The sequence below is a fragment of the Rousettus aegyptiacus genome, unplaced genomic scaffold (genome assembly GCF_014176215.1).
Source record: "Rousettus aegyptiacus isolate mRouAeg1 unplaced genomic scaffold, mRouAeg1.p scaffold_m13_p_4, whole genome shotgun sequence".
Lineage (NCBI taxonomy): Eukaryota > Metazoa > Chordata > Mammalia > Chiroptera > Pteropodidae > Rousettus > Rousettus aegyptiacus.
Window position 1 is genome coordinate 155,910 of NW_023416307.1, and position 272,627 is coordinate 428,536.

At 60.0% G+C, this 272,627-nt stretch overlaps 7 protein-coding genes and 1 non-coding gene across 19 annotated transcripts; 3 read left to right on the forward strand and 5 right to left on the reverse strand.

Moving 5' to 3' along the window:
• Window positions 1-12,609: 12,609 nt before the first annotated feature.
• SLC37A1 (solute carrier family 37 member 1) lies at window positions 12,610-73,712 on the reverse strand. 3 transcript variants are annotated; one of them, XM_016143457.2, is made up of 23 exons: window positions 73,580-73,712; window positions 68,795-69,720; window positions 67,599-67,690; window positions 67,005-67,127; window positions 53,764-53,984; window positions 49,338-49,419; window positions 46,345-46,477; window positions 45,628-45,706; window positions 42,471-42,606; window positions 41,098-41,174; window positions 40,064-40,230; window positions 36,405-36,442; window positions 31,501-31,566; window positions 27,636-27,767; window positions 25,457-25,547; window positions 24,178-24,240; window positions 23,625-23,710; window positions 22,812-22,860; window positions 21,563-21,636; window positions 19,110-19,188; window positions 15,886-15,983; window positions 14,009-14,076; window positions 12,610-13,495 (listed from the first exon to the last, which is right to left on the reverse strand). In XM_016143457.2, exons 5-23 carry the CDS (start codon window positions 53,817-53,819, stop codon window positions 13,480-13,482), a joined length of 1,590 nt encoding a protein of 529 aa, XP_015998943.2. In that variant the 5' UTR covers window positions 53,820-53,984; window positions 67,005-67,127; window positions 67,599-67,690; window positions 68,795-69,720; window positions 73,580-73,712; the 3' UTR covers window positions 12,610-13,479. The 3 variants fall into 3 exon arrangements, with proteins under 3 accessions (XP_015998943.2, XP_036074954.1, XP_036074955.1); XM_036219061.1 differs by lacking the exons at window positions 67,599-67,690; window positions 68,795-69,720; window positions 73,580-73,712 and adding an exon at window positions 41,259-41,330 and having other exon boundaries at window positions 41,098-41,228; window positions 67,005-67,162; XM_036219062.1 differs by lacking the exons at window positions 67,005-67,127; window positions 67,599-67,690; window positions 68,795-69,720; window positions 73,580-73,712 and adding exons at window positions 41,259-41,330; window positions 57,640-57,757 and having other exon boundaries at window positions 41,098-41,228.
• RSPH1 (radial spoke head component 1) lies at window positions 73,549-87,407 on the forward strand. Of its 3 annotated transcripts, XM_016143464.2 has the most exons (9): window positions 73,549-73,682; window positions 75,028-75,141; window positions 75,243-75,348; window positions 77,514-77,604; window positions 78,043-78,178; window positions 81,126-81,197; window positions 84,731-84,890; window positions 85,650-85,805; window positions 87,221-87,407. In XM_016143464.2, the coding sequence occupies exons 1-9, from the start codon at window positions 73,629-73,631 to the stop codon at window positions 87,271-87,273; spliced, it is 942 nt and encodes a 313-aa protein (XP_015998950.2). In that variant the 5' UTR covers window positions 73,549-73,628; the 3' UTR covers window positions 87,274-87,407. The 3 variants fall into 3 exon arrangements, with proteins under 3 accessions (XP_015998950.2, XP_015998951.1, XP_015998949.2); XM_016143465.2 differs by lacking the exons at window positions 85,650-85,805; window positions 87,221-87,407 and having other exon boundaries at window positions 78,043-78,150; window positions 83,903-84,832; XM_016143463.2 differs by lacking the exons at window positions 84,731-84,890; window positions 85,650-85,805; window positions 87,221-87,407 and adding an exon at window positions 82,120-83,122.
• Window positions 75,791-75,909, reverse strand: LOC118602400. The gene has a single exon (XR_004950714.1). It is a non-coding gene; the product is annotated as a 5S ribosomal RNA (ribosomal RNA).
• A 4,098-nt stretch (window positions 87,408-91,505) lies between the features above and the next one.
• On the reverse strand, window positions 91,506-119,703 carry UBASH3A (ubiquitin associated and SH3 domain containing A). 4 transcript variants are annotated; one of them, XM_016143456.2, is made up of 14 exons: window positions 119,497-119,703; window positions 117,798-117,851; window positions 115,190-115,376; window positions 113,368-113,566; window positions 110,229-110,398; window positions 109,166-109,374; window positions 104,192-104,318; window positions 102,104-102,203; window positions 99,596-99,718; window positions 97,701-97,793; window positions 96,790-96,934; window positions 96,134-96,240; window positions 93,867-93,976; window positions 91,506-92,132 (listed from the first exon to the last, which is right to left on the reverse strand). In XM_016143456.2, the coding sequence occupies exons 1-14, from the start codon at window positions 119,607-119,609 to the stop codon at window positions 91,995-91,997; spliced, it is 1,875 nt and encodes a 624-aa protein (XP_015998942.2). In that variant the 5' UTR covers window positions 119,610-119,703; the 3' UTR covers window positions 91,506-91,994. The 4 variants fall into 4 exon arrangements, with proteins under 4 accessions (XP_015998942.2, XP_036075405.1, XP_036075407.1 ...); XM_036219512.1 differs by having other exon boundaries at window positions 93,867-93,973; window positions 119,497-119,702; XM_036219514.1 differs by having other exon boundaries at window positions 92,018-92,132; window positions 93,867-93,973; window positions 96,120-96,240; window positions 119,497-119,702.
• An 8,923-nt stretch (window positions 119,704-128,626) lies between these two features.
• Window positions 128,627-160,760, forward strand: TMPRSS3 (transmembrane serine protease 3). Its single transcript, XM_036219435.1, has 14 exons — window positions 128,627-128,741; window positions 133,253-133,363; window positions 134,186-134,302; window positions 134,638-134,761; window positions 137,443-137,568; window positions 138,651-138,694; window positions 139,311-139,476; window positions 140,113-140,282; window positions 142,131-142,226; window positions 143,769-143,911; window positions 144,523-144,679; window positions 157,967-158,060; window positions 160,082-160,252; window positions 160,545-160,760. The coding sequence occupies exons 1-14, from the start codon at window positions 128,648-128,650 to the stop codon at window positions 160,732-160,734; spliced, it is 1,803 nt and encodes a 600-aa protein (XP_036075328.1). The 5' UTR covers window positions 128,627-128,647; the 3' UTR covers window positions 160,735-160,760.
• Window positions 160,761-177,859: 17,099 nt separating this feature from the next.
• On the forward strand, window positions 177,860-180,814 carry LOC107510178 (trefoil factor 3-like). Its single transcript, XM_016143455.2, has 3 exons — window positions 177,860-178,106; window positions 179,336-179,482; window positions 180,622-180,814. The coding sequence occupies exons 1-3, from the start codon at window positions 178,025-178,027 to the stop codon at window positions 180,633-180,635; spliced, it is 243 nt and encodes an 80-aa protein (XP_015998941.2). The 5' UTR covers window positions 177,860-178,024; the 3' UTR covers window positions 180,636-180,814.
• Window positions 180,815-189,517: 8,703 nt separating this feature from the next.
• ABCG1 (ATP binding cassette subfamily G member 1) lies at window positions 189,518-243,652 on the reverse strand. 4 transcript variants are annotated; one of them, XM_016143450.2, is made up of 16 exons: window positions 243,540-243,652; window positions 233,322-233,457; window positions 225,809-226,052; window positions 202,797-202,914; window positions 201,736-201,868; window positions 200,083-200,133; window positions 197,368-197,513; window positions 196,985-197,108; window positions 195,808-195,922; window positions 195,400-195,548; window positions 195,143-195,244; window positions 193,952-194,120; window positions 192,619-192,719; window positions 192,350-192,508; window positions 191,523-191,641; window positions 189,518-190,443 (listed from the first exon to the last, which is right to left on the reverse strand). In XM_016143450.2, the coding sequence occupies exons 2-16, from the start codon at window positions 233,406-233,408 to the stop codon at window positions 190,215-190,217; spliced, it is 2,046 nt and encodes a 681-aa protein (XP_015998936.1). In that variant the 5' UTR covers window positions 233,409-233,457; window positions 243,540-243,652; the 3' UTR covers window positions 189,518-190,214. The 4 variants fall into 4 exon arrangements, with proteins under 4 accessions (XP_015998936.1, XP_015998937.1, XP_015998938.1 ...); XM_016143451.2 differs by having other exon boundaries at window positions 233,322-233,425; window positions 243,540-243,557; XM_016143452.2 differs by lacking the exons at window positions 233,322-233,457; window positions 243,540-243,652 and adding an exon at window positions 232,058-232,225.
• Window positions 243,653-266,014: 22,362 nt separating this feature from the next.
• LOC118601661 lies at window positions 266,015-267,722 on the reverse strand. 2 transcript variants are annotated; one of them, XM_036219387.1, is made up of 2 exons: window positions 267,186-267,722; window positions 266,015-266,308 (listed from the first exon to the last, which is right to left on the reverse strand). In XM_036219387.1, the coding sequence occupies exons 1-2, from the start codon at window positions 267,674-267,676 to the stop codon at window positions 266,200-266,202; spliced, it is 600 nt and encodes a 199-aa protein (XP_036075280.1). In that variant the 5' UTR covers window positions 267,677-267,722; the 3' UTR covers window positions 266,015-266,199. The 2 variants fall into 2 exon arrangements, with proteins under 2 accessions (XP_036075280.1, XP_036075279.1); XM_036219386.1 differs by having other exon boundaries at window positions 266,015-266,314.
• Window positions 267,723-272,627: the final 4,905 nt, after the last annotated feature.

A 272,627-nucleotide genomic window follows, 5' to 3' on the forward strand; every position in this document is an offset into this window, starting at 1 on the left:
GGTGGCACGACCCTTCTCCCGCCCACGCCGTGCTGACCACGGCCACCCCACGGCCCCGCCTTCCCCTCCCCGCCACTCAGCCTCCACCTGGCGCACGGCCACCTGGAGCTCTGGGGGAGGCGGGGCTCGCCATCGTCAGGCGAACCGCCTTCCTCAGGCTTCGGACAGCCCAGCACGGGTCACTTCGTGTCCCTTGCCTGCTCGTAGGGGCTCACGAAGAGCGACGAGGGTTTGGCCCCTGTCCCCACATCAGACCCGGGGCACCAGACTTGCTTCGCGAGTTCCCGGGGTGCAGAGGGAGCAGCCAGGGGGCCTTCGAAGTGTGGGAGGGAGGTGAGCCCCGTGGGTGGTTACAGCTGGTCACCTGGCTCACAACTGGGAACACCGGGGTGAGCACTATGATCGGGGTTCGACCCAGCTGTCGAGTGTCCCGATGCGGTGTGGGCGAGCCCGGCGGCCGAGTGCGGGGCCCGTGCGCCACCTGGCGCGGAGACCCCGCCGCCTGGCCGTCGCTCGTCCGCTGGCTGCTTACTTGTGCTCCATGCCCTCTTGTCACCTGACCCAGCCCTCCCGAAGCGTCTGCTTCTAGCACCTGGGAAGGCGAGTGTCCAAACACGGCGTGGGCTCTGCGGGGTCCCGTGCTCTGTGGGATCATTGACCTGCCGACCGGAGGGCGCAGTTCCGGGACCCTGCGACTGTCGCCGTGGGCTGGGCCTCTCACACTGTCTGGCCGGTTCCGAATTCAGAGTCGGGAGCGCTCCCGTGAGCACCCGACGGCCTGGACTGCCGTGCGGACGTGCGCCGCTGACACGGGGCTCCTAACGGACGGAGCACGGCGGCTCTGGCGCCCACCGGCGCGGTCCTGGCCGCGCCGTTCTGGGCCCTGGGCACTCGCTGGAGCTCACGGAGATCACAGGGGCCTGGAGGAGCCGGCGTGTGGGGGTGGGAGGGAGGGGTGGGCAGACAAGGCGGGGTGAGTAAACGTAACCCTGAAGGTTGTCGGGTGATAATTAGCACAAAGGAGAAGAGTCTGTCAGAGGAGGAGCGGCGGAATGTGGAACGAGGGAGCAAGGAACAGCGTATCTGGGAGGAGAGAACCTTCTAGCAAAGGGGGCGGGCTCATGCCAAGGCGCCTCACACAGGGGCCGGTGTGGCTGGAGGGCAGGGAGGGAGTGGGCAGAGGGGGCCTCCCTGGGGGCCACCGTGTCTGCGAGGGTCTCCCTGGCGTCCTCGACCTGCATTCCCGATCCTGGCTTGGCCCCAGGCATGCTCCCGGAGCAGGGGGGCTGTGGGTGTGGGGGAACTTGGCCTCTGAGGGGGAAGCTAGTCCGGGGTGAAGCTGCAACTGTCCGGCCGTGCGTGTGAGGCCCCGTCCCCTGGGACCTCACAGGGACAGGGACGGGCGCGGAGCTGAAGGAGCCCGTGGACGGCAGAGGGGCTCTAAGGCAAGTGACCTCACGGGGCGGCCTGGTCGTGAATGCCTACGTGGGCAGGTCACGGCGGCCAGTCACGCCCCAGGCACATGACTTCTCCAGTGACAGGCTCATCGCTGGCCTGAGCCAGCCCCCTGCAGCCCGTGTTTCTGAGCAGTGAGGTTCACACACCTTTGAAGTCAGTGGGAGAGCATGGAATCCTGTTCACGTCCTGCAATGCCACCCCGGCCACCCCGGCCACCCCGGCCGGCGCCCCCCACCTCCATGTGGCCTCCTTCCTCCATCCCAAACGCAGACGAGAAGCCGCGAATCCGTCATTCTCCAGAGTGCATGAGATCTTTCCTCCTGGCAAACGTCGTCGGCTCGGCTCAGATCAACTCTTGTAAAAATTCTCTGCAGGTCCGGACGCTTCCTTGGTGAACCAGCCCGTGGAGGCGTGAAGCCGCCGGGCTCCCGAGGGTGCGCGGGGCCCCGGTCTCCCGCGCCCGCACAGACTGCAGGTTCCTCGGGCAGCGTCCCGGGTGCACGCGGACTCAGCCCCGCACGCAGAGCCCACAGCGAAGGGGTGGGAGCCACAGTGCCCAGCAGCGGGACTGAGCCGTGTCCCTGACCGAGGGCCATGCTCCGATCCCCGGGTCCCACTCCAGCTCTCCATCTCCGACGAGGAGGCCAGAGCCATGACGGTGAAGGGAAGAGGACGGGTCTGCTGTGTCCCTGCGGAGTGGACGGCCCGCAGCAAGGACGCAGACATCGGGAAGGAGTCAGGAGCCTGGGGGCGACTCCAACAGCAGGGCGGACCCCCATCCACCGTCCAGAGAGGCCAGGCCCGGCCAGGCTGGCCCCGGCCTCTTCCGGAAGCTGCGGCTTTGCCCCCTGCAGCGCCCCTGGTCCGGGCGGGCCAGGAGGTGGGTCAGCAGCCGCGCTGACCAGCCCGAGGGCACCCTCCCCTGCTCTGTCTTGGCTCTTCCCAGCGTCTTTAATGACGATTCTGAACACAGTCCAACCGCTTCCTACGCCGACTCTTCTGAACCAGGGGCGGCTGGGGTCGGGGGACAAAATGAACCCGAGGAACGAGCAGAGTGCGTTAGGGCCGGCCGCAGGCAAGGCCCAGAGCAGGCCTCGCTGGAGGGGCCGGGTCCGCCCTGGACTCGGGCACACGGGGAGGGGAGGGAAATCGAGTCTCAGCTCCTCTGGTTGGAGGCGGGGCCCTCTGTGTCCCCAAAGCTTGGCCGTCGACGTGGGGGCGTCGGCCCGTTCTGTGCACACGCGGGATCCTGAGCGACACCGTGCCGGGGCCATCGGCAGGACGCGCCGAGGCCGAGCGAGGGCGCGCGGGCCCTTTGCCAGGGCCGCCCGTGCCCCGCGGACGGCAGAGACTCGCACACAGAGGTAACCATGGCGAAGCCCGGTTCGGTGGCACTTGACTCACAGATGGGTTTGGTGATCACAAAATTATTCCTTGTTGTAAAAATTTCGGGCGGCTTGGCACAAAGGTCAAAGCGGCATCCAGGTCAGAGGAGGGGGCCGGCCCGCCCCTCGGCCATGGTCCCGTGGGCCCCGACATGCTCGCTCTCTCACCTGTTTAGGTAAACGCCCTGCGTCGTGGGCATTGGCGTCACCTCAGTATCTCCTGATTGTAAACAATGTGACCCCCCCCCCGCCGACCCCGTGCACCTTCGATGGTCCTGCTGCTGCTCTGTAGCGTGGCCCCTGGGACGGAGGCTTCCGCACCGAAGAACACTCTCATCGAGGTGTTTGACTTTGCAGAGCTGCCCTCCATCACGGTGACGGGGTCCGAGTGCCCAGTTCCAGCGCGTGTGGGCCAGTGTGGGGGTCCCCACACCGACCGGCTATTCTCAGACACCTGCCGGGCATCCTACGATTCCACTCGATTCTGACACCGTCTGCCCGGAGGCGGGGTCAGACCCCGAAGGGTAAGGGCTCAGCCCCACGAGAATGCCCTCCCCCACTTCAGGAAGTCCAGGTTGTCGCCTGTGTTTGCGATTGATCGGCTATGGATGGGAGGTTCTCAATGAATTTGCTAGAGCGGCTCACAGAACTCAGAGACTCATGTTACTCTCCAGATCACCTGTTTACTATGAAAGCGTGTGACTCAGGAATGGGGTAGGGCAGGGAGAGATGCTCAGGGCAAGGTGTCGGGAGAGGGTACGGCGCTCCCCGGCCTCTCCGAGTGGGCCACTGTCCCCACATCTCCACGTGGTCACCAGCCTGGCAGTTCTCCGAACCCGTCCTGTTGGGTGTTTATTCAGTACGTAGGCACAACTGATCAGCTCGTCAGCCACTGGCGATTGATTCAACCTCCGGCCCCTCTCCCTCCCGAAAGATCGGGGTGGGGGGGACCGGAAGTTCCCGCCCTCTCATCAGAAGGTCGGTTCCTGTGGCCGGCCACCTGCCCCCATCCTTAGACAACCGAGGTACTTTCCAGAAGTCACCTCGTCTCAGAAACTCAGGGGAGGTTGAAAGGGATTCGTTATGAATATCACCTTTATCTCTCTCCACTTGGGGAATCCCGAGAAGGTCTGCCCGGGAAATGGGGACGAGGACCAAACACGTGTTCCTTCCTCCGCCACCGTCAGAGAACGAGAACGTCCCCCGCCCCACGGTCCATGAGATGAGGCGTAGCCCTGTGTATACGTCCCCATCCACTCAGAGGACGCCGTCTCGTTTTAACTCGCATTTCCGTGTTCATAAGTGCGACGAGACATGCTCGTTTGTGGCCATTTGTATTTCTCTGGTGAAGTCAAGTTCTTTGTCCTTCATTCTATTTTTAAAACCTTTTTATGATTGACTTAAACTAGCTGCTTCTAGACAGAGGAGAGTAAACACTCTGCTGTGCGTTTACAAAAATCTCCGCGTCGGAGGCTGATCTTTTAACTTTACTCCTGTCTTCAAAGGTGACTTTCTTTACGGGTTTAAGGAATGAGCACCACGTCTCCTGTAGGCACCCCGGAGTGATGGTCAGCTAAAAAAGGAAGTATCCCTTATAATAGAAAAGTTTAAAAAGAAGAAAAAAAGAAGCGACCTAAATTTCCAGAGATTGGGACTGACTCATTAAGTGTGGCACATTTTGCTGAAGGGAAGGTCAAGGACAGTAATTATGACAAGCGTACAGAGGCCGAGAAAATCCCGGTCCCTCCAGGGACGAAGCGGAGTCTGCAGAGGCGGGAAGGCCACACAGGACCGGGGTCACCCGCGCTCGCGTGGGGTCGGGGGCCTGGCCCCGAGCGTGCTCGCCGGCCTGACGCGCCCCGGAAACCGCAGAGGGTCGGCCACCTGGGAGGAGACCGTGAAAGGGCCGTTCTGGGCGCCGTTTTCAAAACATTCATCTAATGCCGTGAGGTTCTTTTTGACATAAAATTGGGAAAAGAAGAAGCGTCAACGTGATAGAATTAGCGTGGACGAACAGCCTCCTCCCGCCTTGCCGGAGCGGCAGGAGAGAGGAACACATCTGCTCTACCGGGGGGGCGGGGGGCCCCGTGACCCCCGGGGCTGAGACACGACGTCGCTTTACGAACACGGACGTGGCGTGGAGCGAGGCGGAGGCCCCTCGGCCGGCCCCCTCGTCCCTGCCCACGCACGGCGACGGCCTCCCGGCCCCTCCCCGGCCTCTCCCCGCCCAGCCTCGCGGCTTCCTGCCTGGTCCCCTCCATCCCCGCTGACCCTCTCACGTGTGCCCCCCGGACCTGGTGGGCCGACCTGCCGGTGCCATGTCCCCGACAGCCTCGCCGGGGACTCCCTCACAGCGCGCACACCAGGCACCCGCCGCCTGCCCGTCCCCCTCTGTCCCCAGCCCCTGAGGACAGCAGCCACGAGCCCGCATCCTTGCAAAAGCAGCCCCTGGGGGAGTGTGGTTTTCTACTCCGGACGCCTCGATTGGACAAACCCCGGAAGCGGGGTTCCCCAGGGGAGAGCGACCGGAGCCGGGAGGCTGGGACCGCGCGGGCCTCTGGCTTCTGCGAGCCCCGTCTCCCCTCGCGGCCTCTGCATCACGTGGCTGCTCCTGTGGCCGCGACACACGCGGTTTCCTGTTCTACAGACAAACCGGGTGCGGCGGGACCGTCCAGAGAGGAGAGCGTAGGCGGCCGCGTGCTGCCAGGAACGCAGACGCGACTTCGATGTGTTTTTCCACTGATAATGAGGAAAGAAGCCGGAAAGCAGCATGCGAACATATTTGATTCAGGCAAAATATTTAAAACACACGAGGCCAGGGAATCCCGGCCTCGCAGACGCCTGTCTCGTAAACGCTCCTAAATACAAACAGCTCGGAAGCCCAGGGCGGCCTCTGCCCCCGCCTGTGCCCCATCTCCCCTGTCACGGGACCCTCTTGACACAACAGCCAGCCACACGGCCCTGGAGCCGATGACCGCACCCAGGCTCGGGGTGAGACAGCCCCGGCAGGCAGAGCTGGAGGGAGAGAAGGTGCTGGAAACGTGGGGCTAACGGGGGAGACCCCGCGAAGCGCAGACTCCTCCGAGGCCCTCCCTCTCGAGGTCTCTCGCCCAGGCGTTTTCCTGACTCTCCCTGCGGGCCTTCTCTCCACTGTCACCTCTGCTGCCTGAGATGACAGCCACCTGTTGTAACAGGTACGTCTGCGAAGCCTTCAGACACGCGGGAAGGGTAAGGGGGGAATTAGTCACAGCGGCTTCCTCCGCCCTCGCCTCTAAGCTGAGGTGGCCTGCAAAGGAGGCGTCTGAGCTCGCAGATCACCGGGAACGGTGGGGCGATCCGGGGGCAGGGTGCACTTTGGGTGGGAGGACAGGCGGATGAGACGCTCCCATGGGTGCTGGGGACCACAGGAAGGCACCCGGTGCCTGGGGGCCGGCGCTCAGACACAGAGAGTGCCAAAGGCGGGGTGGGCCCTTCTGCTGCTTGGCAGAGAGGGGGCACACCACACCCCCCTTCCCTTACTTCTCCCGTCTGCAGCCCTGATCCAGGCACTGCCAAGGCCCAGGCGTTCAGCCCAGCGGGCTCTTGGGGACCAGCCTGTCCCCTGTGGGAACACACACTGAGCTCTAGACAGCCCACTCACAAATAAACTTTGGCATCAACCTACAGAATCTTCAGTCAGTCCTACTTAAGCTTCAGAACATTCTAGAAAATGACTAATGTCGTGACCAGAGGCTTGCGGAACCCTCTGTACTGCCCCCAGGAGCAATGCTCGGCCTTTGTTCGTTCTTCGTTGCATGTACGTCCTGCAAACAGCGAGAATCGGCTTTTCCTGCAGGTTTGCAGGTTTAATGGTTCCTCTTAAGAACGCCGTTGGCCTCCGACTGCAGTTACCGGGAGAGAAGGGCTGGCCTCGCAAGCCCAGGACGCTTAGACAGGAGAGCCCCGCCCTCGGCCCGCGTCCGTGCCCCCCACCCCGAAGCGGGTCTCCGGGCGTTGCCCCGGTCGGGTCAGAGGTTTCGGCTCGGCGGGAGGCTGCGGTGGCGTGACTCCGGCCGTGACGGTGGCCCGTCTCAGGGGCGGCTCTCGCTCCGGGCGCTCCCCTGACGGACGCCTCTGCTGGCCGAGCCGGAGACGCGGCCGCTTCCTCCTAATCCCGCCAGCTCCCGAGCTTGTGGCTGCGTGGTCGCTTCGTCCCTGCCTGCAGACCGGGCGATTACTCTCTGAGCTCGTCTTTCCTTCTAACTCTTCCTGGCAGAATCCGACAGCGACCGACTCGCACCCCCAGGACGCAGCCTCCGGTGGCTTCCCCCGGTGCTACGACTTCCTGGGGCGAATGACCTGCCTCCCACGGATTCACGGGTGACGGTTTCACCAGACATGTTGCCGCCGCCTCCCGAGGCCCGCACCGTCCTCCCGCCCCGGATGACGCCCGGCCCCCGCCCTCCCCCCAGCCCTTCTGCCTTGCAGGCCACGCAGCTGGGGCCGCCGGGGGCAGTCAGGGGTCCTGCTTCGCATCCAGGCTAGACCTACAGGACAGCCAGGTTCTCTGACGTCACCGGCCGCCATGGCAGAGGGAAAAGAGCTCGGGGTGGTGGGGTAGGGGGGTGAGGGGGGCCACACTCCGGCAGTTAAATGTCCCAGCCCAGTAGGGACACGGGTCACCCCCACTCGCATGTTGGCTGAGCAAGGCCGGGAGCCGGCAGCCCCACCCCTGCGTGTGCTTAGACGGGGCGCGGACTGGAGCTATTTGGCAGCAAACGTGAAGGATGCCTGCCGGGGGCCGGCGAGACGGGGCACCCCGGGGAACTGAGGGGCAGCTGTGCACTCCGACCTGTTCGGCGGCACCCGGGCTGGGGACGGGCCCCGGGCTGGGCTTGCCGAGGGGTCAGGGGAGGGCACGGCTGGTCCGGTGGTCCAGTCCTGCTCTGCCTCCCGCTGCTGCACGCGGGACGGCGTCCGAGACGGCCAACCTCGCGCCCACCGGGCCGGGCCGCGCACGTGAGCCCTCCCGGTCTCCCCCGCTGCACCCCGGGGGTCCCGATCCGGGAACAGGTCCCGGATGTTCTGATTTGCGGGCCCCAGTGCGCAATCCTCACTCCTCCCCTGCTGCCCTTGCAAATGATTTGGGCGGCTTTGGAGGAGAGCCAGGTCTGTCCTGGAGGGCGTCATTAACGTGACCAATTTGTCACCAGATGACAAGCCCTCCAGGGGTTCCCAGACCTGATCCAGCCCCATGGGCACTCGGATGGTTTCCTTGCATTTCATTTAATTTGGAGGCATCGGTTTATCATTCTTCCTACTTAGTATTCTAGAGAAACGCATTTCCCATCTCATACTGCAGTTTCTATAAATAAAATTAGTGGAAACGAGTTTCTTACTCATTTCTCTTTCAACGCCAGGAGAATGCATTTATGAAAGGATGAGGCGGTCTGGCTCGTTCTTGTCATTCGTGCCCGCCCTTGTTTTGGTCCAGGTGGCCCACGTGTGGGCACCTGCACAGGTGAGACGGACGGCCAAGATGGGCTTGCCCCTCCCCTCATGGGTCAGGTCGCCAGGCAAGACCCACGGCCCCGGGGACAGCCTGCTGTGGTCCCGGGGTAGGGCTGTGTGGGGTCACCGACCCCGTGGGGCTCCGACAACCTGGCCTGGTGCAGAACAGTGTCTGCTCTTCGTTCCCATGGGACGAGAGCCCGAATGCAATGGCCAGTTTGGGCAGCGAAGCTCTCTGAGGTGCGACGACAAGATTCTATGACTTGCTTAAAAACATACATTATGAGAGGAAATCGAGACTGGAATGGCAGGTGGGGAGGCAGCAGGAGAGGCCCCGCGCTGCCAGCTGCCGGGGCCAGGCGGCGGGCGCGAGGCGCTAGCTGTGTCGTTGGGCCCTTTGTGCACGCGAGAGAATCCCCGGGATAAGTGTGGAAAATCTGTAAAGCGAAACCGCGGGGCCGGCCTGCTCCGGCCTCCCAGGCCCCGGCAGGTGAGTCTGCGCCCCGGGCCCGGCTGCGGGAAGGACAGGTGGACGGACGGTGAGCTGCACGCTCGGGCCGAAGCTGACCCCGGCTCAGCCACAGAGGCCGAGGGGCCCTGAGTGTGGCGACCTCCCTGGGCCTGAGTGCCTTCCTGTCTGTCTTCATTAACGGGAGGGGGTGACAAGGTTTCACGAGACGCGCTGGCGGGAGCGAGTGGTGACTGAGTGTGCCAGAGCTTCCCCACGCTGGCGCTTGTCAAAGTCGGGGCCACCCCTCCTCTGTGCCCCCCGCCCCGCGCCGGGCCGGCCTGCACCCTCCTCTTCTGCCTGCAGGCCCGCCTGCCCCTGCGCCCAGGTGGTGACCTGACCCCACGTTCGATTCAAGAGAAGCAATTGAACCTTGTGACAGCCCAACCCCAGGGGGCACAGCGGGGCCTGGGGGCTTGGCAGAGCACCAGCCAGGGTCCCCAGCTCCTCCTGGCGGGACGGCCCTGGGCACTGGCCTTCCCAGGTCCTCTGTGCACCGGCCCTTGGGGGCCCTCTTGTGGCAGAAGGAAGCTGGTGCTTGCAGAACAAAGGGGAGCAGAAGCCTCGGGGCACAGCCCCCCCCCCTTCCCGGGACACTGGGCTCCCTGGGCTCCCGCTCAGTGCGCACCCACCCAAAGTGCCCACGAGGCGTGGACAGGGTTCAACAACACAACCCGATCCAGGCTCAGAAGTCCCGAGACGGGCAGGGCCGCCTTGGTTACCCAGGGAGGAAGGCAGCAGAAACCCAGGCTTAGGACTCCCCGTCACTGCCAGCCACCCCCCCAGACATAACATCCTGCTCACCAGCCCTGTCCTGGCCGACAGCTGGGCCCCCTCGTGACGCCAGGACCATTCCAGAGACCGGGAAATTCTGGATGGGCACAAGCTCTGTCCCTTGCTCCCCGGAGGTCTGAGCACAGCGGTGCCGCCTGCACCCCACCTGCCCCACGGGACAGACACCCGCACCCCACCCGCCCCAGGGGACGCCCGCGCCCGCCTGCGCCCCGCCTGCCCTCCCCGCTGCGGGCTCCTGTTGGCCGCTTGTGCAGTGCTGACCGGGCTGGCCGCACCCGCAGCAGGTTGAGGGTGGCCTGCCCCGCCACGATCCTGTCCCGTGGGCCTGCGACTCGCCAGGCTCCGAGCCGGGCTTCGCGTCTGCCATGCGTCAACTGGGCCTTCGTTCTGTTTTGGGGTGTGAAGGATTCAGTTCCGCACTGAGGTTCCACTGCTCTCGGGACATCCCCCAGCAGGGACCTGGCAGAGCGACTGCCTTGGTCAGCACCCCTTGGCTGTGGCCGGGAGGGACGGCTGGGGACGGGGACAGGGCCAGCGGCCCTAAACCCAGGCTTCCTCGGAGGTGCACCGGAAAGTGGGAGCCTTCAGGTGACAATGACAGCGACCTGTGAAGGGAAAATGTGGGGACCTGAGGCTGCAGTCAGAGAGCGAGGCTGCCAGCTCGTGAGGGCTTTCAAGGGGGAGCTCAGTGCACTTGTTCCCCAGGGGGCGGAACATTCTAGAAAGGAAGCCCGTGGGCGGGGCACACTTCAACTGGCTGCATGTCCTGGAGGGGCCCCACAGGGGAAGGGGGCCGCGGGAGCCGCCCTCCATCTCGACTCTGCCCCGGGGGACGCTGGGGCCAGTGCTTTCCATCTGGCCCGCGGCTCCCGTCCGGAGCCCGAGCCAGCAGGACCAGCGCTGCGGTGGCCGGGTGCTCGGCGGTGGCCGTGCTGAGGCTCTGAATCGCGTCGTCCATGCATCCGTGAAGTCAGGAGGCGGGGACAGTGGAGCAGGTACGAGGGGGCGGAGGCCTTGGCCCCCGGGATCCCGCCTCCTCCAGCAGCAGAAAGGAACACGCTTTCTGCTTTAGGCTTCAGTACCTGGAACAGCACCCGCGCGCCGCCCCCGCCCCCGCGCCCCCCGGGGAACGAGGGCCCCTGTCCTCTGGTGCTGAGCCCTGGCTGGAGACGCAGGCACCCGCGGCTTGGCACACCTGCGCTGCGGCCGCCTGCACGTCCGCTCAGCAGGCCCCGGGAGTCCTGGGCGTCAGGTCAGGCCGCTGGGGCTCCTTGGGGACACCGCACAGGACTCATCATGTGAGCGACTCACAGCAGCCCCTGCATATGTGGCCGGGCTCCAAGCCACGTGCCCTGCGGTGACCCCCAGACACAGGGCCAGCACTGCCCCCTCTCCGGTCCTCCCCTACTCAGGGCTGGTCCTCGGCCAGGCCAGTCTCCGCCTTCACGATCAGATAAGCAGAGCCCGGGGCACACTGTGACCTTCCACAGCAATTTTGCAGGTTTTAGGTCCATTGACTCCAACAAAAAATGAGGATTCATGTTTTTTTTTTTCCCAGTTCGCTTTTTCCAGCCATTTATTTTCATGGGTTTCACAGCGGGCGATTGGAGGGGCGGTCCTGGGTTTGTTTTTGCGTTGAGGGCGCTGTTTCTTCCTCTGTGACTGGAGGGCTGTGGTCCACCGTGGCTCTTTGACTCACCAGCTTGCATTTCAATCCTCCTGGGCACTTTGTGTGGCTCTGAACAGCAAAATCTTAGTGACACACGAATTCATGGGATGCTGAGTCACATTTCCATATGAATGCAAGCATCTCAGCTGCTGCAGATGAAGGGTTTTTATATTCAAATCATACATTTCTTTCCTTAAAAGTCATGATGAAATCCTTCATTCATGGGCTGAGAATGGATTTCAGCTGAAGTGCTTTAAGGAACAGCTGCGCACACCCCTCACTTTCAAAAAACCATCGTTAGTAGAGGCGGCCCAGGGGCGCACAGCCCCTCCCCCCACCCGCGCCGCCCCCCCCCCACCGCCCGTGGTTCTGGGAGGCTGCCTTCAATGCTTTAGCCCCCAAGTTGGGAAAATGACAGTCACCACGTCGAGCTGCCTGTCGCTGAACCACAGGAGATGGGGGCTCTTCTTGGGGAGGGTGCGAACAGAAGGGGGGCTGATTTAACGTGGGCCCCGGGCCTCCGACCCATCAGGCCGGAGAGAGACGCTTCTGCAGAGGCCGGAGCTGCGGCCTCCAAAGACCGACCCTCAGGGCGATGCCCTCCCGTTGTCCAATTCGATTGGAGAGTGAACACCGAGGACAGAGTCTGGGGGGCCCTCGGCTGCGGGCTGGAGGCAGAGGAGGGAATGGGACGCGGAAGAGAAACGCGGGAGCCGAGCGAACCGCGTGGGGAAGAAAGCGCCCAGACCCGATCGGCGTGTACGCGCCTTTTATTTTTCGCAGCAGGAAACTTTTAAAACGTGTAATTTCTGTCATCAAAGATGCGGGAGGCCCGCATCTCGTCTAGCTTCTCTGGGGAGGCGCAGGGCCCTCCTAGGACGGGGACCTGCGGCCACGCGCCGGCCGTCACCCCCCTCCCTGGGAAGGGGCGGCGGGGCGCTCCTCCGCCCGGGAGGTGCTGGTGTGGCGCCCGGATCAGGAAAGCGTGCAGCCCCGCACACGCAGAAGACGCCCCGCGGGAGCGGGGACACCGCGCGGCACCGCGCGAGGTCAGGTGCGGCCCTGCTGCGCGCGCAGCGGCAAATCCTGGGGTCGCCCTTAAACCGCAGGATTGAAAAACCGCCCAGATGCTGTTAGTGGGGCCTGAGCGTGGCCTCCGTGCAGGCGGGGCGGGGGGCCTCTGCGGGTGGGGGTGGGGGGCTGCCCTGGGCGGGGCGGCCTCCCCCGCGGCGTGGTCTCAGCTTCAGCCGTCACGCTGTGCTGAGACAGGGACACGCGGTTCTAACTGGGAGTCTTTTTTTTTCCCCTAATAATGGGACCAGGAGCCGGAATGACCACATTCCTCCGGAGTTTTTTAAACACTCTATTTCGCAGAACAGACACGTAGTGTGTTAGGCTACAGGCGAGGAAACTGGCCGGAGAACAATCGCCGTCTTAATAAATAACAAACGCCTCGGACGCTTCTGACCCCGATACCGCACGGACCACGGATGAACCGCACGCACCGCGGATGAACCCCCCCCCCCCGACGCGGCGCCCCACTTCTGGGGACGCCTCGCGGGGGGCCCGCACGCCCGGCCCCGCCCAGGCCTCCGCCGTGCCCGCCTCGCGGTCCCCACGCCTGGCAGCGTCGCGGTCCTTGGGGCCGGGTGACAGGGATCTCGGGGTCCCGGGCTGGCGTCCGGCGTCCCCGACCCCGCGTGCTCGCACGGCCTCATCCGCGCACTGGCCGCGGCCCCGGGCGGGCGCGGGGCGGCGGCGGTGCGGGGGGCTGCGGGGCGCACGTCGCGTGCTCGCGCCCGTGGGTTTCCGACCGCGCTGCGCGCTCCTGCTGCTCTGGGGCTCGGGCTCTGCCGGCTGCGCCCCTCGCTGCCGCGCCGACGACCTCCCGCACGCTTGCTTGGGTGACGTCACAGTCCCCGCCGCCGGGCGCTGCCGCGTCCTGGCATCACGCACTGAGATCCGGGGCGGCCCCAGCACCCGCCAGGGGCCCGCGCGCCGAGTCCCCGGCCGCCTGAGCGACCAGGAGCTCCCAGGGCGGCCTCCGCGTCTCTTCCAGGAGCGTGTGCAAAACGCAAGAGCAGGTCATTCGACACAGGATCCTTTATCTGAACTTTTCCTTGAGAGACAGTTTGTGAAGGACGGATGTGGCCCCCTCTGCCGGACCCAAGTGGTCAGTGTTCCTTGAACCTGTGAGTGGGGACAGAGTGACAGCTGGTGTCCCGGCCAGCAGCCAAGCTCCTGCCGAGGGCACACACGCCGCCCAGCGAGCGCCAGCTTCCCGCCCCTCTGCTGGGGTCCTCCTGACCCCACCCCGCAGCCTTGTGGGGACCAGGGGAGCGGAGGGGACAGAGAGGCACGGGAGGCCAGGCCGAGCTCCCAGCTGCGGCCTGTGTGGAAGGCCAAGCTCACGGAGAAGGAGGGAGGCGCCCCTAACTGTCCGTCACTCAGACGCCGAGATGTGACTGTGACCACGTCCACACCCGGTGTCCACAGGGAAGGGAAAGGAGCGCGAGGGACACACACGATGAGAGGGGCCCCGGCGAGCTGTTTCCTCTTCTCTGAGGCACAGCAGTGGGGGGGTGGGGGACGCAGAGGCAGCAGTGGGGGGGGGTGGGGGACGCAGAGGCAGCAGTGGGGGGGGGGGGCGGGGGACGCCGAGGCAGCACCTGGACCACCGGGAGGGGCCCGTGGAGAACTTACGGAACCTGGTCCCCGGTCGTCGCCAACCCCGAGCAGCTCAGCTCCTTGTGTATGAGACGGATCAGGAACTACACCCAGAACAAAGAGGAGACCGCCACGTGACCGCCAGCAGAGACCGGTGACGCAGGCAGCCACGACCGCTGTGACGGCCCAGCCGCGCCCCAGGGAGCCGCCTGCCCGCCGCTGGCCCAGGCACCGTCCAGGGGCCCATCCCATGGCGACTTCACACACAGCGGACTCGGGGCCTAACGCGACAGCGAGCCCTGCCCCGCCCCCGCCCGGCACGCCAGCCCGAGGCCCTGGGCCCGGGCGCAGGGCGGCTGCTGCTGAGTCTCCTGAGTCACGACGGAGGGCGCGGAGGACGTTCTCCTGGAACCTGGCCGTCAGGACGGGTTTCAGGGACCTCTGGTGCAAGAGGTGTTTAAAGTGAAACGAGTCCAATCGTAAACTGTCCAAACAGGAAAAAGGCAGAACACAAAGACAGAGCCACGGCCATGGTGACACGTGGCGTGCCACAGGTGACCACGGGTGATGGGCAGTCGCCGGGACGCCGAGGCCGGCGGGGCGGTCGCCGGGACGCCGAGGCCGGCGGGGCGGTCGCCGGGACAGCCCCCGCCTCCGGCTCTTTGCCTCCATGTCCCTCTTCTTGGTGAAAGGGCTCAGAGTTCACGAGCCCAGGCTAATGACTAAGCGCCACCCCAAATTTAACTGTTTTTCTTTGAGGCTGGAGACCTAGTCTTTCCCCAGGTGTGACACTAGCTCCCCAGAAAAGCACCGCACATCCGCGGCAGGCAGCTTTGAAGCGGGGTCCCCAGGGGAGTCCTGGCTCGGCTGGCCCCACTTCTTGGAGGGCAGCGGGGCCCTTGGGCCCGGGAGGGACCCGGGCTGGGAGGGCCAAGGTGGCGGGCGTGCTGGGGGAGGTTTGAAGGGGACGGGAAGCCCACACCGCCGTGCAGGGCCAGGCCCAGGCCCGCGCCTCGAAGGCACGTGTGCTTTTTTGAGGTTCAGGCAGGTGCTTAGAGCCCCTCGTACCCACGTGGTTCCGGTAAAGGCACCAGCTGTGCCTGCTGCAGACAGGACACGGCCCGCTGCCCTGCCGGACCCAGGCGCAGGGCCCACACACTTGCAGCGGTGAAGGTGGCGGGCAGGGACCTGTCAGGGGCTAAAAATAGTGCTGGCGGCAAGTGACATTTTCGTTAGCGAAGTGGACACTGTGAATTTGAGCCTCCACCTCCAACTGCCAGCTGAGTTTGAGCTGGTGTCTTAACAACATAAATTCTACCAAGTCCCCAAAGTGAAGAGTGTCAGTAGGAAGAAACCTGTCGTCATAAAATGCAGGGCATTAGGACAAAGGAGAAAGAGGAGTGATTATGTGCAGGTTAAGTGCGGGCAGGGAATGAAGCGTTAACAGCAGCGACAATTCTGAAGGGCGAAGGTCAGCTTCTCAACCACGACACAAGTCTGGGCTGTGCACACGACTCCCAACGGGGACGTCACCTGCCGGCTCTGGGCGTTGGCCCAGACGTCTGGGCCCTGGTGTGACGTGAATCGGAGAGGCGAGCCCATGCATGTGACACACGCCATGGGCAGGCCCCCAGCTGACAGGACCAGGGCCAAGGCCAGGGGCTCCTGCTCGTGGCCTCTCTCCCATCCGGCCCGCGGCTGCGCACGGCAGACTGTCCCACTCCGGCTTCTGACATTCGCTTAAACCAGAACCAGCAAGGCCTTGGACCGGGACACTTGGGGACACTGGGGTACGTCACAGGCCCCACTTCCCGGAGAGCTGCGGAGACCACGGGCAAAGGCGTCGCCCGCCTCTGGCCCACTCCGCAGAGCCGCTCGCGGAGGGCGGCTTGGATCAGGGCCGGACGACTTACCAGTAAGGCACAGGCATCTGCGAACATCAGCATGTAGAAGACGTTGGTCCACCCCGACGGCGACAGGAGCCCGGCCAGCAGGGGGCCCAGGGCCGCTCCTGAAACGAGCAGGCGGTGAGCGGGCGGTCTCGGCAGGGCCACACGCCCCAGCCCACCGGACACACACAGCCGTGCTCGACGACACACTCGTGGTCAAGGAAAGGCGCGTGCACACGTGAGCACCCCCCTCCGACCTGCCGGGTCCGGGGAGGGGGGTAGAGCGCGAGAACCCTCGGGACCACGCACGGCACAACCGGCATGACCTTTTTCTAGGAGCAAATCTAAAAATACCGTAAGTGGACGTTAAAACATTCATTCTTTTGCTCCAACACTCCCTGCGTCTGACAGACACACAATCTCAGATATTCTCATGCTCCGCCGTGAAGATGTCACTGAGATACGGCACTGTGCCCATGCCGGTTTTCCGGTTCCGATCGCTGTGCTGTGGCCGGGGCAGGGGACTCCTCGTCTGCAGGGAGTGTGCGCTGACTGCGCGGCTGTCCGAAGGGGGCAGCTTGTCTGCACCTCATTCTTAAACAGGTCGGGGAAAGTACGTGTTCTTAAGTGCACACGTATGTAGGGGTGCGTGTGTCATAACTGCGTGTGTCGGTGCGTGTGGGGGTGACGAGAAAGCAAACGGAGCGAACACGAATTCCGTGTACTTGTTTGCAACTTTTCTTACGCTTGGAATTATATCAAAATAATTTTCGTCAACATCATTTGAAAACCATAAAAACAAATGAGCGATGTTTCTCAGGACGCCCGGGGAAGCCTGTGCCAGACGTGCGTGGTGGCCGCTTGCCGACGCGCCTCCCGCGGGGGCCTGGGCTAAGCTGTGGTGCGAGCGTGGCGGCCTCACTGGCGTGGGGGACTTGCGGGGCCTTCGCACCGAGCCGTGGACTGAGGCGGGGTCTCGGGGACCAGGGCCGCTCGGCCCTCTCCCGCTGTGCAACTGGGCACGGGTGTCCCCACAGCTGCTCGCTTCTATGACCTGAGGAGCGACTGTTTTTTTTTTAAAGTCTCAGAAGAACCCACAGGGAGACACGGTGGGTCAGTCCATACCTCCCAGACAGCGCGGAACGAACCGGAGCCGAACGTGAAATCTCTGGCCCTGAGAAGGGAAGGGCAGAGCAGAGGCGGCGCCGCCGCGGGGCGACGGGCTTTAGGGGCCTTGACCACTGGCACGACACGGCGCCAGCGCCCTTGCTCGAGGGGGGGCCGGCCGGGAGCCCCCGCCCGGTTGGGTGCGGCCAGGTGCACGCGACAAGCGAGACGGGCAGTGGGCGTAAGGCGGGTGGCTGTCGATCTACGTAAAGCGCTGCTCCACGTGCTCCCCATCCCAGGTCCCTCCTCGGCGTCTCTGCTCCAGAGACCCCCTCCTCCGCCCACCGTTGGGGAATGTGCACCGGAGGCTCTGGGCTCGGGGACACCGAGGCCGGCACAGGGCAACGAGGAGGCGCCAACGGCACAGGAGCATGCAGGGAAGGCCACCGGCTTTCACCAAGGAGCCGCCCGCCCTCCCCCGCGATGACGGAACGAGGGCGGCGAGGCCCCCGATTCCCAGCCCCCGATTCCCAGCGGCTCCCAGACCGGCGGCTGGTGCGCCCTCCAGCACAAAGGGCCCTGACAGCTGCTCAGTGGCCCTTCTTCCACATGAGCACACGAGGGGACGGCCAAGCTCCACCTTCCTCCGAGGGCAGTGCCGCCTGGAAGCGAACGAGCTGGGAGGGGTCCCACGGGAAGTAAATCGGGGAGAAGAAAAGCCCCAGGAAATTGTCACACCTGCAGAGAACTAACAGGAAATCAGGCTGAGCCATACGAAACTACCACTTCTGCGTCTGAAAACCAACTCGGCAACAGCAATTTCACACGGTTCGAGACGAGGCGGATTCGGTAAAAGGGCAGAAAAACCCTACGGAGCACCGAAATGGTGACAGCCACAACAAAACGCTCAGTACGAACCGCAGGAAGTCCGGAACATCCCTTAGGACGTGGGGGGGGGGGGCGCAGATATAGGTAGGAAGGGAAAAAAAAAGAAAATTGAAGGGTTGCTCCAGAAAGTTCCACATCTGAATAGGAGCTTTTCCTACAGGTCCAAACGGAGCATCAGGGCGTGCGTGGGCGGTGTGTGTGCGGTGTGTGTGCATGGGGGGACGCTCAGGGACAGAGAGGGGGGCAGGGGCCGTCGTTTGCATAACAATAAGCTCGTCAGCCTATCTGGCTTCCGAAGTTACAGTATGTTTTACTTTGATAAAATCCAAATTCACCGGAGCAAATTCAAGGCTCTATTTCACTGCTCTGCGTGAGACACACGGTTGTGCGGTGCCAGCACCGGGCACCTAGTGCGCAGCACAGATAACTGTGTCCCTGGGCCCACGGGCCTGCTGGGGACAGAAGGCACCTAGTTACGGTCCGCCGAGCTCTGCCGCCATGGAAACCAGCCCTTCCAGCCTCCCACAGCCTCGCCCCGGGGCTCGCTGACCGCTGCAGGTCCTTCCGCCGCGGCCCATCTCTGCTCCTGTCTAGCGGGGCGGCACTTATGGAGAGAAACAAGGACAGAGTCGCCGTTTCCATGGTGACTGTCCCCTGGGTCCCGGTGCACTGGTGGTGGCAGGGCCTGGAAGCCCGACCCCGCCAGAACTCTGAGTGGACGTGACCGGCCGGCACGGCGCGCGGATCGGTGCGGGGGTCGCACGGGGTGCAGCGGCCTCCGCCTGCTCCGCGCTGTGCCCAGGCTCCCCCGGGGCGGGCTTCGGCCCCCCACCCCCCCAGCAGGACCTCCTGCTGCCGCCTTGCTCTGGGAAGCGCATCAGGGGAAACTGCGTTCTCGCCTCATTCACACCCCCGCTTTCCTCCTGCGTGGGCCACGGTTTGCTGGCGGCTTAAAGGAAAACCCGCGTTCTTCCGCGGACGGAACTAGTTCCGACCAGCCACCCACCCACATCCTCTCTGGAACCTTCCACACGCCCATATCGGCTCTGGAACCTTCCGACCCAAGAGGACAGACAGCCTGCGCCCCGAGCCGCGCCCCGGGCTCACACGCGCTTCTGAACCGCTCACGCGAGCGGGCCAGCTGCTCCTAACGTCGCCTCGGCACCGGGGACCAGGGCATCCGCCGGCTGGACGCGCCAGGGCGGCTCCCGTGAGGCTGCGCCCGGCCTTCGGAGCTGACGGCGCCCACGTACCTACGGAGCCGGTCCCGTCGATGATGGCCGTCACCGTGGCGAGGGCGTGCGCGTTCCCTTTCAGGCTTTTATGCGTGCCCTGGAGGGAGGGAGAGCAAGCGTGAGGCGCGTCCCGGCAGCGGCAGAGAAAGGCCACGCCCCGCACGCGACAGTTCACGCGAGTGACCGACCGCGAAGCAGTGGGAAAGGCGAGGGATTTCCCATTAGGAATTTAAACCCTCCCCCATCCCACACTTAACCTTGGGAAAGCAGGCGAAGCTTCAGGGGTTTTTAATAGTCAAAAACCGCCAGAAATACTTGTTTGAGCATGTTCTAGTTTAAAAGACTCTTAGAAGTCTCTCCAAATAAATATTTAGCACAATCGACACCTTCAGGGAGGGACCGCCTCAGCCCACGCGGAAGGGAAACAGGTGGATGGATGACACTCGTCCCGTCGCTGGGCCGTGCCAGCACTAACACGCTCGGGCCTGCTCGGCGCGCTCTGTGACACGTGTCTAAAACTCACCCCGATGCATGGCAAATGCCAAGGAGAACGGGGAAGAGGGAGGACCCTAGAGACCAACTTAGGGGCTCAAGTCCTAAGTGACAGGTCAGCAGGAAAAACACAAATTAGGAAAAATAGTGCCTGGAAGCCTGAAACTACAAAAATAAACCAAAGCTTGTAAAAACAAATGTGCATGTGTACCCATGAGTATAATATGAACTAAAGCACACACGTGAAGTGATAATCACCCACAAAGCACGTCTTCTGGAGTCTGGGAAAGAAGTGAAAGTCACGCCTCTGCCCTCTGACCCCGTGAGGACAGACCATGGCTTCTGGTCTGGTGAGGTGGCCTGAGGAGCATTCTCTTGGGGTAACAGATGGGCCTGGTTTGCAGGTGGGCGCCTTGGTGCAGGTGCAGAGGAGGAGCCCCCCTCCACCCTGCTGTCTATGGAGACAGGGCCTCTGGGTCTCCCCAGACGCTGAGGGCAGGGCTGGGCGCTCACAGGTGAGTGTGGCAGGCACACAGTGGTGACCCCGAGGGCAGGGGTGGGGGCTTCAGGGGCCCGGGAGCACGAGCGGGGGCTGCAGGTCCGGGGGCCGATTCCAGGCTGTCGGGAGATCCGAAGGAGAGGGGCCAGCGGGAGAGTCCCAGGGACCCGGGAGCTGGGGGACGCGCCAGAACCGATGGTGGGGGCCCCGGCCACCCTGCCACGGGTGTGGACTTCCGCGGCTGCTTTTGGTTTTAAACGACCTTGCAGTGTGGGAACAGGCCCCGGAGCACGGGAAGCGCGTGGAGGCGGCGCAGAGAGGCTGCCGGCCCGCGCCCCGCCCCCGCGTTCGTGTCCGACGTGGTGGCGCTGTTCTGATCAGTCACCCGACACTGATGCGTGACTGAGCGAAACTCGGACTCTCCCCGGACGTCCTCGGTGTTGATCAGGTTCTAACTCAACCTCCTCCCGCCCAGAGCGCCACGTGACGCTTGGCCACCGCGTCTCCTGGGCTCCCCCGGCCACGCCCCCTTCCCAGGCGCCCCTTGCTCTGCCGACCCTCCCCCGGGACCTGCCGGGTGTTTCTCTCGCGGTCAGGTGGGGGTGTGGGTTTGGGGGAGCAAAACCTCAGCGGTGCCGTCTTCGTCACGTCACATCACGGACTCGGGTGCCAGCGCGGCTCGTCGCTGCTGGTGCTGACCTCGGCCACCGGGCAGAGGTCGCACCCAGCAGGTGTCTCGGCCGCGCCTCCCCCCCCCCCCCCCCCCCCCCCCCCCCCGCACTGGCCTCTGCGGAAGGACACGGGCCGCAGGTCGGGGCGGCCACGCCGACTCCTCTGCCTGCGCAAACCGCGTTTCAAGGCGGTTTTCTGTCTCGGCGCCGCGCTCCCTGCAGATGCCCCCGCGGGGGAGGCGCGTGCGGCGCTCGTGTCCGGTGGGGAGAAGGGCCTGGCTCTGCTGGGGCGGTGCTGGGGTCTCCGCGGCTGGGAGTCGCACGTCCCCGTCAGTCGCCCCGTGGACCCCGCCACCGTGTGGCACTCAGCATCCTGCACGTCCGCTGTCCCGCACCACGCGGGCTGCCTCCCTGGAAGTGTCCTCCCAGGGCTGGGACCCGTCTGGCTCCGCTGCGGTCCCCACAGTGGCAGGGGGCCAGGCATAGAGGGGAGGAGCTGACCTCCCCGCGCCATGGCCCGGGGGCGGACCCAGAGCATAGCCACCAGCCCGCAGGGCACAGCGAGGACCGAGTCCTCCGCCGGCTGGGACGAGGCCTTCGGTGTCGCCTCAACCCCTTGTTTACATGGTGTGGCTGCCACTGTCCACCACGTGCTTAGAAAACTCTGAATGGCATACGTACTGGTCACCCTCGAAAGACGGCGCTTATGTAAACACACTGTCTTACTCACAGAGACGGTCACTGTCATGAGTGAGAGGTGCCCGCCACAGCCAGCCCTGGGCACCCTGGCGAGACGCGCAGCCACTCACCAGGTCAGCGGAGACGGCGGTGGTGATGAGCGCGTACGGCCCGCTGACCAGGGCCCCGCTGAGCAGCAGCATGGCTGTGGGGACGGAGACCACAGGGCGTTAGTGGGCGGGGCGCCGGCCTCAGCAAACCCCGGGGGGCACCCTGGTGTCACGGTTCCTGGCCCGAGCCCGGGGCAGGCAGGCGCTGGGAAGGCGGCCCACGGCCCCGGGGCTGGGACCTGCCGGGGAGCGCCATAAACATCTTCCTCTAGGCCCACCAGGAGGCATTTGGTAAGTCCGGCCACACTTTGCAAAGACGCAGGCTGTCTGGACCTGAGACTCTCTCTGCGGGCAGCAGCTGCTGACACCCTGAGGGGTCCGAGAACCCTGGGGTCGCAAGTACAGATGTGGCCTGGGGGAGTAAGCGCTCCCCATCGTCCCTGTCGGCTATGGCCACGGCCTCATCTGGAGCGGAAAGGGGCCCTCTCTGCACCCAGAGTTGCTGACGGCAGCTCGGCCCCGAGGGACCTCAGCCAGGCCCAGAGGTGGGACAGCCATGTGGCTGTCTGCACCTGCTCCTTCCCAGACCGTCCCCTCGGCCCCCTCTCCCCAGTGACCCTCTGGGCCCACGATTCTCTGTACAGAAAGTTCTGGACTGAGGGGCCGCAGGAAACTCCAGGACCTCCCCACCATCAGGCACCTGCCTTCTGGGTACTTCCAGCAGGATCACACAGAGCCTCCACCCCTTTGACCCTCCCTGCTAGTTTAAGACGGAGACGATATTTACTGAGTGTCAGAGCCAAAATTTGATAGCGTGGCCTGCAGGAAGTTAACAACAGTCCCCAATGGCACGCAGCTGGCCCCACGTGGCTGGCGTGGCTGACACTGTTGGGAGCCAGTGGGAGGAGCCGGGCTGGGAGCCAGACCCGCCCAGCCTGCCCGGCTGTCACCTGACAGGGGTGCAGCCTGCCGCCCTCCAGGGGACGTCTGGCTCCTGCGAGTGGCTCCTTGTCCCAGGAACCCAAGGCTTATCACTGCCCCAGACCAGGTGGCCTGCCCCGCCCCACACTCGCTCCCACACTGGCGCCCGGTCAGGCCTGACGCTAGGGAGCAGCGGTCCCCATCCAGGGGGGCACGGGGACTATCTCAGCCACGCCGCACGCTCTGGTTACGACAGCTAAATGCTCCTTTGTTCATTTTTATTTCATTTCGCCGAGCCATATGGTCCAAACATGTGAGAAAGGGAACAGGGCAGGCCCTGCGGACTCACCTACGGTGGCTTCCAGACCCATCCTGCTGACGGCGGAGAATATGTAAAGCTGTGAATGGGTAAAAAGGCGGAAACAATGGTCATCGCGAGTCACTGAGAAGTTGCTCAGGAACCTATGTTCCTGAAAGGCCAGGCGGGCGATTCTCAGAGAGGGGACAGCTCTAGGGCACGACGGAGCCCGCGCTGCCCCGGGCGGCAGGCCGGCTGGACCGGCGGCGCCCCTGGCAAACAGGCCCCCGGCCCCGTCCCAGACACGCAGGTCCTGACCCCGCTCTGGGCTCCCCGGACAGGCGGACCGGGCTGGGGCCTCTCCCCGCGCTCCGAGTCTCAGCGTCTCCTCCTCGGGCCGTCTGCCTCGACAGCTGTGCCTGAGGAAGCGGGGGTCCCGTGGCCCCAAGACGACTGAAAACTGGGCCTCGTTCTGGGGACGGTCGCGGCCCGGCAGCGTGGCGGACGGGCAGCGGGCGGTGGCGGCGCCGTGCGCGGCGTCCCTGTGAGAGCGGCGAGGCTCTGACGCGGACACTTGTGCTGACAGTGTGGGCGGGGCCGCTGTCCCCATTTTCCAGGAGGAAACTGAGGCACGGACGGGGGAGCCACGCGCTGCCCGGGGCCGGGGAGGCGGGGAGGGCCCCAGGACCCTGACTGGTCAGCGGGGGCCTGTGGGGGGGCAGCCGAGGCTGCGCGAGCGCGGAGGGCAGCCCGGCGAGGGGTGGCGGCCTCGGGAGGCTGGGCCACGGCGGGTCTGGAGGCGGCAGAGGCGACCGCCCAGGCGTGGGGAGCGTCCGCGGGTGGGGGGGGGCGGGGCGGGCTCACCGTGGGGGCTGCGAGCAGCAGCATCAGGCCGCAGGTGGAGGCCCTCTTCCCCAGCCGGTCGGAGACGACACCCGCCAGGATCCCGCCTGCAATGCGGGGTGCAGGGGACGGACTGAGGTGCTGGCCTCCGGCAAGGCCCCACAGGGAGGGAGAGATTGCAGCTACAGCAGCGAGACGGGGACGTCCCTCCCGAGGCCCTTCCCAGTCCCCGTTGGCAGGCAGCCGCCTCCACCGTGCCTGACAGACCTGTGGCTGTGGTCACCCGCGAGTGCCCAGGGGGGCACCTCCCAGTGAGCCAGAGGGGGGCGTCCCGGAGTCGGGCTGTAGGCCGACCCCAGAGCCCCGTCACCTGTCAGGGCGCGAACACCGCCAGCCCGTCTGTCCTGCGTGCGCGCGCACCGTGTCTGACGGAGCGCCAGACGGCCGTCGGCCAGGGCCCAGGACGCGGGAGGGCTACGGCCACTCAGGGCCGTGCTGCCTTGGGGGACATGTCTCAGGACGCAGGGAACCGCGCGTGTGTCCGGGGCAGTGGACCGGGCGGGGAGGGACTCACCGAAGATCCCGCCCACGTCGAACAAGGTGGACAGCTCCCCGGCCTTCCTGACGTCCAGGTGATCTGTCGAGATGACGAGAGCGTCACGGGGAGGGAGGTCCTCGCGCCCGCCCTGCGTTTCGCCAGCAGGACTCGAGCCCAGCAGTCACCAGTGGACTCAGACGGCAGGGAAACGAGCCGTCTGCGCGGGGCCGGCCCCAGCCCGGAAGGACAGGAGGCGCCACCAGCCACACGGGGTCCGCCCGCGAGAGCGAGCGGCTCGACCGGGACGGACGCTCAGAAGCCCAGAGCGCCTCACCGTCCCCCACAGGGCCTGTCCCTGCCAACACGGGACCGCCCCCTCTGCCTCGACGTCCTTCCCGGTGACGTTCTGCCTCGGGCTCGCACCCGGCTGTGCTTGTCCTGAGGGCACTGCCGGGAGCATGCGGGGTGTGCTCGGCGAACCCCGCAGTCCGCATTGCTCCCCTCCGACACAGCCACCTGAGCCGCCACCTCAGGGCGACACCCAGAGGCTCCGGGGCCTTCCCTGGCCTTCCCCCATCCCGACACCCCGTCCTGACACCCCGTCCTGACACCCCATCCCGACACCCCCGTCCCGACCCCCCATCCTGACACCCCTATTCTGACCCCCCCATCCTGACCCCCCATCCCGACCCCCCCATCCCGACACCCCATCCCGACCCCCCCCATCCCGACACCCCATCCCGACACCCCACCCCGTCCGGCGAGGCTACAGCCCGCACCCGCCATCTCTTCCCTCGGAACCGCTGGCCCCCCTCGTGCCCCCCGCTGCCACGCACAGCAGGAGGCGCGCACCTCACTCCCGCGCTGGCTCATCGGTCACCACCTCCAGCCGCAGCCCTGCTGGACTCTGGACATAAGGCCGTCGCTGTCCCTGAGCTTGGAGCTCATGTCCAAGACGCGACTTCCGGGACGGACGACCGCCCTCGTCGCCTCGGCCCCCGGGGCCTGCGTTGCCGCCCGCGGGGAGACCCAGCGCCCGGGGCGGCCTGAACGTGCGAGCAGGCGGCGCGGCACCAGCCACCGCCGCTGGGATGCGACGCGGCAACCCTTTGAACCACCAAGGTCATCACTATGGCAACAGAGTGCGCACGTCCGAATTCTGTCTGTCTGCCCATTTCCACTCCCGGTGCTGCTTGATGCGTCACGCACCACGTGCGCCTTCTCTTTCTGAGACGGTGGAACCGGCAGGGGAGGGGGCTCAGGTCGCAGCCCCGCACGGAGCCGGACCCCTGAGCTTCGGGCAGCAGGTACTCACCGACGTTTGTGATGTAGAGAGGAAGCCAGAAGAGGAAGGTGTAGCTGACCAGCTTCGCGAAGAGCAAACACAGAGAGAACTCTATCACGCCCTGGAAAAGAGACCGGGCCCGGTCACCCACGGCGCGGCCGGGTGTGGGCGGCAGGCTCGCAGGCTGCCCAGGCCACGCAAAACCCGCAGCTCTCGGGTGCGGTCGGCACCTCCGGACGCGGCGGGGGGAGGGGCTCTCCAGCACGCAGCCACCTCGCGAGACCGAGACCCTCCGTCAAAGCATCGGGTCAGAGTCAGCAACGTACTGCCGACCCGACTCTCCCGCCCGGCCTGACCGCTCGGCACTGCAGGCGTGCCGGACACGGGGGACAGGCGTCCAGCGGGGCAGGTAATGGCTGTCTCCTCCCCCCTGAAGCTGGAGGCACTGCAAAGCACACAGCGGCCGGAGACGTGGAGCAGGCACTTCGACCGCCCGCGAGGCGGGCTGGGGGAACAGCGCGCTCGCGGCGGGGTGGGGGGCGGCCCCGGGGGACGCTCGTCCGTGCTCCAGGCCGGCTCGCATTTCAGAAGGAGACCCGACTCGGGAAATCCGAGTGAGAAATCGGGGGACACCGTGTCTGTGCACGGGGACACCTGTCACCACGCGGCTAAGGGCGTGGCACGCGGTTTAGGTCGATGACTCTGAAATCACGTGAGCCGAAGGCGTCCCGGTGGCCACGGGGAGGACGGCGTGGTTCGGCCACGCTCACCGTGCACCCGGCACGGGGCACAGAGCCCTGGCGAGGTGGCTCGTCCAGGCTTCCTGGCCGCCTTCAGCACGCCGGGCGCCAAGCCCGCCCACCGCAGAGGAGGGTGCACTTGCCTGGGGAAAGCTGGGCTGCTCTCCCCAGCACCCCGCTTGTGCTTCTATGACCGGCGTCACCCCCTGCTTGGCTGAGGCTCACGAGGCAGCTGCACGTGAGGCATGCAGAGAGGTCCCGGCCGCTCCGGACAGCACACTTGGGAAATAGCTTCCTATCCCGACCGGTGCCCCTGCGGGCCGACCGTGCAGCCCTGCCGGGCACAGCGTCCTCCATGCGGTGGCTCCGGGGAGCCCAGGGCCAGCAGCGCCTCCTGCTCACAGCGCTTCTCCCGAGCATCGTCCCCGTGACGAGCTCCCGAGGTCCCGTGCGGGTCGGCGGAGGGGCCTCTGGGTCGGGCTCCCCCATTCCCTCTCAGGAGGGTCAGATGAGGGGGGCTGGCCTCATCCGTGTGGGATCCACACGTGCGTCCTCCGGCCGGCCTGGACGAGGGGCCGTCCTACCGCCGAAGCAGGTTCGCTCCTCCCTCCCGCCCTCTGCCCTGGCCGCCTCTGGTCACCTCATGGGAAGAGCAGAGCGTCTACGTGTCCTCTGATGCCCCGGACCCCCCGCGGGGGGCCCAGGAAACAGCACGAGAAAACTCCAACGCGACAAGGAACCTCGCTGCCACCCACGCCCCGGCCCCGTCTTCGATGGCCTCGTCCCCGACTGTCCCGCACACCCTGGCCAGGGACAGGGGCCCGGCTGGCCAGCACCGCGCAGGCCGGGAGCTCGGCGTCAGGACCGGCTGCCTCGCCGCGTGTGCAGCTGATCTTAGACAGAGGACAGCCCAGGCCCCGCAGACCGCTGGCTTTCTGTCCCCAGCAGTGGCTCCTCTCCCTGGCCCCTGCGCCCTCCATCACCCCTCCTTCCCAGCGGCACGGGCCGGCCAGTCAGAGCAGGTCTGTGCTCCCGGAAGCACCTGACAGGGCAGGGAAGTCACGCAGATGCCCCCGGCCACAGAGCGCGAGGCAGGGCTGGTGTCCGGTGTCCCCCAGGGCTTGCAGGCAGGCCGGCCAGGGCGGGGTGCGCCAGGAGGCGCCAAGCCACAGGGCAGTGCGGGCCCAGAGGAGCTGGACTTTCTGGTCTTTTAAGGGAAAGTGAGAGTCCTAAGTGTCTGTGAAATTTCTGAATTTCTAAATCGAGAAAACTAATTTCAAAAAGTGTTAAACGCAGCGCGGCCAGTGGGACCCCAGCCTAGCTCGGCGTCCCGGCTGCTCTGGGCTCCGGCCCCCCGCAGCACGTGACCCCCGACGGCCCTTCCTGAGCCAGGCGATCCACGGGGCGGCCCGCGCCCCCAGCAAGCGCAAACGGCCCTTTCGAAGCGCTTCCCGGGCCCGGGTACTCACGGGAATTCTCAAGGCCCCGACGAAGCTGATGGCGTTCGCGCTGCCCCCGCCGCCGCCGGGCAGGACGACGACGTGGCTCTGATGCGCGGGGTGCTTCCCGTCGGCCAGCAGCAAGCACTGCACCTCCGGGTCCTGGCGGCGAGGCCCGAGGGGAGGAAACAGGAGAGGTGACCGGTCCGCCGGGCGAGGCGAGGCCGGGCCTCCGAGCGCCGCGGCTGCCCACCGGGCGTGTGGGCGACGCCCTGGGTGACGTGCGGGCCGCGGTCGGCCGCTTGCTACCGTGGGCGTCACGCGTCTAGGAAACGCTAACCCAACACGTAAAGCCCAGTACTTCCGGGAATCTACGGGCAAAAAATTAGTAATTAAAAAAAAAGACTGCTTATTAGATAAAACGAACGTCTCATCACCATTGAGGAAGACTGGTAAAGCGCGTTCATGTAAATGAAGTATCCTGCAGTTGTGAGAAAGTTTCTGTAGATTCTGGTGACATGGAGAAACGCTGAAGACTCACACATAGTAAGACATCGCTCAGAACCGCATTTTCATCATGCTCTCGGGGAACATTTAAACATGCACCTACATAACCAGGTAACTACAGGATGTGTGTATGGAGACAAAGAAGTCAAATTCCAAACCGGCAATGATTATCGCCAGGTGGTGGGATTACATGTAATTTTCATGAAACGTCAATACATTCTTTACGTGATCCCGTATTTCTTTCAGGAGCTCAAATTGGATGCACATGATCAGAAACAGCCTTATTTTAAGATTCATAAACCAACCCTGATACTTTATTAATTCTGATCCTGGACATCCCCAAAGGATAAAGTTTGCATTAGCAAAGCAAAGAACCCTGGTCCCCAACTCAGGGTGAGATTTCAAGAATGATCTAAAAACTATCCGTAGTGACTGGATGATGAAGTTTACGGACCTAAAAAGAAACGTTTGTATGTGTTTCAGATTTTTCACAAAAACAAACAGATTTTACTGTAATTTCATTACAACATAAGCCAGTTGAATTCAAAATGCTGTTAAATTAAAAAAGAAAATGATAACGCATCGCCACATCCGGGAATCGGGGTGGGGGGTGGGCGAGGGTGAGAGCAGCCCCCCCGCGCACGCACCGAGCCCCCCCCCACCCCCCGCACCGCACCCCCGGGCAGCGGGGCCCCCCCACCGAGAAGCCCCTGAGGAGGCGCGACGCCGGGGGCCCCGGACGGCACCGTCACGGCTCACGTCTCCGCACGGAGGTGACACACCGGCGTGCAGAAGCGAGCCCTTCCCGACGCCGTTCCCCACCGTCCCGGAGAGGGAGCGGGACGCCGCGCGTCTGGAAAGCAGCCCCTCGCGCGAACCAGGCTGGCCGCCCGGCTGGCCGCGGCTGCGCGCTGGGGTCCGCCGGGGCCTGGGGCGGCGCCAGGGGCCCGGCAGCCAGGGCTGGAACCGCGGGGGCCCAGGGGCCGCGTCAGCGCGCGGGGTGCGAGGAGGGGATGGCGAGAAGCCTCTGCTCGGCCCGGGCAGCACCCCTGACTCTGCGGCAGCCGCAGGCCCCGCTTGGGGACCCGCTCGCCGTCCCCCCCCAAGGGCCACCGCCGCAGCCCCTCCCCCTTCGTAAGGTGCTCCGGGGACCCCTGGACAGGTTCAACAGCGGACCCGGCTGCCCCAGAGGACAGACAGAGGGAAGGCTCTGTCCTCCCTCCCGCCCCCACTCCTCTGCCATGCAGTCTGGGGGCTCCCAGCCCCCCGACTCCAGTCATTCGCAGCGTCTGGAGGAGACGGGGACAGGGTGAGGTCATGGTGGGTCTTCCCAAGCAAACCTGGTGCCTGGCTGCCTCCTCCCTGCAGAGCTAGCTAACGGAGGGCCACCGGGGGAGAAAAGCAGGCGTGGGCGCCAGGCGTCCCCAGGGGCTCTGACGGGGTCTCCGGGCCCCTTCGGCCAGGCCAATCACGCTCAGGTTCACACTTGGGAGGAGCAAAGGGCCCCACGCTGCCACACGGACAGCAGGTGCTCCGGCCTGCACACGCCAGGGCCGTGCCTCGCCCGGTGCCGTCCGCCGCTGCTCCGGGAGGAAGGCCACCGCCCCCAGGGGGCATGCGTGAGCTCCCGCAGGTCGGAAGGCGGAATAACCTTTAGCATTTCGGGCAGCGCCCGGCGCTCAGCGTTTGCTGAGCCACGGCCGATGAGAAAGACCCTCAGAGGAGCCAGGGTGGCGAGGGGGACGCGTGGCTCCAAGGGTGACAAGTTTCGACCGTCCCCAGATGAGCACCGTGAAGCCAGGAGGGCCGGCGGAGGGCCGCCCACGCGGCCAGGCGACCAGGGCCTTTCTCCACACGCGCACCCCTCCCTCGCCCACCGCCGTCTTTACGCGTCTCCTCGTAGGTCGGTAAGAACCGCTCCGGGCCCAGGACAGGACAGCAGCATGTCTGCCGAGTGCTGGCGAGCAGGGCCTGGGCGACACGCCGCGCTCAGCCCCCGGACGCGAGGGCTCCGGCCGGTCTTGCGGGGCGTCCTGCCTGCTGCCCCAAGAGCCGCCTCCAGAGCGTGAGCTGCTCCCGCTGCCTAAGGGCAGGGACCAAGCTGGCTGGTGCTCAGAGGCCCCTGTGCACGGGGACCCCCATCCACCAGGGCCGACGACCGCCGGTCGCACCGCACGGAGTCGGCCTGCGGGGGGGCCGGGCCTGAGACCAGCCCGCCGTCTCCTTGGCGACAAGCCAGGAAACAGACATGCAGAAGGCACAGAAAAGGAGGCGAGAGCTCCGCGCCGGGCAGCGGGCCCTCTCCAGACACCAGGTCTGCTGGCGCTGCAACCTTCGACTGCCCGGCCTCCACAAACAAGTGTCCGTGACGTGAGAAATTGTTTATGCTGTAACAAAAGTCTACGGTACTTTTGTTACAGCAGCCCAGTGTTTTGAAGTTAAACTCCGAAATGAGCAGATTTTAAAGCACTTCAGTTGGATCCATCACCACCCACACTCGCCCTAAAACCCGAGGCACAGGATGCACGGCACACTGTTTTCCCCTCTCCTGTCATTTTCACCACCACAAATAAATTTCCTTGGGCAATAAAGAAAAAAAAATAAGAATCCTGTTCCGTATATTTCCCGTTTAAGCTATTTGATCTAAAAAGAAAAGAAAATAGTTTATACTTCTGGTGTTTAACATGAAACCTAAACCGCCCCAGGGCTGGGTGTGGCCACCTCAGTGACGGGAGGGGCTTCTAGGGTGCACCCCGCAGGGGAAGGGGGCGACGGCCCAGGCACCATGGGGGCCGCTGGCCTGCGTCATGGCCCCCCCGCTTCCGAGGGGGCTGGGCAGGTAACTCAGCACCTGTGACTCCATCTCCTCTTCTGTGAAGTGGGGAGTGAAAGGGCGGAGGGCAGCGCGGCACCCCTCGGTCCCACCTCAGAGTCTCGGCCCACCCTGTACTCCCCCGACCTGACGCCCCGGGCTCCGGTGCACGCAGACTTGCCCGTCGCCTCCTCCGCAGCTCTACCCAACGGCAGCTGCTTAGCGAGGGCCCCCCACCACGGGCTCCGGCCTCCTGGCACGGCGTGCTTCCTGGGTGCCCCCACCCCCTCCCTGGACGTGAGTGCCACAGCGCGAGACGCGGCTGATGCTCACGCCGACCGCCCAGGGCGGAGCCTGCCGCAGTGCACGCGGCAAATTAGCTGGTGAACGAACGGCTTAGACTCGCTTTACGAATTTAAAGTACCCTTGGCCTCCTAGCCAAAGAAACCTCACGCGCGCAAACTCGAGCTTCGCTAAGGAAACCCGAGACGCAGCTTCCCGAGGGCCGCGGAGGCCCGGGGCGAGTCCCCGAGGCCGCGGCTCCCGCCGTCCCCCGGGCGGCGCGTGCGGACTCACCTGGGCGGGCGCGGCGGGCTTCTGCAGCCGGAACCTGTGCACGCCGTTCTCACAGCTTCTCGGACGCTGGAAGAAAAAACACTTAATCAGAGCGATCACCGGCCCGCGGCCGGAAGTTGCGCCTGACGCACCGCGGCAAGGACACCCGCCGTCGTCACTCGGAGGCACCGAGGGGACGCAGACGAACGGCCCGTGGGAAGCGGGGCGGACCAGGCGACTCTCGGGCTCCAGACCCTCAGGGGGCAGAGGGTGAGGACGAAGTTCTTCCCTGAAGAGTCACCCAGGACTGAGGCGCGCGATCCGGCCGCGCGACCGTCGCCGCGGCCCACCTCGGAGCATCCTCGTCGCCCCTCAGAAAGAACGGCCTCCCCGCTTCCCGGGGACACGTGCTCCCACCCCCCTTGGACGCGGCCCGGGAGCGGAGCTGCTGGGCTGCACGGCGGGCAGCCCGGCCCTTCTGGGGAGCTGCCGGGCTGCTTGCCAAGGCGGCCGCCCCGTTTCGTGGCCTCCCTGGCAGTGCGTGGGGGGGGGGGCTTGTCACCGCCTGCCTTGTGGTTACAACCATGCCGGGGGCTGTGAGGCGGTGTCTCATCATGGTTTCGACCGCATTTCCCTGATGGCTCGTGACATTAAACAGCTTTACACGTGTTTATTGGGCATCTGCGTATCTTTTGTGAGAAACATCTGTTCAGATCCTTTGGCCATTTTCTCATGGGTTGTCCTTTTACTACTGAGGCGTAAGAGTTCTTCATGTAATCAGATGTACGATCGGGAACTATTTTCTCCGACCTGTGGGCCGTCGTTTCGATTTCTCGATGGCGTCCTTCGAAACGCAAGTTATAAATTCGGGTGAAGTCCACTTCATCTGTTCTTCCACCCCTTGTGTTTCTAGTAGTGGATCTAGGGAGGCCTTGCCTAGTCCAAGGTGAAGACACGAGCCTACATTTCCTTCTGAGAATGTCAAAGCTTCGGCTTTCACGTTTAGGTCTTCGACTGATTTCCGTGTTTGTGTGTGGTGTTAAGAAGAGGTCTGAATACCTCCTTCGCATGCCAATACTCAGCCGTCCCGGCCCCATGTGCTGCAAGGAGAACCGTCTCCCCACCGGAAGGTCCCGGCACCGGGCCGAACACCGGCCGACCGTAACGGAGAGCGTTTCCGCCTGGGCTCCCGGTTCTCCCCGTCGGGCGGTCCGTCCGTCTTCCCTCAGGACAGTGGCACGGTCTCAGTCACTGCAGCTTGGTACTAAGTTTTGAAAGCAGAAAGTGTGAGTCTTCCGCCCTGGTTCTTTCCCAAGGATTTTTTTTTGCTGTTCTGGGTCCCTCGTTCTTAAGAATTCTAAGATCAGCTTGGGTTTTGACAGATTATTCAGAATTGTAGTCAACTGGGGGAATGTTGTCATCTTAACACTATCGAGTCTTTCAATCAGTGAACGTGGTATGTCTTTTCATTGATTTAGGTCTTCTTTGATTTCTTTCAACAATGTTTTGTAATTTAATAATGTAAAAGTCTTACGCTTCCCTGATTAAATTTATTCCTAAGGCCTTCACTTTTTTTGATGCTATTGTAAATGAGATTGTTTTCTTAATTTCCTTTTTGGATCGTTCATTGCTAATGTATAGAAATACGATTTTGGTATATTGATTTTATCCTGCAACCTTGCTAACTTGTGTGTACTACCTGGGATTTTCTATATACAAGATCATGTCATCTGCAGACAGAGGTACATTTATTTCTTCTTGTCAAATCTGTCTGCCTTCTCCTTTTCTCTTGCTTAACTGCCCCGGCCGGAACCCTGAGTAACGTTACGGGGGAACAGCGAGGGCCAGGATCCTCGTCCACTCCTGGCCCTGGGGGTGGGCGTCCGGCTCTTGGCCACCAAGCGCGAGCTGGCGGTGCGGTTCAGGTCCTCTTCACGTGACCGTGGCAGGGCCCTTTCACTTCTGGTTTGTTGTGTCTTATCGTGAAGGGCATTGGGTTTTGTTAAATGCTTTACATGTTCCCATTGAGATCTCATGGTTTTTGTCTTTTACTCACACGGTCTATTACATTAATTGATTTTCAGATGTTAAGACAATTGTGTGTTCCTGGGAGGAATCCCGTGTGCTCATGGTGTACGATCCTTTTGCATGTTGCTGGATGAGGCTTGCTAGTATTTTGTGGAGAAGTTTGTCTTCCTCATAAGGATCCTGCTCTACCATTTTCTCGTGATGTCTTTGTCTTTTTTTTGTTATCAGGAAAACGCCTCACAGAACGAGAGGAAACCGTTCTCTTTTATTTTTTGGAAGAGTTTGTGAAAATTTGGCGTCAATTCTTCTTTAAATGTCTGGAAGAATCCACAGCAAAGCCTTCTTGGCCTGGACTTTTCTTCGTGTTAAAATTCTCAGGTAATAGTTCAATCCGTCCCTCGTTACAGGCGTGTTCGGGTTTCCTCTGTTCTTCCGTCAGTTGGGTGCTTGTGTCTTTCTAGGAGCGCTTCCCTTTTCTAAGTGGTCTAGTTTGTTAGCAGACAGCTGCCCACAGTGTTCCCTTGTTCCCTTCACAGTTTTGACTTCTGTGACGTGGGTAGTAACGCCTCCTCTCTTTCTAGAGTTTGGCAATTTGAGTTTTCTGTCTTTTTTTTGGTCAGACTAAAGGAGGAGAGAAAAGAGGAAGAGGAGACACTTCCTGGGCCGGCTGGGGAGCACAGGGGCTCGGCGAGCTGGCCCCCTCGCCCCTGCGCCTGAAGACCCGCCCTCTCCCCAAAGTCCCTTCTCACTCAGCGCCCAGTCCCCATGCCCAGAAGATGCCCCGGGGTAGAAGGTGAGCGCCAAAGCTCTCCCCAAGTCCAGCGGCGGTGGGTCCTTGCACCTCCGAGCTACTCCACAGCACGACTAAACACCGTCCACGCCTGGACATTCAGACTCACGCTCACGGCAGGAAGACGGCTTTTAAACACTGAAAATCATCAGCTGGAGTCAGAAAGAATCACGCGATACGAATCCTCCCGCAGCAGCGGTGATTTTCAGAATTGATTTTGTTTCCTTGATTTTTTTCCAGAATCCGTCTTTTCAAATTAACTGTACTCAAAGGTCCGAAGCGTTGAGGAGCGACTGCGCAGAGCTCTGGGGCGCCGCCGCGTCGGGGCAGGCGCTGCTCGGGCCCCGGCAGAGCGCACGGCGGGGCCACGCCCTCGGAGCGCCCCGCCGCCAGAGGGGGAGGCGGGCGGCGAGGGGCACGCTGGGCTTCCCGCGGAGGAGACGGGGAGCCGCTGCGGGGAACACGCTCTGCCTCTGTCCCAGGCAAACGCCTCCGCGTGAAGTGTGGAGGGGATTTTAGGGGAGCGCAAGTGCGTTGTTTAGGGCTGACTCGTGGGTCGGGGGACACGACGGAGACTTGGCTGCGGGCCGTGGAGGCGACGAGAGGGTTTCCAGCCCGCAACGCACACGCACCGAACACGCACCGAACACGCACCGAACATGCACACGCACCGAACACGCACACACACAGAACACGCACAGAACACACAACACAGAGAACATGCACACACACCAAATACACACAAACACACACATACCCGAAACACGCACACACACACAACGTGTGCACACACAGAACACGCACACATACAACGCACACACTCCTGGCCCTGGACGGGCTACGGGTTGATGGGGGCAGGGGCTGGGCGGGTTGATGGGGGCAGGGGCTGGGCTGGGATGACCCCGCGGGATCTGGCTTGTCCCCGGGATGGACACGGTTCCGAGACGGGATCGACAGAGCCAAGCAAGTCTCCGGGGTGAACAGAGATCCGCTCTGGGCATGCGAGGCCACAGAAGACGAGCACGTCCCTGCAGGGTGTCAGGTGGGCAGGGCGGGGGGGCAGGCCGTGCTGGAGGCACTGGTGGGGGGCTCCGCGCCACGTGGGCCTGGGTGAGACCTCTGACTGGCAACGGAAAGAAGGGGCCGAGCACCAGGCCGGGGTGCCCCACAGCTGGGCCTGGTGGAGGGGGCCAGCGAAGCCCTCTGTGTGGGCGTGGCTGGGACAGCGGGGCGTCTGGAGGCCAGGGGGGCGGGTGACGACTGTCTCACGCTGAGGCCGGGTCGAGTGCGCTGAGGCAGAGCACAGAGCCCACAGCCAGATGCTGCTGCTGGGGCCCCGGTGGGCCATTTCAGTGGGACGGTGGGGGCCGAGGGGAGGGAGGGGAGCCCCACGAGTGAAGTCAAGGGGCGACCTGTGGGGTTTGCTCTAGGGTGAGCAGGGAAATGGGTGTGAGGACAGAGGCTTCAGCCACGGTGCTGGGGGTGACATGGGGGAGGGGGAAGCCAGGGGCACAGGCCGGGGGGCTCCGCGGGGGGGCGGGCTAAGCGGGGTGGGCAGGGCGGCTCGCCCAGCGACCCAGGGCAGGCAGAGCCCTCTGGGGCAGGCGGGGCAAGGGCCCTTTGTGGCCCTGTTCGCTCAGCAGCCCAGAGCGCGGGGCCCTGCAGCGGCCGAGCGTGAGCAGAGGTGAGGGGCAGGGGCAGCGGACGACATGCTGACCGGGAGGCGCGGTGCTGACGCCCGCCTCGTGCGTGGACGGCGGAGCAAAGCGATGTTGGCCAGCTGACCCTCACCCCGCTCCGCAGCCACGCCGCGGCGTCTGCCCGGGGCGAGGCCGGGACGTCCCCGCTCCTCCCGGGCACGGCCGGTCCCCGGCCTCCGGTCACCCTCCGGGAGGAGGTCCCTCCCCAGGTCACCCTCCGGGAGGAGGTCCCTCCCCCAGACTGCAGCGATGCGCCCTTTTCCAAAGCTGCCCACGTTCGAGGTGGGGCCACGTCCACTCTGATCCCCACAGACACTGCACAGCGGGACCGGGCTGGGGTCGGTCGTCACTCGCCTGGCAGACGACACCCTCCAGGAAGCCTCGGGGAGCAGGGTGCGAGTGCTTACCGCCGGCGGCGTGGAGGCGCAGGCCACGTCCTTCGGATCTGCAACGGCAAATGCGCAGCGGCGGTGAGCCCGGGCACGCGGCCCCGCGGGAAGCCAGGCCGCGGCGAGGCCGTCGACGGCTTTGCTCAGGGCGCGCGGCCCCCTCAGCCCCCAGGCTGTCTGCCCCCACGGGGCAGCAGCGGGGACGGCTGGACCACCGTCGACAAGGCCGGCGGTCGAGGACGTGGAAGCCGCCGTGCGGCACGGAGGACCGTCGACCTGTGACCCGCAAACGAGCAGGGCACACGCGCCCGGGACGCACGAGCCCCCGAAACACGCTCGAGGGAGAAAGAAACGGAAGAACAGGAGACGTGCGCTGGCGAGGTTACGAATGCCGCTCGAGTCGCGTGGTTCGCCGTCGTGGAGTGAGTTAGAAGTAAACGTTCGTGGGTACGGAACGTGCCTTGGCGTGGGTCGGAACGCCTCCCAGCTAATGCGCGGAAGGCCGGCCGCTGGGCCATCTGCGTCTCACCCCAAAATCACTCCAGCGTGATTCGGGCGCCGACGGCCAGACGTGCGGCCCACGGAGCTGGAGGGAGCCCCACTTCCACTCCAGATCCAGGGCGTCGCCTGCCACGCGGCTTCGGCCGCCCCCAGCCCCCCGATCCCGGGCCTTGCAGCTTCTGGGAGCCGGTTTAAGTGCCTTGAAGCAAAGCGAGCTCCAGGCTTTACACTCCCCACGGCCGAGTTCCTCCCTGTGTGATGCCCGCGGAGAGGCCTCGCCGGGCACCCGCTGCGGGGCTGGGGGCCCCTCCACGCCCGGCCCGTGGGGCTGGCGGGGACAGCACCGGTGTCCCGATGGCCACTGGGCCGTGCGGCCACCACTCACTGATGGCGGCAGCTAGGCCGTGTGGTTTCCTGCAGCCAGTGGCGACCGCCCCGCAGCGTGTGGAGCCCCCAGGACGGGGCCCCTGGGCTCTCGCCAGGCAGGATGCAGGCACCTGCATCCAAGTGCGGGTCGCAGGCCCCGAGGGGCCACGCACGCGCTGGGCAGGCAGGAGCAGCGGGCCGGGCCGGCCTCCCCGCCGGCCGCGGAAGGGGCGCCTGAAGCCTCTGCCCAGCCGGCCGCGAGCAGGGCCGAGGAGGGGCCGAAACGGACACGGAGCCGCGCGGGGAAGCGGCCCGCCCGCGGCACCCGCGTGCCCTCGTCCGCGGCCGGCTTTCGCCGTTCACACACACGTCGCCTCCCGGCACGGGGAGGAAGGAAGTGAGCGATTCGCTCAGCAGGACGGGGCTGACGGCCTGAGCTCCCTGCTGCGGGGGGGGGGGGGGGCGGCCGGGGGCCCCTCGGGCCGACGCGCCCTGTGTCTGCACCGGCCAGGGGCTGACGGGAGACGCCGGGCCACGGAGCGAGGCCTCACTCACGGGACGGGCTCAGGCCCGAGCGAGGAGGGACGGGAGTGGGCTCCGTGCCGCAGACCCTCGTGGGCGCAGCGCCCCGGGTGCCGGGGCCACCGCCGGCAAGTCAGAAACACACCCTCCCCCCTGCGTGAGGCTGGCCCCTCCGAGGCGCGGTGTGCCGGGGAGCGCGCGGGGTCCCCCTCAAACCCGAGCGCACAGAGGCCCCTCCAGACCCGGCCTGCGCTGGCTCGGCGTCGGGAGCAAACGGGGAGGGAAGGCTCGTGGGACAGAACGGCGGCCAAGAGGACAGGGCCGGTTTTCTTGGATGCGTTTTAAAGAAAAGTTCCTACGCGCCCCAGTAATCTCTACCTCCCAAGGTTCCAGGGACCTCGGTTCAAGAAACTTTGCCTTAGGACCCCCAAACTCCAATTGTAGGAAATACCTTTAAAATGCATCTTATCTTCATAAAAGAAGACAGCATTTTAACTGACAAAACTTGTTTTTGTTTGTTTGTTTGTTTTTAGGATTATCATGAAAATGAAAAAATCTGTTTTTAACTGAACCCAGAAAAACCTATCCCAAGGACCTAAGGGGTCCCCAGCCAAAGTTCAAGGAGGTCTGGATGGGTGAGCCGGCACCTGGTCACACCCCGCCTTGCCCGGTGACCGCGTCACCTGGCGCCCGGCCCTCAGGCCCTTTCCGGGAAGGCCGCGGTCAGAGCCATGTACCACGCCTGGCACGGTGCCTGCTCTGCGCCACGGCAACGTCCCAGGACGGCACCTGGGACAGTGCAGGGCGTGTGCTCAGTTGTCAGGAAGGGTCTGACGCAAACATCCGCAACCTCAGATCTTCATGCAAGGGGGAGACGTGGCCTCAGAGGCAGAGCCAAGGCCCACCTGGTGGGAGACGCGGCCGGGCCGAACGCCTCACCCCCGCCCCGCCCCGCCCCGCACGCCCTGCGCCCCCAGAACCGGCCTGCTCTCGCTTGAGGAAGACAGTAAAAGCCACCGTGGACCCGAGGCCTCGGGCAGAATGCACCTGCACTGGCAAAGAGGAAGTACATTGTCCTCCAGGTGACTCATGTGTACGGAACACCCTGGAGTCCAGGTGATGAAGCTCCAGGTGCCAGGACCCAGCGTGGAGGAAACAAGTGTCACGAACGGCCCTTCCCAGAACTCAGGTGACATTCACCACGCTACCGTTAAAGGCACAGGTCCTCGTGCTGGTAAGGGGGACGGGCGGGGGCAGCAGCCCTGCCCCCGCGCTCGGCCTGCGGGTCCGAGTCCCCCTCTGCAGGCCGCTGGGAGCCCGCATTCGACAAGTTCAAGGGTCACCGTGGCGACAGCAGAGCAGCAGGAGCTGCAGAGGCCCTGGCTCCCAGGTGACGAAGCCGGCAGCTCGAAGGACACCAGCCACACGCGGTGCAGAGCACCCAGCACGGGCGGGGAGGGCGCACCAGGCACCCTCGCCCGGACTCCACGGCAGGGCGCCCCCAGCACCTGCGACTCACCCTGCTTTCAGCCAGACCGAAGACGGAAACGCCAAACGAAGCTCACCGGGCAGCCCGCGGGGCCGGATGCCCTGACAGGCGCCGGACGCCCTGACGGGGGCCGGACGCCCTGACGGGGGCCGGGACGCCCTGACGGGGGAGGGGACGCCCTGACGGGGGAGGGGATGCCCTGATGGGGGAGGGGACGCCCTGACGGGGGCCGAGGCAGCAGTGGCCTCTCTGCTGTTAGCGTGACTAAGAAGGCTTGCCCTGCTGGGTCTCTATTTTAAAAAAAAATTTTGAATTCAACTAAAGCAAAAGTTTGGAACTGAGCCTAGACGGAATCAGTCACTTGACTTGAGTGACTCAGAACACTCTTCACCTAATTAAGATACGGCGTCTTAGGCCGCACCGTGGTTTTATGACGTTGTCCAAGACACGCCCTGTCAGGAAGCAGACGCGCTGGTGAGGCCCGCGTCAGCCGGCAGGTGCAGCCTCGTGGGCTGGGTGCCCTGCCCCGGGGTGGGGGGCGGGGGTGAGACTCCCACACCCAGGAACGCCACGTGCCTCATGCCGTGGGGGGTGGCGGGAGGATTTCAGCACCAGTTACTCTAGAAATCAGGATATGGCAGAAAATCCAGCGTGACCAGGAAAGCAGCAGCAGAGGGGGCGTCCGCCCCTGGAGGAGTCCGCGGGGACCGCGCGCCCGTGCAGGTTGGGCAAGGCCCCCCACCACACGGCCCTCCCCCCGGGCGCTCCCCACAGCATCTCCCGGGCCGCGGGCACTTACGTTCGATGAGGAAGAGGAAGCACACGATGCCCATGGCAGCCACGATGGCCCCAGGCACGACGAAGGACAGGCCCCAGCACGTGGATGCCCAGTAGCCGGCGATCAGGGACCCCAGGATGTTTCCCACGGAGGTGTGCGAATTCCAGACCCCCATAATCAAGCCGCGCCTGCAGCACGAGACACGAGGCAGCCAATGACGTGGAGAGGCTTAAGTGGGGGGTCGTGCGGGGCACGGCAGCACGTGGGCAGAGCGGCCCGAGGGGGGCGGGGGCCGGGCCGGGCTGCTGCAGGACGTGGGCCCCGAGACGGGACGCGGACCAGGGCGCCGGGTCCCCACTGTCCTCCGCAATGTGACGCGGGCGTGTGACCACGCCCCTCCCGGGGCTTCTGTTTGTGGCTAAAAAGGAGAAGGAGGCCTTTCCCCGAAGTTCTTCGAAGCCCCACATTTAAGCCTCCATCTCTGTGATGCACACCCAGCCCCGCGAGGGAACAGCCCACTGGGAGAGGCCGCCCACGGCGAGTGCCACGGCAAACCGACGGGGCTCCCGCCTCGGGCTCCCCGGCCCGGTCAGAGGTGCCCGCCGCTTCCCCACCTCGGCCTGGTGTCACTCGGACATTACGATGGCAGCCAAACTGCAGTCAGGCCACCAGGGGCCGAGGGCGCCTCTGCTGCCAGGCACCGCGTGGCCCATCAGGACCTGCCACGCTTCCTGTGCCCTTGTGTCTTGTTTTAAATGCAGCCTCTGTGCCCGAAGGCCTGGGGCGTGGCCCTGACCTCTGACCTCGCCACTCCTCCCCGGGCCCCAGGAGGCCCCACTGCCGGGCAGCTGCACAGAACGGCCCCGGCCCGGCCCCGCCACGGCGAGGACGTGCCCCTGGGACGAAGGCGCCCGGCGCTCAGACCGCACGTCCCAGAGGTTCCAATCGCCTCATTGCACAGAATAGACTATTTTTTTTTCCCTGCAATAAACCTAAAGAAACACTAAAGTTCACAAAGAAAAACCTTCACAGCCCCGAGTGCCGCCTTCTCTCACCTGCCCTTCCCGAACCAGTTGCCCAGGCAGGCGACGACGCTGGGCCAGCCGGTGGTCTGCACCAGTCCGTTGACGATCTGGGGGGCGCGGGAGGGAAGCACAGGGGCCTCGTCTGCGGCCGGCCGGGGCGCAGGGAAGCTTCCGCTTCCGTTCCGGGGCGCGCGGCGGGGACTCCCGCAGAACCCCCTGTGACGTGAGCCTCGGCGGCCCAAGGTGCACTTTAAACGCTCTCTCTATATAATTACAAACATAACTTTAGGGTAAGTAGAGAAAAGAAAGAAACGTCTCGCTAGGGAGGGAGGGCCAAGCTGCGCGGTCTCTTCTCCATCCGACTCGCTACAGAAAGAGGAAAACGTCCCCTGCCGTGGACCAGCGACCGCGTCTAGATGCGGCTTGCGAGCGGCACGGTTCCGCGTCCCACGTCGCGGGGAGCCGTGGCCTCCGCACCGAGCGCAGCCTCGGCCGGGCGCCTGGAGGAAGCATCTCCACACGTTTCAGGAGGACCCCGGGTTCACGTTTTCGGAAGGGGTTCGGGAAGTGTACCGGCGAGTGGGTGGCAGCCGAGGGACCCCACGGCCTGGCCCGGGGCGGGCCCGCGCCCCGGAGGACGGCCTGGGGCGGCGGTCCAGCCGGAACTCCGGGAACTGCTCTTCCTGCTAATTTTCTATGAAGGGATCGGTTTTGTAATTAAAACAGCCAAACTTTTTCAAGTCTTGTGGCAAATTTCTCAAAGCACATTACGTGCAATTTGCTTTGATGACTTCGTGGCGCCCCCCCAGGCTACCTGGAGAGACTCAGAAGTCAGCTCATTTTGTTAAGTCACCTTCCACCTCTAGTCAACACTTAGCCGCAGGCGCTGGGAGGCCGTGGCCGGCGTTCCAGGAAGGGCTAGGCGTGGCTGGCGGGGCGAAGCCGGGGTCCTGTCCTCAGACGCCCCCCTTGCCTCCCACGGACCACCTCCAACCCCACCCTGCTGCCAACGAGCCCCAGGACGTCCCCTCCCCCTGCCTTCAGCCTTCACCACGGCCCGCGACCTTCCCACCCCTGGGCGGTCCAATCTGCCACAGGACGGAACACCTCGAACGTGTCCGAATGACAGCAGAAGGACTCGTGAGGCACAGTCCCCTGGCTGCATAGGGACAGACGGTACCCTGCAAGAGGCCACTCCTGAAACTAAGGAAAACCTCACGGCGGCCGGACTCTCGGAGAAGACGAGAGGACCTTCGCACGTCACGCTGGCCCTGGCGCCGGACAGGTCACAGGCCTGCTCCCCGTCGTCCTCTCTTAGCAGGGGCAGGGGCTCACGGCACAGACACCCTCTCCGGCTCAGCGTGGAGACCCCGCACGTGGTGAGCCACCGACCCAGGCCTCACCTGCGTCACCACGTAGAATCCGAAACTGTGGATGTCGTAGAAATACCCCAGCCCAAAGAGGGCAGTGAAGGCGCCGCTGGCCAGCATTCCGAAAGTCAGGTAATACCTGATGGGCAGGCGCTCCCCTATTATGCCGCTGAGGACGAAGAAGAGAGACAAGCGTGAGCAAGCAAACTCGCCCACGCTGCGGACGACCCGGGACTTCTTTCCAGGTGTGTTCTTGCTGTTCTCCGGGCTTTTAGAACTCCACGGCACAGCAATTTCCAAGAAGACTTAATCCCAGCTGCCTCCCAGGGGAGCAGTTATTAACCAGAAATTGGCCATTGGCAGCGTCTTTTGAGACTTTATATCTAGTAAAAGTCACTAACTGTCAAATAATAAAACTCAAACACCATGGCTCACACGCGCGACGGCTGCCCGTTTAGAAAACCAAAGACTCATCCTGCGGGGAAACGGGATCCCTCATGATGGGGAGCGCGTCTCCGGGCCCTGGAGCTGCCACTCAGTCACCCGCACTGACGCGCGGAGCCGGCCGGGCTCTGCCGCGGGCACTGGGATCTGGTGCGAGGACAGAGACTTTCTCCGAGGGACGGTCTGAAGCACGGCGTAGGGCCACTGCGAGCTCCTTCGAACAGCATCATGACTCAGCAAGAGCGACGGTCTGTGGAGAACTCCCCTCTAAACTGCTTGGGGACTCAGCCGAGATCAGTGTGGGTTCTGTGCCTGGCTGACGGTGAGTCCACCGTAAACAGCGGTGCTGGTGGGGGTGACAAGTCTGCAGCGCCCCACTAGGCACATACTCATAACAGGCTTGTGCCGCTATTACGCCGAGACACCCGAGGCCACACGGACCACACCTCTCCTGGCTGAGGGGAATATCTGTGTGCTTCACTACGGAGCAGCTTGACGCTGTGGCTTATTCAGTGAATGATCACCAGAGACTGTGAGCCTTTTGCAATCGTTAAAAACCCTACGGGTCTCCTCTTCTTCCACAGATCATTCTAGGAGTCAGATGGATATGAACACAATAAAGAAGGCACCCACCTGCCGTGAACTATCTCCAAAATTCTGACCTTTCAAGAACCAGAGCACTTTTCCTTCTGAATTCATCAGATAAAAGAGCTCGACCTATCACACAAATGACCTTTTAAACACTAAAGCGGACGAAGCTATTTAAAATAAAAAATAACAGGTCAAATTTTTGGCCGAGTAGAAGCTGATACTTATGAACTCAAGAAGAGCATCCCAGAGCTAACGAGCCGTCTGGTCTACCTTGCTCCCTTCTGAGAGGAGGACACTTGTCCCAGAGGGGCTGGCTCATCTGCCCAAGGTCACAGCACAAGTGGCTGAGTCGGACGGGCCTATTGAGAGCTAGAGCCATGGGCCCGGGCTTAGAAATGTTCCCTACGCATTTCTTGCTTGCTATTCGATATTGGGCCCAAACATGATCTCTACTTAAAAGTTTTAAAGAAAAGCCTCATGGGACAGATAGCTTCCACGGTCTATCAGACGCACACAGGCTCTAAAGGGCACCCCGCGCCCGCCGACACCCGCCGGGGATGACCCGGGCTGGGGGCGTCCACCGCATCCAATTTTACCCAGTGCACTACACGGTCCACGTGCCACTAAGAGGCCGTGCGAGGGAGCAGGGCCCGCCCTCTGGCCGTCGGGAGTCAACTGCGGATTTTACAGACAGAATTTCACAATCGACACTGGCGAGCTACATGAAAAATTACCTCTGCCAATAAGTGAGCAACCGCAAAACCCCGTTTATTCAAACCAGGTTTCTTAACGCCAGCGCTCCGGACACCTTGGGCCGGGCCGCTCTTTGTGGTGGGGGGGTCCTGGGTGCCGCAGCATCCCCCAGAGGCCGGCGGCACCCCTTTCTCCAGCTGTGACAACCAAACGTGTCTCCAGATACTGCTCTATGTTTCCTAGGGGACAAAAATCTCTCCCGGTTGAGAGCATTTAAATTCTGTTTTCTAGTAACTGAGAAGAACACACTCCACGTTCGGGTCGTTTTATACTGTAGGTTCGGTGCCCAGGAGATCACGGTGTTTGGGACGTCGGTGTTATTCCTCGGGGTGGGCCGTGGCCGGCAGCCCGGCTGCCACCGCATGCGAGAGGCCGCCGGCAGCCGGGCTGGTGTCCGGCTGGGCACCGCGCGCCTCGGGCCTCCGCGACCGCTGCCGCCCACACGTGCGTCCACACGAGTTCGCGGCACGGCGCCAACTATGCACGCGCAGTGCAGGGGAGGCATCCCCTCCACAGCGGACCCCGCCTCGTGGGCTCCGGCGGGGCCGCGGCCTGGGTCTTGATGGCGCCACCCTCCGGGGGGTCTCAGGAAAGAGGCTCGCCATTTACAGGGCCCCTGAGGATCTTGGCCTCTGGACGAAAGCCTCTTGGACTAACGGCCCCGTGATGCTCTTTCGGTTCATGTTTTTAACCGGCTGGACTGACACAACCGTGTGTCCACTTACCCACCTAACGCTGATCAGTGTCCCAGGTCAGTTCAAAAATGGGGTGGAGTTGGGACGATCGCGGTGTGCGCCCTGCGGAGCGCCCTGCATGCGTTAACTCGTCTGACCCCCACCCCCAGCCTGGGGGGCAAGAGCTGCGATTCCCCCTGCTTGGCAGAGGGGAAGCCGAGGCCCGTGGCCACACGAGCAGGTGGGAGCCGGGGCTCGGATCCCGGCCGTGTGCCCCCGCCCTCACGCCCGGCCCGGCCTCCAGGCTGCGTGGGCCAAGCGGGGCGACCCGGGGGACGCGTCCCGCACAAACTGCGTAAGCTGTGGAACTCGTGACCGGGACACGTAAACGGATAGCGGCCCCTGAGATCAAGGCGAGGACGCCCTCTGCTGCGCATCACGCGGAGCGCCACACCCTGTCCCCGAGTGACCACATCCTGGCGGGGCTCCCGGTGCGTCCTAAACGCAGGGACCAGGAAAGCCGCCGTGGACAGTCCGCCGGGTCGGCAGAGGGCCAGGGCCACCTGGACGCGCTGCTCGGTGCTCGCGGCCTCCCTTCAGCCCGTCACCGCGACGGCGCCGCGGGCGGGGCCCGGCCTCCCGCACCCTGCCTGCTCCGTGGCACCCGGGACCGGCCCGCCCCGAGTGGCCGTGGCCGGCGCGGGCCTCGCGGGGCGCGGCAGGCCTACCTGAGGTACATGCCAACGGCGTACGCGCACAGGAAGGAGTAGTCCAGGGCCCCGAGCAGCTGCTGGTAGTTGTCCTGACCTGCGCGGGGGACACGGGCGGGCGGAGGTCAGCGGCGCCGCGTTTGCGTGGACGTCGGCTCGGGTTTCGGGGCTGGAGCAGCAGGCCGGCACGCGGCCCCGTGCGGCTTCTTGGCACAGGCAGGGAGAGCCGCGTCCGACACGTCCCTGGACGCGCGGGCCGCGGGCGGAGAAGCCGCGGGGTGCAGCAGGGGCACCGGGTTTATTAGGGTCCACGCTGAGCTGCTCGGCTTCCGCACCCGCTCAGCCCGACCTCTGCCCAGCCCGTCCTGGCCTCGACCCCGTCCCGACCTGTCCCCTCCCCGTCCCCGTCCCCTCCCCGTCCCTGTCCCCAACCCCGTCCCCGACCCTGACCCTGTCCCTGTCCCCACTCCGCTGCCCCGGCTCCAGCTGATGGTCATCCGCAGGTCTCCCCGCCAGCGGGGTCCTGTGCGGGGCAGCAGCTCTGCGCACAGCCCGGCACAGTGCAGCGGCCACCGACGGGGGTGGCTGGCCCTGGACGCCGTCGCCCTCTGGGACACTGTCACCGCCTTGGGACTGTCACCGCCGGCAGGCTCCGGGCACGCGTCGCCCGTGGAAGAACCCTGCAGGGTCTGCCCGCCTCAGTGGCCGCGTGGCCGCGGCACGCGGACAACTCACCAAACGGGGCCCAGCCGCAGTCCGTCTCGTTGTCCGGGGGCCGGTGCGGGGGGCTGTCACTGGCCTTTTGGCTCTGGCCGTCGAACCTGACCTCGTCCTCGTCCACGGCCGCGCAGTACCGATGGAGCGCGCCCTGGGCGTCCACGAGGACAGGGCAGGAGAGAAAGGGCGCTCAGACGACGTGCTCCACGGGGACGCGGAGCCGCACGGCACCCCTCCCCCGACAGCCTTCCCGGGCGCCTGGCGCTCGAGGTCGGGGAGGCAGCAGGGCGGTCCGCCTGCGGGGCCCACGGATGCCCCGGCAGGGCTGTGCAGCAGCCCCCCATCCGGCAGCCCCCCCCCCAGCGGCGGCCCCTCCCGCCCCCGGCACACACACACGGCAAATGAGTGCGTCCACGCACCCCCGACGGCTGCTCAGAGTGACTGTGCGGCGGGAGCCGACCGCCAGCACCCTGGGGCCGCCTGCCCAGGACAGACGACGGGACCCGCCCGGCCAGCCACACGAGAGAGCGAGGGACAGGTCCGCACAGCGGAGATGGCCCTCAGAAGCGGACCTGCCCGGCGTGGCCCCATTCACCCGGGGGGCCGAGGGCAGGGACGTGGCCTGCGGGGTGAGGGCTGCGGTTACCCGGCTGACGGCGACACAGGGCGGGGGGCACGCGAGCCTTCTGGGGGCTGGGGAGGGCCGGACCCCAGCCCGGGAGGTACTTCCTGGGCGAGCGCGTACACACGCGTCCTGGGGTGGCACACGGCACTCAGCCGCTCTGTGGTCACGTGGCTACATCATCCCTGGGCCATGATTTAAACACCGCCCTAAAAACCAGGCCAAGGGCTCTGCTTGGAGTTTGCCAAACAGCTTCCCCCAGCCGAGCGCGTGCTCTCGGGGGCTGGGCCCCTCGTGACAGCGAGCCCCGACTCGGGGTGCCGCTGGCTTGGAGCCCCGCCCCGCCTGCGCCCAGCTGTCACTCCCCCAGGCTGGCGGCGAGGGGCCTGGAGGCGACCGCGGCCTCGGGCAGGGGATGCCAGGGGGGCGGGGGGCCCGCGGGCCTCCCCCCTGCATGAAGCCAGCACCGTCGGGGACGCCCAGGGGCGTGGGGGGCCCGCGGGCCTCCCCCCTGCATGAAGCCAGCACCGTCGGGGATGCCCGGGGGGGCGGGGGGGGCCCGCGGGCCTCCCCCCTGCGTGAAGCCGGCACCGTCGGGGACGCCCGTTCCCCCAACTTGCCGCTTCTCTTCACCTTCGCGAGTCAGGTGTCCCTGCCGCTCCCCACGGAAGCCGCGCCGGCCAGACCTGGGGCCTCCCTGACGCCCCCCGGTGGGAGACGCCCCTCCAGGCCCAGAGGGCGCTGCTGCCCACCGCGTCGCATGGGGTCCTGCCAGCCTCGTTCATCTTTAATGTTCCCGAGGCGACACCGTCGCGGGGAATGTCAGCGATCGGATCCGACCTCTCAGTTCATCCGTGAGCAGGAAACCTTTGCCTCGCTTCGTCCTGTGGCGAGCGGCTGCCCAGGCCCTGGTCGGAGGCGCAGGCTCGGAGCTGGGACCCCGGAGCCGCCGCGCAGGCTTCCGACCTCGGCCCAGCTCCGTGAGCGCCCCACGGCCAGCGCCGCGGCAGCGGTGACCTGAGCACCGTTGCCGCACCGCCCGGTCCCGACGCCGGCCGGGGGGCTTCGCGGCGACGCCCAGCCCCCGTCTAGTGCTCTGGGCATTCGCCCCACCACCCGACCCAACCGTTCGGGTTCCGTCCTGAACCCGGGAGGCCCCGACTACCCGCCCCTTCAGCTCCCCAGAGCTCCTGGGGCCTCCCCGTTTCCGGCTGCGCGAGTCCCTGCCTCCCCGCAGGAGGACGACAAGGGGCAGCGCCTGACGCACAGCCCTGGCCGCTGGCCGCGGCGCCGGCTTCGAGTCGCCGGCCGGGTGGGCGAGTGCGCAGTAAGACCCTCTGCTGCCTTTCTCGCCCTCGTCTTTGTCTTAAGAACCACACTTTGAAACGTCTGCAAACATTTCCAGTCATCGGAACTGGTCTGTCAGAAAAGTGAGAATTTTGCAAGCAACCTGAAGGGCGTGGGACCTTCCCGCTAACCAGGAGCCGAGGGGCAGTTTTGGTCTTTTGAGTAAATGGACAACAGCTGACGGCTACTGGGAGTTACTGGAAAACAGGGACAAAGAACTAAGTGTCCTCGGGCGCGGCAGCCGCGGCACGGCCTCTCGACCGGCCCGAGACAGACGGCAGGTGTCCAGCGCTCCGACGCTCACAGGGAGTGGAGGAGGCACGGTGACAAAGGTCAACAGAGTCACAGTGGGCTCGTGTCCCTGCCGACAGCTTGAGACTGAGGGAGAGGGCAGTCGGGCCGGAAGCGAGCTCCCTGGCACTGGGCAATGTCCTTGTTCCTTTGACAACAGAGTCAATCACTCGAGCATGTTGACAATCTGCAGGCCAAACGGCGTCCTTCTGGCGAGGGTCAGAGCACGGCCTGCTTCCCCGGGCCACGGGGGCTGTTCCGTGGCGCCGTCTACGCCAGCCCCCTTCGCTCGGTCTCGTTAGATGCCTGTTTAACCGCTCCCTGCCCACCCGTCCCTCAGAGAAACCCAGCGTTCGCAGAACAACGGCGAACACAACCCCACAGCCCCACTCAGAATCAGACGCGAGCGCAAGCCGCTCGGGAACGACTGAAGATCGGGCGTTTCGGAGGGAAAATCCACGCGAGACAGAATAAATACTTAATGGAGCTTTAGAATCCTGAAACTGTCAACAGAACATAAGTAAAAGTCTGCTGCCTCTGGAATTATAAATCCTAAAGATATTCCGAAGATTTTAAAATCAGAAAAGAGAAACTGAAAACCAGGGCAGCAAAACAACTTCCTTCTACACAACACATTTTCCCCATTTTCCTTAGTGCCCCCCCCGCCCCCCCCCCATTGCCTCTTAAAGTAACTAGTTCCTTACAGAGACTATGGGCAGGAAAGGAAACTAAGTGTTTAACGATTTCTTACCTTAACAATGCTGATAGGCTTCCGAGATAAGTGGAAACTTGCATACAGCAAAAATGTCAAAATGAAAATGAAGGCTCTGTACCTGAAAGAGAGAACAGGGGTACGGGGGACCCCTGCATGAGCTGCGTGAAGGGCGTAACTGTGTTCTTAAGTTTATTTATGCTGTGTATTATTCATTCGGTTCTATGTCAATGATTAACCCTATTTATAATATCACTACAATGTTACATTAAAAAAATCACTTTTGCTCGATCTAAATGGCAACTATTTAAAGATTCATTAAAAAAAAACAAAACTGCAGTCAAAGAGAGATCTGGGACTCAGAAGACGAACAGGTGTTTACAAGGCAGACAAAAAAGAACGATTATTTAGTTTGAAACAAAATTAACCGCAAGTTTCTTGTAAGCCTGCTATCCTGAGCATTTAAGATCGTATTTACCTTTTACTTTTTAGCTTCTATGAGACTTTCCAGAAGGACACACACAAGGCGGAAACATAAATATCTCACTGACCTCACTGAGAAAAACTCAGTGATGCTGACAAGCTATGAATAAAGCCAATGACAGAAAAATACTGGCCCAAAGCCTTGCTGCTCTTTTTGGTTTATGAGAAAAACAGGTCATGGGGGGAAGTGTTGAAATATATGGGAGTTTGGAAAAAAAAAAAAACAGACACTTCAGTAAGAAGATAATAAAAGTTCATTCCAAACTTTTAGTTTGAAGCAGGCTACAGAAAATCATTCCTTAGGGGAAGAAAACAGGTCAGGAGGAGAAAGTGCTTGGCAAGAGATGGCTCAGAGGGCGGGGCGGGTCCTCTCTGTGGCCCCAGGCCCAGCCCTCACCCCAAGAGCTCGTCCTGTTTCTGGCCCCCGAGCGCATGGCTTTCCACTGAGCGCTGGCATGACCCCGAAAGCCCCTCCGGCAGAGGTGCTCCCCGTCTGCAGAGGCAGCTGGCTCCCCGGGGTGCTGAGCCTCCTCCCGGCTCCTGCCTGCAGTTTCAGTGTGATTTACTCACTCAAGGGCACCTTTCCGTGAATGACCCAAAGAACCCTAGGCCTGCGTGCCTCTCTGGACACCAGGGGTCAAATGAATACTTCCCGATTTTAAAAATAAACACAGATGCTCTTTCGGGTGGAACCGTGGGGCTGGAATCCACAGCCACCCGGAGACCTGCGTGCCAGGGAGGGGAAGACGCCAGACCGACTCACTCGCCGGGAGCGCCGCGGTGTGCCCGAGTCACCGCTTCATCAAGGACACGCGCCGAGGGCTCCGCCCGGGTCCCTTGCCCTCCAAGCCGCCCGCGCCAGACGCCAGACGGGACAAACGTGAAACCATAAAACACGAGTGTGCGGTTTACCCCAAAGAACAGAGATTACATGGGCACACCAGTCCGGCACGAAGCCCAGGCCTCCGTCCTCGCGGAAACCGCCCGTCTGCGGGGAGGGAAGTCTCCCGATTCTCGGCTTGAGGCTCTGCGTCCCCACCCCTCGCCCCCAGGTGCCTTTAGCTGCCTGCGCAGGGAGCGTCTACGCCACTGGCCCTTTGTGAGCCCTCAATGCCCAACTTCCTAGCCCAGGGGTCGGTTCGCTGGTCACAGCCAGCCTCACTGCGCCCCAGTGCAGCCGGCAGGGGACCCTGACCCGCCCCTGTCTGGCTGCAGGGCTCCCTTTTGCAATCTCTGTAAGGAGTATTTTGAGAAGTTCTCAGACCCAGTTGCCTCCACGCCTCCTCAATCAGCATCTGAGAAGAATTTGGAGCCTCAGGGGCGCCACATACCACCAGCTTGCAGGTGTGTGCTTGACCAGAGGAATCTCATGATCGCCCAGCTGAGGATTCTGGGAGTGGCTCTACTTAAATGGGCCTCAGGTTCATGTTCTCCACACTCCACCAAAACGTAAATAGAACATTCTATTTATAAGCATTCTATTTGTATTAGATGTAGTAACATATTTACAAAATGGAATAAATAACCCAGAAATAGTGAGCTCCTCTGTATGCCCAGACAGCGTCTGAAGAGCCCTGAGGCCCTAACATGCCTGCACCGTGGAACGGTCCAGGCTGTCCAGGTTATGTGAACCGAGCGGCCATCCTGGGCCTCCCCCCCCCCGCCGCCCCCACCATACACACTCATAGACAACGACATACATCTGCTCCCCCCACTCGTTCTCCAGTCCTTCCTGATATCCTAACATTACTCGTGCTCCACTCAACACGCCGGGGCCCCGTGTGTGACTCCTTCGCCGTCGGCGAGAGGCCGTCTCCCTCCCGTGGTAGGTCGTCCTGACCACAGGCACGATCAGAGTCTGATCACGAGGAAATCCCAGACGCCCAGACAACAGACGGTCCATAAAAAAGTGGCTTGCGCCCTTCACAACTGTCAAGGTCATGAACGACAGGGAAAGGCTGGGAAGCAGCACCGGACAAAAGGAGACTAAGCCCACGGGGCCAGATGCAAGGGCTGAGCCTGGACTGGGTCCCCGGCCAGGAGGAGGCTACGAGAGACGCTACCCGGCATCTGGGACAGCTCCGAACCCGGACTGCGAGAAAGATAACGGCTGTCGGCGACCATTCCCTACTTCTCGCCCTCGTGCGAAGTCATACGAGAACGTCTCGTTCACAGGAAGTACACACGGAGGTGTTCAGAAATAAAAGGGCACAATGTCTGCAACTCACTCTCAAAAAACGTGTGTGCGCACATGCACACACACGCACACAGGTGCGCACAGTGCGCACACACACACACACGCACACGTGGAGCAGTGAGGCACGATGTCAAGAACCTCTCAGTGGTCGAGCCCAGGCCCCACAGCAGGACGAGATGAGTCTAACGGTCCCTCTGCCCTGGGATCACTCTGCCCCAGTTGCAAAGTCCCCGGAGGTCTCGAACGGCCTCCTGCTGGCCCGTGCTGTTCCAGCAAGGTCGAGGGAACGGAGCCTCGAGGGCCCCCGTTGGCCAGCATGGTGTGGTGTGAAGTCCTGAGGCTCGCCCACCTGTCCCACCACGTGCAAAGGACAAAGCGCTCTTCACGGCGCGTGTGGGGGCGCGACGCCTAGCCCCGCGGCCACGGGCGAGAGAGCCGAGTTCCGGCAAGGCTACGCGGCTTTTAAAGGTCAAGGAGCAAGTCGGAGGCCGAGATGGAACAGAATTAGGACAAATACTCTGTATCCCAGCCGCCCGAAGCGAGGGCGGTCAGCCGACGGCACCGCATCTCCTGGGCAACGCAGGTGCCCGGGGGCCACCTGGGCCCACCCAGTCAGAGTCTGCGCTTATCAGCTTCTTGGGGTGATTCGTACACACCCAGAGTCTGAGAAGCGCCACTCTCTCTCTGCAGGTCTCAAACCTTAAAAAGAAGACTTTGTGGTATCAGGAGTTCTACAGTTTGTAACATTCTTATAATTTTCTTCTGTGAGTTTTAAAATGGTATCAAAATAAAGACATTGGAAATAAACATCCCCAAAATGCAAAGTAGGTGTTTAAACCCTGCGGCTCAGCAGCAGACGAGGAATGAGGCAACAAGCGACTGCTCTGGAAAGATCTCTCAAGCCGCACCGAGCCCCGGCGGGTGCGTCATCAACCAGCAGGGGCTGAGAAGCCGCAAAGCGTTGTCTCGATGGAGAAAGAGGCGTCCGGGAAGCGCCACCAGGGCACAAAAACGATTCTGAACAGGAAGCACTCGCGCCCCGCGATCTCCTCTCCGCCCAGGGCAGGGCCTCCAGGAGGGACTTGGTCGTCACCAACACCTAAGCAGACCCTGTGGTGACCGCCGCGCCTCCCGCCTGCTCCTCCAGGGGCCCACCCACCGTCCTAAGAGGCCATCTGTTTCCCAAGACTCCCCCCCCCCACCCCGCTCCTCTGCCCCCATCGAGATGGCGTATGCGCCCCAAATCCCAACAGCCCCTTTGAGTCACGTTTTTCTGTGAACTCGCATGCACACGTGATTAAATGTCTTTTGTCACTTTAGTCTGCATGCCCCCAATTACTGAACCTAAGAGGGCAGAGCAAAGCCCTCTCCTTGCCGACCCCCAACCCCGAGCTGGGGGGAGAGGGGCATGGAGAGCGGGGCTCGGAGGCGGGGGAGCTGGACTCCGCCCTCGCCATGCGGTCAGAGCCTCGGGACGCGGGGTTCTGGCCGGCACCGCGCCCGTCGCGACGTCCTCTCCCCCCTGGAAGCTCTGCCCCCGTCGGGCCACTCACTGAGCTCAGCTAACGCCCTAATTTCACCCACAGCCACGGCACAGTCCTGCCCGGAGTCGGCGGCCATTTTCCCGTGGGGACCGTGCCCGAATGCTGCCACGGCGGAGCCGGCGTCTGACAGCTCGGCAGCGCTCACGGCCACAGGCTCCGCCACCGGGAGCAATTCAGTGGCCGGGGGAGGCCGGGACCGCGCATGCTCGGGAAGGGAGGGGGGAGAGCCGCGGGGACTTACCACTGGTCCCTGGAGAACGAGACGAGGAAGCGGATGCCCACGGGGAGCCGAGCCATTTACGCACTGAGCGCAGAGCCGGGGCTCGGATCCGACGCCTCACGCAGAGGTCACGGCTCCCGGCTCCGGGTGGCGCTCGGGCCCCTGCGCTCACACGGCTGTCCAGCGAGGAGCGACGGCCTCCCAGTCTCCTGCCCCTCTTCCTTCCGGCGAGGCTCAGGTCTCTAAGAGGAGGAAGAGGGGTTGACACGTCAGGTGTCCTGACAATGGCGCCATGGAGTCCTTGGCAGAGGGAACCCTCTGAGCTGTCACCCAGCCCAGCTCAAAGCCGGCCTGCCGGGGACAGGGCGCAGCCACTGCGAGGGCCACCAGGTGGCGTGAGAGCGTCTGCCCTGGGCGCTCTGTCAAGATCCGGGAAATGCATTTCGCACGATGCCCCCCGAGCTGGCTCCCTGTGGAAGGCACCCACAGACCGGCCCAGACACCCTAAACCGCAGCGCCCCACAGAACGAATGATGGCGTTCCCGCGAGGCGGCTCTGCCCGTGGTCGCTACCAGAGCCGCCAGGGGGCCCGACTGTCTAGTCCACCCACCACGGACCAGGCCACGTTAGGGCCACGAGAACCGAGAGGAACGTGGGCCTGGACGAGATGGCGGGTCCTCACCCCGCTCACTCTCTGTGGCTTCGCGACCGAATCGAAACACATCTAGCGCTATGGGAACGAACTTCACCTGCCTCTTCGCTCCTTGTCTCCTGTGGTCACCTCAGAGGCCACGGGAAGTGACCCCATTCTGACGTTAGGGCCACAGGCAGAGCGGAGGAGGGAGGACTGGGCAGGGAGGCTCCAGAGCTGAAAGGGGCCAGGCACGCCAGGTGGGCCTGGTCCCCAGTCCCAAGGCCACCCTCGGGACTTGTCTTATTTTTCAGTTTTTCTTCTACGCTTGCAACAAGGAATCTTTGGGACCAATGCGTTAAACACACAATTCCTAGTACGCCCAGCAGCACAGGTTGCTGTCTTAAACTTACTGAAGATTCACAGGTTCTATAATTGTTTTTTAAAGAAAGCTACTTTTGAGTAAATATTAACCTTGATTCAAATAAGCTGACGTTTATTTAATGCCTTCCAGCAACTTCCTGGGATAACAGACACGTCACAACGAGCAGTCCCGATCTGGAGGACATGCCCGCACGGCTCGGGCCCGAGTCTGCCCAGCGAGGCCGGGTCCCCACGTCCACTCCTGCCCTCCCCGCAGAGTGAGCGCACAACGAAACGCACCCTTTTCAATGATTTTCCTTTACACGACTTCAGAAAAGACGAATGAAAATCCTTGCCCTGCCTTCACCCCCCACCCCCCACCCCTCCATCTCCCCTCAGGGAGGGAGTAGAGGGCCCTCTGCTCCTGCCAGGACCCACCTCCACTCCCAGGGGCCTTACCTATCGCATTATGTCTCAGCTACTCATTCTACCTGGAGTGTCACCTGGCCCCATGGCTGGCCTTGGGCGCCCTCACCTTCCACAGCTAAAAAGCAGGGATGAGCCCCAGCCTGGCATGGAGCAGACGTGCAGTGAACAGCTTTATTCTCACAGTGAGCTCAGGAGAGGACGGGACTGCGGGGGGCTGCGGGGGGCTGCGGGGGACTGCGGGGGACGGCCCCGTTCCCGATACCTGGCTCGGAACCTAGCACAGAGCAAGTGCCCAAGAGACCTATTGAACACATGTCCGCAGTTTTTCCAAATTGTTTTTGCTCAAATCTCTAGATTTAGACAATATTACTAAAATTCTGCTCAAAATGAGTGGGCTTCTGGTTAGGCCTAAATATCCTTCAAGAAACAATCTCGTGATAGTGGCTTCGGAGTAAAGGGCTGGTTTAAACAGGCAAGAGCCAGTGCCCGGAAATGCTCACAGCCAGCGTGGTCAGGACCTTGAAAGACACGGCCCTCATGTGCGGGACGCTAGGAGCTCAGGGTAACGGGGCCTCTGCCCCCAAAGTCTGGGCAGGGCTTTGAACAGCACCCCGCTGAGCGCTGGGGGAGCCCTCTGAGGTCACGGGGGCCTCGCATGTCCTTGTCTGAGCCCGTAACACTAGGAAGAGGCTGGCTCACTTCCCAGCAGAACAATGGGGCAGGGAGCTGGCCCCAGGCAGCTCCGAGCTGCGGCCAGTTCAGGTCTGTCCAGTTTCCCTCTGCCCCTCCTCCCTCCACCTCTCTTCCCCACCCCCACCACCAACCCCACCCAGAGGGCAGCAAGGTGGAGCAAATCACTTGGTTTAAATCCTGTTTGGGGCACAGCCCAAGCACATAAGATATACTATTTTTTTTTTAATGGCTCTTAACAGGCGCCTCTGGAACTCGCCCCAGTGGGAAGAAATGTGAGAATATCCAGTTTCATTCTACTGTCAACGGAACAACTTGGGAAACACCCCATTAGAGCGTCTCCGTGAGATGGCTTTCACGGCCATCTTCCCGAAGCCGGCCTGGCCAGCTCTTGGTGGCCGGGGAGATCTGCATTCTGGAGCCCCACCTCTCACGCACCACGGGGCGATCCGTGCTGCCCAGAAACTTCCTCGTACTCTTCGGAGATGAAAATAATGAGACTCAAAAGCACGGAGCGGCCAGAGTCACATGGCAAGGGTCGAAGCCCCATGAAGCGACCCTGTGTGTGCCCCGCATAACCTGCTCAGCGGGGGGGTTGTAAAGTTGATCTTTAGAGGAGGTGGGTGGGAATCGCGTGTCCCCCATAAACGCCTTCTGAGAGGGAGGAAATCACTTCCTTTTTAGAAACAAAACAAAATAGAACAAAATGTTCTCTACGGCTCCTGCGTTACAGATTCTAATAAACGTTAAGGATGACGGACCGCGGTCGCTCTCTCTTCCCACGGCTTACGCGCGAAAGGAACCTCTGTCCACACCACCCCGGACCCCAACACGGGGCGGCAGAGCTTAGTGTAACGGGGCCTCTGCATGAGCCAGAACCTGCCAAGGCGGTTCCCGTGGGCGTGGGGTGCTCCTGGCCGGAGCCCCCGACTTCAAGCTTGATCGAGGAGGAGACTAACGCAGGAGCCCGGGGGGCCTAAGCCAGTTACTCGCTCCAACCGCCTCGGTCAAGGGCGGGCAGGCACCGCCAGCAGTGAGCACTGCCAGACCTCCGGGACCGGGCTTAGGGTTCCCCCCTCGGAAACTCCGCCTGGGCCCCGCCAAGGGTCTCTCGGGTCTCCCCAGGTCCTCCGTTCAAATGCAAATCCTGCTGGTCGGGGCGTCACAGTCGCCAGCCTCAGAGGCGAGGGGATGAGAGGGTTGGGGGACGGGAGCCGGAGGGAAAAGGAGCCCCGAGGCCGGAGGGCGCTGCGGGCTGGAAGCCCTGCGGATCGGGAAGGTGGCGGCGGCCGGAGAATCACCCGCTCGCGGCACCTGCTGCGCAATCAACAGCCCAGAGGCCCGCGTGCGGCGCCGGGCCGCCGGGTGGCTTTTTGCTCCGGCTCCTCCCGGGCGACCAGTCCCCAGGGGGCGGCCGAGCCGTGAGCACCCCATGCACACGTCCGCGGCACCCGGCGGACAGGCGCGGGTCTGCTCCGGCCGCGTCCCCAGCGCCCGCTGTCACGGCCGGTGCAGCTCGGCTGCGCCCTGCCCGGCGCGCGCGGGCGGGGCCGGCCCCCCACCCCGCGTCCCCGGCCTCCACCTGCCCGCGCCGCCCGCCGCGTCCCCGGCCCCGCCACCCCCAGACCTCGCTCCCGGCCCGCGCCACCCCCAGACCTCGCTCCCGGCCCCGGCCCCCGCCGAGCACAAAGGCCGACGGGCGCTGAGCGGGGCGCGGGACCCTCCCCCGCGGGCAGCGGGCGCCCCGCGCCGCCCCCCGCGGCGGCCCCGTCCGCGCGCCTCACCTGCGCCGCCCACGCCGGCTCCGCGCGCCCGGCGCGGCCGCGGGGCGCTTCCTGCTCGCGACTTCCTGGGGCGGCGCGCGGAGGCCCCGCGGCCCTTTCACTTTCCTGCGGCCGCGGGGCGCCGGGCCCGGCCCCTCCCCTTCCCTTCCCGCTCATCCCTTCCCCGTCCTCCCTCCCGCCCCCGGGCGCCCAGGGTCTCGCACGGCCCCGGGGCGCCCCCGCGCGGAGCGGCGCGGCTGGCCCGCCGGCTGTCGGGGGCCCGGACCCCGCGCCCCGGGTTCTGCGGGGCGGTCCTCTGTCCTTGCACCTGCCGGCCCGCTGGCGTGCTCTCCAGGGGCCCTTCGTCACCGAGGTGGGTCTCACTCAACAGCATCGAAGCGACGCCTCCCCCAGGCGGGGCCCGCGTCTCCCCCTCTCCCCTCATTCCTACTGTCTCTTCTCAAGGGTCCGAACCAGGACCTGGCGTGCATGAAGTGCAGGTGGGGCCCGCGCACAGGCGAGGTGGGACCACCCGCCCTCGCGCCTGTGTGAGGGTGGCCCGCGGCGCACAGGGCTGCGTGGCAGGCGCCCCGCAGGCCCGGCCGCCTACACCTGACGGCTCCCATTTCGCCCCAGGAGCTGTCGTCCTCCGAATCCCGCTCTCGCTTCTTGCCAAAGCTTGAGGGTGGGCAGCCTCTGCAGAGGGCCTGAGTGCCCGCAGAGCACCCCGGGCAGGCGCACTGCGGCCACACCCAGCCCAGGTGCCGGCTCCCGGGACAGCACCTCCTGGAAGAGTCAAGTGAAGCAGAAAAACACATTTTGCAAATGAAATCCAAGAAGGCTGCTCCTACTCACAACAATTCTTAAGGCTGAAACCAATCCGAGGCCAGGCCGGAAATGCCCAGAGGTCGAACGGACAGCGCCCTGGGCCTCGCGGGCACCACGCCGAGCCCCACACCTGTCTCTGACGGCCTGGGGAAGGCGCCTCCCTGCCCTCCACGGGGTGCGGCCGTTTCCAGAACACCCCGTTCATTCACGGAGTTGCACCCGGTACACTCGCCATTAGGCTTTTGGGACATGTTCTCCGCACAGCACGGAGACTAGCCCGCCTCACGGTGCCCCAGGCACCGCACTCGGCACAGGACCCGTGCGGGGCCCCTCCTCCCGCCACGGAGCCCCCCAGGCCTCTGGCCTGTCTCTCCCTTTGGTGTGGTCTCCTTTGGGGCCTTCCTCTCTCTCTGTCACTTCCTTCCCCCCTTTCCCAAATAACGCCCCCTCCCGGGTGGTCCCCAAGCTGGGCCAGTCTGCCTCCCAGCCGGCTCTCCCCAGACACACACACGGAGTCTGCACAGGGCTCCCCGCTTCCAGGCCGCCCGCCACACAGCCGACTCCCGGCCGCCTCCGACCGCCCTTCCACAGGAGGTCGCACCCCATCACCCCTGAAGAAAGCCCTTGTGAGCCCCGCGGCCAGTGGGAATGAGACCCAGTTCCTTAGCAGCTGCACAGCGAGGGCTGCCCAGAGCTTCCGGACGCCTCTGTGGGGTCCGAGACGCCTGCCTCCCCATGCGCTGGCATCTCCGCCCGGCCCCCCAGCGCTGGCCGGTCACCGTGCGCCCCGACGCTGAGGCCCTGGTCCGGCACTGCAGCTCTCCGCGGCCGTCCGCACCGCGCTGCCCGGCACTGCAGACGCCTCTGCAGCCCGGACCGTCACATGAGCTCAGACCAGTTGTTTCCAAACCTAGCTCCGCGCCCCCCACCAGGGGTTGGAGGGGTTCTGGGGGTCACGCCCTAGCTCAGAGGGCGCCAGTCCACGTTTGCCGACTGCGCGGGCGAATGTGCCCTGACGCAGTACAGGGACTTGACGCGAACGGCAATACGGGAATGGCAGTCCATATCACATTCGCTTAAAATACTAATTTCTTCATTTTGTAAAGATTAAAATATTTACTTTTTATAAAATTTTTTTATAGTAACCTTTTATATGGTTATAAGAAACATTTAGAGGAGAAAGTATATTTGTGTAAAACATCCAAATAAACAGTTCACGTTCTGAAGTGAAAACTTGCGATTGCTTCAACGAACCTAACAGGTTTTACGTCTGAAATGGCTGCGCATAAGCCCAGGACAGAGGGGCAGATGGGATGTCACCAGCGAGACGTTTCCTTTGTGCAAGCACATAACTCAAAGCTGGCTTTTCCTGTCACACAAATTTTACAACAACCGAGACAGTTAAAGACTCTAACAACTCTCACTAACACGTAACATTAAGATTTCTTGTTAGAACCGAACGTTTCATACCCAGTATTTGAAAGTCACAACCAAGTGTGCCAGGCCAGTGGCGGTGTGCCCCCCGGCTCCCGCCGCCCGACCACGGCCAGCAGGAGTCCAGACACAGCCGGGGGGGGGGGTGCCCAGACCAGAGACAGCCGGGGCGGGGGTGCCCAGCCCCGTCGGCGGAGTGCGCCCCTGGGCGGGATGCCGCGTCCGCCCCGAGCTCCCACGCGCGCTCCGAGTTGGTTTGGGTTTCACTTCGGTGAGAGGCACGCCCACTCTCATCCAGGCCTCGAAGTCATGGGGGCCCTGCCTCGAAGCGGCACGGAGCAAGGGCGGGCGCACAGGGGCTCTGACGTGGGGGTGTGGGGGGCTCCCGTCCGTTTCCTAGGGCTGCCCCGCCCCCGTCTGGGGGGCCTGGAACGATGGGAAGTTAGTGTCAGGGCTCAGGAGGCCAGAAGTCCGAGACCAAGCTGCTGGCGAGGCGGGTTCCCTCCGAAGGCTCCGGGGAACAGCCCGGTCCCCCCGTTCCCGGCCCCTGGCGCCCGTTGGTGTCTCTTGGCTAATCGGCCTCTGTCGTCACATGGCTTTCTTCCTGTGTGTCTGCGTTCACATCTTCTTCCCTGTGTGGGGGGGTGTCCCCCCTGAGGACACCGGCCACGTTGGATTCGGGGCCCACTCCACTACGGCAGGGCTTCGGCTTAACCGGGGGTGTCTGCAACCATCTTCTTCCATCCAGATAAGGTTCTGTTCTGAGGATCCGGGAAGGAGACGAGTTGGGGGGGCGGGGGGGCACTGTTAACCCAGCGCAGGGCTGTTACCTGTTAGCAGGCTGTGGGGAAGGACCGAAGACGCGCCCTTGGGCCGGCGGCGTCAGGAGGGCTCAGCGCCCAAGCCTGACGCCAAGGGCTGAGGCTGGCGGGGCCGCGGACAGGAGGAGGGGGCTTTGGCGGGACGCGGGAGGGGAGGGGCGGGGAGGAAAAGGCCCCACCTCTCCTGCCCCCCCACTGGCCCGGCCCATGACGGAGGAGGGGTCCGGAGGGAGCGGGCCGGACGAGGCCCCCCCTCAGGCTGAAGACAGCAGACAGGGATCCGCCATCACAATGCTGTGTTACGTGTCACGACGGGGCACGTGGGCGCGAGCGAGGGTCACTCAAGCTACCGCCACAGACGGTCACAGGAGGTGACATCCCAGGCGCTCACGGGGAGCCGGCCCTGGAGCAAAGGATGAGGGGGACGCGGTCCACGCCGAGGGAGCAGAGCACGGGCTCACAAGCCCGCCGCAGGCTGGCCGGGTACCAGCGACGGTGCAGGTAACGGCCTGCAGGCGGGTGAGAGGGGGCGACAGCTCCTGCGGCACTTCTTTGGCCAGTGCGAACGTCTGCTAATCGTCTCCTGTCCTTCCGACATGGCCCGGGTAGCCCTGACGGTGTCCTTACTTTCTCGTGTGACGAGATGCTCTGAGCTCGTCTCATACAGTGCCCGCCCCGGGAGTGGAGCCAGCCACCTCTCCCGGGAGGCAGAGGAGAGGGCGGGAGGCGGCACGCGGGAGCCGGCGCGCGCAGGGATGATGCTCGAGGACACGGGGCCCCTTGGAGGCCGCGCCACGGACGCCTACACCGCGAGGAGGAGGAGGCCGCAGGGTGGGGGAGCCTCGGCCTGCAGACAGCGCATCCTGCAGGCGGGAAGGCATGAGTCGGGAGTTCCTGTCTGCTTTCTTGTTGTTGCGGAAGGTAAAGCCAAGTGTTTGAGGAAAATTGCGAGGATTTAGGGAAACCGCTGAGAACACTCGGTAGCGGACAGCAGGGCCGGGAGGCAGCGAGGAAGGATTTCTATCGGCGCCGACCCGTGTGACGGGCGAGTGTGTCTGTGGGCCCGCGGGGGTGCTGGGCAAACGGGCGAGCAGAGCCAGCCGGAAGGAGGGGCGCTTGCCATCCCCCCAACCCGCAGTGAGGACTTACTTCTTTTCCTGGTCTTAAGAGGCGATTCTGACACCTACTGAGAGGATCTGTCATGCGCACTAGAGAGGCTCTAAGAATGGGAACCTCCTATGTACAAAATGAGCCTCGGGCTAGGAGCTGGGGTTGCGAGAGAAATAAGATTTTTGAGAAGGGGCTCCCTGTCCAGGAGCTCGGTCCCCAGGTAGCCCGCAGCTGTGGCCGGCCAGACCAAGGCCAGGCCCTGCCCAGCCAGCCGCCCTCTCCCTGCAGGGGGCTTTGAGGATGCTGGGCTTTGGAGCCGGCGAAAGCGTCTCAAGCTTAAAAAGCATAAAAACATTACGCATTACTTGAGAGATGCAGAATGGTGAAATCAGGACCGGCTTACGCACGCGAAGGAGCTGCGTTTCGTCTCCACCGATGGAGAGGCCGCGTGCGGCAGTGTGGGGAGCCAGCGGTGAGCACGGGGCAGCCCTGTTCAGTGATAACAGCGAGCAGGGTGAAGAGAGCCCCCCTAGGAAGCACGGCCCGCATCCCAGGCGGAGGAGAGCCCCTGTGCGAAGGGCAGGCTGTGGCCTCATCCCACATGGAGGCGCCGGCCAGGCGGGTCCTGCCCAGCCCAGAGAGGAGCTGTCCAGGGTCCCGGCCCTCAGGCTGCAGAAGTCCCCGCGGCTTGTGTGTGAAAGTGCCTTCCCCCCAAGGGGTCCTCCTCCTGAATGGGGAGACCCGGCAGCAGCCGTGAACGCCCTGCACAGTCATCCTCGGGGCTGACACCTGCTGGTCCCGCTGGATCACGGGAAGTGGGAGGGGGCGTCAGAGGACTAGGCGAAATCTCCAAAACAACAGGTCTAAACTGGCCCCCAAAGTCAGTGCACTCACGGCCCTCAGAAACCCAGAGGGGAAAGGCCGAGAGCAGAAGCAGGAGCCTCTGGCTGGCAGATGGGGCACCTTTCAGCACTGATTGATTTTAAAACTACAGGTGTGTATTTTTGAATGAAAATTAATGTTAAGAAAAGAGAAGGCTAGGCTTATCTTAGGCGATGGCTCGTCAGTGGTAGGATTTTAGACCCTGTGATACCTGAGTTTGGGACGCATTTTGGGGAGAGGAGCTTTGCAAGTGTCCTGAAATGACAGAGAAAACCGCCCGTTTGCAAAGGCGGTGCCCAGCAAACCACCCGGGCAGGACAGGGCGAGCCGACTGCCTTGCGCGGGACCCTTGGCCACGCTCCCGGAAGAGCTCTCTGCCTCCCGGGTCCATGTGGTCACGGAGATGCACCAAGCGCGCGCGGCTGCCCGAGGGGCTCGCGCTCAGCACGGGGCTCGCGCTCAGCACGGGGCTCGCGCTCAGCACGGGCCTCGCACCCCGCTGGGCGGGACCCCTCGGGCTCCCGGGTTGCCTGAGCCTGCCCGCGGTCACTCCCCTTTGCTTTCAGCCTCCAGGCAGTATGAGGGCAGGAACAGGGAAACAGGAAGCTGACCCAACACCTGAGGGGTCACTCCCCGGGCTGAGCTCATGCAGGTGCATGGCATGAGCAAGTTGGGAGGATTCTCTCCGGTCCTCAACGAGGCTCCGTGCTCCTCGGCCTGGGCGTGGTTTGGTAAAGCACACGGCCTAAACCGAGGGGCTGTGCTGTAAAGCTCCGTTTGGGCCCATATTGGATGATTTCTGAAGAAAAAGCACTTTCTTTTTAAACACTATGCTAACCACTAAGCCCGGCCTGAGGCCGGCAACTGCTCCTGCTCTCTGTCCCTGCAGCAGAAGTCCTGCTCACCAGGGGGGCCTGCCTCTCCCCAGCTCCCCCCCCTGCCCACCCCCCCCCCCGCCCGGCTCCGGGAAGAGTCCGCCCTGCACGTGAGGCTCTGCTCAGGCTGCTGGATCTACCCTGCTCACGAGGGGGCACAGCGCACGAGGCCGCCCCCCCTAACGCCCTCAGCCCCTCAGCACTCCCTGTGCTCACAGGAAGGCTCGGCCCTCCGCCCCTGCAAGGAGCTGTTTTCTAGTTCATTTGCTGTTTAACTTCTGTGGTCGAACGTTCAGTTTTAGTCCTTATAACTGAAATCCTTTTTAAAAACAGACGTGCGTACCTCAATAACAGATCTCACTTACTGGCTGTGACATTCTCTCTTTCCTGTCACTCGGGACCACCTGTCCGAATAACAGTCGTGACTCCGCAGTGTGTGGTGGCCCAGGAGGAAAGGCTGCAGGTGCAGAAAATGCGGGTTCAAATCATGCTTCCGCACTTACTGCTGGGGGGCCCTGGGAACGTCACTGCATTCTGGGCGCGTTTCCTCCTGTAACTTCCCGGGGCTGACGTGAGGCGAAGGAGGTCACGTGTCAGAACGCGGGCTCCATGGGGGCAGAGATATTTTACCTGTTTCGTCCATCAGTGAACCCTCGGCACATGGACACAAGCCCAGCGCACTGGAGATTCTCACTAAACTTCGCTGCTGAACGACCTGTCTCCAGTGTGCCGGAGAGCGGTGAGTCCGGGCACAGATTCCCGTGATACTCCAGTTACTGGAGTCATTAGTACTCAGACTGGCACATTCTAAAGTCGCCTGAGTGAGTAACGATGCTAGGACACACGTGGGGAGCCGGGGCTATCTGTACGACACCGTCCCTGTCACAGACGCGAACAGGACAGCCACCATTCTCAGTGAGCCCACGGTCTAGCTGGCACAAAACTACAGAGAGCCTCGAGCCACACAACCTAAAAATGCCCCCAAATTCTTAACACGTTATCAATTTTTTGGTGTTAATTTTAAATCTCTTTTAGGAAAAAAAAAATGCATTTGTTGGATTTTGTCATTTTTTGACTAGACCGGGGGAACTGATCAAAGGCGTGACTGATGAAGCGAGATGAGTTTTACTAAATCGATCTCGCTGAACAAGCGCATACTCTTACATTTCCACTCTTGGTCAGTGAGGAAACTTTTAGGGTCCTTACACTGAGACGCTGTCCCCCATGCCGCAAGCAAACGGCACTAAGCAGATGGGCCCCAGCACTGCCCGGAAGGGGTGGCCTGGGCCCTTGTGCGGCCCGAAGCGGATCCCAGCCTGGTTCTTTTCAGAGCAGCTGTCAGCGCTCAGAGGCCCAGAGGCCAGTCCCAGGACACCTAACGCCACCTGCCTGGCTCCAGACGCCCCTGGCTCTCGTCTGCGTAGAGGGCGCGGGGAGGGACTCGCGCAGCTCTCCGGACTGCTGCGTTGGGTCCGCCGCTGCCTGGAGGCTTCGTCCCCGCAGCGTATCCTCCTGGGGAGGGAAGACCGTGCACACGAGGCAGGTGGGAGCTGCGCGAGGCCGGGCCAGCTCCCGGAGCGGAGGAGGGGCTTCCGGGGTCGCGCTGGGGCACCGGCGCAGGAGGCACCAGGAAGGACCCCTGAAACAGTGCTTTCTAAATAACACGAGGGAGCACAGTATTGTTCGGTAATGCCCCCCACCTCCTTCAAACTCGTATGAAACCTTTCCACCCTTTTCTTGAACCTTGGCTGAGTCAAGATAATCCTGGTGTATCCTTAAGGGGAAATTCTAGTCACTGTTTCAAAACACTTTTGAAGAAGTTTCGACGCATTCGCCACATAATGGCACGTGATCAATGAACCGACGTACAAAGGTAAGTGCGTGTGAGAAGCCGGGGAAGGTTCACACGGAAAGGCCGGCGGCGGCGGCGTCTCCGCCAGGTGAGATGACCAGCCACCTTTACTTTCTTCTTTACACATCACCATCGTTTTCTGATTGCTGAGGGCATTTAGAAGTTTAATCATCTGAGCTTCGGCCGTGTGCCAGGCTCTGTGCTAGACTGGGGTGGGGGGTGCAGGGCCAAGCCCCGGGGGCACCGAGGGAGGCCGACCTGGAAGCGGCAGTCGCCTCCCTGCAGGGGGCGCCAGAGAAGCACCGCCAGGCGCGGGCACCAAGGGCTCGAGGCGGCGGGGACAGGTGTCCTGAGCAGTCACGAGCAGTCACGACCCCGTAAGGAGTTACAGCTGAGGCGTCGTTCGCAGCGCACTCACATTGCAGAGAGCGGAACGGCGCGCACAGACGGACGCATGGGGGCGTCCTGCGGGACACTCATCTCAATGACCGGGGACAGTTAAAGCAGATGAAGAGCGAGCCTCCAGGGGGAAGGGCTCGCCCTCACCAACGACCAAGGAAATACGAAGCGACGGTGCCGAGAGACGCCGTTTTGCCCATCAGATCAGCAGAGAAGGAAGACGACTTAGAGCGGGCGATGGCGCAGCGGGGCCGGCTCACCCTGGGCGGGGCCGGGCTGCCCCCCAGAAGGCAACGGGGTACCACGCGCCTAGTCTCAACGCTCCGCCCCGCCCCCCCCCCCCCCGCCCCCGACCCCGGCTCCTAATTTCAACCAACATGACTGAACTGTAGGTTGGATTTGAGATGCGGACAGAGACGCGTGCATGCAGGTGTTCACAGTGATTCTATTCATTCATTCACTCATTCATTCATTCACTCGTTCATCCATCCCTTCCTTTTTGGGAGTACGTTCGCAGGTGTTCCGCGGCATTCCTTTGCTGTATCACTGACATATGTGAGCGTGTAGTCTGTGTGCATCACATATAACATAATCAACGATTTAAAACCCGGAATTAAATACACCCCATCATTTTTATAGCATCCAGTATTTCCAGAGCATTTTCATCCTCGTTATCTTATTTGATCCTCACGACCTTCCAGCAAGGTGGGCAGGGCCAGCCTCATTCTGAGAAAGGGGTGCACGTCCCGCAGAGCGCAGCCTCCTCCCCGCCCCTGCCTTGGGGAACCTGATCCGCGCTCGGAAGGGGCAGCGCCTTGTACCACGGCGCCTCCAGCCACCACTAGGGCCATGGCAAGGCCATCTGTAACGCCGAAAGTAGAGCCGACCTCACACATCCACTGGCAGGGAGAGTGACGGCCCTTTCGGGATGAGGCACTGACATGCGGCTGGCAGGCATCGGTCTGGCTAACGTTTTTTAGCAGCATGGCTTAATGCTGAACTTGCCCCAACATGGGCCTGTGGTTTTTTTCTCATTTCCTCATAGCCCCCCTAATATACGACCTAGGGACACAGCATACTCAGCTGTAGGTCCTGAGAGAGACCCTAGAAAATGGAATCTGATTTAAGAAGAATAAAAAACCACCTCATAAACCAGAAGAATAAAAGAGTAAAAAATTGATGTACCTTACTTTTTCCTTTCTTCTCCAAGGGTTGCATCAAGTACAGCTCTGCGGCAAAATGGTGTCTAACTTTCAGTCCGCTAAGCACATGCTGACTGAGCACTGGCGATGTGCCTGGCACGGTGCTCTGCGATGGGGGAGGGGAGCACAGATGAGCCCCGGCCTCTAGCTCCGGCCTCTAGCCCCGAGCTGCTGCTGCTGCCCGACATGAAATTCGACTCCGCCCCATTTCCTGGGGCATCCCATCTCCACCCAGGCCAACTCCACCAGCCCATCTGCCCTGCTGGTTGTGATGCATTGCTAAGGAATCCCACTTCCTGGGCGGGAAAGAATTTGTTTTTCTCTCCCGATGACAGCATTCTCAATATCCTTCCATTCAACTGAATAACTCGGGCAGGTGTGTATGTGTCTGTCTGGTTATTTCCTCCTTGTAGATTGCTGTTTTTATAAGAAACATAACCTCGAATAGTTAAAATACTTACAGTTAAGAATCTGCATGTCTGTATAGTTCTAGAAACTTCAGTATCCTCCCCCCTTGACATATATTAGAGTTAGTCTATTCATCACAAACTAACTTCTCATCGTCACAAGGAATTACCTGGCTGAACCATCTTTGGCAGCTTGAGCCTCTTCAGGAAAAAATAACGACTGAAAATGAGTCGAAACTGTTGTTGAAAATCCCCCGAAGACCTATTGATAGAGAAAAGGTGCTTAGTTTACTAAATAAATGACAACAGTACAATTAATAATAATAACAGCTATCATTTCTAAGAGCTTTCCTGTGTGCTAGGTGCTGGCTAAGCTCATCATAAACATCTTATTTAAACCTCATAACAGCCCCAAGAGGGCAGTTAACTAGTCTCTCCATTTTACAGATGGGTACATTGACTTCAGAAAGAAGTAAACAGAACTAGGATTCTGACCCTGTGTCTGACTCCTACCCCATTAAATGCCATAAAAACTATTTTAAAAATCTTTTAAATGTATCAGGGTGACATTGGTAATAAGATTATGTAACTGTCACGTGTACAATATTATAATACGTCATCCGTATACTGCACTGTGTGCTCATCACCCCAAGTTTAGTCTCTTTCTGTCATCATACGCTTGATCCCCTTTACCTTAAAAACTCTATTTTAAAAAAGTTGCAGTCCCTGTCTTTTTGATATCTATGTATATATACATCTATATCTATGCATGTGCATATATAGTAGTAAAATTTGCAAGAATACAAATAGTTGAATAACCTCACATTTCCATAGATAAAATGGGCCTGAATTCATTTTGTTTAAAGTTCCTGCTTTTTATCTGAGCAGTTGCAAGAAAATAATAATAATGAATAATAATAACCCAAAATAACCATGTTTGCATTTTTCTGATTCCCCTGAGTTCTTAAGGCCTTTTCTCTGCATGGTCCTGGGTAGCGCAGACAGGTGCAGGGACTCAGCCAGTTGCCATGGCAACTGCCAGGCTGCCCTCAGCCCCAGCTTGGAGGTGGGTCATAAAGGTGGGGAAGATAGGAAGGGGACCCCGAGAGGGCTTCCAGGGCACCTCGCTCGGCCCACCCCGGGGCGATCCCATCATAGGAGCAGGAGGCGCCCTCACCAGCGCCTCTGCGCAGACGCGACCTGGCCAGCCAGGGCCGAGGTTCTTCTCTCGCTCGTTTCTATCGCGAGCGTGTGAGCGGTGGTAGGTGGGTCGCTCTCATTTATATTTTTAAAAGGCAAGAGGATAATTTCCTAGCGGGGAAATGGAGCTTGGAGGAACCGCGGGAACCCCCTCCCTGCCACTCACCGGAGGCCGCGCTGCCCGCCTGTCTGCTCCACCAAGCGCCCCGTGGCGGCGAGCGCCCTGCTGGGGGATGATGGGAAATTCCTGCTGGGGGCGATGGGAAGAGCTTACAGGTGGATGATGGACCGGGCAAGATTTCCGAGAAGCAGAAGAGGATTTCCTCCGTTCTTCCAGCGAGGAAACTCCTGCTGCTGACGTCCTCCCCTCTTTGCCTCTCAGTCCCCCTAAGAAAGGAGGAAGATGAGCGAAGCGAGCTTTAGGGCCTTCTGCATTTGAAAGCGCTGGTTCTGTGATCGCCAAGCACTTCCGGGTCACCCAGGGGTTAGGGCTCACCTAGGCCTGAAGAAGTCCGCCTGAGACTCCCTAGGTCTCAGGGAGAAAAGCGCAGGTGAAGCTCTGTGCCTGACCTGAGCTGGGGGGCAGCCCCGCCCCGGAAGGAGGATCCTCGATCTTGCCCAATCGCTGTTGCCAGACGCTGGGAGGCGGCCTGGTTGTTGGCCCCCCAACTTGCCTTATTTGGACGATTGCTGAATCTGAAGTGTGAAATGACCTCAGATTCACTGAAAGAGTATTCTGGTTGGGAGGTGGGGAGCTGACTAATTTGCATGGGACATATTGTCAATTTGGGGATTCACTCGAGCCGTGGCTAGGCACCCAGCTGCTAATGATGTGATCTAGAACTGGATTCGCTCAAGCCACTTTCTGTTTTGTTTTTTGTTTTTTCAATCTAAGGATGGAGCTACTTCTTCACCGCTGGTTTAAGGTCACCCCCGGAAAACCAGAGTTACTCCTTTAGCTCGGAGATCTGGATGGCAAGAGACTGTAGTGATTCACAGTGAGGGCTCTTGACTCAGGAGACTTGGTTCGAATCCCTCTGGTTTGCATGGTCGCCAGCGATGACTTCATGTCTCTGTAGCTCCGTTCCTTAGCTGTGTGATGGGGAAATGACCCTGAGGATTTACTCACATAATTCATATAAAACTTTTAAAGCACACCAGCTCAGTCAAAACTCCCCGAACATTAGTTACTACCATTGTTAGAGCAAATTTGGAAGTTAAATTTCTTACATTCATATGCAAAAAGATAACATTTGCATATTCTTGATTGCCATTCCAGATTTCTAACATTTAAAGTATTTTTGATGTTTTATTACAAAAAGACATGCTCAATCGTGGCAACTAAACGTGGTAACTGTCGAGTTTAAAGAAGGAAATAACGACCAAACTCCACACTTTTCCTCACAAGAAAAACTGGTAAATCTTGGTGTTTACAATCTTTTTATCTTTGCAACTGATAAACAATGTAACTGTAGTGTCTTGCATGTTAATTTGCTTGTAAATTGTTTCTTTTTTCAGTAAGCGGTGTGTTTGGGCCCCAGGTTTGGTTAAGGTTGCGCTTCCCATTATGTCACTGGCTCTGAGGGGAAGGCTTGCAGGGTGTGTGCGTCCTGGAAGCTCCGTGGATGGTTCACCCATTATCCATGACGCTGAGGGCGGGGCCGACCTATGTGCACTCACCACTCCTCCCTCTTTCCCCCAGCAACAAGTGCAGTGCATCTTGGGGCGGGCATGATGGAAACACGCCATGAATCGTATATATTCCTTTGTAATATCTCCATTGTTAGCATTACGTAGCTATCGTAATAAATAACAATACATTAATAAAATAGCATCTTCAATTGCCATGGAAGTTCTTTGGGATTGGTAGGGCTTATTCTGCCTGGTTTACAGAATAGGAAACTTAGGGCAGGTGAGCTGTGTGGGGGAGGAAAAATAATTTTCTCTCTACCTTTCTGAGTTCTTCTTGTTGGTGTAATAATTCAATTAACGGGAGACAGATTAACAGGAGAAAATAACTAAGTTTGTTACATATGTACCTGCAGGGGTGCCTTAAGACTATGAAACTTGAGACTAGGCAATTCACAGGTAGATGAGAAGGAGCAAACGTTTGGTACACAAATTCTCGCTGGGCCACCCAAAAACCATGGGACACAGAGGAGCCTCTAACGAAACAGACTTTGCTTGGTTCCTCCCTGTTGGCTACACTGAATTCATATTGTGATGCGAACGCGATGCCCCCTTCATTTAAGTGGGGTTTCCCATGTGAATTCCTATAGGAAGGGAAGGGGGAGGCTCAAAGTCTCCTTCTGAGACTTTTTTTTTCTTAAAAATAACCAGCTTAAAATAATCAATATCTGAAAAAGGTATATTTCAGGGTGGCAAACTCTGCTTCCCATCAGTTGCTTGAGGAGACCAAGGCTGATAAGCCACGGGGACCCATTATTAGAACTTGGGCATTTTGACTCTAGGCAAGTAATATTTTTCCCAAACAATGATGACTTTGAGACCTGTTTTCCATCCATTTACATCAATTATTCTGAAAACGTAAACATTAGACTTAAAGAATAAAATGATCAGGTGATGATTATTGTGGAAGGTATTAAATCTCAAAAGCAACTAAGAGAACCAAACAATATTTAGATTTCAGATGAAATAGTTATTTGTAAAAGTTGCAAAAGCACACTAGAAATTGGCTATACAAATGTACGATGGTCAGACCGTATTTAAAAATAGAACTCTGCCCCACAGCCTGCAGCAACCGGGCCAGGAAACCAACCAATTATCTCCAGTAACCAGCCCAGGAAGCCAGCCTGCTTGAAGCCAGACCTGTAGGAAGTCAGTCTGTCATCTCTGTCAACTGATCCGGGAATAAACGATAACTGTAACAACTAGCTTTAAGTAGCTAGGACTCGAGTAACAACTGAGAAGTTTTCTGTTTTTTCTCTGCACTTCCAGCTGAGGACCTAGGAGAGGAAGCTGTGTTTGCACACGAGCCAATCACGTGGAACACCTTGCTTCTCTTCGGCCCGCCCACAGCTTCCCGACGCCAAGAGCCTCGGACCTGGGCTCTCCTAAAGGCTCCTTTTTCTCCACTACCAAGTTTTCCCATTCCTCTGCTCGAGTCTCTGCCAAAGGCCAAGTTAGTGGTGGCTGGCTCCCTTGCTGTAGCAAGCCCTGAGGAAACAGTCATAGCTCGTTCTCACTCGCATCGTCTTTGTTTATTTCCACACAGAAAATAGTAAGACAGATTAAAAAAGAAAGACCTCCGCCATATTTCCATCTCGCTAGGGGTGTAAAAGCCCACATGGACTGGATCGTGCTGGCTCGGTTGAGCATCTACTGTGTGCGAAGCACTTTTTTAGGTGCGGTGGTGATGAAGGCCCGGCCTCTGAGCATCCAGAAATCAGACGGCCACCCAGGCGACTGTGACATGAGACGGAACTTGGCTTGCGTGTGATAAAGATTCAGGGTACTATGGAGTGAGAGACAGACAGTGAGCACGTCTAACCCGAAGGCTCAATAGAACCTTCAGGAAGGAGGCATCGAATAGTTACAGTAAAAAATTAAAAACACAGAGAAACATGGTTAATACATGCTGGTAGAACAAACTCGCCACTTAGAATTAAACTTTGCACTTTGTCACACTCAGACCTTTAAAACAGGTGGATGGAGGATCGATAGCTAGACACACATAGGGTCCATGCCCCATTTCCCTCTCCCTCTCTGAGGGCACTCTCATGAGTTTGGAGCTTTTTGGGGGACTTGTCAGTGATTGTTGGTAGGCAGAGCTGCGGGTTGGGGGCGGGGGGGGGGGGCAGTGGCACAGCGCAGAAGTGGGAGCGTGAAGGACGCGCCTGGGGTCGCGCCTGTGCTTCGGATCCCGGGGAAGCGCGGCCCCAGTATAGAAAGGGAATGGCAGGCAGTGAGGCGGGGGGGGGGGGGGGGGCTGGGGGTCGTGGGCCCGAACGTGGAGATACCGACTGCCTGCGAGCGAGAGCGGTCTGCGCCTGGGTTTGTAAGCAGAGCGGGAGCGGGAGGCGGCGCCAAGGCCAGAGGCCGGAGGCGCAGAGGCTCAGCTGGAGACTGCTGCCATCGTTCACGGAGGGAGCGAGGAGGCCTGGGTGGGGGCGATGACAGAGGAACTGGGAAAGAGATCATGAGTGGCCCCGGGCGGGCCGCGTGTCACATGTCTGGAGGAGGCTGTCAGATGCCCGGAGGAGGGGCCCATTGGCGCGTGGTAGTGATTGTGAATGTGCCCGTGCGTGCGCGCGCGTGGACGCGCATCTGCGGAGAGGTCAGAGATGCCTCCTTGCGTCAGGGGGTGTTTAAGACATGAGGAAAGATCTCGGCGGGCACTGCTCCGTGGACCGCCAACGCAGGGCGGTCGGAAGGGCCCAGAAAGGTGAGGAGGAGCGGGCAGGCCCACGGGGCCGGGGAGAGGACGAGGGGCTGGGTCGGAAGGGCAGTGTCCAGCAGCGGGCAGGGGCGCAGCCCTTTCCAGAGCTAGCCCGACGCGCTTCCCGCGCCTCTCCTCTTTAGGACCCTGATCCGAAGGTGGCTCCCCGTTACCGCAGCACCCCGCGGCCGACGAAAGGGATTCCAGGGGCCACCTACTCGGCGTCTCGGTTGGAGAGCGGGTGGGTACCGCGTCCGCCCAGGCCCCGCCTCCCCCTGGTCCGGCGCGGCGATTGGCCGAGGCCCTTCCCGTTGCTATGACCACCGAGGGCGGGCGGCCCCTCCCTACGCCCCCGGCCTCTCCCGCGCGCGGGCCGCGCTCCTCCCTCTCCCGGCGGCGATGCGCGGACGCGGCCCGTTGCTATGACGGTGCCCGGGCGCCCAGGGGCGCCTCCCGACTCCTCTCCGCCGCCCCCCGCGCGGGGAGGGAGGCGGGTCTGGCCGCGTCTCCATGGCAACGGCGGACGCGGCCGTGCGCGCAGCGGGCACCTACCTGCTAGGGACGCGTCGGCGGCGGCGGGGGTCACGGCTGGGGCGAGGCCATGTCTGACCTGGGCTCCGAGGAGTTGGAGGAGGAGGGAGAGAATGATCTTGGGGTGAGAGCTCCGGGCGAGGGAGGGGCCTCCCGGGGTGCGCGGGGGGCGGTGGACCCCCGAGGCCGAGGTCGGAGAGTGGGGAGGCCTTGAGTCCAGTCACAGCCCCCCCGGGCGGGAGGCCCGGCAGGGACGAGGGTCTCGCCGACCACAGCGGGCGGGCGCTGCGCCCTGGGAGTCCACGGTGGAAGGTAAAACGCTATGACGTGGGCTCGCCGCGTCCCTTTTCGCTTCCCATCCCGCCTCCAATTAAAGGCGAAGATTTCCAAAGGCCCCGGAGCGCCCTCCTCTCTGCCGTTACCCCGCCCAGCAGACAGTTCCCTTGGGTGCTGGCTTATCCCGAGCCGCCTGCCCAAGCTGCCTGCCGTGCTATCCTTGAACAAGTATTCCGTCGTGGAGCTTGGCTCCTCGGGGCTACCGGGCCGGAGGAAAGATGCTTCCCGCAGTCTTGGAGAACCACGGAGGTCTCAGGCTCCGCGAGGCTTCTGGAAGATGTCACCCACCCTGTGGTCACGCGGGCCGTCCTCACTCGCGTGGGATCTTACCAGGTCGTGGAGTTAGTCCCTGGTTTAGGCAGCAGAGAGGGGGTAAGGACGCACAGCAGCCCGGTGAGCTGGGTCATGCGGGCACGAAGGTGCTGCCCACGCCAGCCCGCCTAAGCCGCAGGCTGACTATTTCCTGGCCGACAGGTTGCAGCCTCTGCCTCTGTGCGTGTGCAGGACACAGAGATGAGATAGTTTCAGAATTAAATGAAAATAAATCCAGCGCATCCACCGTGAGAGATGCTGTCGGCGGCTGCTCGGACCTTTCAGCTTGCTCCGTGCCTCCGTCTCCCTCTCTGCTGCCCCAGAAGCACCTCTGTGCCCTGGAGCCGCCTGGAGCCCGTGGGGAGCTCCGGAGCGCCGGGAGCTGATGCTGAAAAGCGGACTGGCTGCTCCGACCGACGCTCCAGAATTCCCTGTGTGATGACGTGGAGTCTGGGACGTCACCGGACACTGCCCATGCTTGGCGGCCTCCTCCCTCCTGACTGTTTCCCCTCGCCGCTTCCCGGTTTCTCTGGGGAGCACTTCAAAAAATAAATAAATAAAAAACGCTCTTGCTCAGGGTCCGCTTCGGGGGAAAGCCGACCTGCAACACCTGCCCAGCAAGCAGCCCACTTCGCCTCCTCCGATGGCGCCACTGACGTGCAACTTTTTAACGCCCAGAGATGTGTCGCCCAGGTTCCGTACCCCACCTGTGCGACTGGGCCGAGGATTGGGAGCAGTCGATGGAACGCTAGTTGCAAGATGCTCCGCACGTGGTCGGCGCGTACGGAAACGGCTGCGGCCATCCCGATTTCTTTTGCCAGGAGTATGAAGGGGACCGGAACGAAGCGGGGGAAAGGCACGGCTACGGGAAAGCGAGGCTGCCCAACGGGGACACGTACGAGGGGAGCTACGAGCACGGGAAGAGGCACGGGCAGGTGAGACGGGCGACCGGCGGGGGCGGCGTCCTCGACCCGGCGGCCCGCTGGCGAGTGCGCCGTTCGGGGGCGATACGCGTCCGGTCACCCGTGTGTTTCAGGGCATCTACAAGTTTAAGAACGGTGCGCGCTACATTGGAGAGTACGTTAAAAACAAAAAGCACGGACAAGGCACTTTCATATACCCAGACGGATCGAGATACGAAGGTAGAGTGTCCTCGCCAACCGGCCTTCCGCGTTGCAGAGGCCCTTGGGGCCCGAGTCCGTCCGCGGATACTGAGATAAACGAGAAGGCTTAGCGTTCTCCCGGGGATTCGACGCGAAACCCTGTTCCCACGTTCACGGGGTTGACGCAGAAACCAGGAAGCCTGGTGGGTACGGGAAATGCGACCATCCGTGTGCCCAGCACACCCTGTCGCACGAGCCCGTGTGCCGAGGAGCAGACGCGGGGCCTCGGGGAGCGGGTCGCACCCACGACGCTGGGCGCCCCGCGGGATTTGCTTCTGAAGTCGTTCTCGCTGTCTCTGTTTCTGACGGAGCCTCCTCCGGTGAGCTCACTTGGCGGTGCATGGCCACGGTGGTCTGCCCATTCAGCCGGCGTTCTGGGCCCTGCCATCATGCTCTTTTTTTAAAAAAAAGTTATTTTTTATGCCTGCAGCACCTGGTCTTCCTAGGTGGTCTCCCGTCCAAGTACTAACCAGGCCCGACCCTGCTTAGCTTCCGAGATCAGATGGGATCAGGCGTGTTCAGGGCGGCGTGGCCATAGACCCTGCCATAATTCTTTACACGCCAATGTCACATCTCAGGAAGGTGCTCCTTCTCTTATTCCGCAGAACCCCACTGCTGCCCCGGGCACCGCTGTCACCTGGCGGGCCCACAGTGTCAGTCTGGTCCCAGCACGGGACGGAGGCGGCTCCGAACCTGGGAGGGTGGGTGTGAGCCTTCGCAGCCGGCATGCAAAACGCTGTGTCTTGGGATTCTTTTCCGGGAAGAAGTTACCTTGTTTGCGTCACCTCTTTCCAAAAAGATCTGTGACCCCCCGACCCCGGAACTGTGGTGGCAGTAGGTGTGACCTGTTAACGGGGCCTCAGCCCTCCTCGCCTTGGCTCTCTCACCCGCAGTGTGCGGGCGGGACGAGTGAACCCCGTGGAGCTCTCGGAACCTGCCCGACTGGCGGCGAGCGCCCGGTCGGTGTTGGCCGGGTGACCGCGCACCTGTACGGTCCGTCACCTCTTCCGAGGGGGACGCGGCCTGCGAGGTTGGGCGCGCGTGGCCTGGTGCTGTGAGACAGAGCCAGAGCCCGGGGATCCTCGGGCAGGTTCTGCCAGACTCCGAGGCCACGGTGGGGGGCCGTCCGCCCTTCCCGTCGTGGCCGGAATTTCCATGTCACTTCGTAGGTCCCGGGAGGCTCGCTGCACCGTGAGCAGCGGTCGCTGTTCAGGCCGACTTCGAACAACGTCATTCAGGGTTTGATTTAATTCTTTCCACGTGCTCGTGACCCTAACCACGTTGTTGTCATTTTTTACTTCAATACAATTTGAACGACACACACGTATGTTCACTTACACGTGTCCGTAAAGAGCCTGGCGACTTGTCGCGGGCAGCGCCGCGTCCAGCCTCAGGGAGCTTGTCGGCTCCGGAAGCCGCGGTGCAGCCCCCGCCCGTGCGGCCGCGAGGTCTGAGGTCGCTGGGAGTTTTCCGTGCAGGGCGATTCGCGGTACCTTTTACCTGGCCGCGTTCATTAGCTGCTTTGCTGCTGCTTTGTGGCAAAGGCGCGTCTCGTGTTGTACGACAGCTTTGCCAGTTTCGGTATTTCCTATAAAGTCGGCAAGAAATGAGCAGGGCCCCGCACGGCCGTGAGTGGGCAAGGACGCTCGGGTGAGCGCAGGGTCCACGCAGAGGCCCCGGTGGCAGAGCGCGGTGCCATCATCCGCGGGAAGCCGTGCGGGGCCGCCGTGGGCGGCTAGGCTGCAAGGCTGCGTTTGAGCCCGGCGGCGAGGTGGGGAGTGGGGGGAATGCTGGGAAGGGGCGGGGACAGACCATCGAGCCTTGCGGTGGCGGCCGGATCACCACACACACACCGGCTCAAGGAACACGGTGTCGGGGCCGCAGCCACGGGGCAGACGAGCCTGGCGTGAACCCGTGCTGTGTGGCCGAGCAGCTGGCACCTGATGTTTGCACAGCAGCCGACTGGGGCCCCCACACGCACACCTGCCCGGCCCTGTCCCCGGCCCCGCCTCCCTCAGCCGGCTCTGCGCTCCATGTCATCTGGCGGGAGGCGAGGGGCCACAGGGGTGCCGGGGAGGGTCGAGGCGGCGGGGCCGGCGGGGCTCCCTTCCGCCCCGGGCTGGCTTATGTGTCCTCCTTTCCAGGGGAGTGGGCCAATGACCAAAGGCACGGCCACGGCATGTACTTCTACGTCAACAACGACACCTACACGGGGGAGTGGCTCGCCCACCAAAGGTTTGCTTCTCCGTGGTCCCGTAGTGGAGTCATGTAACAAGAACATGGCGGGGTCTTATTAAGGAGCGGATCATGGCAGAAGCCCCCGAGGCAGCTCTGCCGGGCGGTCAGACCCATGGCGGCTTCGTGGGGCGCCTGCTGGACGACGTGGTGCCCGGCGGGCGCCGGCCCTGGGGCGTGAGGACACAGAACCTCCCGGGGGACTGAGCCTCAGCCGCGTCTTCCCCGGGAGCACAAGCTGGCCCGCGGGCAGGGCCCCCCGGCCTCGTCTGGCAGGCGACGCCTCCCCGTGCTGGGGCACACTGAGCAAGAGGCGTGCTTCATTCAGCAGAGCCGGGTTCAGCCCGGGCCCCGCCCTCGGTCGAAATGCCATCTCTCGCGCCTGGAGGGTTTTGCTCGGCTGCGGAGCAGAACGCGCCGTGCTGCTGTCTTACCCAGGCATGGCCAGGGCACCTACGTCTACGCGGAGACGGGCAGCAAGTACGTGGGCACCTGGGCAAACGGACAGCAGGAGGGCGCGGCCGAGCTCATCCACCTGAACCACAGGTACCAGGGCAAGTTCCTGAACAAAAACGTAAGTCGGCCGGAAGTGGAGTTTGCCAGCGCGATACCCGCTGCCCTCCTCCCCGGGCTGCGTCACTGTGGGGGCGGAAAACCCTGAGAACTTGGGGGAACCCTCCCATCGCCCCCGAATACAGGAATCGGGGCAGCTTTGCCTCCCTCCGAGCATCCTGACACCCCCCGGGGGGGGTAGGGGGTGCTCGGCCTGTTTCTCTGCATCTCTGTAGAATGACCACTGTCCTGCAGCCACAGTCCGTCCCATTATTAAACACGGGGCCCCTTGACCTCCTGCGGTGTGTGCTCCTTCTGGGGGGGGAGGGGAGGGGAGGGGTCACAAATCAGAGGTCCTCATTTGTCTGGGGCATCTGGACATTTCCTGCCATTGAGCACATGGGGGTTTGACTTTCCTTCCCCTGGGGGCTGGAGGCTGGAGGCTGGGGAGGAAGACCACACCCTGCCCGGTGGCGGAGGCCTGGCCGAGTCTCCGGGGTCACAGGGCCCACGATCAGGCATCTCCGCCGGGAGGACGCGGTGGCTTTGCTCATCCTTGTCTGAGCCCTGGCAGGATGCAGAGAAACCTGACTCGCTGGTGCTGGTCATGGCGCTGGTCCGGGCGCGAGCAGACACTTTCCCTGGAGAGGGAGTTTGCTGAGCAAATGGAAGGTGTCGAAGTTGCCACAGGAACGCTTAGCCGATTTAATGAAGGAGCCTCCGACCCTCGTAAAGCCCCGTGCTCATTCACGGATAATTCATGCCCTCATTACAGATTCTACTTCTAGTCTTCGTCAAACAGCTCGTTCTCCTCAAATCTATATACCGTATATGTAATTCCCAGCCAAATTCTCGCGGGATATCTTCTGGTGTAGGGAGGTGGGTGGAGGGAAAGAGGATCTGACAGGAGTTAATATGCGCGAATCAGTGGATGTGGGGAATTAGATGAATCTGAGAACCGAGGGCCGAAGTGGAGGCTTCGTTCTGCGGCCTGTGAATGCCTTAAAGTTATACAAATCATGCCCGAGTACCGGGCTCTCCCCTCCTGGAGCTCCACCCCCGCCCCCTTCTCTCCTCCCTGCCGTGCCCCCCCTCCTTCCTGCGCATCACGTGTGCACAGGTGTGTTGCACCTGCCCTCACGCGCATACAGCTCACACTGAACCACAGCGTGGGGGGTCTCGTTACCGAGTCAGGATCGCATTACATCAGGACGCAAACACACACAGAGAGCTCCTATCTTTCTGCAAATCCGGGAGTATTTAGACACGTAGGTCAGATCCCGGAATTGCTAAATCCACAAGTGTCGATGTTTTGAGTCATGACCGGTGAGCATGCTACCATCGGTTCTGAAAAGCTGTGCCAGCTTATACTCGGGCGAACAGACTGCGGGAGTCTCTTCCGCGCACATCCTCGCCAACGCCGGATATTATCAGTCCTCAACACCGTTTGCAAATCTAATGGGTAAAAAACGTCGCCTCTCTGTTTTAGCGTTCATTCCCCCGACTCCTGGTGAGGTCCAGTCTCGACGCCCTTTTGTTGCTGGTTTGACTTTTCCTTAGGGAATTACCTGTTTATGTCTTTGCCAACAAGTTATTAAAACATGCTATAAAGCTTCAGTAATGAAAATCATGTGATGGTAGGGTAGAGATATATGGATTGGTGAAAGAGAAAGTCTAGAGACAGACACAAGTACACACAATAATTTAGCGTTCAGTAAAGGCGTCATTTCAAATTAATGGAGAGGTGATGGGGAGAAGTCAAGAAATGGTGCTGGGGAACTTAGTACCCGGTTGGGAGAAAAATTAAATCAGCGTTTGTCTGCCAGCACGTAGACGAAGATACTTTCTAGAAGAAATAAACATTTAAATGTAAACACAAAAATACAGATAGAAAAATAAGTGAATATTTATTCCCTTTGAAAGGAGGAAAGAAACTTTCCACACAGAAATAGAAAGGGAAAACCAGGAGATTTTGCCTGATAAAGATAATCCCTTACAGACCAGAAAACACTATAAGGAAAACTTAAGAGACGGATGACAAGTGGGGTTTGGAGATCTTCAACGTTTAATGTATGAAGCACTCATGTCGATCAATGGATCTAAATGGTCAAAATGTTGAAAAAAATTAACCTTGCCAGCAACTTAAAAGATGTGGCCTAAAATGGTGAGGCCTCGTTCCATATATATACAGGTAAATACGAAACAATGTTAGGGAAAAAAACAACCATTTGAGGGCGCAGAGTCTCGTAAATGCTGTTGTGGGAACGAAAGTTCTCAGCGTCTTGTTCTGGTACGTATAGCGTACATATTGTTTGTCCAGAAACGTTATTTCTGAAAATTTACCCTGAGGAATACACCAAGAGCGTACGTAAAGATTTACCCCTGAATGCGTTTACCGTAACAGCCTTTGTCAAAGAAAAGTGTCAGCAGACCAAATGCTGACAACAGCAAACAAGTAAAGTAGATTATAATTCCCCGATGCACTACAATACCAAGCTGACAGCTGGGGTTGTGGAAGGATATCTGTAAATAGGGGAAGTCCTTCCCGCCGTAATTCTAAGTAAAAATAGGGTAGGAGTCGATATGTGTCATCATGATCAGAATTTTACTAAAAAAACGCTGTCCTAGAAACAAGGTTACAGAGACTATATCAAAATATTATTAACAGTTCTCTCTCTCACTAGTTTGCCGGTAGGTATTGCTTGGTAAAATTTTTGTAACAAATGCATTGCTTTTATAAAGAGATACAATGTAATTAAAGTCTTAAAAAAGCAGGACACACGCCCTGCACTTGGCAATTCTGTTAGCCATTAGTTCACAAAGGCATTCTTCGATGCCTGTTAGCCTTTCCCCAATGACACAGTTAGGGTTGGTTTCTTGAGGGTGACGTTTCTAAAGCATTTATTTTGCACTTTCTCCTGGGCGTTGACCCCGGGAGTGAGTGCCCCGTGGTCTCCGTTTGCCCATAGCCCGTTGGCGCTGGGAAGTATGTGTTCGATATCGGCTGTGAGCAGCATGGGGAGTATCGTCTCACCGATGTGGTAAGTGGCCGGGGGCATGCGGTCTCCTGCACTGGCGGGCGGAGGGCCAGCTCGGTGGCATCGATCCCGTAGACCGAGTCGGTGAGCAGCGATGCCAGCTCGTGGGGACCTTCGCGTCCAGGTTCCTTCCCCCCTGGCATGTGCCGGGCCAGAGCTGAACGACGCTGTTTTAGAGTTGTCGGTAGAGTCCAGATGCAGTTCTCGTCCGGAGGAACTGGCCCGCCCTGAGCCGGAGGTCTCCGACGGTTAGTCAGGTCCCAGAAACGACACGGAAGCCTGTCACCGCGGTGCCACCAAATGCACCCAGTGACTTCGCGCTTCAGGTGTGCGGCTCGCACTACTTATAATTTTATCTTTTCATTCTTTTCCAATACGTAACATTAATACAAAATCGATATTCGTTGGCTAATATTAAATTAGCCAGCTAATACTGTCGTTATCATGCGCCCAAATCTGTGTGTGTGTGCGTGTGTGTGTGTGTGTGTGTGTGGGGGGGTGTGCATGTGTGTGTGTGTGGGGGGGGTGCGCGCGCGTGTGTGTGGGTGTGTGTGTGTGGGTGTGTGCGTGTGTGTGCATGTGTGTGTGCGTGTGTGGGAGTGTGTGTGTGGGTGTGCGTGTGGGTGTGGGTGTGTGTGTGTGAGTGTGCGTGTGTGTGGGTGTGTGTGTGGGGGGGTGTCCGTGTGTGTGTGTGGGTGTGGGTGTGTGTGTGTGTGCGCGGGTGTGTGTGGGGTCTGTGTCCTGTGTGCCTGTCGTCGTCACCTGACCAAAGACTGCAGATGACTGGCAACTCAGTGAAATGCCCTGGGCGCCCAGCGCCCCATGCCCCCAGGGTTCCCCACTGCCCAGACTGGCCCCGGGACCCCCTCCTTCCGTGGTCCCCTCTCCCACGGTGTTCTGCTTCCTTCTTGTCTCTCCGCCACAGTGGCTTTGCTCCTCGAAACAGCCCGTGGGCCCCCGAGGTCTGCGAGGCGATGTCCCCTGTCCCCACCTAGACCGGACTCCCCGTGCGCCCAGGGCGACCCGTCCCCTCGGCCTTCTCCCCGTTTCGCCGTGCGGTGTCTTGGCTGCAGCTGCCGTGACTCGTGGCCACGGCCCTCTTCCTGGTCAACTACGAGATGTGAAATGGCCCAAACGCTCGATGTCGTCGCTGGAAATGAGGCCCCAGCACCCCGAGCTTGGTTCCTTCCCGGTTCGCGGGGTGTCCCCGCGGCACCCTCCCACGCGGCCCCGCGACTCGGCGCGTGTGTCTGTGCGTGCGGCCGCCTGCTCGCGCGGTCAGGGACGCACCACGCGGTGACCGGCTTCGCTGCTGGTGTGTGACGCGGGTGTACCCGGCGCTCCGCCGGGCTCTCCCTGGCCCCTGCGGGGCCCGTCCACCGAGGTCCTCGTGTGCCACCGCTAGCAGCACGTCCAGCCTCTGCAGCCTCGCCGGTGATGGGGCAGGGACTTTAACTTGCGAAGGTGGTAGAAAGTAAAGCACACGAGGTGATGAGGAGGTAGGAAGAACATGGGTGACATCGGTGACATGGGGGGGGCTCGATCTAAGCCCCCCGACTGTGCCCATCAGGAGCGAGCGCGTGAATCATGCACCGGCTCGAGGGCGGTCGTCAGCTCGCCCGTCTGTGGTGGGACAGAAAAGCCCGCATTGCCTCTTCTGGCTCCAAAAGAGGGGAATGCGCGCCCTCTAGAGGACGGACGGCGAGCTGCGGCGCGGCCGGCCAACCTGGACGCGGCCCGTTCCGCGTCTGCGTCCGTTTCTGGTGAAATACGCAGAACGTAACACCTGCCATTTTACTCATTTTTAAGCGCACGATCCAGCGACATTAACAACCCTGCGCCCCATCAGCACCGTCGTCCCTAAAACGTTGCATCGCCGCACACCGAGCTCTGTCGCGTGAACCGCGAGCCCCGCCCCCGCCCCCCTTCCTCCCGCCCCCCCACAGGCTCTGACCCGCCCCGCTCTGGGAATGGGCCCAGCCCGGCGTTTTCCGTGAGTGGAATCGCCCAGGTTCGTCCTCTTTGGTCTGGACTGTGTCACTCAGCACAACGTCTGCAAGGTTTTCCACGCCATAGCTGGTGCCAGACTCCGCTTCAGCTCACGGCTGAATAACTTCCATTACCTACCTAGTCTGTCTGTCTGTCTGTCTACCTACCGACCTACCTTCCTAGCTATCATATCTATCTATCTATCTATCTATCTATCTATCTATCTATCTATCTATCTATCTATCATCTATCTAGCTATCTAGCTATCTATCATCTGTCATCTATCTATCATCTATCTATCGATCGATCGATCATATCTATCTATCTATCTATCATCTATCTAGCTATCTAGCTATCATCTGTCATCTATCTGTCGATCGATCGATCATATCTATCTATCTATCTATCTCTATCGATCATATCTATCGATCATATCTATCTGTCATCTGTCATCTGTCTACATCGCATTTTGCTTTTGCATTCATTCACTCGGATTGGTTCCACCCTTTGGTTACTGTGAACATTGCCGCGGTGACCGCTGGTGGCGAGGATGGGTCTGAGTACCTTTTCTCGGTTCTTCCGGATGCGTACCTGGGAATCCCCGGGTCACACGGTAATTCTAGGGCCAGTTTCTTGAGGAACTGCCAGACAAGCGTTCTCTCCGCGGTCGCGCCCCCGCAGTGCAGTGTGCGGGGTTCCACTCGTGACTCTGTAAACAGGTTTTGCTGGTGCCCAGCGATGCCGACTACGTCGCCTGTGGCCGCTGTGGACTGCGACCCCAAGGTCAGCGGTTGCCAGCAACGCCCCAAATCGGCGACGGAAAAGTTTCCCAATGCCAGCTCCAGAAGGCCTTTCAGAGCACGCGCTGCGGCCCGTCCGCGAGTCACGATGCCCATTGAGCGGGTTGTGAGCGACATTTCAAAACGCGAAACGGTGCATGACGCGGAGACCCTCGGGGGAGTCTGGGGGTGGCGGTGAGCTTGTGGGCGCGGCTCCGGGCCTGTGCCTGGGGCCGGGCCGTGGGTCTCCTCTGCGGGCCACGGCGTCGGCAAGTGGCTGCTCCGGAATTCATTTCCCCTCCACGGGTCCGGAGAACGGAGCTGTGGTGTTTCTGCCCGCCGATATCATTCTAGGGCCGTCTTAGCTGGTCGTCAGGCCTTTTATCGCCATGATCTTGGCTTTATCATAGATGAAGCATCTTAGAGCCGGACAGTGTGGCTGAGCCACGGAGAAAGACATTCATCTCGGTCACTTCTTAACTGTCCCGGACAGCTGGGAGGAGGGCGCCTGGGGCCGTCCTGGTGTCGGCGGGCACGGGGCGGGCACGGGCCGGGCACGGGGTGGGCACAGCACCCCGCGGCTCCGCATCCAAGCACCTTTGGATCCACTTCTGCCCGGAGAGCAAACGCTGGGTAGTTGGCAGTCGGCCTGAGCGCTGACTCGTGTTATAAAAATGCTCAAATATAGTTAAAACCTGTTCTTTCTCCCCTCGCTTTAAGCATCCCATACAAAGTTTCCACGAATTCACATTTTTAAACCTAAAACAGGAGCGAGGAGAGGAGGAGGAGGAGGAGGAGACATTAGTAACTGTCATTCCGAAATGGAAAGCCACCAAGATCACAGAACTGGCCTTGTGGACACCCAGCCTGCCTGAGGGGCAGCCGTCCGCGGACGCGCCCGGCCAGGAGGAGGCCCCGGCAGCGGAGGGTACGGGGCTGCGGGCCCGGCCACGCTCAGCCCCTGCACAGGCCGGCTGTGGGCCGGCTCCCCAGGGGGCTGACGCAGGGCCCCTTCTGTGTGCGGGTGACGTTCAGGAGAGCCTTTGGGACCTGAGCTTCCCGGGGTGCGGAGCGGGTCCCCAACTACCTTGGCCGATTCCATGGAAGCCCCAGGGTTAGAACAGAAAACACGGTGTCTTGGTCCGTGGTTGGCTGTGGGTGGGACCTCGGGCAGGGCAGTGACGGGTGACAGACAGCAGCGGGGTGACGAGCCCTGCCCTGAGGAAGAGTCTGGGCTGCCCTTCTCTATGTCCATCCCCATGGTCGTCCTGAGAAGGGGTCGAAGTGACCGGCATGGTGGAGAAGGGCACACTGGGTTCTCGCCCTTCTATGGCAAGTGGCTGAACGCCGACTCGCGTCGGCCCCGGTGGAATGATACTGATAGTGACAAGGGCCAGGGTGGGACAGCGTCAGGCGTGGCTGGATCAGGCCGCAGGCGCCTGCTCTCTGGGCGTTGGCTCTGTCCTCTTCCCTTCAGAGACCAGAGCTCATCGCCGTCATCTCAAGAGCTTCCTCTGTCCAGGCGGTTGTCACAACCTGTGGGGAGCGGAGGCTCTGTGCCTGGGCACGGGACGCCCTGCTAGCCAGGCCGCGCTGAGCTGGGCTGCGTCAGCGGCGCGGGGCGCGGGGGAGGGCGCGGGGGAGGACGCCCCCGTGTGACTCCGTCCCCCCCCCCGCCCCCTCGCAGGTGGCACGGAGTCCAGGGAGGAGGCGCAGCCGCTGACGGACCAGTCGGAGGGCGAGCCGGACTTCCCGCGGCCTGTGGAGGACGACGGCGAGTCCCTCAGGGAGGAGGCCGCCGACAGCGACCACGAGGAGTTCCGCTTCGGCTCCATGGACCAGGGTGAGCCGGGCTCCGGGCCAGGGGGGTGGGCGAAGGGAGGGTCGTCGCCCTTTGGCGGAGGCCGGCCCCGGGCCCGGCCTGAGGACCTGCGAGGGGGTCTCCGAGGACCCCCAGGGACCCAGGCTGCTCCCCGCTTGGCACTGCTGCAAACCTCCCCGGGCGGCGGCGCCAGCGGGGCCTGGCGAGCCCCGCGCCTCCAGCCCTGGCTACCGCCCTCGCCTCCGGGAGTGGCCGGCCTCGCTGCACAGCCCCGCTGGGAACGGACGCCACCGTCGTTCCCCTCCAGGGCTCACCGTGGCCGAGCCGCGGCGGGGCCAGCCCTTTCCCAGTGGGTTTGAGGTGCCATTAACCAAGGAGCCTCGCCTGGCAGGTCCCGGGGCAGGGCTGTGACCTCCAGTGAACCTGGGTCCCCAGTTCCCGGAATCTTTAAACGTCTGTCCCCGTGAGCTGAGGGCAGAGGCCGAAAGCTCAGCGAGGGTTCCCGTCCTTCAGAATGGTTTCCCGCGTCTCCACAGAGCGCATACCTGGGCAGAGAGGCCGCAGGTGGGCCAGGAACAGCCTGGCGTTTGCCGCCCCTGGGCCTGGGGTCCCCGGCGACCTAGTTTGTCTCTGCTGTGAATTAAGAGCGAATAGCTTTCCCTTTCTTTTGAAAATAATACCCGAAATAAATCACACAGAAGCATTTTTTATCCAAATACTTTAAACGCACAGAGAGTGAGTAGGGCTTCCGTCAGCAGTGCGACCTTGGGTACTGTAGTGACCAAGATTCGTGTGCCGCGGCCGAGGGCCTCGGGGCAGAAACCTGGCTGCACCAGTCGGCGGCCAGGTGACCTCTTGCCCTCCCCTCCCGGCGTCCCTCGTTCGCCTGGTGCAGCAAGGGCGACCCCTCGGGGGCGCGGCGGCCGCTGGGCTCTGTGGGCCCCTGTCCGTACAGCGTCTGAGCTGCTTGGCCCAGGCGGGGTGGCCGGGTGCTCAGTCCCGCGGGACTGCGGGGACGTGCAGGGCACATCGCAGCTGGATTGCAGTGTGACTGCCGTGCGGCTGCCGGGAACAGGACCCGGGCCTGGCCGACGGGGGGCGGCATTAGGAGGGTCGGACCCCAGGTGAGCTGAGGGGGCTGAGAGGTGACGTCGGGGGCGGCGGGGGCGGCAGCAGGGGGGGCAGCAGTCTGCCCGCGGGCGCGTGGGGCGGCCGGTCCCGCCTACGGCCTCGCCTGCTCGGTCTGTACCTGGTGCCAGCAGGAAACCTACAAAGGTCTGTGTCGGATAAAAGGTAACGCTCCATCTTTTTTTTTTTTTTGCCTGATAAATGTTTAATATTTATATTATTTATTACAGATCTGTTAGCTAATCAATCATTTTTAAATAGGCAAATGTTAGTTATCGAATACATTCATGTGTCCTCTTTTTCCTCAGGAAATGTGAGCTTTGAAGAAGAAGAAAGCAGACAAACGGGTCCTCCAGACTGAGGGGGGCCTGGAGACCGGGACCGTCACCGAGAGGCGGGTCCCTCGCGCGGTTAACACGGAGCGATTCCTCATCTCTCTGGCTTAGTCGTTTGTGAAAACGGTTTACAATTGCAAATAAATGTCCCCGTATCCTTCGTTTGTGGAGCGGCCTCCACTGCAGGCTCTTCAAACTGAGAGCTCCGGGCGGCGGGTTTAGCCCTGGGTCCTCCGCCGGTGTTTCCTCTGGTAACACTGTCCACGGCCGTTAACTCCGCAAAGCTGGCGCTGTGTGTCCTCTGCTGGGCTGGCGTGGCAGCTGCAGGGCGAATGTCCCCTCTGGGTGCGATTCTCCTGAAGCCCCGCATCATAGACACACTGGGCTCGGGCGAGGAGCCGGCAGCTGCGGCCGGAGGGCTTGCCCCCCCCCCCCCGCCGCCCTTTCCGTGGCTTCAGCAGATCTGTGCGGATTCTGGGGCCCCCGATGGGTCCCCGTGATGGCCGAAGGGCAGGGCTGCCCGGGGGCGTGGCTTTGGCCTGTGCACACACTGTTCAGACAGGCCAGGAGGCATCGCCGGGCCCACCTTCGCGTGTCTTGAGCATCGGCCCGTCCCGGCTCTCCTTCATCTCCCTAGCCACCAGCTCAGCCCCAGTGCTGAAAAGTCACAAGCCCCTGCCTTCCACGTGACCAGCCCCCCCTCACCCGTCCTCCTCTGTCCCCAGAGCCACTCAGGAGGCAGGCGTCTTCCATTCCCTGCTAATGCCCTTGCGGTTGGCTGCCACCCCCGGGGCCTGTGCTGCGTCTGGCGTCGATAGCCCTAAGCACGGGGCCTCTTCAAGAAAAGGTGTTCAGCGTTACGAACACAGGAGCACACTAAAGCACTTATTTAGGATAAAGACATGGCGAGCATGTCTTTAGACAGGGAGAGAGCAGACAGAGCCACGCCACCCGGACGGGCGTCCACGCCGCCGTCAGCTCGTGGGCTCGTGGGGCCCCGCGATGCTGCTTTTCCTCCATCTTTTCCGGCGTCCTCTTGGGCCGGCTCTTCCTGTGACACCGATTTCAACACGTTTTCTCTGGGGAGATGAACGAGGTAATTGCGTTCGTTCCTTTGGTGTGGTTGTTAGTTACCAGTAGCTGAGCGGCGTACGCCCCTGTCTTCACACTCGACACGCTGCTCACAACTGTGCTGCGGGGCCATGCATCACAAACAGGACCCGTAACAAATCCCGTGGCCATGATTCCCGCCCAACACCGGGCGGCCGCACCCTCGGGCCGCTGACTCGGGCCGTCCGGTTCAGCTAGGCGCCAGCAACGACTGGCCGCCACATCCGTACATGGCTGAGGACGAAACCACCCCACATACGAGGGTGCTGGACCCATGGGACAAATTCGTATTGAAGTTTGACCTGTGACCCCACACCCGTCTGTCACATCGGTGGATAAGATATCAACACGGGTGGTGAGAGTATTTCTGGAAGTTAGTCCAGGACACCTAGCGACGAGGGGCCCCGTGGAAGCCACCGCAAGCCACGTCCGGATGTCCTGCCATCCCACACGCTGACTCGCCCCCCAACTCCACTTCCTCGGGGCTCCCTCCACGTCTGAAAACGCCCTCGCGCGCCCCAGTGAGGGGGCAGGTGTCTGAGTGCGTCAGGGAAGAGACAGAGGACTTGGGTGCCCATGGCTAAAATGCTTCACTTCCGCAGAACACACAGCAACCCGTCGGGGTGCGGCCACACCGCCCGGGTCGGGGAAGGGCCCCCCGCGCGGCACACGTCCTGGGACACCCCTCTGCCCCGCGGTCCTTCCCCTGGACGGCCCCCCTCGCACTGCTGGTTTCAGAGAGACTGAGCAGAACCCCTCCCGGCCGGGCTGCGCCTGGCTTCCCTCGCTCCTTCCACCCCAGTTTCTCATAGTCCAGAAGTTACAGCTAACGGCCCGATGGCCCCATCGGAGGCGAGTGGTGAGCCCAGTTCACCAGTCCTGTTCCATTAATCAGAGCGCGCACGTCCGGGTGACCGCTGTCAGTGGTGGACCCCGGCTTGGGACGGGGTGGCGCTCTGACCCCTCCCCCGCCCCGGCATCTGAATGCCACGCATGGGCGCAGAGCTTCCCATCGGCCGGCTGTTTACAGCCTCGGCCCGCGGGGGGCCTCTCCGCATGGTTCTCAGTCGGGGCGACGTGCCTCCCCGGGCACACTGGCAGCATCTGGGGACGTTTGGGTTGTCATAACTGGTGGGCGGCGCAGCCGGTGTGTTACTGGGTCAAGGCCAAGGGCGCCGTGAACCATCACAGTGCGCAGGACGCCCCCGCGGCAAAGGACTGTCATCCCCAAGCACCGACAGGGCTGGGCTGGGACACTGGAGGACGCGGACGGAGCAGCTTCGCAAGTGCATCACGGTCCGACGCCCCGGGTCCCAGGCTGGCGGCGAGGTGGCTCGTGGCTGCTGGCGCGACCCTTCGAAGCTGTGTCCACACGGAGAAGTGGCGGTAAACAGCAGAACAGCGCGGACTGTGACGGAAGGCACGGGGTCTCTCGGACAAACGCGCCTGGCGGTTCAGAGGGGGCGGGGCCAGGTGCTTTGCAAACTCGCCTTTTCCTTTGGAAACATCGCTGCTGGTGCTTTTAAAGCACAGACTTAGGCACGTCTCAGCCGAGTACAGCTGTTTCTCCCTTTAAAGCCTGGGATTTCGGTCGCGCTTACAAAGAGCCTCCCCCGTGCAGGTGACTTGAAATTCTTAGATGTCTCCTAATAGCGTCCCGATTTCATTTTTCTTTGATGTTTAAATCTTGTGTGTGTAATGAATGAGGATAATTCCGACCTTCTCCCCAGACGGTGGCCTTACTGTCCCAACACCTCTGACTTGACCGTCTAACTCCCCTGACCCCCGCCCCCCGCTTCAGCACGCGCGGACACCCACACGTTCTAGGGCCAGCTGCCGGTGCCTCTACTTACACCTTGGTTCTTTATCTAAAATCCCCGGGTCCTGCTACACTGTTTCAATTATTGTAGCTCTAGACCATGTCATGATAATCCCACTTCTCTTTCTGGATTTTGTTAGATTTTCCTGAATGTTTGTTTTTCCACATGAAGTTTTGAATCCACTCCTCTCCCCCTAAGAAATCCTTCTCACGATTCTAATTAGATTGAATCACCTCATGGACCCATTTACAGAGACGTCATCGCTCTGACCTTGATCAGCAAGGTCGGCGTGGCACCGGGGTACCCAGAAGAGCCGACAGAGGGATTGCGGGGTGGGCAGCCTCCCCTACGACGACAATGCTCCACCCCTGGGCACCCGGATGACTTTTCCTTCCGCAGGGATGGGGCGACAGGACACCACTGAGGAGACCCCCATCCACCGCCTGGACCGACTTCTCACAGCCAGGGGCGCCAGTGTGCCCCCCGCCCCCCGCCGCAGACCTCACTGTGCTGGCCGCCCCTCTCTGGTTTCTCTCTCCTGGAGCAGAGCCCACCTCCGCCTCCACTCAATCGAAAAGGGGGAAAGAAGCTAAAATGTGGCAGGAGCGGCCCCCGAAGGCATCCGCGTCGTTCAGGGTGGTGTGGCCTCACACAAGTTGAGGATTTTGAGAGGGGGAGGTCATCCTGGATTAGCTCATGGGCCAATGTCATCGAAGGGACTTTACGGAAGGGACACAGGACGGTCGGAAGCCGAGGGGGAGGGAGGTCTGAAGCTGCGACCCCACCGTCCTTGAAGGCGGGGGCGGGGGCTGCGAGGCAAGGAGCTGGGTGGCTCCAAGGGCTGGACGGGCGAGCCAACGCGTGCCCCCCGGGAATGCCGCCTGCCGGCCCGCCTTCGACCCGTGCACTCCAGAGCTGCGCCAGGACCGACCGACCGTGAGCGTGTACGTGTGTGCGCCTGAGTGTGTGCGTGTGCGTGTGCCTGTGAGCGTGCGTGTGCCTGTGAGCGTGTGCATGTGCCTGTGAGCGTGCGTGTGTGCGTGTGCCTGTGAGCATGCATGTGTGCGTGAGTATGTGTGCCTGTGAGCGTGCGTGTGCGTGAGCATGTGCGTGAGCGTGTGTGTGCCTGTGAGTGTGCGTGTGTGCACGTGAGTGCGTGTGAGCGTGAGCGTGTGCGCGTGAGCGTGCGTGTGCCTGTGTGCCTGTGTGCGCGTGAGCGTGCGTGTGTGCATGCGTGTGCCTGTGAGCGTGCGTGTGTGCGTATGTGTGTGTGCCTGTGTGCGTGTGCGCGTGAGCGTGTGCATGTGCCTGTGAGCGTGTGCCTGTGTGCGTGTGCCTGGGAACGTGTGCCTGTGTGCGTGTGCGCGTGAGCGTGCGTGTGTGCATGCGTGAGCGTGTGTTAACAAACCCGTGCCTTCGCCACTGCCGTGCCTCGTTACGGCAGCGACAGGAAGCCGGCCCTGGCGGCTGGCGTGCGGCCTCGCGTTCCCTTCCGTTGCCGCCTCTACCCCTCTCCGCCCGGGGGACGTGGCCAGAGCGATGGGAACAGAAACCGGAAGAAGGGGCGAGGGCCTTGACAAGTGAGGACACGGAGCGCAAAGCCGCACGTCCTTCCGGCGCGTCTGCGGGGTCTTTAATCCCTGAGGGCCAGAGGCACACTTCCTCGTTTCCCTCGGGCCACGTGGCAGGGCCCCCGGCACGAAGGTGAACGCCGCGGCGGCCCCCTAAAGTGCAGGTCGTGCTTCTGCGCCCCGCGCCAGGGCGGCCGAGGCAGCCCCGGGGCTCCGGGGCTCCCGCAGGGTGCGGGCGCGCAGGCCTCAGCTGCCCAGGATCCAGTTCCTCCAGTTGAACGCCGAGTTGGAGCCGTGGGTCAGCGTCTTCACCGGCGGGGCCACCAGCTCCCACTGTCCTGCCTCCTTATTCTCTTCGCAGAAGCACATCCCGAGAGAGGGGATCTGGAACAGAACTCAGTTCCGTTAGTATTGCTACCGGGCCGGCGGGCCGTGCGCTCGTTCTCTGCCAGCTGACGGGTGTCCCCGCCCTTGGGAGGCTGGCACGTGGGCGCTGCTGCCTGCTGGCCACCAGGACGGTGGGAGCCGCCTGCAGACATCGGTGTCTGTCACTAGTGGGGTGCTGCCTGCCTCCATGGCACACGGCACGGCCCACGACAGTCATCCTGCCCAGCGTCACAGAGCCGGGGCCGACAAGCCCGGTCTGCGCGTTAGAGAGAGGCTGACACTTGGGGTTTCAGACCCTAGAGAAAGTGACAGACAGAACTCGAGACGATTCCTTCATCTGTGAGATGGACATGGGAGACTGCGCTCGTTTTTCAGGTTCTTTCGTTTCACATCTTTCTTTCCTTTTTTCCCCTCTCGCTTTTTAATATCTGGAAATTCCTCGGTCAGATGAAATTTGCAAAATTTCCAGCACATGGCGGTGGAGATGGTGGTGGGGTGTTGGGTAGTAGGGGTGGGGGTGGGGTGGGGATCCCGCTTCCGGCCGCCCCTGGCCGGGGGGCCCATGTCAGGCAGAGCCCCGTGACGGATTTCCGACACGTGTACGCATGTCCGGTTTATGTGGGGTGGGGGGTGCGCGGACACCAAAGCGGCAGCCCCAGAAAGTTGCGGGAGTTTGGACGTTCAAGGCTGGCGTCTCCCGAGGGGAGGCCGAGGGTCGGGGGGAGAGGGGGTGCATGGGGGTTTGGTCACAGAGATTCGTGGGTTTTGGGGACGGCTGAAGATGCCTCTCAGGCAGCGCCTGGCGTGTGAGGCACGGCCGTGCACGGGGGTGAGGGGAGTCCCAGGAGGCCCGGGGGGGGGGCGCAGGGGCCCTGGAGCAGGGGACGGTTTCGGGAAGGAACAGGTCAGGGGCCCTCACAGGGGTTGTCCACACGGCTGCACTTCCAGCCTCGAGGCCACCGGTCAATTAACTGGTCAATTTGATAAAAAGACAAGGGCAGAGGGCAAATCGGGCCCCGAGCAGATCTGGGGGCGGGGGCGGGGGCGGGTCTGAGCTCCGGAGTCTGCCCGCCTTGCTTCACAGCAGCACCTGGGTAAAAGCGACCTCGCCGAGCGACGTTCTGCCCGCTGACCCAGGTGCCCGTTATCCTTCTCAACGCCTCTGTCCCCTCTTGTCTTTCCCACACTGTTTATAGCCGCAGCCCAGCCCCGGGCACCCTGGCAGCTACCACAAGCTCTGGAGTGTTCCGTGGCCGGGCGGCTCCAAAGGCAAGAGCACGCGGCGGTGGGGGTGGGGGTGGAGGTGTGGGGGTGGGACCCTTTCTGCCCCCTCGGGTCCCCAGAGCAAGCTCGCCCAGCTGTTGTCCTTTGCCTTCTCATCCAAATCGCTTATTCCTCACTGGACCATTTGCTCAGCTCCTGGAGCCGTGGGGAATTACCACGTGAGCTGACTTGTAAACCATTCTGCGTTACGCATCTTATGTTATCTTGGCAGCAATGACCAATGTTGCCATGGTGATGATGCAGATGACAAACCTCTCCCGTCAGCCCCCTGTCCGAGGCCGCCCTTGGCCTGGGAGTCGGTGGGGACGCTCCTCAGGGGCAGGCGTGTCCCCGCTGCCCTGGGCTGTCAGGACACTCGCATTCTGAGAAGGGAGAGAAGGGAGTGTGCCAGCTGTGTGTCCTCAGGCTGCCTGGCTTTGGGGACCGAAGAGGAAAAGCAGCGCGTACCTTTCTCACCAGCTGGGCGAAGTCCGCGGAGTCCCGGGGCGGCAGCCCCAGCAGCGGCCGAGTGCAGGAGTCCAGCGCCGAGCCGTGGGCCACGACCAGGATGACGCCTGCTGCGGAAGAAGGAACAGCTCGAGGTCCGCGCAGGGGCGGAGCGCGGCTTTCATTAGACCCAGGGTCCCCAAAGTTGTTGGGACGAAACTACCCCACGGTGCCCCAAACCCGACTGTCCCCGGGCGCTGGAAGTAGCTGTGGCTGGCGGCGGCTCATGATCGCAGTCCCGCCTCCCGCTGCGTGTGCTTCTGCTGAGCCCACGGCGCCCGCAGGTGAGGGGGGCGCCTGGCCGGGGGCTCAGGGGTGGGACCCTGCAGAGGTCTGAGCTGCCAGTTATCATCCAGGACAAGGTGGTGACTGCGGCCCAGCTCTGATCCGATTAGCTTGACGATTATCAGCCTGTTGATCGCAGTGAGCCTGCTGATGACTCGCTTTGAATAAGGACACCCAGAGTCTGCATGCTGAGTGAGTCTCCCTCAGGTGACAGGCAGTGGGAGCCACGGCCAGTGAGGACAGAGCAGAGCTGGGAGGCTGGAGCCGTGGGGTGAGGTGGAGGGGGCCTGGGCCGGCCTCCCCGGCTCCGCCTGGAGGACAAGCAGAGCGGTCCTTCAGGCCACCTCCCCTGTGCCCTGTCCTGTTAATCCTGCAGACCTGTGGTCAGTGGTTAGGACGTTGCTCTGGGCTGGAGATCCAGGTTTGACTCTGGCCCGTGTTCTCCAGCAGGGCAACGTGGGCACGCAGGCTTCGGAGCCCCTGGAGCTTCAAAGTGCCCGGTGCCACCGGGGGTGGTGTTCTGGACCTCACAGGGGTGAGGCAGTAACAGGTAACGTCCTTGAAGGGCCCGCCTGTGCCCGGGGGTCGCCGGTGCTGGCCTCTCCCCTCTGGCCCTGTTGGAGCTGTCGGCTGCCTCACACCCCCAGGCCCCCGCCTTGCCCCTGCGTCCTCCCCAGGGGGCTGTGTCCTCTGCGCCAGCAGCGCACAGCGTTCAGCGGGGGACACTGACATTCGGCTGGGGGTGGAGGCTTAACTAGGGACATCGGAAAGGGCGGGCGAGGGCCGGGCGAAGGGCAGAGGAAGGCTTATTTCATTTTCTGTCCTCCGATGTCCTGTGGTCATAACGGTGAGTAACACGAGCTTGATAATTAATTAAATGCCATTAAAATGTGGCTTCCAAAAAGTCTGTTCCCAGCGTCCCGATCAGTCAACTCCGGCCTCCAGGCCAGGCGTGCTTGGCGTGCGGGTGCCGCAGGGGTTGGAGTCTCTTCCTGAAGGTGTCTCGCAGCGCCCCCATCCCCGTCGGTGCACTGGGGACGCTGCAGGAAGGGAGCAGGTGCTCAGCTCCTCCCTGCATCCTGGGTCCGCGGGGTCCTCCACCTCCGAGTGTCTTGGGGAAAGGACAAGTGGGGGGCAGCGGACTGGGGGGTCCCCTCCCGACTCCGCCTGAGACTCTTCTTCCTGTCAGTTAACATTCCTCGTATCCCGGATGATTGGGCCCCTCAGCAGCAAACCCCAACTCCTGGCGGGCGGACCGTGTGTCTCCTCCACGGAGACCCCGTGTGTTCTGTTTGGTCCCTGCCGCACTGCTGATGTCAACACAGGCTTGGGGACCGGGATTTTTACAGGACCGGCTTCTCCCTGCTCACCACGGATGTTTCAGATGCACCCCCAGGCGCCCATCACGGAGCTCTGTGGTCGCCCATCCGTGACCGTTTCTACCCCACCTGCCCCCGCGCGTTATTTTAGAGTGGGTCGCACACTCACGCCATCCCACAGAACAGACCTTGGTTTGCATCCGAAAGGAAGGGCTTGTCACTCTAATGAAGCCGTCGAAGCCATCGTCACACCCAACTCAACTAACTGAGCTTAAGTATTTCCCTATTCCAGCTGCGCATTTAAATTTCTCTCTACAGATGTTTAGTTCCCATTGTCGTTCAAACACGACCCGACATTTGATTGGTCCCCAGTCTCTGTTTCGAGGACTCGGGCATGGGGTCAACCCCGCTGTCCCGGGTCCCACTGGCTCTCAGTCCCAGAATGGAGTAGCCGCACGGCAGGGGGTGTGCGTCTGTCCCCTCACGGCAGAGGCGGCTGTGTGACCCGCGCGCTGTCGCCGGGGAGGGGGAGGCCGGGGTACTGCTGGGCTCAGAAAACAATCCGGCGTGCGTCCCACCGGTGGGCGCCGCCTGCGGGGGCCGCTCGCACCTGCGCACACTCACCGTCCTGCGGGCAGCTGCTGACCATCTGTCTCACGCTCACCGCACACCTGTCCACGTACTCGCTGTAGCTCTCGGCCGGCATGAGGGAGGCCAGGGGGAAGGCGGGCCTGAGGGGGGAGAGGGGGGCAGCAGTGGGGCTCCCGGTCTGTGCCCGTGCCGCCCCCCGCACGCCCTCCCGGCGGACACAGGACGGGTGTTGCGATGGCAGAGAGTGGGCCGTGGGGAGAGGAGGACAGACTCCTTGGCCAAGCCTCGCCAGGCCCCCTGAGGCCTCTGCCTGACGGTCCCAAACGCACTCCAGCATCCGTCGTGGTAGAGTTGGGGGCAGCGGACATCCTGTTGCGTCGGTTTGGCCAGAATCCCCCCCGGATCCTTCCCAGAGGCTGAGCAAAGCCCGCGCACCCCTCCCCGCAGGGGGCATCTGCTCACGCTGGCCTGCCTTTACCCAGAGTCTTGCTGGGTCAGTTTAGCAAGAACGACCCCGCTCTCTGGAATTTTCCATCCACCAGCCCTGCACCCTTGTCGTATTCGGGGTGAGGCCCATGTCCCTCGCCTGCTGCGAGCCCCGCTGCAGTGCGCCCTCCTGTGTACAGGCTTCCTCGCGTCTTTCACGAGGACTTCGGCCCCTCGGCGCGGGACACGGGCGAACGGCGTACCTGTACTCAGTGCTGACGTTGATGCTGGCCTCCTTCAGCTCTTCCAGGGTCATGAGGGTCGGGGCGGTCTTGCCGGCCTCCCACTTCGTCCACTCGAAGATGCCGGGTTCCACTCTTATCTTCATTTTTTTCTCCAGTTTGAGCTCTGCACTCAATGGAATACAAGCGTTTATCATGTTCGGTGTTCATTTTGGCTTTATGCAAATAAATCTCTTCCTAGGTCTAAATAACACCTTTCTAAAAATGTGATTTTCTTTTCTTAGCAAATACTGCTTAGTGATCACTCACCGCTGTGCTGTTTCTTAGATAAAAGCCACCAGCTAGTTGGAAGGTGTCAGAGGAGTGCCAGCCCCAGCTCCGGCCTGGCGAGCCACACCCCGCCCTGCCTCCCTGCACAGGGCGGGTGGGAGGGATCAGGGGCAGAGCAAGCCAGGCCCCCAGCACAGGCTGCCCTTCCCCGCTTCCCCTGAGGGCGTCCTGTCCGCAGGCGGAAGCCGCAGAGGCTGAGCTGGTGGCTTCCTGCCACGCGCCAGGCTCCGAGGGCGCTGGGCCGCTCCCGGGAGCAGAGCCCCTTGTTCTGAGGCTTAGTCATTTGTTCTGGACTTAGAAGGACCACAGCGCCCCCCAGCTCCCTGGCTTTCTGAATACGTCTCCCCGGAAGTTTTTTTTTTTTTTTTCTAATCCGCCGCAGAAGCTGCCACAGGACAGTGCGACGACAGCCCCCAGACGCGGTTGCGGCCGGGCCTTCCGGAAGCGTGCAGGGGCTCCGCGCCCGCAGCCAGCACTCGGAAGGCCGGCCCGTAGCGCTCTGACGACTCTCTCGTGGCCGTGCGCTGGCCCGCGACCCACCCTCCCCCCACCCCCCACCCCCACCCGGAGGCCAGGCCAGTGGCTCGCCAGCGCTCACTGACCTCCCAGGATGTGCTGGGCTGTCTGCACGCAGCGGAGGGCGGGGGAGCTGTAGACGGCGGTGATGGGGACTCCGCTGCCCAGGAGCGCTTCCCCTGGGAAGAAAGTGGGGGGGGCACCTCTGCATGATCGGGCCCCCTGCAGCGGCGGCCCCGACCATGAGTGGCCCCCACATTTCCGTGCGTGCTGGCCACGCCCTGCCTGCTCCCCCGGAGTGGGAGGGACCCACCAGCCGGGGAGACGGCGCTCTGTTGCAATATACGGCAGATGGGGGATTACCGCAGGAGGCCCGACCCGTTCAGGGAGCCCATTAAAAGCAGAGGTTCCGTCCAGGCAGCACAGGACCAGAGACAGTCCACGGCAGAGGGATTCAACATGCAAGAACCCCACTGCTGGCCCGCGAGATTCAGGGCCATGCGGCAAGGAACGTGGGCGGCCTCTCAGAACTGGGCACTGACAGGGACCAGGGAGCCAGATCCCCGTCCTACGACCGCCGGGAACCGAGTCCTCCCCAGCCCGACGAGTCTGGAACTGCTTCCAGGAGCTTCCGGATGGGGACTCGGCCCGGCAACACCTGGATTTCAGGCTTCAGCCACACTGGGCCTGGGCTTCTGGTCCACAGAACTGTTCATGGGGTTCGTACTACAGCGAGGGAAAACCGGCCGAGGCTGTGGGAGCACATGCCTGTGAACCCCACTTCCTCTTGCACCATTGGAGGACCCGATCTTTGGGAAGGGAGGGGAGCTCTTCAGAATAAAAGCCACACGGCACCAAAGTTAGGAGGTTTTAGCGGATGCTGTCATGGGCTGAACTGTGTCCCCCAAAATTTATACGCTGGGGGCTAACCCCCAGTGACTCAGAGTGTGGTCTTATTTGGGGAGAGGGTCTTCGCAGAGGTGACCGAGTGAAGATGAGCCCATCAGGCTGGCTCTAGCCCGGTCGGACGCCGTCTCGGTAGGAAGGGGAAGTGTGGACAGGGGGAGAAGTCGCCCGTGGCCCCGCGGGGGGCAGAGCCCAGGGCGGAGTCGCCCTCCAGCTCCGAGGGCAGCAGCCCCGTGATGCCTCGATCTCTCCCAGACCGAGACGAGGAACTTGTCCGTGAAGCCACTCCATTGGTGGCACTGTTAGGCCGGCCCCAGGGACGACTGCAGAGGCTGCCACCCGCCCGCGTGTGTCCTGTTCACAGGTGCTCCGTGGGGGCCGCTCGCGGGGACGCGTGGGGGCCAGCTCTCCCAGCCCCGCGCTCAGTGACCTTGCGTCAGTGACCTTGACACCGGTCCTGGTGTGAGCACAGCAGTCACACCACTGAAATCAGCAGGTGCTATAATCAGGGCTGCCTGCCTGCTGGGAGAGCTGAGGCCACCCAGCCACGTGGGGCGAGGAGCCAGGAGCACGGGGCTCAGCGAGGTCCTTCACCGACCGGCCGTGTGGCTTGGGCAGACCGGGCGCCATCTGACTCTGGACTCAAGTTTCTTAGTTCATGAAAGGAAGACCAGATGAAACGAATGGCCTCTTCTGTTCCCCAAAAGTCACTCATGTGGAGCCGGAACCCCAGACGTAAAACAGGGGCCTGGAGTGACGCATTTTGAAATAAAATCCAAAGGCGGGACGTGGTTTTTTACTTTTTAAACGACGCCGTTCGTGCTGACGTAGTCATGGTTTTCTTCCTTCCCGCTCTATTCTCACCCTCCCAACAACACCCCCACCTCTGCTCCCGGGTCAAACCACTGACCTTCCGCTTCCTAGCTAGGTGACCTCGAGTGAGTCACTGGACCGCTCTGTGGCCCAGCTTCCTCACCAGAGAGGGCGTATGCTCATGCCGACCTCAGAGGGCACGTAGCAAGGGCTGGACACACGTCGGCGGGCTCATCGCTGTCGGAAGGAGCCTCGGACGTACCTGCCATTCTGGACTGGAAAATCCCACAGGCCGACAGCGGCGGGTCGCTTTCGAAGCCTCTGATGCCGTTGCTCCGTCTGGGCAGACTGTAGGGGAAGTTCAGGTCTGGCCGGAAGTACCTCCCTGGAGCACAGACACACACTGGATGTCAGGCGCCCCGAGCCAGCGCGGGGTTCGCCCCATGACAGGCCCAAGGTCAAGGCCCGCAGTAGAAGCACGGCTGTCACCTAAGTCGCTGTCAACTGTGTTCTCCTCGGACGTGCCCTGCGACGTGGAGTCACATCGAGGAGAAAGGCCGCTCTCTCTGTGCACGGATGACCCGGGTTTCGGCCCGGCGATCCCAAGCATCTCTGTCCTCCCCCAACCCTTCTGGAAGATTCCCTCTTATGGGGTTCCTGAGTAAGAACTATGTCTCCATGACTGACTGAGCTCAACTTGATAAGACTCTCCGTCAGCATTAATTAATTAGGTGAAATGCGACCCATCCCCAAAGCCGAGCGTGTCATGTTGCCAACGGCAGAATGCACGCAGCCGGCCAGAGAGGCCCCTGCCTCGCACGCAACTCAGTCAGTGGCTGAGGCGGGATGGGGATTGGGCTGGGTTCACAGGAAGTCCCCTCCACCCTCTCATCCAGTGGCCGCAAAGCACCAGGGAGCACTCAGAGTTTCACCCGGACCTCTAATCTGACCGTCCGGTGCAAGCACCAGCTCCCCAGACACTGCTTGTGTGATCAGAGGCAAAAGACTTAATCTCCGTCATCAGTGAAAGGGGGGATGGGCCGCGTTGGGATGAGCATGAGATAACACCCAGAGCCTGGGTCAAGTCAGAGGGCAGCGACCGGCAGGTCCCATCCCACCAGCAAGTCACGGATCACCCTAAAGAGGTCACCAGGCCGCACCAAGCCCTCACTGCCCCACAGCTGCCTTTCCTGGGACGAGTCAACGTCACGTGGCAGGACCTGAGCACGCCACCCCAGCCCCCCAGCCTTTCCCAGGTGCGGGGGGGGGGGCAGCTGGCCGTTTTGTGCCCCTCACTTTTCAGGTTCCACGCACGACTTTTCTGAAAGCTCCCTCCTTGGAAATTCCGCTGGCAGAGACTTTGTCTGAACCGCCAGCTTAAAGGCCTTTACTAAATGCTAAGCTACGGCCGAGTTCTCTGCGAGAGGGGGGCGTGCGCTTTCCTCCCAAGAGAAGGTCTGTCGGTTGCACTGTGTTCTTAACGTGTCTCTGACCCAAGAAATGTCGACCTGCCCCACCGAGGCCTTCTGCTTTCAGGGACAATTACGGTCACCGTGCGAGGCAGAGAGCAGAGCTCAGGAGATGAGGAAGGGAGTGAGGTTAGGTTCTGACGGGAGCAGGGTCTATAGCATAGGGGACCCCCTGGGCTGGCACTGCGGGGAGGTGGGGGCTGTACCAGAGTGTGGGTGCTTGAGCCGCACGTGGGCAGAAATCAGGAGGAAAAGAAATCAGAGGAAAACAAATCATTTGGGGGCCGGCAGCGCCCCCAAACGCCTCACCATCATTGATTCCACAGTGCGAATTGCAGACAAGTGAGATGTCGGCATTCGCTTCGCCCAGAGCTTCTTTACCCCGTGAAGAGCCACCAGCAGTTTCCTTTAAAAGGTGCCTTAAAATATTTCCCCTTAGAGGGGACTTGAGCTTTTGTCTAGATGGCCAAACTCTCCTCCTTGTGTCCACCTATGGCCCACGGTTTCCTCCCCCAGACTTTGTGTGGTCATGTGACCGCGTTTCCTAGAGACCAGCACAGCACTCCCTCCGTGAGTTCTTGGAGGCAGGCCGGGTGGTGATGTGGTCTGCTCAGGAATTTTGTGGTGTGTGCCGGGCATTTACGAGCGGTTTCCCCTCCACTTCCCCCTTCCCTGGCCGCTGGAGGAATCCCAAAGGGCATGAACAGCCCAGCTACTGTGAGTGGATTTGACCACCACGCTCATGCCACGCCTCCATTTATGCGGCGAAGGCTTAGAGGCCGTGGCCTTCCACCAGGGGACGAGCAGGGGCGGCGGATGCGGGTGGGCGGTACGGAGACCGGCTTGCAGGTGAGTGGTTTTTCCAAGCACCATCCCAAGGTATTTGGCCTCCAGAGGGGCAAAGCGGGGCGGAGCAAGGGACGTGTTCGAAAACGCGGCCCCGGCGGAGTAGCGCAGACGGAGATTGCAGGGGAATGACCTCTGCGGTGGAGATCATCTCAGGGCGCCGAGGTGGTGACACGGGGTTGGGCCAGCAGCTGAGTCTGCTGAGCCGCGTCGCACCCGCGCACCTGCTTTCTGTGGAAGTCGCTGCTCTGCCTTCCCCGAAGCATCAGAGGCGGGAGGCTCCCGGACGACGCGCACACCCCGAGCACACACGCGACGCCCACGGAGGAAGGTGCAGCGCGCGTCCGCGCCCCGCGCACCACGCGTCCGGGGCATCTGGCCCCGGACCCCGCGAAGCGACCTCGCGCCCCGGGGGGACCCGCCTGGCGCCTGTGGGGCCGGCGGGCGTCACCTACCGTCGGGAGTGGAGCACTGCTGCAGCCAGGCCCGCCCGAACACCTGGTCCACTCTCTCCCCGTGGCGCACCACCAGCAGGCTCCTCCTCACGATGGCGGCCTGCGGCGGAAAGTCAGCCGGGGGTCAGCGCGGGGAGCGGCGCGGACCGCGCCCTCGGCCAGCAGCGCCGCCGGGCGTCCCACGCCCCGGCAGGGCCCTCGGGGAGTGGCGCCCCGCCACCCGGCCGCCAACGTCGCCGTGACGAAGGAGGGCTGCGGACGGCGGGCACGGCGCTCGCTCTTTTACTTCCGGGGCACTAGAGCATCACACCGGAAACGAAAGAGACAGGGCTGTGCGGGGCAGAGCATGACTCCCCTCCCCTCCTCGCCTCTCCGCCGAGGCCTGATCCTGTCCTAGCCCCTTCCGGCTGCTGTGACAGGGCCCCGCGCACTGGGGAACTTAGAAACAGTGGACACTAATTTCTCCCTGTTCCGGAGGCTGGAAGTCTCAGGGTGCCAGAGACCTGGGTGCCAGCCGGGACGGGTGCCACCGTCTCGCTGTGTCCTCACAGAGCAGGAGGGGCTCTGGGGCTCTGGGGGACCCTTTGTCAGGGCCCTAAACCCATGCCTGGGGGCTCAGGATGGACGTGCCTCCCGACGACCCCGCCTGCCGACGGCCCCGCCTCCTGACGGCCCCGCCCCCGAGGCCCCGCCTCCCGACGGCCCCGCCCCCGACGGCCCCGCCTGGGGCACTAGACAAGGTGACGAGACACGTGTGTCTCCTCACTGCAGGGCGCGGCTGTTCCGAGGTGCGAAAGCCATGCCTAGGGCAGAGCCCCAGGTCTGAGGGATGGCTGCGCAGGGGTCGCCCACGCTGACGCCAGCAGGCTTCCCGCCAGTGTGGGTGCGACAACGTCCCGTCCCGCTTCTTGTCCCGACTTGACCTGCGCGTTGCAAGGCGTGCGTGGGCCCCGACGTATTCTGCTTATTGACCGTCTCACTCACTGCCAGGGCGCAGGGCTGAGGTTTGGGTTTGGGGGCACATTCTTCCCCCTGGAAGAGCCCTCAGCACGCCAACTTTGTCAACGGGAATATTAAGATGCAAAGACAAGTTCAAGGGCAATGGCTGAGCCCGGGGTCCACGGAACAACAGGCAGCCTTGACTCCCCGGTCACGAGGTGCCCTACGTGTTCCCCTTGGGCTGCTGTCACCAAGGACCACCCGCTGGGCATCTGACAAGGGAGGAAATTAACCCTCTCACAGCTTTGGAGGCCAGACATTCGCTCCCTCTGAGGTCAAGCACCCCACAGTGCCTAGGACAACCCCAATGACCAAGGCGATACGGCCCCAAACGTCACCAGTGCTGGTGCTGAGGAGCCCTGGTCCACCTAAGCTATTGTTAGGGCCCCCAAGCCATTTCTCCAGGCGGCGGAGGGTCCTTCCTGCCTCTTCCAGCTCCTGGTGGCCCCGCATCTTTGGCTGGTGGCCACATTGCTCCGATCACCGCCCCCGCGCCTCCTCCTGTGCGTCTGTATCTTCTCCCGTGTGTATAAACTCCCCCCTTTTCCCTCGCGATTATATCTAGGGCCTGCAGGATAGTCCAGAATGTTCCCCCATCCAGACCCAGCCCCACGCGCAAAGGTCCCTGTTCCTTATAAAGCGACACGCGCTGTTCTGAGGGTCAGGACCTCCTCTCTCTGGGGCCGTTTTCCAGCCACCTACACGTCTGTTCTGCCACACGCGATGCCTGGTGTTTGTTCTTGCCACGTGGAGGGAGGACTCACCCCGGGTGAGGAGGGCGTTCGTGCCCTTAAAGCACCAGTGAGTGCAGACGCAGGCCGAGCTCCAGACTCAGCCATCATTCCGGCTCCCCCGCCCCCTCCGTCCACCTGGAAAAGGGGGCCCAGCCTCAGGGAGGTTCCCAGGCACGCCTGTTCTCCTGCTCTCCACATAGGGGTGAGTCCGGCCTCCGCTGGCGGTGCCATCTGCAGCCTGGGGGTGTGGGGCGCGGGGAGACGAGCAGCTCAGCCACCCCAACAAGGCTGCGTCTACACAGACGTAACGTGAAGGCGGAGCCACTGAGCTGCTCCACAGGAAAGGGACCGTCACCTGCAGAGCCTGTATGCTACCCATGCTCCTGGGCCTCTGCGGAGGGTGAAGCTCGCCGTTTCGCCTGCTGCCGGCTTCGCCGTCCTCCCTGGAGTTCGGGTCCGCAGCCTGACCGAAGGTGTATATCCTGCGGGAGAGGAAACGCGATGCCGAGTCACGGTGACAGCGGGGACAGCCAGTCACGCAGGTGCTCGCGAGGGCACAGGACAAGGCGGGCCGGTCGGGTCACTGCCAGGGGAGTTCGGCACTCAGCACAGAACAAATCTCGAGAAAACAGTGTTCATTCTTCACCCATGTCACCCCCAAAAATGATGGCCGAACTGTGTCCCCTAAAATTCACACATTCGAGCCCTGACCCCCCGGACCTCCAAGTGTGGCTGCGTTTGAACATGCGGGTCTCTAAAGAGGGGACTAAGGTGAAACGCGGTCACCGGGTGGGCCCCGGCCCAGCGTGGCGGGTGTCCACATGAGGAGCGGAGACCAGGGCACAGACACTCACACGGAGCCACGGCCGTGTGAGGACGCGGGGCCTACATGCCGAGGACGGGGCCTCGGGAGAGACCGGCCAGCGCACACGCGGATCCCGGCCGCCGGCCTCCGGGCCGTGAGAGAATGGATCTCAGTGGCGTCCCTGTCATAGTGGCCAAGCTGGCAACACGGCATCCTCTGAGCGTCCCCTTCTAAAGGAGCCAAAGGTGGAGGCAGACGTGGTTGGGGTACAGCAACAAACAGGCACCCCAAGAGCTTTGCAAACACACAGGAAAGGGGCCAGTCTCTAGCAGGAGGTGGGGGGTGGGAACAGCTACCTGTCTAGCTGCCGCCTGTCCAGCAAGTCGAGACAGGTGCCTGGGGTGGGCAAGTGTTCGGGAGCTCTGGGACAACTTGGGGAAAGGTCACGGGAACCCGTGGGAACTCCAGGGCACCAGGGGAGGGTCGAGGGCACCCCACGAGCCTGCCTGGCAGCTTCGGGGGTCAGGACATGGGCAGAGGAGGAGACAAACACCGTCAGGAACAGACACCGTCTCGGAGCAGCAGACGCCCGGTTCTCCGGGGGGAAATCCATTTTGTTAAAGGACAGCTCGTCTTTATACACTCGATTTAAAATAATCTACAGTCGAATCAGAGAAACAGTGCCATAGCTGGAGAGGAAATTGTGCTCGACTTTGTTCTTAGGATAACAGCTCGTTTATTTGCTGGTGGGAACGATTGGGCTGGTCTCGGAACGGTCGGCGACGTTGCGAGATGTCCTGGAGGGCATGGGCTGCCCAGGAGGGATGGGGTACAGGCACCGCGGTGGGGGAAGGGTGCCCCTGCCTAGGAATTTGAACCACGCACTGCAGCCTGACATGCGGGAGAAGCAGGGGCTGCCAGGGGGAGGCGTGGTGGCCGTTGCTGGTGCACACGCTTCCGACTCTTCACCTAAGCACACGGTGGATGGCCTCCCGGGTAAACGAAAAGGTCAGATGCAAATCAACTGCCGGGCGGCCCTGCCCAAGGGCTGGCTGCCCAGGACGCCCAGGCCACAGCTGGTCACGGAGCATCGCCTAAGTCGCTATTTTCCGAAAAGCATCGCTCTCATCTGGCTCTTTGCATCGCGTGCTCTTCATGGCTTTTACATACGAAACCTTAAATCTTCAGCATGCAATCGCCCTGGGTGAACCCGGATCCAGGTCTCGGCGTTGGCCCCTTTCTATGCTTTCGAAACGCCCCCCAGTCCAGAAATCAGACACACAGGCATTGACACCGCCTTCTGTTCTAAGGTCACGTCCTTTTCTCTGCTTAACCCTTGGCTTTGCCAGGAATGTATCTCAGGGTATGACGCGAGGTCACGTAAATAAAATGCCACGCATTCCGCACCCGTTCCTTTCCGTTCCAGGGGCACCGTTCGACGTGAACCCCAACGCGCCAGGCTCCTGCCGCGTCACCTGCTCTAGGCCGCGACTCCGCCTTCTTCTCCTTCCCTCCGGCCAGCTTCGCGTCACGGATGCGGGACACGTTTTAACGCCCGATTATAAATGTTCGAGAGAGGAGGCCGGTCTCTCCTCTCGTTTTTGTTTTTTGAAGTTGTCTCGACTCTTCTCCTGTTGCTTCTTCCAGATGAACTTTTCAGTCATTCGTTGCAGCTGCAGCAAACGATCCTACTGAGGTTTTCCCCGGGATGTTCGTTGACCTGGAAATGACTCCGAGAGGCCTTGCTCGTCCCACGACTCATTTTTCTTGATCACGAACATGGCGTGTTTCTGCTTATTCAGCCCATTTGTAAATGTTCGTGTTTCTCTCACAGAAGCCTCGAGACCCCAAATCCTCATTGAACCGAGCGCTCCCCAAGCGCCCATCCGAATCCAGGCCGGGAGCACCTCAGGGGCGTTTGTGCTGCCCGCCAGCCGCCCGCAGTCTCGGGTCGCTCGCTTTCACCACCGCGGTCACTCCGCCTGGACCGTTCATCGCCTGCTCGCTGTTTTGATTCAGTTCGCGCGTTTCTAAAAATGTCTGCGAGTTGTGTCTTCTCCTTGTGTGCCGCTGCCGTCCCGTCTTGAGCCGTAAACTCCTACGGGCGGGCACGGGCCAGACGGGTCCTCTTAGCCCAGCGGAAGGTGAGCTTCGTGGATCGTGAGCCGATTCGGACCCTGGCATGGTTTACGAGCCCCTGACAGTTCCCTTCCCGAGCCGACACGTGCTCGGCGGGCAGAGATGCTGCTCGCGGGGCCTGGGGGTGAGGGGGGGCGGGGGGCACAGGAAGTGTCTGCTTCCTCTCCCCGAGGCAGTGGGGACAGCCACGCCCACCCCGCCACCGCTCAGTGCAGATGGCCTCCTTATCTTTAAGTGACATCTGTGAAGTGTATAGCTAGAGACAAAACTGACTCTTTTTTTGGGGGGAGGGGCGAGTCGTTCAAATGAAATACAATAAAAAATTCTGATGGGAAGGCTGGCCTTGAGAGGGGGAAAGAGAGAACTTAGCATTTTAACGTTTCTGTTTCTCTCTTTAACGCTTAGTGGTTACACAGAAATAGCCGTGTTTAAATTCTTCTCGGCTTTTAGACGCGGGGCTGCCGTCCGTGGGGGTGTGTGGACGACTCCCCGGCGTCAGTCCGCTAAGGCCGCCATAACAAGGTGCTCCAGGCTGGGTGGTTTAAGCAAAGGGAATGTATCGCCTCAGACCGGAGGCCGCGAGGCCGTGAGCAGTGTGCGCAGGGCGGGCTCTGCCCGGGGCCTCTCCTCTGGGCTTCTCAGGCCGCCCCCCACCCCCGCCCTGTGTCCTCGCACAGCTGTCCCTCCGTGTGTCTGGTCCTTTTCTCCTCTTCTTTTCCATAAGTGCACCAGCCAGATGGGACTAGGCCCGACCCTGACAGCCTCGTTTTAGCCTCTGCAGAGGCCCGCGTCCGACTGCAGCCACATTCGAGGCGCTGGGGGTCAGGGCTTCACTGTAGGAACTGGCAGGGGACATGACTTGGTCCAGAACAGCACTGTCCCTCCCTCCAGGCCGCGGGCCACCGGCTTCCTCTGTGCTCCCGGAAAGTTGCCCGGCGTCAGCATTGGGCACCGCCTCTGGGCTGGAGGGCGACAGAAAGTCGGGTACGCTCTGCCATGCGGCTCCTCGGCCTCGGTTCCATGGCCATGCTGTCCCCGTCCTTCTGCGTGGAGGGCTGTGAACCGCTGTGATCCGAGAGCCTCCGTACTCTGGCCCCCTCTGAGCCTTCGCTTCACAGCGATGGGATGAGCCGCCCGCGGCTTCCAGCCGTGTGGGCGCCTCCGCCTCGCCCGCCCTCGCTCAGCCGGTCCCAGCAGCTGCACCTGGCATCTCCCTGTGAAAACCGCGTATGCGTGTGCGGCCGCGGGGGAAGCAGGGGCTGCCGGTGGGTGGCGTGGTGGCCGTCGCTGGTGGACACGCTTCCGACTCTTCACCGAAGCACACAGTGAATGTATTGCGTGCTGTGCAATACATGTATGTGTTATGATAATATAAATAACATGCATTATATGACGCAATAGAAATTCATGACTGTATTACTAATAATTATATGTTAAGTATAAAATCATAAAGTATCTATTTTATATATGTGTCGCTATGATACGCTGGTTCCGCTTCTTTGGTTAAACCTCGGATGACTGAATTTGGTGTCAGAAGTGGGATGCTATTATGTGCTGGGGAAAAGCAGGCATCGTCCTCGGCGAGCAGAACCTGCACGTGAGGAGGACGCGGCTGCGCAAGGCGGCGAAGCCGTGGACTGATTTCTTCCCGTCACTTGCAGTGAAATGCGCGCGGAGAGAGAGAAATGGAGGGAGAATCGTTAAACAAAAGGAACCAGGACTTGACAATTTCGAGGATCCTTGGCCTCTCCAGATGATGCTAAAGATGCTGAAATTAAGACATTGCAGCCGAACACGAAGAAGCCACCAGGCGTCCTACAGCTTTGAGGAAATGAATTCTGCCGACAACCATGTGAGCCTGAGAGAGGACCCCAGCCTCACGAAAGCCCCAGACCCAGCCAAACCTGCTTGCAGCCTTGGGAGACCCTGAGCTAAGCCTTGCCCAGACTCCTAACCCAGGACAACTACGAGATAATAAGCGCACGTGGTTTTAGCTGTTACGGTCATCTGATATCTAGCCACAGAAAACTAAGAATGACCCTTTGGACTTTACGGTTTATACACTGGGCAGAAGGATAAATAAAGCCTAGCTTAGGACCTCTAATTATAATTTATTATGTCCACATTAAGGGACCGCGTGGTATTCTGAAGTCGTCTTGGGATTACGACCTCTGAAGCGGCCCAGAGTCATTCGCGTTCTCTGAGCGCCGTCAGCCCCGATGCTTACCGTCTACCTGCAGGGGTCACGTGGCCAGCATGAGGAAGGCAGTCTTTACCGACGACGGGACGGTGCAGAGCGAGCAGACGCTGTGACCACCGTTTTCAGACGGAGGCTCTCCGACCCTCCGGGGAGACGTGCGGGCGGCCGCTAGAGGCGGCACTCACCTGTGCTTGACCCAGGTGTCACACTCTCTGGCGCGGTCCGTGTAGTTCTTCGGCAGGAAGCCCCTGCAGCCGGTCCGCCGCGAGATGCCAATCACCCAGCCCTCGCTGGCTTCCTGCTGCTGACAGGGGTCCACGAAGATGTAGTCGCCGGGGCTGAGGGGCAGCTCGTCCACGTTCTGGGGCTTGTACTGGAATAGGACCCTCAGCGTCTGGAAAAGATGCAGCTGTTTTCAGCCTCAAGCGAGGACTTCGGGCGGAGAAGACAGCGGGAAGGCTATCACCTCTGCCGCTTGCCTTCAGGTCCCCGACGGGCTGCGTCTCCAGGACGGGGCCCGGCCTGTCTGACGGTGCTGCGGGGCACAACGGAGTGCGCGCAGAGTTCTCTGGGTGAATTTGGGAACACACGTTGGTGCCTTGCATTCTCTATCTACCTACCTACCTATCATCCATTTCTATCTACCTCTACGTGTATCATCTGCCTGTCCGTCTGTCTGTCTGTCTGTCTATCTATCTATCTCTATCTCTCTATCTATCTCTCTATCTCTCTCTCTCTCTATCTATCTCTCTATCTATCTATCTATCTATCTATATCATCTATCTATATTATCTATCATCTATTATTTATCTATCTACCTATCATCTATCCACCTACTTATCATCTATCTCTATCTATCATTATTATCTATCTATATCTATCTATCATCTATCTATCACCTCTCTCTTTTTCTATGAATTCAGCAGGAGATAACCTTGGACTAAGGCTTTACCCACATCATTATTTAAACAAATTAATAAGCAACATGATGTGTTCATAAATCCATGTAATAGTCCATTTTTATTATGAGAAATGTTTCCATTTCTAAAACATTTCCATGTGTCTGCAACTTACATATATAAAAGAATGCTAGCTCCAGATTGCACAGGAAAAGACATGATTCTAGAGAAAGCATCAAGTCCTTCCTTCTGCTAGGATACCTCCAGTGGAGGCTGCGGGGTGAGTACCCGGCGGGGGGTGGGGGGGCGGCGTCCGTCCGTCAGCTCCGGGAGGACGCAGCCCACCTACCTGGTAGTGCACGAAGCGCATGTCCCTGGAGTACAGCGCTGCGATCCACTGGCAGCTGTGGCCGGGGTGCAGGGCTCCGGCCAGCTGCTCCAGCGTCCTCTGGTGGTGGGGGTAGAACTTGTGGGCCAGCGTCAGGTGCAGCTGCTTGGTGCACGGCTTCACGGAGCAGTCTGCGGGTCCGGGGAGACAGGGGGCGCCCGACTTTACCTGCTGTCGGCACGGCACCCCCAGGTGGCCGCACCCCAGGCCTGGCAGCGTGAACCTTCACGCGCGGACCCCCCGCCTCTGTCACTGTGTCCCCCTCTGCACCGCGGCTTTCTCGGCCAGGCAAGGACGCCGCCCACACTGTGCCATTGCTCAGAGTACCCCTCGCAAGGGGCATACCGGGCACAGGATGTAGGAAGAGGAGGGTACGGAGGGGTGTGGGGGGTTCGGGCCTATCAGCTTGCAAGCTGGCTGCTCAAGCAGTTGGCCAACACGTAGGGAGCAGGCAGCTTCCCCCTCGTGCCCGGGGGTGTGCGGGGTGCTTGGTGGCCTGGGCTGGTGGGGGCGCCCTCTAGGTCGGCGACTGAGAGTCTCGGGGAGCAAAGGCCTGAGGCAACGCGGCCCTGTCAAACATGGCAGCCTCTGACCCTCGGCGCGCTCTGGGGGAGCAGGAGCCGGGGAGCAGCCAGCCCCGTCTTCCTGGGGGTCTCGGCCCTCGTGGCCCCCCGCCTCTCACCCCAGGGTTCTCGGGCCGGCCGGAGTCTGGCTTCAGCTGGGCCACAAAGTAGATAGTGTTCTGGGAGGCAGCGATGGACAGGCATGGCTCAGAGCTCGGTGTCAGGGCGACCGGCGTGGACGCGGCCTGCCACCTTGGGCAGGGCTCCCGGCTGCCCCCTGAGCTCACAGTTCCCAGGAGACTTCAGTGAACACCAGCCATCTGCCGCCTCTCCTGCTGGGCGCCTGCCGACGAGCGGGACCTGTCCTCCCCTGAAACATGTCGGGGGCTGCAGGCCCGTCCTGGGGCGCAGCCCGGAGGCCCCACCGACGCTGCCCCCTCCGCGTGAGACACCACGGCGCAGTGGGTGGGTGGCGGGGGAGCTCCTTCTCTGAGGCGTCTCAGAGGTGGGGGCGGGGCGGCCCCGCCACGTGTCAGCTGCGGCCTGAGAAAGACCACCCACCCCTGTCGTCGGTGAGTCACACCCGACTTCTGAACGGGCCCTCGTCTCCTCTTCTGCCCACGGCCTCATTCCCACGGGGACATCTCACTGGGGAGGGACACTCTTGCCCCGAGAGGGACCTGGGACACCTGGGAGCTGTGGCCGGTCCCTCCTGTGCCCTCAAGGTCGGGCCTAGGGCCCAGGGCAGCAGAGGGCAGGCCAGAGCCCGGTCAGGGTCCACGATGCTCTCCCGGGCCCTGTGGCCAGCTGGTACGCGACCCGGACCATGAGGTGCGAGGCAGGGCTAGACTCCCGGCCCGGATCAAGCACCCGCTGGGTCGGGGACTGTGTCGCAAATGCCACAAACTGGGTGGCTTAAGAGACAGGAATTCGTTCCCTCACGGTTCTGAAAAGTGATGTCCAAAGTCGAGCGCCAGCAGGCCCAGTGCCCGGGGCTCCCGGGGAGGGGCTGCCGCCCCCGCCGCAGGGGCCCCCGCATTGCGCGGCTGGTGTCCACGTCCCCCCGTCTCTGCCTTCACGCGGCCTCCTCCTCGAGTCTCTGCATCCTCTCTTCTCACAAGGACGCCGGCCACTGGGTTTGGGGCCCACCTACCCCAGAGTGCCCTCACCGCAACCAATTACACCCGCAAAGACCCTGTTTCCAAACGGAGTCCTTTTCCGAGGCTGCGAATTCTAGGGGACACTATTCACCCTGGGACGGTGATCCCGGGCAGGTGGTCCCGGGCAGGCACCTCACCCTTCACGGCCTCAGCCTCTCTATTTTTAAAACGGGGCAACAAGACTCGCTTTTTTTTGGAGCGAGGGAGGCTGTGAAGCGTGAGCGCCGGCTGCGCGCGCTGAGGCGAGAGGCCGACGCCCCGTATCAGAACCACAGAGGCCGCTTTGTTCTCTCAGCGGCAGGAGGCTGAAGAGCCATCCTTCAAACTCGCGTTCACAGAAGGAGACTAACCCGTGGAGACGGGGTGCGTTTATACCATAACCCGGCACATCCGACCCCCAGACGATAAGCCAGCCGCCCGGGAGGGGTCTGGGGTTCATGGATTTATTTGCCTGGCCGGGCGCAGGCGGGGCAGTGGGGTCGCCTGCGGAGGGCGGTGGAGGACACAGAGCAGAGTGAGAGCTGGGGACCACGGGGACCATGGGGCGCTCCGCAGGGTGGGCGGCGGCCTGGGAGAGCAAGAGCCTCGCCGTTTCGCAGAGGAGGAGCGATGGCTCGGAGAGGGGAGGCGGCTTGATCAAGGCACCCCACTCCCCAGAGGCGTGGGAAGACGTCCCGTCTTCGGAGGTCAAGTCCGGGGTTCTTCCCACTGACCCCAGCAGGAGCCTCAGCCTCCAGACCAGGGCTGGCGTTGGGAGAACAGGGAATTTTGCTGGTTTTTAAAAGTGAGTCAAAACATTTTTCCCCAAAAAAAGTCAAGGAGAGAAAACTAAGTTCCTATCTAAAAAGTTAAACTAATCCAGCTCGCACCTGTGTTTCACACACAGCGCTGCCCCCGTGAGGAGAGGTCCACGTGGGCGTGGGGCTGGGAGGGTCGCACCAGCCTACGGTCCCCGTCACCCCACAGCCACAAGTGCCCCCGCCTGGGGCCGGTTCCCAGGCCGCTGGCAAGGGTCTGCTGAATCCTCGGCCACGAAGCGAGCCGGCCGCTCCCGCTGAGGGAGGGATGGCACTGGCCCTCGCGACCTGTCCGCTCCCCCGATGGTGACGCCAGGCTCGTGAGGCTCTGGCACGTTGTTCACCTCCGGGAAAGGCCAGGCCAAAGTGGCCAACGGAAAAGGAAGAAGTGGGGGCGGAGGAGGCCTGGGAGGGGGCGGCTCGTGCACCCCAAGGCACAGTCCAGCCAGCTGTCCGGCCGTCGCAGACCGAGGGACGGCGGTGCGGCGGCCTTGGAGCCCACCCCGTGTCCAAGCCCCGGACGCAGAGGGGTCACTTCTGTAACCCCGCCCTGCGTGTGGCACGGGCTGGGGCCACCTACCTGCTAAGACGGCTGCTTCCATGGCGAATGCCTTGGCGAATTCGCGGATGACGTCGGCAGAGCCCTCGTTCACAAAGAAGCCCAGGTAGCTGATGGAGGAGTGGAGGGCCAGGGGGACCGTCAAGGGGAAGGAGCCCAGCATCTTGTCCCCGGCCCTCTTGAGGGCCTCGTAGAGATGCTCCACCTTCTGGTCTTCGCACTGGCGGGAGAGAAACCGCGGGCGGGCGTGGCTGCTGGTGCTGGGCACGCGACAGCACGCGACAGCGACACCCGCCCCGAGCAGCGCTTTGGCTTTCGGTCCGGGCGTCACGATATCTGCTTTCGTGTTAACTGTGCCAACGGTCCCTTGGGGCCCGAGGCCGCTCAGGCCCCAGAGCGAGGTTCTTTCGTCCTGTTCTGACGTCCCGAAGGTTTGAGGCATGAGACAGACGCACGGGGCGGATCCTCCGGGATGGCGGCCCCGGCCCCGCGTGACAGTGGCCCCGTTTATAGTTTTACACCCATTAACGTCATTGATAAAAAGCGCGTGGCCTCCTGAGCCTCCAGTCCACGTGAGTGGGGTGGCGGCTCCTCCTGTGCCCGGTCCGTGGGAAGAAACCTCTAGGAAGGAGGCTCCAGGTCTGGGATACCTCTCAGGGCTCTGGCTGGAAACCCCCGACACTAGACTCCGGCCCTCACTCCCATCGTCTTGACCCCCGGAGCCGGCACCCTCTCTACTCGGGGCCCAGGGCCGTGAGCCCCCAGGCAGCCACGCACTGCTCAGAGCCCGGGCAAGGCGGGCAGCACCCCGCACCCCGGCTGCCGATGGCAGGCCTGGCCACGGCCACACTCCCGCGGTGACCGAGCTGGTCCTCGCCCCCGATGGGGTCTTGGCTCTCGGGTTCCCCGGGGAGCAGGGCAGTGTGGGCGCGGCTCCGCAGGCTGGTCCCCTCCCCCCCACACACACAGGTGTCAGGCCTGCGAGTGCGAAGCCTCGCCCTGAGCACCCTTCCCTCCCTGCACCCTCCACGGGCGTTTCCCCCGAAGAATCCCCTGGAGGACCCCGAACCTACACAGACTCCCGCTTGTCCCCTGCCGCCCCCCTCCGCGGCACACCTGTCCCACAGGGCCCCACCCCGCCCCACCATGGCAGCTCCCGGCCCAGGCACCTGGGGAGCTCGCTGCCGGGGCGGGCTGGGCGGGTCCCCTCCGGCCTCCTCTGGCGGGAGCCGCAGAGGAAGTGGCTTCTGTCGCTCCCTTCCCATCCTCACACTTCCTTCTCCTTTGGGCGCCTCCCCCCCCCCCCACGCCGTTCTCCCCTTGCCCAGGTCCCTGTGGAGCTGCCTACGTCACCATCTACGTCACCATGTTCTAAGTCAGGCCAGTCCCCGAGGCGGGAAACGCCCCGCGACTGTGACGGGCCGGTGGCCACCGTTCCTCAGTCACTCGGCACACGCTGCTGGCGCGGCCTCTGTCCAGGCGCCCTGCTGCTCGCCAGGGGTGCTCGGGCGAGCGGAGCACCCGCCTTCCCTGACACGCGGTGAGGGGTGCGCAGCGGCTCCGGACACAGTATCAGACAACAGGAAAAGGGCCACGAGGGGCATCGGCACAAAGGAGGCGGGAAGCCGGGGAGCGCTTCGAAAAGGGGGGGCGGTGAACGAGCCGGGTCCAGGAGGGCCACTCGGAGCTGAGCAGACGGAGGTGAGGAGGGAGGTCAAGGGCACCTCACGCGACCAGGCCGGCGAGCCCCACGGCCACGGACCGCCCTGTGGGAGGGAGTCGCGGGGTCGCCGGGTCCGCCCCGCCGCCGCCCGGCCACCGACGGCGTCGCAGGCCCACTCACCGTGAAGAAGTCGCAGAGCGTGACGTGGGGGAAGACCTCGTGAGCTCTGTTCCTCGTGCACTGGCGCTGGCTCTCTCTCCGGAACTCCTGGAGCTTGTCCAGCAGCGGCCCCGTGGGGCAGAGGAAGAGGGCGTACTCCTGGGGGATGGGGTCGTCTAGGGAAGGGTCATCGCAGTGACAATGCAGCCTGCAGCAGAGAACAGGCCGCTTTCACCAAGTGTCGCGACGGAAGAGTCTTCCCTCTCAGGGGCAGGCGTGACGAGAGCGGCTCAGGGTAGCAGGCCGGGCTGAGCCAGCGAGGGCCCCGCACCGTGTAAATGAGCCCTGCGGACGCCTTGCGGGCGAGACGCGCCAAGCGTGCGGCTTCGTGTGGCCACAGAGCAGGTCGCTGGCCACTCAGGCCTCAGACCCAGGTTCGTCTGAGTCCCAAGGCAAAGAACGAGAAATTGAGGAGGAGAAAGGCAGCAGCGAAACTCGCGGCCTGGTCTTCAATGCCCGTGGTGCTCCAGCCACCTCCTGAGCGCTGAAAAACTTGCGCGGAAAAAAACTCACGTTTCAACTTGACCTCAAACTTCAAACTAAACGTGAGAACAAAACCCACAAAGAACGAGACAAAATTTAGGTGGCTCTCATGTTTTCTTTCAATTCAGAAAGTTGTTTTAAACATAGGGGAAAGTGATACACAACCCCAAATTCAAGTTCATTGTCACTAATAATAAAAACGGTAATTAAAACAACCACGTTTCTCATCTGCCGAATGACCAGAATATTTTTCAAAGGATGACAGTTACAGTCAATGGTGTCAAACCTGCAGCGAGACTCATGGACGAACCCGGGCAGTCCTTACACGAAGCCATTCGCCAGCACGCGCCAAGCGCCTTGAACCTCACGGTCCGTTCGAACTAATAATTCTACGTCCAGAACCACAAACAAAGGAAAAAGCAAGAAGTGCAGAAAAAACTGCATGCAAAAAAATATTTATCGTAGGGTTATTTATAATAGGGAAGAAGGAAAAAACGAGATAAATGATAGCAAATTACTTACCCATTGGTTAGAAACTACGATTTCGAAAAATGTCTAATGACTCAGGGACGTGGCTCATGAGATAACAGTGTTTAGAAAGCAGCAGAAACCACATAGGAAAACCTTAGTTCTGCGCGAATCCATTCTCCCTGAGAACGTGAACACCAGCAATCGAGGAAGGTGCCCCCCCCCCCCGTCCTGGCGGCACCCCCAGAGGCGCACTTCCTCCAGACGATCGAATGACGAGCTCGTAGACAGCACCGGTGAGTTTTACGGAAATCGCAAGCCATCGGCCGAATGAGTCTGCGACCTGCACTTTTTAGTCACGAGCGCCCCGTGTGGACACACACACGTGGCCAGCCTCGGGCCGTGTAACGCCCTGCCACGCACACACATGTACCACCCACGGCGCTGGTGTGCACTGGAACTGCTTTTTTCTCTCACACTGTAATTAAGGGTCTTTTTTTTAGGCCTTTTGTGTTTCTCTGACCTGCCAGGGCAGGCGGCCTCACACGCTTTCGGTGTTGACGGACACCTCAGATTGCCGTGACCACACCCGCCCCCCCTCACCCACATTGGAAGGTGCCTGTGTTTAATGGCATCTCGACTTCTACCTCCCGGTCATCAGGGAAATTGGGCCCCTCTCGGCCGAGTCCAGGGGACCCTGCTGTCGCCCTGATCCTCGTTGCGACTTCCTGTCTCCTTGGCTGAGCCATAACTAACAGCCCTCGCGGTGGCGGGCTTGGCTTCTGATTCAAACTCGCGTGACTGGGAGCTGGCCTCGCCCGGGGACCCTGCGTCCCTTCTGTCCTGCATGCTCTGCAGTTGGCCTCGAGTCCTGGAGGGCGAAGGGCGTCCCCCGAGGACAAGCTGGACACGAAGACGCACCGTTAGCATCCGCCGCCCTGCTCTGCGGAGGGCGCCCCAGCCCGCGGGGCCGGCCTTGCTGTGCGATCTCACGCGGCCCGGCCGCTCTGGGGCCGAGCCAGAGGGCGCTCTCTGCCCGGGGCATGACGGTGGCGTCAAGGCGCGTTCGGGGGACTGGGTTTCAGAGAGCCAGGAGCCATCTGCAGATTTCCGGAGCTGACGACCGTGGCCCAGAGCTGTGGGCTGCGTGTAGTCGCGCTGCTGGGCCGTGCGGAGGCTCCTGGAACCACAGCTCCGCACCCGGCGCCCCAGCCGCCCGGCCCCCCTCGAGGTGCGCTGTGCCCATGCGTTAGGGGGGCGTTTGCGACCCCTGTGAATTCTCCCCCCGATGGGACGCCCCGAGAGAGTGGCGACCTCTACATCAGCAAAAAGGACTCTTCCCTAGTCTCTCAACAGATTACATGAACTTTTTTCTCCTCTCGCAGTCATACTTGGATTAAATCATAGATTTAAGTGAGAAAAGCCTCGTTCCAAGTGCTTTCTCTTTTGCTTTCTATTTTAAATGTGGGCTCTCTGTTCCTTTCGCTCGGTGCCGGGGTACAGGCGTGGAGGCGGCCCCCGCTCTGTGCAGCCCGGATGGTGCTGGGCGCCTCCCGGGGTCCGCACTCCAGCGTCCTTGGGCGCACGGCCCCCAGACCCGCGAGACCGCCCCACTCACCAGTCTGCAGCCACTTCCGCCGTCTTTCTTCCGGTGGCCGCCAGCGCCTTCAGCCTGTGGGGACACGGGGTGCCAGGAGCATTCAGAACCCCGCCTTCCATTCTTTGGGACAGGACGCGGGACGGGGGACGGGGGCAGCCCTGGCACACGGCGGACCCTCGGGGCCCCCACGAGGGGCTGGGCCGCTATGCTTCATGGCTGGACGCGGCCCCCCGGCCTCTGTTCTCCGTGGCCTCCCTGTGGCCTCAAAAGCCAGACCTGCTCCTGCTCCCCACCGACGTGCGTCAGACGCTCCCTCCTCCCGCCCTTGGCACGGAGTCCAGGGCTTGTGCCCCGAGGTCCCCCACACCTGCCGTCCTGTCTCCCCTGGCCGCCCCCGGGCCGGGTCCGTGAGGGGCCGTAACCCAGGCCTGCCTCGTGCCTCTTGCCAACCCGGGCTGTGCGCCCACGCGCCCATGGGTCCTCCGGCTCAGCTCACACGTTCCTCCTCTGGACTCCGTCTCCAGACCACCCACTGTGGGGGGACGTGTGGCCCCCTGCACTTCCCCGTCGCCCACGTGGTCACCATGTCCGTTTGCCTCCCTACAGGACCGGGGGTCCCTGCGCCCTACTCGTCACCGTGACGGGTGTGCATTGACTTGCACTGAACCGGACGGGACCGCACAGGGCAGCATGGCACGTGGCTGAGGGGGTCCGCTCAGGAGCTCAGCCCGCACGGCTGGAGGCGAGGCGGGACCCGGTGCCGCCTGCGAGGACTTTGTGGGCGGCCTCGGCGTGGAGCCTTCCCCGGGGCGCCCGGCCTAAGAGGACCTTTAAAGCATGCTTAAATTAGGGGGGCCTCTGAGTGTGCGAACACCCTACGGCGTCAGCACTGCGGTGGAGTGTGGGCTTCAGGGGCGTATTACACAGCGGGGCTCGGCCCTGCCCTCCCCGGCCTCAGCGTCCCCATCTGCACGGGGCAGCAGGCGCCCAGGGCGGGGCCGGCCCACGGCGAGCGCTCTGCTCACGCTACGACCGATGCCTGTTTCACAGGCCCCAGCTGATCATAATCGTAAGGTGAGGACTGGGCCTGAGGCATCATTTCGGTGGATGCTGTGACTCAGCATCGGGGTCACACTGCTTTTGGAGCTTTCTCCCTGCTCGAACGGGGCAGGTCCCGCGGTTAAAACGTTCTACGTGGGGCCGTCTCCCTTGGGTAAGGAGAATCTGGCTAACTCTGTCTCTGTAGTTACCTAACCATTCTGTTTCATTATCAGACCTTCAAGAGATTTTCCCTAAGGGCCAGGGGTTTACCCCCATCCCGACAGGTCCCAGCCCCGGAGACCCCCCGGGCTGCGGGGCCTTTCACGTTGGCGGTTGAAATGTCATCTCGGAGTCACTGAGCTGCCTACAGAGAGGGTTCAACTAGGCCCCAACTCTTCCAAACCCCGAGACACAGGGGCCCCGCAGTAACACCTGGCTTCCCATGTTCCGAGGTTTCAGGGTCCCCCCTCAGCCAGCAGGCAGGGTTCGTCTGTAAAAGGCAAAGACCCCGTCGCTTGTGAAAAGCCGGAGTGGGGCTTATTTCGTGACCGCATCTGGCCCTGCAAGGTGCACGACTTCCACAGGAAGTGAGAGCTCCTGCAGCCGGCAGCTCCGCGGCCGGCCGGGACCCCAGCGGGGTCGGGCCCGGGCTGGCACGCGCCCGGGCAGTACTCACGCGGTGTGCACGGGGAAGCCCATCCCCAGCAGGGGGTCCAGGAGCGAGGCGGCGCTGCGGCCCTTGAGCTTGCTGTTGACCTTCGCGTAGACCTGGGTCTCCCCGGCTGCCATCTCTTCCTGCCTCGCTCTGAAGTGAGCAGATAACCAGGGAGGAGGGAGACGCAGGAGGGGCCGAGGCTGCTAAGAAAAACCTCAAGCCTTTTTTTTTTTTTTTATCTTTCTGACAAAAGTTGATATCCTGTTTGCATGAGATATTGGTTTTCAGAATTCTTTTTGTGGGGTGCTTGGGTGCAGCATCTAGCAACCCCGTTTGGGGTTCAGAGGTGCAGGCCAGTCCCTGTGTGGGATCAGCCTTTGCTCTGACATGGGGTGGGTTTGGGAGGAGCAGGGGCGGGGTTCGCCCCCGGTCCTGCCAGCCGCAGAGCCCCGCACGAGCCCGGATCTTCGTCCCCTTATCTGCAGGGAAGACATGACACTACTACATCCACCTTCTATGTTCACACTAACGTGTCTGCTTCTTTCGGTTACTCACGGACTCCTCAGATTTGGGAACCCTTTAAATAATGTGAGGTTGCCGAGCCACGCACATGTGCGCAGCTCCGCGGGTGTTCATAAAGCGAGCACTCACACACAGCAGTGCAACGGTCGTCCTCAACGGGGGGGAGTCCTGGTCCCTGTCCCAGGGGCTGCTGGCCATGTCTGGTTGTCACAGCCGGAGGAGGGGGTGTTCGTCGCTGGCGTCCAGGGGTGGAGCTCGGGGATGGGGGTGCACACGGAGAAAGAGGGCTCAGCCTCGCGCACCAGCAGCGTCCGTGCTGGGACATGGCGCCCTGGAACTTGACCAGAACCACAGAAGCTGCCGTGCCCACACCCCCTCCAGACTCCTAGCGATCTCCCCCGTGCCCGGGAACGGGAACCACTAGGCTCACTGGTACCTCAGCTTAGCCTATTTCTTGACCCTTATGTAAATAGAACTGCGTCTGGCTTCTTTTGTCCAAAATCCCGTGAGCGACATTAATTCACCTCACGCCTGCCGCCGCGGTTCGCGAGCTGCCTCGTCGCGTAGCGTTCGATGTCGCGAAGGCACCAGGGAGGAGGTATCTCTCATTTCTCAGCCGATTCGCTGCTGTGGACGGTCTCGTCCGCGTCCTCTGGTGCCCGCGAGCGCCTTTCTGTTAGGGACGCAGGCAGGAGTGGGGTGTCGGGTCACGGGATAAGCGCGCGTTTCGTTAGAGGCCGCCACCTGTTTCCGCGAAGCGGTCGTCGATCTGCCCGCTCGCCAGCAGGGGGCGAGCGCCCGGGGTGCGCTCCTCCGGGTCCGCGCTGCTGCGCCCTCAGTCCTCCGGGCGTCGCCAGCCGGGCGGGCGCGCCGGTACCTCGCTCTGCTGCCAGCTGGCACTGCCCCGGCCGGCAGCGACGCTCAGCACCATGGGACAGGCTCTCGGCCACTTACATAACCCCTTCGGGGCGGGCCCTCCGCACATCCTTGGCCTTTTCAAAATGGCATTGTTTGGTTTTTCTTATCGATTCGTGAGAAAACTCTGGAGAGTCGTCTTCTGCGGGATGCACTTAACGGTCATGATTTCTTGCAGGCCGTGCCCCGCCTTTCTAAGCTCTTGGTAATAATGTCTTTGGGCGAAACGAAATTTCTCAGTATGAATGAAAGTTAATTCGCCAGTCTTTCACGGTGAGAACGTTCTGTGCCCAGTTCAAGCGATCATTCACTGCTAACCCAGCGCCGATGAGGGCAGCCTCCCGCGGCTTCTTCCGGAAGCTTCGCCGCTTCTGCACGCAGCCCCGTGATCCATCTGCGTTAGTTCTGGGGTGGCGCGAGGGAGGGGTAAAGCCTCACGCATCTCCCCACACCTTCACCCATTGCACAGACCTTCCTCGGCCCCGCCCATCATGGTAGCGCTTGTTATAAATCAGGCGGCTGTATATGTATCAGTCCGTTTCTGACTCTATTACGTTCTCTCGCTTGATTTGTTCGTTTTTGTGTCCATACTGCACTGTTTTCATGACTACCGTGCTCCGCCCTCTGATTCTGTCTTTTTCAGGATTGTCCTGGCTCCTCTGGGCCCCCTGCATTTTCGTGTAAACATGATAGTCGGGGCGTCATGGTGCGCCGCTGGAGAGCAGGGGAGGAGCCCCATGTGTGGATTCTCAGCAAAGGGGCCAGGGTAATTCGGTAGCGGCACGAGTAATAATTTTAACAAACGGTCCCGGAGAACCGCAGGCTGATGGGGGAAGGGTATGAACCGCAACCTTTACCTCACAACACGCACAAAAATGAACGTGCTGCGGACCTAATGTAAAAGCTAAAATTTCTGAAGGAGAGACTCTTTGGTATGTTGGACTCTGTGAAGCTTTCTTAGGATGTAAAAAGCATGAATCGTAAAAGAATAAAATTCATAAATTGGATTTCATCAAAATTGACAACTTTCGCTCTTTGAAAGATACCATTAGGAAAATAAAAATGCAAGTCACAGATCGGGAGAAAAATACCAGTCTACATACGCCTGACAGAGGGCTGTAGCCAGCACGTCCTGAACGTAATATAACATAGTGTATACATGCATCTATCGTGTGCGCGCACATTCTTATAATCAGCAATCGGAAAACAATCCAGTTTGAAAATGAGAAAAGACCCAATTAGACAATTGACAATAGAAGACACATGAATGGCCACAGAGGATGTGAAAAGATATTCAGCACGATCAGTCATCGGCGTCGGTTGAAACCACAATGTGACACCACAACACACTTACTAGGACAGCTGAAATCGGAAGGGCTGACGATACCAAGCGCGGAGCAGACGGCGGAACAGCTGGGACGCCCACGCATCGGGGCGGGACGCACAGGGCGCGGCCGTGGGCGGCGGGGACGCGCAGCGCCCAGCCACTCCGGAGGACATTTTGATCTTTCTTCTAAAGTTCAACAGATGTCTTCTATATGGCCGATCCACTCTTCACTGTCTACGAAGGAGAAATGAAGATGCATGGCCACACGGAGACGTGCGCGTGCGCGAGCACACAAAGAGAGGCGTGCGCGTGCGCGAGCACATAGAGAGAGGCGTGCACGCGCGCGAGCACACAGGAGACGTGCGCGTGCGCGAGCACACAAAGAGAGGCGTGCGCGTGCGCGAGCACATAGAGGCGTGCACGCGCGCGAGCACACAGAGAGAGAGGCGTGCGCGAGCACACAGAGAGAGGCGGACATGTGTACGCCTGCCCATGGTGGCATTATTCACAGCAGAGCCAAACCTGGAAGAACCCAAATGTTCCCCCACCAGCGGATGGACGCACAAATTACGGATATTAAATGAATGAATAACATTTGCCAGAAAAAGAAACACACTGCCGATTCCTGCAACGACATGTGTGAATTAAAAAAACATGATGTTGACTGAAAGAAGCCAGACACGAGATCGTCCATACTGTATAATTTCATTTAAATGACATTCTACACAAGGCGAAGCTGATCTGTGGAGACAGGGGGCAGGTGAGCGGCTGCCCGAGGCTGGGGTCCGAGGGGGTTTGGGGGCGGGGCGACCCCCAAACTCTAGGCTTGGTGGTGACCATGTGAGAGCAGGTATTTGCGACTAACGGGTGCATTCTAGAGTGTGAAAATTAGACGTTAATAAGATCGATTTAGAAAAGGAAAACTAGGTCAATAAAAAGCGGCTTGATAATTTCTCCACCAATAAAAAATCCAAAAAGCCTGCTGGGGTTTTATTTGGCGTTATGATGAATCTACAGATCAATTTAACCGAGTCTTCCTATCCATGAACATGGCGTAGCTCTCTATTTATCTTAATAATGCCTCACAGTTCTCAGTGTCTCTTACTTCCATCATCAAGTCTATTTCCATGTGTTGTATGTTTTTGATGCTGTTGTTTAAAAATAATTTCTACTTCCATTTGTTTGTTGCCAGTATAGAAATACAATTCACTTTTACAGATTGACAGTATATCCAAAAATCTGGCCCAGATCCCTTATGGATTCTAATACTTCGTAGATTCTTTTGGATTTCCTATGCAATCTTCAAATAGTGACAGTTTTCCCCTCCCCCGCTAAGATTCGCAAACTGCATTTCCTCTCGCCATGTCCCAGCAAAGACCCCAGAGCCACGTGGAGTAACGGTGCTGTCTCGGCATTAAGGAAATCCCTTTTCACTCCTAGTTTATTTACTGAGGTGTTTTCAAAAATCCATTAACAGCTCTTGGGTCTATCAAATGCTTTCTCTGCCTCTGTTGAGATGATCGTATTGTTTTCCTGCTTTAGTCAGTGAATGAGGTAATGGACACCAACCTACTTCTGCATGTTAAATCGGCCTTGCTCTCCTACCATAAACCTCCTCGGTTGTAGTTTATTGTCCTTGTTATGCATTGCTAGACCCGATTTGCAAACACTTTCTTTGGAATTTTTGCATTGACGTTTGTAGATGAGCTTAGCCTGTTGTTTTTACCCGTCTTGCAATTTCCTTGTGAGGTTTTGGTGGCCGTGGGGTGACCCGCTCCCTCTGATTGTCCTGCGGACTTTCTTGGTCTTGGCGCTGAAAGTCCCCACCCCCTGGAAGTCTCTGGGTCTCTGGCAAATGCCGCCCCCCGCCCCCCCCCCCCGGGCCAGCATCACCGTGGCCTCGTATGTGAGCTAGGAAGCATCTCCTCTAAGCTCGTTTACAAACACCGAAGCAAACATTTGTAAGATTGATGTGATTTCTCTTTTAAATGTTTGAAATAATTTACTAGTAGAATCATCCGGGCCTAGAATTTTCTTTTTTCAGAGGTTTTAAATTACGAATTTAATTTATTTAACAGATATAGGGGTATTCTCATTTTCTCCATTTTATTAAATTGTTTTGCAAAGAATTTGACCGTTTTATCTAAGTTGTTGAATTTCCCGGCATAGAGTTGCCATTACGTACTTTTCTATGTAGAGGTCTTGCAGTATTTACTAGATTATTCTCGGGTGTTGGAACTTTTTTGATGCCACTGTAAATTATATGTTTTTAAAATTTTATGTTTGTATTCTTTGTTGCTGGTGAATCAAAACACTACTGATTTTACATTGAACTTATACCCCAAAGTCTCCCTCAACTTACTTATCACTTCTAATGATTTATCTTTAGAATTCTGAAGATATTCTATACCTAATAATAATCGTGTCTATGAATGATAGCTTTATTTATTACCAATACATAGTCTTTTCTTTTAAAAGTTTTTTCCTTTCTTTTTCCTTTTTATTTTCTTCTATTTTATTTTCTATTTTTTCCTCTTATTTTTTCTTCTTTGTTTCTTCTTTTTTGGTTTCCTTGCCCTGGCTTTGACTCCACGCACTGACTAGACATGATATATATCTCTATATTTCATCTCCTTGTATTGCTCTCCACTTCAGAGGAAAAGGCTTTAATATTTCACCTTTAAATGTAAGTCAATTATGTTTTAAAATATCTTTTTTCTTTGAGGATTCAAAGGATGAAATAATTATATAATCAAATGAATTATATATCTTAACTTTGAAAATCTGAGAACAGACAAAGCTTGTTACTCAGAGGGGAAAAATAGATTCAGGGTCTAACATGTAGGATCTGCTGAGATATATTTTTCTCTTCTAAATAACAAACTACTTTTTGAGCAATTGTGCTTATAATGTATTAAAATGTAAATTTCTCTCTTGCTCTTTTTTAAAAATCTGAATTGCCTAAGTCGGAAAATGCTCGTCCAGCTTAACGCTTTTTCTTAGCTTGATGAGTTATCTTCGGAGGCCAACAGGGAAAATACTAAAGCTTCTGACCTGCAGTTTCTCCTGTGACCGACCCCGAAGCCTCCCTTTACTCGCTAAGAGATCACGGAGGGGACGCACGCGCACACCCCACCTGGACCTCTGGGCAGGATGTGCCCCCCAAACCCCCAAACCCCCAAACCACGGCCCCTTAAGACACCGGCTCTGGCTCGGTGAATATCAGCCCGAGGTCAGCCGATTTCTGCGTCTGAGGAATTTCGTTTTGAGCTCGATGGAGTTGATTGTAGGCGAACTTTCCGAGAGGCGACTTTATGGTGGTGGACAGTCGGCCTTTCTCACGGGTCCCTCCCCCAGGCTGGCCCTCACCTCTGACCTCGTGTAACACACAAGCCAACATGTCGGCACGTCTTAACACGCATCTTGTCTTCCTGCCTGTCTGCACGGCGTGGTCGGTCCGCCTCGGTTCACGATCAGCTTGTCCGTGCACGCGGAGCCCCATTGCACACCCACCGTGCACACGGACCCCATTGCACACCCACCGCTATGCCAGGCGCTGTGAGGAAACCTCTGGACAACCTCCCTTAAGAGCCGCACTCCGGCTGGGAGCACCACCTGCCACTCAGGAAGAAGCAGAGAGATTAAGCTCTGAGTGTCCCGTCACTGTCTTTGGGGGCGAGCACTTGTTCGGGGGGTGCAGAGAGTGCTCAGGAAAGGAGCACGAGCTTGAAGGATCATCCGTGTCAAACCCCAGGGCGTCGGCAAAGGCTGGGCAGGTGCTGGCAGGCGGAAAGGGGTGGCTGAATCAAACCGTGACTGGCTGAATGTGTCTCTTTGGCTACCGGTGCCGTCAGCAGATCCGCCAGCTCCACCTTCAAAACAACCCCAAACCGAGACCTCGACCCTCCCCTGCACCACAAGCACCCCGGTCCGGTCGGGCCATGGTGGCAGCAGTTTCCGGGAGCCTCGCCCCCCCGGGGTTTTGAGGCCCCCGGCCCCACTCCTGCAGCCGCTGCACACTGCACACACTCTGACGTGGCCCCGCGTGGCTGCTCCGTGGTCCTCCGGCACACAGAAATCAAACCAGCATCCCGCCCCTGGCCTGGACCCCGCGATCCGCCCGGTCGCCTCTCTGGGCACATGGGCTTTCTGGGGGTTCCTTTCACACCCCAGCTCATCTTGTCTGGGTCTTTGGCATTAATGGTACCCTGGTCGGAATAACCTCCCCTCAGCCCACGAGAGCCGCTCCATCCCATGATCGGGGTCTCACCTGAGACATCGCTTCTCCCTAGAGGCCTTCCTCCACCACGTGGCCCATCTCTCTCTCGGCCTCTCCCAGCCTCAGCCCCTCCTAGCATTTGTCACCACCTGAGGCCACAGGTGAATGCTCTGTTCCCTCCGCCATCTGCTCTGAGTCTTGAGGCCTGGCTCATGACAGACGGCCCATAAATATTTGCTGAACAAACAAATGCACGATTCGCACCCACTGGCCTGCTGAAGGGGCTCTCGGTCCCCTGGCACATTGGGGACAGGGCAGTGCTCTCAGGGAAAGCTGTGTGGTGTGCAGAAACCCCTGGGGACAAAGAGGCCCCTGCAGACGGAGTGTGCATTGTCTCCGTGGAGCCCCGGCTGTGGGAACACTGCAGGGTCCCTCCCCGTCACTTGTCTTCAGAGCAGCTGCAATCTAAGCTTGGGCTCAGTCACATGGGGGGACAGAAACCCCCCACCAAAGCGTTTTACCTGCCCTTTTGGTGGTTTTCCTCAGCACGGGGCACTACCTGCTAGTGCCTGTGTGTCTAAGCCTCTCTTGTGTGACGTTTCGGCAAGGGTTTGCCTTCCTTACTCCCTGATTAAAGGAAGCCACGTTTTCTCCTCCCATCCTGCCAACGGCTACCCGATAGCCGCCGGCAGGTTGGGTTACACGGCGCCCATGATAACGCCGCTCGCTGTGACGACTGGGTCGACGAGGCCGGGCGACCTGGTGGAAACATTTCCGATTGGCAGCCCGCTCACCTCCATGCCCGCTTTTATGATGAAAAAAGGAACTATTTCTGCTTTTAACGATGGCGGCTCCCGAAATGGTAAGCAGAGTGGGCAGCGGGAGGGAAGACACTTGCCGTGGGTGACTCCTCATCGTTCCTCGATGCTGTGAAGCCTGTGACGCTGGCCTGTTTGGGAAGGGACCTCCTCGCCGGGGTCCAGTGTTTCGGGAGTGTTTTGGCATTGGCGGTTATCCTCGTTGTAAAGTTAAGCTGTGTGATCTGCCTCCTGCTGATAGGAACCAACCGCTGTCAGCAAGAATCGGTCAAGAATGCTGGATGTGGCTGTATTAGTTTTCTAAGATATTCTTCAAAGCTATTCTTGTGATGGAAATGAAATATTTTTAGCGCATAACTCTTGCTTAGCACGCAACGGCAGGAAAACGAAGTTTGTCTTAAAAGGCTCAATAGTTCCCTTAGAATTTCAAACACCATGATGAGTAAACAGAAAGACAATAAGCAGGTGCTCCAAGTACCTGCGTTTCTGAGCCCGTTGGGACCCCTGAGCCCCAGAGAAGTCGTGCCTGGTGCCGGGGAGGGCAAACGGAGTTAGCTGGGACTGTCACCCTTCCCCTGCTCCCTCCGCCCCGCGTAGTGTTACTGGGACCGGCTTCCAGGGGCTCCGGCTCTGGGCCTTGGCCTTGCGATTGTGGAAACTCTCTCGGAGGACACAGAGCCCCTGTGTAGCCTTGGCGCCCGCCGGCAGTCCCTGGCCGCTCCTCCCTCCAGCAGGGTGGGGGCTGGGTACCTGAGGGCCGGGAGAGGACGCTTTCATTCTTAATTGGGTCACGCCTAGGAGAGCCAGGAAAGAGGTGTGTTTACGGGAAGCTACAAACACTGTGGGCGAGTGTCCCCTGCCTGGCATTTTGGGGGCGTGGACCTTATGTGAGTATTGAGTAGGGCACCGGTATCACATGCCCGGGCAGAGGGTCGTGTTTGTGTGGGGCAAACGGCAATGATCGGAAGAGAAGGAACGCGCTTTGAATGTAATTCATCTTCTGAAAGACAGTGATGCGGTAACTTCTAAACAGTAAAACGACGTGTCTGTGAAGATGTGTCCTCAGTTGATTTTAAGATAGATCAGACATTGGGAAAGCCATTAGTTTAGCAGAATTAAGTTCATTGTTTTTCATTAACTCTAGAAGTTTCTCTGTTATCTGCTGTGGCTCCAAAAACAATGCGTTCTCACAGGAAGAATAGTTCTGGTGAATCGGTATTGAATTCGCATTACGTGGATTGTCAGATTTCAAAGATTTCACATGACAAAGATGCATTTGATTCTGACACTATAAATAGGGCCGTAAACTGCTTTCTGTTCTTCCTGGCGAAGGAGGCGGAGGCAGACCTCAGAGGCCCTGAGATCGTCACCATGGGGGAGAATGACCCGCCCGCGGCCGAAGCCCCCTTCTCCTTCAGATCGCTCTTTGGCCTTGACGATTTGAAGATAAGTCCTGTTGCTCCAGGTAGGTGGAACCAGGTGTGGTTTCCAGCCCCCCCCCACCCCCCATCTAGACGACAAATGGGGCCTAGTGTCCCTCTGGAGAAATAGCTCACGAGAAGCCGTCACACTCATAAACCGCACGCCTGTGACCCCCTGCCTCAGAATCCAGCAGACCAGGGGCATCAGAGGGGTCCTTTTATTTGGCCCTGTGGCGACTCCCTGGACATAGATGCTTCTATTCTCTGGATGGAAGTTTCTGGAAGTTGAGGCTCCAACAGCCCCTGGGAGTTAAGGGTCAGATCCTGGCTGGGAAGTCTCTGAGCCCTCCAGGAAGACCCGAGAATCTATGTTTACCAGCCTTTCCAGAAAACCTAAAATAAGCCAGACGGCACCGAAGGTATTAGATGCCTAGACTAAAACCCAGGAGTAGGTGACGGAGCTGCTCCCAGCATCCAAGGAGGGAAAGCGAGTTTCGTAAACAGGTCACAGACACTCGGAGGAACGGTGACTCCGCAATGCCTGTGAACTCGGATCTTTGGGCGAGTCTGCCAGTTCGTCAAGGTGAGCCGTGGCTCACCGGTCCCGGAGGCAGTCGGAGCCCGGGAGAGGGACACCCGGGGCTCTAGCTGAGGTTCCAGGAAGTGTGGAGGAGGGGGGCCCTCATGAGTCCTTCTCCACCACCTGGACAGTTGCGGTGCTGGTGGGGGGTGTGGAGGCGGGAGCAGAGGTTTCGAGTAAAAGAAAAGACACACAATTTAAAAACGTGACCCCGAAATCGACATAAATGTGAACTTTACAAGTACCCGGCAGCCGCCTGATCCGCCAGATTCCCCCGCGGTCGCGTGTGCGTTCGCGCTCTGCCGGTCTCTCCCGGCCGTGCGTTCTCTCCCGCTGCAGACGGAGGCCGGGGCCTTACAGATAGAGGCGGCGTTTTCCCGTGTGCCACTTGGTCGTTACAAATGTGTCTCTTATGGCATTGCCACATTCCAGCAAGCAGACGCGTAATTTACGTAGCCATTTAATCATCTGACGTATCATCGTTGCTAATATTGTTAATATGATCACATGAACACGAATGGTGCCATACGCACCCCTCTCTGCGAATTTTCGATGATTTCTTCGTGATTAATTCTTAGTCGTGGGAAGGAACGAGAGCTTTCTAAAACGTTTCTTTTTAAATAAAACAATGTATTGTTTATCACAGAAATTTATAAAATAGAATCAAAAAGATTTTTAAAAATTGCCCACGATTTTACCATTACCTAGAGATAACCCTATCGGCACTTTATATGGGGTTTCTTGCCTTTTTCTTATCAATGTATCTACAATTCCCTTTGGAATGGACTATTTTGAAGCTTTTCTATTTAACGTAACGATATCATGTTCATCTTTTCATGGCATTAGATAATTAAATATTCTTCACAGGTTGACACACTTCGGCCCAGGGGCCAAATCTGGCCCACTGGCTGTGTTTATAAATAAAGTTTTACTGGAACGCAGACACATCCATGCATTCACACTTGTCTATGACGGCTTCAATGCCATTAGCAGAGCTGAGTAGTTGTGACAGGGACCACACGGCCCACAAAGTTTAAACACGAGCTGTCTTGCCCTTCGTTGACGATGTTTGCTGACCCCCTTTATTGTTTAACTATTCTCTCTGCCATTCGTTGTCACCTGTCCCCTCCGTTGGTCATTTGGGCTGTTTCCTGTGCATCGATATTTTCACGCCGCTCTTCCGAGTCCCCTTGCAGGTAGAAATTTGTGTACGTCTATGATGACATCCTAGGATAAATTCCTGGACGCGGAATTGCTAGGTTAAAAATCCCGTCTGTTTTTAAGCTTTTGGTACGTGGTTCAAATCTGACTCTCCAAAAGTTTACCCGACGCGTATGCCAACTATGAGTGGGGGTCCGTTTCCTTTCACTGTGGGCTGCGGTGGGAATCGTCACAATGGTGACAATGATGATGGTGGTGGTGACGGTGACAACGGTGACAGTGATGATGATGGCGATGGTGACGACGATGGTGACGGTGACAGTGGTGACATGACGATGGTGATGGTGATGACCATGGTGACGGTGGTGACAATGGTGGTGACGGTGATGACCATGGTGACGGTGGTGACGATGGTGATGGTGGTGACAAGGGTGATGGTGGTGACGGTGACGGTGACGTCACTGCGAACTTGCTATGAAGTTATGTCTAATTGGTGATTTTCTCATCGCTGGGAGAGCGGAGGTTCTTTTGTGCTCGTCTGTCATTTGCATTCCTCCTTGGCCGAGACGCTAAGCATCTCGCCCTCAGAGACAGCCCAGGGAGGGAGGGGGCCGCGGCAGCGCCCACGGGGGCCACCGGCACAGACCGTCCACCTGAACAACAATCTTCGACTCTACGGTGTGGCCCCGTTTCTTAAACCCAGCTCAGATAGCGAACAGCTGGAAAGGGGAGAGGTCATTCTTGGGGTTCCTGCCGCTTTCAAGTGTGCGTGCTGGGTGGGCCTCTCAGCAGGGGGCGTTCTTGGTGCAGGCTTCCGAGGGTGACGGAGCATGGCCAGGGGGGTCAGCTCGGCTAACTCGAGACCACACGCTGGTTGCCCTGAGAGGAACTGTTCTCTAACCCTGAGATAAAGCCACCTTCGTTATCATCATCCATCCATCCACCCACCCATTCATTCGTTCATTCTGCTAACACTTACACCAGGCACCAGGCGCCGGGTGCCCAGCACACCTCCGCGAGCGACGCCCTGGCCCGTCCCGGCTGGAGCGAAGAGCTGGCCGTCCGCCTCTCCTTCCTCGCTGTGTCGGTCCGGGTCACGGTCGCGGAGGGCTGTGTGCTGCGTGGATTCCCTTACTTCCCTTCACGCCTTCCCTCCGCTTCTGCTTACTCTTCTCCTCTTCCCAGAGGGTGACGTGGTGGCTTCAGAAGGATGCAGGGACAGGTCCTTGTGGTTCTTCCCCGGGACCGTCTCTGCTCAGTACCTTGGAGCCGGGGCGGAGAGAGGTGGGGCGGTCCCCGTCCTGAGTGATGGTGGGACTCTTGGAAGGTGTCCTCCCCTCTGTCCATCCCAACCTTCCTAATTTTAAGTGAAGACAACATAAGGCACAGATGTTTTTTCAGGATCGATGAGATAATTCGCCGATTCTCGGAAGAGCGAAGGGTGCTGACGGACCTTCTCCCGGTTGTACTTCTGGGGGTCCGAATGCTTTCCCTGTCTCCCTTTCCCCGACCTGCCTGGTTCTTCATTTGAGAACTGGGAAGGGTCTGTGGCTTCACCCTACTCACGAGCTAGCGAGTCCGCCTGCCACGGTTCCGTGGGTGCCGGGAGAAGACGCGAGACTCCCGGGTCAGACGGAAAGGACTTTGTTACTCACAGCACGAGCGCCACACAGACCCTGTTTGCGTCAGTTACCCTTGTCCGCCAAATCCCGTGGAGGTGACGTGCAGCGGGCCAGGTGTGCCTTCCGCACACAGTAGGTCTGCACTACAGCTGAGGAACCCCCAGCTAAGGGAAACGGGAATCTCAGTAACGGGCCACGAACAGACCTGTACAGAATTTTCCCCAAAGGAAGACGTTATGTTTATTAAGCTGGACAGGAAATAAACCTGCCCCTTGCGCTGGAACGAGACACTCCGTCTTCTGAGGCTGTTTGCTCGGCCAACACCTTCTGAAAGACGGAACCAAGGCCATTGGTGTCTCTGTGCACAAGGCTCGTGGGAAATATGAGCCTTGTGCTACGTCATCTGGTGACCCCCTCAGAGGCCCCAGCTTTCCCTCTCCTCAGAGCGCCCCATCTGGCAGGCCACCGTCCTCTGCAGGAAACGTCCTTGTGAGCTGGCGTTCTACTTCCTCTCTGTTAGCTCCCTAGGCCCACGGAAACGAAGTGCCACAACCAGGCAGCTTAAAACAACAGCGGTCACCCTTCCGGAGGCCAGAAGTCCGAAATCAGGGTGTGGGCAGGGCCCCGCGCCCTCTGAAAGCTGCAGGGGACCCATCCACGGCTCTCCCTGGCTCCCGGTGGTTTGCCGGCGAGCTCTGGCGTTCCTCCTCGGCCAGTAGACGTGTCACCCGGTCTCTGCCGTCATCGTCGCCTGGCCTCTCCCTGTGTCTCTCCATGTCGCCTTCTTTCGCTGTGTGTCTGTCTCTGTGTCCACATTTCCCCTCTGCGTGAGGACCAGTCACATGAGGGCCGACCCCGGAAATCCGTCACCTCAGCAAACACGCTATTTCTAAATCAGACGGCAGCCTGAGTGAGGGTCTAGTGGTGAGAACGTCGACACGTCTTTTTTAGGGGTGCAATTCGACCCACAACACCATGATCCCCTAACTCAGGATGGACAGACACGGGCCAGCATCAGAGAGGGTGGGCTGAGCTTCCGGAGAATGCGCCCCTGGCCGGCGCCCTTTCTTTAAGACGCTTTTCTTTGGGCTGAACTGAGGGAAGGGGCAACGAGCAGCCGAACCTTCAGTCCCTCTTTGGCGAAGTTTGCACGCCGCGGTCTTTTGCTCTCCCCCGTGCCTTTCCGTTTCAGATGCGGACGCGGTGGCTGCCCAGATCCTGTCGCTGCTGCCGCTGAAGTTCTTCCCAGTCATCGTCATCGGGGTCATCGCACTGATCTTGGCTCTGGCCATTGGTCTGGGCGGTGAGTACGATTCATTATTTAGTAGGCTCTCGGCTGCCTCTCGGGCTCTTAAACTTTCATGAGCCCCCAGCCTTGACTGTCCCGGACGTGAGGATCTTTTGAGTCTGCCGACTTTGAATTTCATTTACCTGCATGGATGTCAAGCCAGCCAGGGACCCAGAAGGGGCCGTTGGCCAGGCTCGGGGCTTTGTCACCACGCACGCTGCCCAGTGAGAAGTCTCCAAAGGCAGGTGATGAAATAGAAGCCCGAGGGCAGGAGCGGGGAGCAGGCTGGGCGGCCGAGACAAGGGGGCCATTCATGCAAGGCCAAGCCCCTCCTCTCCTTTCAAAGATGGTGCATGTGGCTTTTGAGAAAGTGAGTCGTGTGGATGGTCTCTGATACGGAACAGTTTCTCTTTTCTCTTTCAAACGACCGACCACAGGCCCGTTTAAGTCCCCACCGGCTCGGCCGTGTGGTCCACAGAGCCTTCGCTGGTCGCCCAGAGTGGGAGACCACAGGGCGGGAGGGGTCGGGGAGAGAGCCCTCAGCCAGGCCACCTCGCCCCGCCGGCTGGGCCGGCTAGGCCAGTCCGCCACAGTCACTCTCTCTCTCTTGACCTTGAGCCCTCCAGCCTCTAAATTCATCTTGGTCACGGCTCAAGGCCACTTAGTGGGGCCAAGTGGGGTGCAGCAGCCCCACCCCCTGGAATTTGGGACAGAAACTGGGCTGGGAGACAGAGTCGCGTTTCAGCACAGGCTCGGCCAGGGCCCCGGGGCAGGTGGCCAGCGGCGGGCGCTGCCCGGGCGGGGCCTCCGCCAACACCCGTCCCCTCGGGCCCTCAGTCCACTTCGACTGCTCGGGGAAGTACCGCTGCCGGTCCTCCTTCAAGTGCATCGACCTCACGGCCCGGTGCGATGGGGTCTCCCACTGCAAGGACGGGGAGGACGAGTTCCGATGCGGTAAGACGCGGAGCAGCCAGCCCGGGCGCCGGCCCTTCCCGCCCGCGGATGCCGCGGGCCCGTCAGGGCCTCCCCTGGGGTCCGGCTGGCCTTGCCTCTGGAGCCCCTGGGCGGGCATGAGGGAGGGGTGCCCCGTGAAGCTTGGACTCACTTGGGGAGACCCCGTGAGGGAGAAGGGCGCCCCCGAGTGAGCTCGGGGCCCAGACAGTGACGGGCCCCTGGCGTGGGGGCGCCGCGGCCCAGGAGCAGCCCGGACGGGCCGGGGAGGGGTCCGCGCCGGCTGCAGGGGCGTCTGCGGCCGCCGGCGCTGACGGACGCGGTGCCCGGGCCCCCAGTGCGCGTGAGCGGTCAGCGCGGCGTGCTGCAGGTGTTCACAGATGCGGCCTGGAGGACCATGTGCGCCGACGACTGGAAGGACCACCACGCCAGCGTCGCCTGTGCCCAGCTGGGGTTTCCAAGGTAACGGAAAGGGACTTCCCGTGGTGGGCGGGGCGCGTGCGGGCGAGACGCGTGTGGGCGAGACGCACGCATGCGCCCCGCCCGCGGCCACGCGGCACCTCGCGTCGCGGTGCGCGCACCGGGCCCCGCACGTGAAGCCACCGCCCCGCGGCACGCGGGAAGTGGCATGTTTGGCGTGTCCCCGGGCGCACCCACATGCAAACACGCAGTAAACAGCTTCTGAGCCGAACGAACCCCAAGTTCCCCAGGCCACAGCCCCACCCTGCTGGTCACGCTCCCCAAGGGCCCGGAGAACCCGGTGTGAGAAGTCAGCAGTTCCGTGAAAATGCAGTTATTCAGCAATTGTCCCGCAGCGTGTGGAAGACAGTACAGTGGCGGGGTCAGCGCCTGCCGCTGGCTGTGTGACCTCGTGTGCCGCTGGCTGAGTGACCTCGTGTGCCGCTGGCCGAGTGACCTCGTGTGCCGCTGGCCGTGTGACCTCTTGCAGCGGGTGACACGTCTCCGCCCTGGCTCTGCGCCCTCTGCTCCCCTCCCCGTCCTCTGGTCCCCGACACCTGCCATCTTCCCCGAGAGGCCGCAGTGTCACCCCTCCCTCTCTGCTCATGTTCCTGGGTTCAAAGCAGGAAGGCTTCCGAGTTCCACGTGCCTCGCGGGGCACGAGCGTGGTGACAGGTGGACGTGGCCACGCACCCGCCTGTACCTCAGGAAGCGGGTCAGGCCGTTCAAGCCCCCCTGCTCTGAGCCCGCAGATTGGATGCTGTTATTCTTCGCGCCCGTCTCCGAGGCCAGCGAGGCCTCACGGGCCGGCCAGCCTGCGTCCCCGCACCCCCCCCCTGCTCCCCAGGGGTTCTGGAATCAGCCACGATTCCCGCTCAGCAGTTCACACGCCACACACACACACACACATGCACACACACACACCATATGCACGCCATGCACACACATAGCACACACCACACACACACAGTACATATCACAGCACACACACAATACATACCACGCACACACATGCACACATGGTACATACTACACACCACACACGTAGACACACACTCCACATGTTACATATGCACACACATTGCATTTCACACATGTGCACATGCACGCACACGCACACTGAAAGCTCCCATCAGGACTTACGCCCCCCAGGCCCTTCCTCGGACTCACTGGGCAGCGCCCCCACCCCACCCCCCACCCCACCCTGCCCCGCCCTCCGCTCTACCACTGGAGCCCCGGCCCCGCCCCCAGGCCCCAGGCCCCTCGGTCCTGCAGAAGGACTCCGTCACTGTGCAGGCCTCTGGCGGGCCACTGAGCCAGCTCCTCTGGGGCGTCCGCCCCCCGCCCCCCGGGGCTTTGCTTTCCTCCCGTGTGCGGCTTCGGTTCTAGGATTCGCTTCTATATTTGTTCGTTTGTTTATTCTTCCTGCTCTTTCTGTAAAGTCCTCCCCCGCTCCGTGTCTCCCGCGTCAGACACCCGGGACTAAGGAAGGACAGGCCGTCCGGCGGGCCGCCCGGTTCCAGTCTCAGCGCGCGCGTAGCGGCTCGTGCCCCGGAAGTCAAGGGCGATAACAGCGCCCGCTTTTGAGGGTCCGCACGAGGCTCGAGAGGCCTCGGGCATGCGGAAGCGACCTGGGCACGGCAGCGCCCGTCAGGGTCTGTGCCCGTGGTGGTCACCTCACCTGGGGGCTTCGGCGACCTGTGGGGTTCCGGCCGCAGCAGTCGGGGAGTCCGGCGTTGCCCGCCCCGCGTGCGGCCCGGCCCACCCGCGTCGAGGGCTCCTTCCCGGGAGCGAGCGGCTCTCTCACGCGTGCCCGCCCCAGGGGGGACGAGCAGTGCCGGGCGGGTCGCTGCTGTGGCCTCATTACTTTTCCTCCGAGCTCAGACTCGACTGAACTTGGCCTTTCACGCGGCTGGGCCGGCGTCCCCGCGTGTGAACCAGGCCAGCTGCCTCACGCGCCCGTGCCGTCGGCCCCGCGAGGGGAGGGGGACGTGAGCGTTGGCCACCGCCCCCCACCCCGGCCTCCTCAAACGCTGGGCTTTTCTCACCTTGTGCCTTCTCTGCCATTTCTCCAGACCTGTCTCCTGACGCTTTAAGCGCTGGCTTGCTCTGGGTGTCCCCCGATTTTCTTCCTTCCATGTGTTCGTCTCTCCCCAACGGGAACCCACGCCGGCTCCTGGCAGGCAGGAGAGTCGCCCCCCCCCCCCCCCCGCCTGTCATTCCGGGGCTGCTCGCGCTGGTTTTGGCGCCCGCCCGCAGCACCGCCTGGTTCTGCGTTCTGTGCCCCGCCCCCCCGGGTTTGCTTCAGGCCCAGCGGAGGAATGTGTCAGGGGGCCACCCAACCCCACCAGGAAGTGACCCTGCCACCTGGTGCCCGGAGCCTGTGCTGCGAGGATGGGGCCCTGGGGGGGGAGCGGGGCAGAAGGGGCCACTGTCCCTGACTCTGCCAGGTCGGAGGCGCCTTGACGAATTAGAGAGAGGGAACCATTGGCGGTTTAGGGGGGCACAGTGACATCCCCCCGGTATGATACCTGCGTGCTGCGACTCAGGCACACTGACGGTTTGGGGGCGCAGTGACGCCCCCGATGTCACCCGCGGCTCAGCGTGCGGCCCGCCCCACGCCCGGGGTTCGGCTCGGCATGCGGTCCACCCCACGCCGCGTCTGCGGTGCCGTGTGCTTGCAGTTACGTCGGCTCGGACGCCCTCAGAGTGGACTGGCTCGAGGAGCAGTTCCGAGAGGCCTTCGTTTCCATCAATCACCTCTTGCCGGACGACAAAGTGACCGCTCTGCAGCACTCGGTGTACGTGAGGTAAGTGCCAGGTGGGGCCGCTGTCTGGCTCAAGCTGTCTGTCACCTGCTGCGTCTGTAGAGCTGGGTGCAGCTTCCCCGAGACACAGAGGCACGAGTGTGTTTCCTCCAGGTGCCCGGTGGCACCTGGCTGCCCCGGTTAGATGGGGGGGGGGGGAACGCCGGCTGGCTGCGGGACCCGAGCCTCAAACCAGCAAGCGGCTGGCAGAGAAGGGGGGGCAGGAACGAAGTCGGAGGGAGGAATCGAGAGGGGAGCGCGCGCTTCCGTGTTCGCGAGGCCTTCGATGCGCACCACTGCGTGCCCTGCTTTCCCCAGCGGCTCATGAGGAAGGGGCGACGCGGCGTCCTTATGGGCCAGTCGGGTCCCCGGGGCGCAGAGGGGTCACCTGCCTGGGGAGGGGAGATGCGGGCGGGTGTTGAGTTCTGAGCGTGTTCCCCGCCCGCACGCCCGTTCTCTGCGCTGGGGAGGAGCAGCTGGTCAGCCCGTCCGCCCTGCTGCTGACGGCCACCCCCGACCCGGTGCAGTCCACAGGGACAGCTCGCTTCACTGCTCGCCTGGGGCTCCCACGGCAGGAAACCTCGCGGAGGGGAGGATCCCGAGGAAGGCGGGGCCCGGCTCCCGCTCGCGCGGGGGAGGGGAGGTGCGTGTCCTGTCTCTGCTCCGGGAGGGGTCCTCTCCCAGGTGCGTGTGTCCCAGGCTGCAAGGACATCGAGCTGGCAGAGCCTGCCGTCCGTCGGACGGGCACTCCGTGTCCCCCAGGGGCCGGCGAAGGACAGTGACACACAGACACCAGCACGTGTTTCCGCAGCGCAGCTTGTGGCAAATCTCTTCTCAGGGGCTACACGGAGCTCAGCACTCCGCATCGGCCCGTCACGCGGGCCGTGATTCGCCATCGTCAGCTGCTTCTCCAGCTGCGGTGACTCCGGGCTTGTGGCTTTGTGACACAGACTAAAGTCGTAATCTGTATTTAAGAGGGGGCGGAGAGTTTATTCTTCTCTTACCACACGATGCGATGCGGTGTTTAGAAGTGCCCCTTTCGTGGGCCTCGGGCATTCACTAAGCCCGCCCTCTCTCCACCTCAGGGAGGAGTGCACCTCGGGTCGTGTGGTCACCTTGAAGTGCACAGGTAAGAGTTTTGGGAGTTCGGGGAGAAACAGCCAGAGCGCCCTCACACACTGCTGCCCCTCCCACCTCCAGCCGCCAGGGGTCCCTCCCCCTGGGGACCCCACCTGGCGGAGCGGAGCAGGAGCAGGTCAGCCCTGCCTCGCCTGCCAGGTGGGGTGGCAGCCCAGACTGACTTCTCAGCAGAGCGGCGGACAGGACCACGGCACGTGAGGTCCTGTCACGCCGAGGTGGCTCCAGGGGCCTGACTTCCTCCCCCTCTGCCCCCTCGCTGGGAAAGCGGGCCCAGGCTTCACAGTGCCCCTGGCAGGTGCCCCTGGCGGCAGTGGGGGGAGGTTCCCGCTGCAGAAGCCAGGCAGGTGCACGCACGCCAGCACCTGCGCAGGTGAGGGGGGCCTGCGGAGGGCTCCCCTGCTCCTGCGTGGGGTGTGGGCATTTCAGAGCGGCTGCTGCCAGCATCGGGGTCTTTGCTCTGATAGATTCTTCCCAGTACGCCCCACAACGCTCCTGCCGTCCCACGCCTCGGGGACCTGCCCCGTCCCTCTCCCCTGGCTGTGAGCTCCATTGGGGAGAGGAGAGGTGGGCGGGCTCGGCGCCCAGCGGCTGTTCTCCCCCGGCAGCCTGCGGCCTGAGGACGGGCTACAGCACACGCATCGTGGGCGGGAACATGTCCTCGCTGGCCCAGTGGCCGTGGCAGGCCAGCCTCCAGTTCCAGGGCTACCACCTGTGCGGCGGCTCCGTCATCACGCCCCTGTGGGTCGTCACCGCTGCCCACTGCGTGTACGAGTGAGTACGGGCGGCTACCTTCCGCGGACGCGTGCAGCCTAGGCCGTGCCGAGATGGGACGGGTTTGGGTGGTCAGCGGCGGGCCCAGAAAGCGGGCAAACCAGCCAGATCGCTATGGGTGACGTCCACGGGCAGGGGAACTCCTGCCTTGCCGTGGGCCCATTGCTGTCAGCTGGTACACCTGGGACCTGCAGCTCTTACAGGAAAGGTGGAGGAGGGAGGATGTGCTCGGGCAGGAGGGAACCACCAGTGTGAGGGCCTCGGGCCTCCCTACAGGGGCCTCGTCATTGCTGGGGACAGCGAGTCTCCCCAGAGCGGGCTCTCTCGAGGGAGGTTAGCAGAGAACTGGACCACGGAAAATAGCCCCAGCTCTGCTGGCTTTACCTCCCTCTGTTCTGGCGGCCGTTCGATGGACCATGGGTCCCGAGGGTCCCCTCGCGGTCAGCAAAGTGGAGCTCAGATCTCCGACGCCACGACGTCCCCAGAGGCGCAGGGCATGGGGGCTGAGGGCGATCGGAGCACAGGGCGTGGGAGGGCCGCCGGCTCCCTGGGGCTGGGGCGGGGGCTGGGACTCGCGGGGTCGCGGGGTGAAGTGGTCGGGTCCCCTCGCTTCACCCCTCGGCCTTCTCACCGCAGCCTGTACCTCCCCAAGTCGTGGACCGTCCAGGTGGGCCTCGTCTCCCTGCTGGACAGTCCGGCCCCCTCCCACCTGGTGGAGAAAATCCTCTACCACAGCAAGTACAAGCCAAAGAGGCTGGGCAACGACATCGCGCTCATGAAGCTGGCCGGGCCGCTGTCCTTCAACGGTGCGTCCGCCGCCCCGGCCGCCCCGTCGCCGTCGCCCGTTTCAGGGGCGTCCGTAGCGCTCGTTGCAGCGTCTCGTGCTGGCCGCGTCACGGTCCCCGCCAGACGGTGCCAGCGCCCGAGGCCCTTCTCAGGGGGCACCAGTCGGTTCTCTTCCCAGCGTAGTGGTGATTTTCCTGGTTCTCGGTCAGACGAGAAGTTTTCAGTCGTATTTGGACATTCGGGCCGCTCTGCAGGGAGACGCGGGGTCCTACGCCCGCCCTCGAGTTTCGCAGGCGGTCGCCCCGCTCGGGTTCGCCGGGCAGGTCCCGGCCTGGCTCTGTGGGCCGTGGGTCCGATGCTAATTTTACCTCAGAGCCTTTTGGTCCTACTTGGGTCAACGCGGTTTGTCTGGTGCCACTGGGCTCCCCTCGGTGCCACTTTCTCCTGCTGGTGCCACCTGGAGACGAAAGGGGCTCTCCCGAGCCAGGCCGCCTGGCGCCTCCAGGCGGTGGAGGGGCGTTTCTGGCCTGCGGGGACGAAAAGGCTTTCTCCGTCTGGTGTTGGCTGTGGTGCGGTCCCCCACCAGCCCCGGCATCTCAGTTTTGGCCAAGAAAGCGAGCCCCCCAGGCCGGCCAGCGGGTCGTGGCGGGGTCCTCCCTGTGGCCATTTCTCTGTGAGCGGGCAGATGCAGGGCACTGTCTGTCACCTCCCCGAAGTACTCAGAAACATTCTCCCCCAAACGGCTGCTGAGATCAGCAATCTCTGTTCCACAAAAGGAAGTGTCAAGACCTGACCTCTGGAGGTCACAGAAATGCCAAAAAAGCCACCGCGGAGAGAACGTTCACACTTTTCGCGGATACGAACAAGGCATTCCGAGCCTAGTCCCGAATAAACCACAGCCCCTGCTCCGTCCCGGGGTCGCGGGCGGCTCGGGGAGCAGGCAGAGCGCGGCACGCAGCGCCCACGTCGTGGGGCCGGAGCCCAGCACGAGACCAGCAGGCCTGGCCTGGCCTGGCCTGGGGGTCGTCACTGCGTTTGCCACAGGGCACGGGGCGCGCGCAATGCTCCGTAACGAATATTTCTGGAGAAACAAAGCGAGATCGTAACGGTGGTGTTCGTTTGTTGACGATTATTAACGATGCTTGACTACACAAAACGCAGTGCCGACCCTCGCACTTTGATAAAAATGAACGTAAACCCTCCCCTTCATCCTTCTCTACCTTTCCGTTATTGTCATGCCCGGCAAAGCTTAGCATACCTCAGAACGCATTCACGTGAAGGTCCCCTGAAGGCCGTTACGCTGACTTCGGGGAAGGGCTTGTGTGACACGGCCCACGTGGACAGGCTGCACGGCGGCCTCTGGGTGTGCCAGAGGGACAGGAATGTTCGTGGAGTGACATTCTGTAAAGCAATGGGCCCACAGTCTGGACCAGGAGCGGGCAAACTATAGCCCACAGGCCAAATCTGAGTCTTTGCCTGTTTTTGTAAATAAAGTTTTATTGGAACACAGCCAGACCACGTGCTTGCTGTTGCCTGTGGCCCGCCTTCCTGCTACTGCGGCAGAGTTGAGCGGATGCAGTGAAGACCACATGGCCTGCCAAGCCAAAAACATCTACCGTTAGGCTCTGCACAGAAGACAGGCTGACCCCTGGCCTAGACCCCCTAACGTTGCTGGCCTGGAGTAGCTTTAAGGTGTTAGGGCTCTGGGAGGGGTGGGGAGGGCTCCCGCTCGGAGCTCACGGCTTTCAGACGGCCAAGCCTTTCCTTGGGAGCCCACCTGCCACCCTCAGAGAGGTGAGCGCTGCGAGAGCGTTTCTAGTTCCCTCGCTGCAGTTGAAGTTGACGGTTTTTTGTTTCCCCTTAAACAGAGATGATTCAACCAGTTTGCCTGCCCAACTCTGAAGAGAACTTTCCTGATGGGAAAGTGTGCTGGACGTCAGGATGGGGGGCCACCGAGGAAGGAGGTCAGTGGCCCTAAGTCAGGATTCTGCGTGCGGGGAGCCTTTTCCTTGAGACTTATCAGCTGGATCCGCCACGTCCTGAACGTCGGAGGCACTTGGGGGCTCACCCAGATCCATAGGTCTTTCCTCCCGGGTGCAGGGTCTCAACCGCGTGGCCGGCTCCGCCCTCCGCGCCCGCTGGACGCTTTCTCATCATGCTCCGAGCTCTGCGTCTCCGCGTATCCGACGCTGAGCCGAGGGTCTCCACAGGACACAGTCTGCTCCCCGCAGCAGCCCCTGAGGAGGGCATTATTTCTGTGTCCTGTGTTAGGAGCAAATAGACGTGGGGAAGGGGGCGCAGACCCCTAAATCAGGCGCACGGGATCAGGTGGAGGGAGGTCTGGGGTGCGCAACGCTCCCCGCCCACGTCCCCGCCCACGTCGGGATCCTTGCTGTTGTGGTGAACTTGGGAAGGCCCGGAGAGGGGCTGCTTCGGGGTCTTCACGGGTCCTTGGGCGGCGAGTAGGGACAGGCAGAGGCTCGGCCCGAGCTCACTGCCAGGTGGCGCGCACTGCAGGGCTGGCGGACGCGTGTGCAGAACGCACGGTTCGAGGACTGCCGGCTCCACGCCCCCTCGCCACCGGGGCATGCGCAGGAGGAAGGCGGGCGGGGCGCCTGCGTCAGGCCTACAGGACACGAGCCCCCGCCACCAGCAGGCCAAGTCAGAGGGTGCCGGTCACGTCGGGCCGGCAGCGAGGCTGGCCCTTGGCTGATGTGTCCCCTTCCTGTCACGTGAACCCCAGACTTAGGAGCTAAAACAGCACGGAGGCCTCTCCTCCCCGTATGGAGCCCCGAAACCCCGGGCCAGTCTCAGCGGGCCGCAGTCGAGATGCCGAAGGCGCGGTTCCGTCTGGAGGCGCCGGGGAGGTCTGTCCCCTGCCTTGCCCGGCGTCTCGCGGCGCCACACTCGGGCATGTGGCCCCTCCTCCGTCTTCACGGCCAGCGACCCAGCACCTGCAGCCGCTCTGCCCTCTGGCCTCGGCCCCCGTCACCACGTCGTCCTCTCGGACCCCTGTGATTACGTTTGGGGTCCACTCATAACCCGGATCACGCCCCCATCTTAGCATCTTGTCGCATTTGCAAATCTCTGTGCTGTGTAAAGTGACACAGTCATAGGTCCCCCGATGGAAGTGCCACCAGGAAACTGTGCGTGGCCTTCATGAGCCTTGGCTTTGGTCCTGCGACCTGGTTCCTCTGGGAGCCAAACGGGCTGGTGTCGATCAGGCGCTTGGCCTAGGACGGGCCCTGGGGAAGTCCGTGGGGGTGACTGTCCTCCCCACCTCCCTCCCAGCTGGTCCCCTTAGGGAAGTGGGCGGCCCCGGCCTGAAGCAGCAGGGCCTGGTCGGCCTGGCCTGTCATCGGGGCCAGTCCCAGGGCTGCCTGGTGCTCCACGCGGACCCCAGGCCGCCCCCGTGGGCGTGGCCACTTCCGCCGGATGTGTGCCCTCTGCATTCTGAGCAGGGCTCCCCCTCACTGCACGTCCCTCCCTCCCCCACTCCGACGCAGGTGACGCCTCCCCGGTCCTCAACCACGCAGCCGTGCCCTTGATCTCGAACAAGCTCTGCAACCACAGGGACGTGTACGGCGGCATCATCTCCCCCTCCATGCTCTGCGCCGGCTACCTGAAAGGCGGCGTGGACAGCTGCCAGGTAGGGGCCCGCGCCCACCTCCGGGGGCCGCCGCCGCGGGCCAGGCGCGGCCCTGGCATGGTGCCCCGGCCCGTGGGATCGGCCGCCCCCAGCACTTCCCTGTGACGGGCTGAAAAGCAAATTTACAGGGCGTGGGGAAGTTTGCTCAAGATAGCACCCCCTTTCCTGGCAGGCGCCCCCACCCTGCCTGGGTGCCCGGAGGGAGGGGCCTGCAGCACCGTCAGCGCCAGTCCAGGCCCTGAGTCTGCAGGGGGCAAAGCGCAGAAGGCAGGTGGGGCCTAGCAACCGTGGGGCTCCAAAGCCACAGTGGGCCACACTCCAAACGGTCTGGTCCGCGGGTCAGCGGAAGCGCCCCTGCTGGGCAGACCCTCCCCCGAGAGCACTCGCTGGGCTGCATGCGGTGCCTCGACCTTGTGGGTTCACGGTATCTGGACCCTGGCAGGGAGACCTGTGCGTGGTGGGGGGGGGGGGAAGGACCCCGCAGTCAGGAAGGCCCAGTCAGTCCCCCAAGGGCTGCGGGCGAGCCAGAGCCATCCTCACGCCCCGTTTTGTGAGCCCCGCACTAGGACAAGGGACAGCGCGCGCCCTTAGTCTCTTTCCTGGCCACCTAGGGAGACAGCGGGGGACCCCTGGTGTGTCAGGAGAGGCGGGTGTGGAAGTTGGTGGGAGCCACGAGCTTCGGCATCGGCTGCGCGGACGTGAACAAGCCGGGGGTCTACACGCGCGTCACCGCCTTCCTGGACTGGATTCACGAGCAGATGGAGGTGGGTGCGGCGCCCGCGCACTCACGCCGCGCGCGCGGTCCCCCTCCGGCCGCCCAGGCCTGCCGTCCAGAGCCAGGGGGCGGCCGACGGCTACCCATTCCGCAGGCAGCGACCTTGAGGCCCCTGGGTGTCTGTCGGGCGTGAGCGGACTAACCCCACGTGCGAGGCCCCGTGCGGGTGCGGCCCTGGGGGGTGGGGCGGGCGGGGCACACGTGCCAAGCGGGGAAAGGAGGCGGGACCGTGGAGATACGGCCTGGCGGTGCGGACGCATTGAGGGCCTTGCGCATGCGCGGGGTAGAGGGTGACCGAGCGGAGACCAGTGCCCACTGAGGGGTCTGGACCTTGCCAGGAGCCGGGGACGGAGAGGCTCTGATCAGGAGGGGCCTGGGCAGCTCTGTGCTTGGGGGGGGGCGGGTCAGGGTGGGGTGAGGCGGGGGAGGAAGACAGGTCAGTGACGCTGGCTCGGCAGGACCGCGGTGGACGGGGGAACCCGGGAGAGGGCGCGGAGGACGCATGGGACACCCAGGGAAAGGGGAGGGCGCCACCGCTGGCTCCAGGCTCCCAGTGCGCCGATCTGAAGGACAGGAGGCGACACCCGCTCCCCAGCCGCACCCCCTCCCCCGCTGGGACCAGGCGGAGCCTGCGGGAGGCGAGTCCTGCCGGGCAGGAGCCTCGTGGACACTCAGCAAACACTTGCTGCGCTCACCTCTGACTCCGAGCCCCCCCCCATCACGCCTTGGGTCAGTTTCAAGGCCGCTTTTATTTTTAAATTGAGGTGACATTTACATAACGTAAAATGAACCATTTTACAGTGACCGATCCGTGGCGTTGAGCTCCGTTCATAGCGTGTGCAGATACACTGAACCCACAAGGGCCAGGCACCAGCCCCTCCACCGAATTCCTGACCATTTTCGTCAGCCGGAAATAAAAGCCGGCTAAGCCGCTGCCCGCCCTCCCCTCTCCGCTGCCTCCCGCACCCGGTGGGACCAAAGACCTTTCAGAGGCTCCTGCTGCGATCCACCAAACTCCCGACAGGCCTCAGGCGTGAGTGTCCAGGGCTTCCTGGTGGACTCTTTGCTTGACCGAGAAGCTAGGTGATGATTCCTGGGCTGAGCCTGGCCTGAGCCCCCGCCTGCTCTCGTGCAGCGATGTGTCCTCTGTGGGAGCCCCTAGTTCCCCCGCGGTGCCCGGCTGGCGGCTCGGTGCTGGGAGACAGGCCCGCCAGGAAGCGCCTCCCAGGCACACTGCGTCCCTTATCAGGCCAGCCCGGCGCCAAGCTCCTCGGCACCAAGTTCAGCCCAAAGCCATCAACCTCTGAGCCAGCATCAGGGAATAGACTTTGAAAGAGCAGGCGTCTCGCAGCGGTGGCCGCCGATGGCCCGTGAGCAGCTGCCGTGTGCACATGGAGTAGGAGGGTGGGAGGGGAGGAGGGGAACGGATTTGCCCACGGCCACGGAGGCCGGGGGTCCGTGTGACCGAGCCGCTCAACAGGAAGGTCGGGCTGGGAACAGGTGCGCGTGGAGGAACCAACTCCTGGCCGTCGCGCTGTCGGGGAGGGCTGGGGGCGGGCGGGCGCGCTTCCGGAGTCACGCCGGGAGCCTGCTCACGGGGCTGCCCAGTGACGCCTCGGCGCCTTCCCCTCAGGGCCGTGCTGGCGGCCGGCCCTAGGACTCTCCCCGTGTGAGAGGTGAGGGGACCCACTGGAGGCCCGGGGCTCCCACGGGCGGAGAGTGACTCCAGCCCGGCGCACGCGGGAGCAGCGGACGTCCGCGGTAGGGTGCACAGGGCTGGCCCTGGCCGTTCGTGGCCATGGAAGACCCCAGGCCCCTTCCACGCAGGGCGTGAACGGGGGTGCGGGACGGGGGGTCTTCAGAACAATCTGAGAACGCAGGCGTGGGCCTTGTGGCTCCCCGGTGGCTTTAGAAGGGGTTTTCATTCTCCCCAGAGGAGAGGAGCCTCGTGTCTGTGACCGACGGGCGGCGACCTCGGCGCCCGAAAGCGTCTCAGTCGTCAGCTGCCCCGGCCCACTGCAGGCCGTGGTGATGCATGCCTTTCGCAGGCCTCTTTTCGGATGTCCCCAGGGAAGGCCCCGGAGCGCTGTCCCTCCCGGGGGCTCTGCACCTGCAGTTGCTCCTTTCCGGCATCGTCCCGGGGCTTTGCCAAGAGCTGGCCTGCTTGGAGGGAACCAACCGCCTCGCTTCTCATTGGGACTGAGGCGGGCCCGGCCCCGGCAGCGGCTTCGGTGGTTTCTCTGCCACCGGGGCTTAAAACGAAACGGACTCGGACCAGGAGCACAGGGCTGGGGGCTGGAGAGTTCACGTGGAAACTGGGGGAAAGTCTGGGGTCAGCGACTGACCCAGGAGAGGCTGGTGGTTGGGAAGAGCGTTCGAGGGCGGAGAGCTGTGTCCCGCTTGTCTGCAATCTGCCCGAGCTGGCAGCCACTCCAGCAGCGGCCACTGTCCCCACGACCGCCCACGCTTCAATTGGGGCAAAGTGCCGGGCGCCCCCCGCCCTCGTGGCGGAGGCTTGGAGTGCTCGGAAAGATCACACCTGCGTTTCCGTTTCCAGAGGGACCTGAACACTTGAAGCGCGAGGGGACGCGTCGCCACCTCGAGTCCAGCCACGGTGGAGGCGCCCCGTCCTTCCGGACTGCTGGGGTCCACGGCTCGGACTCGGACGCCAGCGACGCCTCCAGCGCCTGGCTCTCCGGCGCCCACCCACGGCGGAGCCAGCGGAGAGGAGCTGTCTGTCCCCCACCCCTAGGACAACCCGCTTCTCACACCTCTCATGAGCCACCGGGCCGATGGACGAAAATGACCTCAAAGTGCCTTTCTGGCCTTCACTCAGGGCAGAACAGGACCGCCTCCACCTGGTTTCCTCTGTGGGCGTCTGTCTGTCTGTCAGCGTTCCTGACAGGACAGGCGAAGCTCACGCGCGAAGTGACGGGCGCTCAGGCCCGCGACGCAGAGCTCGGTGCACCGCAGAGGCCACCTCTGCGCCTTTTCACCCCGAGGCACCGGAACCAGACCTAAATCTTCCACTCCCAAGACCCCTTTCTGCATGTGGGAACCTGATCGATAAGCGATGGGTTTTAGGGGTCGTTGCTGTTCTGTTTTGTAGCGATCGATGTATTATTGTCCCCTGCTTCTGAAGGACGCCCGCGCCCTCGGTGCGCCCATCGGTCGGCGTGCGGACGTGGGCCGACAGCGCACGCAAATGGAAACCACGAGCCTGTGGTCCCTGTCCAGTCCCTGTCCACCGGCACTGTGTCACGAATGAATTCATCAGAATGGGAATGTGTGGCTTTGCCTCGAGGCCGCAGTGGGGAGCATGGGTGAGCTTCAGAGAGAGCGGGGTGGGTCCCGGTGTCTGAGGAGGTCAGAGCTGGGGTACAGGAGGTGGTGGGGGGCAGGGAGAGCTGAAGGCCAACAGACCATTAAGCAAATGGGTTTAAGTTTGCCCCGAGCCGTGGGGTCGCTGCACACATCTCTGTAGTGTGAGAGAGGGCCGAGCCATTTTATTCTGAGTGGTTTTGCCCCGGGCTCTTGGGAAGTAGTGTTAGCTCGCATATTGAAGCCCCTCCTGGTGAAAAGATGAAAGGTTTCACCCGCGATGACCTCGGATGAGGCAAGTTGACTGGGGTCGGCAGGCGGGTATCAGGCCCCTGGTGGTATCACTCGTCTTTAATCGCGGCTGAGTTTCGTTTGGAAGCAGATGCCATCCGACCACCGTCTTTGCAAAGGGCTCGGCGGGCAGCCCGGGGGTGTCCCGCTCGGCGCGTCTAGTCACTGGTTTTACCGTCGCATTGACCCTGCGGGGCGGGAGTTGTCACGGTCCCCTTCCGTAGATGAGGATGCCGAGGTGTGAGGGTGAAGGGACTCCCCCAAGGCCACACGCCAGGCCGGGCGGGGCGGTCAGGATTTGCACGAGACACATCGGACCGGCAGGAATTAAAGCAATTAGCTAACTGCAAAACGACACTCTGGCATTTGAGTCTACAGGGACTTTGTGCCTCCAGTTTGAACCCGCTGGAGACGTACCAGCCATTCAGAATCATGATTGACGTCTTCCTCCTGCAGAAACCTCTGGCCCCCGTGCAGGTGTCTGCGGGCTCCAGCGGCAGGGTCACGGGTGGAGCAGCTCAGTCCCCAGGTCACGCCGCACAGCCTGAGCGGCCGGCGGAGGCAGGGGCCTGGCCGGAACGCCCCTCAGAGTTCATTGAGCCAGATGCTAGCCAGAGAGGGGCCAGGTCCTGGGGCCCGCGGTCAGGGCCAGCAGCAGTGGGGAAGGACAGCACGTCTCGAGTCGATGGGCTGGCTACTTTGCGGCAACGGTTGGGGGAGAGAGATAAATATTGTTTTGAAAGGATTTATACTGACTCTAGTTAAAGCAGGTGGGAGAAGGTGAGGTAGAGTTGTTCTGGGATAGATGCACTGTCCCCAAGGAAGGCTCACTGTCCCCAGGGAAGGTGCACTGACCCCCAGGAAGGCTCACTGTCCTCCAGGAAGGAGAGTTTGCTGCTTTGGGCTGCTGGTGGGCAACAGTCTAGAACATTCCTGCGTGGGCCAGCAGCAGAGGCTCCTGGGGTCGGTGGCAGCTGGCTGTTTCAGACGGTCGTGGAAACAGCCGCCTGGGGATCGTTCGGCGTCCACGTGCACTCAGGAGCGCGGCGGTCCTGTGCTGTTCCGTTAACCGGTCGCCCTTCCTCATCGTCTCCTGCATCCTCCAGCCTGCTGCAATTTACTTTAGGACACCTCGGAACTCTTTCTTGTCACATGAGAAGAAAAGGCAAGGGGAGAGAAGGGACAGGAGCGGGCACGGTCCCTGGGTCCACATGGCGACTGGTTTCCCACACCCACCTTCTGAGTCTTCAAAGGAAGCTGGCAACTTCCTGGGTCTGGCCGCCAGGTGGGGCTGGGGGCGGGGGCAGCCACGCCCTTCCTCTCCTCCGGGTCCCTGGAAAGTTCCAGGTTGTTCCCCAGACTGGGGGCAGCCGCCGCCTGGGCCCGTGACCTCAGTGCTGCAGCTCACCATCCTCCCGGCGTGCCGGGGTTCGCAGTGGGGGCTGTGCAGGGCTGCCAGGCCGTGACCGTGACCCCGTGAGTCAGAGCAGCCACAGGAAGCAGGCGAGACCGCCAGGCGGGCACGGCCCGGGGCGAGGGCCCCGAGTCGGCACCCGCGCCCGCAGTCAGGCCCCCTCCGCGAACCGTGAGAACACTCTGCAGCCCTTGGGAAGTGGGGGGCGTTGCCTCCTGGTCACAGTCCTGTCCGAGGGTTCGACGTGACCACCTCCGGGGCCCATCCCCAGGAGGGGAGCCATCGCCAGCCATGCAGACCACTTTTGAGAAAAATAACTGCAGCAATGATTTCTTAAGGTTACGTTTGGTGTCTGCAGTCCCGAGAACTGTGATTTTGGAAGCGTTCTCACTGGGCTCATGCTTTTTTCAACTGAAACTGCAGAGCCTCGTGTGGTCCTAGGGAGAAACGCAGAGGCCTCTGGTACGCTTCGCCCAGGTCTCCCCGACGAGACGTTGTGCCAGATTGTAGCTCCGTCACAAGCAGGACCTGGACAACGGCGGGGCCCACTGACCGACCCGCTCAGATTTCTCGGTTTTACTTATACTCGTGTGTGTGTGTGTGTGTGTGTGTGTGTGTGTGTCTGCGTGCATGTGTGTGTGAGTGTATGTGTGTGAGTGTATGCGTGTGTGTGTGTGTGTCTGCGTGCGTGCGTGTGTCTGCGTGTGCATGTCTGGGTGGGTCTCCGTGCGTGTGCTCAGCTCCGCACACCGTAGAACCGTGTAGGCTTGTGTGTTCACCACCACAGTGAAGACACAGAGCGGTCCGTCTCTGCAAGGACGCCTCCCCCACGCCACCCCCTTCACTCACCCCAGCAACCGCCAATCTGTTCTCTGTTCCTGAGATATGGTCATTTCAAAAAGTTAGATAAATGGAACCACACAGGTTTCATTTGTCTCAGAAAAATGCCCGGGGAGACAGCGGCTGGGTGACCGGGGAGCGGCACGGTTGGACTTTTCAGACACGGCCACACTGTCTCCCCGAGCGCCCCGCCAGTCGGCATTCATCCTGGGGGCGTGTGAGGGACCCACGCCCCGAACCCTCGCCGGCGTCCGGCGGTGTCTCCGTCTTACTTCAGCCGTCCTGGCAGGTGTGTGGCGATATCTCGCTATGGGTGCGAGTCGCGCTTCCCTCACGGCGAACGACGTCGACACCGTTCCCTGTGCCCATTTGCCATCCGACATCCTCTCCGGTGGACTGTCTCTTCACGCCTTTTGTCCATTTTCTAACTGGATTGTTTTCTACTGTTGAGTTTGGAAAGTTATTTGTGTATCTGAGAAATGAGTCCTTTATAGGATGTGTGGTTTGCAAACATTTTCTCTTTACGTCCTCTTCCCACGGGCATTCACAGAGCACACGTTTCTAATTTCAGCGAGGTCCAATTGATCAATTTTCCCTTTTCATGGTGTCATTAAAGAACTCCTTGCCTAGATCTATATCCCAAAGATGCCACCTATTTTTTTTTTAAAAAAAGATTTAAAGTTTTATGTTTTGCCTTTAATTCTATGATTTTGAGTTAATTTTGTACGAGGTGTGAAGGTTAGGTCAAGGTTCATTTTTTTTTCCTATGACTATCTACTTGTTCCAGCACCATCTGTTGAAAATGTTATCTTTCCTCCGTTGAGTTGTTTTAACACTTTTGCCAAAAATCCGTTGGGCATACATGCGTGGGTATACTTTTGGGTCCTCTGTTCTGGTCTGTTGATCTCTGCCCGCCCCCTTTCCAATACCAGACTGCCCTGATTACTACAGCCATACGGTAAGTCTTAACCTCAGGAAGACTGATCCTTCTCACTTGATTCTTCATTTTGGAGATCGTTTTAGTTATTTCATGGCTTGTGCCTTTCCATATAAACTTAAAAATAAACTTAGCTGTGTCTACAAAAATCTTTGCTGGGATTGCGATAGGAATCGCATAAACCTGTAGATCAATTCGGGGAGCATTGACAGCTACACTGTGCTGAGGCCTCCATCTATGCGCATGCTGTGGCTCTCCATCGATTCGGTCTGTGGCTTCTTTCATCGGAAGTCTGTACTTTCCAGCACACAGATCTTCAACATGATTTGTCAAGTGTAGACCTAAGTATTCCATTTTTGAGTGATTATATTTGCTCTTGTGTTTTCAATGACCGTTTCTGCCTGCTTTCTGATAGTATATAGAAATACGACTGATTTTTATCTGCACATTCCGTGACTTTGCTAAACTCTTTCATGATTTCTAAGAGGCATTTGTTTTATAGGTTCCTCGGGAGTTTTGCATAAGTGACCGTGCCATCCGTCAACAGGAAGTTTTCTTTCTTCTTTTCTCATCTGTAGGCTTTTTCTTTCTTGTTCTTCCTTTATTGCAGTGACTGGAACTCATAGAACTATGCTGACGAATATTCTTGCCCGTTTACCGTCTTAATTAGGTGAAAGTATTCAGTCTTTGTTAAATATGACACCGACTGTGGGTGTCTGCAGAAACTGTTTTTCAAGTTGAGGTGATTTCCACTATTACTAACTTACTAAGAATTTTTATCGTGAGTGGGCGTTGGATTTTGTCAAACATTTGACTCATACCAGTTGATACGAACATGTGTTTTTTCTTCTTTAGCGTGTTGCTACGATGGATTACACTGATGGTTTTCTGAAACTAGCCATCCAGAGCTGGAAAAGACCCTCCTTGGTCATGGTGTAGAATATTTTCTATACATTGATGAATTAGATTTGCTAACGCTTTGTTGGGGAAATTCGCATCTCGGCTCATGAGAGATATTGGTCTTAGTTTTCTCGCTTGTGTGTTGTCTTTGTCTGGTTTTGGTGTCGGGGTGATACTGGCCTCATAAAGTTGGGAAATATTCACCTCTTCTATTTTCTGGAAGAGATTGTGCAAAATCGGAGGTAACTCATTAAAAAACTGGTGTGGAAATCTCTTTTTCTTTTTGCATATTTAAAATTATAAATTTAAATCCTTTGGTGTTTATAGGGTTATTCATATCGTCTCTTCCATCTTGATTGATTTTTGGTAGTTTGTGGTTTTTGAGATATTAGTTCATTTCTTCTAAGTTGCCAAATTTATCAGCATAAAGTTCTTCTTCATACTCCCTTATTATCTTTTAGATGTCTGTAGTGATATCCTGTTCTATTTCTGATATTCTTTCCATTATTTTTGTCAGTTTTGTTATAGACTTGTTGATTTTATTGATTTTCCCAAAGAACTTGTCTTTTTATTTCTCTGATTTTTTCTGTTGTTTCCTATTTTCAATTTCATTCATTTCTGTTCTTGTCTTTAATATTCTCTTCCTTCTCAATACTTTTTCTTTGGCTCTTATTTTTCTAATTATTTGAAGTAAAAACTTAGGTTTTGATTTGAGAACTTCCTCCATTTCTAATGTAAGTTAATGAAATAAATCTCTTAGCATCGCTTTAGCTGAATCTCACGTATTTTGATAGTTGAGTATTCGTTTTCATTCGGTCCCACCTATTTTAAAATTTCTTTTAAAACTTCCTTTTGACCTGTGGGTTATTTAGAAGTCTGTTATTTAATTTTGCTGCGGTTAGAGATTTTCCTGTTGTGCGTTATCGATTTCTCTCTTGACTCCATTGTGGTCATATCTTTTAGATTTGTTGAGATTTATCGAGCTGTGTTGATGAGTTTACCTGAGCACTCAGGAAAGTGTGTACTCCACTACAGTTGGGTGACATGTCCCGCGAGTACCAGCAGACCCTGTCAGTTGGCGTGTGGTGAAGATCTTCTACACCCTTGCTGGTTTTCTGTCAGAAGTCCCATCCGTTGCTGGGCCGGTGATGGGGTCTGGGTGTCTCCTACTGTAATTGTGGGCTTAACTATTTTGAGGCTTTATTGTTCAGTGAGGAGTAATACTTTTGAAATTTTTAAATGCAAAATATTCCTTTGTAAGCCAAGTGATTGTCGCAAAAATGTGAGCATATACGCGCCTCATTTTTACTCTGAAGCACATTCGGCTCCTCGTGACACCATCCTCCGTGGAAACGGGGGCTCAGAAAGTAACTCTCCCCTTACAATTTTTTAAATGTCTCTTTTTTTATGTGGAAGCCTTACCTGGAGAAATGAAAAGGACTTAGGGTGGGCTGTGGAGCAGCAGTCCGAGCACCCCATGAAAACACTCGAGAACCTGGACAACCCCTTTCCACAGCAGACGGTGAGACGAACGAGTGCGTCTGAGGCGCGAATCCGGGAGGAATCCCACGCGGGGAGCCGGGGGCCGCGTGACCCCGTGCTCCGCAGCCTCACGACCACCTAAGGACACCACCAACGAGACAGGACTTGGCCTGAGAGCTGTAACCCTTCATGCATCGTACCCCAGCTGACTGGTGGACATGCACTCAGATCGGCCCTCGGCAACTGTAGGAGTAAATAAAAAGGGAAGGCGCGAATGAAAGGTGCAAATTAGAGGTAGAGTTTAACGCGGATCTTTATTGACGATCGAATTCACTGGCTTTGTTCAGTGAATAAGTCTCCGCGTGGGTCGGGGGTGGCTGATCACTGGTCCCTTCAGCGGGCCTCGGGCCTCGCTCACCTCTGGGATCTACAAGGCAGACGGGCTGGAGGGGTCTTGGAGCAGGGTGGGAACTGGGGCCTGTGCCCCTGGTAAGGCTGGTTAGGGGTGACTTACACGCAGTTCTCCTTGTCTTCTCAGCGGGAGTGGGCACTGCTCCCCGTCCGCCCCGGCCAGAATAAAAATCCTCACGCGTGAATAAAACTTGACCCACACACCTGCGTCGGGGTGCATGTGGGTTGAAGTGGCCCAAAGGCCCCTGTCGGGGGCGGGGCGGATGCCAGAGGGAGCGTGGTGCATCATGGGAGCAGGGGTCCGGGCCGGACCTGGCAGCCCTGGGTCAGCAGAGGTGCAGCCCTGAGGCCCGAGGAGGAAGCCCCCAGCCAGGGTCTGCGGGAGGGAGGGGGGACGCAGTGGGCATCAGGGGAGGGGGCCGGCCCGTCTACTCACCACCGAGGCGCAGGCGGACAGGGCAGGGAGAGGCCCGGTGCTCACCGCGCGGCCTCTGAGCCGGGCGAGGAGCCCGCAGGTGACTCTGGACGCACCTGCGGAGGGGCAGGGCTTCGTTGGGACCCGGCTGTGCCGAGCTGCGCCTGCAGGGCCAGGTACCAGCAGCTGGGGAGAGTCTGCGGCGGGCACCGTGTGGCAGCGAGGACCTGGCTGTCCCTTTACCGTCTCTCGCTCCCCGTTTTACATTCCCGGGGGGCCGCACCTCAGAGTTGGCGATGGCTTTGGAGCCTTGATCACGAACAGACCACGGTGCCTTGGCCCTGCCACGCTGAGCCAGAAGGGTGAAGCTGGTGCAGCCCCGGGCGAGAGTATGGAGAGGCCCGGGGGTCCCCGTTAACGGAGGTTGGTCACAGCTACAAGATGAAACCCTGTGACCGTCGCCAGTGTGGTTCCGTGACCCGTGCGGCAGCATGCAGAATTGCCGTGCTCCAGGGATAAATCAGAAAGGAAAAGATAGCGCAAGCTCACAAACGACTCAGCAGAAGAAGGCGAGAGGAGCAGGCACGCAGCGGCTGGCCCTGCGTGGGGACAGGGCCCCCGCGCTGGAGGCTGCCTTCCCGGCCACCGAGAAGGCTCTGTGAGCCCGGGTAACTTTCGTAACTGAAAAATACTGTGTTTGAGGTATGAAGTGGGATGATTTTGCTCTCGTGTCCCGCAGGCGGTGAGTCAGGGAGGCCGTGCGTCAGTCGTGCGAGGGCCTGGACCTTGGAAAGGTGCCCCGCGGGCCGCGCCCCGCCGCCGTGCTGGCCCGTGCCCTGCTTCCTCTCACCTGCCCTGAAGTTAAACACAGGCCTGGCGGGCGCGGGGCGCGGGGCGCAGGGCGCGGGGCGCGGGCGAGCTGCCGGCTATCTCTTAGATTTCAGCGACGCGCCTCGGCGCAGTGAGGCCGCCGACCCTGCCCGCTGAGTCCGCGTCGCACCCAGCAGATCCCGGAGGCCACCCGGGGCCCGCGGGCGCCACGCAGACGGGCCCACGGGGGAGCAGCGCGTCCGGGCCCAGGCGTTCTCCCCCATCTTCCCGGGGGACAGGAGTTGGGCTGTTCAGAGACACAGCTGCAAACACGCAGGCGCCGAGCGGTGCCCACCGTGAGTCTGCGGCGCCCGCGTACCTCGCCGGACGCCGGCGTCTCGCAGCGTCACGCAGACGTCGATGGTCCTCTGCGCCCTCCCTGGGCGCGTGGCCAGGGGCCAGCCCGTCCCCCTCCTGTCTGCGTCCGCGTTCTAATCCATCTGGGCGCCGTTTTAGCCGTGTACTGCATTGTTCGACGTATTTCGGAAATCTACATCATACGTGATATCGCATTTTAAGAATCGTTCTGGATTTATTTTTATGTAACTTTGTTTTCAATGTTTACCAACGTTTTATTTCCATTTATTCTTGTCTGTCTTCCGGAAGGTGTACTTTAGGTTCTTTGTTTCTTTGAACCCGTTAATAAAGATTTTTCTTCTTCCTTCCCCTTCCCTCCCTCCTTCCTCCCTCCCTCCTTTTCTTCCTCTTTCTCTTCCTTCCTGTCTCTTTTTTTTTTTTCCTTTTCAAGCCTCTCGTTTTTCCCTTTTTCAAAAAAGCTGCTGCACACAATGCCTCAGAAGCGACCTTTGTCTGCTTCCTTCTGCCCCCGGGGCGGCAGACGCCAGGCCCACAGCGGCGGCCGCCCGGAGCTGGAGTCTGCGCAGCTGCAGCTTCACTCGGCACCTCCCACTTTTTCCCCGAATTGTGGCACCACGTGCGCCTCGTTTTGGAGGTCCCCTTCGGGTCTGAGAAGGGAGCGCTGGTTCTCCAGCGCCCTCCCCTCTCTGGCACAGGTAACCCACTCCCTGGCCCGCCCGGGACTTGCCTATCAGTCTCCCTGGAGGGCGGGGCCGGGGCCTGGGCGGGGCGGGAGTGCGGTGGCCCCATTCTGACCCCGGCCCTGCCCAGAGGGGCTGCAGGACGGTCTGCCGAGTCACCAAAAACATCCTTCCTGTCACTTAGCCATGCACTCATTCATTCATTCATTCGTTCATTCACCTTTAACAGATGTTTATTGAGTAAGGCACCATTCAATGGTGCGGAGGCCGCCTGGGTGTACAAAGTGGACAAAGCCCCGTGTCATGGTCCCATCCTACTGCGGGAGGGACCATGAATCGTGAACACCGCGCATGAGCGAGTCACTGTGTACCCTCGGGGATGATAAGGGCTGAGAAAGGGGGAGAGTCGGACAGGGCAGGGGACCAGGGAAGCTGGGGCTGGAGGTGGCCTCGTGAGGGCAGTGTCCAGGAGGCCTCACTGGGGGACCGGAGCAAGTGGCCCCACAGGTGTGGGGAGGGGGGTCCCCCGGAGGGAAATGCACCTCCACTAGTCTCCGTGTCGGCTCTCGTATACACAGCTTCACTTTTAAAAAGAAAAAGAAAAAAAAAAATTCAAGAGAAAAAAATTAATTTAGAGCCATAGGTAAGGAGGCTCACTCAGCGCCTGTGCGTTGGGTGCGGCGCCCTCGTGAGTGCTCAGCGTCGGGGCCCAGGGGACGGGGAGTCCCCGGGCAGGCCGTGCTCCCTTGGCGGCCCCTGAGGTGGCTCTCTGCTCACACACGGATTTGCGTGGGAATGTCCCACAGGATGGCACCGAAACCTCCTGGGAGAGGGCCAGGGAGCCGGCCTGTCGCTCGCCCACTCTCCCTGTCCAGGCAGGCACAGCCCCCTGACCCATCCCCCACCCCCGCCTCGGATGCTCAGCCTAGCTGAAAACTGGGCGCACCGCATGGAAAGGACAAGGCAGGCGGGGGCCTTGTCTGCTCCTGCTCCTGAGTCGCGTGGCGGGGACCCCGGAGCCACTGTTGACGCAACTGCCCCTTTCGCGGGCCATCTCCCACTGTGAATCACTCTCCGGTGACCGTGCTGTTGACATTAGCAGGAGGGCCTGGCGATACGGTTGGGGCCTGGACTCGGCCATGACCGAGGAGACTCCCACGGATAAGAGCGGATAAGAGCTGGACATTCCGAATCCCCACCCGGCCACCGAGGTGATTGCTGTGAGGCTTCCCTATCAGCGGACGGTCCGCGGGGCTTGCCCATGCCCGGGGACTCGTGTAATCAGTGCAGATTACTCAGAGTGAAGACTCGGGGCCTCCTTCAGCAAACAGAGCCGGGTTTAAAATCACGGGCTCAGCCGGTCTCTCACCCCTGACTTGCAGCCTCCCTAGGAGCCGAGAGAAGAAGGTCACGACCGCCATGGAGCACAAGGCAATCTGCGTTGTGGTTCTGGCCCTGTCACTGGTCCTCAGCACCCTGGTCCAGGGACGGTCCGGTAAGACAGTCCCCGCCCTGCTTGGTGGGAGGCATGAGGGGAGAGGTGGCCTCCAGGAGAGTCTTTGCATGTTCTGGGGCCAAGCCGTTTGGTGTCAGGCGCTATTCTAGGCCCGTGATTCTAGCTTCTGGAAAGCAGCAGCAGGGGGTGGGCGGCAGCGGGCAGGAGAGCCGGTGGAAGTTTGGAGAAGGGCGGTGAGGACATGGCTTCCCGCTCGCCGCTGGTCTTGAGTATCGTGTTTTAAGGGCGAGCTTCAATGTGGCATGTAAGAATGGCTCTTCCAAATGTCCGAACACACTCTACCCCGGGGGGTGGACCACGCAGACACTCACACACACATCCAAGTGCCTACCCTGGTGTGGCGGGGGCGGGGGGGGGGATGTCCCCAGGGAAGCACTCTGGCAGGTGGGTGCTCTCCTGGGCTCCATGCTCTGCGGAGCCCAAAGCACCCGTCCCTTCGATGGTGGTCCACGGGCATCCCCGAATGAGAGCGAGGGCATGCTGGCTTCCTTTGAATTTGTTCATGCCTCAACGCCTTTCTCTGCAGAGCCGGATCAATGGTCTGCCCTAGAGGGCTGTCAAGAAAGCTAAGTGTGACGACGTCTGTGAAAAGTGCTTTGCACGCTACAAAGTGCTAAATGCCACTTCTTCTTGCTAGAAAGCTCCGCTGGGTTCCACGAAGGAGTCCGCGCAGGGCCCTGCCCCTCGGCCTAGGAGAGCAGCTTCCACCCCAGCCTGGCCCTGGGCGCACTGTCTTTCAGAGAACCCGATGCCCTAGGCCAAGGCCAGCTGTGGCCGCCTCTGCCCCGCATCCTGGCCCAGCTGCCTCCCTGCCTCTCCTGCTGCTTCTGCTTGGGCTCCTTCCCTCGCTGTCCTTTTCCTCCCGGTGCTCCCAAGGCCCCCCTCCCAAGGCCCCCCTCCCAAGGCCGCTCTCATGCTCTCTCTCCCTCTGCCCAGGAATGGGTGGAGCTTCTGCCCGCCAGGCCCCACTCAAACCCACAGCCAGGAGCTACCCCGAGCCCCCGTGAAAGAACAGAGCGCCTCGTCCTTCCATGTGCCCCCACCCAAGAAAGAGACAGGGACTGGATCCAGAGTCCCCTCTCACCACCCGCCCTGCCCGTCAACCCCCCACCCTAGCTTTCCTTCTCAGAGCCCCAGGCTCTGGCCCTGAACGCAGGCCCCACCATGCTCGGGCTGCTGGCTGGCCCCGCCTCACCCCCACCCCGCGTTCTCTCCTTTGGGGCGATTTCATCACACCCCTCCCCCACCCCAGGTTAAATCTGTCTCCCTCCGACGCCCCCGCCCCAGCCTCTGCTCCGTGCCTCCCAGTGGCCTTACTCCTGGCACACGCCTCGCTCGCTCTTTACCACTGAGCTAGCTGCCCCCTCCGCTTGGAACACGCATCGTCTCATCCTTATGTGCTCAGGCCTCTCCTACAGGAAGCCCTCCTTGCTTAGTTCAGCCGTATTGTCTGTCACCTGTCCCTCCCGCGCTTGCCCTGGGCGCGCTGGGATGCTTGCTCCGTGCCGTTATGTACACGTCCTTGGCTTTTTTGTCTCTTAAACTTTTGGCCTCTTAACAACTACTCCTTTGTTTTCAATTTCTGGGTCCCCGTCACCCAGCGCGGAGCCTGGCGTGAGCTGGGTGCCCATGGATCCTGCGCTGCTGCCTCGTTTCCACCCGCCCTCCCCCCCCCCTGCGAAAGGTGCTCAGCAGATACATATTGATAGAGTGAATGAGTTTGATAATTGTTGAAATTAATGAGTGAATGAATAAATTATCTGGGTAGGTGCGAAGTTTACAAACCCCGGGCTCCTTGCATTTCCCCTGAGGTGGCACGTGTTCGCGTGAGGAAAAGGGGACGGGGTCCCCCTCCTGGACCCCGAGCCCTGGGTGCACAGCAGCCACGCCGGCTGGCGGCTGACCCGGGCGGGGAGGGAAGCCGGCTGGAGTGCGGGTGACGGTGATGGCCGGGGCGCGAGCCCACGACTCACCCGGCCCCTCGCCCCGCGCCCTCCCAGAGACGTGCGACGTCACCCCGAGCGAAAGGAAGAACTGCGGCTTCCCGGGCATCACGAGCGCCCAGTGCGCGGCCAGAGGCTGCTGCTTCAACAGCGCCGTCCGCGGCGTCCCGTGGTGTTTCTCTCCCGCCGCGGTGGACAAAAACGGCTCCGAAGGGGACGGCGACGAAGGTGCGTGTCCTGACCGCGCCGCGGGGCCCGCGCACGCGCACTCGGCGGCGCCTCGGGGCCCCAGCCCGCTTCTCCAGCCGGGTTTCTCCAGGATGGTGGCCGCGGAGCGGCCTCGGGGTGGACGCAGGGCTCGGAGCGCGTGGGGCCGGCCAGCCTGTGCCGTTCCTGCCTTTTCTTCACGCCTCTAACCCCGGGTGCTAAAGACTTTCCCACTGACCGTCTGTAATCACTTAAAGGTGAAAGCAAGCCTCCTTCTCACTAACGCGGCTCTTTCCCCACCTCCCCTGTCCAGAGGATTGCTTGTAGATGTCCTCCTCGACTCGCAGTGGCCCCGCCGCCCACCCCATCCCCGTCCCTGTCGCCGTCACCGGCCAGACGTCGCGGGACCTTTGGCATCTGCGCCTCAGCTCAACACCGCATGGATTGATCGCTCTGATTTTCATGCTTGGAATTGGGCGCTGCAGTTCTTTCTAAAAATATAAACGATGTTCCTTTCTCTCAAAGAGAAGTGCCCTGTTTCCGCCTCCGGTTTTTCGTCATGGAGCAGGCGTCAGCTCACACTGTCTCAGGCGGCGCAGGAGGCGGTGGATGAGAAGAAGCCAGGGGCAGCGGGCGGCTGGAGGGGACGCGGCGCGGGGTGGCGGGGAAGGGGGCTCAGCAGCAGCAGCGCATGCGCGAGGCCGTCCCACTGCAAAGTCTTCAAGAAGCGACTGGCAGCCCCTCCCTCGTCAAATCATGAAAATAGGCCCCAAATCCACGATGTTCTTTAAATATTCTCTGTGGGTGGCCCGCTGGCTGTCGCTGTCACGGAATGAAAACTGCCTCTCAGCCCCTTCCCTTCGCCAGGGGGTGGGGGAAACTGGCTCAGGAAAAAAAACCCACAGCAAAGCGTCTGAAAGTGTGAATCACAGCAACGTGGCAGAGCCCGGCATGAGTTAACACCTTGAGGAACCCCCCACCCCCACTCCAAAGGGAAAGATGGGGGCCACGTGTCCCCTTATCAGTGTACAGGAAGCCGGGGAGCCGGATGGACGTGCCGGCCACGCCCGGCACTGAGCACACGCCCATCCGGGCCAGCCGTGCGCGGCCACCGGTGACAGCGAGGAGAGGCGGTCTGCTCTCGGCTCTCATCCTCCCTGGGGCTCATTAAGTGAACCCCGATGTCCTTACGGGGTAAATGGCTGCCTGCTGGGTTTTCTGTCCCTTGACAGAACATCACCAAGGCCCCTAACTTCCCTGTACCGCAGAGCAGCGAGCCCATGGCCAGAGCCACCAGGGCCTGGGGCAGACGCTCGCCCAAGGTGACGGCGGCTGGGGCTGTGCTCCGGGCCGGGTCCGTTAGAGAGCGTAGGCCTTCGTTCCCTCCACCACGCCCCGGGTCTCACTGGCTCGCTGCGCCACCCGCTGGCTACGTCCCAGGCCTCGGCCGGAAACCGCGGGCTGGGCATCGAGTGAGCTGGCAGAGGAGGTGTGAGTGGGCGAAGCGCAGGTCTCCGCCACACGCGGCGCCTCGCCCCCATCTTCTCCCCCGCTCCGTCCGCGAGGGGCGCTCAGCTGCCTGCCGGGGCAGAGGCCCAGATCGGACGGGCTGGGCACTCTCGCCGGACCCTCTCCCACAGTGGAGGGTTGCTGATGTCCTGGCGACTGCGATCCAGAGAAAGCCGGGAGAGGACCGGGGCGCAGGGACCGCACCCCACGCTGTGCCTCCCCGCGGCACACGCGCCCTGCGGCTCTGGATGAGGCCCTCTCGTTGTGCGCCGTCTCCCCTTCCCCAGCGGGGGGCTGTGTGGGCGACGCGACACTTCCCAGGGAGCGATTCCGTGTAGATCGGGAGTGCCTGAGCTCCGAGTCCTCTGGCGACCAGGGGACACCCAGCAGGGACGCGTCTTCCTCCTGGACCCCCAGCAAATGCATGAGGCTGCTGGCCCCAAGCCCAGGTGACAAGGACACTGGGTAGGTCCCTTGCCTTCCTCTGTTCCCCTGGTGTCCTGCTCAGTGGAGGAAACGAATGGACCCAGAGCTGGTGGCTCCAGGCGCCCCCCTCCCACCAGGCTACGCAGAAAGGAATCCGCGATCCACGAGCCGTGTCCACCTCCGCCAGTGCCCGCCTCCCAGATACGTGACCTCGTGGCCCCACCCTCTGGGGGCCAGGCTCTCGGGGCTCACGGGTGCTGGGAGGAGAGAGAACGGGGACCCAGACAGGGGCGCCGGGCCTCAGCATGAAGGGACCGTGAGGTGGGGTTTGAATGGGGAAGTGGCTTCGCCTCTAGCATGTCCTTCCGGAACCCTACAAACACCCAGAGGAATTCCAGCAGCGCAGGCCGCGGATGGATGGGAGGGAGGAGGCGCTGGGGGCAGCCGATGGGAGGGAGGGAGCCTGGAGGCAGGGTCCGGAGCGGGAACGTGAGGGAGCACCGCTGTGGGAGCACCGCCCACCGCCCGCGGGGTGCGGGGCAGTCTGGAGAACCTCAGTGCGCAGGAGGCCGTCCGTAACTTGCCACAAAAAGCCCTAATCTATGTAAATTACTAACGTGCAAGCGTCAGGATGGTTTGTTTATCCGAGACTAGTCAATTCTGCTGATGGTAAGAAAAAAATGGGGTACGTGAAGCTGAAGATGTGTCAAGAGTACAAACCGCAGGAAAACTCAGCTCGCGGGGTGCAGGCGGCGGTGATCCGTAGGGCGTACGCGTGGTCACGAGAATGGGACGAGCAGAAGTGCGGCTGGGAGGCGCCCCTAAACCAGGCACTGTCGGTGACCTCCGTGATGACCCCGTTAGGGCCCCAGGTGTCAGCCCCCAACCAGACTAACAACACGGCTGCTCTGTGGGGCACCGTGGGCTGTTCCTGGGCCAGCCCTAAGTATCCCCAGTACGGACCGAGCACGTGGTAGCCCCAGGCACCATCTATGTCCTGGCTCCTCGCTCAGACCCCAATCCTGGTTCCTGTCGTCATCACGCATTGTGGAGGTGCCAAGAGCGGGCAGGGCACATGCCCGTCACCACGGGCTGCAGACGGATTTAATAAACTCCGTGACTCGAACGGCTTAGCTTGAGCCATGAACCTTGCTGCCGGTGGACCGCTGCTCCTAGCTACTTTCCCACGCGACAGGGTTCTGTTCTGTTGAACCGAAGACCCGCAGCAGGAGCCAATCCCGGGCGTCGGGCTGCGGGGTCAGTGGGCGGGGCTCGTTAGCTGACGGGCACTCCCTCGCTCGGCGTCTTTCTTGGTGAGGCGGGGAGGGGGTTCGTGCTCATAATCAATGCCCAGAGCCTGATCGGAAACACCAGTGGCTGTCAGGGGACAGTTGCATACTTACTTGATCCAAATATCGATGGCTGTTATTTAAATGAAACAGTTGCCCATTTAAAGGTCCAAGCAGACAGGAGATTATAGTAACCGAACAGTACATAGAATTATTTTAAAGGTATTTTTAACTTGTTCTTCTCAGCTCTTAATACCGCCCTGGGCTGGGCATTTTGGAGTGGCAAACAGATTTGATTAGGCAGCACTACTGTTCCCGCAGGAGGGGGGCCTCTCCCCGCGTTGTCCAGGTTCTCCACGACTCGAACAAATCGTGGAGCAAGACACCGAAATGCAGGAGAAAAGAAAAGCTTCATTAGAAGGGAAAGTCACTCCCAGGCGTGGAAGCGGCCGGAGCTCGGGAAGCGTGGCTCTAAAGGCCTGGTGACAAGACTTCAAGGTTTTTATCCCTTTTTGCCGTAGGCGCTTACTTTTCTTAAAGGAGTGGGCTTCCTTGATTGGCAGGATGCAGTGATTCGCCATTTTTGCTTTCTGTGCATGCTTGTACTCAGAATTTAGTCTGTTATAGTATTAATGAACTTCTGGACAAATGCATCATATTATAATGGTGGTAATAATGAGGCTCAGGTGAGTTGAAAGTCGTTGGGCTCTTCATTGTGCAGGTGTGACTGGTTTAAACTAGTACCTAATTCTCTGCCTACCGGTTTCTTTGTATGAGTAAAAAAAAATGCCTTCTGGCTTGCTTAATTGTGGGTGGATTAGGGCGGACCCCTTCTGAGACAGGATGACCTCAGTGTCTTTGCAGGCTGACCCAAAACCCCCTAACTTTCCTGCCTAGCTCTTTTCTAAGAGCCATAAACCCCTTATTATTAGTGTGGATGTTGAGGGACGGGAGGTATCTTCTTCGGTATCTGCTTCCTGCTGAGAATGGCCGTAGTCCCTGCCCACAGGAGTTCCATGGAGCTCTTTCCCTTTCTGCCTCGGTCAGGGTGGGGTCTTGGGTTTCCTGCGGAAGTGCCACCTCAGTCCCTAACAAGGAATAGAAGATACAAACTTATTAGTTAAACCATGTATCTATTAATTTCTGTTATTGATTTGCCTATTAAGTGAATAAGGGGAAACAGACTTGGTTAATATATTTCTTAAAGAGTAAAAAGAAAGACCTGTGGCTAAAAGTCCCCTCCCCCCTCAGACTCTAAGGACCCTGTCTGGCTTAACATCTTTTCTGCTAACAATGGGCCTATGATCCTTTTCAATAGCCAGAGGATCTGAGTCACCAGGGCAATGATCAGGATTTGAGGGAAGAAAACTTAACTAGGTTTACTAAAAGGATTAACTCTGCAAGAGAGGTCCCATTTCATTTCCTGCTAAAAGATTAAGCATTCACAAGTGATGCCAGTCTCCCTACGCCTACCTAGGTACATATGCGGCACCATGAGGTCAAGTGAGCAAACCTAGTAAGTAGGGAGCGCCTAAAGGCAAACACTGCTCTGATTTTTTGTTGTTGTATTTAAGCTAATCTAGTTCATCGGAGTGGAGAGCTCGGAGAGCTCAGAGTTTAGGCTGCTTGCAAGCTGATAGTTTCACGGATGCCGGCAGGAGACGGGAGCCCAGAGGTAAAGGGCCTTATCACCCAGAACGCAGCAAGCAGCATGAGATCAGCGTGTTTGTGCCCACAAGTCTTTCTGGGGTGACACGGATGGGCTTGGATGGACACCTGCACTCACAGTAGGTGGCATCTGCACTCACAGTAGGTGGCATCTTAGGAGAGAAATCCTGACCTTTTAAGGGACTCAGCCTGTTAGGGGACAGTCAGCTTGCTGCCTTCTGCTCCAGAGGGAGACGCATATCTGCCTTCCCAGGCCGTTTGCTCTACAAACATCCTTGAACAGGTCGTCTAGAATGAGGGGCTGTTTTGATCACCTCCTATTCATCTCGCTGGGTTGTGTGGGGGCTGCATTTCCACCCAGGGTGGTGAGAGCAGCCAACGCTGGACAGCTGAGATCAACCCCTGTTATGAGTCACACGCGTCCATAGCCTGGGACAGGTGGACAGGGCTGCATGGCGGGGGCACTCAGGGACAGAGCGAAACACCAGGGGCTGTGGGAGGAGGCTTTGCAGTATCAAGAGGGTGGCTACCCGCCCCGCCCCCACGCCCCGCCCGTTCCCAAGAAGGGTGTGATTGCTTGTTTGAATAGCTCCTTGGGCTGGCAGGGATATGGGACCGCTACTCAGGGGTCAGCAATGTGCTGGCTGGAAAGTCACTGCTTGGCTATCGCCCATGGGAACGTAACGCTCTAACAATAAGCTTTCTGCCTCTGTACCCCCCGCTTGCACACCCGACTTGTGGGTTGACAGTAAGGAGAAGAAAAATAGACTTGTGTGTTCAATAAAGAGTGTGTTTCCTATAACTCATGGTGGTCTGTGTGTCTCTCGGGGGCCGGCGGCTGCAGGAATTGCACCTGGTCCCTCGGTAAGGAGGGCTGTTGGGCTGTGGGCCTCACCTGTGGGAGCAGGTGGGAGCGGGACCTGTTTTTTTTTTTTTTTTTTTGGTACATTTTTATTTATTTTACAGTAAATGCAGCAGGAAATCTGCTTCTTGTAAGTACTAAGGGAACATTATTAAATAAGATCTATAGCAAGTATGCTTTGTAAGTGTTCTGTAAGAGATACCCAGAATATTGATCAGAAACAGGGAGGGGAAAAGTACTTGCACGAATGCAAAGGATCCAGGTTTTGTTTTGTTTTGTTTTGTTTTCCAGCAAGGTACTGAAAACTCATTCTTTTTGCTGAGGGAAAGGTTCTACATGTAGCACTGAACCTCAGGGTCAGGTCCCACACTATAGGACAATGAGTGCCTTACTCACAAGACGTCACAAAGGTGGGACTCGTGAGGAACTGTGTCCTGACAATCCGTATACCAAGTATATATTATTTTTAAGACCAGATTATAGGAGGAAAAAAAAAAGCACTGAGGCTTATATCCTCAACATTTTGTTAAAAATAATATAAAATACAAAGATTTCCCTCCATCTTTAGTTTTTAAAGTTCACTTTTAGAGAATTTTAAAATGACAATGCAGGAGTAGCCAGATTTTTTTTTTCTTAAAGGGCCAGATAATAAATACTTTAGGATTTGTGAGCCATGCATTCTCTGTCACAACTAATCAACTCTGCCATCGCAGCTTGAAGGTCGCCATAGGCAGTGTGTAAACGGATGGGCATGGCTGTGCTTTAAGAAAGTTTTATTTAAAGAAACAAGCAAGAGTCCGTGGGCCACAGTTTGCCACACTCCCACTGTGACATATCATTTTGCCTCGACACGTGGTGACCTAAATAAATGATTTAGACATTTTTAAGTTGTAAGATGGACCACATTGTGGCTTGTCTCAGCGTGGTACTAAGTAAAGCAAAACAACGTATTCCCCTGGATGCCAAAGAGACACCTTAAGGCGATGTAAATCCCGACCGGAGTCTCCCAGGAGAATTCACGGAGGAGGGAGCTTGCACTTCGCGTTGGAAAATGTGCTGAAATGTGGGTCCGTCCAGTTACGGCCCCAAACCCGGTGCATGACGACATCCCGAATTTCATCAGCTTTTTTTCTGCTTCCGTCTCCCCTGGCTTTGGCCCGTCCTTCCTTAGGCAGATAAAGTGAGTTCTGGGGTTTAAAAGACTCTGTTACTTACCCGCTGCACCGATCGGCACGACCAAACTCCAGGAACCTGGAAAGCCGGGGAGGGAGTTGGTGTGCCCCTCGTCCTGCACACTGAGGGACCTCGCACATGCAAATGTTGGCACTAAAAATGCTGGGAGGGCGTGAGAGAAGCCGGCACCCACGTCTCCTCTGGCAGATGAGGGAGCTGTAGGCGAGAGCTGCGGGCCGGCTCGCCCTTGTTTATTCGCTTGTGTCTGTGTCTAGATGCTATTTCATTAATTCCTGAAGGGAATTCGGGGAGCGGGCAGCGGCAGGTGCTAAGTCCTCGTCCCTCAGCTCCTGGGGTGTCAGTTGTCTCTGTCCCCCTCCCCCTCCTTGAGTCAGTCTCCCGTGCGCACATGCTGGGTCAGTTTCTGGGGCTGCGGAATGATGGGGCCTGGTCCCACTCCGGGTCTCACCCTCCACTTACATGGGCAGACCGCTGTACCTACACGGACCGTAAAGGGGGGGGCGGGGCAATAATCATTTTAGCTCTTCCTTTGGATCATTGTGAGGATTAAAGGAGATCTAGCAGGTAAAATCCTTTGACTGTCACCTTGCCCAAAGCTAGCCCTCAGGAAATATTAGATGCTATGTTTGGAACCCTTAATAATGGAACCAGAAAAGTGAAAAATCTACTTAAAATGTGGATGCGGCTGAGTGTTGTGAATCGGGGGAGCAAAGCGAGCCTGAGGGAGGGGTGAAGGGCACCTGCCTTGTCTCCGGGGGAGGTAAAGGACGTCTTCCTGGAAGACGGGACTCCCGGGTTAAGAGCTAAAGGATGAACAGGAGTTGTGAGGCATAGAACATCACTGAGAGGCGGATACCTGAGCCAACGCTCGGTGGTCCAGGTGTGTCTAGAGACGCACGAGGTGCTTCTGTTCTGGGGACCCAGGACCAGAAGAGGCTGGAGGGGGATGTGGGTTCAGTTCCTAACGGGTCTTGCTTTTTATACTCAGGAACCTCGAACTTGGTCTTTACCTAACGGGCCGTGAGGAGCGAGGGCGCAGCAGGGCAGTGACATACAGAGATTCTCATGTTATGCAGATAATTAGGCACCGGACTCACGTCTGGACGGGGACAAAGCTCTCTGTGCCTGAGAGACTAGTTAGGGGACATTTGTAGCAAACCAAGTGAGAAGTCACGAGGACTAGACTGGGTTGCAAACACGACAAACAGGTGTCACCACTGGAGAAACCCCGGCGAATGGGAACTGGCTGCTGTGGCCTGGAGAACTCACCCCCCCACACCCAGGGGCCACCGCAACGTCAGCCTCGAGAACGTCCTTCCAAATTCCTCGGAGAACAGCTTGGCAAGTGACAGACTCGTTCCGCTTTGCTTCGTCTAAAAACGTATTCGAAAAGCTACTTTCTGCTCATTCTTCTGTGAACCTAGGACTGCTCTAGAACGTAAACTCTATATATTTTTTTAAAAGTGCTTTGCCTTATGTTTGAAGGATGTTTCCGCTGAGTACAGGACTCTGACTTGACAGGTTTCCGTTCCCTTCTAGCTGGCCGCTCCCTCCCCGTGAGGTTCGCGTCGTCGGGATGAGAAGCCGCTGGCGGCTCTCACGCCCCCCTGCGTGCAGCGTGTCTTTTCTCTGGTGTCGACAAAAATACTTTCAATTGCTTATTTCCAACGATCTGATCATCCCGTGCCTGGATGTGTTTTTCTTTATCTTCCTTGGAGTTCATCGAGCTTCCAGGATATCTGAGTTTTATCGTTTCCATCAAGTTTACAAACAACGTCGGCCGCTTCTCAGCATTCTCCCCGCTTCCCGCTGCCACACCGATGAGACTGCTCGCGTGCTGGACGCCGTCTCTTGGATCGTCGAGGTGCTTCGCTTTTTCTCGGTGCCTTTTCTCCCTGTGCTTCAGTTTGGCGAGTTTCTACTCTACTGGTTACGAGTCGGCCACCCATTTTTTCTATGGTGTCGAATCTGAAGCCCATATGATAAAAATTTTTTTCAGTTATTTCTATTTCTCTATTCGGATTTTAAAACGTATTCCCTCATTTTTTTTTTATGTTTTCCTATAAATATTTGAACATTTTAATGCAGAGTCTGGGTTTATTTCTAGTCACTGATTTTTCTCGTGATTACGGGTCATGATGTTTCTTCACACAACTAGGACATTTTGGTTTTGTGCTGAACAGTGCCGGGCGTCTGGATTTTACTGTCTTCTTTAACAAATGCTGAGTTTTGTTCTGGTAGGCAGTTGACTTACAGAGTGAGTTGATTCTTTCAGATTTATTTAAGTTTTGCTAGAACGGGTAGAGAGTGCTTTTACTTTAGAACTAGATACAACAAATCTACTTGTATGGCATGTCACAGACTGAATATTTGCGTCCCCCTCAAATTCGTATGTTGAAGCCCTAACCTAAGCCCGTGTGTGGTATTTGGGGGTGGGGCCTTTGGGAGGTGATTACGGTCCTTGTAAGAAGACACACCAGAGAGCTTGTTTTCTCTCTCCCTCCCTCCTCACCGGGTGAGGACACAGAGAGAAGGTGGCCATCTGCAAGCCAGGAGGGGAGCTCTCGATAGGCCCCAAACTCGCTGGCACCCCAACCTCAGACCCGACCGCGCTGGCACCCCGACTTCAGACTCTAGCCTCCAGAACTGGGAGACACGCGCGTCTGCTGACTGGGCCGTGCAGCCTGTGGTGCTATGGCAGCCTGAGCTCACCGAGTCGTGGCCTCTGTGCATCCCTGCTGAATGCTCGGTGGTCACAACGCCCATGACCCAGCCCTGTGCCAGCCAGGCCACCAGCCATTGGGGTCGGCCTCCTCCATGCTGTCCTCACCCGGAGGCTGTGGTCCAGCCTGTGCACACAGACGGTTAGTGACCGAACATCCCAGGGAGAGCCCTGCATCTTTCTGGAGCATCCTGCCCCGCCCTGAGAATCTGCGGCAAATCCCAGCGCTGTCTCCTCCCACCAGTGAACTAGCCCTGCCCCGTGTGGCCCCGTCTGAGCTGCTGTCCACACAGCGCCTCCAGGCAGAAAGCGAGGGTGACTGTGGGATGCCCCGCATTGCTCTGCCTGTCGCCCCACATCTGTGAGCAGTTATTTCACATAGCTCTGGGGTTCCTCCCGCAAGGAAATGTTCTGGCACCGGTAATTCTGCCACAGTCAGCAGCAGAAGAGGACGTCCACGTGGGTAGCAGCTGGGGGAGTTCCCCTCTGTCGACCTGTTTTCTGCGCAGACCAATAAACAGCATCACCCGCAAAGTGTGGGGGTGGCAGTGTGGGGAGGGGTGGGAGACAGTCACAAAGAGCTGAGCATCGCTGCGGGCTGGGGTCGGGAGACCCCGCGCGCAGAGCGGCGGCCACCGGTGGCAGTCGGGCTGGGCCTAAAGACGGTGGGCACATGAGCACGCCTGGCAGACGGCAGGATAATGGGGGTGGGGGGCAGTGGAGTCCAGTGTCTTCCATGGGGCAGGGGGACATTCGGACCAACGAGCCCAGAGAAGCTTCTAGTGCCCCACACGCAAGGGTGGTGTGTGAGCCGCTCGCTTCCTGTGCCCCCCCTTGGGCCTTCGTTCCTGTTTGTTTCTGTCAGAGGGAAAAGGTGGACGATGTGTGACCTTGAGAGAGGACGCGGCTGGCGAGGCTCCCTGAGACGTGCGGCCTTGGCCACAGAGCCGCTCCTGTCTACCCCCACCCGCTTCCCTGCGCTCCAGGGAGGACACTTGGGGTCCATGAGGCCCCTGAGAGAGGCCTCCCACCGGGGAATGACCGATGACCACAGGGCTGGGGGCCAGCTTGAGGAGAGGGGTGGGCGGAGCCCCCGCCAAGGGCCCCTGGAGTCCGGCCTTGGTTACCTTTCATCTTGACCTCTGCCTGGGTCCCTCTGTCCATCTCTTTCCAGAAGGTTATTTTTTACTTTTATATTTTATGAATCAAACACTTTCAGCAAAGCCCTGTCAAACATGGCTGGGATAAGCCTTGGATTTCATGGAGTGGCCGTGGGACAGAGGGTGTCCAGACCCTGTCCCTGAGGGCCGGGGGGGGGGTGCGGAGAGAGGTGGGGTCTGACCCAGGGTCTCCCTGCAGCCCCCGCCTGTGCTCCAGGAAGCGCTGCGGCTTCCCCGGCGTCACGGTGACCAGCGCTTCGAGGCGGGGTGCTGCCTTGACTCCAGCGCCGTGGGGGTCCCCTGGTGCTTCGACCCCCTCCCGAAGCAAGGTGACGCACAGGTGGGCAGGACCCTCTTCCCACGCCCATAGCTGGCAGCCCAGCACCTGCTAGGGGCTCAGGGGCCTGTGCCAGGGAAGAGAAAGCGCCCCCTCACCCCACACCTGCACCCGGAGCCCCAAGTGCCGGCCGTTTGCCCCTTCCCGCAGCCACGTGTGGGACCCCACATATGTACAGCACTTGTTTTTCTGTATTTGGAGGAAAAACAACTCTCAGGCCCCTCCTGGCTGTAAAGCGCGGCTTGTGAAGAGGCTCCGGGGGGTGAGGCATTCATGGGACATCACTCGCCGGTGCCCACAGACCGCAGCCACCGAGACTTCAGAGGGCGAGCTTCCTGTCCGTGCGCGTGATCGAGGCCGACAGCCACGACTGTAAGGCACGCACAGAAGGACACCGTGTGAGCAAAGCTGTGTGTCTGGAACTGGGCCCCGGGCCTCCCGGCCACCTGTCTACACTCCCCGGGCTCTGAGGCCGGTTGTTGGCCAGGACCCTCCCCCCCACCCTTGAGGGAGTCCTGCTGGGTTTCAGGACTTGGGCCAGTGCTTTTCACGCAAAAAGGGGACACCAAGTCCAGAGAGGAGAAGTGACTTCTGCAAGGCCCCAGGACTCCGGGTCTTCTGACCTGTGGCATCTGTGGGGAGGGAGGGGTGGCCAATGCGGTCCTTGGGTGTCACAGCTCCGGAAGTCCCTCGTGACACCGGGGCTGTGAATCCAGCGGTGTTCCTGGGGAGGGTGGGCATGGAAGTTTCTGGTTAACTCGAGGGCCTGACTGAGTCTCCGTGTGGTTCCCTCGCAAACCTGGGCGATGGTGACCAGAGTCGGAGGAACGTGTCCTGGAGGGCTCGGCCCGCAGGGACTGCGGCTGCCGGGGCATCAGCCCCCAGGGGTGCGCCTCCGAGTGCTGCTTTTCCAGCACGACCCCTCAGTGCCCTGATGTTTCCTCCCGCTCCCTGTGCGAGGCACTGTCGCTGTGACGAGCCCGGACACGGAGGGTCCCAGGGGTGGGGGAACACAGAGGGTACTGAGCTGCACTCGAGGCCTAGATGCCACCCCAGGCCAGGGCCCCTGAACCCCAGGTGGCGGTTGCAGGATGCGAGTGTACGGACGCTGAGCTGCCGCATCGTGAGGCCGCTGGCCCTGCAGGCCTCCCGGGCGGCTGCTGCCCAGCAGCGCGGAGGCTCCCGCGGTCCCCCGTGTCCCGGGCTGGTTTAAGAGCATCTCATCCTCAGCCACACCCCGGGTCCTGGCTCAGCATGGTGGCCTCGCCCATTTGATGCTCGAAACGCAGTCCCTGTCCCTAGCCCTGAGGGGCCATAGCTCAGCCGTCTCCAGTACGACGAGATGCAGGTGCAGGATGCAGCTTGCTCCCCGTGCACCTGGTCCTCGAGCACCTGCCACCTGGAAACCAAGTCCTGGCGGGACCTTTGTGCTTGGGGCTGTCCAGCGGGCCCCGGGACAGTCTCGCTCTGCCCGGGTGCTCCAGAGAGGGGCGCGTTCTCACGCTGCGCAGCGCTTCAGGTGACACGTCCCCAATGGCTGCGCCACATCACTCTTCCCGGCACCTGGTTCACTCTTCCCCGTTCCCTCGCGATTTCCTCCGTCGGAAGAGGGACGCGCTTCCATCAGCGGCCGGTCGCCCACCGACCTCCCCCGCCCCACACGACCGACCGCTCCTTTGGGAACGGATTTCTGAAACGGCCAGTTCGCCGGGTCGCCCGTCGTTCGCGCGCTCAGCCACCAGAGGGCAGCAGCTGCCGCGCGGGGCGCGCCCGCGGATTCCCGGGCGTGGGGCGGTCTGAGGTCGGATGTTCCCTCCGCCCGACCGCCACCTTGTATCCACGTCCTCCTCGGCCACCCGCCACCCCACCTGGGCAGGGCCGTGCACACCGCGGGCGTTTAGTAAATATTGACGGATTGTTCTTCGTTCGGCAGCGTTTCCGCCTGCATGAGCTCGACAAACACGAACGCTTTGGCAAAACCCCCGGAGAGGCTGGGAAGCGAGATCTCATCCGGGTGCGTGAAGCCTCTGCACGAACCCTGGCATTGGGCTTCCTGCCGTTTCACACGCAGAGCAGGGCTGCGACGGGCCGTGAGGACCCGCGGGGACCTTTGTAGCTGAGCGCTCCGGGGGCGGGGGGCCCCGCCTGTGGATGCAGGCGTCCTTCGTGGTCGCACTGTGCAGGCAGTGCCCTGGTGGGTTAGATGCTGGGTGAGGGGAATCCATTCCCGCATCCTTTGCGAAGTCGGAGGGGTGCTGAGGACAAACGCCCAGCAGGCCAGGTGTGCCGGCCGCAGACGGGACAGGTGTCCACAGGGCTCCGCTGGCCTCTGCCTGCAGGTCGTGGGCTTCAGTGCTGTCTGGAGTTTTTGTTGGTGTCGTCTATTGGGTCTGGGATGAGCTGGGTGGCCATCCATATATATATATTTTTTTAATACTTTTCACGTTAGGGGACTTTAATTCACCTGGAAACTTATGTGTTTTAAGTTGTGGGTCTAAATTTAGCTTTTTAAAAATGTGGATAATTAAAAGAAGCCCAGCATTTCGAGGTAGGGACCCAAATTCATCTGGATAGACAATTTCCCTGTCCTCTCTTTATTTGATTGTCCTCTCTTTTCCCACTGAGCGGGAACATATTTCTGTCCCTTATCCAAGTTTTGTTACGTAAGTGGACCTATTTCTGGCTTCCTATTCTGTTCGGTTGTCTAGATTCGATCACCAGATGAACACTTTCCTGTTCTAACACGATACTTTCGTAATCAGTCTTAACATCTGATTGGAGAGATAACTTATGATGCTTCTCTCTCTCTTTCTTTTTTTCTTTTTCTTTTCTTTTCTTTTTTTTTTACTACTTGTTCTTTAAATTTTTTACTGCATATTTTTGGCCCTTTTCTTATAAATTCTAGGATTAATTCGTGGAGTTTCATAAATATCTGCTTTTGGGGCTTTGATGTAGACCATGCATTGAACAAATAATTTAATTTCGAGACCTTTGCAGTGTGCGGTCCCTCATCCGTGATGGGTCGCCCTCCACTTGCCGCGTTCTTTCGGGAACTTTGGCTCGGACGCGGTTCGCTTGCCTCGCCGGCCTCCCCAGAGCCCCTGACGAGAAGGACACGCCCGCTGTTTCCCTTCCTTCTCTCGCTGCAGTCTCGGTGGCCTGCCCGGAAGAGGCTCTCACGATACGAATTTAGACCTTCTGTCTTCGGTTTGATATTAAACGCAGATCCCGTGAACAAATGCGGTTATAACCACCTACTGTGTAGCGGGTGTCAGAGGTTCAGATGAGTCACCCAGAAGCAACAGATGTCACGTTTCAAAGTGAGATTCCCGGCCATTACATTTTAAGAATAATTTGGAGAAGAAATGTTAGATGTTTCTTAAAATAATGTACCTGTATCGAAGCTACAAAAGGTTCAAAGGAAGAGAATTTTGAAGAATTTTAGAGAAAATGATCTGTGAGAACTTTTGGAGAGAGTGCTAGGAGCCCTGCCCACTCCCATCTTGCCCCAAGGGGAGGGCACCTGCCCCTAGTCTCCAGCCTAGTGGAAGAAGCCGCCATGGTCCCATCAAGAGAGCCTGGTCCACGTGCGCCATAGTTGGGGCTTGCAGGTGGGATGCTCTCGGCAGGCGGGCCTCGTCCCGCTGGCCTGGGGCCACCCCTCTTTACACCTGTGGTCTTGGCATAATCATTAATAGAGCCTCAGACACTCTGAAAAGTGCCCCTGTTTGGACAGCTCCTTCCACAGTTGGACCGGCCCTGGCATGGGCTGCCAGCTGCCTGGCCTCCGGGCGGAGCGCGGCGGGGCCCCGACGGGGAAGCGAGGGTTCTGTGCTTCCGGCCAGCAGTGTGGTCTTAGCCGCCCCTGAAACGAGGAACTTGGAATCAAAGACGCATGGGGATTACTGGGGCGTAACTGGCTGTAGCCAGCGAGCCATAGAGACTGCCCACCAAGCGGGTGCAGAGAGGGCAGGGGACAGGCGTGGGCTCGCAGGCCCGCAGCCGGCACCTTGGGCAGGGTCCTGAGGGCGGCGGCACTGGGCAGAGCCCGCCCCTCTTACCACGGAGCCAGGTCAGAGTGGGAAAGGGGGGAGGGGTCCCCGTGAGAGAAGCTGTCTGCGATCCTCACTGTCCCCTCACCGAGAAAGGACGAGTTAAACGGACACTTGGAGCAGAGCCGCTGTCCCCTGGCGCACTGGCTTCCCGGGACACCCTCACTAAGGGCCGCAGACGGGGTGGCGGGGGCGGCGGGGACCGCGGGCGTCTGTTCTCTCGCCGCAGTGCCGGAGCCAAGCGGGGGCTCGGGTCACGCGGGCCGGGCGCCCCCTGCAGCTGCGAGGGAGGAGCCTCCCGGCCTGCCTCGTGGGGGCCGCTGCAGGGTGCCGCCCCCGCTCCCGGCCCCTGCCCCCCCCACCCCCCACCCCGCACGTCCATCCGCGTTCGCCCCTCGAGCGGCTGTCGCCGCCCCTCTCGCCGGCCAGGCTGGCTCTGGGGCCCGCCCTGCTGCAGCCAGACACGGCCCCGCCGCCACAATGCCACCTGTTCCAAGTACAGCCCCCTCCGAGGTTCCAGGAAGGACGTGAATTTGGGGAGGACGCGCTCTACCCAGCACGCCTGGAAGTCACTTAGAGACAATGGCTTTCTTCACAGGGAGGAAGTCTGAAGCCGGAGAGCTGGGGCACATCTAGCTTGCCCCCCCCCAAACCCCGGTTTCCTGCTGCTGCCCAGGGTTTGGGGGCCTGGCGTCCTGCGGGGCACACCCAGCTGCTCCGAAGGCCCCTCGGGCCCCACAGGGTGGGGCTGCCAGGGAGGGGTTGGTGCCCCAGGCACATCTGCTCCCCGAGATTGGCTCTGTTTATTTCTGACTTATCTCTCTTCCTTCGCGGTCCGGTCGTCAGCCAGCTGGCTTCCTTGTAATGACACCTGGGTCGATGCAACAGTTCCAAACCCAACGGGGCCCAGGACTGAGAGGCCACTGTCGCTGGCACCTCCCCACGTGCATCTCGAGTTAGACAGCCGTTTCCCCCGAACACCCAGGGGCTGTCCATGTCCCCACCGTGTGCGGCAGGATGGCCACTGGCCAGTGTCGGGGGCGGAGAAGCAGGGCCCACGAGGGCGTCCTGGGGCCCTCGGCCTCTGTCCCCACTCACTGGGGCCCTGTCCTCTCCCTCTCCCCATGCACGGCTGGCGGGTGACACATTTGCCAGGCCTAACCCCCTCCCCCATTTGTCCCCAGTGGAAACCAGGCCCGTAGACGGGAGACTCCCAGGATCGGTCCCTGTGACTGCCCAGGAAGGGTCCAGCAGGAGGTTGCTGCAGAGCGTGGGGGACGGGCCACACCCAGGCAGCTGCGGAATGGCGTGACAGCCGGTCGGCAGGAGGCTCCCGGGCGGCGTGCGGCCGGGGCCCCCAGGAGGGTCCGTGAACACGACTTGTGCCCGCCTTTCCCATCTGGCTCCCTGTGGCTTCATTAGCCAAGAGTGACAAGATTAGAAGCCGAGAAGTGATATGGTGCATGTGACCCTGTGTTGGACACAGTGACTCCACATCTCGGGGGTGGGGGGGGAGGCTGTAAGGACCGTGCCTGGGACACCTCTGACCTGCAGCCACCTGTGAGGTCCCACTCGCCCCCACGACCCGCTTCAGACTCCGCCCGGCGAGAGACTGCGTGTGGCCTTGTGCCAGCGCTGAGTGCCCGCGTCGCGACTCCCACCTCGAGGCCCGTCCTCCCTGGCAGGGCTGCGGGCGCTGAGGTGAGGGCCCTGCCCCCTCAGGCCCGGCCTCTGAGCCACGCTCAGCCCGCGCCTGCTCTGCCTGCTGCCGCCGGCCGTGAAGCCGTGACTCAGAGCCGCGGCCACCTCCGTCAGGGCTGGGGGTCCACGACCCTGACCCTCCGCCATTGCGGCTGCTGCCCCGCTGGGCAAAGCCTATAGTAAGCTCCCATTTGCATTAAAAACGTGTAGATCTAGAGAGAACTCTCCGGAAAAACCAGGGGCGTGCCAGACTCCGGGGGCAGCGGGGAGGAGGGGGTGTCCTGCATCGTCTGAGCTTTAAAAGCAATTCCACATGCTCTATTTTTATTAAAATGTATTAAATAAGTTTATTGAATACATTTATTAAGATTTAGTTAATAATTTTTTTTCCCCTGGAAAAAAGCAATAAAGAGGGGGAAGGGGCCTTCGACCTCCCAGGAGCTGTGAGACGAACCGCGGCTAGCTGTGCCTGCCCTCCGGGTCCCAGGGCTGACCTGAGGGCGACCGGTGTGGGGACTCCAGTCCCTGCTCAGGGAAGCTTCGGGACCGCTCCCGGCTGGGCCGTCCACACTGATGCTGAGCCTTTATCCTCTCCTCCAGGTCAGGCTGACCACACCCAGCTCCCCGAAGAGTAGGAGCCCAGAGGACCCTGCGGGGTCAGCCCCGCCCCGCCCTCCCCCCTTAGGGAGGCGATTCTGGGGACTTCACAGTCGCTTCCAGGGAAAAGCAGCCGGGCCAGAGCCAGGAGGGAAGGGCCTTCTGCAAACAGCGGGCTGCGGCGTGCTGTGCAAACACGGGGCTATAAATGAGTCTCCTCGGCACACGCGGCTCATCCTCCAGCAAGCGGCCGAGTCTCCGGAGCCCGCTGTGACCATGGAGGCCGGGGCGCTCTGGCTGCTGGTGGCGGTCCTGGCCGTGGGGTCCTCCAGCTCGTCCGCGCAGTACCTGGGCCTGTGTGAGTCCTGCTCCGATGCCCTTCGCTCTGCAGCTCAAGGGGGCCGGGTGGGAACCGCACGGGGCGGGCCACGCGAGGCTGGGGGCCTTCTGTGGGCTTCAGGAGGGTGACCAAGCCCCACGTCAATTTAGTAATTGCCCTTTAGCGGATACGCACATTTCCTTTCCACTGCGCTAAAATGGGTCTAACTGTCCCCATTTTAGACAAGGAAACCGAGGCTCAGAATGGTTATAAGTGACCTAAGGCCACCCTCCTGGTGATCTGGATTTGAACGCAGGTCTGTGGTCAGCAGCCGCTGCCCACCCCCACCACCTGTCACCTGCTTTGCGTCTGTGTCACAATACAGGTCTTTATACTGTGTTTTCTGCACTTCACGAAACAAGAAGGAAAGGCAAAGAACAAGGATTGCTTCCAGAACATTCTGGAACTATTTAGCCCTGAATGGCAGATCCAGGCAGGGGATGTGGCTGCTTCAAAATCACAAGAAGTCAGGGTGTGGCTTTTACGGTTACCTGCAGGGCTGCCCGGAGGAAGCGTTTGGGACATGGGCCCCTTAGGCTCATCTGACCCGGGTGGGAGTCGGGGTGGGAGTCGGAGTGGGTGGTGCTTAAAGAACCCCCGCTGATCCCACCCGCGCAAAGTTTGGAGACCCCCGGCAGCAGAGTTCCAGACCTGCCGCAAGGAAGAAGGCTAAGAGATTCCGCGTGACTGGTTAGGGGACAGGCGAGGGGCTCCTGCTGACCGGGCAGAGTATCCATTCGAAGAAAGGTGGGGGGAGGGGCGGAAGTTTCGTTGAAAAAACAGTGAAGGGAAACTTTGTTAACTTTGTTTCCGGGTTCTGGGGACCCCGGATTCCGGATTCCGTGGCTCCTGCCAGCTGGGGGAACCCAGGCCGGTACTGACTTCCTGACGAGGTGCTGGGAGCACCCAGGCAGAAGGCTAGATTATTTTACAGAACGTTTCTCTTTAAATATTTACACAGTGCACACATCCAGGGGCCACCCCAGGCAGGGCTGGGAGGGGGTCCGGTCTTCAGACTCCAGGGCCGGGGGAGGCGGGGTGGGAGAGTTGGGGGAGGGAGGGGGGAGGGCCGGGCAAGAGGGGGAGCGGGAGAGCGTGGGGAGCGGGGGGGGGGGCAGAGGGGGACGGGAGGACGGGAGGGGGGAAGAGGGGGAGGGGGCGGACGGGGGGGGCGGGGCCGTGGCGCTGACGCGCATTGTCTGGCGCAGCGGAGAACCAGTGCGCCGTCCCCGCCAAGGACAGGGTGGACTGCGGCTACCCGCAGGTCACCCAGGAGCAGTGCAACAGCAGGGGCTGCTGCTTCGACTCCAGCATCCCCCAGGTGCCCTGGTGCTTCAAGCCGCTGCAGGAGTCAGGTGAGCCGGCCCCACGGCGGGGCCCGTCTGCGCCTGCGCCGGAGCCGGGTCCCGGGGAAGCCGCGCGCGCCTGGGTGCTCGGCCGGGCGCTCAGCGCCGTGGCTGTTGGTCTGCGGAGGCCTCAGCCAGGGGCTTTATGCCCAGGGCGGCCGGCGGCTGTCCCCTGCTGTCCTGCTGATGAACAGTTTGTGCAAAATATGAAAGCAACAGTTTCGCAAAAAGGTGTTCAAGGTCGAGAACTAGTTTAGAAACGATCCTGGGGAGAAATGGAAGGCGCACGGGTTTGGAGAACGGGACTTAGCTTTCCAGGCGATATCAGCAAACGAGCCACCGTCATCATGCGCAACGTGCAGCTGGCGGACAGGGGACAGCGCGGGGCCTGGAGCCCTGCCGCGTTTCTCCACAGCCCCCCATCTGCCCCCACGCTGCCTCGCCACAAGCGCGCTCCTCCCCCGCCCTCCCTGGGGGTGCAGCGGGTGACTGCGGGACAGCCGCTCCGGAAGCGAGTGGGCAGCAGAGGGCCGCACACAGGAGGTCGCGGTCCTGGCTCCACCAGCCCCGCCCCCCGCGTCCTGGGCGTGGAGGTCCCTGTAAGCCATCTGGCAGCCAGCGCCAGCTCGCCGTCTCAGGGGGACAGAGCTACCGAGGCGCCTTCCTGGAGCCAGCACCCAAGAAGCCACTCTCACCCGCTGTCCTGTCCGGGACAGTGAGGAGGGGGCCGCATTCCAGCTGGGCAGAGCCGGGGCCCCGCCCACTGCCCAGGGCCCCTCCCCCTGCCCAGCAGACCCGGGCAGAGGTCGGGATAAGGCTTTGGGACCAGAAGTGCTGCCTATTGCCGGTTGCTGGATGTCCCTGTCCAACCTGCTCCTCAGCCTGGGTGACACCTTGTTCTCTGAGCACTGGGTGGCCCTGCCGAGGCTCATCTCATTTATCCTCTGTCCCGACTCCCTGGGGCCTGCTGGGGCATGTGGCTATTCTCCCACAGGCTGCGGGACTCAACACTCTGCCAGGGACTCCGGGGAGAAGGTCGCATAAGGTGTCGACCTTGGAGCCTGTCTTGACCTTGAGAAGCCAGGCAGGTGATGGGTGGAGTCGAGCAAGACCTACTCATGGTGACGCATCCTGTGCTTTGTTTCCAGAATGTACGTTTTGAAGCCAGCCTGAGGCCCCCGGACACCCCGGGAGGTGAACTTCCATCCTCGGGGCGGGGCACGCCGCCCGCTCATCCATCACCCCGCCCTGGCAAGGCTGCCGCGGGACCGGGCGTCTGGGGCCCGATTCTTAACGAATAAAGATCCGTACTGCGCACCAGGCCCGGCCCTCATTCCCCGACTCCGCCTCCCTTGCTTTATTCCGCTTGCTTTATTCCCGCCGCGTCGCCCTCGGGCCCTCCTCAGCATTTCACAGATGGGGACGCGGGGGTGTCATGGCGTCCTGGGGCAGAGGGTCTGTTCCAGCCTCAGGGGTGGGGAACATCATTCCTAAGGAGTTTCATCACCTGTGAGGATGTTGCAAACCCCAGATCCCAGCGCTGACATGACAGCGAGGGCCAGTGACCTCCCACGTCCTCCTGTTAGTTGAGAAAAGACATTTCAAGTGTACGTTTCAAAGAAAAAAATTAATGTCTTAGTTGTGAAAGCCAAAACCTCGCCTTAGAAACTGGCATCCTTTTGTGGTTATTTGCAAGTGAAGCTGGACACATTTCGCCCTGGGCGACCCTTTCTGCTTTTTTTTCTTCCTTCTGAAAATGGATGTAGCTCTGTCAATAAACACTGTGTCACTGCAAGGATTCTGTCCCAAGCTCTCGCGGAGTCTTGCGAAGCCCTCCGTGAGCATCGTCCCCACTCACCACGGGGACAGGTAGCTCCACAGACACCAGGGGGCTTTCCGGGGTCAGAGCTCGGGGTGCCCAGACCGGCTTCGCACATTTGCTCTGTCCCGTGCTGTCCTGCCGTGGGCCCCTCTGAGGACATGGGGACACCGCTCGCTCATTCACGCTGCCCAGGAGGGGCTCTTGCTGGGAGGTCCTTCCGGCTGGAGAAGAGGCACCGGCTCCCTTAGGGACAACGGCCTTTGCTGTGGGGCTTCTCCCGTGGGACTAGGTCCCTAGATATTTCTACCCGTGTCTCGCAGATAAGGAATCGCCCACTAGCCCCCTCTGAGAGGGACCTTGTCAGGGTGTCCTAAGCTCGGTTGCCCCTTCGATCGCCCAGTGGCCGCACCTCCTAGGCCTCGGGGCTGGGCCCGTCCAGGGCCATCTCAGACTAAGGGGCACAGAGGGGCAGCATCCTCCTCGCTCAGGACTGTGCCGGGACCGGAGTGGGTGTCACCCAGATGGCTCCCCCGTCTGCCTCTGTGGGCCTCTGTTCCAGCAGACCACACCCGGGCTGAGGCCAGGCCTCAGCTTTGCAGGACAGGTTTAGGGGTCACCCCAGGCCCTGGGTGTCCGCCTCAGGTCAGGCCAGCAGCTGCTGCTTAGACCTCGCCTGCGAGCCTGGCTCTGGCGACCAGCATTGTTGGCCCCCCCGGACCTTCCCTCTCGGGGGCGGGGTGGGGGGTACCCCGCTGCCTCCTGGCGCCCCCACCCCCACCTGTGCTTCCGCCTACCCCATCCACCTCTGCCATCCCTGAGCCCTGCCCTCTCTGCTCCGACACGCCCTGCTGCCATGTCCCCACCCTCCCCTGGCCTGCCTGGCATCTGTCACCCTGCCCAGGAGGGACGGGCCCGCCACCCTCACCCAGCTCCCGGGCCTGCCTGCCCCTTCCCGAGCTACGCCATGCTCCGGGCACGGACAGCTCACCGCTTCCTCTTGCTGCCCCGTGTGTGGTGGTCGGACTTGTCACCGTCCAGTGGGAAAGTATGGCACTGGGAGGTGTGTCACGCGAGGTTCGGTCGCTTGGGAGGACACGACCCCCTTTGCTGTGACACGCCGGTCCCCACGTGCCCGTCCCCATGCCCGGGCTGGGTCTGCGGCTGCCCCCCACCCTGCCTGAGGGCTCCAGCCTGGCCTTTCTGTCTGACGACCCCGAGGCATCTCTGTTCTTGGTGGCCCCCCCACCCCACTGCACGTGAGCAGCGCCTGGGGTCGGCAGCGTCGTCTCACCCCGGCGGGCCTCAGCGCCTGCCACTGGCGCGGGAGGCTACCGAGGTCCAGCACCCGCGCGCTGGGCGTCCCGGGGCGTGCTCCGGAGGGTAAGCAGCTGCTGGGCCTCCACGTCAGGGGCTGCCGGCACCCTCAGACGGGGCTCCCTCCCTCTGTCCCCCAGAAGGATGTGCACACTTGCTCCCCACGCTGGCTGCACAGCCCTGCTGGTGAGGAGAGAGCTAAGGCCTGGGCCAGTGACAAGGGACAATCCTCCACCTTAGTGGCAGAGGGGCCGCAAGGCTTCCGTCCCACCCCCCCACCCTTCTCAGCTGGTCCCCAAGGCCCAGGCGAGCTGCCGTCACCCCTCTCGGATGCTGCTGTCACCATCTACCCGTCACTCAAGGGCCAGAGCAGAGCCGCAGCTTCATCAAGGCCACCGGCATCTGCAAGGGGGACAGTCCTTGGCCCTTCCTCACCCCCAGGTGGCACTTCTATTCCACGGTTGGCCACTCCGGACCCGTCTTGCTGGTGCTTCCCTAGGGACCTGGAGGAGGAAGCCGCCTGCGCCCTGCCCAGCGGGAGCGTCTGCAGGCGTGGCCTGGTGAGATGGGGCCTTTGTCTTCTGTCCCAGGCCCCAACGTCTCTCTGCAGGGACAGGGGAGTGGGAGCCTCGAGCCAGTCAGGCCCTGGCTGGCCGCCCCTCGCATCCGCCCCCGGGCAGCAAGAATGCCCACCCCTCCCCCAAAGCCCACGCTTCAGGTCCAAGCAGCGGGTGGACCGTGGCTGTTGGAATCCCAGAGGTCGGACCTAACCCCACAGATCAGGGGCCGTCGGGCGGGGGCCCCAGCACATCCAGCTGGGCCGAGAGGGCAGATGCTGATAATGGACGCAGAGTGGGCGGTGAGGGGCCGGCCGCTGTGGGGGACAGGTGTGCCAGGCGGGGGTGGGGGGGCCAAGGCCGACCGGGTTCCAGACGGTTACTCCTCAGGCTGCTTTCCAAACGAGGTGAACAAGCCACACCTGTGGCTCGCTTGTCCCCACAAGGCCTCCGGGCTGATGACCACAGAGGGGAGACTCTGCCAGGCCCCTCCTAAAAACATTACACTAAAATGTGACTTAGCTTGATTACTGGCTTTGGGGCACCCCTTCGGCTTCGTGCCTCACCCCAGCCCAGGGGGAGGTCGGGGGCACTGTCATAAGCGAGCTCCCAGAGCGCTAGCAGCGGGCCAGGCCACTGACCGCTGACCGCGACCGGGCAGGACACGCACAAGCCCTGGGCGCGGCCCCGCCTGGCCGGAGCAGGGAGTGACAGCAGCCCCCTCTGCTGGCTGGCGGGGGCGACGGCGGCTGCCTGCCCGGCAGGTGGCGTCCTCAGGCCTCTCCCTCCGGGTTTCTGAGATGCCCAACGCCCAAGTTCCTGGCCTCCTGACAGCCTCCGGCCCCGATAAAGCCCCATTTTCTCGAACCACCCCCAAGCTCACGTGACACAAGCCCAAACCCCACAATAAGAGGTTCTTTCTCGCTGTTACCGAGACGGCCCACAGACCATAAAGAACCCCCAAAGCTGACTCCATCCTCTTACCCCTTAGCCTCGTGTCCGGGAGAGGGCCCCCGGGCATGGGGGACAGACTCCCCAGGCCACTTCCTGTGACATGCTGGACGTTCCTCTTGGCTCTCAGTGTCCTCTGCCCAGGGCAGGGAGTCCGGTGACGGGGTCAGGTGCCCTGGCTCCCCAGCGACTGTCACTGTCACCGTCACCGTCACTGTCCGAACTCTAAATTCTGCCTCCACCGCCAGCCTCGGGCAAGGTGTCCGGTCTCTGTGCCTCACTTCCCTCCGCCGTGAAGTGGGGCTGGTGGTCGCCCTGTGGCTCCAAGGCTGGCGGCCAAATGGCAGACGAAGCGGCGCTTGGCGTGTGCCGGCGCCTCACCACTGGCGTGCCACCACCAGCGCCAGTTTTGTCCTTCCGACGCCCTCCGAATCCTTTAAGACATCGCTCCGCTCCGCTAGAAGCGGAAGGGAGGAAGCGCGCTCGCCCTGCCTGGCGCAGGGCTCCATCCTCCCCGCGCGGCGGAGAGCAGCGGCTGCCGAAGGCAAGAAGTAGACAGGGACGAAATCTAAAAATAATGGTGCTTTATTGGATTTATGTCACCTTTTCATAAATGGCATCTAACTTCAGAAAACAACGTTCGAGTCTGCAAAAAATGCACGTACAAATCTAAGGAGATAACTATGGAAATACAGAAGCAGGTCTGTAAGGGAGGGAGCCCGCACCCCAGGGTCGGCCCGACCTGTGTCCCGACAGAGCGAAACGGACGAGGAGCGAGCGCCCAAGGGGGCCCGTGTTATTTAAAATATATATATATATATGTAAGTATGTGTAGGGGTCACTTTTATCTACAACAGTGCAAACCTCTCACAGCGTGCAAGCAGCTGCATTTCCTAGGTCAAGTGGCTAAACCAAGGTGCGTTATCCCTACAGCATTATAAAAAACAGGGCTTACATAATTACATATTGGATACAGATTAGATATCCGCAGGTGTTTGCACGCTGGTTAAAACTGTTACTTGCATTGATTCTTGCTTGGGAAGGGATAACAAGGGAGAAATGTCAGAATAGCTGCTCCCAGATGAGAGGCCACGATTCGCGGCAGGTGCAGCTGCGAGCGGGCATGGCACCCGCGTGGGGACCGGGGACATCGAGGGAGGGGGCGGGGCGGCGACCGGATTAACTGAAACATACACGTTCTGTTGAGAAATGCACCCCGCCCCCGCCCCGCGCCGGCCCCTCCTCCACCCCAAAGGGATCATGACTATGAAATGGGAAACCCCTCGGGTGGGGTCGGTGGTGGCTTTTATCAGCGATTTGGATGACAAAACCTTGGGTGGCAATTTTAATGGGCCGAGGACTGGAGACGAGCTGTTCGCGGTGAAGCTCGGGCGGCCGGGCAAGGGCGCTTTTGCGCTTCGTTCCTCTCCCTTCGGCTTCTGCCAGGTGCCTTTCTGTTTCCTCAAAGACGCGGGAAGGAGACACGCGGAGGTGTGCGGGGGCGGAGCCAGCGGGGCGGGCCCTTCCTCCCGGGGGGCGGGGCTTGCGCACAGGCTGAGACTGGCCGCAGGTGTGAAACGAGGTGTGAAACGAGGTGTGAAACGAGGTGTGAAACGAGGTGTGAAACGAGGTGTGCCACGGGCTGGGGCCACCCGCACTTCTCCCCTGCTTCTGGTCCCAGGGAGGCCCTGGCGATTGTCTCAGAGCAGGCCTGAGGCGACAGGCCATGTTAGGCGGCCCAGCGGGGCTGCAGCATCAAGGAGAGCTGCCGAGGGCGGCGGGCAGTGGGTGGTCTGCGGGCGGGCATCACCGTCATCTCCTCCCGGGAGCCATGACTGTGCGTGCCATCCATCGCCCCTGTCACTTAGGACTGCAGGGGCCATGGTTAGTGGAGGCCCAGTGGCAGCCCGGCCCTCGGCCCTGCTGCCCTGAAGCCCCGGCCACATGGACCTTTAGCCACTGAACTCGGGGCCCAGAGCAAATGTGGCTCCTAACTCCAGGCCCTTCTGGGCCCAGCGTGCCAGTGCTAGAAGGCAGACCTCCGGGGGTGACGCTCTCCCCAAAGCAGGTGCACGGAAGCCGTGGTTTCTGGAGCCTCTGTGCAGAGGAACGGGTTTCCGGAACTGGAGCACCGAGCGAGGCACACCCCGCCGGCGGAGCCACAGCCGGGGCGCCCGGAGCCCGCTGCCCGGCGGAGGGGGCGGAGGGGAGGCCGGTGCGCCTGTGGGCACCAGGTCCGGCGCTGTCTGTGTCTGGGGCCCACATCGACAGGCCCGGAGGAAGAAGGTGTGGAGGAGTCTGGGAGAACAGAGGGAAACCGCAGAAGCCCAGACCGTTCAACACAAAACGTGGCTGCGGCTGAGAGAGAAGGGGGTTATTCGCAGTGCGGGGCAGGCCCCCACCCCTCCCGGACACGCAGCAGGGGCATTCGGAACGCAGCATGTTTTGACTCCGCTTTTACCATCTGCATGGCAGGCCCGAGGTCAGGGGACTTTTCCTTTCCTTCTCGGAGTGGAGCATGATAAAGGCCCCGCTCTACGAGGGACGGGAGTGAGCCCAGCACCCCGGCCAGCTCGGGACACCCCTGTGCTAGGCAAGCGAGGGGCGGGAAATGGCCACCCTCCCGTCTTAGCTGTTTGCTGACAGCAAGTCCAGAATGAACAGCAGCCTCTAAGCTAGTATTGCATTTTATATTTTGCAAAGTATTTTCACATGCATTTGTAAACTACAAACAGGAGACAATGCAGCAAAGCCAAAAAGAAAAAAAAAGGAGAAAGGAAGGAAGGAAGGAAGGAAGGAAGAAAGAGAAGAGAGAGAGAGAGAGAGAGAGAGAAAGAAAGGACGGACGGACTTTAGGGACAGACTGAGAATTCCAGCTCTGCTCTTCCTTGGCCCTAGGACCTGGGACCTTCCTGACCCGCCCCAGCCCAGGCGTCTGGCATCTCACAAAGAGAATGATGTGGGGTGTGGTGGTGGGGTCCCCTGCTGCTGGCCCGCACTGGCGGGCAGGCCCACGCTGAGTCCCCTCCCCGCGCTGAGTGCTGGGACAGCACTCAGCACGTGGGGATGGACGACCAGCGTCCGCGGAGCGTTCGCGAGTGGCTGGTCCAGCACAGCGCCCACGACACCCGACAAAGAGGTCGGGTTTTCTCTGCTGGGGAAACGCCAGCGGTGATTCCTACCTCGTGGGCACGGCCTGTCCCTGACCTCCTGTCCCCGACCTCCTGGCAGTGCCCTTCTCGGGGGGTGGTGGTGGCGAATGACCTTTTTGTGGGTCCCTCGGGTGAGTTTCCACCTCACTGCTTCTGTCCCATTTCCTGGTCTTGACGGCCCCCCCCCCCCCAAGGTGTCTCAATCAGATCCCAGCATCATCCATCCATGTGAACGTTTAGGCGGGTCCTTCCCATCCTGGGGAGAGCTTCCCACTTCCTCCCAAAGAAACCTGTGGAGAAGTCAATTCTCCGGCCAATGTCCAGGGCGTGGAAGGGAGAGGGGCACGGAATGCTCGGAGCAGGGGACGGAGGCGAGAGGCTCCCGAGACGGGGCTGGTCAGCGGAGACGAGGCCCCTTCGCTCCTGCCTAGTCTCGCTGGGAAGCGAAGTGCTCTACGCCTCCACGGCCACCTCTGCCCATGGCCAGAGAGGCCAGGGTCCTCGTCCTTCCTTCCAAGCCGAGACGTGCAGACAAGAAAAGGATGTTAGAGTAACGACATTCAGAAACTACTTAGGAGAATTAGAGTCGGGAAGTCGGGCTGTTCGAATCCCAGGGTATGAAAGATGGCACATCGTCACCTACGTCTCGAAGGCAGCTATTTAGAAAAAACAGAGGGGTGAGTCGCTCGGGGCGGTCTCGGGTGGAATAGGGTGTTTTATGGAGCTACACTAGGTGGCAGAGGGCGAATGTCTCCAAACAGAACGGCAGCACTTGGGCAAGCGCCGTGAAGGGTCCCTACGGGAAAGCATGAGCAGGGGCCCGGGCTGGCGGCGGAGGCGGCCCCGGCTGGACACGTCCTCGCTTGATGTGGCTTAGGTCTTCCCGGGCACATGGCCCTGGGGCGCTCGCTCTGGTCAGCATGCTTAACAAAATAACCCCTTCTAGAAGCCGGGCAGCCCGTGGGGGGCCTCAACCCGGTCCTCACCCGTTACGGGGAGGGTGTGACCTGTTATTAGCAGCGGGAAATGGCACGACACACGGGGTGCACGGACCCCGCGGAGACCGCTCCCTCCTCGGACACCACGTGAGACGAAGCTGCCCGTGGAGCACGGCCGTCGGCCCTACTCGGCGCCGTTCCCGTGCATGTCCTCGGCGGGGTCACAGAGCCACAAGCGGAAGGGCCCGCTCGGCAGGAGCGGTGGGAGGCGCTGACCCCGCCTGATGCGACTCCGAGGCGTGACACACGACCTTGCCCACCTCCCGGCTGCGTTCCACCGCGGGATCTCCTGCGGGCGGATCCACGTTGGAAGGAAATGGAGACTTTTTGTAAAGCTGAGTTTGACCCTGGTTTGATAACTCGGCCTGCAAGGCAACGCTGTATTTATATAGAACAAGCAACCTTCGAATGACATCTTCACAGATCTTGACTGCGTTTGCTATAAAGGATCTAGGGGTGGACAGGGAGTGTCTGAGCCTTTGCAAATCAGATGCGCGTGTGTAAGTAAAAACCGAATTCTCATTCTCCGAAGAAGGAAATGAGAGCGCTGGGGACAGAACCGAGGACACTGTCACAGCCGACAGTGGCCGTGAAGACCACCGAGCACGACTCTGTGCAGACGAGGAGACGGAGGGTCAGAGCGTTTGTGAATTTGCCCCCCAAGGCGCCATCTTTCATCCGAGAGCCTAATTCCAGCACGGTGATGTTCTAGAGGCGACTCCACTTCCTCCGGCGGCCTTCGCGGGCCACAGTCACCTCCCGCCACACTGCCGCGCTGCCTCCGACTGCTGGCATGCACACGGTGCCCCGTGAGGGACTCCAGGCCGATCACCCCACAGACGCACCCGCCGTTCCCGCCCCAGAGATCCGCCCATGTGCTTCCGTCACCAGGAAGAAGGGGGTCTCCACAGGCCCAGCACTGAGGTCACAAGGCAGCTGTGACACCCCGGGCCGGACTCGGGAGAGGGGCCCAGGCACAGCTCCAGGTGCCTCGTGGGGCGACGGGCGTCGGCCGCCCGCCCGTCCCTCGCGAAGGCCGTGGGGTCTCCCGACGTCGGCGAGGTGGGCGTCCCCGGCTGCACCTGCGGCTCCCTCGCCGCTCACGCTGGGACGGTCCCCGAGCCCGGCTCTCCCAGGTTCAGTGGAGGTAGTCGGTGTGATGTGTGAGGACACAGAAGATGTTTGTAAAATCTCAATGGGGTTGATCTTCTGGAAATTTTTTTTTAGGCAAAATGAAGGTGCTCAGAAAGTTAAGAAGAAAGAAATATATATATTTTGCTTAAAATAAGCGTGGGGGAAATAAAAGACTTCGAAAGGGTTGGCCATCTCCGCCTTACAGCTTTTTGTGTAGTTTTTTAAATTTCTGCACGGCTTAGCGCACACGGTTCCCACGTCCCCTCAGCCTGGGCCCCTCCGCTGAGTCCGTCCCGAGTTCCGTATCTCTACACAGAGCATGCCACTCGCCCCGAACGCTTCTCTTCGGCAAGTACTAAAAAGATACAGCTTCTTAAAACGAATGAAATTCATTGACTTTTGGCTCGGAAAATGACTTCTCGTTGGAAAGAGACGGACCGTAACTATGAGAGACGAGTCACGAATGGGGACCACCGCACGCTTGTCTTCCTCCACTAGGACGCCCGGCCCGCCGAGGGGCTGCGCACGCGCCCCTGCCCGCAACCAGGGTCCCCCGGTCGCCAGGAGGAAGTCTCCGGTCACCGGCTTCGCTGCAGTTCCAAATCCTGCCCCAGTTGTGATAGTTTTAAATTCTGCATATAAAAAAACATCCTTTCTACATCTTCCTAGTTAAAGCTAGAAAGGGCGACGGGGAGAAGGCCCGGCGGGGCGGTCGGGCGCGCGGCCCCGTGTCCTCGGGCGCAGGCTCGCCGCGCAGGCCGCGCGCCGCCCGGCCGCAGTGTCTCTGCTTCCCGGCTTCGGGCAGCGGCTGCTCTACCTCTCCGCCCGGATCTTGTACCTCAGGACGAGGTAGGCGACGAGGCGCAGCGAGATGAAGAAGACGCCCAGGACGAGGAAGTCCAGGTAGAGCTTGGCGTTCTCCACGTCCAGCTCCCGCAGGATGGCCTCCGACTTCTGGAAGTGGCAGGTCTCGTCCGTGTCGCAGTGCAGGTCCTCCCGGTCGAGGCCGTAGATGGACAGGATGACCCCTTCGAAGCCGTACCTGCGGGGGACGCGCCCGGCGTGAGGGAGGCCACCGGACGCCACCCGCGCGGTCCGCGACGCGGCCTCCATTCGCTAGGGGCAAAACGCCGTTGTCCTCGCCCCGATTCCCGCCCCCCCCCCCGAGTGGCCCCCTCAGAGACACCCGTCCTGACCTCCAGCCCCCCGCCCCACACGCGGCAGCTCCGCTACGTTTCCCCTGGCTTCCTTTCCTCCGGCATCTCCACCGAAACACCGAAGGGAACGAATCACCGGTCTTGGCTCGGCAGGGAGGCGAGTGGACCCCACCGTGGCTCCTCGGACACTGCGCCCCTTGGAGAAGTCAGACCCCGTCAAGGGCCCGACGGCCTCCCAGGCACTGCCCAGCGCGCTAACGAAACCTCCGCAGCGTCCACCGGCCGTCCAGCCCGGCGCTGGCAGGACGGACACGCGGCTGGGCGGGGAAAGGCGGGGGCCTCGGGCCTTGGGGCCTGGCGCGGGCCGGGCAGCTGGACCTCTGCGCCGCAGCTCCGCGCCCGGGTCCGAACTGACATTCTAGACAAGGTCTGCGGGTCACGTGGAACGGCTCGGCCGGGCAGAAAAGCTCCCGAGACAAGCGCGTCCTTTGGAGGCCTGAGCTGCCCGACCGGCCCCGGGCGCAGGGTGAGCGAGCGACCCCGGCCCGCAGGCCGGATGCCGGAATCACGGCCCGTTTCTGCTGCGTTCTCACGAGGGTTTGCAGTGATTGGAACCGTGGTGGGAGCACCTCTGACTTCGGAGAGGAACGACACGCTCCCCAAATGAACCAGAATTCAGGGCCCCCGGGGCCGCTTCGGGGCCTGGGTCACTGCACTTCCCCTGTGCGTGTGTGGCGGTGACCGTGGCGGTGACCGTGGCGGTGACCGTGACGGTGACGATGGTGGGGCACAGAAAACTAGGAGAAGCTAAAAGGCGCCGGCCGCCTTGGATTCTCGGTGCGAGGATCCTGCCGGCGCTGAGCCGACAGCCGAGCCAAGGCCTCTGTGAGCACCGGCCCGGGGATGGCAGTCCCTTCCCCGGGGAACCGCAGAGCCCCGAGTCGCGGAGCCCCCCGCGCGCTACCTGACGTAGGAGATGTAGGACATCCACTGCAGGTAGGCCGGGATGGTGTCGAAGCTGACGAAGAATCCTGAGAAGAGCAGGACGGGGATGGCGGTCACAGGACCCACGAAGGTCGCCACCTGCGGGAGGACACAGGGAGAGCTCATCATCCCACCTGGCTGCCTCCCCCTGGGCAGCCCCGGAGGCCGCTTCCTGCACAGCCGCCTGGACAGCTGGCGAAGGCCGGTTTCCAGGATGCGTCTAACGAGGGTAACGAGGACGGTGCAGAAGCATCTGGTTTGGGGAGCGAGCCGCTCGCTTTGAGGGTTCGTGATTCACCACGGGTCTGGCTTCGTTTTAAGGAAAGGCCCAACCTGGCCCCCTGAAGCCACGGGTCTGCGGAACTGCAAACGCACAGGGGTTCGGCGGGTCGGGGGGCAGGGTTGCACAGGTGTCTAGCAAGAGCACGTGGAGGGACTTAGGTGGGGCGGGAACAGGGGTGTGCCATGGGGGTGGCTAAGGGATGGTCAAGGGGTCCCCCAAGGCAACAAAACAGAACGTGGCCTCCGAGCCCACTGCATGCCCCTGCGTGACCCAATGCACTGCGTCTTTGGGCCTCAGTGGCCCCACCTGTGAGGTGTGGACAGCGCAGCATGGGGCAGACACCGAGCGCCACGCAGGGGCACCTGCCGGTCCCGACGGGCCAGGACCAGGCGAGTCCTGCCCCGGGCGTCGACCCGGCGAAGCCGGTGCAGGATGTGGGGCGGGATCAGGAGTCGGGGTGGCGCTGACCCAGCGGGGCCCCGTGGGGGAGGGAGCCTGGCCCGCGACGCCCCCTGGGCTGGCACCTGCAGGGACGTGGAGGCGGCCCCGATCAGCAGGCCCAGGGACTGTGCCACCAGCGAGGTCATGGTGCCCAGCGCGGCGAACAGCACGAACCGCAGGGCGTCGGACGGCTGCGACGTCATCCAGTACACGATGCTGCAGTAGGCCACGGGGAACATGATCTGGAAGCATGGGGCCGGCACACTCAGGGGACGCGGCGTGTCCCGGCCCGCCCTGCGGGGCGCGGGGGGGATCCCGCCCCTCTTCGAACACGCTCCCCTCGGTCACGCACCTGGAAGGGCACGTCGGCCATGGTCTTGGCCAGGTAGTAGGCCTTCAGGCTGTACCAGTAGTTCAGGTGCTCCCGAAGAAACACGCCCATCTCCAGGGGAACTGGCAGATAGGACGGGGCGGGGTCAAGCAGAGACAGCAGGCGTGCCACGGACGCGCACAGGCGGTGCCGTGCCGTGGCCTCTGCCCCCGCCCGGCCCGTGCCCTCTGCCCCCCCCCCTCCGGCCCGTGCCCTCTGCCCCCGCCCGTCCCGTGCCCTCTGCCCCCCCCCGGCCTGTGCCCTCGCCCCCGCCTGGCCCGTGCCCTCTGCCCCGCCCCTGGCCCGTGCCCTCTGCCCCCGCCCGTCCCGTGCCCTCTGCCCCTGCCCGGCCCGTGCCCTCTGCCCCCGCCCGGCCCTTGCCCTCTGCCCCCCACCTGGCCCGTGCCCTCTGCCCCCGCCTGGCCCGTGCCCTCTGCCCCCGCCTGGCCCGTGCCCTCGCCCCCACCTGGCCCTTGCCCTCTGCCCCCGCCTGGCCCGTGCCCTCTGCCCCCCCCAGCCCGTCCCGTGCCCTCTGCCCCCGCCCGGCCCATGCCCTCTGCCCCCGCCCGGCCCGTGCCGTGCTGCAGGCCCATCAGTACCTACAGCACCCAGGGTTTGGATGGAGGGAGGTGGAGTGATTTACTAGCCCGGGAGAACTGCCCCCTTCCCGTAACTGGGAGAGTCGTCGCGCGGGGAGCATCTGCGTCGAGGCTGAGCCTTAGCTCAGTGATGGGCACAAGCGTCTCTCATGAAACTTGTCTCATGGAGCAACTAGAGAAACGCGATTCCTTCCCGGGGCCGAGATCTCGCAAGCCCGACTTGGAGATGCCGGGCACCTTAGGGAGGCAGCAACCCTGGGAGTTCCTGCCGGATTCTGCCACGGCGGCAGCTTCCTGCCCTGTCAGCCCCAAGTGGCCAACGGCCGTCCACCCTGCGAACAATCTAGACGTGGCCGGAAGCCCGCCGGGAGTAGCCTTGCACACTCACAAACGTGGCTGCGCGAGGGCTGTGTTAGGTAAGCAGTGGAATTTGAGGGGGTCCTGATGGGAAAACCTTTTAGAAATCCCTCATCAGCCCTCGCCATGCTCAAGTGTTCCACTAGTGATTCGTTCCTTTGGCTTAAATATGGTATGTATTTTCTCATCTAACAGAAAATACAGTAATATCTACAACTGTCAACAAAGAAAATGGTATTTAAATAACAAAAAGAGACACTATGTGTTCCACAAACTCCTCCCGCGGCCAGGCCAGGGGCTCGGGCGCGGCCGCGCGAGGGGCGAGGCAGGGCAGGGGCCGGCGGCCGGCCAGCACTCACACGTCAGGACGGTGGGCATGAGGGCCGCGAACATGAGGAACAGCATGGAGAAGAAGAGGAAGCCGGAGTTGCTCAGGACCTTCTTGGCCTCGTTCCCAATGCCCAGGTAGAGCAGGCCGATGAGGAGGCCGATCCCGATGTGTGAGGTGACCCGCAGGTGCGTCAGGACCTGGGAGCAGACACGGCTCTGCTCACACACCCGGAAGTCCCGAGGCCGGGCGGCGGCAGACGACAGGCCGAGGCCACCAGAGGCACCCGCCGGGCAGGGCTCCCGTTGCGTCTGCCCCGCCCCCCAGCCCCAAACCAGCTCGTGTGCCCCCCCCCCACACACAACGCACACACGCAGAAATGTGCACACACGCCACAATGCACACACATACGCAGCACACACGCACACACACCTCGCGCGCACATACACACACAGCACGTGCACACATGCACACACATGCACACACAGCAGCAGCAGCAGCAGCAGCAGCAGCAGCATTTTACTGCTGTTAAAACAGACTTGTTCCAAAACGGCGAGCACGGGCCGTCTACCTTCAGGGGACAAGTGACGGCCGTGGTGGGGCGGGGGACAGAAGACGGCCACAGTAGAGGCCGTTCTTGAAGAGATCCAGCCCGGCTGCTACACACCGCTCCATCCTCAGAGCAGGCCCCAGGGGCCCGCTGAGCACTCGACGCCTCCCGGGGGGGTCGGACTGTCCATACTGGACCGGAGGGCGGTACTCTGGCTCCAGCCACTCGCCACCACCTGCCCAGGAGCCTCTGCGCAAGCTGCCCGTGCCCAGACCTCGCTGCACCTTCCCGAGGCGGGCGCGCCCTCCCTGATGTCACGCCTGGCCGGTGGACGCGAGCGCGAGGGACAAGTCGGCATCACAAACCGAAAGTTTTCATTTCCTTTCCCTCCCGGACTGTCCCTGCGCCGCGTTCTGGAACCTGCCCCTCCATTCTGGGGCCCAGGGTGAGACGAGGCGGGGCAGGGCCACCGCGCTCAGCCACCGCCACGTAACAGGAGCAAGGCCCGGACACGCCGACCGCCGGGGCCACCGGCACTCGGGGGCCGTTCGCCACAGCGGCGGCCCCGCAGAGCAGAAGCCGACTGACGCGGCGGAGAAGCAGCAGTCCGCAAGCGGGACCAGGACGAGAAACCAGCATGCGGCCGGCAGTGACCTTTGCAAACGAGCTCACCGAATCTCGCATGATGCTGAGGAACGTCCTCTTGAAGAGGATGCAGAACTGGGTGAGGCAGCTGGCCGAGAAGCTGTGACAGCCCTCCGTGGGCGAGGGGTCCTGGGGACACACGGAGGGCGGAGAGGAGGTGGGACCCCCGGCCTCGTGGCTCAGCAGGAGTCCCGCGCGGCCGGGCGCAGATCGCCGCCCGCGGCCCTCCCGGGGGCGGCGGGTCCCTGCGTCGCCGGACCCCTCAATGGTCTTGCCCGCGTTACCTCTTCAGAAGGCCGGTGCCAGAGGAAAGGGTTCGTCTCTGTGTCGCTCCCCGACTCCCTCTTGTAGTCCGAGTCGCACATGCCCTCCCGGACGGCTCTGACCAGGCGGCTGTTCTGATCCCCATACTCGCCCGAAGCCACTTCCATGACTGCAAGAGACATGGACACGCGCGGTCAGCCGGGCCCTGGGCGGGCGCCCGAGGCGGCTGATGCAAACCGTGGGCCTCTTTCATTTTGGAACCAGTCACGAACCCCGCGGGAGTACGCTCACGCATTCTGCAGAAGCTGCGCGGCGACCGGACGGTCGAAGCGTCCAGCGAGCTCTAACCCCCAGCAAGGCCGCCGCGCACGCGTCCTCCGTGAGCCCTGGCACCCGTCCCGTGTGCGGTGGACGCCTGCGCGACTCACCAAAATCGGCTGGGTTGTGGTAGGTCGGGCAGTTCAGACCCAAGTCCCTCAAATACGGCACAAGGTTGGAGACTTTTCCCCGGTACACGCACTGTCCCTGACTAAGGACGTAAAGCTGGAAAAGAGCAAGGAGAGACTCTCAGGCCCCCCTGTCTCCGTAAAGCAACGGGTGCTCTCCACCCACCCACCCACCCATCCACCCATCCACCCATCCATCTACCCACCCACCCACCCATCCATCTACCCACCCATCCACCCATCCACCCATCCACCCATCCACCCATCCATCCACCCTTCCATCCACCCTTCCATCCATCCACCCATCCACCCATCCATCCATCCATCCATCCACCCACCCATCCATCCACCCATCCATCCATCCATCCACCCTTCCATCCACCCTTCCATCCACCCACCCATCCACCCACCCATCCATCCACCCATCCACCCATCCACCCACCCATCCATCCATCCACCCATCCACCCATCCACCCATCCATCCACCCATCCACCCATCCATCCATCCATCCATCCATCCACCCATCCATCCATCCATCCACCCTTCCATCCATCCACCCATCCACCCATCCATCCATCCATCCATCCATCCATCCACCCTTCCATCCACCCTTCCATCCATCCATCCACCCACCCACCCACCGACCACCCATCCGTCCGACCTCTCCCTCGCCCTCTCCTCCTCCCCTAAGTTTATGTCATGTCTCAAGGACTCCGTTAAACCTCAAAGGCAAACCCACGTAAAATCAGAGAGGACTGAAGATGTCATGTGGCCAGGGATTCCTTTAGTGCTTTTTCCACACTAACCACCTCCTCAGGAAAGGGTTTGGAGCCACACGTACTTCAAACCTTGGGATTTTTTTTTTTTTTTTTTGCTCACGATATAAAAACCCAAAATTTATAAAACATGATATTATACAAATAAAGTAATTCAGTAAAACCAGTGTTCTCCCATTGTAACAGGGGAGACAGTGAAGCCTCAGCAATGTCAGTGACCCTCCCGAGACTGGGGCCACACACCGGTCCCAGGGAGAGGCCCGTGGCCAGCCCTTCCTACCCCTTCCCACCCCCACGCCTGCCACCTTGGCCACCGATGGCTCCAAAGTCTTACGAAACACAACAGTGAAGACACCCCCATGCGCTGACGGGGCCCGAGTACCTGGTCGAACAGCTCGAAGAGCTTGGCGCTGGGCTGGTGGATGGTGCAGATGATGGAGCGCCCGCCCTGGGCCAGCCCCTTCATCAGGGACACCACTTGGAAGCAGGAGGCGCTGTCCAGGCCACTGCAAGTCAAGGGGCCCCGTGAGACGCCGGCGGACCCCACGCCGTGCCCGCCCCCGAGGCACGGGCCTGTGTGCGAGCCGGAGCCTGCGGCGTCGGCTGGCCTCGGACGGGGGAGGGGCGCGCCGGGCCTCTGCACGGGACCCCGAGCAGGAGGGGGGAAAGATGGGGCCGGCGGGGCGGGCATGCCCCCTCTGAGGCTGCAGTAGGCACCCCTGTAAAGCCGCGGGGGCGGGGGTCTTCCCACCACCCCCCGAATACCTGGTGGGCTCGTCGAAGAACATGACAGGTGGGTTGTTCACCAGCTCCAGCGCGATGGCCAGGCGCTTCCGCTGGCCGCCCGAGAGGCTGCCGGTCCGCGTGTTGGCACAGGACAGCAGGCCCAGGGCCGTCAGGATCTCCTTGACCTGGGGGCAGGGGCAGAGCCAGAGCGGCCCTCAGGGACCTCCGGCCACGCTCCACCCCACGGGGCCCACGTGGGCACCTGCCACCACCCCCGCCCGCCTCCCGGACACACGGGGACGGACACGCGGATCGAGGCCGCCCCTGGCTGCCCGTTCCCGCGTCTCAGGTCCCCGGGAGCCGAGGAGCGGTGCTGGCGCCGCCTGCCTGGGCGGGTCCTTGTCCCGCCTCCCGCTGGCGACGGCCACGCGGGAGCCGCACGCAGGGCCCAGGCCAGTGACGCCGTGGAATGGGAGGAGCGGCAGACACAAGGGTGACCCGGTGTCTGACCGGCACAAAGGGCGGGCCGCCACGACAGGCCGCGAGACAACGAATCAGCGGCTTGGCGCAGAGGAGCGCTTAGCCGCCGGCGACGGCCACGGTCGGGACTGCTGCCCGCGATGCCGCTCCCGCGGACGCAGCCGGCGGCCGGCTCGGCGCGCCCTCCACCTTGTCGACAGTGGGCGAAGGTGCGGGAAGCAGCCGGCCCCTCCCGCCGCTGCCCGCAGAGGCCCGCCCGGGACGCGGCCTGGCCGCGAGGCACGGAGAGTCCACCGCGGAAGGGTCAGCAGACTGCAGGGCGGGCCGTGGCGCGGCGTTGAGTCCAGCCCAGCATCCCTGTGGCTCTGGCCTCTGCCCCCATGTGAGTCTCGCCTCCCGGTCCATCTGGGTGGACCCAGCTCGGAAGCTTCTGCGAGGAGATGGGATCGTCCAGGAGGAGAAGGAGCTCACGAGGAAGAAAATTTCCATTCCGGCTCTTGAGTCACTCCAGCTCGCTCAGGGCAGGAGGTGGCTTCGGCGACAGGAAGAGCCAGGACTCCACCAGTCCGCGGGCTGGGAAGCCGCTGGCCACACAGGCCTGGGTTCGCATCCTGCCCGGCCGCCCATCCTCGATCCCCGAACCCCACACCGCTGCCTCTTCCAGAATGCAGTGCCTTCGAGGGACACGAACCCGGAAGGAAGGTCGGCGAGGTCGCCCAGGAACGGCGATGGGGTGCCGTGGGCTCTTCCCGGCACACTCCGCGCTCCTGTGGACAGTGCCCACTGGCCTTCCCAGGACGACGAGGCCGGTGAGGCCTCCAGACCACAGGCCACAGCCATGGGGTGGTCGTGCTGGTCACTCCAGGCCCACGAACATGGCACGCGCCCTCGGGCCCTCTGCCTGTCCGCCACTTGTCTTCCAGGGCTCCTTCTCGTGGCCGAGTGTCCCCCGGCCCCACCTGCCCTCGGTCCCCTGGGAGAGGATGCTGGGGCCTCCCGTTTCCTGCCTGTCCTTCCCAGCGTCCTCCCCAGACTGACGCAGGCTGGGTTTGTTTTAGAGCTCGCTGGAGAACGTCCGGCCCCACAGACCTGGAGGGCCCGCAGCACGCAGCCACAGCCAGCCCTCCCCCCCGTGAAGGGCAGGCGCCCGCGCAGTCCCCACGTGTGCCACGTCTCTGCCTCGGGCCCCGCCAAGCCCATGTTACTCCCGCCCGTCCCAGGAGAGAGGACGTGCCGTGAAGAGTCGCCGGCCACAGGTTCCGCTCATCCCCGAAGTGGGACTCTGCCGCCTACGTGACACCATGAACCACCCCCGGCCCCGGCTCACGGCCGAACCCCAACAGTTCTGGGGCGAAGACAGGAGGGCCCCCGAGATGCCATCCTTTCTCGTCACACCCGGGTGGTTGGCCTTTGTGCGACAGTCTGTATCGTGTGGCGCACGGGAAGGAAGGCGCATGCGCAGCATCGCTGTCGGGCTCCTTAGCACCTTGGCTGAATCCTCCCGACGGGCCCCTGCCTCGGCAGAGCACGAGGAGCCACGGGCACGGCTGACGCGGACCCCCAGCCCCCGCTGCCGGGCTGTGGCCCTCCAAGGGCCTCGGGGGACAAGAGAGTGTCACAGACGGGAAGCCGCCGGGTTCGATTCTTGAGTCGAAAATCCCACGGGTGCTTGCCGTGGAGGGGAGGAGGGTTTTGGAAACGTGAGCCGGGCCTCCTGCTGCTGGCTGACGTCGCCAGGGAGGGGGCTGCAGCCGAAGGGCTTGGGGGCGCTCCCCGCTCCTGGGCCTCCGGGGACAAGAAAAGGGACGAAAGGGATTCGAAGGTCTCGGTCACCCCGAGACTTGTTTGCTTTTTGAAAGGCCGATGAACCGCACGTGAGAACCAAATTTATTCCTGCAAGCGCGTGTGGGTGGAGGCTGGTTATTTTTAAGCAGTGACTAACTGCCCTCACTGTTAGCGTTTTAGTAAAAAAACAAACTGAGCACGGGGCGTAATAAACACAAAGAGGGGCGGCCTGCGCGTCCAGGCCGGGGCCCGGCTGCGGCCTCCCGTGTCTGTGTGGCGGTGCCTGGACCCGAGCGTCCGGCTGGGGTCTTGGCAGCAGTGCGGTCGCTCCCGACCCCTGGCCACTCTGAAAGGTCACCGTGCCACACGCAGAAGGCCAGGGGCGAACCAACAAAACCGGCGCCACAAAGCCCCTCTGCCCGGGTTCGCCACGCGGGCGTTCCGCACTGTCTGGCCCGCCGGCGGCCCCGCGGCCCACACTGCACTTACCATCTCCCTTCTGCCTTCGTCCTTCTCCTGAAGCTTCAGGTGTGCGGATACCTGCAGGGGACGAGGACGACGGAGGGGAGTCAGGCCAGGCGGCCGGCGGCAGGGCCCGAGAGCCCGGCAGCCGGGGGACCCGCGGGGGTCCTGGCCTCCCACCGCCCGTGGGTCCGGGCCAGCTCCGTCCCCTCGGTGGGGTCACAGCCGTGCCCTGAGGAACACTCCGCAGTTCGCGGGCTGCCCGTTTAACCAGCGACGGCCTAACACCATCATCCACCGCTTGTCAGGGTGCGTCTGAGAGCGGGCACCCCAGAAACGCGCTACGGATCAGGACTCCGGCCTCGCTGCTCTTTTGTCTGAGATCCCGTTTGCCGGCTCCGCCTTGGGCTCCCGACCCTGCTCGGTGAGACCTGAGTGGCCGTCACCACGCCCAGCGGCAGCCCTGTCCTGCTCCGCTGACCTGTGGGGCTTTGGGGGGCCAGGAGCCTGTTTCCTCGCGGGCACAGTGGCGAGGTCAGACCCGCCCAGCTGCGCGAGCATCAGTGACTGGGACGCGGGGTAGGGCCGGGAAGGGGCTGCGGTCCCAGCGTCGGAGAGAGCGGGCCTTGGGTCGGCTCGGCCAGGCCAGCTGCTTGCCCTGTGACCCCGAGCATCCTGTCCCTGCCTGGAGGAGAGGCGGCTCCTCCTTACAGAACACTCGGGACCAGGGACGAGGACAGGGGCAGCCCTGCGGGGCCCTCTCTTCCTGCTTCGCCACCCGGCAGGCTGCAGAGCAGACCGTGGCCCGGACACCGTGCCCCCCTTCCCGTTGCTGAGGTCCCCTGGGCACTGTCCTTGGCGTGAAAGGCAGGGCAGCGGCCACTCCCTGGTGCCACAGGGAGGAAGCTTTGCCCAGCCCGTTGGGGGCGCAGGGCAAGGCCTCCGCGGGCTGGAGAACCAAGGTGAACCCCGTCCACTGGCCAGGGCACAAGGCACATGGGCTGAGAAGGTCCGTGACGTGCCAGGGGCAGCCCGGCGGCCCTGTCCTCGCGGCGGGCGAGGAGAAAGCAGGACACCGAGTGGCCCCTCCACAGCGCACAGTGACCCGTGGACGGCGGCCAGGGGCCTTCCCGCCTCCTCTGGCGGCTCCCGCTGCCCACAGCGGGTCGGTGTGGCCCCTGCGGGTGTGGGCGGGGCCTTCCCGAAGCCGACCCTGGGGGCCGTGGTCTGTTCAAGGAGCATGGTGGCCGTTCCGGACCCATGGCAGGGGACACGAAGTGTCTGACCCTGGAGGCCGCCTTTCTCTCATGCTTTCGAGGATCACACGCTTGGTGACCTGTCGGCCTATGTGTGTGCAGGGCCTGGGACCCCGCCGGGGGGGCGGCACACACAGGTGAGTCGGACGAGGCCAAGGCCCTCAGGGCCCTAACCCTGTCACCAGGCTGACTGCGACTTGGGCCCAAAGCCACGAACTACAGGATGGCTGATGGGAAGGACAGGCCTTTGGCCCGTGGAGAGGAGGACCGTGGTCACCCCAGTTACTCTGGTCAGGGGCCATGAGGACCCAGGGGCTCGGGTTTGTTTCCGGGGAGGCTGTCCCCGCCGCATGCTGTCTCCGCGGGAGGCGGGGCCGAGGCCGTGGGTGCCCCGGGGCGAGGGCCGGGGCAGGAGGGCGCTCACCATCATGGCCTCCTGCACGGTGAGGTGCGGCAGCAGCATGTCGTCCTGCATGATGTAACAGGACACCTTCCGGAAGCAGCGCAGGTCCCGCGGCAGGCCGTTGATGAGGACGGCCCCCTTCCTGCCGGTCTCCCTGCAGGGCCGGAGGGGACAGGTCAGCGGGCTCCTGCCCCCTCCTCCAGGGCCCCTCCCAGCACCTTCCCAGCTGGCTGAGGGGCACCGGGGGGCAGGAGGGAGGAGACCGGGGAACCCGGGGAACTGGCACGGGGGGAGAGGGCGAGCAGAGGCCCTCTGGGACTGCGCGTTTGCGACAGGGGTCGCCGAAGCAAACCGACGAATGCACGCACGCGCCCACACGCAGCCGGGCGGCCAGATGTCCCGCCCCCCCCCCCCCGGCTTTTCAGGGGCTCCTCAGATAGGCTTCTGGGCAACGTGTGCCTCACTGCGGTGGCGGTGACAGAACCGGAGGCCAGGCCTGCGCCGTCGGGGGCGGCGGCCGCTGCGTCAGAACCGGTGCCCAAGGGCCCGGCCCTGGCACTGACTGGGAGGCGGTACGGCAAGGCCCGCGGCTTCACGCGCCTCCAAGACGGGGCTCCGGGCCCGGGGGCCGCTCGGCCAAGCGCGTGGCCCTTCTCCACCGGGGACGTGGCGCTCGGGGGCCACAGTGGACGGGATGGGGCGTCCGTGCGGAAGCGTGAGGGGTGCAGCCCCGCTGCCCCCTCGCTCCCAGACCCGCGTGCATCCCCACGCCCACGCTCTCCCGGGCACCCCAGCTCAGCCCGGCGGGGCAGGGGGACCCGTGGGCCCTGCCCCGTGCCTTCCCCCGAGGGCAGAGCACCCACCTCCACAGTCGGGTGGCCATGAGCAAGTGCTGCCTTCCGGCGCTTTCAGAGTCATTCCCCGCAAAGCCCCTCACACCCGCCCGCCTCGGGCCTCCCTGGGGACTGTCCCTTCAGTGACGGGATGGACTGAAGCCGCCCCGCTGTCTGCGCCGGTGCCCCAACGCCACAGAGAGCCGGGGCTGGGTGCCGGCCTCGCCAGCCTCGGCCTGGCGCGCTCACCTGTATCCGGCCAGGATGTTCATGAGCGTGGACTTCCCGGCCCCAGAAGGACCCATGATGGCCACCAGCTCCCCGCTGTTGAACTTCCCAGAAATTCCTTTCAGGAGGGTCTTGTATCCTGCAAAAAGCAGATCCCGTGAGCCATCTGGTGATCACAGAGCTTGCTGGTTTCACCCCCGGTGCTGGGCAGGCAAACAGGACCTCTGGCCACGCCACCCAGGCCGAGGCGCGACTTTGCGGCACCAAGTGCCAAGTTCTGGCCCAGAAAATGGACCTCGCGACTCGTCTTCGCCTCGGTCTCCTCCGCAGCTGCACTTCCCGGCTACACGGCAGCAGGTGACACTTTGCTCAGCGTGCACAAAGCCCCTGCACGCGGCTGGCCTCGGCCGCACCTGCGGGATGAGGAAGCAGGTGTCCGGGGGACCCAGCGACTCGTCCCGGCTCCCACAGCTGGCGGGGACAGGCCCTGGACCAGGGCCACGGCGCCGGCCACGTCTCCGCTGCCCCACGCGGGGTGTGTGCGCCTCCATTCACTAAGTGACTAGTGTAGTATTTCGTTTATGAATTCTTATTTATAACGTATACAAGTATAAACTACTCGCATCGAATCTGTCGCTCTATGAATCATTTCTCTATAATCAGCTAGTTAATATATTAACTAACCGACAATGAAAGTCTATTGCTTTGCAGCCCCACCGCGTTGCTTTGGGGTTTCCGCGAAGCCTCCATCCGAGAGCTTCGTAAAAGGACGAGACACCCACACGGAGCCACGTCCGCGTTTCTGCAAGTGGACTGTGCAAACGCGCGGAAAGAACGAAGAATGAGGAGAAGCACCCGGGCTCGCAGGCAAAGCAGCATTTCTCAGTTCCCGAGGAGCGTTTCCGGACCGCGAAGGCGACGCTGCAGCTCCCTCTCGGCCGGGGGTGGGGGGCTGACGGGAGAGGCGCCCTCCCCAGGCACCGGCAGCTCACTCCCCCCAGCCCCCCCCCCGCGTTTGTTTGTTCGAGCCCCGGGCCGGGGTCTGGGGAGTTCCTGTCTCTCACAGACGAGGCGCCTGGACGCCCAACCTGTCACCAGTGCCACCTCGGTTTAGATGGCAGTCCCCGAGGCCCTGCTTAATTGGGCAGAGACGGAAGCAAAGGCGCGGGGGTTGGTGGGGGACTCGTGGCCCTGCCATTGGCTCACGACAGAGAGTGGCAGTCACCTGGGGACGGCCGCGACAGCCGCCGTCCCCTGGGATGGGGGCAGAGGAACAAGCGGGGGGCAGGGAGGAGATCTAGCAGGGCCGCTCAGAACTGCAAATGAGCCTGGTTCCTGCCTTCGGAGGCGGATGACGGATGAGATGGGTCAGCAAACACAGCTCATGACAGGGAGGGGAGGGGACCCCCCTGGACCGACAGGAGGGTGGGGGACGGCAGGGACCCCCTCTCTGCCCGGCCGAGCTCCCAGTGCCACGGGCTCTGGATCAGGACGGAGCTCTGAGGGGCCAGGGGCTCTGGGACCTGGGCCACGGGAGGCGTGCGTGACCTCACCGGTGGAGGGCTGGATGGCAAATGTCTGCTCGTTATCAGCTTCCTGTTAGTTCGGGCCCAGAGCAGGGTTACTCTCGAGCAAACCCTTCTATGAGCTGTTCCTTTTCAGAGCTCGGAGGCGACGCCTAGCTGGTCCCCCGTAAACCAGGAGCTGCCCGAGGATGCCGAGGTGACCACTGGCCATGGCCAAGTGCAGGCTGATTTCCCGTCCATGAGCCCTGCTCAGGCCTGTTCTTGGCATAATATGAAAAAACCGCCTGACAGGCAGGGCCATGGGTGCCCATCGGCTGCCCAGTGTGTGGGCGCTCCACCCCGAAACAGCCAGGCCAGAACCCGGGCCAGAACCCGGGCCAGAACCCAGGCCAGATCCCAGGCCAGAGAGGGGAGTAGGGACAGACAACAGGGGCCCGGGCCGCCATCTCAGGGGGGCGGGCGCTGTGTGGACCCTGGGTCCCCGTGGTGAGCCCCGCCAGCTCGCTCTGAGACTCGGCGGGCACGTCCTGCAGTGAGGAGACAGGGCCGCGGGCCGGGGTGCCGGTCCGGGGGGTGGGGCCGGGGCCGGGGCGCAGGGCCAAGGGGACATTCAGGCGGCGAGGACAAAGACGTCAGAGCACGACTGCTCCAAAACACACAGGCCGGGCCGCGCCGAGAGCCTGGGTGGTAGGCAGCTCCTCCTCCGCAGAATCGTGTCCCTGGAGGACCGGCGCCAGAGAGGAGCCGGGCCCCGCCCCCGCCCGCGCTGGCGCCTCGCGGCGCCCCGAACCCGGCCTCCTCTCCACACTTTGCGGACAGGAAACAAGGGCTCAGAGAGGGCAAGCGGCCTGCCCGAGAGGGCACAGCGGCTCGGCCGAGGCGCCAGCTCCGGCGGCGGCTCTGCACCCGGCCAGGGCCTGCGCCGGCCCTGCCCGCGCAGCGGGGGGTCCGGACAGCAGCTGTCCCCATCCGCCACCCCACCCGGCGAACCGCTACGGTCAGCTCAACTCGGGAACGGCCATTTGGTCTGCTGCTGCGTGAGATATTTACCAGAGAGAGAATGGGAAGAAATCGCACCCCTTTCCTGCCCCGAAACGAACCCCCTGAAGGCCAAGGCCGCTCGGTGCGTGCGGGGCGAGGCGCTCGAGAGCTAAGGGCCAAACGCCCCGTGTGCGCCCGAAGCTCTCAACTCACCCGACTGCACCTCCTCCTTTAGTTTTCTTTTCTTTCCTTGAAATGTTCTCACACAAAAAAATAAAATAAAATTCTTGCCAGGGTATGGTGGGCCCCTGTCATCTGGGGACGACGCAGCCCTGCGGTGTTAAGGACCCCGGGCTTGTGGGGAACGCACGTCGGACCGCCCGGCCCTCCCGCGGCTCCTCCGCGTGAAACACCGCCCGCCGGACGCTGGGGCCCGTCTCAGCGCGGCACCGAGTCAGCCGGCAGCGCTCACAGCACCCCAGGGCCCCTGGGAGCCCTCGAGCCCCCCACTCCAGTGACCTGCACGAAACAACAAGCAGCTCGTCCCTGGCCCCTGGACTCCAGCGAGCGACGCACTTGGGGTTTAACGAGCTGCGGTTTGGAAGGCGCGGCCGTCCCCAGACCGCCCGGGGTCGCTCGGTCCCTGGGTTTCGGTTCCGCGCTGCGCCCACCGCGGGCTGCCGCCTCCCCGCCGGGGCAGGTGGGGACCGTGCCACCGAGAAGCAGGCTGGCTTCGTGCTTGTCCCAGCGCGGCGCGGCATGCCGTGTGCCCGCTCCAGGGCTTAAGTCTGCTGTGAAAGTCACTATGGGTAAACGAGTCACTGCGCGGGGCTCTGCGGGCAGAGGCCACGGACGGGTCACGATCCCGGCTTTATTCACTCACAGAGAGCTCGCTCAGCGGGCAGGGCCACACCGGATACCCCTTCCGGGGCCTCGCGGCAAAGAGGGGCGTCTCGCCACAGATGAGGGGTCCCCAGTGCGCAGAGGGAGGCCTGGGCTTCAGTAGCGAGATGGTCAGGGAGCTGCGCCAATCCCCGCCCCGCCCCGCCCGATGGTCAGCTCTCGTCCTCCCTGGGGGTCCCTGCACCCAACAGCCGGGGGGCTGGAGACGGAGCTTCACATCCTGGCCCTCACGTCCTCACCGGGACCCATGCGCGCGCACGGGGGACGCCGACGCGCGGGCCGCGCGACCCCCGCCAGCCCATGCGCGCGCACGGGGGACGCCGACGTGCGGGCCGTGCGACCCCCGCCAGCCCCACACCTGTCGCCACGTCGCCGTCATGCGTCCGCCCACCAGGGACGTCCGGAGCTGCCCCACGAAGGGCGACCGCCGAGTCAGCGCCAGTTCCGCGGGGCCCACGCACGGCCAGGTGGGCCGCGAGGTGCCCCTCTTGTCCCGAGGACAGTGGGCGGGGGTTCGGGGCAGGAAGGGGAGGGGGCGGGGAGGGGGCACAGCGTGGAGAGGAGCCCCAGCCCCCACCCGGCCGAGGGCGGGCGACTTTCTGGGTGTTCTTCCCGTTTCTGGGAAGTGTATTTATTTTTTCTTTCTGCTGATGGACGTGTTCCTGCCATCAGCGCCCGGGCTGCCTGGCCGAAGCTGGGGCGGGGTGAGTGCGGGAGCCAGGAAAGCCATGCTGGTCCTGCGGTCACCTTCTGAGGCCACGGCCCAGGGTGGGGCTGCGAGTTTGCCCGGCCCGGCCTCCTCCTCCGGGACGGCCGGGGAGGCCACTTGTGCCTGACCCTGCCCGCCTGTCCTGCTCGCAGACTGCACGGGTTTAGATAACTGGGCGGGCTCTTTTCTTCAACCTTTTCAACCGCCAAAGAACCAAAACGAACCATTCAGAGGGAACACCGGGGAGGAAGAGCATGTGTTCTCAGACCCCCTGGCTTCGGCACGGCCCTAGGTGCTGACAGCTGTGTCCCGGGCCCCTCGGGAGCAGCCTGGTCCAGCTCAGCCACCATCGAGCTATGGGACTTGGGTCAGGGCCCCAGAGATGCTCGGTGCCCAGTCTCCTGACCTCACTCGCAGGTGGCGTGGAGGTAAAGTCTGCTCTAAACACATCTGGCCCATGTCGCCGGGTCTACCTGAGGCGACGCGGAACCTCCCACCTTCCTTCACGGGATCATCCAGGGAAACCCCGACCCTTTGCCCCGCCCACCCTGTGAGCCGCCGGTGTGACTTGGCTGTTGACAGAGCAAGGAGCCGAGGAGATGGCGCCCCTCGCTGCATGGGCTCGACCGTGTGCGGAAGGCAGCACCCCGAGAGGCCCACAGACAAGGGGGACGCCCAGCGAACCCGCAGGGCTGACCCGCACCGGCTGTCTCCCGCCCCCTCCACCCGGGGTACAGAGAAGCCGCTCCAGCCCTGCCTCTTCTCAAGTCTGTGACCCGCAGCAGGTGACGAGCCTGTGAGCCGCCCCGCTCGCCACAAACACCCCTCGCGGCATCACCAGGAGCCCCGATGACACGGCGAGGGCCGGGCGGTGTGCAGATACGAGGTCCCCGCAAGCCTGCCGGCTGCTCGAATGAGGGGCAGAAACGGAGATGACGGCCAGGCCCTCGGGCACCGCGCGGGCTCGGGCTGCCTGCCTGGTCCCGGGGCCAGCATGACCCGCCCGGATATAGCCCTGGGCGCAGCACAGAGACCCCCAGGCGTGGCCCTCGCGGACAGACACAGCTGGGAGGCGGTGACAGCGGGCTCGCAGCCCTGTCTGCGAAGCGCTGGCGCCCGGACCGCCCGGGCCTTGCGGGGCGGACACACTGGTGTGGCCACTCAGCCCTGCCGCTTCTCTGCAGACGCGCCGCGAGCCGTGACCCGCGGGCGTGGCTGTGTGCCGAGGGAACTTTATTTACAAAACCAGGAGCAGCTGGGCCTCCGACGACCTCAGGTGGAGGCATTTGCGAGGCTGAGGGAGGGCAGGGCGGGGTTGTGTCTGTCTGGGGGGCTGGGGGTGGGGGAGGTGGGCAGGAGCTGAGGCAGGTTGGAAGGGACATGACCTTGACCCTAAGCCCAGGAACAAGGAGCTCTGACCGCTGCTCCAGAATCCCAGACGGACTGCCCCAGCTCGCCCAGGCGGGGAGGGCAGGGGGGCGGTCAGGCCTCAGGGTGAGGAGGACCCTGGTGGGAGGACCGCGTGGAAACAAGCAGGGGTGTGGGGGTGGGGCGGGATGGACGGATGGGGGAGGGGGGTCAGTGGGCGGATGCAGGAAGAGGGGTACAGGGATTTATGCTCAGGAGATAAGCAGAATATCCAAAATGTCCTCATCCTAATCCTTGGAACCTGTAAATATGTTACCTTATATGACAAAAGAAACCGCAGATGGGATTCAATTAAAAACCCTGAGGTGGGAGATTATCCTGGGCTCTCCAGGTGCCCCCCGCCCCCAAATCACAAGGGTCTTTACAAGAGAAAGAAGAAGGCCGGAGGCTCAGAGGCCGTGGCTGGAGATGTGACCTTGGACCCGAGGTCGGAGAAAGGGAGGGGGTGGGGTAGAGAGAGGTCTGAAGGTGCCACACGCAGGCTTGGAAGGGGGCGGAAGGGCCCCGGGCAAGGGGCAAGGAGAGCGCCAGAGAAGGGATTCTTCCCCAGCCTGGGAAGGAACCCACCGGCCAGCACTCAGAGGTTAGGCTTCTGCCCTCCAGGGCTGCAAGGTAATACATGCATGTAGTTTAGGACACCGAGTTTGTCATTCATCACAGCAGCAACAGGAAACGCACACACTCGCCCTCGGCCTGCACACTCCCTGCCTGGACCCCCAGATCTGCCCGGAGGGACCCCATTCCTTCAGCAGAGGGCTCCCTCCTCCCACAGGGACATTGCAGAAGTTACACGTTGGAGCCAGCCAGCCCTCAGGGGCAGCGTGGCGGAGCCGTCCGCGTGGAAGACGAGAGCTGCCGCTACCTCCGCTGGGGGACCGGAGTCACCCTCAGACCGCCCTGTGCAGTCCACATGGGCACAAGGCCTGCTTGGAGCATGTCCCCAGTGGAGACTTTTCAGAACGAGGTTAAAAGAACAGGTTGAGATCAATGCAATTAAGCGTGAAACGTGGGCTTCGATGGGCTTCGGGGTGTCCAGGGGGCGCTGTGGGGAGGGAGGAGCGAGGGGGCTGAGGGCAGCCGGCGCCTCAGCCCGGCCATGCTCGTGACTAGGCGGTGGCCATGGACGGGCTGCCCACCTGTCCTGGCCTCAGTGTCCCCGTGAGGAAAGAGGGGTCCTGCTCTTCTGAGCCCCTCCGGCACCAGGATCCGGTCGTCACAAGGGCTTTCTTCCCCTGGACACCCAGATGGTACCGAGGTCCGCGTGGGGCTGCCCACCTGAATGGCCAAGCGGCCGTGACACACGGGCCCTCGACGGGGACTCTGCGTGTGCTGCGCTCGCAGGAGGCGTGAGGCCGAGCCACCTCTACCGTAGCATGGAGCCCGGCCCGGGCGACGGCGATCGAGCCTGTCTGGTCTGGGTGGCAGAGACCCTCCGGGTCACCGCCAGGGTCGGCAACCAGATGGGCACGTTGGAGGGATGACGGCCGAGGGGGTGGGGGGCGCAGAGAAGGGTCTGCACCCGGGGGGGCTGCTGCCTCGCTTCCTGCTCCGATGGCTCGTGTCACCCCTGGAGTGTCCCTGCTTGCTGGGCGTTCCTGTCCAGCTCCGGTCACTTGCGTGGGGCCTGGCTGACCAACAAGCACGTGTCCCGTCCTCATGGGGTCATTCTCAAGAACGGCCGGCCGAGCGGCGTGGGGCAGGGACGCAGCTCCCCCCGCAGGAGGCAGCTCTGGGCCTCGGCTTCCCCGTTGAGAGGCAAAGCCACACGCGCGGATCACACCTCTTTCCTCTGGGCGCGTCAGGCGCTTCTGAGCTGACTGCGGTACCACCGGGGAGTGGCCTTGAGGCATCCGGACGGACCTGGACACGCGTGTGCGGGCGCCTCGGTCACAGGGGGCGAGAACCGCTCGTAACATGAGGATGCGACTGTTTGTCCCCAAACCGCGAACAGCACGTCACCCCGTGTGCCCCTCGCCCCGCCAGGATCCGGATTGTGGACGCTTTGTCTGCTGTATCCTGAAGCCACCGCCACGTCCGTCCCCACGTGCTGACGCCCCCTGCAGACATGCAGGGACTTGGGAGAGCAGAGCGCGCAGGCGGCAGCCCCCTGCACAGAAGGTCCGCTTCCCACTGCCACCCCAGGGAGCGGCTCCCGGCGCCGAACTCTGCTCACGGCCACCACCGCCCGGCCAGGGATGACATCGGAAGGTCGGCTCTGTCCCATGACTTCCCTGCCCATCCCCAGGGTCAGCGAAAACCCCGGGGGCGAAACTCGGAGCCCCAAGCACTCTTTCTGTGAACAAAGGCTTCTCCTGGGACACATTTCAAAGCCGAATGATACTGGAGCCACTTTCCATTAAAGAAAGATCACAGGACAACCCCAACCACGAGCCGCAAACTCTCAGAAAGGGAGCAGGTGAGACCCTCCAACATGACAGCCTCGGAGTTCAGCGGCCCCGGCGGCCAGGCCGGACCCACCCAATGCCCCAAAGAGTCCGCCGAGCCCGGCGCTGCTCACGCGGTCGGGCCTCCCGGCCTGCGGGGCTGATCCGTGCTCAGCGGAACCTGTCTCATGAAAGCCGTGATCACGGCTCTACCATGTCGCTTTGCTGCATTCCTCATCCCAGACCCAAGCTCCAGACAGGAAGGGGAAGAGAGCAAAACTCAGCAGAAGGGGCGCCGCAGGGGCGGCCGGCTCGGGGCAGCCTCCCGGAGCGGGGCCTGGCCGGCCACGTGGCTTCGGCGCTGCTCGGAACGGTGCTGCCGATGGCGCTTCTCGGAATGGTGCTGCCGATGGGCAGCTGGCAGCACGTCCCCGCCCAGCAGCAGGGCAGAGCTGGGGGCGCCGGGTTCAGCACCCCACCCCCGCCGCGGGTGGCCACGTCCATCCGTCCGTCCACGGAGCCCTCTGGGGACAGGGCCAGACACGGCAGCCAGGATTTCCGAGGTGCCCGTGGTGTGGCCGAGGGGGCGGCCAGCCTAGACGGTGCCGCCTGCTCCGTGACCTCTCTCTGCTGTGCTGGGACGGACATCACGAGGGCCGCCACACACACACACACACTGGCCCCGCGTTCCTCTCGCGGGTGAACCCCACTCCTGGAGTCAGAGTGAGGCCCAGAAGCCCGCTCGGCCCCGCGAGTCTGGGGCGCGGCCTCCTGGACCAGTGGGGAGTCGGTGGGGTTCCGAGCCCCTCTGGGCTCCCTCTGGATGGACCCCACTGTCTCCCTCCAGGGCCAGCTCTACGTGCCCAGGTCTGGGGTTCAAGGGCTTCCCGGCCCATCTCTCGTTGCCCACGGGCCGCCAAGGGTCTCCCAAGCACTTCGCTGGTGCACTTTGCCCCACTAAGAGTGACCTTCTGTCCTCTCTCCACCCCCATCCCACCGGTCCTTTGAGCCAGTGTAGTGGTCCCCAGCGAAGGGAATGACATTTACAGGGTCGCTGGCCACAATTCAAACCCTAACTCTACCCTTCGCTTATCGCAGGACCTGGGGCTGCTTCGTGTGCCTCTGCGCGCTGTTTTCTCCTCCATGAGTCGGGACCGGCCCCACTGCCCGCCCCCAGGTGGACGTGCGGTCGGGGCTCCCTGAGCACGAGCCGCCCTCCCCCGCCCAAACGCAGAGCCGCCGTCCTCCTCCACGCAGCCCGCTGTCTTCCTCCGCCTGTTCAATCCGCCGCTGCGTCTCTTTGCTGCCCGCAGAGTGAAGGGCGGGCCCACTCTCCGTGCCCAGGCCCCTGGCCTGTGCGGGCGGGGGGACAGCGCTCCGTCCCACGGCTCTGGTGGGGCCAGGGAAGGCGGCGGTGTGGCCCCCACGCGAGTGGCTGTGATTGCTGGCATGCTGCCACGGCTTCTAGTCACAGGAACGTGTCCTGCCAGGACCTGGGACGCCTGACCGTCTGGGCTCATGGGACAGGTCTTACACGAAGGCATGAAACTTCGTTGGTCTGGCTCCCGACTGCACCTCTGAGCCAGCAGGGAGCAGGTGAGGAGAAGAGGCTCCGTTACGACAGATCCGAGGGCGGCGTCGGGCCAGGGACGGGGGTCCAGGACCTCGCACACACAGGGTCTTCTTGCTTGGAGGTCACGCAGCGACCGAGCTGGGAAAGGGTCGTGGTCACACTGCTGGTCGCTACCCACCCCGCCCAGTGTGACTCCTGCCAGGTCAACAACTTCTCTGAACCTCACGTGCCCGCGGCCGGCTGCCTGGGGGTTTTCTCAGGCCACATTCCTTCTGCATGTGAAAGTGCTTCCCCTGGGGTAAATGTCGCCGTCAGCCCTCGGCGGGTGTTTTCCAAGCTTTCTGTAGAGTCATCTATTTGTGGCAGGAACACAGATGCCACGGGAACGGCCCCGCTTGGCGGCATGCAGGCAGAAGCCTCTGCACCGTGAATCGTCGGCTCTCGCTCCAGCCACGGGCCCCTCCGTGTTCCAGGTGTGATGTTTAAAACCCATCAACTGTGACCCCTGCGACTCAGAACCCGCCCCCTACGAGCCGGGGAAGAGGCTCGAGTTCTTTACCAAAAACAGTGAGGCCGCGTAGTAGGACGGCACCTTAAATTAGACATGGGAACGAGGTTCCCGAGAGAACAAACTCTGGAGGTCTCTCAGATTCACCGATTCATGGGCAGACCGACGGCCGCCAGCTGTCCGTGTCTCTGATCTCGTCCCTCGAGCTGGCGCTGAGGATCGTGGCCGTGGTGACTTCATTCTGTGCTGCTCGAGTATGACTAAATACTGAGAGGTCGGCTCAGGTGGGCTCCTGTCGGAAGCCGGCACGGGGGGGCGGGGGGAAGAGAAGCTCGGGGTCCTGGCGGCCCACCTTGAACACGCCTGAGCACACGCATCCGCTCCCACCACGCTCTCCCCGCCGGGGCGGACCTTGGACTCCAGCCTCTGCAAACCACTTTGCTGCTTAGTGCTGTTTTGGCCAGAGACAGCAATTTTTCTTTTAGTCAGAGGTGAGAAGGGTTTACAGACAAAATGCCAGTTTGGACCTGTGCCCCTGTTGGCTCTTGCCCAGCCCCTCTGTCTGGACAGTGCCCGGGATCTGTTGACCCACATGTCCCTTCACGACAGACATTGTAAACACACACACACACACGTATCTGAATAAAACATGGTTCTGTGGATCAGATGAAGATAAAAAAAATTCTGCACTCTCATAAGAAAGAATCACATGAATTGCGGAATCTAGACATTCCCGTCCTGTTATGCAGCATCTGGGGACCTGCTGTCCCCACAGAGATGCCCCATGAGACCGTGAGCCTTCGCTCAGGTCACTGTGGAGGGGGGGGTTGACAGGCTCCCCCAGTACACGGGGTGCTCGGGGACTGTGCCTGGCCCTTCGCCCCACAAACAGCTGTGTCTGTGGCCCCGTCTCCCATCCTAGACCCAGGGAAGCTGACCGTCCACCCCGGAGCGGCGGAGACCCCGGGACCCTGGGCCTTCCCCCTCCCCACGCCCTTTCCGGCCTCCAGCAGAAGTCCGGGCAAGGCCCTTTCCTGTTCCAGCTCTCAGAGGGCTTCGTGTGGCTCTCGAGAGCCATCGGCTCCTCTTCGCTCTGCCCCAGCGGTTCTCCGAGTGGGTCCCCAGGCCGGCATGGTCAGCGTCGCCCCGCACTCACTGGCCATGCCCCGCTCTCGCCCACTCCGGAAGGTGCTCGCTCAGGCGGGGGACCATGCCTCACCTCGCTTCAGCTTCTGGAGACCTGAACGGAGGGACGGACGGACGCAGGCGGGGTGACGTCACGCCGCAGCCAGGAGAAACGAGCGCGGACGCCAAGGCCAGAATCCCCCGGCGGCCGGTTCCCTCATTGGTCTCCGCGTTCGTCCCATCCTCGGATTCGCCATGTGGCTCTGGACATCAGACATCAGGCCCTCACCTGCTGTGGCACCCCCTCCCTTTCCATGGCCCGGGCTTTCGAAGCCCGTACTCCCTGCTGGAACCTCAGAGGGTCGCAGCACCCCAGTAAGGAGCTCACGCGCTCGGTCGTTTTGCTTCACGCGCCTGCAACGCCGGCCCACGTTCCGCAGCAGCGAGGCGCACGCACCTGCCGTCCGTTAAACAGGACGCGCCGCGCACGGAGCTTCAGCTGCATCACGTTACTGATCCTGCAGGATGGGCGGCCGCCTCCTTACTGTGGCCTGTTCTACCGGGAAGCTAAGTAACTCACCCAGCTGCCCCGCTACTGAGTGAGAGGGCCGGGCTTTGGACCCAGACCCACTGTGGGGGCCGCACTGCCGAGCCCTCCTCCACCGAGTGCACGTCGCTCTAAGGTGCTAGACCCCAGGAATCACTGCGTTAAAAGAAATGAGGCGAGAGGAAGAAAATTTTAACTCTGTCCCACGAATAATCTGAGTCATCTTAACCTCTTTCCTGTTACACGTTCCCTTAGGATCGCTACCAAGGAAGGAAATGCATTTTCCACAAAACTGCAGCCCGATCGGGTTTCGTATTCAATATCTACAAATCCAAGGACGGCATTCGCACGCCGGCCACGCTGACGCCACGTTCCCACCGCGGCTCCCACCAACCACAGGCCACGCCCAGCCCGCGGGTCCCGCCAACCACAGGCCACGCCCAGACCGCGGGTCCCGCCAACCACAGGCCACGTTCCCACCGCGGCTCCCACCAACCACAGGCCACGCTCAGACCGCGGGTCCCGCCAAGCACGGCGGGGCTGCCGGGCCCCCGTGGCTGCTGGCGCGAGCGAGGGCCTTGACGTCCCTTAGTTCTCACTCACAAAAGTCCAGCCACGAGATTAAAATGCACAGCCCCTGATAACATCTCACCTCCTCCTAAGACAACCTCCGCGGACCTTGTTCCTGAGCCAAATTCCGAAGTGCTGTGTTGCTGGGAGCTTTGTTCCAAAGGTGGAAATTTCCACTCAGTAACTACAGACGTGGATGCTTCCATAAAAACAGTCTCGACCATGCAGTGCTCGTCGGCCGGCAATGTGAAGTTCTCGAAAGACCTTCCAGAAATAATGAAGCCTCTAGCTATCAGGTCCATGCGAGAGCACAGCCTTAAAAAAGAGGCATTTATTCACACGTCTGAAATGCGGGGGGTCGTCCTAACCGTAGGCCCCAGCAGGACACCTGGGAAGCCTTAGATAAGGAACAGCGTAGGAATTCTTGCAGAGAACAACTTACCAGACGGATATTATTATTTATGATTGTGATGATTTGTAGGTAAAAACCCTTAACGAAGCCAAGAACACACAAACTCTGAACACGTCGCGCAGACAGGCAGGAGCCCGCCGCAGTCCCGGAGAGCGTTGCTCAGTAGCTCCCCACTCTGCGCCACTGAGATAAGCGCCCTTATCAGCCCCATTCTGCAGAAGTATGAACCAAGGCCCGAAGCACAGAGTTAAAAGGGGTGGAGCCAGGATTCAAGAACAGGCTACCTGACCCAGAATCCGGGCTCTTAACCACAACCCGATCCCCCGGCCGCCCACCCCTGATGCTCTGGGAGAGACCAGTGGTTGGGCTGACCCAAGGAAACAGCACCCAAAGGGCACCAACGAGGCCGTCAGAGATGGTTCATGGGCCGACACGGCAAGGGGAAACCGAGTCACTCCACTTCCTCCGGCCCCTCGCCTTTCCCCCCCACTTAGGCTCTTCTCCTAGCATTTAGGGTTGTGCCCTTTCATTCATTCACCTGGCAGGCGTCTAGTGAGAGCCAGGCCCGGGGCTGTGCAGCAGGGACGAATGGTGACAGTCATGGTCCCTATTTGGAAGCTCAGAATGAGGTCCCCAGGAAGGACCCTAGCCACAGAGGTGGGGATGAAGGAAGGCAAGCTTCCTTCCTGCACCCTGGTGAGGCAAGGTGGGTTCCTGGCAATGCCCTACTCGTACCAAGTGGCAAAGAACACACAATATTGAGTGCACAGACCCATTTTCAGCAGACGGCCCGCCTGGCTAGCTCGCAGGGAGTGGCCGTGGAGAAAAGAGGCCGGGGACTGGCAGGAAAGAACCCTTTCAACCAGGCTTAGCACTTGGAAATTTATGTTATAGATGCAAATCCAACTCCGAAATCCTGAAGCACAGAACGCCCCCGGGGAGAAAACGATCAGATGACAATCGCCGACCTCATCTCTAAGCCAGATGAAAAGAGGAGACAAAAGTTTGCACGGTTTGGCCCAGGGCACATACATGGCACATTTGGGACAACCGAAGGAGGGCGTAAGTCAGCAGGCTCCCGGCTCACCATTCAGGACCTAGCCATTCTCCAGACAAGCTGATATGCAGGTCTTTAGAAACAGGAAACCCGCAAGCTTCCTCTGCAAGTCTCGAGGGGGACTCAGAGAAATGAAACTAAACGTAAGGCCCCCCCCCTTCAGCCAGACTTCTGTATATCGTATGCTCTTATGCTAGCAGCACTCATCGTTGTAAGCACGCCGCCTTCCTTCTGTAAAGATTTTCACCTGCCTCGCCAGCAAATCCCCAGGAAGACAGAGGGAACTTACTGAGCCGAAGTTCCCCACTGCCACCTCCGACTTCCTGCACTCTACCGTGAGTCTCGGGGACTTGAGAACTCTAAGCTCTGTGTAGGTTTACAAAAATGCCAGCTCTGCCCCCCTAAAATCAAACAAGCAAGTGAAACCCAAGAGTATGAGGAAAATCATTAGCCTTTGGCCCCCTTGCGTTGGAACCCAAAAGGTGGCGCAAAACGTATGAATGACGGTGTGTCACGTTTCATAACACACTGAAATTAAGCCCAGAGGAACCGGATGGGCCAGGTGTCCGGAGAAGGCACACACATGCTGCATTGTGACAATGGGGGACCTTTGCCCCCTGCCCTAATGGTCTCCAGGGAGCAGTAACGCAAGGCACCTCTGATCCCACCAGGGGGCGCCGCCCTTCCAGGCGGCAGAATGGAGCCCAACTGGCAGAAATTGTGCGCATTATTGCAGTTGTGAGTTCACTCAAAAAAGTGTGCACAGGTGCTACAGAGAACACACCGCAGATTCAGCCACTACGTCTCCCAGCCTCCCTAGCACGCCCAGGATGGAGGTGGCCGGGCGGGGAGCAGGGGAGCAGGGGAGCGGCCGCACTGCAAGGCGGCCGCTGGGTTCCAGCCAGCTGACTGGATCCCCGCTCCGGATTCCTGAGGGGAATTTCAGGACTCCGAAAACCACCCAGGTCATTTTTAAACGCTGACCTGGGAGCAGGACCAGGGCTGCTCGCTTCCTGTCAGGCCTGCTCGGCCCCACCCAAGGGGCCCTGCCCCTTATCACTTTGCCCACTTCATCAAAAGAAACAGGAACGTTTACAAACATTCGGCTCCCCTGTGTCTCGCAGAAAATGTGCGACCTGCCATTCGTGGCACTACCTTCCAACTTAAAAAGAAGTCTGGAAAATTCGCGAAGCCTCCGCACTCGGATGAAAGCCACAAGGACGCAGACACCCCAGGACGGACTTCCTAAACACCCGTGTGCTGTTTCATTCCAGTGAAGTCTCCCAATATGCTTAAAACGACGGCAAAATAATCACCATCAGTTAAAAAAATAACTCCTTTCATCAGATCCATTTTAGAGACGCTGGTGTAAAGTTAGGCCAGTGGAAAAGCTCTGGCACTTTCGGGGGCCGGCTTTGCACCTCCTGGGGTCCAACGTGAACAGCGGGGCCCCCGCCGGGGGGAGGCCGAGACCCCGCCCGCGCAGGTGGCCGCAGCCAGGGACCCCAGACGCCCAGCACCATCCCTCGGCTCCAGCTTAGCAACAGCGCCCCGCGCGCAGCCAATCGCGCCGCGCCGCCGAGGTTACTCGCGAGCGTTGACCGGGAGTAACCCGGCGCGGGCCGCGGCGGCAGCGGCGGGCGGCCACTGCGCACGCGCGGCGGCGCTCGCCTGCCCCGCCCGCACCTGCGCGCGCCCGCGCGAAGGGTCCCGGCGGTGGCTTTCTCTTCCAGCCATTGAGAGTTTGGGGTTCCCAGAGAACACGAAAGTCCTCCAGACAGACACGGCAGGAGTGTCCGGCCGCCTGGCGGGGTCGGTGAAACATTACCGCGGGCCGCGTCCCGCGGAGTCAGCATGGCACCAGCCGGGGAGGGGGAGGGGTTTTAGGGTTTTACTCCATATTTAAAGCCCAGGGAAGAGCCGGCGGTCCAGTCCGGCGACCTGGGCCTCCCCTTCCCTAGAGGCTGTGGGTGAAAAGCACCCTTGGGGACAAGCCAGTCCCAACGCCCTTGGAAGGAGCGTCTGGGTGCAGGACGGGTGGCCGGTAACCCCATCCTGAAGGGTGAGCAGAGGTGCCCCGCATAAGCCCCCAGCCAGGTGCACTGAGGTCACACCTGCTCCCATCTCTGCCCATGAAGGACATATGGGAACCCCAACTCCAGGGGAGGTGGGGAGGCTTTTCGTGGCACCTCTGCTGCCACTGGGGTCTTGGGGTACATCATGGGCAGCATAAACCTAACATGGCTCATTTTAGGGGGCCTGAGACATGGCATGACGGGGAGAGGAGCTCGTGGAGAGGCGTGGAGTTAAGACTGGAGGTTTCAGCTGAAGCCCAGCTCTGCCTCCCTCTCCCCACCCACCCCACCCAAGGTGTCCACACCGATATGCTTTCCCACGAGGGCTGAGTGATGCAATGTGCAACAGCAAATAGCACTTGCTTAGTAAACAGTTATTTTTAGTTAAAAAATAAACACTCTCCAAAAAAAGTAGGAGGGGAGAAATAATAACTGAGAAATCCCATAAAATTCCTGCTGAACGGTTCACTTTCAAGACAGGCAGTGGAGATAATCAAGGGAGGGACTTTTTTGCCCCAGCTCACCCGCCCTGCCTTTTGACAGTAAAAGAAACAGAAAGAGTGACTCACATCTGCTTTTCTCCACCCTTATAAGTTTACAAACAGCACATTCTGGCAGGGGCTCCCGCTCAGTGCCCTGTCCCATGGGTGCCCCTCTGATGCCAACACCCAAAGCGGGACTCTGGCCTCAGTTCCTCCAAGGGCCACGTGCCTCTCACTTCCTCCTTTCCGGGTGGCCCCCGGTCTTGATGCGCTTGGTTACTATTTGTACTTGGTTAGGCTTTTTTCCTTCCAGCTTGTGAGCTTATTTTAAGACCAAGATGAAGATGTGTTGTTCTGTGGAGTTCCACAAAGAGGAACTCGGATCAGCCAATGAACGTTACTTGAATTCACATTTCAGTTCAACGGAGAGAAGCCCTTTTCTAAAGATTAGATTGTGCAGAGGTGGACCTGGCCGCCCAGGAGAGTGCCAGTCCCTAGTTGTGGGAAGTGCTCAGACGGAGGCTAGCTGCCATCGGGGATGGGACAACGATTGCCCTGTGGGTGAGAAGTAGGACCCCGGGAGCTCCGAGGCCCCTTTGGGCTCCAAGATCCGGACTCTAAACATAGTTCTCAGTGGGACATAATCACAATTATCAGTTACTCTGGCATGTCTTAATTTTGACACCAAATGTCATTTACTCCACAGGGCACGAAGGTGACTAACAGGGACACAGCTGACAATGTGAGAAGTGAAACTCCACCTGGACCCTGAAGGCACAGTGGCCTCTGTCCCTGACACTGCAGACTCTTCCCGCTGCCTTTTCTCGTGTGATAAGCGAAAACTCTGTTTTAGGTAGATTTTATTTGAAGGTAAGCTTTCTGCTGAAGGTTCTGGAACTTCGTTAGCACAGGCTTGATAGAGAATCACCCCATTCGACAAACATCTGCTTTGTAGGGTCCCCTCCTTCTAAACATATTTAATCCAGCCCATGTGGTTACCTTTGTTTCTTAAATTAGGGGATCTGTTGATTCTAGAACCCTGCTCGAAAAGACCATGTGTGTGGTTACTAAAGTTTTTTTCCTGCCAATTTGTAAACAAATGAAATGGTTTCATGTTCAGCAAAATGTCACCCTGGGTTATTTCTTGGCCTGGGCAGGTTAGGATCTGTTTTTTAAGAGAGGACTTTAATTCGAGAACATGAAGTTTCCAAGATTCGAGCATTTTCAAGGGGTTAAAGGCAGGCAGGAGGGCGCCCATGCAGCAGATGAAAATGAGTGTGGCAAGAATGTCTCCAAAAAGTGAAACAGTGACCCAACGCCCCACTGAGCAGTCCTGCACACTCCTGCTGAGGAGACCCAATGGCTCAAGAACAGGTGCACCCTCTGGGGCGGTGACAGTGTGAGGATGTCCGAATGAAGAGCCAGCCCATCGTAAGGTGCCGAGGGTGGCTGGACATCGAAGCGAAGGAGGAAAGGGGACCTCGAAGCCCATGCTGGCAGGGCCGCCTCGGCCCTGTGGACGGGGCGCACTTGCATCGTGCACCCCTGGTCCCAGGGGCCAGCCGATGATGGCTGGGCTTCCACGTGGTGCCTCAAAGTGAGAAGGTGAGCCGGCCAGAACGGGAGGCATCTGGGCTCCCGGGACGTGACGTTCTCCTTGTGAACTAGCAAACCCTCTGGTTTCGTACCCGGTCACTGCACATTCGTCTGCCGCGAGTCTGCCGTGAGAGTCAGCCCATCCTCAGCGTGTTTCCAAAGCCTCTCTCAGAGCTCATAAGGCTAAAGATCAGAACCTTTCCGGAAGACCCATCATCAAAGGGGCCTGCTGGGGTCCTGCCTGCCTGCCCCAGGGAGCCGCCGAGCGCTGGGAACCTGAGAGCCGGCCCCAGAGGGGAGCTCCGCGTTCGGCTTCCTTTGTAAAAGCGCCAGCTTCAGCCCCGGTTCGGGCTCACCGCGATGCCGAGATAAAAGTCTGGTTACGATCTCCAACGACGACAAAGGCAGAGTATGTAAAAGCAATTTCCTTTCGTGCCCAAAAGAACGCTCCCCCTCCCTTGGCGTGATGGTTCCCAAGAAGCACAAGAGTCATCCATTCATGCTAACGGAGCAGAAACCCCCTTCGACCCTGAGCGGCCTGCCCCCCGAAAACCCGTGGCGGCCCCGGGATGCCTGCAGCCCCCCTTAACTGGCCGCTCTTCCCACCACTGCTTTAGCCAGTTGGACCCAGTCACCCAGCCCTTGGTCAGAGGCCAGCCTTCTGGTAATGGAATTCCTGAAAGGCATTTATTAACGGCGCATTCCACTCATTTCAGCCAGCCTGTCATGACAGGCCTTGGGAAAGAGCTATGACTATTAAGAGAAAGCAAACTTAAATTCGAGAAGGCTGTTTAAATGCCTTTTTACAGCTTAGAAGCAAACCAAGACTGATAAGCCCAGATGGTTTAACTCCTTCCTGGCACCGGGCGCGGCGGGCGAGGCGGAGGCCGGAGGGTCTGGTTTCAGAGGAGGAGGTGGTGTTTCATCCTCCAGAGCCTCCGGGTTGGGACAAGCGGCCTGGCTGAGGAGCAGTAAAGAAAACTCGCAAACGCCCAGATCTCGCTTTTGTTCCCAGCCTGAACTGCATCACGAGGTCATCTTGGGAGGTGCATTTAATTTCCAAGAATCGTGTCAGCTGTTTGTGTGCAAGCACGCCCCAGCCACACAGCTCAGTCACCTCCCTGGTGAGGGGACAGGACAGCTAGAGCGTGCCCGAAGGACCATGCGAGTCCTCGATGCGCCCTCACGAATGGCAGAGGTGACCGACATCCACGCGGGCCCACGAAAAGGGCAGTCGGCCAGCATTGGCAGTCAAGGTGGCCCTCATGGTTCCGAAAATGGGCAGCACCCCGCACCCCCCACTCCCGGTGCTGGTCCGGTGCTGTGCGCACCTCAGGCCCAGGTGTTTGCTGGGTTCCTTGTTGGGCCTCGGCCTCAATCCCGCAGCCCCGCTATCTAGGCCCATGTCCTGCGCTGCTGTGACCTGGGACGTGTCTCTGAACCCCATGTATTCGGCGGGTACGAAGCCCTGAACCGGCCCCGAGCCACGTGGACCCAGCCCCTGCTTCGATTCCACCAACGGAAAGTGCTCTGGTCTCCTGGGGGGCGGCGAGCACCCCACTTGGTCATCATGACCAGTCACACCCCTGTGTGAGGAGCCTCTAGAGCTGGGAAGTGCTGTTTGTCAGATTCTCTCATCACCACCTGCATTGTCACCTAGGAAGTGCCGAATACGGCTCCTCTTCCTGGCAAGGGGTCCTACGCGTTACCAGGGGCCGTCACCGTACAGGGAGCGAAGCCACTTCCGAAGGCATTGCACACGAGGGCCGAGTGGGAACGACCAGCCCGGATCACCCTGCTGCGCCGTCCTCTGGCACGACGGTTCGTGAGCCGGCGCCGAAGTCCGTATTTTTCAAACCGTTTGTCCCATCGGCTTATGCTACGTGAGCGAGTTCCTTGAGGGACAGTAATTACTGTGTCAGAAGCCGGTGAAATCATCCTTGGGGTGTACTTTGTCTCTCGGGAATAATTCCTTTCACAATTAAGTTCTCTACCAGGAATCTATTATGTGAGCTACTTTCCCCCCCAAAGACATCATTAATCATATGGTGAAAATGTAGCCGCAATTGAAAGTACAAGATGTTTTGGGAAGCACCATGTCCATGCTTGGCGACTGCCACGCTCGGGAATCGCAGCGACCCGGAGCCTGGCATCGCCCTCCCCGAGATGCCGCCGCCGCTCGTGCGCCCACCGCCTCTGCTCCGAGAGCCCCGGCGTCCTCTTTCCGCCTCCTTTCCTTACGGGGACCACGGAGGGGTTTAGGGGGCCACTCCCATCACAGTGCAGACTCTGCTCCAGCGCCCCGTGTCGTGCTTGAGTCGTGGCACCGTGTCCTGGGAGACGGCGTGTGCAGGGGAGGCTCCGTGCGCGTCCCCGAGTGGTCCGGCGTCTTTGCGACGGACAGCAAGCCGGACTAGCTAGCGGTCAGGCAGCCAGGGCCCGGGGCTGGCTCTGGCCTGCGGCAAACCCTTCTGCTCTCACGCTCCGTTCCCTTCTCTACACAACAGGGCACTTCGGCTGTCACCTGGGGAGATAACCTGTCCCCCACGTGACGCCGCAGTGCCCAACCCCCGCGTGCGTGACAAAGGAGCTCAGCGTGGAAAGCCGAACTGGAGGAATGAAAAGCGATCAAGTTGCTAACGGACAGCAAAACCAACATGGTGAGCAAGGAGAAGGAGCCCCGCTCCAGAGGCCGGTCGCAGCTGGCGTCCCACCGGGGTGGGGCCGAAACGCGACTGCCCCAGTGACAAACGGGGAGGAGAGCATGGCTGGGCTCTGAGTCCTCAGCTGACCTCCACCCACGCTGAGGGGAAGGCGCCCGACCTGAGAGGGGGCACTCGGAGGCCGACGGGCACAGCGGTGACCCGGGACGGACGGACGCAAGGCTCCCACGTGCTGGCCCGCAGGACCTCCCCGGCGGCCGGTACCCGGGGCCCCTCTGACTTGTCCTGTCCATCCTGGGGTGGAACTTAGTTGGGGAAACAGCGTCAGCGAGTTCTGAGTTGGCCCGGGGTCGCACTCGAGACCCTGCTGTGATGCGGCGCAGTGAGCACTCCCCTCCCTGGGGAGCCTCCACCCCAGGGGGGTGACCAGCTCAGCAAGCGGCAGCAGAGCAGGGCCCGGGGGAACCGAGCCTGGAGGAGAAGCACTGCCTCCCTGGCTTCGGGGACCCTGGTACCCCCGAGGCCCTGAGCCAGGCAAGGCATGGGCGCCAAGTCAGAGTCGGAAGGCGCGGCCCGGGAGCCAGGCCTGCCTCGCCAGCTCGGGCACCTGGGTGAGCTTTGCCCACCCAGTTGGCCTCCTGCTCAGTGGGAAGGTGGACAGGTGAGTCCCACCCTAAACTCATGCTGGAAAACCAAAGCAAAGGAACGATGGGGCTGGCGGCCGAGGGCGGCCGGAGAGAGCCGGGCGGACACAGGTCCCGCTGCGGACGGCGGGGCGGGCGGAAACCGGCCAGAGCGATCGCCGCAGCTGAGGACCCAGCGACTGGGACGCAGCAGCTGCAGGACGATCCGCCAGCTTCCCCTCTGACTCATGGGCAGGCCCCTGGGGCCACTTCCTCTCCCTCCCCGTGAGCTCACAGGGGTTACTACAGGGCAAGTGTCCATCTGCCAGCCACCTGGGTGGAGCGTCCCAGGAGGCCGCGGGGAATGGACAGTGGTGGTCCCTCCCCCCTCCGCCCTGCAATGATTAAGATGCCATCACTGCTGGCTGAGTGTGACAATTCGTGTGACCAGTCCTAACATTCGGAGAACACAGGCTCGATAAGGCACTCGCCTGACTAGGAAACTGACGTTGGGGGAGCGCCCGCCCGGTTCGATCTCGAGCCAAGATTCTGCCGCAGCTGTCAAACGCCTGCGCTTCTGCATCCCGAGCTAGCTTCAGTTCAAGGGAGACCCGTCCAAGCACTGCCAACCAACGGGCCACAGGTGTCAGGTGGGCAGAAACGGGGCCGTGCCGCTCACAGATCGGCCACGATGTGTCTGCGCGGACGAGTCAAGCCAAAACATCGAGAGGCCCTCCTGGTCGCGTGGTGCATTTTTTCCCCCAATAACATCTTTTTCCAAGTTGGGAAGGAAAAGGTTGGAACCCTGTGTTGAAACTGCAGCAGGCTCAAAGAAATGAGCCCGACCCCGGGCCCGCCATAGGATGTCCTAACAAAACGGCCCGGCGACCGCTGAACACGTGAAGCGTCAGATAACATGCCACTTAATCAGCCTCCAGAAGGTTCTGGACCTGTTCCTGGCTGTGCAAACAGACAGAGTCATCCAACAACCAACTCGGCTGGCAGGTCCCAAAGAGCGACCACGCCGACAGTCCCACGGCCTAACCGCAAGAGAGGAGCGGGGAAAAGGAAGATAATAGAGGAAAAGAGAAAGAAAAATTCAAGATGAAAAAAAAGTGAGTCAGATCTAGGAAAAAAAAAAGAAGGGTCAGATCTAGATGTAAGCGGAAAGTCCTAAAAAAATTGTAATATGCCAGCGGTTCCCGAGGCACTTTCGTCGTTCCAGATTCCTCAGATTTTCAGGATGTTTTAAACAAGGCATTAGAAACAAAACACCATCCGTCGTCGATTCCCAACGACAGGCCGCTGGCAGACTCCTGGACCGTGTGGCTCTCCAGCCACCTCCCAAGATCTGTCCTCTCTATCGGTTCTCTTTTGATGGCTCATTTGACAATGGAGTGTTTTTCTTCACAGCCACCAGCACCACCCATGACGAGAGTCCTTTCGAGATCCTTAAACATAAGTGATTGGTTTCGAGAGAGGTCACTCGGGGTCACTGGCTACCTTTTAACACGAACTTGGGAGGGAGCACCTGTCTCCCATCTTGGTCTGAAACGTGAAAAACAGTCCCGTCCCGAAGGACTAACATAAACGGCGGAGGGGACGCTCCGAGGGCTCATCGGGAACCGGCACGCACAGACGCTGCCCGGACCGCGTGAAACTCTTTGTAATCGTATCGGAAGGTAAAAGCCCGCGACTCCTGGGGCATCTCATTCAACTCGTTCTTATTACAGGTAAGAAAAAACCAGGCATGAAGCAGCCGAATAAGTGGGTCACAGGGTGTCGGAACGGGACACCCCAGCTTCTCCCAAATGACCTGTCCCTTCCTCCCCCCGATCCTCCCGACACACACAGCAGCCGCCCCTCCCTACCTTTCTTCCTCCACCAGGGTCCTTCTGGGACCGAGTAGGAAAGGTCCTTGAATTCGATGTTGACGGCCGCCCTCCGAGGCAAGGAGGAAAAGCGCTGGGCCTCCATGAGGCTGTTGTCCACTTTTTTCAGATGCTCGTTGAGCAGGTCCGTCTCGGTCGGCTCCACGGTGCCGGAGACCACCTCGTCCACCGAGACGCACACCGACTTGGGCTCCGTCATGGCTGCGGAGTAACCGCTGGCATTCTGGGAAGACGGGAAGAAGCGCCGAGAGGTTACAAGCTACATCGAGCGAACGAGCCCAGGGGACAGGCCGTTAGACTCGTCGGGGTCCCTGGAGAGTGGCGGCAGCACCTGCCTGTGACGGCAGAAGAAGGTGCTTACCTAGAGGGGTCTGTCATCGCGAGCCATCTCCCCTCCTTCTGTGAAAAAGTGCTTAAGGTAAGGTCCTGAGCCACCTGCCGGTCTTCCTTTGGAATCATAAAATCTAATCGCCGTACCATAATAAATGAATCACCCGTTTCCACGAATGAAACGCTGGCCGCCATGAAAAAAATCACCTATTGACCGTCCACCCATTAAAATCCCAATAAAGACGCAGGAGGCTCCTTGGGAACATGTAATTGGAAGTTTAGTTTTAAACCAAACTTCCTCGGGAAACCGCATCAATATTTCTCAAGAGCGAGGGCACCAGCCGAACGTCTGGGTGTCGCGGGAGGCGGCGCTGGTGTTTTCCTCGTAAATCTTCTAAGTCGCGGACACCTCTCCTCTCTCATCGTTATCTTAATAGTGGCACCATAAAAAAGCCGAGGTTTCTTCCCTGTTACACAGACAAGGAAACGGGGCGCAGACAATCACGGAGCTTGCTCTGAGCCCTGCATGCCGGTGGGGCAGACGCGACCTCAGAACCGGAGTCATCGAAGAAACCCAAAAGACAAACAAATGGGATGGATGGATGCTCTTTCCCCCCTCATCGCTCAAACGCCTCAGGCTTTGCAGCTATGTCGGCTTTTAGAGCTTCCATGGAGGGTCCACGGAACCATTCCAGATATGCCAAGAACCAAAAGCGTCTATGCAAAGAGAGGAATGTCCTTTCCCAACGGCTTGGCGACCCTGAACAAGTCCATATGTGTCAGGCGCCTCCGAGACTCAGAAGGACGTGGGGTGGACAAATATTACACTATGCTTTTCTAGCCGTCTCTGCCATCGAGAGAGAACATTCCGCAAGGGCGGGCCTCTGGAGACCTCCCCCACGACGGCGAAGGCAGCCGGCCCAACGGCGGAGGCCCTCGGTCCCCCTCGTGGGTAATCCGTGCCCGACCCACGGCGTTATGGCCGGGGAGGCCCCGTAGGGTTACTGTCCGTTCTGAAGAGAAGCAACATCTTACTGTGATTTTTTTCCCCTCATAATTTGCTAGGTATTTCTTGAGCGTTGATAGCTTTTTGATCGTTTCTGTTTCTAATTGAAAATGCGAAACGAAAGCAGAGACCGGAGCGTCCATAACGCTCCCTGCAGAGCCCAGCGACCCGTGCGGCCAACGCGAGCCCTTCCCCCGTTCACACGGCCTCTGAGGGAACGCGCCTGCCACTGGAGAGTTGGTGCCCTTTCTAGCATGGTGCTTAAGGGCTCAAACATCTTGGAGGGCTTGGCGGTTTCAGATATTTAAAGCACAAATAGAGGGATGGGGAGATGTGGGCGCAAGGGGCTTTTGGTTCTTGTGATGCTCGAAAATATTGCTTTACCACTTAAAAAAATACTTGCACCTGTGTGCCCCCCCCACACACCCCTCTCTCAGGCATCCCACCTCTGAAAAGCTTCACCAAATCAAATCCACCTCTTTGCCTATAGTACCCTGTGGATAAAAATTAAAATGCAGAACAAAACTATGACAAAATCAGGCCTGGTTCACTGCTACTGCAAATGTAAGTAGGGCCACACCTTCAGGCACGAGGTTAGGGAAGGTCTGTGTCAAAGCTCCTGAAACGAGATGCCTTGGGGCCTCGTCAGGACAGGGTGCCTCTGCGACCCCCCAGAGCCGGCGGCAGGACGCTGCCTCCGCATGGAGCTCGCCTTGCTGGGGGCCTTCCGTGCTGCGGCCTCTTGACGGAGGGCCGGGCGCTCCTGGCTTTGGCTGACTGGCAGGGGTGTGCACGTCCAGCCCCGGCGCCCAGAGCAGGCACCAGGCCAGCCCTCTAGTGACTGGATAAGCCCCTCTGGGGACACACGCTGCTCTCCCACCTGTCGAACCCACTCTGCCTCCAGAATCGTCCGGGAAGCACCAAATCCTGGCCTCGGGGGTGGTGGCCCCAGCGGCAGGCAAGACAAGTAGCTCCAGGCCGGGTCCCCAAGGCCTGTTCTCAGCTCCGCCTTGCCACCGTCTGGTTCTGAACCCACATCCTGCAGGCAGAATGGCTCTGACCCAGACCCTCAGCCGCTGCGTGCTCACAGCTGGGGGCGGGGAGTACCCAGCAACTCCTCCCCCGCGGTGTCCCCTACGACCTGCACCCCAGTATTCCAGCTGCCATAGACCACCCATACCCTTCCCGGCGCCCACCCCGAGGATGTGCAGGTCGTGGCTTTCCTTTGTGATGAAAGCTACACGAATACAGGGATGAGCAGACATCACTCGGCTCACCCACCTGCCCGCTCCAGCAGATGCCAGACCTGTGTTCTCACGGGGGCCTGACCTTCCCTTCAACACTCTAAGCCATCTAATCTCTCACTCACGCATTCATTCAACAAACTGAGCACAAGATAAAGCTCTGGGGTGAGCAGTCGGCCAGACAGACCTCAGCAAGCCCAGGCGCCGGACAGTGTCCTGGGCAGGACTACCTGGGATTACACACCATGAGACAAGAGCTGTAGGAGACCCAGCAGAGACCCAAAGGGGATTTGCAGAGGTGCCCAGGACAAAGCTGGGTGACTGAACTTATTAGGGAGTAAGAGAGAGAGGCCAGAGTCAAGCACTCACTATCCAAAGTATTAAATATTGACACCCCCTGCACAGGGGGTAGCAGACCGTCAACGGTGACCATTGACTCAGTGAGTACAGCGTGCTGCCCGGAAAACTCCAGGCTGCGGAGGTCATGATCTTACCATCTCCCCAACTCGAGCAGGGGCATCGTCATCTCCCCCTCCTTCATTCCAACGGGGGGAGGGGCGGGTCTAAGGCACAGAGAGACCGCCAGACCTGCCCCCGGGGAAGGAGCAGCCGCCCGGGGTCCAGTGCTGTGCCTCTGCCATGCCTGCACCCCGTCCCGGCCAGCGTCCCTAGCAGCCCTGGCAATGTGGCTTAGCTTTCTATAGACAAGCTATAGGTGACCTGGGGTCGCCCAGGCCCCTGTCCATTACGGGGAATCCCATAAGAAACAGAAATCACACTCCTACCCAATAAACCAGCACCAAGGCTGTGCCCGCCGCCATCCGCCTTTCCTCTACGGATGTCCAACGGCCTCGCCCAACTAATAAAATCATAAAGTCCTGCACCACGGGAGGCGGTCACTGTCACTCCGAAACAGACCGGCTCTCTGCAAGCAATCCTCAGATAAGAGCGGCCGGCAGTGCAGGTTACAGCTTGCGGTCCTCAGTCTCCTGAGCATGTTAAGAGGGAAGCGAACACCTCTTCCCTCCCTGCTGATTCCCGTTCATTGGACACTTCCCTATCTCACCGAAGCCAGGTCTTTACCTGCCGCCTCCTTGCGCAGCTCGGCTGCGTGATGGGTGGTAAATGACGGTAAGGCTATTCACGGGGCTCTCTTGTTGGAGAGACCCTGCCTGGGCAGCTGAGAACTTTCCTTGGGTGCTGATATCAGTGTGAATGTGCTAACAGATAGAGATGCCTGTTAAGGGAGGGTCTCTACCAGGCAGCAGCCCCCAGGCCACTGTGAGGCTGGCTCACACTACTTACCCAGAGAAGCTCAGTTAGAGGTAAAAACTCAACACACGCGCACACACTCACACTCACACACACACACACACACAAACCCGCAGCATCCTGCGGAAGGAAGGAGAGGGAAGAGGAACTCAGAGGCACGCGGGGTGGGCACGCGCTCCATCTCGCTGCTCTCCTTGGTTCACTGCCACCGGCCTTGGTGCCCTTCTAGGTTTGCAGACCCTTCAGCTGGAGGACAGCACCCCGCACCCCACCCCACCCCCGCCCCCGTACCCTGAGCGCATTGGAGGAAAACACGCTGGCGAGAATTCTCAGGGCCACCGCCTACAGGAAAGTAGCACACGCGGTACACCCTTAGCGGAGCAGAGAGCAGATGCCACGCGCAAAGCCCCTCGGAACGCCCGCCTCGCCCTCGCCCGAATCCCGCTCTACACAGCCCCAAACACCGCCGTCCCATAGGGGACCACGCGCGCCCCTCCCGTCCAGCTCAGGGACCTCAGCACTGCCTGGGGACTTCGTGAAGGCACCTTCTCCACACTCACAGTCGGTCTGGGCAGGACCCCCAAGCTGGGGCGATGGTAATGCAAGCCCCAGAATCCTGGGGTTCTCTCAAGGGGTCCTCGTTTGTCACTGTGCCAAATTTTTTAAGTTAAAAAAAAAAAGTACAAAGTTTTCAGGGAGGAAAATGACTTTTACAAAAATCTACATTCCCAGGGGGAGGGGGATGAGCGCAGACTTCGGCATCTCCATGTGAGAACAGAATACTTGAGTCCTGGGACTATTAAAAATCTTGACCTTCAAAACCTCTATGCCTTAAAGCGTTCCGGTTCGTGATGTTTTGACATGTATAAGCCACTTTTGCAGCCTTGAAAGGACCTCGAGAGTTACCCAGCATCAAAAAGATGTGGCACTCTCTTTACTCACGACTGACAATAATAATGTCCTTCATTTTCCATTATCAGCATAACTGAGGAATCCCAAGGAGATGGGCAAATATAAAAGGAAGAATTGCCCCGTGTGACCCAAACATCCAGATCAAAGCAAATGCCTTTTCTGTTTTTCCATCCTCTCCTTATCTGTAAGGAACTAAGTAATAAAGGGAGAGCAAGCCCAGAGACAGGATGCCACCGGTGGGTCCCCTGCCACCGCCCCCTCCCCTGCTCCACCAACCTCCTTAATGCACCGCCGGTGGCCCCATTCTATTGCTTTACGCAAAATCGTTATATAATGAGCTGGCGAGGCGCGGTATGTTCCACAGTAACCTGTTTGGAATCATAGGATGCCTTTGGCAGAGCAGAGCATGCGCAGAAACCCGCTACTTTTTTTTTTTTTCTTGAGCTCAAGGCAAGAGGTAACTGTCGGTCAAATCCTGCTGAGCACTGCTGACTTCAATACAGGATGCTAAAAATGAAATAAGGCGAGGGGTGGGGGTGACAACCCAGAGCCGCTGCTGTGCCTATGGCAAGGAGCTGGCAGGATAGTAAATACATGGGCAGGAGACAGAGGGATGGGTAGCGAGAGCGATATGGGCCGGAATCCGTAATACTTTCTATTTGTACTTTAGATGACCTGAAATCTAGTCCGTAAGTACCTAACTGCAAGGCCGGCCTGCGAGGCATAGAAATGAAAGGCCCTAGGAGGGGTGGGTCGACGGTTATTTCGCTGTTTGTTGTCTTAATGTGAGTTTATGGGGCTGTTATAAATGAGCAAGAGGAGGCTCTTGACCGCCCCTGGGGATCGCACTGCTGTGTCTAGCAATAAATTCACCAGCACCCGGTGGTCCCCCTACCTACCGAGCTGGTACCCTCGGGGGACCTTAGATGAGCGCCCGTGACCCCACCCGCCTCTCACTAGGGTGCAGGAAGGTGGTCTGCAGGTATCCAGGCTCGCCCTTCGTCTCCCTCCCGGGACTCCGCTTCGCCCTCCCGAGTAGGTCCGGGAGAGGCTGTCCCCAGGGAGCTCTCTCTCTGGGAGCAGCTCCCCTTTTGTTTCTTTCGGCCGAAGCTCCGGGGGGTGGCGCGAGAAGTGCCCGCTCCCCCAGCCCTGGCCACACACGCTGGCAGGGGGGTGCGACCCCCTCCGGCCCAGGCTGCCGCCCTCCCCAGTGCGCCCCAGACCTCCGGGCCCCACGCCCCTCAGCCGGAGGCGGACGAGGTCAAAGCCATCTGTCCACTTGTGGGGGCCCCTACGCCTCCCTGGCGTCCCGTGGCGCCAGGTGGCCAGGACGTGGGCGGTGGGAGTCGGGCGCCTCCCCGGGAACCCAGGGGCAGGTGTCAAGGTGAGGACGCGGGGTCTTTGTGTGCTTGCTCTCCTGGAAAACAGAATCAAGCCCCGGGAGCCAAGGATGAGCTCACTCACCATGGCGGTGCCGACTGAGAAAGAGGCCATCAGACAGGCCATGCCCCGGGGGCAGCGGCGGCGGCGGCGGCAGCGGCGGCGGGGACGAGGCGGGTGGCGGCGGGGACCGGCGACGCGCACGGGGCTGCGCTCGCTCCTGGCTCGGCCGCTTCGCTCGGCGCGGGCTCGGGCTCCAGCTGCTGGTGGCTCCGGCCCCGCCCCGGCCCCGCCCGCGCCCCGCCCGCGCCCCGCGATTGGCCGGCGTCCGCGTCTGGGCGGAGCCGGCAGGTGCGCGTGCTCTTGTTTTGCTCCTGCTCGGGGCGGGGGGCCCGGGCCCCTGGCGTCGCAGCTGCTGGAACTGCGCGCGCCCCTGAGCCTCGCGGCCGCCATGGGGCCTCCCCGGCCTCAGTGCCCCCGAGTCTGGACACTAGCGAGAGCAGGGGCAGGGGCCCCAGAGCTCCGCCACACAGTCGGGTCTGTCCCCAGATCAGCCACCTCCAAGCCTGCGCAGGGAGGGAGGGGAAGGAGCTGGGGTCCTCTTTCCACTTTTCTTCATCGGGCACCTTTCTGCAAGGTGCATGAGGATTACAGACGACATGGCGCTCCAACACCCCTCCCCCAATACAGCTCTGTATCTGGGATGACCCTCTGCCCGCGACCCTGAGGAAATTTACGCAACATTGCTTTGTGCCAGTCGCAGAGCTAAGCGCAGGTAACAAAGGGGCGCTTAGGTGAGGATGCCCAGGCCTCTGTCCTCCCCCCCACCCCAACAGAAAAAGAAAAGGCTTGTTTTTGCAGAGTGGTGTTTCCAGCACCTGGGCCACAGCTGTAACCGCGTAAGGAGTGACACTCCCAGCACCGCTCGTTCGGCCCTAGACTAGAATATCAGATAGCCTGGTGCCTACTAAAGCCCTTATTATGTATGTGGGACTATTTCCCGGTAGCCATGGTGACAAGGCATTCTTCACTCCCAATCTCAGAGGCTAATGCTTTTGTTTAGCGGTTTTCGGTTTTCGTGTTGGGGCGCCACTCCGGAATGCGTTTCTTCTCACCTTCAACACACCTGGGTCACCCCTCCCCGCTGCGCCTCAGACGAGAGAACCCCTGTCTTTTTCCTCAGCTAGAAAGGGGGCAAGGCTTTTTATGCCAGGCAGGTGGATTTCACAGTCATGGGTCTGATGAGGATAACTAAATCAGAGGAGGAAAGGGGGGTGCGATGTATGAGTTCAGGGGTGCCAGGGCCCTGCTTTTATCTGAATATTTCACTGAAGAGTCAATGCCTTACCTCTGTTCTGTCCTTGGCCACAGAAAAGAAGATCTGGCTGCTGTATTTCCAGGTGCCGATCTCCATCCGCCAGGCCCAGGAGGTCATGTGGTGCCTCAAGTGTGCTGAGCAGAGAAGCCAACAACTTCTGAATGTTCTGGAAAGAGGAGTCAAATCTATAAACCTCCTAGGGGAGAGTTTAAGCCAACAAACAGAGACCAAAGTGCCTTATCTCTGGGCCCCCGGGGTTGTGGCTGGCCCTGTGCCAGCTCTTGCTCCGGAGCAGCCAGGACATAAAGCAGGAGAGGACCATTTGGAAGGCCACTGGGAGGGAATTCTCCAGGAGAATCTGGCTGGACACTGCCCGGCTATGTGGCCAGGGCAAGTGGCATGACACTGTGGTCCTGCTGCACTGGCCTCTGTTCTCTGTCCAGTATCTATTCTCACTCCCAAGAATGCGTCCAGAGATTCCTTCTGGAAATCACCCCCGCCCCCATGACCCCTGGGTCTGTGCCATGTGATCGGTAGCTGTGTTTGGTCAGCACCTGGAGGTGGAAGGGGACAGATGCTGCTGGGCTCCTGGGAATGGCCAAGGGGACAGTGTGCAGAGCCTGAGGGTGAAGCCAGAGAAGGAAGACAGTGGCAAGCTGGGTCCTTGTTGGTGTGGCTCGAGCTGCTGGCTTTTCCGTTCCAGGCCCCTGAGGAGTCCTCAGTCACACACCTGTTACACTGTGGTAATAACAGCCCGGGCCCCATGGGAACCCACGCATGGCAAGCTCCTCCCGCCACGCATGGCAAGCCCCTCCCGCCACGCATGGCACCTAGAGAGCACTACGCTTCTAATCCTGGCTGGTGTCACCCCTCTTGTGCCAAGTCAGGGAACAAGCAAACTGTAGAGTAGGCCAGATCTCTGACATTGGTATCAGGGCTCTTGGTCGTAAGTGACAGAAACCCAACTCCAACTGGCTTAAGCTAAAGGTAATGTGTCGTCTTGGGTCACAGAATGAATCCAGGGTTCAGACCCGCCCGGGCCGGGCTCCCATTCCGAGTCCCTCACCCTGGTCCGTAGCTCCCTGCATGGCTCTGCTTCCGCTCGCTACCTTTCTCCTCGGCTGGGCTCTCTCTGCGCAACCCTCGCAGAAGGTCTAGGCTGGTACCGTATCAGCCACTGCGCCCAGGGCGGTGCCAAACGTGACAGGCCTGGCTTGAATCACACATGCCAAACAGATGGAAGGGAAAGTGAGCCCAGCAGAGGACTGGGGCCCAGGCGCTTCCCCCAGGCGACTGAAGGCGCGCTGAGAAGTGCCCGCGCCAGCAGGTGAACACGTGGGACGTCACCACAGGACTGTCCAGTCTAGACCCAGCCCCAACGAATTACCGCTAAGGCGTCAGAGTGGTGGGCCGGCCTGGGTTTGGGAACTTCCGGTGTGTGTGTGTATGTGTGGGGGGTGCTTCCTGCCCCAACAGGCGGCCTGTTCCAATACTAAGCCCTTGCCATTGTTGGCAGGCAGTTCCCACGCCTGAGCAGACCCCTGTCCCACAGAGCCGGGTATCCCCGCTCTGCACGAAGGGCCTCGAGCTGTTCTGTCTCGGCTCCACGTTTCTCTCCAGGCCTTCGCTTCCGTGGACCGAACACCCCGGCCCCTCCAGATGCCCCCCTCTTCCTGCTGCTCTTCCTCCCCACGATCTCAGTTTTCCCCGCGTCTCTTGTGAAACTCGGGGTCCACCACCGAACGCGGACCTATTCAGGGCACCGCCTCCCCTCGCTAATGAGCGCGCTCTGCGCGCTCCATTCCAGTGCCGTGGCAATGTCCTGGCGGCAAGCGGGTCCCTGTGGTCTCTCGCCAGTCCCGTCGAGGACATTCACTCTCCTTATAATTATGTAGTTTCAGTTGCCTGCCTTGCACTTCATCCCCAAATTCCATTTTTCAAGTGTCCACTTCATGTGCCCCAGAGGCCCGGCGGCTTAGACTGGGAAATGGAGGGGCGCCGGGGGCACCCTGAGGGCCTGGTCTCTGGCCCCAGGGTTCTGCTCTCGCCTGAGTTCTGTCCCTCCGTGTCTCCAGGGAGGTGGGGGCAGAGCGGGGCAGGAGATGACGGCGCCTCGCAGGGTGGAGGGAGGGAGAGGGACATGCCCAAGGCCTGATCTGCAATGAGCAATGTCTTTGGGGAAAGAAAAATGCGAGGAAATATTTCACGGGCCAAGTTAGGAAGAGACCAAGCAAGTGTTGCAAACAGACAATTTCTGTTTTCCATTAGCCGGGAACGAAGAATGGCGGGTCCGAGCTAGGAAAGTGTCTGCAAATGAAGAGGGAGAAAGTGACATCTGGCAACGAGATGACCTTCAGAGCCGGAGGTGGGGCCAGAAGTGTCGGAGGCAGGCCCTGGAAAGGCCCCGGGGCCCCTTCCCACCCGTAAGCGAAAGCCGCCCACCACCCCCATAAAGGTCCCGGTGGGGAAATAACTGGCGGCTCATGGGCCGCTGCACACCCCGCTTTTCCTCTGAGGAGCTCCCTCCCCTGACCCCATGTCACCCGCCCTAGAAGGCACCCCCCTTCCGAGCCAGGCAGAATGGATCCCTGGTCTACTGTGGTGGTTCTGGAGGAGCAGGATGCACGAACCCACTGGGGCCCTCAGAGTTCTCTTAGGGACTTGCGCGGGTCCCAAGAAGGGGAGGGTCTCTCTCCCTTTGGGGGCGGGCAGCCACGTGGTGGGAACGACGCGACCACTTTGATGGAGGCAGAGCCCAGGGATGGACGAAGTCCCGGAGCCCCTTCCGAGAGGCTGGGCAGCCTGGTGGTGAGCGCGGGGCTCCGGAGCCAGGGGGCCGGCTCCCGGAACAGGTAGGGCTGTGTCTCTCGGTGTCTCTGTGACCTCCGTGGTCTCTGCATCTCAGACGACCGGTGCGAGGGTTAAATGAGTCCGCCTTTGAAAGTCGTGTCTGGCTCACAGTGTGCGTCTTATAAATACATGTTGGTCATCCTTACTCTTTATCCGCTGTGTGAGACCTGGTCCCCTCCCTCTGACTTTGAACTAATAGGAATTAAGTTTCAGTCTCTTGCAGCCTAAAAAGTCTTGGTTAAAACAGTTTGACAGTGTTGCTAAAAGTCAGGCGCCATGAGAGAATTTAAGGAAAAATCCTTACAAATACTTGACGGGTCAAGCTGTAACCTCTGGATGCTTCAGCCTCCGTTCCCCCCAGCATGGGCCTTATCTCCCCGAGGAGGTCGCAGACCCCGACGTCGCGGGGGTTTCTTCGCCTCCGACATCGTGAGCGTGGCATTCGGCCAGAGTCCGGGCTTGGCGAGAGTCACGAGTTCTATCTGCACAAGTGCTGACAGTTTGCCTGCATCATCTCACGTGACTCTTGGGGAGGGGGCAGCGGCCGCCACTGCAGCACGTGTGAATTCCACTCCAGGTTCAGGAAAGGTGTGTTCGTTTTTCCCACCAGCCGGATAATCTACCGCTGGCCCCTGGAAGGCGGTGCCCGCGTGTGACGCCAGCTCGGGCATGAATCACTCTCCTGGCTCCAAATATGACAGCTAGTCCAGTGTGCTCAGCACCCTGGCCACCCCTGCAGAAGTCCAGCTGCCTCCCTGAGACACCGGACTCTCCTGGGATCTGCATCCCCCCACTGCCTTCCCAGGCCTGGGAAACTGTTCCTGAACCCTCTGAGCCCCGGCTCTTCATCCTTTCCCCTCCAGGGAGCCCTGGGTGCTCAACTTGCTGAGCCCGCGCTTTTGAAAGCAAAAGTCCAGTTAGGGAGATCATCTTCTGCATTCCCAGAAACTTCTGGGCAGGGCCCTGCGACTCAAAAGTCCCCAAGGCGAGAGAAAAACAATTCAATTAAAAAAAAAAAAATGACTGCATTTTGAGGAAAGGAAGAAAAATAGCTACAGCAGGGAACTTGGTGCCAGAGATCATCTCGGCCAGTTGTCTGCCATGTGGAAATAAGGACAGGGAAGTGGTGGACGTTCGACATCTGCCTAGGGCCGCGGTGCCCAGCAGGGACCCAAGACTCCTGACCCCGGCACCGCAGGGACCCAAGACTCCTGACCCCTGCTGAGCACCACTTTTTCCACAGCTGTCGAATATTTTTCAGGGAATAGGCCAGACCTGTTTCAGATAGGGGGAGAGATCGACAAGCAGCCCAAGCTGAAGCCGTCACGTGCCACAGGGCGGGCTCACGGGGGGATGGAGTGACGTGCTCCCCCCACTCCTCTCCGTAAGCACGACTCTGGCCACGCCACAGAACAAGCGTGAGGAGACTCTGAAAGGTGAGAGGACAAGGCGGGCTGCCCAGGGACCAGGGACGCAAGGACCCTCACTGTGGCAAGGTCCCTGAGTTTTCTTTTTGCTGCATGTGTCCCAGACATTCGGGGGAAGAAACCAACAAGCTGGAAGGGCCAATGGGCACAAACAACAAAGGAAAACCAACAAAGGGCTGCTCTCCCTCTGGCCGAGGAGCGGAGAAGGAGCGACCTAGCAGAAGGAGTTTAGACAGCGTCTCTCCACTCCAGCCAAACAGCACACGGCAGAGTGTGGTCCCCCCCCTCCCACCGGCAAGGTGACTGGGGACCTTAGATTTCCACCTCCCTCCGGTTGTGACAGGACATCCAACCCTGCTCCCACTCTCAGTCAAAAGGATGACAAGAAGGCCAAATAGAGAGGCTGAAATCCACCCCCTACCAAGCAGGAAGGATGACTCACCCCCACCTCCCACCTCGCTGGGATAGTGGCGGGGAGACCCAGTAGAATCAGGACTTTCACTGGCGCCCGGGACTAACAAGGACACTACTGTCCTCGCAAACCACAGTGCCAGTGGCGATCACATGGGAGTGACAGCAGGCTGCCCACCTGTCCCAGCGAGGACATGTGGAGGTGCCCGGTGGAGGCCTGAGCCACGGTCCTTCTCAGCGGTCACAAGGAGGCCCTCCTCTGGATGTCAGCAGAGGCTGAGTGGGGCACCTGGGCTTCTACCCTCACCTGACTGGTAATGAGGAAGCACCCCACCCCTCCCCTGCCTGAGTGACGTCAGAGGGAGCCCCCTAAAACAAAAGGCTTAAATAAGGTCTATATCCAAATGGAATTCTAAAAACGATAACTCCCAGAAGACAGAAAAAAGAAAACAGAGAAAGGGGGAAAAAAAGAGAGAACACAGGGAAAACAAAAAATAAAATGCACACTGAAGCCCAACATGCCAATACTTACATTAGATGTAAATGAACTACACCAACTAAAAAAAAAAAAAAAAAAAAAACAGAGAGTGGCAGAGGACTAAACACGTGTCTCAACTAAATACTGTCTAGAAGAAATTCACTTTAAATAAGATACAAGCGGCTTGCAGGTGAAAAGATGAAAATGATATATCACGCAAACATTAATCAAAAGGAATCAGAGATGGCTATGTTGATAACAGATAAAGTAGACTTCAGGGGGAAAAAACGATCCGAGATAGAAAGGAACAACAGTATATAAAAGGGCCAGTTCACCACAAAGACGTAGCAATCCTGCATGTACGTGAACCGAACAAAAGAGCTACTAACTATGTGAAGCAAAAACTGATAGAACTGAAAGGGGACATTGATAAATCCACAACTAGACACTTCAACACCCCTCTCTCGGGAGCACTAGAACAACTAGACAGAAAACCAACGAGAATCTAGACAAACTCAACAACGCCACTGGCTAACAGGTGCCAATCAATATTGATAGAACGCTCTATCCAACAACAGGAGATACACATTGTTTTCAAATGTTCATGGAACATATGCCAAGTTAGGCCATACCCTGGGCCATAAAACAAACCTTAACTAAGTTAAAAGAACTGACATTATACACAGTGGATTCTCAGATCCAAATGGAATCAAACGAGAAATCGGTTACAGAAAGATAATAGGAAAACCTCTGAAGAGTTGGAATCCAAGCAACACACTTCTGAGTAATCCATGAGTCAAAGGGGAATCTTGAGAAATGATACAAAATACAGTTAATTGAATTTAAATGAAAGTATTCATACCAAAGTGTGTGGGACGCAGCTACAGCCATGCTGAGAGGTAAAGTAGTAGCACTAAACGCATATAAACCGAAGATGAGGAAAAGTCTCGGGGTCGATAACCTAAACTCCCAATTCAGGAATGTAGACAAAGTAAGAATAAGAGCAGAAATTGATGGAATTAAAACCAAAAGAATGATAAAGAAAATCAGTGAAACACAAAACGGTTCCTAGAAACAATCAACAAAATTGACAAACCTCTAGCAGGGCTGACCAAAAAAAAGAAAAAAAGACAGAGGACAGAAATTACCAATATTAAGGATGAAGCGGCGACATCATTACAGATCCTATAAACATCTGAAGATCCACAAGTGAACACTATAAATAACTCAGCACATGAAATTTTGACAACTTTGATGAAATGGACCAATTCCTCCAAAATATTAAGGAAATTGAGTTCGTAATTTCAAAATTACAAATAACTGTCCAGGCCCAGATGGTTTAAGAGGAAACACTTTCCAATTCATTTTCTTTAGCTAGTGTTACCCTGATACCACGCAGAGATAGTATGAAAAAAGTAACTACAGACCCCTATGCCTCATAAATACAGGTGCGAAAATCTTTAACAAAATATTAGCAAGTAGAATTCAGCAATATATTTAAAAACTTATGCACTATGTTTAAGTGGGGTTTTATCCCAGGCATGCAAGGCTGACTCAATATTTGAAAGTTAGTCAATGCAAGACCATATTAACAGATGAAAAAAGAAAAGTTACACGATCAAGCCGCTTGTGGAAAAAGCACTTTGCAAAATTCAGTATCTATATAAAAAAAAAACTATCAGAAAAGTAGGAATAAAGGGCAACTTCCTCAATCTGATGAAGAACATATCAAGAACTTTATAATTAATGGTGAAAGACTGAATGCTTTCGCCCTTAAGAATAAGAATAATGCGAGAATTTTTGCTTTCACTAATTTTATTTAATGCAGTGGTGGAAATTCTGGCCTGTGTGATAAGGCAAAAGTAAATAAAAGGTATACAGATTGGAAAAGAAAAATAAACTGTCTTTATTTACAAATGACATAATTGTCTTCATAGAAAATCCCAAGGAATCAACAAAAAACCTCCTAGAACAGTAAGTGCATCAGCAAGGTTGCAAGATATAAGATAAACATACAAACATAAATTTTATTTCTATATTCCAGCAATGGACACTGAAAAAAAATGTCATTTACAATCAAATAAAATATGGGTAAACCTACCATAAACATATATAGGACTCGTATATTAAAAACTATGATGTGTTGATGAAAAAAAATCAAAGATCTTTACAAATGGAGAGAAATATCTTTCTTGTTCATGGACTGGAAGACTCAATATAGTAGAAATGTGAACTCTCCCCTAATTGATAAACAACTTGGATGTAATTCCAATTAAAATCCCAACGAGACTTTTTATAAACGTTAAAGAGATTAGTCTAAAATTTTCACAAAGGCCAAGGAATTAGAATAGTTTAAACAAATTTACAAAAGAAGAGTAAAGTAGGAAAATTGGGCCACTTGATGTTAAGACTAATGAGAGCAACAGTGATCAAGACTGTTTGACACTTGGCAGAGATAAACACAAAGATCGGTGGGACGAAATGGGAATCTGGAATTATATCTACACAAATATGCCCCAAACATGATTTTTGACAGAGACACGGAGAACCTAAATGAAGGAAGTAGAGTTTTTTGAACAAATGGCCCTGAAGCGATTAGACAGACATAAGCAAAAAATTAAGAATCCGGGCCTAAGTCTCATGCCTTATGCAAACACTAACTCAAAATGAATCATATATTTAAATGTGAAACCTTTTAGGGGGAAAAAAATAGAAGAACCACATCTTTGGGATCTAGGACCAGGCAAAACATTTTTAAACACCAAAAATATGCTCCAGAAAATGAAAAGATTAATAAATTGGACTACATCAACACGAAAAACTTTGATTCTAGAAAAGACACCATTAAAAGGATGAAAAGATAAGCTACGGTTTGGCAGAAAATACTTGTAAACTTCCAACAAAGGACTAGTGCCCAGGATGTCTAAAGAACTCAAAAGTGAAAACAAAATCAAACAATCCAATTAGAAACAGACGAATGACCTGAACAGACACTCCCCTGGGGAAGACAGACAGACAGCAAATCAACACACCAACAGAAGTTCCTCATTAACCCTCAGAGAAATGCAAATTTAAATAGAATCAGAGGGCACTGCCCACATATCAGAATGGCTAAAATGAAAAAGTAGTGTAACATCACCAAATTGGAGACCGTGGATAGACTGGGTGACTCGGGAAAGCAAATAGTATGACTAGTCTGGGAAACAATCAGGCAGCTTCTTTAAAAACGGAAACTTCAGCCACCATTTGACCCAGCAGCGGCACTCCTGGACATTTCTCTCAGGGGAATGAAAACTTACATTTCCACAAAAACCCATGCAGCAGCTTTGTTTGTAAACACCCAAATTTGCAAACAACCCAGATGTCCTCTGGCGGGTGGCTGGTTATACAAACCGCGGTCCAGCCACACATGGAATGATGCTCAGCAATGAGAAAACCCAAATCACGGATACACGCAAACACCTGCATTGCTCCAGTCCTGGAAAAAGCCAGTCCTGAGAGAGTATATATATATTGTGTGTTCGCATGTAGAGAACATTCTTGAAATGACGGAATTACAGAATGGAGATGAGAGTGGTGGCTGGTGGGGGGTAAGGAGGGGTGGTCCGGGGTGGGGGGAGGGGGGAGGAAGCGAGAGGGCAGCGTGAGGGACCCTGTGGGGCGGAACCTGCTGTGTCTGGACCACGCCCGTGTCAGCATCCGGGATGCGATTCCGAACCAGCGTCATGCCGGACGTCACCCCTGTATTCTCTTCCTGTACACTCTCTTACAACTGCGTGGAATCTGTGTTATCTCAAAATTGATTTTTTTAGAAGTCACAGGACAGTCCGGAGTGAGGCCGCTCTCGATGAGGTGGCCTTGGACCAAACCTGTAGCAGAGCGTAGATGTCACGTGGAGTGTGAGGAGCGGGGAAGTGAGTGGAGGACCTTTGGGGCTGAACAGGGAGAGGGCGCAGAGCCAGACAGCACCAGGTCACCCGGGGCCGGACACAACCAGTCTGCAAGGCAAGGGAGCGTTCCTGTCTTTTGTCAGCTGTCGACTTGATAAGGGGAGACTGAGGCTCTTCCTCCTTCCCGGAGAAGCGTGCGCGTGCGTGGGTGCGCGCGCACGCCCAGGCACCTGCAGGCAGGCAGCAGGGGCTGGGATGCCAGTCGCATCACCCGCAGTCTGTGATGCAGAGTTCCTCACCTCTTACGGCCTCAGACAACGGGAATGAAAGGAGGCCCGGTCTGGGTCGTTACAGCGCCTGGGAGCCGAGAGGAGGGGCGGGAGCGTGCGTGCGTCCAGCCCGGCCTTCCACATCCCGAGTCCTCACCCTCTGCTCACCTCCCCAGCGACTTCACTCTTTGCTCCTACGATAAACTGCTGCGGCAGAAGTTCCGCCAGGAAAAATGGGTAGATGCAACGACAAAGGAACTCCGAGTGACAGTATTTCAGGACTAACAGTTAAGGCTTCACCATGGTGGTCGAAGGTGAGAACTTCGAGCGATAGGACGGAAGTCCTGGGGACGCAGCGCACAGCGCGGGGAACGCAGTTACCCGCGCTGGGAGCCGCTAAGACAGCAGGTCGTAAAGTTTTTATCACAGGAAAACGATTATAATGCCGCGAGGTGACGGGTGTGAACGACCCTTCTTGCGGTGATCATCTTGCATTCTAGATGCGTATCAAATCATCATGTTTTACTCCTTGGACTAACACAATGATTTAGGTCAATCACATCTCAATAAAACTGAAAAAACCATTAAGGCCTCTTACTCGGCCGGGCTCAGCCCCCTGGAATTTACAGATTCCTTGTGTTTCCCTCACTAGTCTCTCGCCTCAGAGGATGGAGAGGCTCCCGTGCGCTTACACCGATCCTGGCATCGCACCTGGTCCCAGGTGGGTCTCCAGTATTTGGTGACCAACTGGTTAATTTCAGCCACAGAAACTTTACATCACACTTTAAATCCAAACTATCATTCACTGCCTGTACTAAGAGACACAACATTTTTATTTTGACCTACCACAAGTTACATTTACTCCACACATTTACATTATAAAATATTTTTTTTTAGTAAAAAGCATTTTGTCAGTGACTTACCCACGGCTCTGGTGTAAACACGCCCCAGGAGCCCTCCTGCTGCAAACAGATGGGTCTGTCGTGAAGCGAATTTATTTTGCAGTTAAGAAAGGGAAGAAGACCCTGGCTTATGTAGGACAGATGTTCAGTTTTCACCACTGCAGACATGTGAAAACCCCCAAACCACAAAGTGATTCAGTTTCTGTTTTATGCTACAAGAGAATTGCTCTAAAATAGGCATGATGCAATCGCGCGTGTAATAACATTGCCCAATGCAATTGTTACTGCAGAAAACAGGAAGTGACAGGGGTTACTAAAGGACACTTTGCTCCCTCCCAGGTTACTGGCACGGAATAGCACCCACAGCTTATCTGTCCAAGTAGGTAATGTACTGACTGACTCGCCACTCTGGGCCAGATGATAGAGTTTGCATTTGTGAACATGGTGGAATTTATTTTTTATAACCCGCATTAAGAAAAATTACGGCAAAACCGAAAATGAATCAGGGTCTACAGGGTGATAGTTAAGGGTAAACAGAGGATTTCCCAGCGGAGAGTCTAGAATTACTTAAAGAGCATCATGTCACGGTGGCTCTACAGCGAGCTGGGGAAGCCTCTGAGACCTCAGAGCTGGAGGGGAGTCGGTCGTCACTTGGTGACAGGGACTGACAGGCACAGAGGCCAGAGTAGGTGGCCGGCGTTGTGCTTTGAACCCAATAGCCACTGACTCACTTAACTCTCGTCGCGGCTCTGTGGGCCAGACGCTATTATTATCCACTCTGAGGAAGTAAGGCACAGACAGGTTGTGTGGCTTCCGGAGGTCACACAGCAAAAGGTACCCGATCTCAGACCCAAAACAGTCAGGTCTGACTCCAGAGGTTACATTTTTTTTTTCTTTCCTGTAAAAAGCATTTTTTACTTTTTTTTTTTTTTAAAGTAAAACCACTAATCTTAATGTAAAGTTTGGTGACTTTTACATATCTTTCCACCCGGGTATTCGCCATGCAGATCGATCAGCACGTGGCTGTGACACGTTGGTGTGACCCGTCCCTTGTGCCCTGTCCCAAAAGATTCCCGTCTCTGGAGGTAAACACGACTCTGGTTTCAACCCTCGTACATTCACATGGTTTATTCTGGATCTTCACATGTTTGGAATATGGTACGTACCCCTTCGTGGCGGCCTCTTTCACGCGACATTACATGTTTAAGAGGCATCTGCGTTCTTGAGCAGGAATCCACTATACCACAGTTCTGTTTTGCCGCAATTTATTTTTCCATTCTCCTCTTGACGGACGCTCGAGTTGTTTTTGGTTTTCAGCCATTATAAATAAAGGCGCTAGCGACATTCTCGACATTCTCGTTTGTGGTGGACACAAACATTTCTCTCGTGAGAATACCTAGAGGTGGAATTGCTGGGTTATGAGATGAGAATATGTTGAACTTTAGCAGAGATGAGTAGCCTGTTTTCCAGATTTATACCAGTTTATACACCCACCGGGAATGCGAAATCCAGTCGGAGCACATCCTTGCTACCGCTCATTTTTAAAGGTTTTTTTCAGTGTTCCCGTTCTAATCGGTGTACGGTGATTATATCGCCAAGGTTTTAATTTGCCTTTCTGTACTGACTAATGCTATGGTGCCTGGTCAATTTCCCCCATTTGAAAATTCATTTGCTTTTGGTATGGATTTGTAGGATTTCTTGATATAGTCTGGACATGCCATCACAGAGACGGACTGAGAATTTATTCTCCCGGTCTGCAACTTGCCATCCAGTTTCACTGTTTTTAATGATTGAAGTGCTTAGTTTTAGTAAAATTCAACTTATCAATATCTTTCTTTGTAGGGGTATGTGTGTGTGTGTGTGTGTGTGTGTGTGTGTGTGTGTGTGTGTGTGTGTTTGGCATGCATGACTCCTTTCAGAAGTCTCTGACTACCACAAGAATATGAAAATATCTTTCTGTTTTCTTCTGGAAGTGTCATTGCTTTCATCTTCACATTAAAGTTTATGGATTTTGAATTCATAACATTTATCCATTTTGAATAAATTCCTGTGTGTGCTGAAAGGCAGAGCAAGGTGCATTTCCCCGTCGGCTTATGCCGTCAGTTGCCGCAGGGCCAGTTTGCTGAGAACGCCATCCTTGCTGCGTGGATGGCGCCGGGACCTTGACGTAGCCAAGTAGCTGCGCATGGGAGGAAGGCCTGTGTCCGGAAGGTTCTCGCCCATTGGTCTATTCATCTGTCTCTATACCAATAACACTCCATCCTCATGACCATAGTTTTAAAATAAGTTATAAAATATGATGGTGTTCTAGATCCTTAGTCTTTCCATATGCGTTTTAAAACCAGCGTGTCCGCTGTCACCCAGAAGGGGAGAGGAGGGAGAAGAGGGCCCAATTGGCATTCAGGCCAGCATTGTGTCATCTGTAGATGGCTTTGAGGAGAGATGACATTGTAACAACATGGAAGAGCTTAGTCCACGATCGTAGAAAATCTCTCCATTTGGTTGTCGTCTTTAGTTTCTCTCAGCAGAGTTATAAAGTTTTCAGTGCAGAGTTCTTGTCCACTGAATAAATCTTCAGTTACTTATTTTTTTAAAAAAATTTATTATTATAAGTGATGTTTTAATCTTACTGTCCAATTGTTTGTTGCTAGTATGTAGAACTAGAATCGATTTTTTCTCTATTGACTTCGTATTTTGCGACCGTGCTAACATCACGTATTTCTGCCCTAATCGTTGTGATTTCCTTCCTTCCGCTGCTGTGGGTTTAGCGTGTCTTCTTTTCCAGGTTCCTAAGGTCTTGATTTGAGGTCTCCTTCGTGATGTTGGCATTTACAGCTACGAATTCTCCTCAAAGCACTGCTTCGCTGAATCCCGTACGTTTGGTGTGTTGTGTTTCTATTGCTGTTCACCGCAAACTGTATTCCGACTTCCCTTGTAACTTCTTCTTTGAACTATAGGTTATTCAGGAGAGTGAAATTTCCACCTATTGATGAATTTCCTAAAATACTTTATTAATGATAATAGTTCATAGATTCATATATAGATACTTTGACTATGATGTGCTTTTTATTTTTTAAAATTATTTATCCTGTTTGGATCTTCAAACGCTGCTCCTCCCTCTTTTCGCGGGATCCGGGTTACACCTGTGCTGACATTGATCCCATGCTACACACCTAACACTTTGTTCTGGTTTTACCGTGACTTTTTTCTCTCTGTGAGTCATTGTGGATGTCTTCTATCACTCTGTCTTCAAACGCATTAATCGTTTGTTCTCCTGTATTCCGGCTGCTGCTACAGACATCCGAGGGACCCACGGTTCAGATATTGATCTGCACCTCTAGGATATCCACTCGATGATTTTCGTAGATTCCATTTCTCCACGGAAACGCTCCCTCTTTCCATCCAGTTCGTCTATGTTTTCCTCTATTTTCAACCTATTTATCACGGTTATTTTTGAAGGTGCCGACCGCTAACTTTACTCTCTCCGTGTCATTCCCTGAATTTTGACCTCTACACACGCAAGCCGCTTCCACAGAGGAGAGGAGAGGAGAGGAAACCCGTCCCCTGGCTTCTGCCGCCCCAGCTGATGTGTCTGTCACCTCTCACCTCCGGCTTGTTGCTGTTGGGGTCGGTTTGTTGCTGAGTTCTGTCACCGTACCTCAGGAACCAGGCAGCAGACAAACGTTGCAATCCGCCCCTAGCAACAGCACCCGATGCAAGAACCCAAATCGTGTTGTCACAGGAAATCAGGGGGTGTCTTTCCCTTGCCACAAGCAAGTTGGGAAGCTGTCTTGGGCAACCCCAGGTCTACAGATAAAACTCATTGTCACCATTTTCCTAGAACTGGCCCATGAACATGGAAGATTGGTAACTCACTCAACTACAGCCCACGACTTGAGTAAAACGTTCTTTATTTTTTTTAAATGGGCAAAAATTTATCTTAACAGCAATTTAATTAAAATAGCATGTTGCACTTGTTATATACTACATTCTCTTAAAAACAAAAATGACTTGTGGATATCCTAACTAGTTCACTAAAAGGGTTTTTTGTTTGTTTTGTTTGTTTTCTGCTTGTATTGATGAAAGATTTTGAAAGATTCTGTAAAAGTGTGTGATTAGTTACGGGCATCCACGTGCACACTTCAGACTCGCCTGATAACCACCTCACAGAACTTCAGAGAGTGTGTTTTTTAAATCTGCTTTAATTGCTACACCATTAAGGGTTTGACACAATGTAGATACTTTACTATCTCAATTGTATCGAGTTTTCAACTCACCCCTGTGAGCCATTAGGAGGCACCTGGGGTCGTCTGCATCGCCTGGGAAGGAAATAAATGGGAAAACAGGATGCCAGATAGAGCTGAGGGGTGGAGAGCCAGGCTGAGGACCTTGTTGACCTGGGTGTGCGTGAAGACATTCAAGTCCCTGGGGGCTTTCTGGCCCCTACTTACCCAGCCGACCTCATCCCCTGCCACCCTGACCCCTCCTGGTTGCGCACCAGCACCCCGCAGTCCTCCTTCTGCCCTTCAGGTCTCCCATTTAGAACATTCTCGGCCCCCCCATCTGGCCCTCACAGGTCGCTGGGAGGTCTCTGGGTGCCTCACTTCCAGGTGCCTGGGTTCCGCAGGCTCCGGAAGGAAGCTGTTCCCACACTGTGCTCCCCCAAGAGGCCTGAGCTTCCCAGAGGACAGCAGGGCACATGTCTGAGGCGGACATTATTGCTGTCACTTGAGATCAGTGGGGCTCCCCTGGCACCTCCCTTTGCCCGGGCGTCTTGATCGAGCTCATTGTCTGATCGGACACCCGCTTCCTATGGACACAGCCCTTGTCCGGCTCACGACCTTTCTCCTTTGCGCAGGGGTGGCTGCGGTGCCCACTGCTCCAACAGCACCTTACACAGGAGGGGACCGAGTGCGCAAGTGCGTGGGGGTGACGGACGCCGACAGCCGTGGTAACTTGCTCTGGGCGCTGGTGGACTCGCAGCTGATGGAGGCGGGGGGCCAGAACGCAGGGTCCCTCCCCTCCCTGCTGCGGCCCCGCCTGTGCTGCCCCCGCGCGGGCACCTGTCAGCCCAGCCACGGGGCCACAGACACGCGGGCGCTTCGCGGAGCGGGGGCGGCACAGAGAACCGATCACGCCATGTCACCTTCCTCCCCTCCGGAACCGGCGGCGACGGGTTCGTGCCGCGGCAGCCCCGTGTGAGCTGCGGGAGCGGCGGCCGTCTTTCCAAACCCAGCCACCTCCTCGCTGTCCCCACAGCAACGGCCCGGCCTCGGGACGGTCTCCAGCCCCCCCCCCACTCTCCCCCGCCCTTTCCTGATGCGCTAACCCCACACCCCTCCCTACGCCCTATAGCGACACCTACAATCCAGATCCCACCGGGTGCCCCAGGAACGTCGGGGTAAGGCCTGGGCATCGGGAACCCGAACAGCTCCCAGGTGACACAAACATGCACCCAAGCCTGAGTACGAATGCCGTGGGCCTGAACCGGAACGCGCTGAGAGGTGCCCGGGACCCCGTCAGGCACGCTACCCATCGGCAGGGATCCGCGGCTTCGGGTCTGTGCGTCTTCAAGCAGCTTCTCGCCCAGCCCGCAGCACTCCGCCCTGGAAGTGAGCTTCCCCGTCGTGTCCTCGATACCCAGGCTTCCACCCCGGTACCCAGCACACGCCCGGCCCCCCTTGTCCCTTGCACCAGGAACCACGCACAAGGCAGTAAGCCGTTCGAAAGCCAGGCTACCTGCAGAATCTCCCGCGGGAGAGACTGCTTAAAACTAGCGATGCCGCCAGGTCAACCCGGCCCCACGAGCCAGGACCAGGGTGCAGGAGAAAGAACTGTGGTGGGCACGCCCGGGTGGCTTCCCCGAGCCATCGGGCTCCGCCCCCTCGCGTCCCCCAGCCCCGCGTCAGTCCCCCCTGTCACACCCCCGGAGCCTCGCAGCCCTGCTGGAAGCGGCCCCCCTTCCCCAACTCGGCCCGTCGGTCTAAGGATGTCCAGCTGCCCGGGCCCTTGGCGGCGCGCCACGCGGCGGTGCGGCGTGAGGTCGCCACAGGGCAGGTGCGGCGCGCAGGCTGAGGCCCGGCGGACACGAGGATGAGCGCGCTTTCCTTTCCTGATGCACCACGGGGTAAGAAACGGGAAGCGCCGCCTGAACCCGAGTCAACTCCCTTATTGCGCGTCCCCAAAAAAGTCTTGAAATGTTTTCTCGATGTGCCAAAGGTTAAGTGCACTTGAGAACAACTAAGGACACCAAAAGAGACCCCAAAAATAGGAAGTTGGGGCCGAGCACTTCGTTCCGCAGCGCGGGAAGGGGGGTTCCTGAGACGCCCCGGGTGGCGATGGCGGATTCTCACCCACGACTGCCCCCCGAATATTCCGGAACACGGAAACGAAACCCACGGAAGAACACTTCGCATGATTGGGACTGGAAAACATATATATACATACACACACACATTATATATATATATACACACACATCTATATACACACACATAATTTGCTATCAGTCACTAAGTTCTTGGCCAAACCCGGTCCGCTCACCAAGACAGCCTGGGGCCTCGCCCAATAACCTGCGGGAGAGGTGTCTGGCATGCGCACGCCCAGAGCCAAGGGGCGGGGTAAGGTGGGCCTGGCAAGCCCCGCCCTACGGCTGGAGGACTTGGAGCCCCTGGCCAGGACGTTGGGGGTCTACCTGACCGCTGCTCGCCTAACGGGCTGCAGCTGTCCACAAGGTCACCATCCAGCGTGGGCGGGAGATTGTCGCAGTGAGGTCTCCGGGCGATGACATGGGAGCGGAGAGCCGAGAGCCGGGCCGAGGGGTGTGGGTCGTGCAAGGAGGCGTCGAGCCCCTAGGGGCGGCCTGGGGACCGGGCCGCGGAAACACCGTGCAACGCCCGGAGCCTGTGAGAACCGGCCTGGACCGCCGAGCGTCTAAGGGTCTGTCAGGGTGGTGAGCTGACCCACTCCGAGACAGGGAGCGGAGGGCCGCGGAGGGGACCGACGGCGCCACTCGACGTCAGCTCCCTGTCCCCGAGGGGCTCCTTGAGTCACACAGGACCCAGAAGGGAAATGTGCCCTTGTTATCAGGACGTCGACTCCCAATGGCTTTGCCTTTGGAATCACCGAACTCCAGCTGAGAGACTGATGTCGGGGATCCCCGACCCAAGCCCGCCGCGGCCCGGCCCCCTCGCGCGGCCCCGCACCGCTGGGAACCCAGGGCCCGCGGCCAGCCGGGGCCGGGGCCACACGCGCATCCGGAGGGCTGGCGGTCCCCACGCAGGGCGTGCCAGCTCGCTCTCCAGCGTATTGTCTAAAGCTCAGAATGCATTTTCCCACAGGCGCAGGGGTTAGGTTCCCAGGCCAGCCCATAAAAGCCCGTTTTTGTTTTATTTGTAGACAAATTGCATTATTGCAATTCTTCACGGTGCTGGGTGGTGGAACCGAGCATAGAAAGCCCCACAACGCTGCATTTGTCGGAAAGGACCCCCAGTTCAGCCCCCCCCCACCCACCCCGGCCTCCCGGGGGTGGGGCACGGGCTTGTCTTCCCGCCTGCACAAGGTGCGCCTTCGCCTTCGAGTGAGCGGGCCTGGGGCATCCATCCACCTGAGGCTCGGCGGCGGGTGTGGGCGTGTGTGACACTGTGGCCCAGTGTTACCGGGGGCGGGGGCGGGGCGGTCCGGGGCTATGTTCCAACCCTGGGCGGCGGCTGGGTGGAGAAGCAAGGGAGGCCAAGGTGAGTAGAGCTGGGTGCCAGGCGGAGAAGGCCTTTGTGCTCGAAGGATAGGGCTGTCTTGCCGTTTCTGAGGGCGGAGCCTGAGCGCTGTGCTGTTTCTGCACCCTCCTTTCCCGCACCCCAGCTCCCAGGGAAGGGAGCCAGAGCTCCCCTCAGGGAACAGGGGCGGGCAGTTTGGGCTCCTCCCTGGGGAGTTGGATCAGTCAGCAAGGCGGACATTGTCTTAACCCCAGTCCGCGCTCGGCGGGCCCACGCTCTGGTCAGTTCGTAGCGTCTGCCAAAGGGGCAGAGACAGTGGGCTGGGGGCGCTTCCAGTCCTGGCTGCACCCTTGCTGGGAAGGTCGGTACCTGCCGCGTTTTTCAGAATTCCCCAGGGAAAGATGTGCTCTGACACACAAGCAAAGCACCTGGATCTGCTTCCGGAGTCCATGATGGAAGCGTTACTTGTCAAACATTATACAGTTAGGCCCATAAATCTGAAAATGTTCTGTACCAGTGACTTCTGTGCAGCGTGCACGCGTGTGTGTGTGTGCGCGTGGGGGGGGGGTGGTCGTCTTCTGGGGGATGACGTTTCGGCGCATAAAAGTCAGCGTGGCCGGGGTAGCTGAAGTCACTCCTGTTAGAAGCCGTGTGCTTCTTACTTCAGCGTCCAGAAAAACAAAGCCTCTGCGCATTGCACCTGGATTTTTACTGTCATTTTATTTCACCAAATTTTATGTCCCTCCAAAGTTGTATTAGTATATTGGGGAAGTAAAATAATATTTTATCGATTGGTTTCCAACATAATTTAAAAGACACCTTATCACCGAAATGCTAAAATTCTATAATTGTCACTTCGAAATGTTTTTCATCTGCAGCTACACCCGTGAAACCGTAGGTTTCAATGTGTCTGGGAACTTCTGCTGAGGTAGCACCTGAGGTGCCCAGGGCAGCATGTCTGAGGGAATGAGGCCCCTGGAATAACCGGGTTTCCATGTTCGTGACGCCCCCGTGAGAGCTCGCAGACCAGGCCCGAGACAGACGCCGGTGACCCGAAAGCGTTCACATGGCCCGTGAGCCGTTTGTGCAGCAGAGCTGTGTGTGCTGGGCCAGCAGCTTCGGTGGGAAGAGACGGCTAGTTCCCTGAGCCCTGCAGAGGTCGGGTCTCCGCCCAGGCCCACGGCAAATCTTTCAGGCTTTTAAAATAAATTTTTAAAATACCTTTTTATTAACGTAAGTGAGCACAACCCACATGAAGCAACCATATTTAGGACATTTTTAAAAATAAGTTGATGAAAGATAGAGAGATGATAGATAGATAATGGATGGATAGATGGATGATGGATAGATGGATGGATGACAGGTAGATGGATGATAGGCAGACGGACAGATGATTTGGTGAGTGCACGTCCAGCCCAGCCCCGTCTCCCTGGTCTGCGTCCGACTCTCCCTCTTCCGTCTGAATCTGGACTGCGGCCCCGGCCCGTGCTGGTGACAGGCTCGCCCTGCCCTCGCGACAGGCTGCCCTGTCCTCCAGCTCCTCCACGGCGCCCGGTCGTCAGGGCCCCGGCAGTGAGATCTGATCGCAGATAACACCCCGGGTTCTCCTTTTGGCTTTGCCGTCGAGCCGCTCCCTGCAGCCCCTCTCCAAGGAGCCAGGCCCGCGCCCTCTAAAAGCCTGGAGGTCCCGGACTGGGGGTGGCTGGGCGGGCGGCCCTCCTGGAGCGTTGTCACTGCTGCAGTTCCACCCGCCTTGCAGCCTGCTCTGAAGGTCGGGCGGGGGGAATGGGGCGGGGGCCGCATCCGGGCAGCCAGCACCCTGCCATTGGCTCAGCTCATCACTGGCCTGCAGAGTTAAGTAGAATATAACTATGGATTGTTTATGACCTCTAATCTGTTGCGTACCCTAGATTTGAGCATTTCTCACGTCTGCCAAGCAGAAGAAATCTGTAAATTGTTTCCATTATTATGAAAACCGTAGTCACCTTTCCTCATGTGCCTACCCCGAGCCTGGCACCTTGCTCAGCCATGGATGGACTTCGCCTGCTCACCCCTTAGGACCGCCGGGAGGTGGGGGATTGTTCGGGGTGGCCAGCTGGCCCGGTTTCCCAGGCCTGGGCGAGGAGATAGGCGCTCCTGAGACGTGAGCTCACACCAGGGTGAGCTGCTGGGTCCGCGTCACCGCCACTCCACAGGCGGGGCAGCCGAGATCCGGAGGCCTCGGTCGCGTGTCCAGGGCACACGGCGGGTGAGGCGGCCAACCCCTGGTCCCGCCGCTCTGCATGCAGCCCACGCTGTGGCCACCACTGCACAGCACCCCCCCACTCGCCCCCCACCCCGCAGGCTCTCATACAGAAGGAGCAAGTGTCTGTCTGAACGGCGCGGTCGCAAATGGAGAGTGTGCTGGGAATGTCTCTTTCCAAGCCTCACGTGAGTCCTGGGGTCATAAGGAACAGGCATTGGGGCAGACTCGTCGGGACATAAGCTGCACCATGGAGCCCCCCATAGGGCACCCTCCTTGCCCTGCGCTGCACCCACGCCCTGGGTCAGCCCCCCACCATGAACGCTTCCACGCCTCACTCTGGTCTGACACTCAACCCCACGTCTCCCCTCCATGTGGGTCACCATCGCCCTGCCCAAGCCCCAGAACCTCCCAGAACCCTGGCACTGCCTCCCCGGGGCAGATCCTGCCCCGCCCCCTAACACCTCCTGAAGACCAACCTGCTCAGAAAGTGAAAGGAAAAAGAAGATCTTTTTTTTAAAAATAAGACAGATTATACATGCTTATTATAAAAAAAATTAAAATGTATCATATGATCGAGATGAACGCTTACAGCCTTCCTTACCTCTGTAAAAATTTAGTGAACGGAGCCACTTTAACAACAGAGCCAGAGCCGCCATGCCTGTCTCATACTTCAACCCTCTGGAATGTTAAAACGGGGCAAAGCAACCTCTGGAGGAGCCTAAAGCAACCTCGTGTCTCTAAGAATTGTTTGCAAACATAACACAAAAGCTGATGACTAAGAGACTGAAAATTAAAAGCATCGTTTGGAATTAGTGTCGCTATGTTACATCATCCGCACCTATAAAAACGCTTTCCTTCTGTGGATGGAACTGTCCCCCTTTCCTTTTTCATGAAAACCCTTTGCCTTTTTCCCCTATTTGGGCTTCTGCCTGAATCAATGCCTCCCGAAAAGCTATTCTTATTGACCTCAGATAAATGCCTGTTGCTTCTCACTTATTTTTAGGGTGACACTTCCAACATACATACGAGACGTGAGTGTTAAAAGTTTAGTGTGCGTCTGCTATGGACTGAATCGTGTCCCTCAAAATTCGTAAGTTGAAGCCCTAACCTCCAATGTGATGGTGTTTGGAGGTGGGACATTTGGGAGGTGACCAGGTCCTGAGGGGGCTCTGGTGATGGAGTGGTACCCTAATGACAGGGACTCCAGACAGAGAGCTTTGTCTCCTTCCCCCTCCCTTCCTCCTTCCCTCCATTCCTCCCTCCTCTCTCTCTCTCTCTCTCTCTCTCTCTCTCTCTCTCTCTCTCTCATCCCCTGCCACGTGAGAACTCAGTGAGATGGCCATCTGTAGACCAGAAGAGGGCCGATACCAGACCCCGCCCAGGCGTTAGCCTGAGCTCAGATGTCCCAGCCTCCGGAACTGTGAGGAAGGAATGTCTGGTGTCTATGAGCCCCCGGCCTGCGGTGCTCTGTTGCAGCGGCCCGAGCTCAGATAGAAATTGGTGCTGAGAAGAGAGGACGCTGCTGTGACAAATGCCCGGAGACGAGGCAGCGGCCCTGGGGCTTGGGGACGGTGGAGGCTGGAAGGGTTCAGAGGTGCAGGAGGAAAAGGCGGGGTGGCATGAAAGGGCTGCTGTCTGCAGCTTGGGTGCCAAAGGTGACCCCAGCTGGCGAGGTCCCAGATGGAAACCGGGCCACGCAGCCGGAGATTGGGGGAGGGGCCAGGGCCTGGCCGGGCCACGCTTGCATCTGGTTCCGCTGCTCTGCTGTGTCGTGGGTGGCGCAGCTTGCGAGCAATGCCCTGGGACTTGGCCGAGAGGACGGCCAGCACTGTGTGGAGGCAGCAGCTTGGTTCCTCCTCACGGCTTCTAGTAAAACGTGCAAAAAGAGAAACGTTCCGAAGAAGTAACTGTAAAGCAAAAAAGAAACCAGAACTTAAAGATTTGGAAAATTCTCAGGCTACCCATATTCCGAAAAACAAGAAAGTGTGTTTAAGGAAGACTAAGAGCGAGGCCCCAGGAACGTGAGAAAGGTCTCTGTCCAGCCCGTCCGTGGCGTGTTGACACGGCAGCCCGGATGAGGAGGATGACGCCCTTCCAGAACCTTCTCTTCCATCATAAAACAAGCAGTTAGGGACGTGTGTGACTTATGTAAAGGTGTTTCTTTTCAATAGATGTAGAATCACTCTTCTTCCCTAAATGAAAGCATTCCACAGCAATTCATAGAGATCTCACCCGTCTCTTTATTAGCTGCGTGACCTTCCATTGAATTGTAAATGTCCCAATTTTCTCAGCCATTCCCCCAATGCATGGACCTGCAATTTGCTTCTTTTTTTTTTTTTTTTTTCTTTTTCTTCTTTGTTGCTCATAAAGACGAACCTAGCTACTTTTTTCTTCGTGTTTTCTCAGCGGGTCTAACCGTCACTCCCCCAGCGTGGTTCTGGGACCGGCCAACGCTCTCACATTCTCTCTCCGCGGCCGTGGTTTCTCCTCACCTTCGTGGCTCGTTTCCAAGAAACCAACAACCAATTTTTCTCTAACATTGATGTTTCTAATTTTTCCTCTCATATTTGAAACAGGTTTTTTTTTTTTTTTTTTAAGGACTGTTTTGTCCATCCGTTTGCCCAGGACCCTGGGACGCTCCGCTTCCGATGGTGACAGGCTCGCAGCCCGCACCGCTGAGCTCCCCATGCCGACCGACACGCCCCGGATGTCAGGGGCGAGTGAGGCCTCAACGACACGGAAAACTGAGCGTCTACAGCGTCAAGCGGGGGTGCTGATCGGCGGGGACCCCCACTCACAGGGTTTGCCAGTTTCCAGGGTGCAAACAGCCCCACCCTTGACCACGTCAGGTGCCGACACGGTCTTGGCGAGCTCGGCGTGGGCACAGGTGTGCTGGCGAGTGTGCCCGCCGGCAGGCGCGGCACGCACAAGCAGCCTCGGCAGCATGCGGAACAAACAGGAAGGTGTTACAATAGGGAGTAATGGAGTTTGTGGCTGTTACCTGTGGTTTGAAAGCGCGTTAGTGTTGAATAGTGGCTGGATTTAACGGGCGGCCCTTGTTGGCTGGTGGAAACCAGCTCCGCCCCAGCGTGAACCTGAGGCCCCAGCATCCCGACGACCTGCCCGCAGCCCCCTTGTTCCTGCCACCAGCCTAAGCGTGTCGCTTTACGTGGACGATTAGCAGAACCGAGAAACGGCCTGACGAGGGATTCTTCCCTTCCCGGTACAGGAATTGCTTATGGTTTTAAAAAGCCATTTCCCCAACTTCTAAGCATGAAGATTTAAAAAAATAACCTTAAAAAAATTTTTAAAAAGATTTTAAAAAATGCCCAGTTTTCCAGTAGGCCCTGATGCATTCACTCAGAGAGCCTCACATCACTTTTCTATACAAACACGCAGGTGCCTGCACACACACACACACACACACACACACATTTTACCTTTTCCAATAAAATAAAATAATTGGCTTTGGATAGTTTATTTGCTAAACGGTTTCACAACAGTCTATATGTGATTTTGCAGCTGTCCGCTTAGTTCACAATGATTTTAAAGCCTGTTCTGAGTGTCATGGAGCCACGTGACAGAGCGAAGAGATGGCAGGGTGGAGAAAGGAAGTCCTCCCCCTTGTCCCTTTGCTAAGAGACACATGGCCTCAGGCAAAGGCCTCCTTTCTCTGAGCCTCCGCACCTGAAGAAGAGACGGGGATTTCCAGGCAAGAGGGTGTGGGAAGTTCATGACCCACAGGGTTCCTTCACCAGTGGGGGACAAGAACCTACCTCATCCTTTGTTCCTTGGACAGACAAGTCTGGAAGAATTCTACACCATCCCAAGTCATCCCAGCCGGGTCAAGTCCCAACTGCCCACAGCAGTGGCCAACATTTAGCGTCCAAGAAATAGAAAATAGGCTTTCTTTCAAGTGCTCATGAAACTAGGTTAATTAACCACAAGCAAAGGGTTTTTTTTCCCCTTAAGTTTCACAGATTTTAAAAATTGCTATTATCCAGAGCACATTCTCAGACCTCAATGCAATTAAATTATAAATCAATAATACAAAAAACAAACAAACAAACAAACTCAAAAGCATGTTTGGAAAATTTAAATGCTCTCTTAAATGACTCTTGAGTGAGGAAATTACAAAGAAATTGTGAGATGCTGGCTCCATCTGGGTGGACGGCCAGCAAGAACTCACAGTTTCATAACAGCTAAATATCAAGCCTAGAAGTGCGATCAAATCAGTTAACTTAAAAGTGAGTTCTCCCTAAAAACTAAGAAAACAGGCACACCTCCGGCCAGAATGATGTGAAGAGAGGGGAGTTGGTGGTGGTGGTGGGGGGTGGCCAGGAGAGAGAGAGAAAAGGTGACAAGAATAAGGGTGATGAGAGTAAATTATAATAAGTAAGAACAAAAGGTGGGATTGAATCACAGTGAAAATTAAAACGCATTTAAGAGATACTGTAAATAACTTTATCTAATGTATCTGAAAACTGCAACAAAATGGATAATTTTTAGAAAAGTAAAATTCATCAAAATTGAATCAAGAGGGGAACAAAAGCCTGAATAAACCTATAAACGCTCACATAAATTGGATTGATAGTCAAAATTGTCCACCTCCTCAGCCATTCTGGACAGATTTTCAGGCAAATTTTAAAAACTCTTCAAGAAATACATCATTTTTGTCTTATACGAATTACTTCAAAGGATAGAAGAGGGTGCACTATATAACTCACTTTAAGATGCAAATATTAGTTTAATAATAAAATTGGATGAGAAAAATATATATGTGCAACTCGACCACAAAGACTTAATATTTAGACCATATAAAAAAATCCTAAAAATTAACAGCAAAACCCCCAAGTATTCTGACATTTAAAATGGGTAAAGTAGATGAACAGGAAATTCACAGAAGAAATTCAAGTATCCAATAAAAGCATGAAAAGATGCTCAAATTTTTCAGTCACCATGGCACTCGAAACAATCACACATCATTTCACACTCCTCGGCTGGCAGACATGGTAAGTCTGTCCATTACAAGGGTCCCCACGCACGTGGAGAAACAGGCCCCTTACACGCCCTGGGCGGGGGCATACAATGGCACAGCCACTTTGGAGGGCAATTAGGCAGCCTTTGGTGAATTTAAAGATTCCTGTTTTCTGCATCTTGATCCTTTTAAAGCTAAAGGAAATGACATATGCAGTCCACCCCTAGGTTACATGGTCAGCACAGGGCAGTGTCCGGTTCTGGTCATCAGGCCGACCACCTCTCACGTAAGGAGAATCACTGTGTGCAGTGATCATTCTCCAGTGGCACTGGGGTATTTTAATAAGACATTTTTTTTTTCATTCTCATGATTATCTCATCACTTAAACAAACAAAAAAAATCTTCCAAAGTGTTTAATCCAAATAGATCTAACCATCAAGTGTCAGCTCCTCCAGTGTGCCGATGTAAGAGGTGTCAAAATTACAAGCAGAGAAAAAAACAGTGGGCGTACCTTTAATTTTCATGCTAACATGAAGCATCTGTGCATTCATGTGAAAATGTTTCCAAAAATGTTTTAACCACGTAAAAATGGCCTGTTTTTAAAAAGGAAACCAAAGTTATTTTGGAGGAAGTCCAGGTTTCTAAAAGTCGAACTGGATGTGGGGTGCGCAGCCTGGAGTGAGGGGCCACTTTTAGGGACTGTTCCTCCCCAATTCTGCTCACAGATACTGCGCTTCTGACGGCGTTCTTTTTCAACTTTGGGGGCTCAGAGAGTCCCTGGGACAGAAGGTGCCAGTAACTGAGGCCTTCCAGGAAATGCCTCAGCATTGGCTTTTGTACCTTCACATGTTGAAACTTAAACTAGGTTCAGAAAGCGGGTCCGCCACCCGTCCCCCGCTATGACTGTGTGGCAGTTGGCAAACCCCCAAGGGACTCTGGGGGCCGAGGAGGTGTCACAGCAGACTGATGGGTGGGGGACTACGAGCTACAATCTGTCAGGGCAATGTGCAGAACCAGGAAGTAGAACCCGGAAGGAGAAGATACATTTGTAAATGTTGAAACAGGTGTTAAGCTTATTTAAGAGCCTTTATGGAGCATCTGCTCTGATGGCCGGCATCATGTGAGGCGGGCACGGTGAGGCGTCCAGAGCTGAGGAATATTGGTCTCCAACATCTCTTTCCTAATGAGCCATATGGGATGTTTCCTGAGGACAAAGACCCAACTCCCTTTGGAGAGTCCCCTGGATTCACTGGGCTCTCCATTGCAGTCACTGGGTAAGCAGTCCCTGTGCCCCTGTCCACTGCCCACGGCTGGGGTCAGGCGGTGGGCTGGTGGGGAGGGGGCAAAGCTACAGCCTTCTGCTTCCAACCAGGCAGCTCCTTTTCCCCCTGAATCACCAGATAGTGGGATCCTTGGCTTAAAAAGAAAAAATAAATGGAAGACCTTTGCAGTACATTTTCCTCAAAAACCTTTCTAGTTCTATAATGCAGTGAATGCAGACACTAATGGCTAATTCATAAGTGCACCAGAAAGGATAAAAATAAATCTAGAGAGGATTGGTGACCATTTGGGGGGCACTGTCACATACGTGTCTTTGAGCGTGAAGCACCAACAGCCTTATTCCTCTGATGTGGGACCTGCAGCCATTGTTCACCCACCCTTCCTCCCTGATAAGTGCTTAATACGCATGTGCTAAATCAATAAAATATGAAACAGGAAGATGGTTGAACATACGTTTAATTCTATACTCGAAAGAAAATTCTTAAGCTTTTAAAAAAATTATGTATGCATTAAACAAGCTGGAAGGGAGAAATCTCGTTTTTGTTTTTTTTATTTATATGTAGAATTTTTTTCAAGCACATTGTGAACATTTTGATAATCCTCTCAACATTTCAAGGATTAGAAAATTAGAGAAAAGTCAGCAAAGCAGGGTAAAATCCATAATGCTCTGATTGTTCTGAATTCAAAATGCTAGAATAGAAATATTTCCACACCCTCACTTTCAGAAAAAAATGCCGTCACTCAGCCTTAACTATTCCCGAGCCACCCAACCACTTTGAAAAGCACCCGGTTATAACTTCCAAGGTTTCAGCACGAAATGTCCACATCCCAGGCAACCGACACCAGCTACACCACTCATCAGTCAGCGCGCTAGTCCAGCTGCAGGAAAGTCTTTGCACTTGATAAACCCACTCAGCTGCCTCAGTTTCCTCAATGAGCTCAGGAGCAGTTGGGTCCACAAAGACTAAACAGCAAGCATGGGGCTCTGGGCCACTCTCCAGGCCAGCGAGGGCACGACTCAGAAGTGACCCACTCTCATTCCCAGACCTCACCCAAGGTCACATTTGTTCACAACACAAACATACCTGAGCCCTCAGGACAAATGACATACTCAGCGGGGCCATGCCCAGGAGCTCCTGGAATGCCGCCAAAGTCAGATTCCACCCCAGTCCTGCCTCGTGACCTTTCAGGTCAGGCGTCTTTGAGGAGCGCTTTGGAAGTCCTTGTTTTCCTCTAACTGCCTGTCAAGTCCCGAATGCTGGGCTGATGGGGAGACGGCGAGACGATGGGGGAGAAGTGGCCAGGAGGCAGGGGGCACGTCTGTCTACCTGCTGGAGCGCGTTCTGCGTTTCAGCCAGCTTGCCATGCCTTCGTTCAGCAAGGCGGTCACTTGGGGAGGGAGGAATTTGGCGAGTGGTACCACATTTGGTGAACTCCTCCGAGCTCCTCGCATTGTGCTGAGGCTACGAAATGAATAGATATTGTTTCAGCTCTCAAGGACTTTATTGTCTAATGGAGGAGAAAGACAAATAAATAATGACAGCATAAAAAAAACACTGCGGTCACAATACAAACAGTGCATTCTGGAAGAAAGAAGAAGCCATGCCTTTGCTGTGTCATTTCGGCATTTTATGTCAATGGTATTTCTATCTAAAAGTTATTTCTCCTTTACTTTGTGATTTTTAAAAACCTATTTTAAAAAATGACGGCCACGTGTTCTGGAATGCCTAACGTGTGAAATGCATGAAACGATACTCCGAAGGAAGGGATGGGGAAAACAAAGCTCGCAGTCGCGGAGTCGCACACTCTCTAGGCAAAATAGTATCTTATCTGACAGAAGACTGGGACGAGTTAAAGGTGCAACAGAGAGTAAGGCTGAAAACAACAGGCCCCCGCCACGTGACAAAGCAGCGAAGTAGAGCTCACTCGCCAAAGTGGAGATACGACGAAATACTAAAACGTGCTCGATTTAAAGTTCACGTATTTATTTTACCACATACTCGCCACTCGGTGCTCAATTGATCAAAGTAAGGGAGGAAAAAAAGGAAGAAGAAACAAGATGGTAGATTTATACCCAGCCATACCCCCAAATTATCTTAAATGTAAAGGAGCTAAACATTCCAACTAATAGGCAGAGATCGTCAAAGTGAATCAAAAAACAGAACCGAAGTGCGTGTCATCTACAGGAAACCTGCTTTAAATATGACACAGATAGATCGAAGCTAAGGGAATGGAGAGAGACATATTGTGCACATACGAGACATGAGATTAGCTGGACCAGCCATATCGGACCGAGTAGACTTCGGAATGAGGGACATCACCAGGGACGGAGAGGGAGATTTCAGAATGATAAAGGGATAAGTTCCTCGTGCGGATGTAACAATCCCAAATGCGCCTGATGACAGAGGTTCAAACATACGCAAAGGAAATGCTTACAGACCTAAAAGGAAAAAGAGACAAGTCAACAATTTTAGTTGGAGATTTCCACGATCCTCTCTCAGCCATTTATGGAGCAAGCCGATAAGAATCAGTAATAATATCGCCTTTACTCAGGAACACAGCACGGACCAATTTTCCCCCGAACGCCCAGGGAGAGGAGGTGCCAGGTTCGGTGCCTCGCCCAGGGTCAGGCAGGGACAGGAGAGGGGTCGGGGCGGGGGGCAGGGACAGAGGGTCTCACAGGCGCCTCATGGGAGCTCTGCAGCCTCAAGCCAGGGGCGTGACAGCATGTGACGCTGAATGTTTTCGAGATCACAGACGGGGAGTGCCCTGTCATCTCGGGGTCTGGCAGGCTGTCCTTGCGCTGGCATCCACTGGGGACCACCCTAACTGTGCAACGGGTAGTCCTGAGCACCGCCCACGTGGGCCTGCCTAAGGGACGTCCTCACCCCGTGCCTGGCATGGCAAGGTGCCAGCCAGCACGGCCACCGTTACTGCTACCCAAGCGGCATCTCTCCTGAAATCCCATCTGGTCTCTCCTCCACCCTACCCTGTCACCCCGCCCGTCGGGCTGTTTAGCAGCACGAAACTGGGGGGCCTGCGTCGCTGTCATCATGCCGGTTAGGGCGGAGAAAGGGGGGCCCACGAGGATGGCCTCCAAGTCTGGGCTGACTGTGCCCGGGCACTCCCTGGGAGCTGTCTCCCTATTAACTGCCTCCTCCTCGCTCCTGTTTGCCCTCTGAGCACACCTGGCACAGGATCTCAGCTGCCGGGGGCCCCTGGGGAGACACCGATCTGCCCTGGGTCCTGGGCTCCTCGTCCCCCTGGGATCTGCAGAAAGAAACTGCCAGGAAAGCCAGCCCTGCGGGCACAGAGGGCCGGCGTGTGGCATTCCCCGGCGGCCCCGCGGTCTGCCGGGAGCCGGCTCTCTTCAGAGCGGTGTCCACACCTGTTCTTTCCTTCCCTTCTGTTTCCTTCCGCGTTTTGGGAGCGACTTAAAGGCTTCACCCCATCAAGATCAGCTGCAGCTCCTTACACGAGCGCTCTCCCCACCGCACCGAGCGAGCGTTCATCGAGCACCTCCCAGGTGCTGGGGTTGGGCTGGACCGAGCACAGCCCGGGCCGGCGGTGACTGCAGACGAGGAAGCCTGGCGCTGTGGGGCGCGAGGTGAGCTGAGTCGGGGAAGCCGGGGCAGCGAGAACACATCGGGGGGCACCCCACCCCGCCGGGCCCGCCCGGCCCCCGGAGAGGAAGCCCTGGGCGGTGCCTGAAGGACAAGCCGGGCCGTGGGTGCCCCGAGCGGTGGAAGCGGGGCGGGGGTGGGGGAGGGGTGGGAGGGTGCGGCTGCGAGGGCCGGACCCAGGGCGCAGGGTGCGGGGCGCCGGGCCGGGGGAGGGGCGGGCAGCGGCGCTCCACGACCAGCGGTCTGTGAGCAGAAGCAGCGCGGACACCTGCACGTCGGCTTATTCCCCGGGTCACCGTTTCGCAGGGAGTGCAGCACGCGGATGACACGTAATAATAAAATAGCGCTTCGTGGAGAATTCCGCATGGCCAGCCGATTGGCACAGGATGCTGTCGCTGATTTTTGCCAAACTGTGTGTGTCGCTACCGATAGCTGCGGTCCGGCTATGACCTGACCGTGTTTTGCGCATTTCGCAGCGTAGCAGCCACAAGTGTGCGGCGCGCGCTGCAGTGAGCCTGCTCGTTGACATTGCCTCCATCCCCCCTCTAGTCTAAACGACAGCAAGAAACCTCACCGAGCCCCGATTTGCAGCGTGCGCTCCTTCCCGGGGCGGACGCGCTCCCGTCGCGGCCGTGTGGCCGGGGTCGAGCCGCCGCCGCGGCGCCGAGGAGCGCGGTTCGGGGAGAGCCGTGAGGTGCCATGCGGCGGTACCGCGGGCACGTGACCCCGCAGGGCAGACGGCGGTCACGTGAGGTGAGATAATCAGGAAGTGATGACTGAGCATTTGTTACCTTTGCTTCAATGTAACTTATTTAATTGTATGTTTATTTAACTATTTATTAACTGCCGTTTAACACGTGGCTCCCGAGAGCTTGGACCGGCGGCCCAAGGCGGCCGCGGGCGTCACGGATCCGAACGTGTCACCGCGGTCCACACCGTTCCAGGTCCTGACCCTGGAGCCTATTTTCGCAGAGGGGGAAAGGGGTTCGGGTGGCAGGTGGAGTTGATGGTTGAAAGCAGGGAGAGGAACCTGAGTTGTCCACTGGCCAGCACCCCGGAGCCGGGCAGCAGAGGCAGAGGGACCCCAGAGCCAGAGAGGCTCCGCCCTCCCTTCGGCCTGTGAAGGCGGGGCCACGAGCCGAGAGCGGGACCCCCGGAAGCCAGAACAGGCAGAAAGGGAGCCTCCGGGTGGGCCGGCCCTGCCAGCTCCCCGAGTTCAGCCAGTGAGACTGGCGTCAGACTTCTGAGCTCCGGGAGTGGAAGATAACACGTCTGTGTCGTTTGAAAGCACTGAGTGTGTGGCGCTTTTCACAGTAGCTGCGGGAGACCAGCAGGGACACAGCCCTCCGAACCCTGTCCCCCTTCTGTGACCACTGCGACCAGCCTGGGCGGCCACTCAGCTCCAGGGAAGACGAGAAAGGACAGCGGCGTTGGTCTCCCGGGGCTGTCAGAGGATCTGATAAGGTGGCGAATGCGGGCGCAGCCCTGCTGGCCGTGAGCCATGCTGTCCTCCCGCTGCGGGCCGCGGGGCAGGAAGGGCCGAGTCCTCGCGAAGCCAGCTTCCCTGGGAAGACTCAGTTCCCTTTTCCCAGAAGCGACAGTGGTTGGCAGCCAGCCAGGTCCGCAGGATAAGGGCTGCTGTGCATTGCTGCCCAGCAGATGCGGCTGCAGACTCTGATCCCTGACCAGGCTCGGCGGCCGGCCAGCGAGGCCGCGGCATGTGGGTTGGCCTTTGTCCTGTAATGACTTGGGAGAAAGCTATGTTTGGGCGTTATGCCCTTCAAACAGATCAGCAGAGCAGAAAATGCCCTCTTTCTCGGCCACAGCTGGCCTGGGGGGACCAGGCCCCACCCCCTCTTTCGGAGCCCGGATCGGGGTTCCAGATGAGCACTCACGTGGAGGTGCCGCCAGCCTCGGGAGCTTTCTCCTTCCAGAGAAAGTGGAGGGGGTGCAGAGCAGGGAGCCGGGGTGCCAGGCTCCCTTTCTGCGTTTCCCCTGCCCCCCGCCCGCCTGGTCCAGGGTGTCCACCTGCTGCCCATGCTTCTCCAGTGTCATCGGCACAAGGGCAGATCTGAGTGCGGGGAGCTGGGGGGCCACCGGCCCCAGGGCAGAGGAGGCTCCACTCGCAGAGCCCCACCCCAGGGCTCCCCAGGGGCGCAGACCCTGGCAGCGAGGGCCAGGCAGCGCTGCCCGGGGTCCTGGCCCGCCTGGCGTGTGGCACGGGGTCTGAGGCATGTTCGCAGGACCCCGCACCCTGCCCTGGTGTAGTCCAGAAGCGCTGGGGCGACTGCGGCCCCTCATTTCTTCGGCCCTGCGGGAGGCACAGAGGATCTGCGCCACGGAGAAGAGGAGGTCCCACCCCCCCACCAGTCACTCTGCCCTGGAGCAGGTGGCCAGGGCGCATTGTCACACAGCCAGGCCCCATGGTGCCCTGCTGAGGGCCGGTGTCAAGGGAGAGAAAGGTTCGGGGCTCAAAGGACCCGGATGAGCAGCGGGCGGGACGGTCCAGCAGTGCAGAGGGGCCCCCGCAGGGCGGGGCCTGGCGCCCGAACACGCGCCCGCGTGCTCTCCCTGGAGGGGCTCCAGGGCTCCGCGCCCCACCAGCACCCCAGGAGCCCCCGCCAGCTCCCCAGCCCCACCCGGGTGGGGCTTCTGCCTCGCCCCGCCTCCCTCTTCCTGTGAGTCCTCGGGCGCTGGGCTGCAGGCCTCGCCCCTTTCCTCTGCCCGGGAGTCTCTCCGCTTTGCACGTGGAAGGTGCTCGACACGTGTTTACTTCACCAGCAGCTACACGGTGCACTGGTCCCAGGAGCAGGGCCGACGGGCGAACCTCTGGCCGCAGTCACAGTCCACACCGGCCTGAGCCGTCAGAGCGGCGAGGGTCGGTCCGCACTCGGAAATCTGCAAGGAAGGTTCCAGCAGGGCTTGCTCCACTGTGGGGGGAGGGCCATCTAAAGCTTGCAGGGAACATGGATGAAAAACAAGGCTATTTCAGGTTGATTGGCTCAGAACCCAACTGGGGGGCCCTGGGGGTCTGCAGTACCCCACACACCCCTCCGTGCTTCTGGCGCTGGTGACAGCTGAGCAGGACGCTGCTCCGATCGGAGTGCCCTGCATCGTCAGCCCATCGGCCATCTCACAGACAGGGGGGCTGGCGCCATCCCTGCCCAAGGAGCCTGACTCGGGTTCAGCCACGTGCCGCACCCCCAGATCCAGACCCGGGAAAGGCTCCGCCTACCCAGGAGCCGGCGCCCAGCTCCCAGCCCCGTGCGCGGTCCAGCGTCGCAGGATTCACTGCCTGTGAGGCTGCCCCCTGCTGGAAGGCGGTGCCGCGGGCCTCTCTCCAGGTGCTTTTCGCCAGGCCTCCCTGGGCCTGGCCGCATCCGCGCCCGGCACCACCAGGGGTCGTGATGCTGAGCTCCGGGCAGGCTGGCCCTGTCTCTGCAGGTCTGGCTTCCCAACAACCAGCCTCTGGTCTTCCCTCCCTCTGCTCATTTGAGGCCACAGGACGTTCTGAACTCCATTCAGGCTGGGGCCTCTTGCCTGAATTTTCTAAATATTCTAAGATGGTTTTTACAGAATCTTCCAACGCTATCAAGCCGAGCCACAGGGCACGTGTGGACTTGAACCCTGGGAGCAGCCTTGGGCCATGCCCTGGGCGCCTCTCTCCTGCCTGGACCACAGTCTCTCGCGGCCCCCGGGTTGGGTGGCTCACCCCGCACCCCCCATCGTCTCCTGTGACTCGGTGTGGAGACTCAGCATTGCACCTTAGCGCTGACGCCCCAGACGCAGAGCCACTCTGCAGAGGCGCCTCTTACCCAAACTCACAGGGCCGTGGCCAGGGGCTGCTCACGACCTTCCAGACCTGCGGAGAAGCGTGACGTCGGGGACTCGGGGGCAATTTCCCACCGGACGCTCTGCACGCCGACGACCTCTCCCAGTTCCTCGGGGTTAGTTGTTTCTCGCTCGCTCTCTGGTGCACTCCGCCACGCTTGGGCACCAGCTTTGTCAACAAGAAACGCACACACGACAGGTCCAGCCGGCCGTGGGGAAGGGACCTGGCTGGACTGCGGGCTAGCGAGCCGAAGCCGAGGACGGGAGCCGGACATGGCCACGGGAGCCTGGCGGGGCGCTGCTGGGGGCTTCTCCTCGTCGGGCTTCAGAGGCCGTGAAACAGGGGACAGATGCATTAACGAAGATGAGAAACACAACTCCCCAGAGACTGGAGGTTTCCCGCCTTGAATCAAACCCTGAATACACGCACTAAACCCCGTGTCCGCCAGGAGCTGAAATGCCTGAGTCGCCATGGTTACCGGCATGTTTATTTTGCTGAGCTACCGGCGATTAAGTCTACTCTAACAAGAATATTTGTATAAACCCTTGGAGACATGTGTAAGACACGATCCAGCCTAAACGGTGGAGGCGGAGCCTCCTGACTGCACACTCTGGCCACCTCCCCCCCCCCCCCGCCGCCCCCTGGCTAGCGCGGGCTGTTCCACAGGGCTGGGGTTAGGGACACCCCAGCCGAGCCCCCCGCCGCCCAGCCCAGCTCCACCCAGGTCTCAGGGCGGTTTCTCTGCTCTCTGGGGACACCGGAGCTGGGGGCGGTGAGGGGCTGGCCTTCCAGCAGCCAGGGCCCCTCTCTAGAATCCAGGACTCGGAGGCCCACGGGCACCCCCAGACACATGTGCCCTCTGTACCGCACGCCACTGTGCAGCGAAGGGTTAACTCAGTGGTCCTGGCTCTTCAATCCCTGTGCCTTCCCCAAAAGCACTGGGTCCTGCGTGGTCCCAGGAGTGGGCACCCCTGGGCCCTGACAGAGAGCCATGCAGACAACTGTCCATGGGGGGACCTCCATGTCCCAGGGGGCTCCTGAGTACAGAACACACCCTCATGGCTCCTGACGATTTAGATATAATTTGTGGAGGCTAATTTTTTAAAGACTATTTATTTTCTGTAAGTATCCTCAGCTTGTGTGGCTTATTCATGTATATTTTGCACCTGTCTGGGGACTTCTAATGGTCTTTCTAAGGGGCCTTTGAGTTTGATAAACTCCAGTGATGAAAACCTCATAACCAATCGATCCCGTTAATTAAAGTTCCTTGGGCGTTTTAAACCGTACTTACAAATTCGATCTGTTCGATTTTCTTTGCACGGGGCTGCAGCCGCACAGCCCGTGTGGTTCGTAGAGAACCGTAGTGACATTAATGACCAAACGTGAGGGCGGGCGGCTCGCGGGCGGGTTCCAGCCAGCGGTCTGTTGGCATTTATTTTGATTCTCTTACACCTTTCAACGTGGACCCGGCGGCACGGTTTAAACTGGAATCGGCTCTTCTAAGGGATAAACTCGGAAAAGGCAGCGTGGGAGCCTCTGATACGCCTTCATCTCCCAACCTCGCGAACGCTGAGAAGCATACACTCGGACTATCCCCGAACGTCACGGGAAGGTGTTCCCGTGACGGCTTTGTCTCAGTCTGTCAGCCGAGTCTGATTCTAAACATGCCCAAAGTGAACCGGCTTCTCGCTATCAAAATCGTCCCCCACCAAGGCAGGAAGTGGGAGGGGCCTTGGTCTGGACCCGAGGCCCCGGGATGGCATGTATTCTGGATGGTTCTATCAGGCCACTGGCGAGAACGTTCGTGACATCCTTCAGAGGAGCTGGTCTCCCAGGCCATGTCCCTGGGTTCAGGTACAGACCCAGGAAGCCCCGGGAGCTGAAGGCCGAGAAGCCCAGGGCCGGAGTGGATAGGGGACAAGCTGAGGACAGCCACCTTGATGCTGAGGCCGTCTCCTCCCCCAGCCCCACGCGGGAGTCGACCTGGCTGCAGGCCAGCAGGTGAAGGAGGCACCTGGCAGAGAGCACCCTGCAGGCTGGGAGGGGTTGCCATCACGTCCACACCGAGCACCTGCCTCCTTCCGGGCCTTGGGTGGGAGGTGGGTGAGGACTCGAGAAGCTGGGCCCCTGGGCCCCTGGGCAGCTCAGTCCCTGCTCCTGCCGCTGGGAGGAGGCGACGGGAAGATCGACTTCTATGGGAACAAGCTGCCGAGAGCCACTGGAGGGTGCGGGGTCCTGTCTGTCCCAGGGAGCACGTGGCAGCCCCCGTGAAGCCCAGGGATGGCATGAGCGGCAGGAGGGGCGTGGGTCGCGGGTTGGGCCCCCCCCACCCCCCCCCAGCCCCGTCATGGCGGGCCAGGCCCTGGGCAGGAGCCCCGTGCTGGACTGCACTCGGGCGCGGGTGGTGGGCTGCTTCAGGACACTAGGTCATCATGTCCCCACGCAGGCGAAAGGGGACAGGAGCACGGGAGAGGCCGTCCTTGGGCACAGACCGGCCGGCCCGAATGAGGCCCACGCCCTCCTGGGCGCCGGGCGAGCCCGCTCCTGCCCGGAGCGGGGCCAGCGGCCAGTCCCCGGGTGTCGGGCAGTGCCAGAGCGCAGTAGGGGACGGCAGGAGCCTGAGGCCACACAGGCCACCATGGCCACGCGACCTCGTGGAGGGTGTGAGCCGTGAGGTGTCCCCTCCTTCTTCAGCTAAAACTCCATGTCCACCTTTCCCCCTGAGCGGCCACCACCTGGCCAGGCATCCCCATCAGAGTCACTTTGGTGTCTGGGGTCTCCGGCGTGAGACTGTGCCGTCCCTGATGAAGAGACAACCCCTCCCACTCAGCACCCAGTGACCCCCCTGTCCAGAGCGGCAGGGACACCGGTGGCCGTCAGTCCCCTCCAGGCCCTGCAGGGTCCTAAGGCCCAGTGTCCAGACCCGCAAGGCACCGAAACTGCGCAGGCTGGGAGCCCTTGCACTCTGGGACACAAAGCCCCCCCCCCCCCACCCCCCCCACCCCCCCCCACCCCCCCACCCCCCCCCACCCCCCCCCCCACCCCCCCCCACCCCCCCCCACCCCCCGCAGGCAGATCGGTCGCACGCAGCTGTCCGGGTCCCCACCGGAGTCCTCTCTCAGGAGACTCCGTTCCCAGGGGTTCCCCGTGTGGCTGCCTTTGTCCTTCCAGAGACCGAGAGGGAGGGTGGAGACGGCATCTCTCCCCGCCCCGCGGGAAACCGGCTTTGCCCACAGGGCGACACTGGCCGGCATCCTGGTAACTCCTCGCTCTGAAGGTCCCGGTCTGTCCGCCCCGACCGCCCCGAATGGCCAGCGCCGTTTTCTGAGCTGTTCCGAGGGCCCCGCCCCAGCAGACAGGTGTCCCTGGGTCCCGAAGCCCTTAGGGATATCAAATTGCCCTTTGTTTGCTAGCAAGACGCTCAAACTGGGTAAAACAGAACCAAGGGCTGCGGAGGCGGCAGACGCAAAGGGACCTGCCGCCCGGGTCTGCCGCGCCACCTGGTGCTGGGCACAGGGCGGTGCAGCCGGCCCGAGGCTGCTGGGACGCGCAGGTGGTGGTGATGGTTCCGCCAGACGCTCCGCCCCCCTCAGACCCCCCAACGTAGAGACGAAGGACAGAGGAGGAATTGGGGCCCCAGGGGGCGTCCGAACGTGAGAACTGCCGGGGATCCAGACCTCGGCCGCCAGCGGCCAGCCTGCCCTGGGGAGCGCCGGGGCCGCCTCGCCGCGTGTCAGAGGTACTTTGAGTTCCCAGGTCCTCGAGCCCCGCCCCCCATTCCTCATCAGTAAAACCACCAGGCCTTCCCCAGGGGCGCCCTAAAAGAAAGGAGATCCGAGTTTCCGTTTGGAGCTGCCTGGACCCGCAATGCAGACCTGTGGCCTCAGCTGGCTCATCTGTAAAACTGCGAATTCTAACTCAGAGGGTTGTTGCGACGCCTGAGGGCTGAGGGGAGGGCGTTCGCGGCAGGTCCGTCTGCTGTCCTGCCCTCGCCTGCCGCAGGAGGAGCGTGGGCTCCACCACCGGCCTTGGCGTCGACCCCGCCCGCCGCCCACCAGCCGTTCAGCTTCGGGAAAGCTGCTCCGTGTCCTAACTCCTCAGCCCTAAGTAAGGAGGACAAGTGTGCGTGGCAGGCTGGCAATGAGGGCTAGATAAGCTGGCATCTGCAAGTACACAGCTCGCACACAATGCTCTCCACTCCAAGGGGGAGGGGGTGGGCAGGGCCCACTCCGTCTGTAAGGGGCCTACTGGGGGGTCTCCGAGGCCCCACGTCTGGCCGTGCAGATCGCTCGCTTGACAGCACTGGGGGGGGGTGGCATCAGCATTGAGGAGCATGAGCAACCTCCACAGGTGTCCAGGGCCACCCCGAGTCCCTCCCTTCCGCCTTCTCTTTGAGTGTGCTTTGGAGTTAATTCCTTGAGCCATGGAAGCTTAAAGAGTCTAGGATTAGAGGATTTAAACTACGAGCAGTGCGCAGACTGAGCAGATTCTATACAGCAGCCCTGACAGAGCGGCATCCCAGGACGCCCCCACAGAGGTAACACGAGCGCACATGCACACGCACATGCACACACACATGTGCACACTGGTCTCATTCCCCCCCACCCCGGCCTCCCTGACGTGTCTGCACGCAGCATTCACACGGGCGTTTCTCCAGTGGATTTTGTGTCCCTGGGGCAAGGACTCTGCCTCCTTCTTCTTGTCTTCCCAATGTCAGCGTAAGGACTGGGACTCAGTAAACATTCTTGGTTAGATGGAGGGATGAATGGAAGAGAGGATAAGTATGTGGGTGGATGGGCGGGTGGATGGATGGATAGATGCTGGATAGATGGGTGGATAGATGGATGGTGGATGAGTGGGTGGGTGGATGGGTGGGTAGGTGGATGGATGGATGGTGGATGAGTGGGTGGGTGGATGAGTGGGTAGGTGGATGGGTGGATAGATGCTGGATAGATGGGTGGATAGATGGATGGTGGATGAGTGGGTGGGTGGATGGGTGGGTAGGTGGATGGGTGGGTGGATGGATGGGTGGGTGGATGGGTGGGTGGGTGGATGGGTGGATGGGCGGGCGGGTGGGTGGATAGATGGATGCATGCGTGCAGGCGTGCATGCATTAGTAAATGGGGCAGGTGGAGGGGAAGAAGGAGGGACCAGGTCAGGGGTACCCCACAGCACACACGTGCTTGTCCCTGTCAGCACTTATCATGGGTCCCACCATCTACTGCCTGGAGCGTCCCTCTCCCCCGTGAGACCGTGTGCTCCCTGAGGCCGGGCTCAGTCTGTTCAGCAGCAGCACCGCCCGGGACCTGGGCAAGCCATGTGCTCAGGAAATAAATAGTTCTCAAAGCAGGGACTGGAGCAGGTGAGGGAAGAAGATTCCACAGGAAACGCGAATGAATAAACTCGGCATGTTTCCTGTGATTACGTGGAAACCG

Bases quoted from the DNA above. Each gene is read 5' to 3' on its own strand.
- RSPH1 (XM_016143463.2), top strand. From the start codon at position 73,629: ATGTCTGACCTGGGCTCCGAGGAGTTGGAGGAGGAGGGAGAGAATGAT. The intron at 75,142-75,242 runs GTGAGACGGGCG...CGTGTGTTTCAG, and splicing joins ACGGGAAGAGGCACGGGCAG to GGCATCTACAAGTTTAAGAA. The intron at 77,605-78,042 runs GTTTGCTTCTCC...TGTCTTACCCAG, and splicing joins GAGTGGCTCGCCCACCAAAG to GCATGGCCAGGGCACCTACG.
- TMPRSS3 (XM_036219435.1), top strand. From the start codon at position 128,648: ATGGGGGAGAATGACCCGCCCGCGGCCGAAGCCCCCTTCTCCTTCAGA. The intron at 143,912-144,522 runs GTAGGGGCCCGC...CTGGCCACCTAG, and splicing joins GCGGCGTGGACAGCTGCCAG to GGAGACAGCGGGGGACCCCT. The intron at 158,061-160,081 runs GTAAGACAGTCC...GCGCCCTCCCAG, and splicing joins CCTGGTCCAGGGACGGTCCG to AGACGTGCGACGTCACCCCG.
- ABCG1 (XM_016143450.2), bottom strand. From the start codon at position 233,408: ATGACCTCCTGGGCCTGGCGGATGGAGATCGGCACCTGGAAATACAGC. The intron at 197,514-200,082 runs GTAAGTGCAGTG...CCCTGCCCCCAG, and splicing joins ACGAAGGCAGAAGGGAGATG to GTCAAGGAGATCCTGACGGC. The intron at 194,121-195,142 runs GTGAGCTCGTTT...GTCTGCTCCCAG, and splicing joins TCAGCATCATGCGAGATTCG to GTCCTGACGCACCTGCGGGT.
- LOC118601661 (XM_036219386.1), bottom strand. From the start codon at position 267,676: ATGCCGGTAACCATGGCGACTCAGGCATTTCAGCTCCTGGCGGACACG. The intron at 266,315-267,185 runs GTGAGTTTGGGT...GTTCCCTGCAAG, and splicing joins CAGCCCCTGGCCACGGCCCT to CTTTAGATGGCCCTCCCCCC.
- SLC37A1 (XM_036219061.1), bottom strand. From the start codon at position 53,819: ATGGCTCGGCTCCCCGTGGGCATCCGCTTCCTCGTCTCGTTCTCCAGG. The intron at 24,241-25,456 runs GTGAGTACCTGC...TCATCTCGACAG, and splicing joins TCTCTACATCACAAACGTCG to ATCACCTGGACGTCAGGAAG. The intron at 19,189-21,562 runs GTGAGTGGCTGC...CCCTCCCTCCAG, and splicing joins CCGCCGTCTCCGCTGACCTG to GGCACGCATAAAAGCCTGAA.
- LOC107510178 (XM_016143455.2), top strand. From the start codon at position 178,025: ATGGAGGCCGGGGCGCTCTGGCTGCTGGTGGCGGTCCTGGCCGTGGGG. The intron at 178,107-179,335 runs GTGAGTCCTGCT...TGTCTGGCGCAG, and splicing joins CGCGCAGTACCTGGGCCTGT to CGGAGAACCAGTGCGCCGTC.
- UBASH3A (XM_016143456.2), bottom strand. From the start codon at position 119,609: ATGGCAGCCGGGGAGACCCAGGTCTACGCGAAGGTCAACAGCAAGCTC. The intron at 109,375-110,228 runs GTAGGTGGGCTG...CATCTTTTCCAG, and splicing joins TGCGCTTCGTGCACTACCAG to ACGCTGAGGGTCCTATTCCA. The intron at 102,204-104,191 runs GTGACGGTCCCT...TTTCCGCCGCAG, and splicing joins GTAGCATACAGGCTCTGCAG to GCCGCCATCGTGAGGAGGAG.